General features: G+C 36.3%; 1 pseudogene; it reads right to left on the bottom strand.

Moving 5' to 3' along the window:
- Positions 1-58,017: 58,017 nt before the first annotated feature.
- LOC133771010 (son of sevenless homolog 1-like) lies at positions 58,018-218,923 on the bottom strand (annotated as a pseudogene).
- Between the last annotated feature and the right edge of the window lie 69,435 nt (positions 218,924-288,358).

The raw sequence follows: 288,358 nt of genomic DNA, 5'->3' as shown, positions 1-288,358 counted from the left end.
AAAATCTTTGTCTATATGCTATGATAATTTTGGTGAAGCAAATGTATAATATATTTCATACTCCTCCCAAAAAGAGTTACTGCTGTATTTCTGAGTATGCAGAAAAAAAATTAGGCCATATTTTACTGGCAATGGTCATTGCTTGAAGGTATTTTGTAAGTTGAAACTCAAATTTCTGTTCTCTATAATGAAATGGAATTTTCTCCCAGATGATCCAAATGAAATGTGCTAGATGATGGAGCATCATTCTTCATTTGCAAGAGGATGCAGATATCTCAATATAGATATCCCACTAGCTTCCTCCCCTCTCTGTGTCAAGTGAAATACTGGTACCCAAACATAAACCCACAAACCAGAGCACTTTCTATTTGTTAAGCACCCACACCATCATAGATATGGAATATTTTGAATATCACTTTTTTAAACTTCTATTTAATGAATATAAATTTCCAAAGTACAGCTTATGAATTACATTGGCTCCCCCCCATAACTTCCCTCCCACCCACAACCCTCCCCTTTCCTGCTCCCTCTCCCTTTCCATTCACATCAAGATTCATTTTCAATTCTCTTTATATACAGAAAATCAGTTTAGTATATATTAAGTAAAGATTTCAACAGTTTGCCCCCACATAGCAACACAAAGTAAAAATACTGTTGGAGTACTAGTTATAGCATTAAATCACAAGGTACAGCACATTAAGGACAGAGATCCTACATGATATTTTTTTTAAAAAAATTGATTAATTTTCTATGCTATTTCCAATTTAACATCAAGTTTTTTTTTTTCATTTTCAATTATCTTTATATATAGTAGATCGATTCAGTATATACTAAGTAAAGATTTCATCAGTTTGCACCCACACAGAAACTGTTTCAGTACTAGTTATAGCATTACTTCACATTGGACAACACATTAAGGACAGATCCCGCATGAGACCTAAGTACACAGTGACTCCTGTTGTTGATTTAACAATTTGACACTCTTGTTTATGGCGTCAGTAATCTTCCTAGGCTCTAGTCATGAGTTTCCAAGGCTATGGAAGCCTTTAGGGTTCGCCAACTTTGATCTTATTCCGACAGGGTCATAGTCAAAGTGGAAGTTCTCTCCTCCCCTCAGAGAAAGGTACCTCCTTCTTTGATGGCCCCGTTCTTTCCACCGAGATCTCACTCGCAGAGGTCTTTCATTGAATATCACTTTTAATGATTTTTCCTATTAATGAAAACACTAAACATTCAAAGGCATGCATTTAAAAACTTTAAATTTAAAGTTTTGTTTTTCCATTTCAAGTGAGCTTGCAATTCTAGTAAATCTTAAGTAATTCAGGATTTGACATTCTCTGTTCACTTTATTTCTTTCAAAAATTGAATTCACTAATTATTAGACTATAAAAATACACTCATAATTTGTGTTCTTATTTCTCTTTTTCATTTCATCTTTCATTTCACATATTCTTTTTTTTTAAGATTTATCTCTGGGGCCAGCAAGTGGTACAGTGGGTTAATGCCCTGGCCTGAACTGCCAGCATCCCATATGGTGCCGGTTCATGACCAGTATGCTACACTTCAAATCCAGCTCTCTGCTATGGTCTGGGACAGCATTAGAGGATGGCCCAAGTCCTTGGGCCCCTGCACCCACATGGGAGACCCAGAAGAAGCTTCCAGATCCTGGATTCAGATCAGTGCAGCTCTGGCCATTGTGGTCAATTGGAGAGTGAACCATCGGATGGAAGACCTCTCTCGCTGCCTCTCCTCTTTCCGTGTAACTCTGCCTTACAAATAAATAAATAAATAAATCTTTAGGAAAAAAAACACTTTTCTCTTTTTTTGAAAGAGTTACACAGTGAGAGAAGGAGTGGCAGAGAGGGAGAGGTCCTCCATTAGCTGGTTCATTCACCAGATGGCCTCAGCGAATGGAGCTGTGCCAATCAGAAGCCAGGAGACGGGAGCTTCCTCCAGGTCCCCCACGTGGGTGCAAGGGCCCAAGGACTTGGGCAGTCTTCCACTGCCTTCCCAGGCCATAGCAGAGAGCCATATTGGAAGTGGAGCAGCTGGTACTCAAACCGGCACCCACATGGTTCGCCAGGACTGCAGGCAGCAGCCCACTCGCTACACCATAGCACCAGCCCTTAATATATTCCTTTAGAGTCATTTTTCTGCAGAATAGTACTTTCCAAATAAATATTTCATGATGATCCACAATCACTAAAATATAAAATCTAACATTTTATGTTAACATTCTTATGGTTTTCTGTAGTCAAATCCTAACCATTTTTTCTATATTCTCCTTTACTGTTACAGTTGCGCCTCTCCATACTGATTAAGCATCCTCTTTGCTTTGAGCATTTGTTTACTCCCCAAGCTGGATCTTTGACCATGGGGCATCTCAATATATTATGTATTTTTCCTTTGTAGCCTTGAACAAATATTCACTGGACTTCACTGGACAATCACTGGACTGGTGACATTATTTTTTTTTTCTCTCCCTCTGTTCATAGAAGTAACCCTCCATGTTTCTATGGTCCCTAGGTATGTATTCATTGTGGCACTCATTAATTTTTCAATCACAGTGTCACTCAATTTGTCAACTATAGCATGGATCTATAACAAAATGAAGGAGACTCTTCATTAGGCTTTCTGTGCAGAGGTACTTCATCTGGTTCATTTTGTATCATCCCCAATGCCCAACACAGCATCTCGAATTGAATAATTATTGAAACAACATTGGCTAAATTAATAAGCTTCCTCTTCCTGCATTACATCTGATTCTCCTCTTTGTGGTTTCCTAAATCATCTTGTTTTCTTCAAATTCGCTACAAATATCAAACGCCATTCCCTCATATTTTATGCAATGATGCATGGCCCACATATGACCTCGACAACCAGTCCAAATGGCCACTTAACAGCGAAGTTTAACCTTGACATTATTCAGAATCTCTCTCATTTCTGTGAGCATTTGGTAAAGTGGAAAAGTAGAAGGAAATCCCATATGCTCAAGCTTTTTTCTATCTCTATTCTAAACTTTCTCTCTGTACCTCATGTTCTCCAGCTCAGGTCCTTTTAGCCTCCAAGCTTCCCACCAAAGGGCCAGAACCTGAGCCGCAACCCTTTCTACCTTCGATCCCGCATATAAGCAACATTTCGTCCCTGCCCTGTCATCACCCCCTCCCTGGTGCCCAATCCCCAAGTCACTGGCTTCTGGGACGGCAGCCAGGGAGCCTGCCTCTATGTTACCTCTATGGAAAGTGGCAGGGGTAGAGGGCATAGTTAGGGTCTACGTTCCTTTCTCACTTGCTGATCTCTGACAAATAGTACAAAAACTGGGTTCCTTCACCTCTAATCCAACATCATATATTAAGGAGTTTTGATACTTAATACAATCCTATGATCTGACTTTTCACGATGTCTTTATGATCCTCTCCAATACCCTCCTTCCAGAGGAGCAAAGGTGGGTTTGGGAACAGACCTGTCTCCATGCCAATGACACCCATCAGGTTGACCATGCCCATCCCATAGGATAGATGTAGTCCCCAAGCAGGACCCCAGTTGGAATCACAGCTCTCCCAATGGCATAACAGCCAAAAATCTTTCATTACCTGCTTGTTAGCTGGCCTCAAAAAATCCACCAGAAAGGCTGTAAATTATGATTAACTGGGAGAAGTTTTTCAAGATAAAAAGGAAAATCCTTCTGCCTTTTTACAGTATCTTATGCAAGCTCTCCTCCAATCTATAAATGGTTTGAGAAGGGCCCATATTGACTCCACAGGCAGAAATATTAGAGGTAGTCTTTAAAGTATATAATGGGAGGGATTAGAGAGCCTGAAAGGAAAAATTCCAAATGTTTCAAAGGCTTTTTCAGCAACCCGCTGCCTCAGTAACCCTGGTAACCACAGAAGTCCCATTGTCCACAGGAATCCTCCAGGTTCATGCATTAAATGTGGCCAAACAGGCCACTGGGCCAGAACATGTCCCAACCCCAGAGACCCACTAGGTCCTTGCCCTAAATGTATCCAAAAGGGCCATTGGGGGTTGGATTGTCCTCTTGTCCATTGAGTCAGTAGGCCTTCCAATCCACCTATGCCCTGGGTTGATCTTTTATAGATAACTACTAAGGACTAAAGTAGCCCAGACTCCTGCTACCCAACTACATACAATCATCACTCCCTGGGAGCCTAGAGTAACTTTGATGGTAGCAGGTAAGCCAATTTCTTTTCTTATTGACAAATGTGCAACCTTCTCAGTTCTTACTCAGAACTTGGGGCTCACCTCTGCTGCCTCAACTTCTGTAGTCAGGGTGGCGGGAAAATCTTACAGACACCTACAGACTCCCAACCTGCTCTGTTTAATTAATACAATGTTCTTCTGCCTTTTTCTCATCATACTTCAATGTTCTACCCCCTTCTTGGGGGGAGACATACTCTATCAGTTTGGTGCTCAGATGGTTTTCACTCTCTAGACACTGGCCTTGTCCCCCAGTCCAACTTCACCTCCCTCTTTACTATTTCTCTTTCAAGAGAACCCAGTCCCAGCCACCCTGCCTACCTCAGGACCCCTGTCCATTATCAGCTTCCAAGTATGGGACACCAATCACCCTACGGTGATGGTTCACCATCCTCTCATCTTGATAAAATCACAAGACTCCTCCACATTTCTTCCCAGCTACAATACCCACTACCCCTTTCCAGCCTTCGGGGTCTAAAGCTTATCATTTCCGAACTCCTCCACTAGAGCCTGTTATACAAGACTAGCTCCCCCATAACACCCCAGTACTGGTGATTTAAAAAGCCTAATTGATCATTCTATCTGGTATAAGACATCTGCCTTATTATTACAGGAATAGTAACCATACACCCCATGGTACCCAATCCATACAACTTCTGTTCCTCTATCCCAGCATTCACATCTCATTTTTCCATCCTGGATTTAAAGGACACATTTTTTTTTTTTACCATTCCTCTACTTCCTAGCTCTTAAAATATATTTGTTTTCACCTGGACTGATCCTGACACCTGTATATCCACTCAACTGACCTGGATCATACTCCTTCAGGGGTTCCAGAATAGCCCCACCTTGTTTGGTCAGGCATTGGCCAATGATCTAGGCTCCCTGGATCTATCTCCCTCCTTTTTCTTCTTGTACATCAACAACCTCCTTCTCTGCAGCCCCTCAAAAACAGACAGCCAATGACATTCTGCTGCTGTCCTCAACTTCCTAGAAGCCAAAGGTTATCAAGTATCCTTCACCAAGGCATAGCTCTGCTTATCTGAGGTAACCTATCTTGAAGTGTATTTTGCTACTACCTATAATGCTATCACTGTAGACAGAAAGTACCTCATAGCTAACTTTCCACCTCCTTCTACCAAAGAAATTCTTTCCTTTCTAGGCCTGGTGGGACTCATATTCTCATGGATTCCAAACTTCTCCCTTCTAGCCTGACCACTCTATGGAGCTTCAAAGGGATCCCTCCAGGAGCCCGTCGTAACCCCAGTTACCTCCCAATATTGTAAGTTCCAACAAGCTGTTCTACAGGCCGCTGCTCTACACTTATGAGATCTAACATGGGCCACCCTTATTAACATAACTGAAAATCAAGGAGAGGCCTTGGGGGTTCTTGGACATCAAACTGATTCCTCTTTTGCTCCTGTAGCCTATCTTTCAAAAACATTAGAACCCACAGTCAAGGGTTGGGTGCCCTGTTTACAGGTGCTAGCTTCAGCAATGATTCTCATATAAAAGTCAAAGAAACTCACCTTTGGCTCACTGCCTACCATCCTTTCCTCACAACACCTATCAGAACTCCTAACTTACAAGGGCCTCCAGTCTCTCCCACCATCTCACATTCTGACCCTAGAGGTGGAACAAATCCAGGACCCCTACCCTCTCTTTTAAACCTTGTCCTCCCCTTAGCCTAGCTATTCTCCTTCTGTCCTCCGCCTCCATCTCCAGATCACGTGGTTCCTGTTCATTCCTGTGCTGAGGTTATTGAACACTTGCTACCTCATCCCTCAAACATCCAAGAGAGCCCCCTCATTAATCCTACTCTAGTCTGGTTCACAGATGGTAGCTCCACCTTTCATGAGGGAATAAAAATGTCAGGATATGCTATGGTATCTACCACCAATACAGTTGAGGCAGGACCACTCCCTCTCAATACTACTAATCAACAGTTTAGAAAAGGTGATCACCTGGCCACCTGTCATTTTCAATACTGGATAACTACTGATTCCCTCTTATATCACTACCAACTCTTCCTACAACTTCTATACAACATACTCCTTGCCCATCTACTCCTCCTGGCTCCTTTCAGATATTGAAGATTTATACCTCCAGGGAACCTTCTGAGACGTCACTCCCTTTGAGATTTATACTTTTCCATGGCTTCTCTTATTGTCTCACTCCCTTTTCCATGCATGAAGTTGAATTTCCTGATAATCTCATCCCTTCTGCTCTTTTGTGTCTGTCCTACATCTATACTAGCCCCATGAACACATTATGCATGGTGATGTCAGATTACACCACTTCCACTCCTGCTAAATTACTTAACGCAAGCTTCCATTCCATCATGGGCTGTGAAGTCCCTATCACTCTGTACTTCAGTTTCACTCAGGCCTGCTCATATAATTGTGTTGACTGAGCTAGATATCATTTATCTCATTTTTGAGCAAATCCATATTACTTCTGCCTAAGGACAATACAGATCATGTAACAATGCTTACTGGATAGCGTGCTGATGATGGTCCTGTTAGTACTACTATATCAACCATGAATTTGGCATCCTAGAAAAACAATTCTATAAGGTTCTGTCCCAAGAAAAACTCACTCTAACTTGGAGGCCACAGGTAGACACAGACCATAAAGCTCAGCCCCTTTCAGCTTTCACTAAAACTGAGACCTAACTTCAGGCCAAGCAAGATGGAATTAAGAGGTCTGTCACTTTGTATTTGGATTCTAACATGTGGGTCCCCATAGAACCATAAAAATTATCAGGGCCTATGGATGTGATGGTTGACATAATAAAAGAGTCCTCTAGATGGCCCAAGTGCTTGGGCCCTGCACCCGCAAGGTAGACCAGGAGGAAGCACCTGGCTCCTGGCTTCAGATCAGGGCAGTGAGCCGGCCACAGTGGCCATTTGGGGGGTGAACCAACGGAAGGAAGACCTTTGTCTCTGTCTCTCTCACTGTCGAACTCTGCCTGTCAAAAAAAAAAAAAAGAGTATTCTAAATACCTATCCCAGCTAATTAACCCAGCCAAACCTCCTTTAATGTGGCTACAACTCATCAATCTGCTTCGCGCCCTACTTTATCAACTACCCAATTCGACTTTACATTTGGCCCTTTATCAACAACGATGCTTTATATGTGCCTACCTTTGGGAACCTCCCATTGGGGCTATCCTACTTAACAATGTTTCTGTTCCTACAAACTCCTATACCCCCAATCCTCAGAAAATTATCAGTCATCTCCCTCTACATTTGGGAGGACAATATGAAAATGTTGGATTACCAACAGAGCAATCTGACAGGCTTTTGCCACAAAACATTTCTTGTCTCATCAATTTAACCCTCACTTCCACAGCCTCCCTGTGTAGACCACCTGGAGCTTCATTTCTTTGTAATTGTACCTTATGCTCTTGTATCAACAGTTCTATGTCTGGTTCCTGTGTATTGGTGATTTTTCCCCGTCTAATGTTATCTGACTATTCAGAGTTCCATTTCCAGGCTAATCCCTCTACCAGCAACAGATGAGCAACCTTTTTCCCAGTCTTGGAATCATCTTTGCAGCTTCCTTGTCTTCAGTGGCGGTCTTGGGAACTGCTTTAAGCCACAATGTTATGTTAATAGACATTTGTTCCTTCTATAAATTTTAAGAATCATGTATTTGAAAACACCTCTTAAATATCTAACATGGTGTAGTTTGTTTAACCAGTAAACTTAAGCACAACCATCTAAAATGTTTTTAGTTTCTTTTTACCAACAAGTTTAAAACATGATAAATACATGATTCTTAAATTAAATTATTAAATACATTGATTGATTAAATACATTGATTGATTAAATACATTGATTGATTAAATACATGATTCTTAAAATTTATAGAAGGCATTGGACCTTCTGGTAAATGTTTTCTTAAGTTGTTATCTAATGGTTGAAACGGTTTGCTAAGTATTCATGTGATATTGCTATTGTCAGCGAGCGATCTAGGACTTGCTCCCTCATTTCTCTATTCTAAGCCCAACTTGTTCTTTCATTTCTCTATTCTCTTCAAGGTAGGAAACTAATTCTATTATGAAGGAATCTGTAGGACGTACAATTTAATCTTTAGACCTTATAAAAGAGATGGCTAACATTTTTCTGTAATAGCATAGCCAAAATAAGAACTTAAATAATAATCTCATAGCTAGATTCACTTCGCCATCAGCAAAGTATGCAGTAAGTAGAAAAAACCTCCCTTTCAGACCAAAGGGAAAGAAAGTTTTAAAGTGAGAATATAATTTTCCTCATGGGCATTGTCTACCTTAGAAAAACTACTACAGAACATGCCTGTGACTATAGACTTGTAGTTCAGGCCACCGAAGATTAGAGATGGGACATGGGCACTCCCTTGACTTGCATCCTCTGGTCTGCTTTAACACAAACCAGGAGGAAAAGAAAGCTAGGCATCAAGGGCAAGGGGTGGCAGGCCTATTAATGGCTGATCTGTACAGTGATCTGCCCTCAAGGAGACCCAACAGGCCAGTCTACTGCAGTGGCTTTCAATGTGGTAAGCCTGGGCTTCAGCAGAAGTCAGCTTGTGAAGAGCCCTGGCAGCTCTGCCAAGAGTTGGATCACTGGAAATGGACCTGCCCTGGAGTCGAAGGATGCCCAGGTCAGAGCCACAGATCTTATTGGCTCTAAGCTGAAAAGCCCTTCACTCAGCCCAACTTTCAAAGTGACCACTGCAGCTGAGGGGATGGTCAAGTAGGGTCAGCAACATTGCAGGCAGAACTGTAAATTTCTTGTTAGAGATGCCACCTGCCTTTACCTGGCCAGCTCTCCTCCCAGGCCAGCCAAGTAATGAAAGTCAACAGAGTGCCTTCCCCTAGGAGGTTCACACCTCCCTTAGGATATACCCCATGTGAAGAGATAGATAGGTCTGGGCCTCTTAACTTACAAGGCCTGAAGCCCACCAGATTATTATCAAGCCCCTTCTATCAGGTTCTATTTGCCTCTCAATCAGAAAACTTAATTGTAGCTTGGCACCTTTCTTAGCTCCTCTAATAATGACTCTGTCCTTTGTTCTAGACCCTGTCTAGCACACTTAAGCCTCATTCCTTTGTAATCATAACCTCTACTCTACCACCAATGGCTCTACTCCCAACCTGTGTGTCCTGATGGTCCTCTTCCCCACTTAATGCTGTATAATTGTTCAAACCTGGTAAATGCCACTCTTAGGATCATTGGTTACTATCCTCACTCTGTCTTTTATGACCTTGTCTAAATATGATCAGAGTCGGCAAACTTGGAAGGCTTCCATAGCCTTGGCAACTCATGACGACAGCCTAGGGTGGTTACTGGCACCATAAACTAGAGTGTCAATTTGTTGGGTCAACAACAGGAGCCACTGTGCACTTGCTCCTCATGTGGTATCTCTGTCCTTAATGTGCTGTACATTGTGATTTAATGCTATAACTAGTACTCAAACAGTATGTTTCACTTTGTGTTTCTATGTAGGTGCAAACTGTTGAAATCTTTATACTAAATTGATCTTCTGTATATAAAGAGAATTGAAAATGAATCTTGATGTGAATGGAAGGGGAGAGGGAGCGGGAGAGGGGAGGGTTGTGGGTGGGAGGGAAGTTATGGGAGGGGGAAGCCATTGTAATCCATAAGCTGTACACTGGAAATTTATATTCATTAAATAAAAGTTTAAAAAAAAAAAAAAGAAAAAAAAAAGAAAAAAAAAAAAATAGACATTTGTTCCAACGATAACTCCACAACTATGAGAAGTCACCAGGTCCATTGAAACTTCAGTAGACACCAATCTGGGCCTCCAAAATCAGATCATCTCACAGGCAGATGTGGTATTAGAAAATATACAAGCTCTGGACCTTATAACGGCTGAAAAAGGAGGAACGTGTGTTATTCTAGTAGAACAATATTATTATGTTAATCAATAAGTCCAGGTACAGCAAAATGTTGAAAAGCTCCAACAAATTGCCACATCTATTAAATAGTCTGCCCTAGGGTCCAGAGAGTCTCTCCATTCTTCCTCCTTTTGCAGTCCCTTTACCACTTGGTTAATGCCAGTCCTAGGAAGATTGGCTGCTATTCTCAACCTGGCTTTTATATCACCTTGTCTGTTAAAGTGTTTACAGGAGGTGATAATGGAAAGAACCAAAACCTTCACCAACCAGGTTGTCAACCAAATTCTGCTACAGGGATATACTCAGCTCCCCATCCAGGAGATCATGACCTGAGGTGTCACCCCACCAGTAGAGAGTGACTAGTCCCCCCATGTCAGCAGGAAGTAGCTCTAGAAGATGCACCATCTTCCTCCCATCAACGCTGGGCTTTTGGGTCTGATGTGATCACATACAATACTTGCTTTTTAAAAAACAAAAAGGGAGAATGTTAGTGAAATGGCGCTGTCTTATCTCAAGTGCCATCTCAATGCTCTGATGCCCTCTTGGGCTCTGGGCCAGCAGCCACCTTGGACAATAAGTTCGGCATCCCCAGGACCCAGTTTGACTTACTAGGTGTCAAGTGACTGAATGGCCCAACCATAAGTGGCAACACCACCCCAACTCTAACGGGATTCACTGTTCCCACTCCCCTATCCTTAGAAAGCTATGACAGGGCCTGCTTTCCCACACAGTCCCTCTTTTCCACTCTCTCCTCCAGCCTGTTGGGTATTCCCCTGTCAGTAAACACTTCCCTTACTCCAGCATTTGGTGTGTTTGTGGTGGCCTTTCAGCCATCACTCCTGAGGGAAGAGCAAGAGTGAAAGAAGGAGAAGCTAATTCTAGAGGAGGCCCCAAGCCTTTCTCCTGCCTGAGTGCTTGGAATGAGGAAAGTTGACCTCGAGGAGGATAAAGACTGGGATGTAGGGGAACCAAGTGGGTCAGGGGAGGGAAGCGAAGGACTGTGCATTCCTGAGACGTCGGTTCCTCAGGTGCAAAGGTAGAGGGGAGAGATGGGGAGGTAGAAGACTTAAGGGGAGAGCTCCAGGCCTTCTTCGTCCATAAGAACTTGAAGTGAGAAAACTTGTCCCATAAAGAGGAGTAGGCTCGGAATAGGGGACCTCTGACCATTTCCTGTTTCTCTGTGTAAAGTTATTAAAATCTTAAGAGAATTTTGAGACAAAAAAAGTCAAATTAGCACAGCGGTGGATTAATTGCATTTGCTTTATCTCCACCTTTAGGCCTAGCTTGTGCAAGTCTTTTAAATGACAGTCCAGAAAGGAATCAAAATTTGCAACCCATTGATTAAGCAAAATATGGTCTGAAGGAAGACAGTCTTTTCACAGAGCGTCCTCAGGAAAAATCACCCCAACTGAGAACCTAAGGTCTGAGTCCTCTAAGAGGGAAGAGTAAGACAAAAGCACTGAACATTCCAGACCCTATGAGGAGGGATGAACCAGCCCAACCACACACGCCAGGCCCTACAAGAAGGCGTGAATTAGTCATGAGCCACCCCAGCACACATGAGATGACAGAGACCTCTCTTACCGATTTGCTGGGTTGATAATTAGGTCTGATGTGGGCATGCAGCGATGAGATCTGGCAAAATTCGTTGGGAAGTGCAAATGGGACTGAGAAAGTGTTCTGGAGGGACGTTTCTCAGGGCCATCCAGGTCAGAAGAGAAGAAAGAGATTGTAGGAAAAAAAAGATAGGGGTGGGCAGAGACAGTAAAAAGGGGAAGGAGTTTAGAAACAAGAATAAATGGGGGAAGGGTGGGTGATCATTGCAAGATGGCCTCACACAATGCACCAAATATAAGGAAAAGAGGCACTCATTGGTGCCTCCTCACTTGGTATCTTCTTCTATACCCCTTTTCCTTACACTAAGAGTTGTCTTTGTGTCTTTCTTCTTCCTTATTTGCCTCTAGCCAGTGTACTATAGAGTCTAGAATTTTTTCCTGTAATACTTGCATCTTGTTTTCATAGTTAAGGTCTGTGCTATATACCAACTCACTATAGGATAAATTCCAAATATTTCCAGAGAATTCAAAATCTAACACTGTTCCTAACCTCTTTCCAGCCTCACTTCCTATCACTACCACTTCATATTTTAGTCCCCTCTGAATCCTGTTCATATTTAAGTACTAACTACAGCACAATCACATCTTGACATTCTGCAAATTTTCATCATTGCACCCTTATCTTGACTTGAATTGCATTTCACTTCCCTTGCAACTCAACCCTTTGATAACCCTTCTTATTCAATACTTCACTTGTTTTTTTTTCCCCTGAAAGTGCCTTTACTATTTCTTGTATGTCTAATGCCTAACATAAGTACCCACCACTGCTCACCACTTACTAAGTCTTCAACAAATATTTATCAATAATTGAATAATTGTACTTATCAGTTGCCTGTAGAATGCTGTGTGATCCAGACCAATTTGTAATATAAGCTGTGTGGTATCTAATTTCATTTTTCAGAGTCAAAACTGCATGATCTTAAACTATTCAGAAGAAAAATGGCACCTTTAAGCTTATGCATATGAATGGATTTTTATGTAGCATAATTTCACATCTTCAGTTACTGAGTAAGCCAATAATCACTTATGTGTGTAATATTTAATTCTGGAAATTTTAAAATAAAATTAAATCTTATAACATTTAATTACACAAAGTTGGACTAAGCCTAGCTAAATGTTATCTAGTAATGACTTGGCTTTCCTGCATTAAAAAATGTGTTTTTTCTGAGTAAACCAAAACTCTAGGTTTTTTCCTCATAGTCATGCAGTACTGAAATACCACCATATTTCTTTCATGTGAATTTGAGCAGAAGGTGTCTGAAAAGAATACAATATCATATCATCCCCATATCACCTTATTTCAGTTGATATTATTTAATTCTTTCAACAGGTTAGTAGTCCTGACCAAGATATAGAATTTAAAAGTTAAAAATGTTTTAAACTTGTTCTGAAACTCATTTGATATTGTTCATGTACATATTCAAGAAGTTCTGATTTTTCTTGGTACCATGAAAAATAAAAAAGAATAGTTGTTAAGCGAATCAGTGTGAATTTTCCCAGAAAAATAAAATTTTTGTATCTTTTAACTTCATAGCTTACATTAGCCCAATATTGAGTAATGCATTTTACATTCCTAACCTCTAAGCAATCAACCTACTTTCCCTGACACTATCCAAAGTTGCTGCTTTTGTTGCGGCTATTGTTGGAAAGTTTGTGTATGTGTGAGGACAGGAAGTTTCTTTTACCTTGAACCACTTAATTTCCCCAGTGAGAGCAGCTGACACTCAATATCTTACTTCTTTATTGTCATATTTAAAAAAATAAGTGAAGAAAAGTATGTATTTCTTTGGGTGTCATGGTTTTTTCAACATAGGATGGGCTGAAGGGAAGTTCAGATAAGAAGTATTTAAAATGTGACCAACAAAATTGTGTTACCTGTAAACAGAATGGATATAGAGACAAAGGTATTTGGGAAAATATGCAATTCAAAGTCAATTGGAAAAAATTTTCTATGATAAGCTTTATATTTTTTCTAAGTTTTGTCAATTGCTTTTCCACAAGCTTCCCTGTATGCATACCTTTGTGTCTCCAGAAGTGCAGAATTAAACTCCAACACAAATTATGAAAGAACTAATGATGTTTATTGCAACACTTATTTTTATTGCATGATAAGAATCCTAAACAAAATGTCACTATTCCCCACTCTCTATATGAGGGCAATTTAAAAAATTTATAGAAAAATGGAATAGGAAGATGAGCTTATTTTGGTGTAAAATTGAAAATCAAGCATAGAAGTTTTCATTTTCCACATTTTAATGAACTTACGATAACTTCTTACATGATTGCATTTTGAATGTTTTGCATCAAAATAAGCATGTCACTTAGGTATATTTTCCATGAACAGTTTGAAGTACTCTCACATTTAGTGAAGAGTGATGACATGCTAGAGTCTCTCTCGAACCAAACCTGTCCTGGAGGCTTTCTAGAACTTCTGGAAGGCTTCTCCTTGGCATATGACATACAAGGATTCTTGAACCACTTTCTATATGAAAGCATTTGAACTCCATATATTTCCTCTTATTTGATACTATCTTTTCCTCACTGTTAGTTTTGAGCTGAGCGTAGGAATGATAGTGAAATATATTAATATACTGCATGTACTTTGAGTCATACAAGGCTCCTGATTTTCCCATGAAAGCATTTCATTTAAAAAAAAAAGTGATGTGATATCCCTTCAATATTTGTCTAGATTCATGTAGAAGAGTGAGGAAGAAAGATGAGCCACTGGAGTGACAGAACATGACTGACAAAACATGCCATGGAAGAAAAATGGTTGATTATGAGACTATAAAAGTTCTCACATCCACACCAGCTTCTCTTGGCCCTAATAAAGAATCACACCTACAAGAATCATAATTAAATATTTTATAGTTTATTTTTTGCACAGTGGGAAAGAAATTATCATTATAAGTGAAAATCCATTATTAAATTTTCAGACAAAAATCTTAAACATAGTTTCAGAAACGTATATTTGAGTGGCTAACAGATTAAGCTGCTGCCTACAGTGCTGGTATCCCACATGGGGCCCAGTTCCATTCCCAGCTGCTTTGCTTCTCATCTAGCTCCCTCCTGACATGCCTTGGAAAACATCAGAAGATGGATCAAGTGTTGGAGTCCCTGCACCCACGTGGGAGATCCAGAAGAATTAGTGACTTCTGGTTTTGGTCTGGCCCAGAACAGGATATTGTGGCCATTTGGGGAGTGAACCTAACAGATGGAAGATCTCTCTGTCTCTCTCTCTCTCTCCCTGTCTCTCTTTAATTCTGTTTTTCAAATAAAATAAATAAATATTTTTAAAAAGCAAAGGACACTTTTGTACAATTAAAAAAAGATTGTACAATTCGAGATTGGTGATAGGGTGAAAATGACTATACTATAAGTTTCTCTCTCTAGCCATAATTATGAATTAAGTAATTAAATACCTTTCTGGTTCCTAAATACAAACTACTTTTAAGTCCACTTCAGTGTTTTATGCAATCACAGTCACAAAGCACAGTTTCCTAGAATTATTCCTGTTTCTCCTGTCTAGGTATTGGTTAGAAAGTATCCATCATATGATAATTCAGGAAAACCTTCACAATTAGCATTAGTATGTGTTTTTAATAAATGAAGTAAATTATAAATTTTCTTATATTATACATTTCCATTAGTTTATCAATTTTACTTAAAAACCCTGAGAACTGTCAATACTCTTAATATGTGAAATATGCTATAATTGCTTCTTAGAATCACTCCAGTCCTATCATTCTTTATTTAGATTTTTCTGTCTAAATTTGGAACAAAAGTTATATCTTTTAATCTTCCAAGGAACCTAAAAATCTCAGACATAGATAAAATTCTAGTGCTGAACCATCTGCTGCAATTTCAGTCCTGTTACTTCCTTGAATTCATAATTTAAAAACCATAAGTAGAAGGAAAGGGTTGATTAGAAATGCCAAGGCAGCACAGAATAGGGAAAACATATTTTAGATATAGAAAATTAAATCATGCTTTTAGTTGTAGATTTTAAAAAGTATTGCCACATACATTTTCATGAAATAAGTTGTCACAGTTTTATAAGTGCTTAAAAGCAACCATTTCCTATGATGGAATTGAATTACAAAGTATGGTTTTCTGTAGTAAAATCACTTAGTACAAATTACAGAGTACTTGCAATCTATTGTGCTGAATTCTCCATAAAATGATAAATTATGATTTTGTTGATGAAGGAGTTCTAACTCTAAAAGACAGAGAAAGGATTTGCCTAAGGTCTCCCCAGCGATATCAAATAGAACTGAAAATAAATCTTGACTTAAAAAAATCAAAATCCGCCGGCGCTGTGGCTTAACAGGCTAATCCTCTGCCTTGCGGTGCCAGCACACTGGGTTCTAGTCCAGGTTGGGGCACCGATCCTGTCCCGGTTGCCCCTCTTCCAGGCCAGCTCTCTGCTGTGGTCCGGGAGGGCAGTGGAGGATGGCCCAGGTGCTTGGGCCCTGCACCCCATGGGAGACCAGGAGAAGCACCTGGCTCCTGGCTTCGGATCAGCGCGGTGCGCCGGCCACAGCGCGCCAGCCACGGCGACCATTGGAGGGTGAAGCAACGGCAAAAGGAAGACCTTTCTCTCTGTCTCCCTCTACTGTCCACTCGGCCTGTCAAAAAAAAAATCAAAATCCATAATCTTTTGAGTTGTTTCGGAGTTTATGTTCACAATAGGAAAACTGAGAATATTAAGTATCATGAGAGCTTTGAAATTCACCTAAACAACCTGATTGATTGTATCACCTCCTTATCTAACATTCCAGTGGTGTTGTAAATATATATACATATATATATATATATATATATATATATGTTGTAAATATATAAATAGAGAGATTGTCATTTGTATGAAAAATTCAGCAATTGCCTTAATTTACATATAAAACACATAATTTATATCTGGGCAAATTACTAATACTGTAATGTTTTTAAGCAGTCCCTACATCTCACAATCTATTGTTTGAATGACTATGGTTATGCATAGCACGATTTTAGAATGCACATATTCTTTTCTCTAACATTAGCGAACTGCCAGAAATCACCCTCATATAGATGTTTTTCATCTGGCAGCTTCTCCTTTACTTGCTTATTTCTTAGTCTTTCTATAGCCTCAAGCTACATGTAGCTGGGTGGCAGAACAAAAGCTTGGAAGTTATTGTTTTCCCTGGATACTATTCAAATTTTATTTTAAGTGTTTTCATGCTGATAACCCTGCCAAAGAAACATCTTTTGCAGAATATTCCAAGAATCAGAAAACAAACAGCTAATTTAAACTTGACATTCACTTAGTTATTTGGATATCCAGAGTTAACTATAACTCTGTGTGTGTATTTGTTTATAAGTACCCAAGAACAAATTTAAAACTGGACAGCATTTAAAATAAAAGACAAAGAGAAAATTCACACTCTATAGTAATAAAATAAGCCCATGAAGACAAAACAGAAGTCTCATAGATAAATAAGTATTTATTAAAATGTAATACTGTAGTAGTTTTAAATTACAACTATTGATAGTTGCATACAAGTTTCTCCCCATGCCTAATTATCAAGTAAGCTGTCTTGTACTACAGAACTAGACTATCCTTTGGTCAACAATCAGAATCTATTCACTATTCATATGTATATTGTAAAACTTAAGTAAATTACATTAAAAAAACAGAAAAGAATCAAATACACAAATCAAAAATGAAAAGGAAGACTTTATAGTTATCATTGAAATGCATAGGATCATTTAATACCAATGATCAATGATTCACAAAATATAGTAAGAAATTTGATAACCTAATAAAAATGAACAAATTTCTAAATATATTTACACCTTACCAAGATTTCATCATAAAGAAATAGAATACCTGAACAGACAGATAACAAGTAAAAAAAAAAATTGGATAGGTAAAAAACAGTCTTCCTTCAAGGAAAAGTCAAGGACTAGACAGTTTGTCCACTAAATTCTGTCAAATATTTAATGAAAAATTGGTAACAGTACTTCTCAAAATATTTTAAAAAGAAGAAAAGGAAGCAATCCTTCCAAATTCATTCTACAGAGCCAGCATTGCCCTGATTACCCTGAAACCAAAATCAGACACAACAACAATAACAAAGAAAGATATAGGCTAATACAAATGTAGATGTACAGATCTTCCACAAGATACTGCAGGGCCTGAGCTGGGCTTGGTAGGTTAAGTCTCCGGCCTGTAGTGCCAGCACCCCTTTTGGGCACTGTTCATGTTGCAGCTATTCCTCTTTCAATCCAGCTCTCTGTTTATGGCCCTGGAAACAGTGAAATATCTTTCAATTGTTTACACCTCTGCTCCCACATGGGAGACCTGGAAGATACTCCTGGCTCCTGGGCTTCAGATCAGGCGTTGAGGCCATTTGGAGAGAGAACCAACAGATAGAAGACCTCTCTCTCTCTGTCTCTCCCTCTCTCTGACTGTAACTCTGCCTCTCAAATAAGTAAATAAAACTTTTTTTTTCAAGATACCACAAATGGAATCTTACATCACATTAAAAGGATTCACTCCAGGGATACAAGAATTGTTCAATATATGGGAATCAATATATTTGATATACCATGTCAACAGAATGGAGCATAAATCATATGATCATCTCAGTCAATGTATAAAAGGTATTTGATAAAATCAGCATCCCTTCATGATATTACATTGTGAAAAATTAAATATAAAATTAATGTATCTTAATATAATAAAGGTTGTAAATGGTAAAATAATAGCTAATGTTACACTGGATGCAGAACAGTTGAAAGGTTTGTCTTCAAGATCCGGAAGGCATGGATGTCTACTTTCAGCAGTTTTTTTCAACATAGGATTGGACGCCCTAGTCAGAATAATTGTACAAGATAAAGAAATAAGGAAGCTTGAATTGAAAAGGCAGAATTCAAATTGCTATTGTGTGAAGGCTATACATATATATATATATATATATATACATATATATTACATAGGATATTAATATAAAAATGTATTCTATGTGTGTGTATGTGTGTATATGTGTGCATATATATATATATATATATATATAAACACCAAAGATACAACCAAAAGTCTAGTAGAAAAAATACACTTTCGGGCTGGTGCTGTGTCTTAGCAGACAAAGCCACTGCCTGTAGTACCTGCATCCCATATGGGTGCCAGTTTTAGTCCTGGCTGCTCCACTTCTGATCCAGCTCTCTGCTATGGCCTAGGAAAGCAGTGGAGGATGGCCCAATTCCTTGGGCCCCTGTACCCACTTGGGAGGCCCAGGATAAGCTCCTGGCTCCTGGCTCTGGATCGGCACAGCTCCAGCCATTGCAGTCAACTGGGGAGTGAGCCAGTGGATGAAAGACCTCTCTCTCTCTCTCTCTCTCTCTCTCTCTGCCTCTTCTCTCTGTGTGTAACTGACTTCTAAATAAATAATTAAATCTTTAAAAAAATACACATTCAGCAAAGTTGAGGGTTGCAAAATCAACAGATAGAAAAAGGAATTATTCTAATAAAAAAACTAATGGAGAAGACAGGGCTATAATTCAATGCATAATAGCTACAAAAAATAAAATACTCAGAAATAAATTTAATTAATAAAGTGAAACAGCTTTCTAATAAAAAGCATATAACATTAATTAAAGAAATTTAAAATGACACAAAAAAGGAAAGATATGTCCACATATTGAAAAAAATCAGTTTTGATAAAATGTCCACATTACCTAAAGAAATAAATAGGCTTTATTTCAGGAATTGTTTTAGGTTTACAGAAACATTTGTGGAAAATGCAGAGGGTTTCCATACAGTGCCTCACCCTCATTCCCATTTTTTTCATTATTATTATTATTACACATTTTTGTGGTAAAATTTTATAACTGATGTAACATTACTGAAATGTACATATTAACTAAAGTCTGTGTCTTCATTAGGGGCCCACTCTTGGGGTGGTATAGTCTATGAGTTTTCACAAATATCTAATTAAATGCACCTGCCACTACAGGATCCATACGTTCAATGCAACCTCTATGAAAATACCAATGGTACTTTTTATAAAACTAGAAGAAATGCTTCTGACATTCAATTGATACAACACTACAAAAAATACCAAATATACAAAGCAATTTTCAGCAAAAAGACCAAAGCAGGAGGCATTATCCTACTTGATTTCAAAACACACTGCAAAGCTGTATAAATTAAAACAGTATGCTATAGGCAAAAACAAGCATATCCACCAGTGGAACATAATATTAGTCTAGGTGTAAACCCATGTATAAATAGCCAGGTGATTTTTTTCTAATAAAATGCTAAGAATGCACATTAGAGAAAGGGCAGTTTTCTCAAAAATGGGAAATTTGATAAGCATATGCAGCAGAATTAAATTAGACACCCCCATCCCTTTCACCATATGAAAAAAAATCAGTACAAAATCAATTAGATACCTGATTTAAGACATGAAACTATTAAACTGCTTCAGGAAAACAGGGGAAATTCTTCAGAACATTGAAATAAATAGGCAAGGAGTTTTTTAGATAAGATCCTAGAAACACAAGAAACAAAAGAGAATGACAAATAATACTTCATTGGATTAAAAAGTTTCTGCACAGTAAAGGACACAACAAAATGAAGGGACGACTTAGAGAATAGGAGAAATGTTTACAAGCATAAGTCTGACAAAGAGTTAATAACCTGACTATTTAAGAAAATCAGATAACTCAAGCTGATTAAACATGGACAATAGATTTAAATAGCCATTTTCAAAAGAAGACATAAAAAAGATACACATAAACAATTTTTGAAATCACTAATTATCAAGAAAATGCAAACAAAACTATAAGATATCGCCTCATTCTGGTTAGATTGGTTATTATCAATGGACAAAAAGTAAGTCCCAACAAAGATAGGTAATAAAGGAAATCCTTGAACAGCTTTGATGAGCATGTAAATTAATACTGGTATTGTGCAAAACAGTATGGTTGTTTCTTAAAAAAGTTAAAATTAAAATAAACCTACTGCATGATCCAACATTCTGGCAACCAGACATAGAGTCAAGGCTTTATAAATTGATTTTTATAATTGAATTTATGAAAAAAGGCATATGCACTCTCATACTTTTTGCAGCACTATTCACAATCTCCAAGAGATGTAAACAATTTGGTGTCCATCATATAATGAATGGATAAAGAAAATATGAAATGGAATACTTTTCACACACTAAAATGCATAAAAGCCTGTAATTTGCAACAACATGGATGGATCTAGAGGCCTTTATGTTAAGTGAAATAAGCCAGGCAGAGGAAGATAAAAATAACATGATCTTACTCATGTGTGTAACAATAACTCTAATGTCACAGAATTTGAAAGGACAATGGTGATTATCAGAGTCTGAGGAGAATAGTGGAGAGGAAGGAATGGGAAAAGTTTGAGTAACAGGTGCTTAGTTACAGTGACATGGGGAAAAGAAGCTCTGGTATTCTATTGCACAGTGGATTGAGTTAAACTGAAAGAAATGATTTTGAATGGTTCCATCAGACACACACACAAATCCATGATTGTGGATTTAGACATTTTTCCATGATTTGAACATCATACAATGTCTTATTTATTTATTTATTTATTTATTTTTAAAGATTTATTTATTTGAAAGTCAGAGTTACAGAGAGAAGAGAGGCAGAGAGAGAAAGTCTTCCATCCGCTGGTTCACTTCTCAATCGGCCACAGTAGCCCTAGCTATGCCAATACGAAGCCAGGAGCCAGGAGCTTCCTCCGAATCTGCTATGAGGGTGCAAGGGTCCAAGGGCTTGGGCTTGGGCCATCCTCTACTTCTTTCCCAGGCCATAGCAACGAGTTGGATTGGAAGTGGAGCATCCAGGTCTCAAACCCTTGCCCATATGGGATACTGGCACTGCAGGCGTCAGCTTTACCAGCAACAGTGCTGGCCCCATATACAATATATTTGTGTACTGAAACATCTCAAGTGCCCCATTAGTTTATATAATTTTTATGCATCAGTTAAGTTTTTTCAAAAAATCTAAAAAAACAAATGAAAGAATTATTCTAAAATCTAAGATTTTATCTTATTTTATTTGCACATAAATATTACAACAGGGACTTGAAATATTTGATTCATAAATAAAAAAATTATTCCCTGAAATATTGTTTCTTTTCTCCATGTTCTTATGCCACTGCCACTCCTTTGTTTTTATCATTTGTTCTTATCCTTTGTTCTTATCTGCACCTGTTAATCAAACTTTTCCCATTCCTTCCTCTCCACTATTCTCCTCAGACTCTGATAATCACCATTGTCCTTTCAAATTCTGTGACATTAGAGTTATTGTTACACACACGAGTAAGATCATGTTATTTTTATCTTCCTCTGCCTGGTTTATTTCACTTAACCTAAAGGCCTCTAGGTCCATCCATGTTGTTGCAAATTACAGGCTTTTATGCATTTTAGTGTGTGTAAAGTATTCTATTTCATATGTTGTTCATCCATTCATTATATGGCAAACACTCCTATGTTCTCCTTTGTTCTTATCAACCTAAAGCAACCTCAAAGTAAATGTCCAGTGCAGATTTACAAAACACTTCTTTGCAAATTACTGTATCTGGTTTGGAAAGCTGAGACCAGCACTATGTTACATTCTAGTCTTTAAAAGGAAGCAAAGATAAATGGAAAATAAAGAAACGATATCAGGTGATAAAATGGAAAATTTTCCCAATAAAATATCCAGTATGATAAAATAGAAACTTTTTTCATTATCTCATGCTACAGGAGTGCCCCCTGTCTTTTAATGTTATCATGTGCGTCTAATTGGACCCCAGGGATTTATTCTGTTCTGCAATAAAGAAAGGACGGAACCTTATTTTAATGTTAACGTATATATATATATATATATATATATATATATATATATATATTTTGACAAGCAGTTATAGACAGGGAGAGAGAAATAGAGAGAAAGGTCTTCCTTCCGTTGGTTAACCCCCCAAATGTCCACTATAGTAGGCGCTGCGCAGATCCGAAGCCAGGAGCCAGGAGCTTCTTCCTGGTCTCCCACGTGGGTGCAGGACCCAAGCACCTGGGCCATCCTCCACTGCCCTCCCGGGCCACAGCAGAGAGCTGGCCTGGAAGGGGAGCAACTGGGACAGAATCCTGGGCCCTGAGTGGGACTAGAGCCCAGGGTGCCGGCGCCGCAGGCAGAGGATTAGCCTAGTGAGCCAAGGCACTGGCCAAAGTATATTTTTTAAAATTAAAACTGTTTTACTTTCACTATTATTTCAAATATTACATATTTTAAGCTAATTTAATACTGCAGTGATCATTAGTGCAATGCTAACGTTTTTCCTCTGTGGAGATAAGAATGCTGATATGTTAACATTTTCTAAGAATATAAATCAAGGCTTAATAATATTTTCAAAAATCAGTTTGAGGATAATTCATGACAGTATTCAGTTTATGATGTAGTAATTAGCAATTAATAATTAATGCCAATGTACCAGCTTATCTAGTGGGCTTTCTTTTGTTTCACATACTTTAAGAAAATGTCAGTCAGATAGGCCTATTTTTATGCTTCCATTAAAAAATAATGGTGCTATGATTTTTTACACTATAGGAACAGTTTTGTGTAATGGGACACACAATGGTTTGAATACCAAAGGGTCACGTTCCAAGTCTTGCTCACTGATCAGATCCATGCTCTTAGGTTAAAGTAGATAATCTCCATTTTCATCAGCAAAATGAGGGCATTTGAGAATCGGCTTCCCCCAATCTGTGCTCATTTAACAATGGATTTGAAACATTTGTATTATCTAATGTGTACATCCTAGTTGAATTTACCATTTTCCCTTGCAGGGGTCATGGTGATCTGTCATACAATTCTAAAATGTTCCTAAGTAATTCTTATGCATATTAAATTATGAAAAATTCAGAATAACCCAGCTCCAAGTCTCTCTCAAGCTCTGGCCTTCTAGGATTCCAGATTTTAATGAAATAATTACATAGATAAAATTAAACAAACCTGGTTTTAGGTAAGGATAGACTTTATTGGAAAGCCTTGCAATTATTAGAATAAAAAGAAAAGAAGATTTATAATGGGAGAGGAAGACAATTATAATAATCTCTGTTCTGAATTAGAAAATAAATAAACCATCCTAGACTCTTTCAAAAAAGAATCACTCAGTTTCAAAACTCCACAGGGGAGGAGACATTGGTCAATTTAGGATGCACTTCTCCAAGAGAAACAGAGAAGTTTTCACAAAGGAAGAAATAGGGTTTCGGTTTAATCTGGCACTTAGTTCTCTCAAGGTGCTATTTTGTAAAAGCATCCTGCTGTACTTTTATTTCACAAAGGTGAAACCACTCCCGCATGACCATGGATACATGCTTGGCCTGTCTTGGATATGAGAATGTGTGTGTGTGTGTGTCTGTTTCTCCCTGTCAGCTCAGTGTTGCCAACACAAGAATGCTCAGCAGGCTGCAGATTTACAACAAAGGCAGTGAATCTAGGCCACCCTGCCCCCAGACTGCTCAAAGCATTGGCTGAGGTATGCTGCATAGCAATGGAAAACATTAAACATTTACACAGCTGCTTGTTATCAAAATTGCTTATCTGGTACTTTTTAATAATAATGCCTTTGATTTCCTGGAGTGTATCATTCCACTTAGCAGGAAAGAAATGTCTTTTTCCTTAGCTGTTTCCTCTATTTCAGAGAGCCTGCTTGCCCTTGCACACGCACATACCCTTGTACACACATACATGTGCAGTTACAGAATTTGAATCCCATTCTCGCATAGAACTGAATAATGTTTCTGTGCATTCCATGACAATTCTTCTTGTACATGTTATTCTATAGAAAAGGTTTCATTCACATAGTGGGTAAATAAACTCTTCAGATATGCATCTGTGTTATTGTTTTTGCTAGTAAAATGTGTCTATATTTAGATTATCTTAAAGAAGTCTCTTCTCTTGGAATATGTATGACAACAGAAAATTATTCTTAATGTTGAAGCTTATTGTAGAACATATAATGTTTAAAATTTTAAAAAAGGGAAGGCAGAAAGGTAAAGAGTTGTCTTAAGTTCAAACACTTTGGGGAGTATTTAAAAATACTCTTTAAGATCTAATAGCATAACAAATCACCTAAGACCTTGAACTAGATTTAGTGTAATTCATTGAAATTTTTAGGAATGTAAAGTCATGCAAATGTATGTGTAGATTCAAATTACTATATTAGTAATTTATTACTATATTACTATATTTACTACATTAGTAATATATTGCTATATTAGTATATTAATAGTATTAATTTAAATAGTTTCATTGTAATTGGTAGCTTTGGGATCCACAAGAAGAGAAGGCCTACACTTCCGGGAATGGAGAGTCCCTACTCGCACTTCCGGAAACGAAAAATCCTTGTTAAGGTCCCCGTGGGTGCCTAAAGGTCAACCAATGAAGATATGACCAGCTTCACCTTTAACCCCATGTCCTCTATCTATAAAAGGAGCCCTCCCAACTTCTGACGCAGGACTTCCCTGGCTCCTGCTCTGTTGGGACCGGTGTACCTCACCAGGAGCAGAATTCCAATAAAAGCTTGTGAATTAATTGATTCACCTGACTGGGAAGATTTGTTACGCTCCATACACCTTCCAGTAATGATATTTGCAAGAGCAACTGTAGATCAGCACGTCACATATCACAAAAACAGTTATGTGCATGTCATTATACTCATTTTTCAAAAAAAGTAAATGAAGATCCAATGACAGCATGATGCAATCAATTAAGCCACAAATTCTAAGGTTTTACTGATGGATTAGATTCTGAGATCTTTCAATAATAAATTATAAGTGACAACATTTTAATTAATAATGTTTTAGGAATGATAATGGTATATAACACCTCTCATATTGTTGTAATAAGTGAGTTTTCAGAACTAAACCATTATCCGAATGCTAAAGTATGAAAAAGACCCCTACCTTACAACTTACCCAAGAATTCACTCAAAATAGATCAAGGACCTAAATCCACCACCTGACACCATCATATTACTAGAGAACATCAGGGAAACTCTGCAAGACATTGGGAAAGGCAAAGACTTCTTGGAAAAGACCCCAGAAACACAGGCAATAAAAACCAAAATCGGTAAATGGATTACATAAAGCTGAGGAACTTCTGTACCACAAAGGAAGCACTCAGAAGAGTGAAGAGGCAATCAACAGAATGTAAAAAAAGAAAATTTGCAAAAAATATATATGCACCTGATAAAGGATTAATATCCAGAATCAATGAAGAGCTCAAAAAATTCAACAACAAAACAAACATCCAGTTAAGAAATTTGCAAAGGAATTGAATAGGCATTTTTCAAGAGAGGAAATTTAAATGGTCAACAGACAATTGAAAAAATGTTCAGGATCACAAGCCATCAGGAAACGCAAATCAAAACCACAATGATTATTCTTCTCCCCCCAATTAGAGTGGCTCTCCTACAGAAATCAACAAACAAGAAATGCTGCTAAGGATGTCAGGACAAAGGTACCATGATCCACTGTTGTGAATCTAAACTTCTGCAGCCACTATGGAAGACAGTATGGAGAAATATCAGAAAGCTGAATACAAAGGTACCACAGTCCCAGCCATCCCACTCCTGGGAATTTATCCAAAGGAAAAGAAATTAGCACATGAAAGAGTTAAATGTACCCTATGATCATGGCAGCACAATTCACAATAACTAAGGCATGGAATAAACCCAGATGTCCATCAACTGATGACTGGATAAAGAAATTATGGTATATATACACTATGGTGTAATACTCAGCTGTTAAAAAAAAAAAAATGAAGGCTTTCTTTTTGCAACAAAACGGATGCAACTAGAAACCATTACACTTAGTGAAACTAGCCAATCCCCAAAAGACAGATATCATATGTTTTTGTTGATCTGGGGTAAATAATAAAGTAGCTAAAACATAAGTGAAATGGAGTGAAATGGACATTTTGAGATTTAATGATTGTTTATAGCCCTTGTCTCTACTGTTGAGCAACAGTGTGTTTTTCGTAATATTATTTGTTGAACTCTTTACTTATGATAGGGTTAACCTTATGAGGATAAAGTATACTAAAAATAAAAGAAAACAACTAAAACAGTATCAAATCAAAATTGTACCTGACAATTTGAAAGAGATATGGGAAACTTTTATTTAAAATCATTTTCTTGCACTAGGGGCTCAAGATAAGGATGCAGTATGAACTCAACTGTACTGAAACAAAGAGTGAAATAAATTTTAAGAACTGTAGTAAGAGGGTGTAAGATTTAGGCAATCTGTTTTCCTTATTGGCTTTACTCAAAGGAAAATAAATTTTCTTGTATGTTGGGACAGGATGTAGTTTAAAATTGAAAGCAAAGTGTCAACCTATGATATTCTACTCATCGCATAGATGGATATCATAACCCTATCTTACTAAATTATTACATTACATAGAAACAAACATTTCAAAAACTCAATGAAATTAAGAACTTTTACTTTGAAAGATAAGCAAATTAATGAAACCTTAACTCAACTAAACAAGAAGGAAAACAGAAGTTTCAAATACACAGAATTGGAAATAAAAACAGATATATTACCATCAACACCACAGAAATACAAAGGGTTTTTAGAGTTTACTATGAACAATGGTGGCACCAAATTAGATAACCTAGAAGAAATGGACAAACTCTTATACATGAATGTTTCACATATTTTGTAACATGAAGAAATGGAATATCTAACAATTTGGGGAAAATGCAGCCTGTAAGCTATTTAAGGCCCACAGAAACAATTTGTCTGGTCCTGTTAAAGTAATCACCGGTGAGATTCAAAGTTCAATAAATCTATAGCAGGCTAAAATTAAATTGATAATTTTTTATGGCCCGCAAATGTTACAGGTATTAAAGTGGTCCTTGGCCTAATAACAGTGCCCACCCTTGAACAGAACGATAATGAGCTGTGAGAATGAAATAATAATAATAGTTAAAGAAATGCCTAGGAAGAGAGGGTTTCACTGCTAAATTCTATCAATCATTTACAAAGATCTTGAAATAAAGTGACACAATTGTAAAAAAAAAAAAAGGAAAGAAAGGGAGAACATCAAACATTATAAAATAGTTTTCCATAAAAAAATAGGATAGAAAGGAATTCTTCTAACTTCATTCTCTGAGATCTGCATTACTTTGATACCAACCAGACAAGAACCCACACACACAAAGGAAAGTTACAGACCAATATCCTTGATGAAAATTCATGCAAAATCCTTAGCAAATAAAATCCGATCACACTTAAAAAATTACTCACCATAATCCAGTTGGATTCATTCTAGAAATGCAAAGATATTTAAAGATACAGAATTTAGTAATTATGATATACATCATCAAATTCCACATCAATAGAATGAAAGACAGATTATCAATATTTGCAGATGTTATGCTCTTATTTATAGAAAGCCACAAAGACTCCACCTAAAGCTGTAGAACTTACAAAACAAATTCAATAATGTTATCGGATATAAAGTCAATCAGTAGCATTGTAATACACAATAGTGAATATTCTGGAAAAGAAATAAAAAAGTAATACCATTTCTAATAGCTTCCAAAGTAGTAAAAACAAATCTCTATAAGGAAAACTATAAAACATTGATGAAAAATTTAAAAGAACACACAGAAATAAAAAGATAACCCATATTTTGGATCAGAAAAATCAATATCAATAATATCTGCATACTACCAAAGATGTTTGCAGATTTAATGCAATTCCCATGAAAATTCCCATGAAATTCTTTACAGAACTAAAAAGGACACTATAACCATTTTTTAGTAGACACAAATGGCCCTGAATAGACAAAACAACCTTGAGCAAAAGGAATGCTGAAACAGACATTATACTAACTGACATTAAAATACATTACAGTTACAGTAATTAAACAGCATGATATTAGCATAAAAACATAAATAGACCAGTGGAACAGAATAAATACTATAGGGGCCACTCTTGGGGCAAGGTAGTTTGAGCTGTCTCCTGACATGCCAGCATCTATTTGAGTTCCATTTTATCAAAGCTGTTCCATTTCCAATCCAGCTCCCTGCAATTGTACCAAGGAAAACAATGAAAAACAACCCAGGTTCTTAGGCCCCTTGCCACTCATGTGGGAAACCCGTATGGAGTTCCAGGCTCCTGGCTATAGCTTGTACTAGACCTAACTGTTGCAGTCACCTGTGGAGTATACCAGTGTATGGGCAATCTATGAGTGTGTGGGGGAGTGTGTGTATGTGTTTAAATATGCCTCTCAAATAAATTACAAAATAAATCTTTAAAAATATTAATCATTTATCATAGATAGATAGATAGATAGAGGTTACCAGAAGTTGGAGAGGAAATGAAGAGGGAGGGAGGGGAAAGGTTGGTTGAAGGGTCCTCAGCTAAAGCTAGATAGTAGTATATATTTAGTCATTATAACAAACTAGAACGTAGAATTTTTGGATATTTTCAAAACAAAGAAATGTTAAATTTTTTAAAGGATAAATATGTTTTTACTGATGGACATTACACAATATATACGTGCAACAAAACATTGGTTAGTACCTATAAATTATGTAAAATTTTAATTTGTGTTAAATTTTTAAAATAATTTTTAAAGAGAAAATTGACTCTTATGAGAAAAAAGGTAGTATTCTGTTGATAGTCACAGAAGATGAGTTGTCAAGAGAGGATTATTAACTAATACATGCTAGATTGTAATGTCTATGATCTTAACCCTTGTCCTAATCTAATTCTCAACCTAGACAAACCCTGATTCATCTTGCTCATAAGGCATCTAGCTCCAGTCACTTATACTAAGTAAAACTTAGTATATGTTCAAGATTTATTTGTGTTTATTTATTTATGTTCAAGATTTATTTATTTGAAAGGCAGAGTGACAGAGTTTGAGAGGAGAGAGAGAGAGAGAGAGAGATCTTCCAATGATTGGTTAATTCCTCACATACTTGCAACAGCTGGAACTGGGTCAAGCCAAAGCCAGGTGCCAGGATGCTATTTGGGTATTCAGTATGGGTAGCAGGGAACCAGGTATTTGGACTATCATGAGCTGTCTTCCCTGGCACTTCAGTAGCAAGCTGGATCAGAAGCATATTATCCAGGAACCCAACAGTCACTCTGATATGAGATGTGCGTCTTCCAAAGAGCAGTTTGACCTGCTGTGCCAAACTGATCATCCCAAAACTGATTTTTAAAAGATATTTTACATTATAATATGTATTGCTTCTACATAAATGAAAATGCAGCATACTACTTTAGAAGTCTATAATCAGAAGCTATTATAAGCAAGGCATTCCAAAAGGCTTTGCTAAATATATCTCATCCTGTCTATGAAATAATATCAAGGTAAGAAAAATAATTCATGGTTAATTTTATCTCAAAAATCAAATAAAGCAAAGTCAATGAGACCTTCAAAAAGATATCAAGATAAGACATTCATTGAAAGTGGTAATTAAAATACCCCTTGTTTATTTTATGCTTGTTTTGGACAAGTAAATAGACTGATATTGAAGCTAAATTATTTTATTTCCTTTGTTTTTGATACTCTGAAGTTAGATAAAAGGTAAAAAAAAAAAAAAAAAAGTCTTAGGAAGATTTACTACTGACATGGCACCTGAAGGCAAGCTGGGGATGTGGGGGAGAAGCAGTTAACAAATGTGAGACGGAGGGCTGATGTTTATATGTTTTTTTTTAATTTATTTTATTTATTTATTTATTTTTTTGACAGGCAGAGTGGATAGTGAGAGAGACAGAGAGAAAGGTCTTCCTTTTTGCCATTGGTTCACCCTCCAATGGCCACTGCGGTCGGCGCATCATGCTGATCCAAAGGCAGGAGCCAGGTGCTTCTCCTGGTCTCCCATGCGGGTGCAGGGCCCAAGCACTTGGGCCATCCTCCACTGCCTTCCCGGGCCATAGCAGAGAGCTGGCCTGGAAGAGGGGCAACCGGGATAGAATCCAGTTCCCCAACCGGGACTAGAACCCAGTGTGCCAGCACCGCAAGGCGGAGGATTAGCCTGTTAAGCCACGGCGCAGGCCCGGAGGACTGATGTTTAAACACAGCAACTTAAGCAGTCACTTGCAAAGCTGGCATTCCACATTAGAGCTCCAGTTTGCATATCAGATGCTCTGCTTCCATTCCAGCTTTCTGCTAACGTGCTTAGAAAAGCAGCTGAAGAGAGGCCATGTGCTTGGGCCCCCACCACTCATTTCAGAGACCCAGATGCAGCTCATGGCTCCTAAATTTGGCCTGGCCAAGTCAGTTGTTGGACCTAGTTGGGGAGTAAAGCAGCAAATGGGAGATATTCATTCTCCCTCTCTTCTGTCTCATTTCTTCCTCTCTGTTATTCTGTCTTAAACAAATCTTATTTAAAACATAAAAAATGTGAAACGTTCCATCCATACCACAAATCCCCCATATCATATATGCACACATATAATGACACAACAAGACACAAAGTTGATAATTGCAGTCACTGCATCTGAAGGAAGCTAGACCGACAGTCTCAAGTGATTCCCAACATGTTTTCATTTCTTGTGAGAGTGAAGAGTTCAGAAGAGAATTCTTGATTTCTGCTTGCAGTCTGGATGAACATATCTTCCTATATTTTCTCAAGTTTTTCTCCTCATTGCATCATCTACTCTATGAAAACAGAAATCTAAATTATTTTCTACTGATTATTTCTGTTTTTTATAAAGCCTCAGGATTATCCTTGGTGCTCCTGTTACAAAGAGTGTTCTTTTTCCTCTATCAGCAGAATCAAGCTGTTATTTTGAAATTAATTGATGTCATTTTTCTTTGCACTATTTAGTAAGATTCATCATGTCATCCACATTTCACAGTATGCCTTCTTGTCAAAGACATTTTGCTGCAAGCCTTTTGAAGCCAGATTCACAAGTCAAATGACTGGTCTATATACTAAGAATAAAAATTTCTCCAGTCAGCTAAAATGCTGCTGCTGTCATTTTTAATGATGTCATCCAATAAAAGCAGAACATCCAATTCTGACAGATCCACAAACCCACATATAGGTATGAGTCAGGTTTAATTGAATGCAGTTTTAAATAAAAATTGGAATTGACTGGATATTTAGATAAAGCTAATTTAATAAACCAATACAAATAACTCCATAAAATACGATTATACCTCTATAACTGCTTGCTGTTGTCATGTCTATCACTTGATAAAAAAGGAGAAAAGCTGACAGTTGAATGGTAGAAAGAGATCAGGAAATTGGCATTCTAGACATAACACAAAGACAACACTCTCTACACTCCAAACAATTGGAAGAAAAAAAAACCATTACCCTCTGTCAGAGTCTTCCTCTATAAATTATTTTTAATTGTCAAATTGCTCAGATTCAGGACAGCTGTTTAATCTCAAAAAAAATCCCTAAATAAATGCATTGATTTTGTAATGTATTCTTGAAAATGTAAAACAGACAAAGAAAAAGAATCACTGAATAGTTAGCACAAATGGAGTAAAAAATGGAAAGTGAATGTCTTAAGGTTAAGGTGGGAAGAATAATTTTGTTCCTAAATTTGTGTATATTAAGTGCATGAAGTTTGTATACCTTAAATAAAATTAAAACAAAACAAAACAAAACAAAACAAATCCTTTCACCAGAAGCTGGTATTGTGGCTTAAGGGGATAAAGCCTCCCTCAGTGATGCTGGCATGCCATATGAGTGCCAGTTGGAGTCCTGGCTGCCCCACTTCTGGACCAGCTCTCTGCCAATGGCCTGGGAAAAGCAGCAGACGAGGGCTCAAGTGCTTGGTCCTGCCACCGATGTGGGAGACCTGAACAAGCTCCTGGCATTCAGTTGGCCTAGCCCTGGTCTTTGTGGCTGTTTGGGGAGTGAACCAGGAGATGGAAGATTCTCTCTATCTTTCTCTTTCAAGTAAATCTCTGATCAATAAAAAAAAAAATGCTCTCATCAAATAAACTCTATTTAGTCTATTTGCTTTTCTTAGTATAAGTGAAAATGAGCCACTCTGTTTTAATAGTTTATTGGAGGATTTATTCTTGGACGGAAATACAACTTTACTGTGTATTTTGGCAGGGAGTCTAAATTTTACTAGTAATGTTATTAGTAAATTTTACTACTAAAAATGGCTTCAGTGTTACTAGGCGGTGCCTTGTTATTTTAACAGTACACAGATATTATCCACTAGGTAGAAAATGAGAACAACTAAATATTATAGAGGTCAAAATTAAAAGGCTCTTTTTTTTTTCAATTTGACAGGTAATATCACAATTTCCTGGGATTGGTTTTCTATAGCAATAACCCTGAATCGCAGGTTATTTGTCAAAGGGGCTTCTTATGAAGATAAGATACTATTCTAGTGTTATTAATAATTTAAGGTGGTTCATAATGTTCATTAAGGAATTTTGATGCAACAGCATTATTCTAAGATACACTATGATATAATTGTTTATGACAATTACTGTCACAGCAGCAATGTACAATTTTGTATGGAATAAAGAAAAACAGAGAGAGAATAATTAATTTGTGTAAAAATAATGCCTGAAATAGAATAGCAAAAGTATTAAGTCATATGCTCTTTGTCCCCTTAATCGAGTGGTTCTCCATAACACTTCCATCAGTCTGCACTCACACTAGTAGTGCATCAGAATTCTAATATCTTCACATTCTAGAAAGTTCGGCCAATAATGTGTTTCAATTTTTATCACATTGGATAAAGTGAAAATCATTTTTAGTTTTACATTTTCCCAATGGGCAGAAGTATAGAGATCTATTCATCATAATTTCTTTCCCCTTATAAATTGTCTATTAAACATCATACCATTTCTATGTTTTTGGAATGTGGATTATTTACATTTATTTTAATTTTTTATTTTATAAATTTCATTTTAATTATGGTACTCATTGAAGTATTATATAGAAGTGGCTTTTAAGACACTGTAAAGTGATAATAAATAAAGTGATAAGATTCATCTCATGAAGAAGTCTATGATTTTTCTGTGTCCAGGGAACCATTGTATTAGCTTGTGTGGAATCATCCTAATTTGTTAATCTTGAAGTAAATTTTATCTGGGTAAAAGAGGCTCACTTCTTTCTTCTTCCTTTCTTTTTAAAGTTATTTATTTATTTAAAGTCAGAGTTACAGGAAGAGGAAGACACACACATGTACACACACACACAGTGGGGGAGAGAGAGAGAGAGAGAGAGAGAGAGAGAGAGAAGGCTTCCAACCACTGATTCACTTTCCATATGTCTGTACTGGCCAAGGCTAGGCCATGCTGAAATGCTGAAGCTAGGAGCCCAGAGCTTCTTCCTGGTCTCCCTTGTGGGTGCAGGGTCTTAAACATTTGAGCCATGTTTAACTGCTGTTCTAAGGCCAGAAATAGGGAGCTGAATTGGAAATGGAGCATCCAGGACAGAAACTTGCACCCAAATGGGTGGTTTTACCCACAAAGCTAGTCCTGTATTCTTCCTGTTAATGTTTCATTTAGTTTAGAAAACAAAACAAAACAAAAAACCTCTATGTACACTTTGGAGTAAGTTGATTGTATTTCTTAAAAACTGAGTTTTCATTTATAGAAAAAGTAGAAAAAGTTTTATATTGCTGTTTTATTAAAACATGAAATTTTGAGTATTTATTAAAATTGTTTACATGTTCTTAATAGAGTTTTGAGTTCTGTGAATTATTACTTACGCTCATTCTTTTACTAGTTTTAGTTTTGGTGCTATTATGAATGCTATCTTCCTGCATTATGTATTCGACTACAAAGCCATTTGGTCCTGTTGTTGTTCTAAATGTAAAAATTGAGACACAATGGAAAAATATGCATCTTATTTACTATAGGGCAAATAATAAGCAATACACTTTGACTAAAAGTCTCAAATATGCATTCAAGACAAATGAATAAAGATAAATATTAAAAACCAGTCTCTCCTCAAAAATTATTGCTGAGATTTTCATTAGAATTTCAATAAACTTAAAATAATTTAAGGGAGAATTGACATCTTTGCTATGTTGAATTTTCCAATTCATGAGCTTAATGTTTTCTCCATTTAATTAGTTTTTCTTGGATTTCTTTCCAATTTTGTCAAATAGATTATAAATTATAGTTTCTTAGTTTTTATTTTCACTTTTCATTGCTCAAATATACAAATGAAGCTTATTTTTGCATGTTATAATGTGTCATGCAAAATGCTGTGACTATTTAAAAATTCTAAAGGTTTTGTCCATATATTCCCTTAGATTTTCTACATGATCAAGTCTTCAGGTCAGCAAATGTAAGTAGTGACTTTTCTTTATTCCCATTTTGGTTCTAATTGCTTTCTTTAAATGTTTTTATATTTAGTTATTTCCATCTACTTAAAAGATCAAGTGATAGAGAAGGAGAGAGAAAGGGACAGAGAGATATCTTCTATCTGCTGGTTTACTCCCTAAGTGACTGCAACACCCAGGTCTGGGGCAAGGCCCAAACCATGACTAGGAACTCAATCTCAATCAAGGGATGGTAGGGTCTTATTTTCCTGATCTATCACCAGCTGCCTTTTCAGGCACATTAGTGTGAAATTGGATCAGAAACCGAAATATCAGCTCTGGACTAGCCTCTGATGTGGTGGTGTCAGTGCAAGCAGTCCATGGTACCACAAAACAGGACTTTGTTTGTTCCTTTGTTGTTGAGTTTTTTGAGATCATTTTAAATTCTGGGTATGAATCCTTTGTTACATGCATAGTTTGCTAACATTTTTCTCTATTTATTCCTTTATTCTTTTAATTAATTAATTATTAGTTATTAATTTTATTTATTAACATATTATTTTGTTATTTACTCATGTCTAAAAGCTTATCCAAAAAATTGTTTCCTATTCCAATGTCTTGAAGTGTTTCTTCCATGTTTCTTTCCAACAGCTTAATTGCATTTAGACCTTGGGTCAATTTTGAATTGATTCTTGTATAGTATGAGATATAGGGGCTCAGGTTTAAATTTTATGCATGTAATACCCACTCTCCTCAGCATCATATGGTTTTCTCATCTTTGTCAAAGATCTGTTGCTTGTATGTTGCTTTTTTTCCTCTTCTAATTGTTTTTCTTTTTTTGTTTTGTTTCATCAAACAGGTATTTTAAAACACCTGTGTTCATATTCAGATGTTCTTTATATCTAGTACTTTGCTGTGGCTTTCAATTGCATTCTTTATTCAACCTAATAATCTTTCTACTTCCAAGATTTCTGCCTGGTCATTTTTCTTTTTCTTTTCTTTTCTTTCTTATTTATTTTTAAGGGAAATGGTTTATTGGTGGGGAAACCTGACAGGCTGTAGGGAAGGGGCGAAGAAGGAAAGGAGGGAGAGAGATCAAGGGAGAAAGTGAGAGAGAGATCAAGAAACAGAAAAAGAGAGAGCCATGTGTTCAGGAACAGGTACTCTTAAAACTTTGCCAGGGGCAGGCAGGGAAGTAGGAGCAGCAAATTCCATTAAGATGGGGGTGGAGCTGGCGCCAGTGGTTGGGCCTTGGGGTCACCTGGTTTCCAGCCATGGTGGCAGGGGCTAGAGCCTAACTTCAGGGTGTAGATTGCCATTTTACTAACATTCCTCCCTTTTGTTTTTCAGAAAGCAAGATTTGCATGGAATTACGTTAGCCCCAAAAGTCCAGGAGGGATATAGGGATGATGACCTGTCTTTAGAGCTACTTCCTGCTGACATGGGGCAACGAGGTACTCTCTGCTGGCATGCGGTGATGTCTCAAGTGCTGTCTCCTGGGTGTGGAGCCAAGTATATCCCTGTAGCAGCATTTGGTTGGCTGCCTGGCTGGTGAAGGCCTTGTTTTGTTTCATTATTAACTCCTGTAAACACTTAAACAGACAAGGTAGTATAAAAGACAGGGTGAGAATAGCAACCAAGGGTCCTAGTAGTGGCATTAACCAAGTAATGAGAGGAATTCATAGAGGAGAGGAAATTAGGAGGATCTCTTGACTCTTGTGAAGACTCCTTGATGGATGTGGTTTAAAGTTGATCCCAACCAAGACTGAGAGAACTGTCTGGTCATTTTTCAAGATCTCTCTTTGCTGAATTTTTCATTCATGTTTTCCATTATTTCTGATCCCATTCACCTTTCTATCTTCATTCTCTTTTATTTCTTTAAGCATACTCATACACACTGTCTTGAGTTATTTGATAGGCATTTCATCAATGTTCTTTTCTTTGGAGTTTGTTACTAGGGCATTATTGTGTTCTATGGGGTTGTTGTATTGTCTTGCTTTGTTATACTTCCTGTGTCTCTACATCGTTATGTGTAAATTTGGAAGGCTGTAAGTTTCTATCATTTTAATTGTTTTTCATGGTTAAAATGACATTCCTAAAGACTTGTCTTCATGTGTCATGTGTAGTACAACACATCTTATTAGAATCCTTAGGGTGAATTGCAGGGAAACAGAGGTTTCCTAGCTAGGTTTTTGGGGATGCTGTCCTGTGGACTCATTCTGTGAGGGCCACACTGTCAGGATGGTGGGGCAATGGCGATCTTCAACAAAAAGCACTGGAGAGTTTCAGTGAACATTTCTGTTTATTAGCAATCAGGCACAAGCTTTTATAGGGTAAGCAAAGGGGAGAAATAGCATGGGGTAGTAACAGCAATTCTAATGAGCAGAGGGAGTGGTGGCGCCAAAGCCCTTTACCAATCATCTTATAGGTTATGTAGGTCCTAGAATTGTCTTACACTCTTTGCCTGCATCTGGGAGCTGTTTATCAAACTTATGGTTACAAGGCCCCTCAGCAGGAAGTGGAGGTGAGGGAAATGTGCCTGAGGCCTTTGCCTGCTGCCAACAGTCTGGTCTTGTGTGGGTCTCTGTGCTGAGTCCTCAGCCAGGGTTTTTCCCAGGGGGCCACTGTCTGCTGTGCCCTCTTGCTCCCTGACATAGGCTAAGTAAGCAGTCTTCCAGCCAGGCACAGAATCACCCACATTGGTCTATTATCCTGGAGAAGCCTTTTGGGTACTCACATTAACAGGGGTGTTGTTGCGAACATGATGTTATGGCGCAAAGTCTAAAAGGTGATTTCAAGCTCCCACAGTGCTAACTCCAGCTTTCTATGACATATCCTGGCAACCACCAACATTCTCAATTATTCTCATTATTTTTTACTGCCTGAGGTTGGAGTAGGGATTAAGTGGCCACCTACACCACACTACTGGATCACTCTTGAAGTCTATATACCCTAAGATCAACACAGCATGGGGTAGGCTTGAGACACATTTATCTATGCAGCATTTATTGCTGAGGTGAGCTTGTTGCTCAAAGCTGCTGCAAGGGACAAGTGATACTTGAAAGAGTACAGAAGTCATTGACTGAGACCCCTTAACCCTACAGGACTAACATCTGTCAGGAAAGCTTCATGCTTAAGCCCTGACTTGGAGACACTGACCATTAGTCTGCTTAGTGATTATTTTATCAAATGCATTCTTGTGTTCACTTTGAGGCCCTAAGCAAGAGTGACTAGAGTCTTGCTCCTTGTGTCTGCCTAGAAATATGGGGGAGGTGGTGAAGAAAATGTCTTGGCCACTTAATCTTTTAGTTACATGACACCTTCAGGGCCTCAGGATGTACAGTATATACACTATACACTAAAAGTGATAAAACCAAAAGCAATCCAGTACATTAGGACAAAGTCCTCTATCTGGTGCCAGCAGTGAGATTCTAGGAAAAGCTCTGTTTCCCAGTGGCTGGAGTCTTGCTCCACTATAGCCAGTGGATAGGGTATGGATGGTGAAACCAGACCCTTGGCCAAAGGCTCAACCCACAGGTACTGGCCTGGGGGGCAGAAACCCTGAGTCCTGTTCAACTTTAGGTTTCTACATAGTAGTCCTGAAATCATGTCTAAAGTATGCTTTTTTCCCTCCCCCTCTGCCATTCGGGAGACATCTCTACACTATGCTGCTTGGAGCTGAGTGAATGGTGATGTAGGTAACACTTCTGCCTTCTTTAGTGTGATTTTCCTTGCTATTATAATCAAACCAAGCATTGCCCATAGCTTCCAGAGCTCCGTAGAAGGTGACTTGATGTGTAAATAGTTGCTCAAATCAGCTAGGTTAGGCTATCACTGGAGCCTTTTAACCACTGCACCATCTTTTCTGCCCCCTTTCAATAACTTCTACTTTCTTTGTATTTCAATTTTTTTTCTTATGTGTTGGTTTTTCTTTTTTGTTAGGTTTTCTAACCCAAAGCTGGTGGCTTTATTTACACATTCTATCATTATTTATCACCATCATTTATATTCCCACTAAACTAGGGTCTTTTTGCTACTTACTCATTAAACATTCAGTGAAATATCAAACCTTTTTACTGTGATGAATATATAAAATATATTGTCTCAAAAGATAAAAAAAGAAACAAAGGTAGAAGGCAGGAGGGTAGAAGGGAGAGAGGAAGGGAGGGAACAATAGAATATTATGTTAGACTAGTATCTACAAATCATTGAATCTGTTAAAATAATTCAAATAAACATGAAAAAAGAATAGCATCATGTTTGTATCTTAGTTTTCTGTCAATTGGAAATTTTTGTTGTACTCAAAAACTTTTTTTTTTTCTGTTTTCCTGGGCTCAGAAAATCAGATAAATATTTGGCAGGCTGGTTAATTTAGAGAGCCTCAGACTGAATGGTTTATCTGTACTCCATGTGGATTATTATTATCCAACCAGTTAGTTCAGGCCTTCTCATAGGTTTGTCAGTCTACAGCTCATAAGGAAAAATGCAAAATTTGAGATCTTGGTCCAGGATGGGCACTCATTTCTGTTATATTCATTTGGGCAAAGTAAGTCAATAAAGTAAGAGAAGACAAACCAGAGGAGCTGAAGAGATAGGTTCCACTTACTGATGAGGGAGAATTCAGATTAATATTATGAAGAAAAATAGATTGATAGGGGAGGCAGTTTGGCCAAATGTAATGTAGTACAATGGGTTTTATTTTTCATATTTATGTTTCATATTTTTACATGTATTTGTTTTATAAAAATTTAAATTTAATATTTTTCAATAGTTATATTACATTACAGTTTTGTGTATTTACTTTTCCATTAATTGTGCATTGGTCTTTCTATATGATTGTTTTTTCCTCATGTAGTTGATGAATATTGTTGTGAGATTATTTGGGATATGGTGTGTGTGTGTGTGTGTTAAATGGTGGTCTCCTATTTCTCCTGAAATTGTTCTAAATGTATCCATTATATGTGGCCCTGAAGTTCTATCAGTCCAAGAATATTGGAATATTAGAAACTTCTAGTAAATGCAATTAATGGAAAATTTAGCGCTACTCTATACCCACACAATAAGATGTCATTTTGTTTTCTTCACAAAACATTAACCCTTGTCCACTGGTTCACTCCCCAGCTGGCTACAATGTTTGGTTAGGGCAGAAGCCAGGAACCTGAATTCCTTCCACAGGCATATTAGCAGGAAGTTGGATATGATGCAGAGCTACCAGGACTTGAACTGGTGCTCTGATATAGGATGTCGCACATTACATGTGGCACACATTACAGTGGACCCTGGATTTCAGTATTTTGATAAAATTGAAATAAACATATCTTCTAATTTGATTTTCTCCAAAAGTTTTAAGTACCCAGTATTTCCTTTTCCAAGAACAATTAATTACATTATAAACTTTTAAAGAATGCTACCTACATATCTTCTTTTACAAAATGATCACATGTGACCAATTTCTAAGTCTTTACTACAATTACAGATAGAAAACAAAGCACAATATAGTGATAGCAGAAAACAAAAAGAAAATGTTGGACTCAATGATTAGATTGGAGGGGCTGTTGCCGTGGCACACTAGGTTAATCATCTGCCTGCATCGCCAGCATCCATATGGGTGCAGGATTCTAGTCCTGGTTGCTCCTCTTCCAGTCCAGCTCTCTGCTGTGGCCTGGGATAGCGGTGGAGGATAGCCCAAGTTCTTGGGCCCCTGCACCCACAGGGGAGACCAGGAAGAAACTCCTGCCTCCTGGCTTCAGATTGCTGTAGCTCCGGCCATTACGATCACTTGGAGAATGAACCAACGAAGGAAGACTTTTCTCTCTGTCTCTCTTTCTCACTGTCTGTAAACTCTATCTGTCAAATAAATAAATTAAAAAAAGAGAATAGGTTATGGGACTCATTATATTCATGCACAAAAAAGAGGAGGCAGTTTATCAGTGATTATGTTGTCATTTATTTTGCATTACTATCTTGCTCATCCTGTGTGTGTGTGTGTGTGTGTGTGTGAGAGAGAGAGAGAGAGTGAGAGAGAGAGAGAGAGAGATTCTTTATTCCTTACAGAAGCACTGATTTTGTCAAGGAACTAAAGTCTCACTCCAAACTAGTCACAAAATAAGACAAGAGAATTTAAAAAATAATAAATAAAAACTATTCCATGGCATATTCCTGAACTTTTACTAAATCCCTATTTTTTATTTATTTATTTATTTTTTTTGACAGGCAGAGTGGACAGTGAGAGAGAGAGACAGAGAGAAAGATCTTCATTGTGCCATTGGTTCACCTTCCAATGGCTGCCGCGGCCAGCGAGCTGCGACCGACACACTGCGCTGATCCGAAGGCAGGAGCCAGGTGCTTCTCCTGGTCTCCCGTGGGGTGCAGGGCCCAAGCACTTGGGCCATCCTCCACTGCACGCCTGGGCCATAGCAGAGAGCTGGACTGGAAGAGGGGCAACTGGGACAAAATCCGGTGCCCCAACCGGGACTAGAACCTGGTGTGCCGGTGCCGCAAGGCGGAGGATTAACCTATTGAGCCACGGTGCCAGCCCTAAATCCCTATTTTTTAAAAGCATTTAATAAATCTCTATTTAATAAATCACTATATTCTGTGTTTTGAATACTAATGGAAAATTTGACTTTGTGTTTCTCTCTTGTCTTCCAGATAGTATGTAAAACTATACTCATGTGTAAAAATATGTTTAGCTGGTTTAAACAATGTTTAGTTTTGCACATCTCTCTTGCATTCCGGATTTTTTCAGCATTCAGACTTTTTCTTATGCCATCTTGGATCTAAGTGTTCTATGAATTTTACACAACAGCCGTAGTTGAGTTTCATGGGAGCTCTAATATACCATCAGATAGAAATTTTTGCATTTACTTATTTTTCAGTCACTCATGCTGAATTCTAATCTCGGCGTCTACCCTGTACACTTGAAGCCGAGTTGGCAATATTTCTTTAGACACTATGTAGTGAAATCTAATCCTAAAGTGAACATGAAAAATGATGCATGCGCTACCAATTTAAATTCTATACTTTATGAAGTCCATTTGAAAGGAGAAATTATACATTGTTGCATGAATTCTGAAAGAGGAAAACTTATAAGAATAATAAGGTATTTCAAAAAGAAGAAAATGTGAACTATCTGCATTTGTCATTAACTAAATCCAATGTAAAATTGATTAGAATAGAGAATTGTGTTTTAAATGTATTCGATGTGGATTCCAGGCCACTGGATTCTGCTTGTCTGCCTGCTGAAGAAGGGGCTTTAAGGTTGGGCAGCAAACTGGCTTCCTCCCAGCACATTCTGCTGGTGTCATTGGGTCTCTCCTGCCACTTCTGCTTCTTACTCCCTGAATTCTAATTTCCGTTATCTTTTGCATCAGGACCAGGTTTATAGATTGCTTTGCAGAGGAGATACAGGACTATGCCTTCTTCTGAGGAGAGGAAATCCCATATTAAATGTCTCTGTCATCAGACATAGAAATCCAGGAGACTGTTTATAAAACAACTACTAATTATATTTTATGTATTTTAAGAATCATGTTATTGTCAGTGCCAATATTGGGATAAATATGCAGAGAATATATAGTTGACATTTAAAAATTCTTAACATTATAACAATTTTCTTCCTCATGTATTATTTTGGTCTTTGGTATATTATGAAACTCTTACCTCAATTTGAATAAATGGATATTATGCCAGGATTACTGAGAGAATTATATGAGTTAAGATATGAAATAACCTGGACACTTAATTAGAAGTCACTTTTATTTTATTGTTTTTAATTTTTTATTTATTTATTTGAGAGGTAGATTTACAGACAGTGAGAGAGAGACAGAGAGAAAGGTCTTCCTTCTGTTGGTTCACTCCCCAAATGGCTACAATGACCAGAGCTACACTGATCCAAAGCCAGGAGCCAGGAGTGTCTTCCAGGTCTCCCATGCCAGTGCAGGGGCCCAAGCACTTGGGCCATCCTCCACTGCTTTCCTGGCCACAGCAGAGGGCTGGATTGGAAGACGAGCAGCCGGGACTAGAACCAGCGCCCATATGGGATGCCGGCACCACAGGTGGAGCATTAACCTACCATGCCATGGCTCCGGCCCCACCTGTATTTTTAATTATAGCTAAAATACATTGTCAATAATCTAATAGACATCAGATTTATAAAATGAGAAAGAACTTTTATATTAGCATGGGTAAGTATTTGGAGATAATCCAGTTTTGATATATAAATTTAACCATTCAAAATATATTTATTGGCCCTTCATGTTATGATCACTATATTATTAGAATATAAAATGAAAATAATTATAATTCTGACTCTCAGAACCCATTCTTGGGAGAAAGGATTAGTTTCAAAATATTTTACAAAGAATATAATTGCCCTGATAAATAAAATTGTTACCGGAGAAATTGCAGGGTTCTTGTCTTCGCGCAAGAAAGAATTCAGGCGTGAGACAGAGAGTAGTGGGAGGTAAAACAGCAAGGTTTATTAGGAAGGAACATCTGTAAGGACAGATGGGCACCTCTCCAGACAGAGCCTGAGAGAGAGTGCCCAGTCGCTCAGACTGGGGGAGAGCGGGGCTGCATGGGTGAGTGGAGAGTACACCTGGCCAGGCCAGGCGGGCGGCTCAGCAAAGATGCAGAGAGCTGAGCGCACAGTCCAGTTGAGGCTGGGGGTTTTTAAGGAGATGGGTCTTGCTTCCCCACCTCTGCTCCTCTTGGAACAAAGGGCTTTTTGGATGTAAATAGAAAAACTTCTCTTGAAGGTCTGAAACAAAGGACTTTACGGATGCAAATGTTATCAGACCTGAGGAAGGGAGCAGGGTGTTTGAGATGCAGATACTGGGCTGCACCTGGGAGATTGTGGAAGATTTATCAGGCAGGAAGCAGGAGGGGTGAGGGCCTCCACCTGGCAGGTTATCAGGTAGAAGGGGGCAGGGCAGGCAGGATGCGAAATCTGGGCTTCCCCTGAAACATTGTTAGGATGACTTTGAGATGCAGATGCATATAGATGTCTTCTCTTTAGGCCTGTCACACACACATAAGCTCATAACTGACTTCCTACCTAACAAAATCAATGAAGACGTTCTTAGGCAAGTTTCATACTAAGTTGGATATATTCTTTTTGGATGGTCCCAGAAAGAGTGAGCTGACATTATTGGAAAGAAAACAAATGCAGAGCATAAACTGGAGTAGCATGCTATAAACTGCCAAGAGATTTGGTTTTACCTTGGTATAATTTAAGAAAGCAATTTATCCCCACTTGTTGTCAATTTCAACTCTGGTGAAAGGGAAAAAAGGGAATGTTCATGTGTTCTCCAAAAATGAAAATTGCTAAGACAATATTTCTAATGCATTCTTATAAAACACAGTAACTATTAGTATAATTTATTTTATTTATAATTAGAAATATTTTGATGAGACAAAGCATAAAATGAAGTAAGATCTTTGTTTTTAAAAGATAGATTTTCTTATTTACCTATTTATTTATTTAAAAGAGTAACAGTGAAAGAGGGAGAGACCAAGAGAGAAAGGAGAAAGATCTTCCACTGGTCCACTCCCCAAATGGCTGCCATGAACAGAGCTGTGCCAGGTCAAAACCAGGAGCCTGGAAGCTTCATCAGGTTCCCCCATATGGGCCATTCTGCTGCTTTCCCAGGCACATTAGCAGGGAGCTGAATCAGAAGTACAATAGCCGGCAATAGAACCAGTGCACATATGGGATGCTAGCGCTGCAGACAGTGGCTTAACCCACCCCCAAATAACTCATTTTTAAAGTCATTTGTCCCAACTAAGAAAGGCTTAGAATGGACTTCAGGTCAACCTCTAGTGCTTGATGTAAACCTCACTGAGAGAAAAGGAGAGATGCTTAATTCTCATTTTCCTAGAAATAGGGCAACAGGGAGAAGTCATAGGAATTAGCAAATGAATGAGCTTAGAAAGAACTGCCAAAAGAACCTGAAAAGTGGCCAGTTTTGGAAAGAATTAGAAAAAGGGAGCATGGCATCTGGAAGCCAGGTGCAGAAAGCATTTTAATGAAGATTGCTAAAAAGTGTCAATGTTTTGGTGGATCAAGGAAAATCGCTTAAACCATTTTAGCATTTACTTTGACATGTAGGAATTTCAGCTGGCTCCTATTTTCCTTCCAATGTATCTGAGAACCTCAAAAAATTGACGAAAATTGAACAGATATTCAGCATGGTGATGGTGGTTAAGATACCAGTTTTTAAAAGTATGCTCTTTATTAGTGCCTTGGTCTCAGTCCTCACTCTGGCTGCTGATTCCAGCTTCCTGCTAATGTATAGCCTGGGAGACAATAGATGATGGCTGAAGTAGTTGGGTCCCTGGTATTCATGTGAGAAATCTGTAATGTGTTCCTGGTCAACCTGCCCTAGCTCAAGCTCTGCCAGGCATTTGAGGATTGAACCAGTGATTGGCAACTCTTTATCTGTCTGTCTCTTAGTTTCCCAAAAAATAATTCATGGAAAAAGTTAACAGATTTATTCATTTTGGTGCCAGATTTTTGAATTCTGTATTTTTCATATTGTGTCTTGTCCATGAACTTATTTATTTTTATTTATATAAGGGTAACACATTTCACTTACTTCATATATATAGTTTTAAGAGCATAATAGTACTTCCCACCTTACCCCCCAACTCACTCACTCCCACACTCTCCTTTCCTTCTTTTCCTATTTTTCTTTCAATTTTTACAATGACATACATTCAATTTACTTCACAATGACAAGCTTAAGCATCCTCTAAATAGATAAGTCAAGTAAAAAGTAGAAAAAACATTTTTAAAACACTCCCTGTTCTTATTTAGAGAATTCTGGCCCAGTCTCAATCTTGTTCTGCCCTCCCTGTTTCCTTTTTCTGACCACCAGTCCTGAATTCCATTCTTGCTCATTTTATCTTTATATATAATGAGTTCATTGTTCTTCAACATGCCTGGAATTTGGGCAAAAGTTACTCATTATTTATTGGTGAAGTTATATGAGTGTACCCATGTATAGCCAACACTTTCCAAAAACTTCAGCCTATGCCAAAATTCCAAAACATTTAACTGCCCTCTGAAAGGACAGCCAAAGCTGAGGCACCCTCTTCAACTATAAAACTATGAAAATCAAAATGAAATATAACCTCACTCATTTTAGTGTAGTTTATTAAAAAAAGATGAAAACAAATTTTATCAAGGATTGGGAGAAAAGGGAACTTTTATTTTTAAGATTTTATTTTTATTTATTTGAGAGGTATATTAACAGAAAGGGGGAGAGACAAAGAGAAAAGTCTTCCATCATCTGGTTCACCTCTCAAATGACTGCAATGGCCTGAGCTGAGCTGATTTGAAGTCAGGAGCCAGGAGCCAGGAGCCAGGATCCAGGAGCGAGGAACTTCTTCCAGGTCTCGATGTAGGTGTAGGGTCCCAAGCACTATGGTCATCATCTACTGCTTTCCCAGGTGATAGCAGAGAGCTGGATCAGAAGTGGAGCAGCTGGGACTCAAACCAACTCCCATATGGGATGCTGGCATGGCAGGCGGAGGATTAACCTACTGTGCCACAGTGCCGGCCCTGAAAATGGAACTCTTGAACATTCTTGATCAAAATGTAGACTAGCAGAGTTATTAAATATACTGGTATGACATTTCTTAAAAAAATTAAATGAACCAACAAGCATATAATCCTACTTCTGGATATATTTGAGTATACAAAGGAATTTAGACTATATCAAAGGGATATCTGAACTCTATATTCCGTACAGCATTATTCCCAATGGTAGAAATATGAAATAAATGTAAGTATCCTTCAATGGTGAATGGGTATAGAAAATATAATCTGGCAATTCCAAGATGGCGGAGTAGGGAGGGAGTGCACTGATAGTCTGGGAAAAGGTAGCTTAATAAAAGTGGAGATACTGTAGTTTCAGGGAAGAGTTAGGGAAAAAAAACTGCAGAGGAAACTCTTTCGGACCTAGTGGGACATGGTGGACCTACGTGGAGGGCAGGGGAACCAATGGCTCGGGACCCCAGCTGCTGGGTCTATGCACCAGCACTGGAAAGGGAGGTGAGGAGAAAAATCAGTAGCCCAAGACACTGGCAAGAAAGCGGCAGGGGCCAGCGCTGTGGCTCAATGGGCTAATCCTCAGCCTGCAGTGCTGGCACATCAGGTTCTAGTCCCAGTTGGACTGGTTTCTGCCCCGGATTCTGTCCCAATTGCTCCTCTTCCAGTCCAGCTCTCTGCTGTGGCCCAGGAGTGCAGTGAAGGATGGCCCAAGTCCATGGGCCCTGCACCCGCATGGGAGACCAGGAGAAGTACCTGGCTCTTGGTTTCAGATCAGCACGGTGCGCCAGCCACAGCGTGCAGCCAGAGTGGCCAATGGAGGGTGAATCAATGGGAAAAAGAAAGACCTTTCTCTCTGTCTCTCTCTCTCTTACTGTCCACTCTGCTTGTCAAAAAAAATAAATAAATAAAAGAAAGTGGCAGGAAGAGCCAAGAGGGAACGAGGCTTGAAGCCCCATAGGGGGAAGGTTCACCAGGCTAACTAGAGGAGATAAAAAAAATAAGTAAATGGGACTGGTACAGACACGATTCTCTCTCTCCACTCACCTTACAAAGGCGAGCAAGACAAAGAGCAGGCGCCATTTTGGACATACGTAACAGCTGCACCAACTCAGGGCTGCGCCAGTCCTCAGCCTAACAGAAAAAACTGACTCTGGAGAGGAGAAGTAACAGGAGGTTAAGACCTAGTGAATGTGTGGAGCTTATGAACTGGGACTGTGAAAAAAAAAAAAACAAAAACTGAAGGTGGGTGGGAGAACTCATGGAGTACCTGAGACATGAGTACTCGGTGGGAGACAACATAAAATCGGTAACCTTGGTAAGCTAGTGGGAGATTGCAGGGAATCTGAGCTTACAATGAGGACTGCACAGATCCTTTGTGTGGTCCTTCGGACAGAGCAGATGAATATTATACCCACAGCGGCCAGCGCTCAGGCACTGATTACCTTCAAGAAGAATAGCTCAGCTGTGTGGAATTACTTCCCTTCTGAATAAAAAGAGAGAGAGAGAAGATTTACCATGCCAAAAATGGGTGTGTCACTTTTTGAACACCCTTAACTCTGAAGAACTGAACAGAGCTCTCTGGCCACACCCACCAGAAGCCTCTAAAGATTCACCAAAAGCAGACAGTCCAATTAATCTAGAGTCATAGTATAAGGAGAAAAGCCACTACAGTTAGGAAAAAAAAAAAGAGATGAAACCAAAAACCAAAGAATATCTCCACAATGCGAAGCAACAAACACAGAAACCGAAGAAACAAGCACAAGGAAAACATTATGATGCTCCCAAATGAACATGACACTACAATACAAGATTATGAAGATGATGAGATAGAAGAAATGCAAGACACAGATTTCAAAAAAATTATGACACAAATATTTAGAAGTTCTAAAAAACAAATTCATGAACTTCAGAAATCCTTACTGGACAGGATAGAAAATCTCTCTCATGAAAATGAAATCTTACAGAAGAATCTAAATGAAATGAGGAATCTAGTAGAACACAAAGTTGTGATATTGAAGAGAAATCAAAATGAAATGAAGAGTTCAACAGAACAAATGAAAAACACATTTGAGAGCCTTAAAAACAGAATTGATGAGGCAGAAGAGAGAATATTGGACTTAGAAGGCAGCACAGAAAAGTATACTCACAGCAGACTTCTCATCAGAAACCCTACAGGCTAAGAGGGAATGGCGAGATATAGCCCAGGTACTAAGAGAAAAAAACTGCCAGCCCAGAATATTATATCCTACAAAACTCTCAATTGTGAATGAAGGTGAAATAAAGACCTTCCATAGCAAACAAAAATGGAAAGAATTTGTCACCACTAGTCCAGCCCTGCAAAAGATGCTTAAGATGTATTACACACAGAATCGCAACCATCAATATGAAAGAAGGTAAAGGAAGAAAACCTACAAGTAAAAGATCACAGGAAGTTCAAAGCACATATTAGAAATATCTTTAGGAAATTGGCAAGGCAAAGTTACTACTTATCAATAGTCACGTTGAATGTTAATGGCCTCAAATCTCCAGTTAAAAGACAAAGACTGGCTGAATGGATTAAGCAACAAAACCCATCTATTTTCTGCTTACAAGAAACACATATTTCCAAAAAAGATGCATACAGACTGAAAGTGAATGGTTGGCTGGCGCTGTGGCTTAACAGGCTAATCCTCCGCCTTGCAGTGCTGGCACACCGGGTTCTAGTCCCGGTTGGGGCGCCGGATTCTGTCCCAGTTGCCTCTCTTCCAGGCCAGCTCTCTACTATGGCCCAGGAAGGCAGTGGAGGATGGCCCAAGTGCTTGGGCCCTGCACCCGCATGGGAGACCAGGAGAAACACCTGGCTCCTGGCTTCAGATCAGTGAGATGCGCTGGCCGCAGTGGCCATTGGAGGGTGAACCAACGGCAAAAAGGAAGACCTTTCTCTCTGTCTCTCTCTCTCTCACTATCCACTCTCCCTGTCAAAAAAAAAAAAAAAGTGAATGGTTGAAAAAAAGTATTTCATACCTACAGAAACCATAAAGGGGCAGGAGAAGCCATCTTAATATCAGAAAAAATAAACTTTAACACAAAAAACTGTTAAGAGAGACAAAGAAGGGCACTATATAAAGATTAAAGAATCAATTCAATAGGAAGATGTAACTATTATATATGTATATGCACCTAATTACAGGGCACCGGTTTATTTAAAAGGTATGTTAAGGGACTTAAAGGGAGACTTAGACTCCAATACAATAGTATTGGGGAACTTCAATACTCCACTTTCAGCAATGTACATATCAAACGAACAGAAGATCAACAAGGAAACAGCAGATTTAATCTACACTACAGCCCAAATGGATCTAACAGATATCTACAGAACTTTTCATTCTACACTTAAAGAATATGCATTCTTCTCAGCAGTACATGGAACCTACTCTAGGATTGACTAATACTAGGCCATAAAGCAAGTCTCAGCAAATTAAAAAGAATTAGAATCATACCATGCAGCTTCTCAGATCACAGTGGAAGGAAGCTGGAAATTAGCAACTCAGGAATCTCTAGAGCATATGCAAACACATGGAGACTGAACAACATGCTCCTGAATGAACAGTGTGTCGTAGAAGAAATAAAAAAAAGAAATAAAAAAACTTTCTGGAAATAAATGAGGATAACAACACAACATATCAAAACTTATGGGACACAGCAAAAGCAGTGTTAAGAGGAAAGTTTCTAGCAATAGGTGCTCACATTGAGAAACTGGAAAGACACCAAATAAATGAGCTTTCAATGCATCTCAAGGATTTAGAAAAACTGCAGCAAACCGGACCAAAAAGTAGTAGGAAAAGAGAAATAATTAAAATCAGAGAATAAATCAACAGAATGGAATCCAAAAAAAAAAAATTGTTACAAAAGAGCTGCTTTTTTGAAAACAAAAAAAAAAAAACGAAAAAAAAAAACAAAATTGACACATCATTGGCCCAATTAACAAAAAAAAGGAGAGAAAAGACCCAAATCAATAAAATCAGAGATGAAAATTTGAATGTAACAATAGATACCACAGAAACAAAATGAATCATCAGAAATTATTACAAAGACTTTTATGCCAACAAACAGGGAAATCTATCAGAAATGGATAGATTCCTGGACACATGAATCTACATAATTGAACCATGAAGACATAGAAAACCGAAACATACCCATAACTGAGAATTAAAAAATCTTAAAGATCAAATAGAAGTGGATATGAAAAAATGAAAAATCTTCCATGCTCATGGATTGGAAGAATCAATATCATCTAAATGACCATTCACCCAAAAGCAATTTATAGATTCAATGTGATACCAATCAAAATACCAATGATATTCTTCTCATATGGAAAAATGATGCTTAAATTCATATGGAGGAACAAGAGGCCTCGTATAGCTAAAGCAATATGTACAACAAAAACAAAGCTGAAGGTATCACAATACCAAATATCAGGACATACAACACGGCAATTGTAATCAAAACAGCATGGTACTGGTACAGAAACAGATGGATAGACCAATGGATCAGAATAGAAACACCAGAAATCAACCCAAACATCTACAGCCAACTTATATTTGTTCAAGTCTCTAAAACGAATTCCCGGAGCACAGACAGTCTATTCAATCAATGGTGCTGGGAAAATTGGATTTCAACATGCAGAAGCATGAAGCAAGACTCCTACCTTACACCTTACACAAAAATCCACTCAATGTGGATTAAAGATCTAAATCTATGACCCAACAGCATCAAATTATTAGAGAACATTGGAGAAACCCTGCAAGACATAGGCACAGGCAAAGACTTCTTGGAAAAGACCCCAGAGGCACAGGCAGTCAAAGCCAAAATTAACTATTGGGATTGCATCAAATTGAGAAGTTTCTGTACTGCAAAGGAAACAGTCAGGAAAGTGAAGTCGCAACTGAAAGAATGGGAAAAAATATTTGCAAACTATGCAACAGATAAAGGGTTGATAACCAGAATCTACAAATATATCAAGAAACTCCACAACAACAAAACAAACAATCCACTTAAGAGATGGGCAAAGGACCTCAATAGACATTTTTCCAAAAAGGAAATCCAAATGGCCAACAAACACATGAAAAAATGTTCAGGATTACGAGCCATCAGGGAAATGCAAATCAAAACCACAATGAGGTTTCACCTCACCCCGGTGAGAATGGCTCACATTCAGAAATCTACCAAAAATAGATGCTGGCAAGGATGTGGGGAAATAGGGACACTAACCCACTGTTGGTGGGAATGCAAACTGGTTAAGCCACTATGGAAGTCAGTCTGGAGATTCCTCATAAACCTGACTATAACCCTACCATACAACCCTGCCATCCCACTCCTTGGAATTTACCCAAAGGAAATTCAATTGACAAACAAAAAAGCTGTCTGCATCTCAATGTTTATTGCAGCTCAATTCACAATAGCTTAGACTTGGAATCAACCTATATTCTCTTCAATAGTAGACTGGATGAAGAAATTATGGGACATGTACTCTATTTAAAAATATACAGAGGTAAAAAACAATGAAATCCAGTCATTTACTACAAAATGGAGGAATCTGGAACATATCATGCTGAGTGAAATAAGCCAGTCCCAAAGGGACAAATATCATATGTTCTCCCTGATCGGTGACAACCAACCGAGCACCAAAAAGGAAACCTGTTGAAATGAAATGGAGACTATGAGAAACAGTGACTTGATCAGCCCTTGTCCTGACTGTCGATGAAAAACTTATTACTTTATCCCTTTTCATATATTTTCTGTTCTACTTAATACTATTGGTTGAACTCTTTAATAATCTAACAATTACACTTAGTTGTTTAAATTTAACTGAAAAGTTATCCCTGTAAAATATAAGAGTGGGAATAAGAGAGGGAGGAGATGTACAATTTGGGACATGCTCAATCAGACTTGCCCCATATGGTGGAGTTAGAAAAGTGCCAGGGGATTCCAATACAATCCCATCAAGGTGGCATGTACCAATGCCATCTCACTAGTCCAAGTGATCATCTTCAGTTTACATTTGATCACACTGATAGGTCTAAGAGTCAAAGGGGTCACACAAACAAAACTAGTGTCTGCTAATACTAACTGATAGAATCAAAATGGGAGAGAAGGATCCATCATGGGAAGCAGGATACACAGCAGACTCATAGAATGGCAAATGTCCTAAATAGCACTCTGGCCTCAGAATCAGCCCTTAAGGCATTCGGATCTGGCTCAAGAGCTCATGAGAGTATTTTAGGCATGGAAGGCCAAGACACTCTGAAAAAAAAAAAGAAGACCTAAATGAAAGATCTCTGTTAGTGAGATCCCAGTGGAAAGAACGGGGCCATCAAAGGAGGAGGTACCTTTCTCTGAAGGGAGGAGAGAACTTCCACTTTCACTGTGATCCTGTCGGAATAAGATCGAAGTCAGTGAACTCAAGAGGCTTCCATTGCCTTGGCAACTCATGACTAGAGCCTAGGGTGATTTCTGACGCCACAAACAAGAGTGTCAAATTGTTAAGTCAACAATAGGAGTCACTGTGCACTTACTCCCCATGTAGGATCTGTCCTTAATGTGTTGTCCAATGTGAAGTGTTGCTATAACTAGTACTGAAACAGTATTTTACACGTTGTGTTTCTGTGTGGGTGCAAACTGATGAAACCTTTACTTAATATATACTAAATTGATCTTCAGTATATAAATATAATTGAAAATGAATCTTGATGTGAATGGAATGGGAGAGGGAGCAGGAGATGGGGAGGTGCGAGTTGAGGGAAATTATGGGGGGGGAGCCATTGTAATCCATAAACTGTATTTTGGAAAATTATATTTACTAAAAAAAAAAAAAAAAAAAAAAAACTAATGAGAGATCTCCATGAGTGAGATCCCAGCAAAAAGAATGGACCATCAAAGAAACAGGTACCTTTCTCTGAAGTGAGGAGAGAATTTCCACTTTGACTATGACCTTGTCTAAATATGATCAGAGTTGGTGAACTCAAAAGGCTTCCATAGCCTTGGCAACTCATGACAAGAGTCTAGGGTGATGACTTATGCCATAAACAAGATTGTCAAATGTTAAGTCAATAACAGGAGTCACTGCGCACTTACTCCCCATGTAGGATCTCTGTCCTTAATGTGTTGTACATTGTGAATTAATGTTATAACTCATTCTCAAACAGTATTTTTCACTTTGTTTTTCTGTGTGCATGCAAACTTTTGAAAGCTTTACTTAATATATGCTAAATTGATCTTCTGTATATAAAGATAATTGAAAATGAATCGTGAGGTGAATGGGGTGGGAGAGGGAGCAGGAGATGGGAGGGGTGCCACTGCGAGGGAAGTTATTGGGGGAGAAAGCTGCTGTGATCCAAAAGCTGTACTTTGAATATTTATATTTACCAAATAAAAGTTAAAAAAAGAAAATATAATTCTTTATCTTTATATATACATATGTAAGTATGTTTGTGAGAATGGGGATATACATATATTAATTTATAAAATTTGGTAAACCAAAATCTTACTTTGGAAGTGATGAAAGTGAAGTTAAAAACTCTTTGAGGGGTGACAAATACAAACATACTCTTAAATACAATGGAAATTTATACAATCGTTTAAAAGAATGGCATCCTGTTATTATTGCCAATATAGATGAGCCTGGAGACATTACTATAAGTGGAATAAGCAAGACAAAAAGAGCCAAAAATCACATGATTACATTTATATGTGGGGCTAAACCTGTCAAAATCATTGAAGAATACAGTAGAATAATGGTTACCAGGGGCTGTGGTAGGGAAGGATGAAATGTGGTTGCTGGGCAAAGTTTCAGATTCATAGGATGAATAAGTTTTAGATCTATGCACATCAGAGTAAAAATAATCAATAATGATATATTGCAATGTTCAAAATAGCTAAAAAATAAATTTCTAAATATTACTGTGAAACATGACAAATAATTGAGGTGATGGATATGCTTATTCATTAATCTAATGATTTTATATGTGTACTTGTATGAAAACATCATATTGTACCCCACTAATATATACAATTGTATTTTTGAATGACATATGTATTTCTTAACAATATTGCATACCATTTGTTTTCTTTATTCCTAGGTCTAGTTCATTGCTTGCCCCATAGGAGTGTTCAGCAAATATTTCCCAAATGAAAAGTGGAGTGAATGAATGAATGCCAAAGGTAAAATATTAGAACACAAACAGATTTTCCCAGTTACGCCAAAGTAGAGAAACTGTTCAAAGTTTTAAAGAAGCATTTCCTATTCACATTACATCTTCTTTACTTTCTTGCTCTATGACCGAGTTGCTTCCCATTGCTGACTCTCAAACCACCCACCTACAAAATTAGACATAATAACAGAACTTATTTCACTGCATTGTAAGGAAAATTAGATCAGTACAGTGCCTAGTTCAAAAGTAGTATTAAAAAGAAAACATTATTATCAGTGCTATAGGGAAAAGTATGCAAGTAAATTAGCTGGATGTTTCTATTTTTAAATGTCCCTTTTAAAACCAATTTGCTCCCGCTCATTTGCTCTCTTCAAGTGCAATGTGTTTCATCTACATGAATTCATAACACATCAAATTGATGTGTCAAATTGATTAGAAGTGATGTACCCCTCACTACAATAATAGCAAGTCACACTATAGAAATTTTAATGATCATATGATTGCCTTACCAATTTTTCTTGAAATAGACAAATAGAAGTGATGTACCCCTCACTACAATAATAGCAAGTCACTCTATAGAAATTTTAATGATCGTATGATTGCCTTACCAACTTTTCTTGAAATAGGCAAAATAGTGTTTGTTATTCATTGGTAGAATTTCTTTTGAAATGCAACTCTGGAAGGTTCTTTTCTGTTTTGTATTTGCAAGAGATGTCTATTTTATTCTTGAACATCACTATTCATTTGCCAGCCAGAAAAAGCTTACTGCAATAATATAGTTAAGCTTTTGGTCTGGTTCTGCATAATCTAATTTTTATATACTCTGCACAAATAGTAGCCACTTCATCAAAGTCTTATTATTTTTTTCTCTTAACAATACAATGACAGTGATTAATTTCTAAAGACTGGTAAACAAAAACCTTACCTTGGAAGTGATTAAAGTGAAACCAAAAACTCTTTGAGGGGTGACAAATGTATACACACACTAATGTACCTCTCATACACTCTGAGTAGGGGGAGCTTATTCTTAAATATTCCTTCAGAAAGAATAGAAAAAAACAAGACAATATGTTCTGTTGCATTTTGATAAATATATTCCCCAGTCCTGGTTACATTTTAATTATTAAAAGAATCGCTATTAAAAATGGTCATTTAGAAGAAAGTTCATGAGGTTTAAGGTAGAGATTGTAGCATAAAAATAAACACAAATAATTTACACTTCAAATAATATTCTCATAAAATGCTTAGTTTTCAGGTTTTGATTACGTGAAGCCTATCTGTAGAATTAAATCATCAAATCAGGGTTGCACCATTTCATCACAAGCAATTCAAATCATGAATAAAATAAGCTATTTGTTTTGCCAAAAGATATTTTTTGTGGTTATGTTAGTGTGACAACATTATTGTGTTTTTATAAGTAGCTCTTGGATAGAATTTTGAAACATGGAATGAAAGTACACCTAGCAATTTATTTGCTTTTTCTATCTGAAGTGTTTTTAATCCATAATATATTACATAACCAAACAATAGCACTCTTATATGTGCTTTCAGTCAGGGTGTGTACATTTGTATAACAAACAGAACAGCAGTACTTGCATAAAAAGGGATCTTTTTTTTTTTTGGTTTTAACTATATGTAGCAAGAGATAGAAAGGAGGTGTGGGAGACAGAATCTGCCAGATCTGATCCCTATAGAAGACTGGATATGGGCTAAATAATTTTTATTTTCAGATACTGAACAATACACCCAAACTTTTTAAAAAGATTTGTTTGAAAGGCAGATTTTATATATAATATATATTAAATTATATACATATTGCATAGATTTATACTTATAATTTATATATATTTGATTTATTTGAAAAGCAGAGTTTATATATACTACATATATAGTATATAGCATATATATAATTTATATATATTTGATTTATTTAAAGGCAGAGTTTAGAGAGAGGTAGAGAGAGAGAGAGGGAGAGATATCTTCCATCTGCTAGTTCTTTCCCTGAATGGCTGCAACAGCTGGAGAGCTTCTTCTGGGTCTTCCTCATGGATGCAGGGGCATAAGGGCTTGGGCTATCCTGCACTTTGGGCTTTCCCATGAATATTAGCAGGTAGCTGGATTGGAAGTGGCACAACCTGGTCAAGAACCTGCACCAATATGGGATGCTGGCACTGTAGACAGTGTCTTTACCGAAAATACCACAGTGTCAGCCCAATATGTTCAAATTTCTAGATTTAAAATTAAAACAATAAACATGAAGGCATACCATTGCTGAAGATAAATGCAGATACAGAGGCAAATTCTTGACCAGGACAACAAGAAAATACACAATTGTTATAAGAAATGACAATGCAATTCGGAATGATAGAGGCAAACAAAAATCCTGTATATATATTTTTATTTAAATGACTTTTTAGGACCATTTTAGACTTACAGAACAAAATTAAATGAGAAGTACAGAGTTCCTATATCTCTTTCCTCCTCTTTCCATTTCTCTACTACTAATAGTTTGCTTTAATGTGGTACATTTGTTACAATTGGTGATCCAATACTGGTTTATTCTTATTAACTAAGGACCATGATTTCCAATAGGGTTCACTGTGTGTTATATTCTATGTGTTTTGTCAAATGCATTATGACACATAGCTATGAAAACAGTATCATACATGACATTGTTCAGTGGCCCAAAAAATCCCTGTTTCCATCTATCCATTCCTCTGTCATTTTCCCCAAACATCTTCTGAGCACTAATCTTGCTTAACATAGCAATGTGCATTTAAAGTTCTTCTATGTCTTTCCTTGGGTTGATGGCTCATCGTTTTTTCTCACTGAATACTATCAGTATTTCATCCTACCAAGTCCACAATTTTTTTTTACATTCACTGACTTGAAAACCTCTTGATTTCTAAGTATGGCATTTGTGAGGAAGGCTACCATAAACATTTGTGTGCAAGACGTCGTTTTCAACTGTTTTATTCTGAGGAAAATGGTAAGTAGGTCATGTGGGAAAGTATGTTTAATTTATAAAAATCTTCCAAATTATTGTAAAGTTGTTTTGTCATTTTGAATTTCCACCAGGTTTGAATACATTGCAGTAGCTCCACATCCTCAACAGCATTTGAGATTCTTAGTACTTTCTCTTTGTCTACTCACTGACATTACATAGTATTCTTAAGTTAGGATTTGTTAATGGCATTGTTTTTACCATATTTTCCTTTGCTTACTCACCATTTTTATAAATTGTTTAGTGAGGGTCTGTTGCAGAGGTCTGATCTGATATTGAATATCGTGGTGAATAGGCTTTTGATGTGGGTTGCCTAGGAGGAATGGCTGGGGGGCTGTCCAAGTGCTTAGACATAATCGTAGATGGAGAAGATTCCACTGGGGAAGATTCTGGTCGTCTTCGTGGAGGAACAGGAGGGGGGGCAGGCATTTACTTCATCAGTGCCCTTGGTTAAACTTATAGATGATACTGAAGCAGATTTTGAGTGAAAAGGGCTTGAATGATCAGAATCAAACACACTGCACACATCCGTGGTACTGGAAGCACTAGAAGCAGGAGGTGTCAACGGTGTTCTGGGAGAATTTGGAGCAGATTCTGTACTTTCTGTTTCACTCTCCAGGATCCGACTATAATTTTCCTTGGTTCCTGCTGCAGAGGTACAGCATGCCTCATGGTACCTGGTCTTGGGTTTGATGGACTAACACCAGGAGACTTAAAGGTTTAGCTATATATATATTTTTGGAAATCTTGGGAGAGGCATAAGGTTTCGTGGTTCTGTTTCTAGGGATTTGTGGAAGAAATAATCTGTAAATTCTTTTTCCATGCTATTTCCCCTTGGATTCAGGTTTTCAAAGAACCTTTTGATATCTAATTCTACTTGTAAACAATAAGGCTGATTTTGGTACTATTGGATAGCACCTGCTATTTCTGCTACTTTCCTCCTTTTGCAAAAGTTGATAAGATCTTTTCAATGTCTTTTTTAGAACCTCAGGGTTGTCCTCTTCTATTTTTAAAATATTAGTGAGATAAATTCCGAAGAAAGGCACATGTGGTAGATTAATAGACCTGAGTTTTGCCAAATATATATTTTTTAAAAACTTTGGCTTCCCCCCCCCATAACTTCCCTCCCACCTGCAACCCTCCCCTTTCCCACTCACTGTCCCCTTCCATTCACATCAAGATTCATTTTCAATTCTCTTTATATACATAAGATCAGTTTAGTATATATTAAGTAAAGATTTCAACAGTTTGCACCCACATAGCAACATAAAGTGAAAAATACTGTTGGAGTACTAGTTATAGCATTAAATCACAATGTACAACACATTAAGGACAGAGATCCTACATGATATTTTTTTTAAAAAATAATTAATTTTCTATACAATTTCCAATTTAAAACCAAGTTTTTTTTTTCATTTTCAATTATCTTTATATACCGAAGATCGATTCAGTATATATTAAGTAAAGATTTCATCAGTTTGCACCCACACAGAAACACAAAGTGTAAAAATACTGTTTCAGTACTACTTATAGCATCACTGCACATTAGAGAACACATTAAGGACAGATCCCACATTAGACATAAGTACACAGTGACTCCTGTTGTTGACTTAACAATTTGACATTCTTGTTTATGGCGTCAGTAATCTCCCTAGGCTCTAGTCATGAGTTTCCAAGGCTATGGAAGCCTCTTGAGTTCACTGACTTCGATCTTATTTAGACAAGGTCATAGTCAAAGTGGAAGTTCTCTCCTCCCTTCAGAGAAAGCTACCTCCTTCTTTGATGGCCCGTTCTTTCTACTGGGATCTCACTCACAGAGATCTTTCATTTAGGTGGTTGTTTTTTTTTTTTTTTTTTTTGCCAGGGTGTCTTGGCTTTCCATACCTAAAATACTGTCACGGGCTCTTGAGCCAGATCCGAATGCCTTAAGGGCTGATTCTGAGGCCAGAGTGCTATTTAGGACATCTGCCATTCTATGAGTCTGCTGTGTATCCCACTTCCCATGTTGGATAGTTCTCTCCCTTTTTGATTCTATCAGTTAGTATTAGCAGACACTAGACCTGTCTGTGTGATCCCTTTGACTCTTAGACCTATCAGTGTGATCAAATGTGAACTGAAGTTGATCACTTGGACTAGTGAGATGGCATTGGTACATGCCACCTTGATGGGATTGTATTGGAATCCCCTGGCATGTTTCTAACTCCACCATTTGGGGCAAGTCCGATCGAGCATGTCCCAAATTGTACATCTCCTCCCTCTCTTATTCCCACTCTTATATTTAACAGGGATCACTTTTCAGTTAAAATTTAAACACCTAAGAATAATTGTGTGTTAATTACAGAGTTCAAACAATCTTATAGTGATCTTCACTAAGTTCATGAACTTCCTCTAAAATGTTTTTTTGCTACTTGGTGTTTGCTCAAATGTGTGATCTAGTCTGTATACAGGTGATGGGTTCATAGAACTGACAACCTCAAGGATGCATTGAAGCTGTTTAGCTCTCCCTTATTACCACCACGAGAACCTGTGAGGACACCTCATGTTTTCTCAAGTTCACCACTACATCTCCAGCCTTCCCCTTTGGACAAAAAAAGTAACCATGAAATGCCTTCTTCCCAAACAGTCCTTCCCCCTCTACTCCACTGCCTCCTCAAACACCTTCTCCTGATGGCATGATAAGGCACCTGCCTTCACCACGATTGACACAAGAAGTGGACCTCCATTCCATTGCTGGACCTCCATGACAAAGCACTTCTCAACATATCCCTAAACTCCCTCCAAAAACTTACACAAAGGAGCAAACACACCCATCCATGCACAGAGATGGACCTCCACTGAGTTCCTCTGCACCGGGATGCACAGTTTCCGAGCCCCAAATCCATTGCTGGCAATGGATGCACTGAATGTGCCAGCCCTGAGGAGTTAAAGCGAGAACTCCAAACACTAACAACTCTACTTCAAGATGCAGTATAAGACAACGAGTTTTAACCTAGACATAATTATAAAATGAAATGGTATTCCAGTTTAGAATATGGAAAGACTGATCTAGAGGAAATGGACAACTGATTGCACCTGAAAATCAAGTCAAACAACTTTCTCCAGCCAATAGGCAGGACTCTTCTTTTTATGAAGTTATCTTTATCATTAAAGGGTTGGAAAAGTCTAGCGTCCAGCAAGTCCACATGATGACAATTTTTGTAATTCCAAATATAATACACTTTTTAAAAAAATCTTAAACAGGGATTTTAATATCCTCCTTTGTTTTCCTTTGCTTTACTCTTCTACTTTAGAGTATTTTCTTAAAAATCACTCAAAGGATTGTGAGGAAAGGCTGTGGTACATGTCCTTGTTGAATTCAAGGCAAAGCACAGTACTGTTTACAGGTTATTACAGTGAATTGAATGGGTACCGAGGTTTTACCAAAGAGGTATTTTTGTTGTTTTTATTTTAAATAATTATACCAATTTTAAGACCATTTCCTCCACCTGTCCCCTCCCCACACAAGCTAAATGTGGTGATGCTGCCTTCAAATAAGAGAAATTTTGTATCATTAACATGGCAGAAGAACTTTTTAAAAATGTAACTGTCAAGTATACTATTTACATTTAGAAAACTGTTAATTTATGCTAGATTGTCATTACCCCAAATTCTCCCTCTAAGCTTTACTGGTAACCCACATCATGGCATGTAGCTGTCCCCCTAACCTTACTGTGGAAGAGCAGGCACCTAATATGAGAAGATGTACCTGCTGGGCATCACTGACACCATTCATGTTTTACTGATTGCTGAGTAATCAGCATATCTAGAATTACCTTGCATTGCCTAAATCATATAGTGAATGTTATATACTATACCTGGAGGGTCTGTTTCAATTTAATTGAATAAATATACATATACTTTGTTTGGCTGGAAAATATTAAATTATTATATGGTGAAAAAAATAAATTGTTTAGTGAGGTATATGTTCAATTATTTAGGCAATATTTAATATTTAATAACCTATTGGTGAATTTTAACAATTCTACACCATTTTCCCTGAATAGCTAGAACAACCCTATACAACAAAAACAAAGCCAAAGGCACCATAAGACCAGATCTCAAGACATACTAGAGAGCAATTATAAACAAAAGAGCCTGGTACTCACATAAATATACATATAGAGAAGTGGAATAGACTAGAAACTACAGAAATAAACCCATGCATCTATAATGAGCTAATCTTTGACAAATGAGCTAAAATCAATCCCTGAAGGAAAGACAGTCTCTTAAAAAAATGGTGCTGGAAAAATTGGATCTCCACATTTAGAAGTATGAAGTAAGACCCCTACCTTATAAAAAATAAATTAAAAATGTATCAAGGATTCAAATCTATGACCTGATATCATCACACTGCTAGAAGAGAACTATGGAAAAACTTTGCAAGACATTGACATAGGAAAACACTTCTTGGAAAAGACCTCAGAAGCACAGATAATAAAATCAAAAATTTATAAATGAGATTACAGCAAGATATGAAGCTTCTACACTGCAAAAGAAACAAAAAAGTGAAGAGGCAATTGACAGAATTGAAGAAATTATTTGCAAACCATGCAACTGACAAAGGACTAATATCCAGGATCTACAAAGAGCTCAAGAAATTCAACAACAATAAAACAATCCAGTTTAGAAATGAGAAAATGAATCGAACCGGCATTTTTCAAGAAAGGAAATCCAAATGGCCAACAGAAACATTAAAAATGCTTAGCATCTGAAAAGTGATCCCTGTTAAATATAAGAGTGGGAAAAAGAGAGGGAGGAGATGTACAATTTGGGACATGCTCGATCGGACTTGCCCCAAATGGTGGAGTTAGAAACATGCCAGGGGATTCCAATACAATCCCATCAAGGTGGCATGTACCAATGCCATCTCACTAGTCCAAGTGATCAACTTCAGTTCACATTTGATCACACTGATAGGTCTAAGAGTCAAAGGGATCACACAGACAGGTCTAGTGTCTGCTAATACTAACTGATAGAATCAAAAAGGGAGAGAACTATCCAACATGGGAAGTGGGATACACAGCAGACTCATAGAATGGCAGATGTCCTAAATAGCACTCTGGCCTCAGAATCAGCCCTTAAGGCATTCGGATCTGGCTCAAGAGCCCGTGACAGTATTTTAGGTATGGAAAGCCAAGACACCCTGGCAAAAAAAAAAAAAAAAAACAACCACCTAAATGAAAGATCTCTGTGAGTGAGATCCCAGTAGAAAGAACGGGCCATCAAAGAAGGAGGTAGCTTTCTCTGAAGGGAGGAGAGAACTTCCACTTTGACTATGACCTTGTCTAAATAAGATCGAAGTCAGTGAACTCAAGAGGCTTCCATAGCCTTGGAAACTCATGACTAGAGCCTAGGGAGATTACTGACGCCATAAACAAGAATGTCAAATTGTTAAGTCAACAACAGGAGTCACTGTGTACTTATGTCTAATGTGGGATCTGTCCTTAATGTGTTCTCTAATGTGCAGTGATGCTATAAGTAGTACTGAAACAGTATTTTTACACTTTGTGTTTCTGTGTGGGTGCAAACTGATGAAATCTTTACTTAATATATACTGAATCGATCTTCGGTATATAAAGAGAATTGAAAATGAATCTTGATGTGAATGGAGTTGGAGAGGGAGCGGGATATGGGAGGGGTGCGGGTGGGAGGGAATTTATGGAGGGGGAAAAACCATTGTAATCCATAGACTGTACTTTGGAAATTATATTTAGTAAATAAAAGTTTGAAAAAAAATTGAACAACAAAAATACAACCAATCCAGTTAAGAAATGGACAAAAGGCCTCAACAGACACTTCTCAAAAGAAGAAATATAGATGGTCAACAAATATTTGAAAACATGTTCCATATCACTAGCCATCAGGGAAATGCACATCAAATTACAATGAGATCTCACTTCATCCCTGTAAGGATGGTTAAAATCCAAAACACAGAGAGTAACAAATGCAGGCAAGGACGTGGAGAAAGGGAAACACTTATACACTGTTCATGGGAATGTAAAGTAGTGCAGCCACTGTGGAAAACAGTAGGGACATTTCTTAAAAACCTAGAAGTACACTTGCCAGATGATCCAGCCATCCCACTACTGGGTATTTAACCAAATGAACACAATGCATGAAAGAGATACCTACACCACTATGTTTTTACAGCACTGTTCACAAAAGCCAACATATGGAACCAACCAAGGTGTTTATCATCAGACAAATAGAGTTTTTAAAATGTGGTATATAAACACAATGAAACATTATTCAGCTATCAAAAAAGAGTGACATCCTAACACATGCATCAAAATGGAAACAACTAAAGGACATGATGTTTTGTGAACAAAATGGACCCAGAAAAATAAATACCACATGTTCTCCCTTATATGTGGGAGCTAAAATTTAACAAGGAACAAATCAAAAAACAAAAAAAGAGAAATGCCTACATATATCAATACTTTTGCAAATATAGTTTTATAAAACCTTGTTTTATACCTTTATAAAACCAATGGTTAAGAATGTTGTACTGTGATAGTTTTAATAACCTGTGATGACTTTAAAATTCACTTTATATGGCTGAAATGGCCACTTTTCCATTCAATTATTGTTCATAGCCCTTTCCTATATTCCCTCCAAATGAAGATCTTTTTGCTTTTTATTTGTTAAACTCTTTATTTAGTGAAGCACTAAGCCATTTTACTGTAATGTAAATTTAAAGTATGTTTTCTCAAAACCAAAAAGAAATGAAGGAAGGAAGGGAGAAGAGGCAAGGAAGAAGGGAATATCGTTATATTCTTAGAATTTATCTATGAACTGTATTGAACCTGTAAAGAGGTAACTAAATTTTAAAAATAGCTTTAATAAACAGAAACCACTGTCAAAAAAAAAAAAGGCTTAGGATCACTATCTATCAGGAAAATGTGAATCAAAACCAAAATGAGGTTTCATGTCAGTTCAATTTGTATGGCTTTCGTACAGAAATCAACAAACAATAAATGACAGAAATTTGTAGGGAACGAAAACTAGTGCAGCCATTGTGGAAGACATATGGAGATACATCGGAAAGCTGAAAATAGATATACCATATAACCAGCAATATGACTCCTAGCAATTTAAACAGGGAAAATGGAATCAGAATTTGAAAATTTATCTGTATTCCCATGCTTATTTCAGTTCAATTCACAAAACCTAAGATATGGAATCAACCCAGATGTCCATCAACTTATGGCTGAAAAAAGAAGTTATCGTATATATGTATACACTATGCAATACTACTCTGTCATACAAATGAATGAAATTTTGTCTTTCACATAAAAATGGATCTAATTGGAAACCATTTTACTTAGTGAAATAAGGCAGTCCTCAAAAGACAAATACCACATGTTTTTCCTGATTTGTGATAACTAATAGTGTAATGTATTGATGCAAAATTGACATTTTGAGCTTCAATCATTGTTTCCAGACCTTGTCTCTACTATTGAACAGCGTTTTTACTTAATACTATTTGTTGAACACTTTATCTACTGTAGGGTTAATTTTATAAGTATAATTAAAACTGAAAGTAGAATATTATAAATAGTAAGAGAGAGAATAGAAGAAGGAAGTGGAGAAAGGGTGGGAGCGTGGGAAGGTGGGAGGGTAGGTAGGGAAGTATCAATATGTTCCCAAAGCTGTATATATGAAATACATGAAGTTTTAGACCTTAAATAAAATTTTTAAAAATAGTTAAAAAATAAATAAATAAAAAACTCCTTCTCAACAAAAATATTTATCCATAAAACACAACTTTTTGTATATTATTGGAGTTATCCTTTTATCTGATATGTATTTTATAAATATTTACTCCTAATGTGTGGATCATTTGTTCATTCTCTAAACAGTATCTTTTGCATAAACTTTTTTTAATTTTCATGAATATCAACCTATCATTTTCTCTTATGATTTATTATTCTTTCAATGCTGTAGCTAATAATTCATTTCCAAACCCAAAGTCACCTTGTTTCTCTTTTCCTTTTTCCTATGAACTCTGTGACTTTGATTGTGATTCCATTGAACTTATAAAGTATATTTATAATAATGGCAGCATGAGATTATTGTAAAGTAATACAAAATATGTCTCCATTTATTTCAATCCTTTTATGTTATAAGAATTTGTTAGTTTCATAATTTAGAATTTAAGTATTTGTTGTTTTGGTTATCACTAATTATTTCATTACTAAAGTGCAAGGGTAAATTTTACTATTTTTTCATTTACATTACAGTTGCTTGGTGAAAAAAGACAATATACTCTTGTATATTAACCTTGTTTCCTGCAACCTAGCTGTGTTACTTATAAGTTTGAGGATATTTTTAATTTGTATAGTTTGTGTGTGTGTATGTGTGTGTGTAAACAAAGACAGAAACATTTTCGTCCTCAATATATATAATCTTTATTTCCCTTTTTTTATATTTTTTTTCATTAGCTAAGACTTAGAGTAGTATGTTGAATGCTAGTGTTAAGAATGAATTGCTTTGCTTTCTACTGATATTAATAGTTCAGTACCAACTTTCTCACCTGTAACTATCATATTAGCTATATGTTTTGTGTAAATGTCCTTCATCAAGTTCAGGAAGTTTTAGCTAGGACTAGCTTGTTGAGAATAAGTATCAGGAATGTTCAGGAATGGATGTGGGATTTTATCAAATGTGTTCCTGCATCTACCGGTATGATTATGTCATTTTTCTCTTGAATCTATTGCAGACAATCAGGGACTACATCAAGAATATAGAAATATATCAAATAAATAATATCAGTGCACCTCAAGGACCTAGAAAAACAATAAGCCAAACTCAAAATTAATAGGAAATAAATAATAAACACTAGAGGGAAAAAGAACAAAACTGATATGATCATATTTTTTTTTTCGGCTCTTGTTTATACTCATGTGGAACTGTTGTCTTCCTCCTTTTTACTTGTTGAACATTATGGCTAGTGGTGAATTATTCCTGTGATTAGAGAGTGAAAAAAATTTACACTGTAAAATTCTTACTAATCAAAATTAAAACATTTTTATCCTCCTCTCTGAAAAAAAAAGAATGAAAGGAAAGACCAATGGAGTGAAGTGCTGGATTTTGAAAAAAAAAAAAAAAGAAACAAAATTCATAAACCATTGGCCCAACTAACAGAAAAAGGGAGAGGACCCAAGTTGATAAAATCACAGATGAAAAAAGAATTGTTACAACCGATGACTACAAATTGCACAAATTGGCAAGTGAGCTAAAATAAATCCCCAGAGAAAGGACAATCTGCTCAACAAATTTTGCTGGAAATATTCTATCTATGCATACTGAGTATTGAACAAGAACCCTGCATTACACGTTATAAAAAATCAATTCACAATGGATCAAGGATCTAAGTCTATGGCCTGACACCATCAAATTACTAAAGTACAACCTTGGGAGAAATCTGCAAGACATTGACATAGGGAAAGATTTCTTGGAAAAGACCAAAAAGTACAGGGAATAAAAACAAAAATAGACAAATTATATTGCATCAAACTTAGAAGCTTCTGTGGTTCATAGAAAACACTCAATAAAGTGAAGTGGCTACTGATAGACTGGAAAAATATTTATAAATTATAAATCTGATAAAGAATTATTATCCAGGATCCGTAAAATGCTCAAGAAACTGAACAACAACAATACCAACAGTTTAGTAAACAAATGGGCAAAGCATAGGAACATTTTTTCAAAGAATGAAATACAAATGGCCAATAAATGTGTGAGCCATCAGAGAAATGTAAATAAAAAACACAGTGAGGTTTCATCCCAACCCAATTAGAATGGCTATCATCCAAAAATAAAAAAAAAAAAATGTTGCTGGGGATATGGATAAAAATACCCTAATACACTGTTGGTTTGAATGTAATCTAGTATAGCCATTATTGAAGACATTATGGAGAGTCCTCAGAAATCTAAAAATGTACCTGTCATGTGACTCATTCATTTCTCTCCTAAGTCTTTACTAAAAATAAATGAATTCAGCTGTACCATCATGTTTATTGTAGTTGAAACCACAATAGCTAAGCTATGGAAAAAAATCTAGATGTCCATCAAGTGATGCTTGGTTAAAGAAAATGTGGTATATAAATACAATATAATACTTATCAGCCATAAAAAGAATTAAATACTGTCTTTTGCAACAAAACAGAAGCAACTAGAGACTGTTATGCTTAGTTAAATGATCCAATACTAAAAAAGCTGAGTTTCAAATGTTTTCTCTTATATAGAGTGGTTAATATAGGATATACATAGAGTGTAAGAATGAAAGTGACATTATATCATTTGATATAATATCATTTTAAGCATGTCTACATTACTATGGAATAATGGTCTTTCTATTTTTGGTTTATTGAACATAGTGGTTAGTGGTGCATTAAAACTGTGATTATAAAACACATTGAAATTATGCTATTGTGAAAATTTAAGAAAAAACAAGAGAGAAGGAGGTGGGATTGAAGGAAGGAGAGAGGGTAGGACCAAGGGAGAAGGAGGAATTATGGTTATTTTCTTAGAATGTATCTATGAAATACAGAAATTTTTTCTAACGATATTAATAATAATTAAAAAATACAACTAGATAAAACAAGAATTATACATATTTGTAGATAGAATTTTATGGCAATTTCCATACAAAGATAGAGAAGAGAGAGAGAATGTAGTTAAAAAGGAGAAGGGTTTAATAAATTACTAAAATTTGTTTTGTATTAGTCAAATTTAGATTTCCATGTATTAACATGTAGTGGTAATCTCCAGGGAAACAATAAAAAACAAAATTGAAAAATATGGTAAAAAAAAAGAAAGTTAAGGTGGAATTACAGAACATATCTATCTAATAAAAGACATAGCAATTGTATGAGGCAACAAAAAAGATTAACACTTGTAGACAACAAACAACAAAATTTCATGTGTAAATCCTATTTATCAGTAATCACTTTGTAGATAAATAGATTAAAAACTCCAATTATAAGGTAAAGATAAGTAAAACAGCCTAGATTCCATATGAAATAACTTATGCAATCCACAAGAGACACAGTTTTGATTCAGACATATAACATGATAACCAAAGGATGGAAACAGACATATCTTGGAAAGAATGTCAACACAAATAACAATGTGAATTGAAAATCAGATGAAAAAAATATTATTAGGCACCAAGTAAAGGATTTTGTAATGATATAACAGTCTTTTCATCAAAAATTAATAGACAATTCAATAATATGTGGTTGTAAACTTTAATATCATTATTTTAATATTGAATATAAAAGTAAACAAAATATCCACAAGGAAGTGAGACTTAAGCAACCCTAAGAGCTAAGTAAATAAAAACAAATAATAGCCACATATAAACAATATTCCAGCCAACAAAAGCAGAATGCATATTGTTTTTTTTTTAAGATTTATTTTATTTATTTGAAATACAGAGTTACAGAGAGAGGTAGAGACAGAGAGAGGTCTTCTATCCGCTGGTTCACTTCCCAGATGGCCACAACCGCTGGAGCTGTGATAACCTGAAGCCAGGATCCCGGAGCTTCTTCTGGGTCTCCCAAGTGGGCATCAGCATCCCTTATGGGCACCAGGTTCTAGTCCCAGTGGCTCCACTTCCAGTCCAGCTCTCTGCTGTGGCCCAGGAGAGCAGTGGAGGGTGGCCCAAGTGCTTCGGCCCCTACACCTACATGGGAGACCGGGAGGAAGCACCTGGCTTCTGGCTTTGGATCGGCACAGCACTGGCCGTGGCAACCATTTTAGGGGTGAACCAACGGAAGGAAGACCTTTCTCTGTCTCTCCCACTGTTTACAACTCTACCTGTCAAGTAAATTTAAAAGAAAAAAAGAAACTAAAACATAAACAATATTAGTTATAGCAAGCAATTTTCAGAAAACACTTAATGAATTTGAAAAGTACTGCCTTTTAAATAATTTAGAAAGGATTGAAAATTTACTCACTTGAAGTAAGATTTTTATGTGTAGTTAAAATATTCAAATTATTGGCCGGCGCCGCGGCTCACTAGGCTAATCCTCCTTGCGGCGCTGGTACATTGGGTTCTAGTCCCATTCAGGGCACTGGATTCTGTCCCGGTTGCCCCTCTTCCAGTCCAGCTCTCTGCTGTGGCCAGGGAGTACAGTGGAGGATAGCCCAAGTGCTTGGGCCCTGCACCCACATGGGAGACCAGGAGAAGCACCTGGCTCCTGCCATCGGATGAACGCGGTGCGCCGGCCGCAGCGCACCAACCGTGGCGGCCATTGGAGGGTGAACCAACGGCAAAAGGAAGACCTTTCCCTCTGTCTCTCTCTCTCACTGTCCACTCTGCCTGTCAAAAAAAAATATTCAAATTATTTTTATGAAAAATCTAAGCTTATTTAACAGATAAAAATGGCATGGTTTCTAAAATAAACATAAATCATTTTAGATAAAGAAAGAGTAGGGTATGTTTCAATTATGGAAATCTATTAGAAATTAAGGGAAAAATGACTTTGAATTGTACACAAAGTTCAAGATCTTTAAGTAAGATACACATAATCTGAAAATATATCAGTTGTCTATATAACAAAATGTGTTGTATTCTGAAACAGACTCTTTAAAAGCTTAATGGATTCTATTGTAATAATTTGGTATTTACAAACAATGTGTGTACTATTAGTTCAGGCATTTTTCAAAGGATGAAATACAAATGGCCAATAGACACAAGGAAGAATGCTCAGAATCTCTGCCATAGGGAGAAGTGCAAGTTACAATCACAATGAGATTTCACCTTATCCACTTTAAACGGTTATCATCCATATCAAAAAATGAAAAATACTGGCTAGGATATAGAGTAAGGTATCATAATGCACAGTCGGAATCAAACTGGTACAACAGTTATAGAAGACAGCATAGAGATTCCTAAGAAATCTAAAAACAGATCTACACTAAGACCCTGCTATCCCAATCCTGGGAATATATCCAAACACATGATATCAGCATATGAGTTACCTGTATCCTCATGTTTATAGTAGCTCAATCTAAACAATAAGATATGGAATAAACGCAAATATCCATGAAGTGACAATTTGATAAAGACAATTTGTTATATACAAATGATCGAAGTTTACTCAAACATAAAAAGAATGAAATTCTGTCTTTTGCAACAAAATGGATGCAACTGAAGACTATTACTCTTAGTGAAATAAGACAGACCCCAAAAGACAAATATCAAGTTTTATCTCAATTTTGGTAGTGGATATAGAGTACAAAAAATAATAATGTGTAAGAGTGAAATTGACTTTTTGAAATTTGATTATGGTTTATAGCCCTCGTCCATACCCCTGACAAATCTTGAAATTTCTACTTTTTACTTGTTGAAATTCTTAGTGGATTATTAAGCCTGTGATTATAAAAGAAAATGAAAATGTGTTAACACAAAAATTAAAAAGTAAAGTAAGGAAGGAGGAGGTGGGGAAGGGGAAATTATCTTCATATTCATAGAATTTTATCTATGAACTACAAGAGATCTTTTTTACATCAATAAGTATTTTTAAAATAAATAATACGTACACAATATACGTACACACACAAGGAAATGGAAATGAGAGTTTCCAGATTTCAGTAATACATGTTCTATATAATTGCTGAGGTATTGCATGTACACATAAAATATAGGGGAAATGCTTCAATATATTGATATAAGAAAGGATGGTTTGAATAAGACCCAAAGAGTACAGCTGACAAAAATGCAAAAATAGACAAATGAGATTATATCAAACAGTAATCTATGGAACGATCAAAAGAAATGGAAGACAATGGATTAAAACATGCTTGTGTTCTTTGTCATATTCATGAACTATGTTATGGAAAGCTATCTAAAATGTAACGTCTTATTAACTTCTGGTCAAGTTTCTCCTGATAGAAGAGAAATATTTGCAAAAAGTACTTAAAATCCACAGGAAAATGACATTATGATTTATTTCAGTAAATGCTTAAGAATGAAATTAATATGAAATGTGAAAATGCCAATCTTTTATAAGAAACAACTAGACATACATGAAAAGTTATGTTGAAATTATTTTATATATTTTTCCAACATGAATCAATAGTCAGAAGATTTTAATTAGAATAAACAGTACTAAATAAATTGTAAGCCAAAATTTAAAAAAAATAAAGAACAGTTTCATTTGCTAAATTTAAAACTCCCTTTCAAATTATTAACACTCATTTCAACTTGATGTTAATTATTATGAATAGTACAAATAGATAGTAAACTTTCTTTTCTTTGATAAACATTGCATTGAAATTTTGAAATTCCAATGCCCATGAAACTATTATTATAATAATACAATGTATTATTCTCTTTGATAAATAATGCCTAGGTAAAATGACAGTTTTCAATTTGAGGCATTCATTTGGTAATCCATAAAATGAATTTTTTTCTTGTTGTTATGAAAAAGCATTTGATATTGTTTTTAAGATTCTCCTTAAGGCTCCTACTTTAGATTATGTGATGCAATTATAGTAAGTGTGATACTTGTATTCTTACCATTTTAGGATACATAATTATTTTGCTTACTTTTGTGGGATTTTAATTTTAGTTCATTAAACATATACAGTTTTGGAGTATAGAATGATACTAAATGTTTATATGGTTTAAAAGAAAAATATTGGATCAATTGTAGATGGAATTTGCCATTAATATGCAATGAATGCTATTATTGACAGCCTCCCCTGTTAGCATCTACACTCCGAGTATGTATATATTTTTGATTTTTATGCTCCATTTTTGAAATTCCTTAATCTACCCTGTGAGAGTTAGTATTTGTGTTCACTATCTAATCTAATATGTCAAGCACTATACTAGGTATTACTGCAAGACAATTTTCTGGATGTGGTTGACATGCATACTCAGGTGATTTTTAGAAAACAAGATGACCGTCTAGAATAATGAGCATAGATCTCATCTAATCAGTTGAATGCTTAAGGGCAAAACCTGAGGTTTCTCAAAGATGTATTTATGCCTCAAGATTGCACATGATCTCCTCCCTGAGTTTCCATACTGGTGGCCTCTCCCATAGATTTTAAATTTATTATACCCCCAAATCATGTAATGTTATACCTTCCATTCAATAAGTAAATTTATATATATATATATATATTTGTATTTATGCATGTAAAATATACTATGTATAATAGAAAAAATACTATTTTATTAAGTATATATATATTACAATAATATATGCTTGTGTGTATTTCTCCAATTAATTTCTCTTGAGACCTTGCATGATATAAGATTTTACTTTGTTATTCTATTGTAAAAAGAAGACAGAAATATCGAATACCATATAATTTTTCCAGTTCTTTGTGGTTTTAAAAGTATTTTGGTTCATAGCATGATTTTAATACATTAAAAACCTTAAAATTCTATGACTATGCAACATTGCTAAAAAGCAGCACTAACTAAATATAGGCTTCTGGAGCAAAAGTATTTCCAAAACAACTAGCTAGCTAGAGACTCACTTTTATATAATTAGGTGCCTGTGATGAGGCAAACCTACTACTTTCATCATTAAACTCATTTTTTAATATTTGACATTGGAAAACTTAATTTTATGTATTCTGTTTTCTTAAGTTTTTTCTTTTTTCTTCTTCTTTTTTTTTTAATTTGAAAGTTGAGAGACAGAGAAAATGCTCCCATCTGCTGATTCACTTCCCAAATGGCTGTAATGGCCTGGGTTGGACCAGGGCCACAGCCAGGAGCTGAGAATGCAATCCTGATCCTCAACATATGTGGCATGAACCCATTTACTTGTGCCATCACAACTGTCTCCCAGAAGCTGCCTTAGCATGAAGATGGAGTCAGGAGATGGAGCCAGGAGCAAAACCAGGTAATCTTTTGGGACTTGGACATCTTACCCATTTGAGTAAATGCCTAGTTCTTCAAGTTTCCAAATTGGAAATTGTCATTATTTCAATCAAGAGCCTCATGAAGTACACCTATAATACTGTGACTCGCCTTACTAAAATTCCAAAATTTAAAATATTCATTTAAGCACAAATGACTCACTAGATGTTTAGCATGTTGCATGGAAGAGAGTAGTGAGATATTTGTGCATACAAGTTTGATTCTGAAAGAGGCTGGCAGTAATGTTTTACTAGCAGAAAATGGCAATTACATTAATTTCAATGTGTAAATGATAAAGCAGGTGTTTAGAACAGTGTTTATGACACTATTTGGGACACCTGCATCTGATATCAGAGTACATAGGTTTGAGTCCACACTCTGCTTCCTGTTGCTGCTTAATCCTATGCATACCCGGGGAGGGGCTGGGTAGCAGGTGATGACTAGCATACTTGGGTCCCTTATCCCATATTGGAGATCTGGATTGGGTTCCTGTCTCCTGGCTTCAGCCTGGCTTAGCCCCTGCTTTTGTGGGCATTTGAGGAATGAACCAGTGGATAGAAGATCTCTCTGTTTTGGGATAGTGAACCTGTTGATGGAAGATTTATCTGTCTTTCTGTTTGTCTCTATTTTCATCTCTTTACTTTCACACAAAAATGAAAATAAATTTAAAAATTGATTAAAATAAAAATAGCGAGTATATGATAAAAAAGTACCAAAGCCAACATTGCATATTATAATGGAAATACAGAACAAGTCTATCTAAATATAAAAATCATTAAAAAGAGCCATAAAATTTGAATTTAAATCTTCCTTTTTCAAAAAAAAAATATTTTCTTTGAAAGGCAGAGTTACAGCAAGAGGGAGAGACAGAGAATGACAGAGAGTTCTTCCATCTGCTCATTAACTCTCCAAATTATTCCAATTTGGCAGGGATGGGCCAAACTAAAGCCAGAGGCCAGGAGCTTTCATTCAGGCTTCCCATGAGGGTCTCAGGGGCTCAAATATTTGGATCGTGTTCTGATGCTCTCCCAGGCATATTAGCAGACTGTTGGATCAGAAGTGGAGCAACCAGGACTTGAGTCAGTGCACATAACGGATGCCAGTGTCACAGGCAATGGCTTAATCCACTTATACTACAATGCCAACTCTAGGATCTGCTGACAACACTGGGGCTAGAGCTCAGAACAGGAGATAACTGCAGCGAAGAAACTGAAATGGATTAGGGTCTTGCTTGAGGTTATCTTTTAATTCCTATAAAGGGAAGGTACTATTTCTGCTAGCCAGTGGGAAAAAAGGAAACAAGATAGCTGGGTGTTAAAATGAGCCAAGTAAACCATCCCGAGGCTCATTTTCTGTACAAGACACTCAAACTGCCTAAAAATTGTTAATTTAGCAGTCTGGAGGTACTCAAACTCTTTTTCAAGGTAATAACTAACCTTTGATCAGTCCTGGATAATAAACTCTGAGTCTTTTGAAGGTACAATATGATAAGAATGTCTTTGCATTATTCAGAATTATCCAGAAAAATACAAACATATGCAAATATACAGATAGAGATTTGTTATGATGGATGGCTAATGTGATTATAGAGGCACAGAAACCCCATGATTGGCCACACACAAGCTGAAAGTGAACGAAATCTGGTGATATAGTACCAGTCTGAGCTCAGAGGCCTGAGAAACAGGGGAGTCAGTGTTCAAAGGCTGGAGTGTATGGATGTCCCACCACAAGAAGAGAAAGAAAATTGTCATTTTCACCATCATGTTATATATGGATGCTCAATGTTCAGATTGTTCAAGACTGCATTATTCAACTTACACATTTGTATTTTACTCTATTCTGGAAATACCTTCACAGACCCCACACTGCACCCCCATCCTATGTCCTAGTCATCAGTCTCCTTTACATTGCAGCTGTCTCCAGGACAAGCCATTCTTGTTCTCATGGATCACATGCAGAGCCATATTGAATCTATGAAAATCTCTCATCATATAGTAAAGAATTACCCTTAGCCTGAAGGAACAGAATCTTATCTGACAAAGCACATGTGACCCATAAATCCTAGATTCTGTGCTCCTTCTTTTTTTTAAGATTTATTTATTTATTTATTTGAAAAACAGAGTTACAGAGAGGCAGAGGCAGAAAGAGGGGGGATAGGTCTTCCATCTGCTGGTTCACTCCCCAGGTGGCCGTGATGCCTGGAACTGTGCCAACCCAAAGCCAGTAGCCAGGAGCTTCCTCCTGGTCTCCCATACTGGTGCAGGAGCCCAAGGACTTGGGCCATGCTCTATTCCCTTCCCGGGCCATAGCAGAGAGCTTGATCTGAAGTGGAGCAGCCAAGACTTGATCCAGTGCCCATATGGGATGCTGACACTGCAGGCAGCAGCTTTTACCCGCTATGGCACAGAGCTGGCTCCAATTTCTGTGAGCCTTTTAAACAACAGATAACTGACTGAAATATCAATTCAGGATTAAATACAAAAAATCTTTTACTTGAGTTTTTCAATGAAATAGAGGAGGAAATATTTCCATCCATTATAAAAACAAATACACATATGAAAATGGGATTCAATTAATTCAATGTGAAAATCCATAATGTTCATGAAAAATAAATGATACAACTTACCTGGAAAAAGAAGATTAAAAAAATAGTATCCCAGTTCGAGTCCCGGCTGATCCATTTCTGACCCAGCTCTCTGCTGTGGCCTGGGAAAGCAATGGAAGATGGCTCAGGTGTTTGGGCTCCTGTGTCTGCGTGGGTAGACCCAGAGGAAACTCCTGGCCTCTGGCTTTGGATCTGTGCAGCTCCGTCATTGTGGCCAACTGAGGGGTGAACCAGTGGATGGAAGACCTCTCTCTCTCTCTGCCTCTCCACTCTCTATGTAACTCTGACTCTCAAATAAATATAAAAGTCTTTTAAAAAACGGACTTTCAGGGTATGAAAGTTAGATTGAGAGAAATCCTCAAATTCTCTGAACTATCTATCCACATTGATGATTGTTGCCTATTGGTTTGTATTGTGAGATATATTGGCAAAGTATTAGTAGCTTTAGAAGTAGGACATTTGTATCCTCATTGATACAAATAATTAATTTATCTAGGTTTCATACAGTGGAGGGGAGATACTCTTCCCTAAGACAACTTCTTAGATTAATGTGTTTTTGGGTTTTTGTTTGTGTGTGTATGTGTGCAAAAGATTTATTCATTTATTTATTTCAAAGAAACATTTTATTTAATGAGTGCAAATCTCATGAATACAACTTTAGGAATATAGTATTCTTCCCACCATATCCACCCTCACACCTCCCACCTCTCTCCCACCCTACCTCCTCCTCTCTCCCAATCCCAGTCCCATTCTCTATTAAGGAAAAAAACAAAAAACAAAAAACAAAACAAAAAAACAAAAAAACCTGTTGCTCTACAATCAAGACAAGGGCTGTTCAAGTCCTTGCTTCTCAAAGTGTCGCTTTCACTTCTACAGATTTCCTTTGAGGTTCTCTATTAGTCATCACAGATAAGGGAGAACATATGCTATTTGTCCCATTGGGACTGGTTTATTTCACTAAGTATGATGTTTTCTACATTAATGTGTTTTTTTTTTTTAATGCATAGCAATCTGTCACTGTGTCCTACAGTGGGGCAAAGTACAAATCTTTGCTAATTCTGATAAAAAAAAAAGATTTATTTATTTTAGAGGAAGAGTTATAAGGACAAAGAAAGGGAGAGACAGACAAACAGATCTTCCATCCACCGGTTAACTCTCTAGATGGCTGCAACAGAAAGTACTGAGCCCATCCAAAGTCAAGAGCCAGGAGCTTCCAAGTCTCCCACGTGAGTGCAGGGGCCCATGCACCTCGGACATCTTCCATTGCTTTCCAAGACACAGTAGCAGAAAACTGATTCAAAAGAGGAGCAGATGGAATAGGATCTGGTGCTCATATGGGATGCCAGTGCTGAAGCAGAGGCTTAACCTACTATGACACAGCACCATCCCTAATTTTTGTTAATTTTTTAAAATTTCTTTGAATTTTATATTGAATGTTTCAAATAAAAAATTACTATTACCTCTTATCCAAGTTTATTTCTACTATATTTCAATGAAATTCCTTTTGGATTGCATTCAACTATCTTATATGTTAAAAAAAAAAAAATTGAAGGCCAGCGCCGTGGCTCACTTGGTTAATTCTCTGCCTGCAGCACCGGCATCCCATATGGGCACCAGTTCTATTCCCAGTTGCTCCTCTTCCAGTCCTGCTCTCTGCTGTGGCCCGGGAAGGCAGTGGAGGATGGCCCAAGTGCTTGGGCCCCTGCACCCGCATGGGAGACCTGGAGGAAGCACCTGGCTCCTGGCTTCGGATCAGCATAGCTCCAGCCATAGCGGCCATTTGGGGTGGGGGGGTTAACCAATGGAAGGAAGACCTTTCTGTCTCTCTCACTGTCTAACTCATCTGTCAAAAAAAAAATTGAAACAGTTCTGTTAAATAGTAAAAGAAATTTCTCTTATATTTTACCATTGGTTCTGACAATGTGTTAATCATTAAATGAAATGTCCAAAATTTGGAAGGGAAATAAGTAGGCAACTATCCAAAGTAGAACATAATTCTTTGATTAAGGGCACTTATTTATAAAATAAAGCACTTATGACATCAACTCTTCCCGTCATTTTTTTCTTACTCTATGTCTTAACCCTTACATTTAGAAAGAGTGCAGCTATTCTCTGGAAATTTAACATCAATTGAGTTGATTTTATCATTTTTAGAAACTATTTGGTTAACTTTCTTATTTTGGGAACATACACTAAAAAGCTGACAGCACAAATAAGAGAGCAAACAATAGGTGAAAGAGCTATAGATATGAAATTCACATTTTTTGAGAAAATTCATCTTCTCACTGCTTTGAAAACTTTAAAAAGAAGTAAACAGCTGCTCTTGCTGAAAACCAATTTGAAGAATTAATCTGATTCTGCCTCAAAAGTAGGTAAAATAGGGCAGATAACTTAGTTTTCTGAACTTGATCTGCTACAAAAATTATCCCCAAAATATTCTTGGTAGTGTTTTAGATATATTTGCAAATATAATGTTATAAACCCATCCATTTACAGTCAATTGATTTTTTTTATTTGAAAGCAGAATTACAGAGAGAGAGAGAGGGAGGGAGAGTTAGACATATGCTCCCTCCACTGGTTCACTCCCTAAATGGCCCCAGTGGTAAGAGCTGGGTTGGTCCAGTGTCAGGATCCAGAGTTTTTTCCACGTTTCCCACTTGGGAGCAAGGACCCAATCACTTGGGTGGCCCTTTGCTGTTTTCCCAGGCACATTAGCAGGGAAATGGACCAAAAGAGGAACAGCCAGGACTGAAGCCTGAGCTGCCACTGCAAGCAGTGGCTTTACTTGCCACACCACAGTGCCAGGCCCCAAGTCAATTGATTTTTGATAATGGTACCATTAGCACAAAATGAGTAAAAGACCATGTCTTCAGTTAATTGTATAGGGGAAACTGGCTGTATGTGTGAAAAAATAAAACTTAATGCTTACCTCAAGTCACATAAAAATTAATATGAAAAATTACAATGCCAATTGTAAAATTTCAAATTATAAAATTAATAGAAATGAAGTTTTGAGAAGATCTCCACAACATTGATATGGGCAGCAATCTTTGATTACAACCCTGAAAACACAGACAACACAAAACAAAAATAGACCAATGGCATGACATTAAACTAAAAGCTTCTACACAATAAATGATTAACAAAGTAAAAAGAAAACTTTCACAACGAGAGAAAATAATTGCAACCTATCTGTACAATAGAGGACTATTATATAAAATATAAAAGGAAATCATGCATACAATACTCTCATGGGCTCTTGAGCCAGATCCGAATGCCTTAAGGGCTGATTCTGAGGCCAGAGTGCTATTTAGGACATCTGCCATTCTATGAGTCTGCTGTGTATCCTGCTTCCCATGTTGGATCCTTCTCTCCCTTTTTGATTCTATCAGTTAGTATTAGCAGACACTAGTCTTGTTTGTGTGATCCCTTTGACTCTTAGTCCTATCAGTGTGATCAATTGTGAACTGAAATTGATCACATGGACTAGTGAGATGGCATTGGTACATGCCACCTTGATGGGATTGTATTGGAATCCCCTAGCACATTTCCAACTCCACCATTTGGGGCAAGTCCGATCGAGCATGTCCCAAATTGTACATCTCCTCCCTCTCTTTTTCCCACTTTTATATTTAACAGGGATCACTTTTCAGTTAAAATTTAAACACCTAAGAATAATTGTGTGTTAATTACAGAGTTCAACCACTAGTACTAGAACAACAACAACAACAAAAATACTAAAAAAGATAAAGTATTACATTGTACATCAACAGTCAGGACAAGAGCTGAACAGGTCATTGTTTCTTATAGTGTCCATTTCACTTCAACAGGTTTCCCCTTTGGTGCTCAGTTAGTTGGCACTGATCAGGGAAAACAAATGATATTTGTCTCTTTGGGACTGGCTTAATTCACTCAGCATGATGTTTTCCAGATTCCTCCATCTTGTTGCAAATGACCGGGTTTCATTGTTTATGACTGCTGTATAGTATTCTATACAGTACATGTTCCATAATTTCTTTATCCAGTCTACTGTTGATAGGCATTTGGGTTGGTTCCAGGTCTTAGCTATTGTGAATTGAGCTGCAATGAACATTGATGTGCAGATGGATTTTTTGTTTGCCAATTGAATTTCCTTTGGGTAAATTCCAAGGAGTGGGATGGCTGGGTTGTATGGTAGGGTTATAGTCAGGTTTCTGAGGAATCTCCAGACTGACTTCCATAGTGGCTTAACCAGTTTGCATTCCCACCAAGAGTGGGTTAGTGTCCCTTTTCCCCCACATCCTTGCCAGCATCTATTTTTGGTAGATTTCTGAATGTGAGCCATTCTCACCGGGGTGAGGTGAAACCTCATTGTGGTTTTGATTTGCATTTCCCTGATTGCTAGTGATCTTGAACATTTTTTCATGTGTCTGTTGGCCATTTGGATTTCCTCTTTTGAAAAATGTCTATTGAGCTCCTTTGCCCATCTCTTAAGTGGATTGTTTGTTTTGTTGTTGTGGAGTTTCTTGATATATTTGTAGATTCTGGTTATCAACCCTTTATCTGTAGCATCTCTGTGAGTGAGATCCCAATGGAAAGAACGGGACCATCAAAGAAGGAAGTACCTTTCTCTGAAGGGAGGAGAGAACTTTCACTTTGACTATGACCCTATTGGAATAAGATCAAAGTCGGTGAACCTTAAAGGCTTCCATAGCCTTGGCAACTCGTGACTAGAGCCTATGGAGATTACTGACGCCATAAATAAGAGTGTTAAATTGTTAAGTCAACAACAGGAGTCACTGTGTACTTACATTTCATGTGGGATCTGTGCTTAATGTGTTGTCTAATGTAAAGTGATGCTATTACTAGTACTAAAACAGTATTTTTACACTTTGTGTTTCTGTGTGGGTACAAACTGATGAAATCTTTACTTAGTATATACTGAATCAATCTTCTGTATATAAAGATAATTGAAAATGAAAAAAAAAACCTAGTGTTAAATTGGAAATGGCATAAAAAAATTAATTAATTTTTAAAAAATATCATGTAGGTTCTCTGTCTTTAATGTGCTGTACACTGTTATTTTTGCTATAACTAGTACTCCAACAGTATTTTTTGACTTTGTGTTGCTATGTGGGGCAAACTGTTGAAATCTTTACTTAATATATACTAAACTGATCTTCTGTATATAAAGAGAATTGAAAATGAATCTTGATGTGAATGGAGCGGGAGAGGGAGCGGGAAAGGGAAGGGATGCGGGTGTGAGGGAAGTTATGGGGGGGGGGGAAGCCATTGTAATCCATAAGCTGTACTTTGGAAATTTGTATTCATTAAATAAAAGTTAAAAAATATAAAAGGAAATCAATGAATTCAGTAAGAGGAAAATAAATATTGTAGTTGAAAAATAAACAAAGTGTTAGAATAGACATTTCTCAAAAGGAATGGTGAACAAGTACATGAAAAACTATTAAACCTCACCAAGCATCACAGAAATGCAAATTAAAAGCATAATGTGCTATTTCTTCAGACCTGCTTGGTTTTCATCAAATAAAGATGAAGTATTGGTTAGTGAGTTAGTGGAAAGAGAAACTTTCACATTGTCAGAGGGAATGTAAATTAGCACAGTCAATATATAAACACTTTGAAGGTTCTTCAAAATGCTAAAATGAGCCACCATATCTATATACATAATATGTACATATATATGTGTGTATAGAATTGAAATTGATTTCTTGAGAGTATATCTGTAATTCTGTGTTCTTTGTACATTCTTCACCATTGTCAAGCTGTAGAATAATCCTAAGTGCTCATCAATGGATGAATGAATAAAGACAGTGTGGGGTATATAGACAACGTAATATTACTCAGCCTTTAAGGAAGAAGGAAATTCTGGGACGGTGCTGTGGCATAGCAGGTAAAACCACCACTTACAGTGCCAGGCATCCCTTATGGGCGCAGATTCATGTCCCAGCTGCTCCACTTCTAATCCAGCTCTCTGCTATGGCCTGGGAAATCAGTAGAAGATGGCCTGAGTCCTTGGGTCCCTTCACTTGCGTGGGATACCCAGAAGAATCTCCTGGCTCCTGGCTTCAGATCAGCACAGCTCTGGCCTTTGTGGCTAATTGCAGAGAGAACCAGTGTGTGGAAGATTGTTTCTGCCTCTCCTCTCTGTGTAACTCTGACTTTCAGATAAATAATAAATAAATCTTTAAAAAATAATAAAAATTTATTAAAAATTAATTAAATTTATGAATTTATTAAATTTATAAATTTATTTAAAAATTTATTAAAAAAAAGAAGAAAAATCTGTCACTTGTGACAGCATGGATGAGCCTAGAGTACATTATGATAAGTGAAATAAACCAGGTGCAGATTATATTTATATATGGAAGCTAAAGCAAACAAAACAACAACAAAAATCTGAATATAAATAGAGTAAAACAGTGACCTGGGGCTTGAGATGAAGGGACAAGAAGGGTGGGAATTAGAAGCTGTTGGTCAGAGAGTAAAAATTTTCAGAAAAACTGAGGTTATTTTAAGGTTTTTGAAGTTATTTAAGATTATTGCACAACAGACTGATGATAGTCAATAATAATTTATTATGTATTTCAAAATCACAGACAGTGAATTTCACATGTCTCACTACAAAATGAGAGGTAAATGTAATGATGGGTATATTAACTTGATTCAAGCATTCTAAAAGGTACAAATAAATCAAAATATCACATTTTAAACATAGGAAATTAATGATTTTCCAATTTTGAACATTAATAAAGCATTAAACATAAAATAAATAATAAAATAAGATTGAATAGTAGAGATGGGATATTTTTCTCTATTTACAAATAATTAAGTGCATCATATTTACTGAGCTTGAATGAAGAAAACATTATCTGAGACCTAATTACTAGGAAATCATTCCATGAAATATTTCTTCAGGGCATTGTCATTAAAACCTTCTAATTAAAGTCTCATTTACATTCAATTATTGTTTATAGACATTTTTATATTTCCACTACAATAGCACCTATTTACTTTTACTTGTTAAACTTCTTATTTGGTGAAATATTAAGCCTTTTTACTGTAATATAATTTAAAAGTAAGTTATTCAAAAAAGTTTAGAAGGAAGAAGGGTGGTAAGGAGGGAGGAGGGTATGAGAGGAATATCATTATGTTCTTAGATTTGTATCTATAAATCATATTAAATCTGTTATATGTTAATTAAGATTAAAATAAAAATATTTCATGATAAAATTTAAAAATCTCATTAAAAAGTTAGTAATCCTTAGTTTGTGTAACCAGAACAACCATGGGGCTCTAATTTAAACCTGATATGTGTCCTTAGAATTTTAAGTGTGTTTAAATAAAGATTTAAAAAAAAAATTAAAACAATATAGAAATCAGGTTTGGAAGAGCTGGCATTATGTCTTGACTTACATTTTGATTCCCTAACTTCTATCTGGTAAGAATAGTGAGATCATCAAATATTAGTAATTTTATTTTACCAAATTCTATTTATTTCTTTGGGAACCACTTCCTATTGTACTCACATGTATAATGATAAGTTCCAGTTCTTAAAGGTCTCTCCAAATTGAAGTATTTTCAAAACCCAAGGTCTTCCAGTTATTCTCCCTGCTGTTCCTGATGTTAATGTCTCTTTCATGAATACATTTATATTAGCACTATTTGCCTTTTCAATTTTACAATTATGTTTGTCTATCTTAAATTTCCTCCAAATTAATCTGATGTCATTTTGCTTTATTGATTCCTAATCATTAAAATCCTATAAATAGTCAAATAGAAAGCTTTAGCAAAGAGCCTTCTTGTAGCATAATAATTGTGAAAAAGACCCCTCTGCACATTTGTGAAACAAAAATACATTTGCGTTGAAGTTAAGATCATGAACTCTGTATCTCATATGCCTTGGATAAAATCCCCTTTCTGTAAATATGGGAAAATTATTAGGATTTACATTTTTTTCATTTACTCTATGATTATTTTAAATCTATATACTAAATTAATTAGAAGTTAAAGATTAAAAATTGAAGCAAAGCCTATTTTACATTGGGTTTTATAGTCTATTACAGAGGAACAGGTAATTCAACGAGTAGTAATTTTATAGACGTTTTCACAAAATTTTCCATAACAAGTACTTTTCTTTTATCTCAATGTAAATTGAAGGCAGCCTAAATATTTTCTGAAATATACAGTTTTAAATAATGTACTCATTATTAATATGTAAATGTATAATATAAAGTATTTATATGATCCCCAGCCTAAGTCATCAAATTTGAACATCTTCGCCTTACTTCAGAAACTATTCTGCTATCAGCTCCATCACAAGTAAAAATGCAATATGAATACCATTTACACTTTTGTCTACCCCGCTCCTTGTGAATCCCTTAATTTCCCAAAAATGATCACTGTTACAGTCATTTCATAGAGCACTTTTTCAGTTGAATAGTAAGATATGGGTATTTCCTTATTTGCCTAAGTTTTCAAATTGTCCTCCAATATGTTTGCGTCATCTTACAATGCCAGCTTTCAAGAACATATCTCTTGTATGAAATCATTGCTTATATTGGGCATAATAGATTAGATTATAGATCTAATTCAGTTTCAACTCTTCTATGATACAGTATGATTATTCCTTGCTGAATTTCATAGAATTTGACCTCAAAAATGGTAAATGCAATGCAAACAGGAGCTTTAAATATGCTCATACAGATTCTGTAGTTTGATGTTTATCAATAACTTATTCTGGCTTCCAAGAGTCTTTGATATGTTGACATAATCCACTTGCACTATCCAACAATTGCTAGTCTTGTTACTCAATTGATCATAACCATAACAAAACTTTTTGATCAGGTCTCTCACATCTATTGAAATGAAAGAGTGCTTACAAATCTAGAAATGATGGAGTTCTAGAAACTAGGTTTGTTTGTATACTTCCTTTGAATTCTTAAAGCCCAAACTTGCTTTTTTAGGAACAGTTTTTAAAATTATGGTAACTTGAGATCACATGTCAGTGATTGAGTCCTAAGCACCTATACTTTTTTCTTTCCTCATCCCTCTCACCTCCTTTATTTCTTCCTTTTGTTCTTTCTTTTGTTTTTTCTATCCTTGTTGATGTATTTATTTTATTTAGCAGGAACTTAGAATTGGAAGTGGAGCCTGGATTCCAATTAGGAACTACAATGTGGGGTTGGGGCATCCTTATTTAAGCTGCAGCCTAACTGCTTCACAAAATCCCATAATGATTTACAGCGAGAGAGGAAGAGAGAGAGAGAGAAACACACACTCACACACACACACAGAGAGAGAGAAAGAGAGAGAGAAGGAGAGAAGGAGAGAGAGAGAAACAGAGAAAACCATCTGTTAATTCACTCCCCAGATGTCCACAACAGTCAGTGATGGGCAGGCTGACGCCAGGAGTCAGGAGATTCATACAGGTCTCCCATGTGGGTGGAAGGGGTTCAAACACTTGGCCATGTTCCATTGCTTTTCCCAAGTCATTAGCAGGGAGCTGGATCAGAAGTGGGCAGGTGCCAGCATTACCCACTATGCCACAATGACAGCCTTGAAACTGCACTTTTTGATTGGAAAGGTATTGATATTCTGCTTATGAGTTGTTCGATTTCTTATAAATTTTGGTTACTAACTTCTTGTCGGATGTATGACTTGAAAATCAAGTTGTCCGATTCTATAGGTTGTCTCTTTTTAAAAATTGTATACTTAAAGTATACAAATTTCATGTATTTCATATATGCAAGATTTAGGAATAGTGAACTTCCCACTCTACCATCCCTCCAGCAATGCTCCCAACCTTTTTCCTCCTCCATCTCCTTTCCCACTATTAATTTTTACAAAGGTATGTTGTCTATCCGTTATTGTGCCAGAAAGAAATTCTTCAGTTTGTTGCAATTGTATTTGCCTATTTTTGCTTTTGGTTCCTGTGATCTTGGCATATGGTCAAAACAAAACAAAACAAAACAAACAAACAAAACAAAACAACAACAAAAAAAAAAACAAAGGAAAACCAAAAACAAGCCAAAAAACAATTTCTCATTCCAATGTGCTGAAGTGTTTCTCCTGTGTTCCCTTCTATCAAACTTTGAGATCTTCTATTCAGTCTTCAATCAGTTTTGAGTTACATTTTGTATACCCTAAAAGATTGTGTAGCCACATTTTCTACCATGCTCTACAGCACATTCTGAGTGTCTTGAAGTTGATAAACACCCAGAACCAAGATGTCTGGATGTCTGTCATTTTGGAAACTCCATATCTTCAGAGTATTTGTTGTCTAGTTTTCTATTCATATTTTCACTTGCTTGGTCTAAGATTTAACCCATTCCACAGTTTTACCTTCTTCTAAGTAGGACACCTCTTCTTCATATTAGGAAATGTGGCTTAAAAAATAATAGATTTACAATTTGTATACACTTGTTCCCAGATGGTTTCATCTTATCATGCCTATCTTTCTGATGTCCCTAAACATCTCACAACTGCATTAAATTGGTTCTTATACTGTGGTTGTTGTCCTTGAACACTTCTTTTGGGTCTTTCTGATCTGTATATCTGGTCATCATTCAGAAGCTTAGGCATGCATCTATCATTGATTTCTCTCTCCGTACAAGTCTATACATTGTCACTCTAACATATTTCTCTCAATTTTGTCTGGAAAGATAATCTATATTAGGATGTACAAAATCCATCAGTTTTGGATCTGACAGACACATCAGTTATGCAAACAGATCTGCCTGCCTTATCCATTTTTAGTAGAGTAATTTTATCTATAGAAGTATTTCTTAACCTTTTGGTGCCAACAAACCATTTGGCAGCCTAATGAAATCAATCTCTTCTCAAAACAAGATTTTTTAAAAAAAAATCCTTGAATTAAAAATAAATCAACCACACTTGTATAGCATTATCAAAATATTATGAATTATGATATAATAATTATGTATTTTTATCAACCTGTTATATATAAATATCTAATTCAGTATGTAAAAACTTACAGAATTTTCAGTGATAACCATAAGGAATAGTAACGATATTTACAACTGCAACATGATACAAAGTACATACAAATCATAATAGTGATGAGTTTTAATATTTCTAATATGAATATTATTTTTGCTTATATTCACAATTAGAAGCAATGCCACATTTCAATTTGAGCTTAGGAAGATAAAATTGAGAAAAAAAGTTTCCATTTAACTTCAAGAATCATTGAACTATTCACGTGTCCCTTGGTGTTCATATACTCTTGTTTATGAAAATGCAATCCATGCAGGCAAAAGCACCTGCATTAACTAGAACTCATAATGTGGCATGAGAATTAAAGGTTTCAAAATATTATACTTTCATTACAAAATCCTGGAAGTCTCGAGGAAATTTGAATGTTTGATATCTTTAACTAATTACCACTACTGGGAGGGACATTATGAAAATTCAGTTTTTAGTTGTTAGTCTCTAAAATTGAGGAATGCAAGGGAGAAGTGGATAGCAATGAATAAAGAATAGGAAAATAGGAATTATTGACTTAATATCCACAATATCATCTCCTCATACTACATTTTTATATGAATAACAGTTATACCCCCAACACAAAATCAGTTATTTCTGTATCTTACATTTACTGCTTAGAACTCTGTACTAGTTACTAACTGAACTGTAGCAAGTGAGTATGAACCCCATTCTCTTATGGTTTCAGAGGATGTAGGTTGCAATCTGTTTTCTCTGACTTTTCCAGTTTCCTGATGTTGTCCCCATTCTTTTACTGAATACCATTCCTCTGTAACCAAAGCCATCAAAATAGCATTTTTTTTTCTATTCTTTTTCTTACCCTCTTATTCTTTTTAAGTGACATGGCGACTACATGGAGCCCTAGATGCAGGATAATCTTCCATCACAACTGGAAAGTTTCTGTATTTTTGTTTTTATTTTTGAAATGAATGTCACAAGCACACAGGTTTCTTGGTTTAGGATGTGAACATATATGAACTCTATTCAGCTTGCAAAACACAAGTCAACTCCTCGTGAGTCATTTGTGATGTAATCCTGGCTAGCACATCCTATGAATGAAATCAAAGAAGCAACACTATGGAGTAGAGTCAGGGGCTATCAGGTTGGCTAATGAAGGAGCTTACCCAATTACAAGACATTGGGTCTCCAGTATTGCTGTCAAGGGAGTGTTTATATTGAATTTTGGTGGCTGCCTCTACTTTTCTCTCTCTCTCTCTCTCTCTCTCTCTTTTTTTTTTTTTTTACTCCTACTCTCTCTGTCCTTCTAGTTGAATATTTTTATCTGATTTAGCTTCATGTTTATGAATTCTAATCAATATATAATATGCTATTAAAGTTGTTTATTGTGTTATTTATTTCTGTAATTGTCTGTATGTTTATGTTCTTCTAAAATTCTTAAGTTAAAACCTAATCAGCAGGGCCGGCGCCGGGACTCACTAGGCTAATCCTCTGCCTGCAGGGCCGGCACCCCAGGTTCTAGTCCCGGTTGAGGCGCCGGATTCTGTCCCAGTTGCTCCTCTTCCAGTCCAGCTCTCTGCTGTGGCCCGGGAAGGCAGTGGAGGATGGCCCAGGTCCTTGGGCCTGTGCCCGCAGGGGAGACCAGGAGGAAGCACTTGGCTCCTGGCTTTGGGTCTGTGCAGTGTGCTGGCCATAGCAGCCACTTGGGGGGTGAACCAACGGAAGGAAGACCTTTCTCTCTCTCTCTATCTCTCACTGTCTAACTTTGCCTGCAAAAAAAAAAAAAAAAACAAAACAAACAAACAAAAAAAAAAACAAAAAAACCTAATCAGCAATGTCATGGTATTAGGAAGTAGGACCTTTGTGGAATCTTTATGATGGGATCAGTTCCCTTATAAAAGAAAACCTAGTATTGTCCTTTCCCTTTTCACCACATGAGGATGCAACTAGAAGGCTGTGAACCAGAAAATGGGCCCTCACAATGTATAGCATATGCCTTGATCTTGGCCTTTCCAGCCACCAGAACTGTGAGAAGCAAATTCATTTTGTTTACAAATTATCCAGCTTATCACACAATGACACAAATACACTAAAAGGGAAAATTATGGTTGTTTGGCTTTAAATGTTTTCCTATGACTCCTGTTGATGATTTCCTGTAATATGGTAAAAGATCACCCAGATAAATTCTTTAGCATAGTAAAGGTACACATTTTTATGTCCTTATCATATAAATCCATTATTTTATTGCTTTGTTTTTATTGCTTCTGTTTTCCTTGCTTTTTTAATCATTTCTTTTTCTAATTTGTCTGGCTATTTTATATTAAGTGTCAGATATTGTATATTAATATTATAGAGGCAAATTGAGAATCTAATTACATTATCTTCCTCCAGGTCCATGGATATACTTTAGTTGTGAGTAAAGGTGGACTGGTCTGATGTCCCTGTCAGCTAGAATCCTATGTAAGTTGACTAATTCCACTCCTTGGAGAATGTTTCTTCTATTTACAGAATTCCCTGAACAGAATACACTAGCCACAAAAAATCCATTTTTCCACCAACATAATCCATAATTGTCAGTGCTTTCAGTTGACACATAAAATATAGTGAATTATTATAATAAAATCTAATCATGACAAAGTCTATTTTTTATCCTCTAAACCATTATGCAAGTAAAAAAAGTCTATGTCTTCTATGATTTTTACTATTTTTTGCTTATACTAAATATCAACTGTCCAATTGAGTGTATATTTTCAAATATGCTTGGTACAAAAATGTTATAAAAATGAAATATCATTAAAGAGTTACATAGATGTCCAAAAGGCTAAGAGTGTAACATATAAAGCTTCAAAGGATACCTCAAGTTATAATTTCTTCAGAAATCCTTCTATGTTACCAAGAAATTTGTATAGCCTTCTCTTTTATAAACTTGGCCAAGATCCCATATCATAACCAAGGATAGTCAAAATTCTCCTACTACATGAAGTATTTAAATTTTTTAAATAATTATTTAATTTATTTATTTTTGACAGGCAGAATGGACAGTGAGAGAGAGAGACAGAGGGAAAGGTCTTCCTTTTTCCATTGGTTCACCCTCCAATGGCCGCTGCGGCTGGCATACCATGCTGATCCAAAGCCAGGAGCCAGATACTTCTTCTGGTCTCCCATGCGGGTGCAGGGCCCAAGCACTTGGGCCATCCTCCACTGCACTCCCGGGCCACAGCAGAGAGCTGGCCTGGAAGAGGAGCAACTGGGACAGAATCTGGCACCCCGACCGGGACTAGAACCTGGTGTGCCGGTGCCGCAGGCGGAGGATTAGCCTATTGAGCCGTGGCACTGGCGAAGTACTTTAATTTTATAACTCTGTTTCTACATCTGCAAATTTTTAATATAACAGACTATATCACCAAGAAAATATAAACACTAGTCATGTATCTCACGGTTTCAACAAATTTGCTGATTAATTTAAATCACATTTTTCAACACTAAATTTACCAGTCATTTTCTTTCCCAGTTTTTATTAGTGAATAAATTGAATTGGAAAATAAATTAATGATTTTTTTTTTTAAATTTTACTTCAGATGTTCATGAAATCCTCAACATCTCCCTACCTTTCACATATAATTCTTAATGTATTTATGCTCTTATATTGATTATACCTTATTCACAGTATGCATAATGTCCTTTCTCAAAAGGTAATACATTTGCATTTATTCTTATCCCTATTGGTATCAAACTATCATTAAATTATAGCGGAAAAACAGTGTTACAACAAATTGTTGCTGATTTTGAATTTCCCAACAGCCTGATTTTCCCAAACATCATAATCAAGCAGTAAAAGTACTCTTAACAGGCAAAAGAGACACCACAGAATATGTTAATTAGCATGGTCGAAAACATACTCAAACCTTCATCATTTTATAGTTTCCTGTTAATGTGTACCCTGGCAGGCAGCAAGTTATGGTGTATTCTGTCTGTATCTTCTCTCTCTCTCTCATCTTTATCTATCTCTATCTGTATCTCTAACTGTATCTCTATCTCTATCTATCTCTATCTTTAACTGTCCCTGTCTTTATCTCTATCTCTATCTCTATCTCTATCTGTCTCTGTCTCTATCTCTATCATATCTATCTATATCTATCACCCCCTCTGGAATACATACATAAGTAAATAGGATTCTAAAAAGAACTCATTGTGAATTATAATGGGAGGAAGCTTAATAACTGGGCTTTAGAATACGTGACTACTTCCATGTCGCTAGTTGTTCTAAGCAACAAATCTTTCAAAGGAAGCATAAAAATAAACTAATACAGCAGCTTAATAATTTTATATGGGAAAATCCTATATTATTTCTCTCAAATAGTACGTTGGGCTATTTTTTAAAAATATATTTATTTATTTATTTGAAAGTTAGAGAGAGGGAGAGTGGGTGAATATGTGGGAGAGAGACTCTGCAGGTTCATCCTCATATATGCCTCCAAAATCAGGAGTTGAGTACTTCATCCAGGTCTCCCACATGCAGGAGCTGGGTACTCCATTTAGTCTCCGACATGGATGGCAGAAACTCAAGTTCCAGAGTTATCATGCATAACTTTCCTAGGTCATAAGCAAGAAGCTGAATTTGAAGTGGAGTAGCAAAGACTCAAACTAGCATTCTGATATGGGATGCAGGTGTTCCAAATGGTGACTTAATCCACTGCACCACAATGCATGTGTCTATATTAAGGCTATTTGATTATGAATATTCCTTTTACTTTCTGGAATTATTCTTTTCTTCTTTCCCCAATATGTATGAATTTCAATTATTTCCCCCAAACTAGTATAGCAATAAAAGCACTACTCCACAAACCTCTCTAACTTATCAACCCTAATACAGTATAAATTTCTTTCTACCACCTCTACTGTATTATTAAAAATATTAGACCTTATTTAACTATTAACTTATATATCATTCCCCTCCTTAAGTTCAAACCCTAGATTTGTCTTATTTTTTAATAGTCTTGTTTATGAAATAGTGTGAAGTACGACATATTTTATAAAGATTATAATACAGTTTCAAAATACAAGAATACTTCAAAAAATTCAAAAATAGAGTTCAAAAATTTAAAAATAAAGTTAAAAGATAAGTCTAGACAGGCGCCGCATCTCACTAGGCTAATCCTCAGCCTGCAGCGCCGGCACCCCGGGTTCTAGTCCCGGTTGCTCCTCTTCCAGTCCAGCTCTCTGCTGTGGCCTGGGAGTGCAGTGGAGGATGGCCCAAGTGCTTGGGCTTTGCACCCAATGGGAGACCAGGAGGAAGCACCTGGCTCCTGGCTTCGGATTGGCACAGCGTGCCGGCTGCAGTGCGCTAGCTGTAGCGGCCACTTGTGTGTGTGGGGGGGTGAACCAATGGAAAAAGGAAGACCTTTCTCTCTGTCTCTTTCTCTCACTAACTAAGTCTATTTTGATGTGAAAATTCGAATTCCATGAATAATTTTCTTTGAATAATGCCCATTTTCCATGAACTTTTAAAAGGCTCTTTGTATTCATAAATTTTTTAAGAAGTATCAAAATAAATATATCAAAAAAGGGAATGGGAGCAAACTCATTGTGTAGTGGGTAATGCCACTGCCTGCAATGCTGTCATCCTATATGAACTCTGGTTCATGACACAATCCAGCTCCCTATTAATGAACCTGGAAAAGCCGCAGAATAAGGTCCAAGTGCTTGGGTCCCTGCCACACATCTAGGAGATATGGATGATGCTAGGAGAAAGGGACGAAGCTCCTGGCTCCTGTCTTCAACCTAGCAAAGCTTTGCCCATTGCAGTCATCTGGGGGAGTGAACTACCAAATGGGACATCTCTATGTGTGAGTGTGTGTCTATTTCTCTCCCTCTTTTTTTTCTGTAACTCTGCCTTTCAAAATCAATTAAAAAAAAAAACCTTAATAATCTATCTATAAATTCATTGTCATGAATTTTTGGAAATATTTTTGTTTTATTAAGATTTCCCATTGAGAATATATGCTTTTTATATTATTTTAAGATTTATTTTATTTATTTGAAAAGCAGAGTTAGAGGGGGAGAGGCTAAGAAGAGAGAGGAGTCTTCCATTCGCTGTTTCATATGCCAAATGGCCGCAATGGGCCAGAGCTGCGTTGATGTGAAGCCAGGAGTCAGGAGCTTCTTCTGGGTCTCGCTCACTAGTGCAGGGTCCCAAGGACTTGGGCCGTCTTCTACTGCTTTCTCGGGCCATAGCAGAGAACTGGATAGGAAGTGGAGCAGCTGGGATTTGAACTGAGCCCATATGGGATGCCAGTACTGCAGGCAGTGGCTTTACCAGAAACACCACAGCAATGGCTCCATAATTCTCACTTACTAAAGATGCCCGATTACAGGAATGAGTTGTTGCTGATCTTGTGATTTCTCTCAAGAGAGAATAGAGCATAACTATTTCCAAATATTTACCTACTGGATCTTTACATATTGCTCAGCAAATTAGATGTAATAGAGACATTAGGTTGTAGCATTAGCAGATGGAAGAGGTCATAGAATTTCATTCTTGGCAATTCCCTTATATAGCCCTATTCTGTATTCACTCTGAGGAAAAAAGAATCAGAAACTCACTCTACATATCTCTACATTTCTAACCACAAAAGTGGAAGAGATAAAAAGGAATTCTATACTCTGAATACCTGATCTTTTCTTATTTGCTTCAGTAAGTCAATGTATATGTACTGAAAATAACTTTTAGTGAACATTACATTTGATAAACAATGATAAACCATATTTAAGCAATAATACATCAGCATTTCTGAGTGATATTTTACAATGTTAGCATAAACTGTGAAAATTGTTAAAGTACCCATTCTTAGGTCTTGATCTTATAGATAAAATAAATATTTTCCACAATGGCTATTGGCTCTATACTTTGCAGAAAATTTCTCAGGTGTTTTGGAGATAGAAGTTGGGTAAGGCAACACAAGAACTTTATTCATGGCATAGTTTTTGGTTCTGGAACAAAGAAAATACAGTTCCTGTGATAAATCTCTGGAGACAACATTGATATTCCCTGAATCATTTATAGTTAATGAACCATTAATTACTCCTATTTCATAGTAAGATTCCCACAGAAACAAAAATGAGACCTGATAACCAGGTCCATCCTGAGGGAAATATTATAAGGCTTTATAACTAAAAAGCTTCTGGGCTAATGGAAGTGGAAAGATTAGGAATAATCTTAATAGAGAGAAAGCAGCAATGTGCAGAAACCCTTCAATAATTAAATAAGATTTCTTGGTCTACTGAGCTTCTCAGTCTTTTGTTATAAAATCTTGGTGCTAAGTCTTCTTGTCTCCTAGTATTTTAAAATATTTAGAAAGTGATTAACATTATAATAAGGTATTTACTTATTTTGTAATGATTGTGTAACTTTCATGTATTTATAGGAAACTAGAGTTCATTCTAGTACAAAAAAAGAAAAAAATATTTCTGCAGAGAAATATGTAGTACTAAATTTTATTACTAATCAAATTACTAAATTCATTTTAGTCAAACATATATAAAATTATGATAATTAGAATTTAAAGGGATAATTAGTTTGAAAATTTTAAGAATTTCCCTATATTTGTTAATATTTAGCTATTGTTTACATAAAATAAGAGACATTGATATTTGAGTTTGCTTGTCACAGACCTAAGGTAACTGTATTTTTTAAATCAGGGAAATTTAAACATCTGAAGAAATACAGTAATGTGATGCTTAATGATGTTTTTATCAAACACTGCATGAGGATTTTTCCTTAAGATACTAGAGATTAAAACCCTCCTATTGCTTATTGATGTCATAGCGGCATAATATCAATGTATAATGTATTATGTATTACTAACATGATTGTAGGGGTACTGAGGTAACCTGCTGCACTGCCAGCCAAATAAAATTATAAAACATACCATACATAATAATTATAATGATAATAAGTGACTTTGTTACTAATTTGTGCATGTACTTTCCTATATTATACTTTTTCTCTTTATACATACACATATACATATATATGTTTATATAGATATATGTGTACATATGTATTTATATATGCCTACATATATGTATGTGTGTGTGTGTCACATATTCTTGGTGTGATAGGCTTTAGCATACAGACTAAATCAGCATACTTTGATATGATGAAAGTGCCTAAAACACATTTCTCAAGATGTATCTCTCTCATTAATCTGTGCATGGCTATGTATTTACTCTGTAATTTTCCTTTTTAATCAGCCCAATTTCCTTCTCCCTTTTGATTTATCTTTTCAAGTTCTACAATCTGAAATTTTTATTCCAAGTCATTCTATCAATTCCAACTCTGCATATCTTTCCAAAACCAACTAAAATTCCATTACTAATGAAGAATTTCTCTTTCTTTTTTTTCCTAAAGATATTTATTTATTTGAAAGTCAAAGTTACACAGAGAGAGAAGGAGATGCAGAGAGAGAGAGAGAGAGAGAGAGAGAGAGATCTTCCATCTGCTGGTTCACTCCCCAGTTGGCCACAACGGCCAGAGCTGCGCCGATCCGAAGTCAGGAGCCAGGAGCTTCCTCCAGGTTCCCACACGGATGCAGGGGCCCAAAGACTTGGGCCATCTTTTACTGCTTTCCCAGAATATAGCAGAGAGCTGGACCTGAAGTGAAGCAGCCTGGACTCGAACCGGTGCCCATATGTGATGTTAGCACTACAGGTGGCGGCTTTACCCGCTGTGCCACAGCATCAGCCCCAAGAATTTCTTTCTTAGCTATCTCATCTTGACATCATGAAAAAACGAAAAACTTTCTGTACCTCTGTGAGTATGTGTGTATATATATATATGTGTGTGTGTGTGTGTGTGCATAAAAGAGGGATAACCATAATAGTTACTGGATGTATTTTTTGGAACCTATGTATTGATGTGTTCATGAAAAGTGCTTGATAAACTTAGCCAAAATTAGTTACTTTGATTTAGATTATTGTGATTTTTTTTATATAAGGACTTTATCCAACTTAGATTTCATCATCGCATTTTATCTCTATGCTATCACTGAAGTACTAAATTTCTGTTTTAGTAAAACTTTCAATTTTTTAAGAGATAAACTCTTAAGAGGAAATGGCTAAAGTCTAAATGACATTAGTTGTTATCCTCTAACCACAAAGGATATATTTAGATTTTACATTGTCATTGATTCTACCTCATTGAAGGAAATTATGAATGACAAAAAAAAAGACGTGTCTACGGGTGAAATGGTCATTTTTGCATTTCAAATAATGGAATGATATTTTACCCCCACATTAAGAAATGAAAATAGGAAAACTGTTTCTCTATTTTTTTTGTTTTCTTTCACAATAATTGCTTATTTATCTACACTTATCCAAACAAACACTTCTCTGGTGATAATGTATATTTTATAGTAGCCTGGCAAATATATTTATTATTTTAAGAATTTCTTTTTCAGATACATAGAGTAAATCTCATTGATTATTATGCTAATGACAAAATTACACAGAATGAACTAAAACCCAAAGCTAATCTTAAATTTATTTTCTTTCTATGTACCTGTACATAGGAATTTTTCTAGTTTTGTTTATTTTTATATATTATATAATAATGTATCTGCATGTCATACATTCTTCATGGTCATTTGTTGAATTGAAGTTTACAGACAATAAAGTGTATTCTTCACTTGTTTTCAATTTGTAGAATTTTTAAATGTGCACATACTGCACACCCTGAATGCCACAGATTCAGAACATCTTCATACAAGAGGACCTTCATGCCCTATCCTCCTAAGTCCACCTTGACACTCCCCAGCCTTAAAATAACTCCTGACTCATTTTATACATTCAAATCTAAACACAAGACAGTTGACTCAATGTGAATGCTATAGCAATTCTTGACATATTTCGCAATAAGCTCAGAAGCAAAACGTGAAGAAATCATATGGCTATGTTTCTCATCAAATTTCCTTCCACTTTTAAGTATATATTGGAATTGTAATAAAAAATACTTAAAATATATAATTATAGTATTTATTTCTCTAGACATTGTTACTAAACCTAACTATGAAAATGTGTTTGTTCCTCTCCCTGTGATAATCAGTAACTTCTCCAGGAACTAAGTTTTTGTGGTATTGCGTTAATATTTTGCCCTAAGAACTTATTATTGAGGTTGAAGATATTGAATGATTTACTAAAGTAAATGAAACAAGTGATGCTGGAGCTAGTGCTGTGACACGGCAGATTAAACAACTGCCTGTTTCCCATTTGGCGATAGTTCTAGTCCTGCCTGCCCCGCTTCTGATCCAGGTCCTTGCTAATGTGCCTGGGAAAACAGCAGAATATGACCCAGGTCTCTGGGCCCAATACCCATGTGGGAGACCTGGATGAAGCTCCTGACTTTGGCTTAGGCTGGGCCCAGTTCCGGCCAATGAGGCCATTTGGGGAGTGAATCAGCAGATAAAAGATCTCTCTCTTTATCCCTCTCTGTAACTCTGACTTTAAAATAGAATATATCTTAATGAAAAAATGTGCTGTTTTTTTCTTTAAAATCTTGAGAAGCATTTTGAATATATTTTAACTAATACTAGCTGTGTCTATGAGTAAAAATGTACAATTTTACATTTATTTCCGTGGTGAAATAAACCAAGCCCCTAAAGGCAAATATCACATATTTTCTCTGATTTGTGATAGTTGATAGAGTATAAGATTTTTAATGCATATGAATAAAATTGACATCATTGGATTTGATTATCACATAATCCCTTATATATATATTCCTACTGATCAGTGACCTTTCTATTTGTTACTTGTTGAACTTTCCATTTAGTGGATCAGGAAATATTCGACTATAAAATAAATTAAAAATATGTTATCATAAGAAATTTAAAAGGAAAAATAATGAAAGAAAGGGGGAAGAGAGGAATGAAAGGAAATGTCATTATATTCTTAGAATTGTATCTATGAACTACATTAAATCTGTTTTCTCTGTTCTCTTTATATTAGTAAAAAATATAACTTAAAAAGAAAGACATATTTATCAGCAATAATTAAGAACATGTTATATATGCATGGCTATCTTTTTCTTCTGACCTCATTAGATTGAATGTACTAAATACTTAATGAAAATGTAAGTGTACATATTTGTTTAAAATTTAAATATTTTTATTTTTATTTGAATTAGTTTTTAATAGATTCAATGTGATTTGTAGATACAATTCTAAGAACTTGATGATAATCCCTTCCTCCCTCACTCCTCCTTCTTTCCATCCATTTCTTTATTATTATTAGCTTTTAAGATAACATTTTTAAAATTTATATTACATTAAAAAGTCTCATTACTTCACCAGATAAGAAGTATCATAAGGAAAAAGCAAAAGGACCCTAGTTTAGTGGGAATACAGACAATGGCTCTAGCTTTGTAGCAGGCTTTGAAATAAGTGTCTGTGTTTTAATTTCATCAACTGCACTTTAATAAAGCATTCATTTGGCTATTTTTTTTAGAATATAGGGATGTCCCTAGTATTTTTATTGATTTATTGTGTATATTTCTCTTACTTTATTATGCTGGCAACTTAATATTAAATGACTTTTAAAAAATATTTATTTATGTATTTGAAAGACAGAAATAGACTTTCTATCCATTAGTTCACTACCCAGATGGCTGCATCTTACAGGGCAGGGCTAGGCTGAAGCAGGAGCCTGGAACACCCATCTGGGTCTCTCACATTAGTGGTAGGGCACAAGTACTTGGACATAATCTGAAGTCTTCCCACACCCTTTAGCTCAGAGCTGGAATGGGAATCTGATTAGCCCAGACTTGAACTAGCACTCCCATATGGGATGCCAGTGTCACTAATGGTGGCTTAACCTGCTGTGCCACTATGTCCATCCCAATATAAAATGACTGATAAGCATTTTACATATTTATGTAACTTTATACATTGGCTGTAACTTCCAGTTCCCTTCCTGTTGGGTGTGTATGCCTGAATATATACTTACTTGTCTTCATGGTAGCATGATTCATCAAATCTATTGTCATTTTAAAAATTATGATTTGTTTGACAGGGTTATATGGCATGTCATGGGCTGTGGCACTACCCCTGTATGTTAAGATTATAAGGCTTTTCTTACTTCTAAATCCCTTATTTAGGTAATTTTTCCAATTTCTATTTTTGTGGATCACATTGATGAACAAGTATGAGCTCATACCCAGGCATGATGCAGTTGTTATTTCTAAATTCTCATTGGGTTGATGTTCTTTTTTCTCTCTCTTTTTTCTTTTTCTTTTTTTGACAGACAGAGTGGACAGTTAGAGAGAGAGAGAGAGACAGAGAGAAAGGTCTTCCTTTGCCGTTGGTCCACCCTCCAATGGCCGCTGCGGCACTGCGCTGATCCGAAGGCAGGGGCCAGGCGCTTCTCCTGGTCTCCCATGTAGGTGCAGGGCCCAAGGACTTGGGCCATCCTCCACTGCACTCCCAGGCCACAGCAGAGAGCTGGCCTGGAAGAGGGGCAACCAGGACAGAATCCGGTGCCCCGACCGGGACTAGAACCCTGTGTGCCGACGCCACAGGTGGAGGATTAGCCTAGTGAGCCTCGGCTCCAGCCATTGGGTTGATGTTCTTTATAAGATCCTGTATATGACACAAGTGTCCCATGCTTTTCTACCTGAAATTCAATAATTGTTTTCCATCACAGTAAGGTTTTTGCAGCTCTCATTTATTTTTAGTTATCCCAGTTTTTAGCTTTAATTCCCAGTAGTGGAATCCAGAGCCTCCCCACCCTACATCTGGGTCATATTGTTTTCAAAGTGTGGTGTGAAGGTTCTTGGGGTCTCTGAAACTCAATCAAAGGATCAGCAGAATTGAAATTATGTGTACTCACTCATTCTCTCTTGTGTGCTTGTTAAGTTTTCTTCATGAGAGGCAATATAAGTTTATTTAATTGTTTGCAAATATTCCTTTAAGAACTTGCTATTGACAATTATTGAATGGCTTGTTGGGAATTGCATACTAACTTTGGGAAAGTGTGGTGAACTAGAGTGGTTATAATATATGGCTCACATTTTAATTATAGAGACAAAATATATTGAAATCAGCCATCACAACCACCCAAATATGATAAGGATTACTATCAAAATTTGTGGGAACTATTCTCCCACAAAGGACAGTTACTAGCCTTCACTGACAGTTTTTAGTTTCATCTAAAAAGAAATAACGCAATAAGGGGGCTGGAGGGCTTTGTGCCAACATTTAAAATACCTGCATCCCATTTCTGAGTGCCTGGTTCAACTTGCTATTCTGCTTCTTAGCCATTTTCCTGTTAATTCATAATCTGGGAGGCAGCAAGTGATGGCTCAAGTACTTGAGTCCCTGTCATCCATGTGGCAGACCCAAATTGAGTTCCTGGCTCCTGGTTTCATTCTCACCCAGTCTAACTATTGGCAGGCATTTGGGGAATGAACCAGTGGATTTATCTATTTTTGTGTGTGTACTTGTATCTCTCTCTCTCTCTCTGTATGTGTCACTCTGCCTTTCAATAAATAAATGTGTACTTGTATCTCTCTCTCTCTCTTTCTCTCTCTCTCTGTATGTGTCATTCTGCCTTTCAATAAATAAATAAATAAATAAATAAATATTTAAAAATAAAATAAAAGGAAACAATGCTAATTTTAAAACCCTGGAACACTGTAATAAATTTTAAACACAAAGCTAAGAGTTTTTGAATTTGAGGGAGATAAGAATAATTTTATGCATACTTTGGTAGAGATTTTAACTTGCTATAGGGGAATAGATAGAATTTAGATATACAGACAAATGATGGTACCTGAAGAACAGTAATCAGCTGGGGTCTCAGGGAGGGCAGGCCAAGCTACAAAAACAAATTTATGAAAGTGGTAATACGCCAGGAAGTTTTATACAACTATGACCGGAAATCTGAATTTTTAGCCCCTCACTTCATTTTGTTTTTCACCATGGGTAAAAATGATGTGCTATCCTCTGATATAGAGGAACAAAGTTACCAAAATGGAAAAGAAAAATGTCTACATACTACATGAGGTTAGAGGGGATTGATAGGGCAATCATAAAAAAGCAATTAGTTCCTAAGTAGATGAGAAATGTCTGTATTATTTTACTATATTTTATAATAAATAGTGGGATGTTATCTTGTATTAACTAAATAGTGTTTTTACACAATCACTATACTGTCTAAAGCAAATATAAATCAAATTGGTTGAAAATGCCACAAAGGAAGCCACCTTTAAATATCAGGGGTATCTTCTGAAACTTTTATTTATTTTGTTACTTCTTGTTCCACCCCAAGAAGATTAAATCCTGGATCAATTTAGAAATGGGAAGCAGCCTCATTTATCTGACTTCTTCAACTAAAACTGCAATCTATATCATCTCATGGGTAAAATGAAAATGAGTTGTCTCAGGTCAGTCAGCATTCAACATCAGAAAAATAAGCTTCTTTAAGAAAGAATAAGCTCAACTGTTGTGAAGAAGTATAATTGCTTTGAAATGATTCTCCAAGTGAAGTTATAGTTGTATAAACATGAATATAAGGACTACTGGGAAATCAGCTGGATTTTCAAGAAACTTAAAATTGCTCTTGTAAGAAAACAGTATTGATAAAGATTTATTTTGGTCAATTTTGATGAAAATCAAGATTCTATTTGTTTTTTTTTTCAGAACAGCAGAGGATATTGATTTAATTTGCATCAAGAGAAACAGATTCCTATTTAAGACTCAAAATGAAAAATAAATGTAATTTCTTATGTTTATTATTTATTTTTATTATTTGCAGTAATTATGAACATATTTCCATTTAAACTAAATTATAATAATAAGCATCATGAAAATTTAGGTGGCTATATTATTTGTGACATCCTTAAAAGAGAATATTTGAATAGTGATTTAATAATGATGTTGATGAAGCTCATTATATCAGAGTGTGAAACTGTAAAAAATTTAAATGTGTATTTAAATAGTGGAAAGTATTCAATAAAAATACATGAAAAATTTTAATGGATCTTTGATCACAAAAAGACAAAAGAAAATAAATTGCTTATTTTTAAAATATGGATGAAGAATCCTTGCAATTGAATGATAGTCTAAGAGTGAATAAAATCCTAAACTGAGCATTTTTACTTTGAAAACTTTTAAAAATGTATTTTAACTAATACAAACAAGGGAGGCCCTGGCTGTGGCATAGCAGATAAGGTCTCTGCCTGTGGCACTGGCATCCCAAATGGGCACTGGTTCCAGTAGTTGTTTTTACTTCCACTTCTCTCGCTCAGATTTTTTTTTTTTTTGCATTCTTTCCATAGATTGCTTGATAAATGCAAATTTCTGTTGTCAGATTTCTTACATTTGAATAGCATACAAAATGCATGATGTAAATCAAACCAGCAAATGTTCCGTGTCTCAACTTTCACAATTTGCAAGGGATCAAGAATACTAACTCCATGCAAAGACCAGCTTAAGTCAATGACTTCAATCATGTACAACTAGACTCCTTTATTTTAAACTATGACAAATATTTATTTCTTCAAAACTCTGCGATTCTAATCAGTCTTGAATCTTGTATCTGTAACACCTGACTTCTTGTCTTATTCTCTGTTTTTTTTTTTTTTTTACAGGTACTCAGTGTAGTTTCCATCATTGATGAATTCTTGTGCTTTGTGTGTTTAGTAGGCAGTGAATATCTTAAAATTTTCAGGGGCTGGCGCTCTGGAGTAACAAGTAAAGCTGCCACCTGCAGTGCCAACATCCCATATGGGTGCTGGTTCGAGTCCCAGCTGCTGCAGAAGTAGCATTGGGTGCAAATACTCAACTTTTTTAGTAACACTAAGTCCTACCCAATACTTGAAAATAGTTCTCAAAGTACAGGGTTAACTATTGTATAACTTATTATCCATACATAATTCCAAGAATATGAAAACTTATGTTCTTTTTTATTAAAAACTTTTATTTAATAAATATAAATGTCCAAAGTACAGCTTATGAATTACATTGGCTTCCCCCCTCCCATAACTCTCCTCCCACCCGCAACCCTCCCCTTTCCCACTCCCTCTTCCCTTCCATTCACATTAAGATTCATTTTCAATTCTCTTTATATACAGAAGATCAGTTTAGTATATATTAAGCAAAGATTTCAACAGTTTGCCCCCACATAGTAACACAAAGTGAAAAAATACTGTAGGAATACTAGTTATAGCATTAAATAACAGTGTACAGCATATTAAAGACAGAGAACCTACACGATATTTTTTAAAAATTAATTTTCTATGCCATTTCCAATTTAACACCAGGTTTTTTTTTATTTCCAATTATCTTTATATACAGGAGATTGATTCTGCATATACTTAGTAAAGACTTCATCAGTTTGCACCCACACAGAAACACAAAGTGTAAAAATACTGTTTCAGTACTAGTTATAGCATCACTTCACATTAGACAACACATTAAGGACAGATCCCACATGAGATGTAAGTACACAGTGACTCCTGTTGCTGACTTAACAATTTGACACTCTTGTTTATGGCGTCAGTAATCTCCCTAGGCTCTAGTCATGAGTTGCCAAGGCTATGGAAGCCAACTTTGATCTTACTCTGATAGGGTCATAGTCAAAGTGGAAGATCTCTCCTCCCTTCAGAGAAAGGTACCTCCATCTTTGATGGCCCCATTCTTTCCACTGGGATCTCACTAACAGAGATCTTTCATTTAGGTCTTCTTCTTTTTTTTCTTTTCCATGGTGTCTTGGCTTTTCATGCCTACAATACTCTCATGGGCTCTTCAGCCAGATTCGAATGCCTTAAGGGCTGATTCTGAGGCCAGAGTGCTGTTTAGGACATCTGCCATTCTATGAGTCTGCTGTGTATCCGCTTCCCATGTTGGATCCTTCTCTCCCTTTTTTATTCTATCAGTTAGTATTAGCAGACACTAGTCTTGTTTGTGTGATCCCTTTGACTCTCAGTCCTATCAGTGTGATCAATTGTGAACTGAAATTGATCACTTGGACTGGTGAGATGGCATTGGTACATGCCACCTTGATGGGATTGTATTGGAATCCCCTAGCGCATTTCTAACTCCACCATTTGGGGCAAGTCCCATTGAGCATGTCCCAAATTGTACATCTCCTCCCTCTCTTTTTCCCACTTTTATATTTAACAGGATCACTTTTCAGTTAAAATTTAAACACCTAAGAATATTGTGTGTTAATTACAGAGTTCAACCACTAGTACTAGAACAACAACAACAAAAAATACTAATGTTATTATTATTTTTGATATTACTTATTTCTCAATTCTTTCAAGAAATGCATTTCCAAATTGGGTTATGCCTCTTGACACATTATTAGAACAAAGAGCACAAGTGATAATTATTGATTATCACTTCCATAGATTTTAATTCTAAATAGCATTTTTCAAATACAATAGCGCAATGTCATGTAAAATGATATGTTTAAGTTATCAGGTTGCAAATTATATGCTTGATTTTTAGACTACTGAAATGCAATTACATACTTAAATCTTATTCTTATATTCCTTACAATTCTGCCAATAAATCTCTTTGACACAAAGAAAAAAATTGAATTGGGAGGATATAGAAAAACAATATTTTATTAATAGATGAGTTAATTTAAATTTATTAAGCAAAACATTGGATTTTTTTTCTTTTAATTGATTCTTAGACATAACTATAGCAAATGTCTTAACACTACATAAAGTTTTCACATATGGAATAACTTGAAAAAATGAAATAAATTTTATCAGTATGTCTATGGGACCAATGCTGTGGTATAATAAGCTAAGCCTCCGCCTGCAGCACTGGTTTCCCATATGAACGACTGTTCTAGTCCCAGCTATTCCTCTGATCCAGTTCTCTTCTATGGCCTGGGAAAGCAGAGAAAAATGTTCCAAGTGCTCAGGCTCCTGCACCTGTATGGGCGACCAGGAAAAAGCTCCTGGCTTCTGCCTTCAGATCAGCTCAGCTCCAGCTGTTGTGGACATTTGGAAAGTAAACCAGCAGATGAAAGACTTTTCTCTCTGTCTCTCCCTCTCTCTATCTATAACTCCACCTCTCAAATAAATAAATAAAAAGTCATAGAAAAATGAATATACCTAACATCTGGTTTTCATTCAAAATCCATTATCAATTTTCATAGTTTTTAAACTCTTGCTTCAAACTACCCACTTTGTGTGATATTGAAATACTCAATAAATATTCAATAAGCTGAATTACATTCCTTCATACATTAGTCAGCTTTTCATTGCAATATCTGAAACATATTAACATTATAAAGAAAGATTACTTAACTTACAGCTTTGCAGGTTCAAGGACATAGTTTAGCATTGTATTAGTTCTAGTGAGAGTTTTTATTGCTGTATCACATTGTGGTTGGTGTCAGTGGCAGGAGCACAAGAAGTAACAAGGAACCACATCTTGAAACAGGAAGCCAAAGAGAGTCTGGGAGGGCTCAGGGTCAGGGTTAGGCTGTTATAACTATCCTCACTGGGGATCTAATCAGGGTCTCACAAGAATTTTTTTAACCTTAGTTGACCTAAGGACCTCCCATTGAGACCCATCTCTCACAGGTTATATCAACTCTCACATATTTTTTCTTTTTTTTTTTTAAAGATGCATGTATTTACTTAAAAGTCAGAGTTGTACAGAGAGAGGACAGACAGAGAAAGAGTGATCTTCCATCCTCAATTGGCTGCAATGATCGGAGCTGTGCTGATCTGAAGTCAGGAGCCAGGAGTTTCTTCTGGATCTCTCACATAGGTGCAGGTGCCCAAGGCTTGGGCCATCTTCTACTGCTTTCCCAGGCCATAGCAGAGAGCTGGACCAGAAGTGGAGTAGCCAGGTCTCGAACCGGTGACCATATCGGATGCTGGCACTTCAGGCCAGGGTGTTAACCTGCTGTGCCACAGCGCTGGCCCCCTCACATTTCAAGCATAGGGGACTAAGCTAATAACACATGAACTCTTAGGGGACAAATCCCAAACAACCTACAGCATTGCTCCTTGCCCTCTCACAGTAAAAAACCGAAAGACACTAAATAACACTTTCTCTTTAATACATGGAAGAGAAATAATGAGTGTTGGGTAATACTAATTGATATAAAACAAAATGTGTTTTTGTAAGCATGGAAGAAATAGAGAAAACTTTCTTATGATTATCAATTTATCAAGTGTTATACAGAAATATGTATTTGGAAGAATTTTTTTCCATTGTCACATTTAATTAAAAGTAAAATTTATCCAAAGCTTTATTTTCAGAAAAGGCCATATTAGTTTATTTCTCTAAACCCAGATCATAATTAGGAGGTTTATTTATACTTAATTAAGAAGCTTCAAGGATCTACACTTATGCTGGGCAATGGAGGGTAATAGAGATGAAGGTACAATCTATCTTCAAACCTCATAACTTATTTTAATTTATCAAAGAACATTTAAAAATTAATAGCTATTGCTTTTAAAATGTCTATAATGAATCAAATATGGGACGAGTTCACAAACTCAGTAACTTTGGAACTTTGGTGAAACTTGGGATGGTAATATTCTTAAAAATAACTTTTTTTTTTCTCAAACATACTTCATTGTTACACTAAATAAATATTTAAACCAACAGTAAAAGCTGAAACATCAGGTGATAGTGTCCCAACATTTCCTTTAGGGATTTGCTTCCTGAGATATGTAACTGGTACTAATTGCTAAAATGTAATAATTTTTTAACTTAATTTCAAAAAATTTGTACTTTGCATAATTTTCTTACCCTTGTTACTGACCTTGAAACAAGTCCTCAAAACTCCTTTAAAAATATGATCTTTCATAAAGATTATTTTGTCAAAAAATGATCTTTCAGCTTAGTTGATTTTATGTTACCAAGAAATAAGATAAGTGGCTAAAGATAAAAGAAATCCAGTCTTATTTCCTTTAAAATACAGTGGTATAAATTAATATTATTAAAATAAATCAATTTGAATCATAATATCTGCTCTAAATAATGAATATATCCATTTGTATTTATATTTTTCAGCCAAGATTGAGTCCTCATGGTAAATGAAATGCTATAATATTTAATAACAAGAATAGCTGAAGTGTTGGAAACAAGAACGCACAAAATGTTGCTACATGATGTGCAATTTTTACACTGATGTGCCTATTTAAGGCTCACAATTTGGGGTTGGCACATACAGTGGGTTAAGCAGCCACCAACAATGCTGGCATCCAACAAGGGCAACAGTTCAAATACTGTTTGCTCCACAACCAAACCAGTTCCTTGCTATTTGCATCTGAGAAAGCAATGAAAGATTGCTCAAGTTCTTGGACCCCTTTGCCCATGTGAGAGACTTTGTCAGCGTTTCAGGCTTTTGCCTTTGCCCTGATCCTGCCCAGGCCATTGTGGCTATTTGTGGAGTAATACAGTACGTGGAAGATCCCTTTCTCTCTGTCTCCCTGTTTCTCTGTAAGTGTGCCTTTCAAATAAATACATCTTTTTAAAGATGTTGACTGACTGGATGAGTATTGACAATCATATACCCATCAAACCATAACAAAAATGAAATGCAGAATATTTCACTAATCCATAAATGTCGCTTTTGCCCTATGTGGTGGATCATTTCCAGCAAATTTTGTCTTATTATATTATATATTATATTAGAATCAATAATATGGACTTTTAAATATTGATCATAATTTATCTGAGAAAGAGAGAGTGTGTGTGTGTGTGTGTAGAGAGAGAGAAAGAGAGAGAGAGAGCAGGAGAGAGAATTGATCTTCCATCCCCTGGTTCACGCCCCAGGCAGAAGTTATAGGTAACTGTAACTCCAACTGGGTCTCCCGTATGGGTGTCAGAGACTCAACCAACCTGAGCTATCATCAGCTGCCCCGCAGAGTGCTCATTAGCAGAAAGTTGAGTAGGAAGTGGAGAAGCAGGGACCAGAACCAGATACTCCAATATGGGATGTGGGATTCCCAAGAGGTGACAAAGATTCTGTCAAATCTCTACCCATATGTATTAATTTTAATTTCTTAGAACTTCATACAAATATTAAATAGCTTTGGCATCTGGCTTCATTCACTAAAAATAAGAATTCTGAGTACTGTTATCATTGTGGCAAGATTTGGTAAGTCTTGTTTAATACTGAGTAACACTACTGTATGGAGATATTAGCACTTAATATTTTGTTCTTTCATTGAGAAACATTGTAGTTGTTTATTATTTTTGGCTATTGAAAAATAAAGGCGCTGTGGACTTTCTTTTTTTAACTTTTTTTATTTTTGACAAGCAGAGTGGACAGTGAGAGAGAGAGACAGAGAGAAAGGTCTTCCTTTGCCATTGGTTCACCCTCCAATGGCCACCGCGGCCGGCGCACCGCGCTGATCCGAAGGCAGGAGCCAGGTGCTTCTCCTGGTCTCCCATGGGGTGCAGGGCCCAAGCACTTGGGCCATCCTCCACTGCACTCCCTGGCCACAGCAGAGAGCTGGCCTGGAAGAGGGGCAGCTGGGACAGAATCCAGCACCCCGACCGGGACTAGAACTCGGTGTGCCGGCACTGCTAGGCGGAGAATTAGCCTGTTGAGCCATGGCGCCGGCCAGCACTGTGGGCTTTCAAAAATTCTTTATATAGCATTGTGATTTCACATCTCTTGGTAAAGACTAAGATCTTACTCTTTTATATTTTGAAATTTACAGAAAATTCCAATGTTATCCAAAGTAGTTGAACCATTTAAATTTGTTTCTAGACGGGTATGAAAGTTATAATTGATCCTTATTTTATCCAACATCTTTTTGTGTACTTGTATGACATGTCCATAATTCTGCCTCTTTTATTGTCTTTTGTCTTCTTGTTATTGAGTTGTAAGAATTCATTATGTATTATTAATATGATCACACATCCATATATTTCTGCTATACTTATATATTTATTGATGGATGTATGTATTAAAACTCTCATTCTGTAGCTAAATTTTTTTATATTTATATCTTTCAAAGAGCAAATAAACAAGAATATTTAACTTTTAATTTATGTGCAACTATATATTGTTTGAGAACTCTTTGCCCACAGTAATATACAAATAATTTTGCTATGTTTTCTTTAAGTGTATTACCATTATAATTTTATCCTGATTATGAAGTAAATGATCTATGTCACATCAGTGTTATATGATGTGAAATATGTATCCATATTCTATTGATATGATAACTTTATTAACCACCAAAGTATAATTATTAATGTATTGCTTTGTAGATACAACAATGAATTTGCATTCTTCTCTTTTCACTACCACTACTAAAAGTTATAATAACTTGCCTTTATTTATGTAGCCTAACTCATCCTAACTTTTTCTCCTAAAATACATTTTGAATTTTCTAGTTTATCATAATTTGCTTTAAATTTGAAAATGAAATTATTTATCAAAAAGATTGAATATTTTAATTGGGAGTTTTTATATGAACACTATAGTTATTTAGCACATCACTGTTATAGAAATAAAATTAACATACTTTCAAAATGTACTGATTACACTTCAATTGTGAAGCCAAATTAGTACACATTTAGGGTTACAACTGAAAATAGATTTGTTTGAAATCAATAGTTCATAATCATGCTGAAAATATGATTTATGGATATGTATACAAGAGATATCTAAAAGAAAGAAATATTTCAAACAAAGAATTTTTGAGTTAAAATATCAGAAATTACTTATTATCCACAAAATTTCATCTTAAAAATATTTTCTTAGTGTTCATATATAATAGGGAGCATTATAGTTTTTTTTTTATTCCATGTTTTATGAGACAATACTTTATATTTACTTTTATCCTTCAATTCTAAAAATGAGTAAAATAGTACATATATATATTGAGTCAGTGTATCGTGTGTATGTAAATGAATACACATATATGAAGTGATTTACACTCAATTAAATGTTTTCCATATTATTTTCAAATAGAGAAGTTGTTTTCATTATTCCACAGAGAAAATTATAGGGATTTCTTTGGAATAATTTGTAGACAATAATAAATAAGATATATTCACCCTGCATTGTTTATGAATTCATCTCCTCTCATAAAACGTTAATTTGTTTCATGATTGAGAACTAACTTTGTTCTGTAACATTTAAATCTATACCCGACTGGTAAGCACAACTAAATAAGCTATTTCAGAAAACTTCTGTTAATAATAATATTGCCTATATATATTTAATTTGGGAAATTCTTTTGGTTTGACTTCTTATATTCTAATCTACACTTAATCTATGACTACAAAAATAATTTATGAGAAGACAATTCAAATAGCTTTAGTTGGAGCCAGTGTTGTGGCATAGTAAGCTAAGTCTTGGCCTGTGGTGCTGGATTCCATCTGGGCACCAGTTTGTGTCCTGTTTGTTCCTCTTCCAATCCAGCACTCTACTTTTGGACTGAAATGCAGTGGAAGATGGTCCACGTTCTTGGATTCCTGCACGCAGGTGGGAGATCTGGAAAAAGCTCCTGGTTCCTGGCTTTGGATCGGCCCAACTCTGGCCATTGCAGACATTCGGGGTGTGAACCACTGGATGGAAGACCTCTTCCTCCATCTTTCCCTCTCTCTCTCTGTGACCTTAACTCTCAAATAAATGAATGAAACATTTTTCTTAAATCAAGACAAAAGAATGGTGGGTATATCACTATTTCTTCCATGTGGATTGATAATAAATCCTGACATAAAATTGAATCATTAAGAGTATGGTTAATATTTCTGAGAGATTTGCAAGTAAACTTCTAACGACATCATCTTTACAATAATTTTAATTTAACAGTAGAGTCTTTGATCCATGAATGAGCCTCTACATAAATTATACAATAAATGAGTTATAAAGCTCCCATTATATAAGCCTGTCTGGCTGGCTTTCTGCATTTGACCTACTTTTTATTAGCATCTCAGCTTTCTAGCCAATGCTTTCTTTCAAGTCTCAGTAGTCATGGAACTTTCAGCCACTCATAGAATCTCTTCTTTTTCTCCACTTAATAATATTTATGTTTCAGTTGAAATCTACTATGGTATCATTTATGCATTTTGGAAAACCTCAAAACCTGCCCTTAATTTCATTATGTCAGTTTTAATTAGCTTCTTCTACTTTAGTACTGTGAGCATTTTACCAAGAATAGCATATGTGTGTGTGCGTGTGTACATGCGTGTGTATGTGTGCATATACTTTACATTCACTCTAATTAACATTCTACATAAACACAGGGCTCTTGATATTTTATATAGGCATCTGTAATATTGCATTTGTGCTTTATTAATGTGTTATGTTTTTATCAAATATTTCACTAGAATTTGTAAGTGTATTTCTCAAAAATCAAAATTTTAAAACTGAAAGCATCTCTTCCTTAAGAATAATTGTGCATTAATTACAGAGTTCAACAAATAGTATTAAGTAGAACAAAAAATACTAAAAGGGATAAAGTATTATGTTGTTCATCAACAGTCAGGACAATGGCTGATCAAGCCATTGTTTCTCATAGTGTCCATTTCACTTCAACAGGTTTCCTTTTTGGTGCTCGGTCAGTTGTCACTGATCAGGAAGAACATATGATATTTGTCCCTTTGGGACTGGCTTATTTCACTCAGCATGATGTTTTCCAGAATCCTCCATTTTGTTGCAAATGAGCGGATTTCATTGTTTTTTACTGCTGTATAGTATTCTATAGAGTACATGTCCCATAATTTCTTTATCCAGTCTACTGTTGATAGGCATTTAGGTTGATACAATTTGGGATATGATCAATAAGACTTGTCCCAAACAGTAGAGTTAGAAACATACCAGGGGATTCCAATTCAATCATCAAGGTGGCATGTACCAATGCCATCTCACCAGTCCAAGCGATCGATTTCGGTTCACAATTGAGCATAATGATAGGACTAAGAGTCAAAGGGATCACATAAACAAGACTAGTGTCTGCAAATACTAACTGATAGAATAAAAAAGGGAGAGAATGATCCAACATGGGAAGCGGGATACACAGCAGACTCATAGAATGGAGATGTCCTAAACAGCACTCTGGCCTCAGATTCAGCCCTTAAGACATTTGGATCTGGCTGAAAAGCCCAAGAGAGTATTTTAGGCATGGAAAGCCAAGACACTGTGGAAAAAAAACAAAACAAAAAAAAAACCAAAAAAAACAAACAACAACAACAAAAAAACCTATATGAAAGATCTCTGCGAGTGAGATTCCAGTGGAAAGAACGGATCATCAAAGAAGGAGGTACTTTTCTCTGAAGGGAGGAGAGAGCTTCCACTTTGACTATGACCTTGTCTAAATAAGATCAGAGTCGGTGAACTCAAAAGGCCTCCATAGCCTTGGCAACTCATGACAAGAACCTAGGGAGATTACTGACGTCATAAACAAGAGTGTCAATTGTTAAGTCAACAACGGGAGTCACTGTGCACTTACTCCTCATGTAGAATCTCTGTCCTAAATGTGCTGTACATTGTGACTTAATGCTAAAACTAGTACTCCAACAGTATTTTACACTTTGTGTTTCTGTGTGGGTGCAAACTGTTGAAAGCTTTACTTAATATATGCTAAATTGATCTTCTGTATATAAAGATAATTGAAAATGAATCTTGATGTGAACGGAAGGGGAGAAGGAGCGGGAGAGGGGATGTTTGTGGGTGGGAGGGAAGTTATGGGGGGGGAAGCCATTGTAATCCATAATCTGTGCTTTGGAAATTTATATTCATTAAATAAAAGTTAAAAAAAAACAAACAAATAAATAAAATGAATCTTTTTTTAAAAAAATAAAAAAACTTAAAGCATGAAATTCACTTTACACATGCTATTGTTTAGAAGTTATGTATAATTCAATGCTTAAGAGAAATTTTACTAAATATTTGAAATAGATTAATATTCTATGTAAAGAAATGTACAAACTATTTCACTCTTCTAACAAGAAATTCTCCTTAAATATTTTAAAAATGAATTCAATGGTTTACCTAAATAAAAAGAGACTACATATATTTAGTTTTAAATAAATTCTTGATAACACTAAGAAATATTACAAGTTAAATGTGTAAATGTGTAAAATGTATAAAATTTCTAATTTCTTTTCAAAATTGGATAAATTTTGTTTCATCATAAAATCATTGTCTAAAATTTTATGTAATTGGTATTTTAAATTAGAATAAAATGTTCTGCCATGTGTTATCAGATTATATAAAATATTATATTTTAAAAGCCAAATATTCTGAATTATTCTTAAATTTATAAAAATGCTGAAGATGCAGATTTGATTTTTTTTGGCAAGTAAACCAGCACATGCAAGGCTTTCCTCTTCTTGTGTGTCTAAATCTCTCTTGTTTCTCCCTGTCTCTCTCTTTCAAATAAATAAATAATTTATCACTTTTCTACTTATTTGTGTGGCTTCTCAAAGTGTTAAATTCTTATGCCAGCATAAAGTAAATTTAGGGTTAGTTTTAAGGCCCAGAATGTTTTGCTGTGAATTTCTTTGTGCATTTAGCTTGGCAGGAAATAAGAAATTTGATCAAGTAATGAAATCTAAGCTTTCAAGAATCTAAAATTATTTCCCTATGATCATAAAACAAGGTTGATTTCCAGTTAAATCTGTGAATACACTGATATATAAAAGCAAGGCTTATGTATATAAAGTGTGATATATAAAATCAAAGCTCACTATACCAACCAAATCCTTTGACTTCAAGATCCAATCTTTTAAAATATATATTTTAGACTTTATCAACAAATTAAGGTAGATGAGGTATGACAAACCTGGCTCAAGATGTTTTACTACTTTAATAGTTTTAAGAAACTTCAAATTTTAAATATGTATCTCATCTTTCTGATTTTCCAAATTTATTTATCTTAACATAAATAGACAGAACCATACCTTGCACAAAAAATAGTTTGGACATTTTTGTATCTCAATTCCTAATTTCTTCAACTTCACCTTGTTGTGTCAAAAATAATAAATATTTAATATTTTCAAAATTTGAAAGGATAATTATTTCATGAATAACTATTGCTATATTGTGTCTATTGTATATTATTTATTAAAATATGGTTATGTAAGCCTCAATGTTTTTAAGAGTTCTCCAGCCCTATGTGCTTGCAGACAAAACTGGAAATTTTTCCAGGTCACACAGTACTAAATATATCCTACCACAGCTGCAATGAGTGACCAACTGCTACTTTATTCACCACAGATTTTGCTTCACTTGAATCTCCTCTTTTTACAAAAAAAAAAAAAAAAGATTGAGAAATATATTCTTTATATATTCTTTTACCTATACATCCTAATAGTAGTTCTCCATCCAGAGCAAAGCCCTACTTTTAATAACCCATCTCAAATTAATCTAACAGTCCCTAAACTATTTAATAAGTATGTTTATAACTCCAAAGTACTTCACTTGATCTTAGCCAAAAGGCTGAGAAGTGTTGCCAAAGTACTATGTGTATTTATGGTCCTCCGCAGGGCATGTTTGCTGCAGTGAGCAAGAAACTCAACTTATTTAGTGACGGTTGTGCTCCGAGCGGTCTTGGTTGGAAGCCATTGACAATATCCATGTGCCTACCAACTTTATATCTAAGACTCTAAGTTAATATAACCCCAGCAGAGATTTCAATTCTAGGTCAAAATCTACTTAATCATAATTTGCTGGCCATGTTCACATACATGGCACACTGGCACACCAATTCCAACATATCAAAATTAAACAATTTTTATCTTCCTCAAAGAAATATCTCCAATTAGATTCCCTGTCCTACTGAATAAATCTCTTATGTAGCCAGAAATTCATGAGTGGTGTTTGCAGCTTCTTAATTTCCCATGTGAAACTTTCATTTCTTCTAATTTATAAATATCTCTATTTTACATCACCACTGCCACTTCTCATGTTCAGATCTTCATTGTTATTTCAGTAGCCAACCGACAGCAATAATTTCTGTCCAGTATCTTGTCAGTCCTATCATACCAGACAACTAAGTAATCTTTCCAAGAAGCAAATTAGTCAGATCATTCCTTTACATAAAATCCTTCAATTGCATCTCAAGCTTACAGGATTAAGTTCAAATGTCTTAGGAAAATTTTCGAGCCAAATCATTATCAGGCCTTATTCTACTTGTGACATTTTTTCTTCCAGTGATTTGCGAAAGATCATTTTAGACCAGTGTTATTGCACTATTTACAAAATTATTTTATTGTCATTATAATCTTGTTTTCTAGTTAGATTTTCATTGAAGGGTAATTAATTTTGACAGTAAAGGTCCTAAGTGCTCAATTTCAGGACTTTTGAAGTTTTTCTACAACTGTGTATTATGACATGAAATGAGAAAGTGAATTTAAACCTTTTACAGTCAATTTTGCTTTGACCCTAACAACCAATTTATAAATATTATCATACTAAATTAATTAATTTTATTGTTGGAGTATATGAGTAGAGTATGTATTCATTACATTGATCTTCATTTAATAAAATGATTTTGTGATTCTTTAGTCACCTTGTTGAAAATCTATTCAAAATTTATGTATAGATCTGTTTTTGACCACTATATACAGGACTATTAATATATTTTTCTTTTCATGTGATATTGAACTGTGTTAATTAATGAAGCCTTATGTAATACTTGAAGTGAGTTATATTTAGCTCTCTATAACTATATGTGTGTTCTTAAGTTATCAAAATCATAATTATTTGTCGATTTTTCAAAATTCAAAACATTTGCTAGCATTTTGATTACTTAAAAGTGTATTGAATCTATAGAACAAAATCACAAGGATGGATATCTTAACATACTGAATCCTATAATCAACAAACATAGTATATGTCTTCAAATATGCATGGCTTAAATTTTTTCTCAACTATATAAATTTTAAAATGAGTTTGACTGAAATTTAAAGCACTTATTGATATATTATCTTTCAATATAATTAAATTGTTTAATACAAAAATATTATATTATGTTTTTATACTTTCATGCATTTCATATATACAAATTTAGAAACAGTGATTTTTTTCACCTTCCTATCCTTCCTGCCCACGCTCCTACCCTTCCTCCTCCTTCTCCTAGTCTCATTCTTATCTTTTACAAATATTTATTTTCAGTTAACCTCGTTCTCCTAAGATTAAGGCTACGCTAAGCAAAGTTCAACAAATAGTATGAAGAATAAAACAAAACAAAACAAGCAAAGAAGAGAGTGAGAGAGAAAGCACTTATTCATTAGTTTACTCCCCAAATGTCTGCCACAACACGGGCTGGGCTGGGTCAAAGCCAGAAACCAGAAGCTCAATCTGGGTATCCAATGTGGACGTCAGGGGCCCGACTAACTACATGAGCCATAATCTCCCTCTAAGGGTACATATTGGGAAGAAGCTGGATTCAGGGGCAAAGTTGAAACATGAGCCAAGACACTCTGATATTGCTTGCAGGAACCCCGGAATCTTAATTGCATTGGCAAAGGCTGTCCCACTGATATTTTGTAATGTTGGTTTTGTATGTATTCTTGAAAGATTCAGTTTTTTGTCTTCATAATTTTTTTTTGTATTATCAGGTTTTCCTTATATCAGAAAATGGGCTGGGAACTTTGTATATTTTCTGAAATATCCTGTGAAAAATTATTACTAAATTTTGCGAAACTTAAAATTTTATATAAAATCTTTCTGAGTGCCAGTGTAACTCCAGATTCTGGAAAAAAACAGCAGACACAAAACGTTTTTAGATATAGCTTAAAAGTGACTCAAAGCAATGCTGTGGTATACATTTCTCAACATATGGGGAAAATAGGAATGAGAGTCTAAATAATAAATCATACCATCAGATATATATGTTACAATATGTATCATTACCTTTCAGTTGATAGAATTAAAATGTAAGTATTTTTGTTTTAAAAAGTTAAAGGGATACAAGTTTTCATATAAGAATTTATAATAAATTGTACCTAAAAATGGTGTGGCAGACATGAAAATGAAGAAATTCTGGCACATGAGAATAGATTTGGATGTTTACAGATGCATTGTTTGTAATAGTCTGATAATAGATATATAATAAACTGAATATCAACAAACATGAGCAGGATTAATGAAAATTTCTTATGTTTTATGGTAAAATATAAAATTAGAATAAGTGAACTTGAACTACACATTGATTAAAAACTGAAAATTGTAGCTATGATTAAGGAAAATGTAGTTGCTCAGTAGGCCCAGAAGGTTTCTTGACAGATGTCAAGATCCCCTGCTAGTCTCTCCTGACAGGACTAAGCTGGGCATCCCCAGGTTCCATCCATCCTGCAGAAGGGCTGGCATATGGTCATGTTCTTCCTATAGCTGCCCCCCATCTCTCCCCACACACATGCACTGGCAGACATCCAACGGGAGCTGATGGAACTTGTAGCTCCTGGGACCCTTCCAGGGATGAACATGATTGTGCCTGTAACAAGTTTTAAAACAAGTTTCTCTTCAAAACATCTTTTGCCATATGACCTGATAATCGTCCTTATACACCACAACAGTAGCAAGAGTAAATTAATGATTATTCTCTTGAAATATTATTTTACAATCCAAAACATAGCTTTATAATGTGTCAGAAATTTACATGTTTTCTCTTCTACATGAATATAATTACAACACAGAGTTTACTTTGTCATCTGATGACAGGAGGACAGTATGCCACAACTTTTCTGTGGATATTCTATGTAAACACACAAAATGAATCCCTCAACCAGGTCATGTGCATGACGAAGAGTTACACATTCAGGTGCCGAATACCAAATTGCAAGTTGTAAAAATCTTGAGCAGGTACCCATGATAAAACAACTTAACAAAACGTTCTTTCCCACTAAGTGACATTGATATTCTCACAATATCACAGATAATGAAAGAAACTGTGAATAATAGGGAAATAGCAATTTTTCAGGTTTCTAGATTTAAAATTGGTGGTATAAACTTTATCTTCTATGTTTGAATAGGAAGATGAATATATAGATGCTAGGCTGGCATGCAAATATCAAGTAATTGAGCCATAGTTCACTTCTCAACAAATATGGGTTACAGAGGAGATTATAGTAATCACATCTGAAATAAAGTGCATTGCTAAAAATAACACACTTGTTCTTCAGCTACTCAGCACTTGTTTGCTGTCAGTCCTCTGTGCTGTGGAAGATTGTCCCAGTTTATGGATAGCTATGTATTTTCATCCACAGTGGAAAAAAAGTTTCAAAAAGTGTGTTCCCACTCTAATTGCTTCATTGAAACAGATAGCCTTTTTTTTTTTTTTCTTTTGACAGGCAGAGTGGATAGTGAGAGAGAGAGAGAGAGACTGAGAGAAAAATCTTCCTTTTTGCCGTTGGTTCACCCTCCAATGGCCACTGCAGCCAGCGTGCTGTGGCTGGCGCATCGTGCTGATCTGAAGCCAGGAGCCAGGTGCCTCTCCTGGTCTCCCATGCGGGTGCAGAGCCCATGCACTTGGGCCATCCTCCACTGCACTCCCGGGCCAGCAGAGAGCTGGCCTGGAAGAGGGGCAACCGGGAGAGAATCGGGCACCCCAACTGGGACTAGAACCCAGTGTGCCGGCGCCGCAAGGAGGAGGATTAGCCTATTGAGCTGCGGCACCAGCCCAGATAGCCTTTTATATCTTATCCTCAGAAAATTCAACACACAAACATTCTCTCTTTCTGTTTCTCTCTCTCACCTTCTCTCCACCTCTCCCTTCCTCCCTCTCTCACCTCCTCTCTAACCCCTCTCCCCTTCTTTCTCTATGATTATTCCAGAATGTTCATGGGAATTTTGCACGGACTTTTAATTTCATTTTTTCCACGAACTTTTAGAAGGCTACTTGTGTTTGTATATATATGTACACACATTCTTTGTTAGTGTATGATACACAGAGAGAACAAGAGAGATCATAATATCTCATTTAAGTGACAGTAATTTTAGTGTTTCCAACACTCCCACCATTCATATCCTATATTTACTCATTTTGATGTATCTGTGCCTACTTGTGATGTTTCTAAATTTCAGAATCCTACTTAATCTAGGAAACTATTATTTTTCAAACATGTTGTCTCATTCCTAAAAGTAAGTTATGTAAAATGGGAAAATTAAATTTCCATCATGTAAAGATATCTTGAGATATCTTTTTTATTCAAGAATATTTTACACTGCTTGATGTGCAAAAACTTAGTGAATACTTACATAACATGATAGGACTCTCAAAATACTTTCCATATAATATTTTATGTAATACACACAGTTTTGAATCAGCTGTTTTTGCACTGTTTTGGGGAAGTAAGACTAGTTACTAAAAAAATAATTGACTGTTTGAGTTTAAAAATAGAATGCCAGTAGAGCATGCTATATTTTTTCTTTTTTTTTTTTTTAAGATACATGTCTTCTTTTACATTTGTGAGCTCAATCTCAGTTTTACCTTAAAAATTCAGTGAATGATAACCACATATTTTATAGTGTTAGTCATTTGAGTTCCATCTTGACAGGGTAAAATGGTCAGAAATTAATTCTGTGTAACTAATAAAAAGAAGAAAAAATAAATATATTATTTCACTATTAGCCACTGTTTTCATACTTCATAATTTGTTTTTATTTAAGTGATGTGAAAGTCTTGTTTCCAATCCAACTGGTAATTAGAAACAATCAGAACCTAGGCATGCTCTATAATTATTTAAAGTAGGTTTAATTCAATCTAGCTCTTAATCCAAAATGTAAAACTGATTATAGTTTAGGTACTAATTGACTCTTGTTGGATGACTAAACTCATCCATTTACTGCTCCAGCATACTTCAGCAGATGACCACAGCACCAAGTATACCTGCTATGCCCTGGGATAGTAGTAGAAGATGGCCCAAGTCCTTGGGTTCCTGCACCCACTTAGGAGACCTGGAAGAAGCTCCTGGCTTCTGGCTTCGGATGGGCGGAGCTCCGGCTGTTGCGGCCGATTGGAGAGTGAAACATTGCCTGGAAGACTTTCTCTCTCTCTCTCTCTTTGCCTCTCTTCTCACTGTGTAACTCTGACTTTCAAATAAATAAATAAGTCTTTAAAAAAGATATGAAAATACTTTTAATGTGTTGATAAAGAAATAAGGCATTCCTTTATTAAATTCCAAAAATATAAATTCGCATACAGAGAATAATTTAGAACATTCATAATAATAGCACCAAGATATAATATCAAGAAGCAATTCCCTATCACAACAGCATTTGCTATTAAGGTTCAATCACCATCATTAAACACCAACTTACTGCTACTCATGGAGAACTTCCATAAACGACAAAGTGCAAAAACTGCCTTGGAAATGAATGCCTGCAATTTCAACTACCTACCCTCATGACTCAGGACTCAGATTTGAACTAATGGCTTGATATTAAATACATGTGGTCTTAATTTATATGACATATGGTATAAACATTAACATAAAAATGTGCTTGCTTGCATTTACTTAGAGGATGACTGCCTGCTTCCATGACACAACTCTCACAAAACAGACCAATACTCTTTTTTTTTTTTTTTTTTTTTGGACAGGCAGAGTGGACAGTGAGAGAGAGACAGAGAGGAAGGGGTGCAGGGACCAAGCACTTGGGCCATCCTCCACTGCACTCCCGGGCCACAGCAGAGAGCTGGCCTGAAAGAGGAGCAACCGGGACAGAATCGGGCGCCCCGACCGGGACTAGAACCCGGGGTGCCGGTGTTGCAGGCAGAGGATTAGCCTAGTGAGCCACGGCACCGGCCCAGACCATTACTGTTAAAGATTCCATATTTGTTAAACTTAAGTACATGCACTAAAACAAAAAGTCTGAAGATGTTGACTAGGCTGATTATATGTATATTAATTATACACATCACTTAGTAACCTCTTTTTTTTTTTTCACTAAAGAAGAATTGGGCAATCAACATAATATCCTATTGAATTTCATCATCTTTAAGGAATGTATAACAATCCTGTATGTGTTCTTAATGGTGTATTTTACTATTATTTTATTTTTTTCTTTTTATATTTTTCTATTTTAAATGATTCTGTTATAACATTTGCTAGTACACAAACTCCCATGCACTTGTCCTATTATCTCCTCAAGATGGATTTCTAGAAATAGAATATCTGCCTAGGAATATGCACATTTTATGTTTTGACATTTTGAAATCACATGCCACTTTAATTAATTAAGGCAACTTTAATTCACACTACCATAGCCTGCCACTTTCCCATTCTGTAGCTCATAAATAAAATAGTCATTATTTAAAATTTTCAATATTATTTTTTTTTTGACAGCCATTGTGGACAGTGAGAAAGAGAGACAGAGAGAAAGGTCTTCCTTTACCATTGGTTCACCCTCCAATGGCTGCTCCAGCGGCACGCTGCAGCTTGTGCACCGCGCTGATCCGAAGCCAGGAACCTGGTGCTTCTCCAGGTCTCCCATGCAGGTGCACGACCAAGGACTTGGGCCATCCTCCACTGCCTTCCCGGGCCACAGCAGACAGCAGGACTGGAAGAGGAGCAACCGGGACAGAATCCGGCGCCCCTGACAGGGACTAGAACACGAGGTGACAGCGCCTCAGGTGGAAGATTAGCCTATTGAGCCGTGTTGCCTGTCAATAGTAGCATTTTTTCAAAATATATTCAACTATTTTTGTTTGCATCTGTGTGATTGTTAATGAAGGCTAATATCTCTTCAGAAATTTGTCACTTTTCATATTGTATCCTTTCTCTTATGGGTATGTGTTAATTAATTTTATTCCTTATCCTTAGGAACCATTTATGTTTTTGCTTAATTGGTCTTGCATATTAATCATTTTCCTATATGTAGCACAAAATATTCTAAAAATATTTTGAAATTTAATTCCTAGAATTTTATTGTGCTTTATATTTGTCCATTGTTTTATCTATCCAATTTCCCCAGTGATACCACGATTTTTAGTTACTAGAAGCTAATGATATATTTCAACAATTGCTTAAGCTGTTTTCCCATTGCTCAATGTAAATATTTTTAATTTACATGTTTTATAAAGAATGATTTTTGATAATAAGGTTCAGGTCCAAGAATAAATTACCTTTTATGAATTTCAAATTTTTATTCTGTCATTCAATAGATAATAAGAGCTGTCAAGTTATAAATCCTACCCTTGTTTTGTTAAGCTTAATCATATATAAATGCATATAGATAATCTAAATTCCTAACACAATAATTGTACTTTTATATGTACCATATCACAACATTTAATATTTTGTTATAAATTAATTTCTGACCATAAAATACAGAGATTTTCATTTCAAGCAATTTTTCACTTATTCTGCTAGATATCTAGAGCAATAATTCATGTCAATTGAGGTAATAGAACTATATATTTATCATATTTTAAATATTTATACTATATTGTTTCAATTTAAATGCAGAATCTAGAACTAGTGAAACAATACTTTAAAGTATTTTCTTTAAATTTTTCATATTTCTATCTACAACTTCATTTTTTATTCTATATGTTAGTCTAGCAATAGTGAAACACTACAAAGTAATAATGAGGTTCTGGATCTTATTATGTTCCTGAGGTTTTATGTAAATATCTTAATGTAATCTCTTCAGCTAAAATAGTTATATTATGGGGCTGATGCTATTGCATATTGGGCTCATTCCTCCATCTGTGGCGCCAGCATCCCATATGGGAGTTGGTTTGAGTCCTGGCTTCTCTTCTTCCAATCCAGCTCTCTGCTATGGCCTGGAAAAGCAGTAGAAGTTGGCCCAAGTGCTTCAGTCCCTGCACCCTCATGGGAGATCCAGAAGAAGCTCTGGCTCCTGGCTTCAGATCATCCCAGTTCTGGGAGTCATTTTGGGAGTGAACCAGCAGATGGAAGACTTCTCTCTCTGTCTCTCCCTCTCTCTGTCTGTAACTACCTGTCAAAACAAATAAATATAATATTTTAACAAATAAAATAGTTATACTAGTAGATAGAATTTTTATGGAAATATATCTGTAATATATTTTTGTATTCCTATTTTGTAATGCATGTTGAATATGAAGTTTTTTTCAAGATCTATGCATTCATGAAGTATTTTCAGTACATGCAAGAAACTGCTCTCAGTAAGACAATCATGTCTCAAAACCAGCAAGGCTTATGGCCCTTTTGGAGCACAAAGATCAACTAGAGCAAATGTTTAATAAGTAAACACAAAAACAAAGGTAAAAATCACATTACTAAAAGCTTCTAATATAAAGGTAGTTTTATGAATGTGAAGGAGAACGGTCCGCCATACTTGGAGTTAGAGTACAGAATAACAATTCAGAAAACTCCTCAAGGACAGAAATGTGGTAGTTGCTCTCCAACTAAAGGATTTCTAGAATCAATTACACAATATGGGAATAAATCACCATGTAGCATCCTGCTTGGAGAGGACATGAAACATGTATGGAATGAGAAAGAAGCTCATGTAGCAGGAGGATTGAAGTCAAAGGCAGAGTAATGCAAGATCAGGCTTTGAAGATCGATAGGACGAGATCGTAAAGAAAAATAGCAAAGGAGGAAGAATGGGCAGATACAAGCTTCATTAACCTCCCCCACAGAAAAATACCAGGAAACAAAGGACAGACCATATTTCCCGGTGACTAAGTAAGTAAAAATATTTAATTAAGAATTGATGGGATTGGCAAACATCATATAGACTCGAAAAGCCAGGAGAGAGAGAGAGAGAGAGAGATGGAGAGAGAGAGAGAGATGGAGAGAGAGAGAGAGATGGAGAGAGAGAGAGAGAGAGGAGAGAGAAAACACCCCACACCCCACAGCGGGTACTGCTTCCACACTGCCTCCTTGACCTGGGGGATGCCATATTCCTGGGAAAGTGTAGGAAGAAAACCCTACAGCCCCCTGACAACATGAAAGAACGGCAGACTCAACTAAATGAGAATTTCACAGTCCTCACTGACTTCATACCCAAATAAAGTGGCTGAGATCTGAGTGATTATTTTGCTCTGAAAAAGGAACCAGCATCGTTTCCTTCAGTCTCCAAAGCAACACACTCTGAGCTCCTGTGTTAGAGCCACTGCTATACTCTTTTCTGACTGAAGGATGGCAAGTACCACTGCTGCTACCAGAAGCCACCAGAGCCAGAGACAGGACACTTTTTTTTTTTTTTTAAATTTTTTTTTTTATTTTTATTTTTGACAGGCAGAGTGGACAGTGAGAGAGAGAGAGAGAGAGAGAGAGAAAGGTCTTCCTTTGCCGTTGGTTCACCCTCTAATGGCCGCCGCGGTAGCGCGCTGCGGCCGCCGCGGAAGCGCGCTGCGGCCGGCGCACCGCGCTGTTCCGATGGCAGGAGCCAGGTGCTTCTCCTGGTCTCCCATGGGGTGCAGGGCCCAAGCACTTGGGCCATCCTCCACTGTACTCCCTGGCCACAGCAGAGAGCTGGCCTGGAAGAGGGGCAACCGGGACAGGATCGGTGCCCCGACCGGGACTAGAACCCGGTGTGCCGGCGCCGCAAGGCGGAGGATTAGCCTGTTGAGCCACGGCGCCAGCGAGACAGGACACTTTTTACAGATAGAAGACCCCTTGTACTCTGTAGCTGTGGGAATTCTGAGCAGAAGCCCCAGAGCCGGGGCTGGAGCTGTGGCACAGCAGGTTAAAGCCCTGGCCTGAAGCACCAGCATCAAGCTCCTGGCTTTGGATCAGTGCAGCTCCGGCATTTGCAGCCCTCTGGGGAGTGAACCAGCAGATGGAAGACCTCTGTCTCTACCTCTCTCTGTAACTCTGTCTTTCAAATAAATAAAATATATCTTAAAAAAAGAAGCCCCAGAGACATGTTCATTTGCTTTGTATGATCAAAGGTAGTTCTTCATGGTTTCTCGGAGCTCAGTAACACCAGTCCAAAAAATATCAGAATGAATTTCATAATTCTTAGGCTGGGTGCCCAGGGCGTAAGCCTCAACAATACTCTTGCATGCCCTGTAGGATCTGAAGGCAGTTTCTTGTGTCCCATGCATATCTTGGTTTGTCAATGTTCTTGCTACAATCCCTAGAGTAAATGTCATTCTCATGTGGTATCTGGACAACCTACCTGCATTTAGCTGTTTCAGGCTGGTGACAATCAGTCCCTTATCTGCAACACTACTTGTTCTCAAGCTGTGGGATCCGGGTTATGACTTCACTGCATTCTACATCTTCAGGACTATGATCATTAGAACTAGGCTCCTCAAAGTTGCTGAAATCTATCCTCTGTGACCTAGGGAAGAACCTACTTGTCTTCCATCACTAAAGATCCAACTGGCCAGTTAAAAATTTCTTTTATATTTGTAGTCACCATGTAGTAACAAGGAAGAATTGCCTCCACATCTTCCAGTGCTGGAACTAGGGCTTTGAATACTATAAGCCCTAACACCATCCACACTCTCACAGCAGTTGAACAGTCACAGTTATGGGTGCCACAAATCCCTGAATCAATCAGGCTTGCTGGGAGACAAGGGAGTGATGCTCCTTTGGTATGTCAACACCAAAAGTAAGGCTCCAGTCAGTATAGAAATCTCACATATATGTCAAAGTCATATTTCTACCTACATGAACTGCTTCAGACTAAACAATTGTGGCACTTGTTGACACTTGTAATATTGATTTGAGTTAAATAAATCACTCAATGGTTACAATTCTGAGCTCATATTCAGCAAAAGCCAAGGTAAGAACCCAAGTGATACTGTGCATTCCTTTAAACAGAAAGAAAATTTTTCCAGAGAAATATATTCCATAAAGAAGAATTCCAATGTAGGTACACAGGAACTATGCAGAAGCAAGGATGAATGGCCCTTCCAAAAAGAGGAAAATAATTCTCCAGAAATGGATCATGATCTGAAGGAAATACCTGAAAAAGAACTGAAAATAATGACCATAAGAAAACAGAATGAGAAACAAGAAAAAAAAAACAGATGTATAAAGGATTACAAAAACAATAGATGACATGAACAATAAATGCAATAAAGAAATAGAGATTTTTAATAAGAAACAAACAGAAATTTAGAGTCTAAAAGTATCAATCAGTGGAATTTAAGAAAACACAATTGAGAGCTCCAACAAGAAAATACAAGTGAAAGAAAGTTCTTGTGATCTGAATGACAAGACTTTTGACATGTCCTATTCAAACAAACATAAATGGAAAAGAATTTAGGGCCAGCACTATGGCATAGTAAGTAAAGCTGCCACCTGCAATGCCTGCATCCTATATGGGCCCTGGTTCGAGTCCTGGCTGCTCCACCTCAGATCCAGCTCTCTGCTATGGCCTGGGAAAGAAGTAGAAGATGGCCCAAGTCCCTACACAGACGTGGGAGACCCATAAGAATCTCCTGGTTCCTGGCTTCAGTTTGGCACAGTTCTGACCATTGTGGCCAATTGGGGAATGAACCAGCAGATGGAACTCTCTCTCTCTCTCTCTCTCTCTCTCTCTCTCTCTTTCTGCCTCTCCTTCTCTGTCTGTGTAATGCTGACCTTCAAATAAATAAATAAATCTTTTTTCTAAAAAAAGAGAGAAAATAATTTAAAAGAACAAAAGAAGCTTAAGTGACATATAGAATATCATTAAGAAGACAAAATTTTGTATTATATGGGTCTCTAAGGAGAAGAGGAGGAAAAATACATTGAGAACCTTCTGAATAAGAGTTCCAAACTTCTCAAATCTTGACATATAGACATGCATATGCAAGAAGTAACAAGGACTGCAACCATAATCAACCAAAAAAAGACCTTCTCCAAGGCATACTAGAGTCAAATTGTAAAAACAAGGACAAGTAGAAAATCCCAACGACAGTGAAAGGAAAACGACATATTATGTATAAAGGAAAATCATACTCCCCAGCAAAATATCTCTCAGCCAGGAGAAAAAGTGTCAATATAAGTCAAGGTGTTCAAGGAAAAAGATATCTAACCAAACTTATTATATACAGAAAATGTATTCTTTAGAAGCAAAGGGGAAATGTAATTTTCAGTTATAGCCTGCCCCAACCCTGGCTGTTGCAGCCATCTGGGGAGTGAACCAATGGATGGAAGATTTCTCTGTCTCTCTCTTTCCCTCCCTCCATCTCTCCCTGTAACTCTGTCTTTCAAATAAATAAATCTTTTTAAATGGAGTAATGAAATACTCTAATACTAATGTATTGTAGTCTATATTTCCATTCAGATTACTTGATGCTTGCTTCATCTGTATACATTCTCCAATGTTGGATGCATATATATACTTACAATTATTATGGCCTATTGACCTGAATAATTTTCACTTTCCTTTTTATAGTTTTGACTAAAGACCTTTCCTGATATAAATCTAGCTACCTCTGCTGTCTTCTGGTTTTCTTGTGCATAAATTTTCTTTTTTGTAAACCTTCACATTGAGTCTATGAGTATCTTCTAAACTGAACTAAGTCTTTCGTGGGAAGGTGGACTTGAGTCCCTTTTTAAAACAATAATGAAGTCATTCTATGCCTTTTGATTGGATAATTCAGTCAGTTTACATGTGAAGTAATATCTGATGGGTAAAGACTTGCTAATGTCATTTAACTAATATATTTGTGATTATTTTATAAATTCTTTGTTCCTTTCTCTATCTGGATTTCTTCCTTTATTATTTGATAGCTTTTTCTGTAATAGTATGCTTTAAAGATGTTCCATTTGTCATTTGTTTATTGCAAGTTTTTGTTTTGTGGTTACTGTGAAACTTATATAAAAATCTTATAACAAGTTGTTTATATCTGCTATAAACTTAATTTTGATCACTACACAAATTCTAGACAATCATTCACCATGTCATTTTGTTTTGTGTTTTTCTATCACAATTTACCTTTTATTAAGATATGCATTACCTATTTTCCTTGCTCATAAGTTTAAGGCATGATATGCATTACTTATTGATGGAAATATATTTTGAGAAACATATCATTAGGTTATCCTGTGGTGAAAATCATAGAGTGTACTTACACAAACCTAGATTGTAGGTGTAGGTCATTCATTTGACTTGATCTATTGATACAATCAAGAGATGTGAGAATGGAGGATCTCTGTGAGACCTCAGAGGAAAGAAAGGGTCATCAAAGAAGGAGACACTCTTCTGTGAAGGGAGAAGAGAACATCCACTTTGCTTATGGCTGTGTCCAAATAGTGACAGAGTCTATGGCTACAAAAGGCTTCTATAGCCTTGGCAGCCCATGACAAGTGCCTTGGATGATCACTGACATCATAAAAAAGAGTGTTAATTGTTAAAGGAACAACAGTAGTCACTGTGTACTTGCTCCCCAGGTAGGACCTCTGTCCCTATTGAGTTGTAATATGAGAATCGACTGCAAATTCTCTCCCCAAACTGTACCCTATGTGTTGTGTGTGGGCATGGGGGCAAATTATTGAAATCTATGATTAGCATAGAGTTGGCCCTCTGTATATAAAGTCATACTAAAAATTATCCATAATGAAGAAGGAGGTGGGAGAGGGGATGGAAGGTGGGATGGCAGCAGGGTTGGGGGTATAAGGGAAAGAAACACTGTATTCCTAAAGTTGTATCTATGTAAAAATGCATTCATTAAATAAAAAAGAGATGTGAGAAACATTAAATGTATGAGTTGTTTCTAGTATAGTAGGGCATACTGTTTTGCAGTGTTTGTTTCTATATGTAGGAGTACACTCTAAAATAATTATAACCAGAATAGTAAAGGAAATAAATGAACCAATAGCACAGGCACTGAAATTAATATCACATATATGTTCTCTATATGTCATGTATTTATAAAACTGGCAGCACAGTTATCTTATTTAACCACCATGACCAAAACATGAGTAATGGATTGTACTATAACATTATAATGCTATGAAGCCATTAGTTCATAGAAAATTTTCAGCTTCAGGAAGTTCATGGGAACACAGACACATACATGTTCTAATATTAACCAAAATGCTATTAAACAGTATATAACTTTAGCAAGGCATTATGTTATAGCTGTTTTTAACAGTTTTGCCTTTTAACTTTTATGATAGATATGTAAGTGATGCACAGACTGCCATTACAGAATCAGAATATTTTTATTAGAATCTGTATTTATTTATACTTTCATAAATTAGCATCATTTCATGAATTAATCATTTTACTTCAACTTGAAGAATTCCCTTTTACTTTTTTATAATAAATCTGGAGGTGTGAACTCCCTCAACTTTGGTTTGTTTGAGAAAGTATTTATTTCTCCATTTATTAATATATTTATTTATTTAGAAGATGGATAGAGATAGAGACAGAGAAATCTTCCATCTACTGATTCACTGACCAACCGACCTTGACCATAATGGGCAGGGCTGGGATAGGCCTAAAGCAGGAGCTAGGGTTTCCATCAGGGTTTCCCATGTGGATGGCTGGAGCCCAAGTACTTGGGTCATCATCTGCTATATTTCCAGGTGCATTAGTAGGGAGCTAGATCAAAAGTGGTGCAGCTGGGACTAGAACTGTCATCCCAACATGCTAGCATTGCAAGTGATGGCTTAAATTTGTTTTGCCATAATGACAACTCCTATTTCTCCATTTTTGAAACACAAGATTCGTGAGTTTCGTGTTCTTGCTTGGTAGAATTTTGTTTTGTTTTGCTCAGGAGTTTTAAAATACCATCCCACCCTGTTCTCATCTGTCAGTTTCCTACCAAAAGAAATATACTGATATTTGTATCAAGGCTCCCTTCTACAAGACAGGCTGTGTTTCCTATGCTGCTTCAAACATACTCTGTTTGCCTAACATTTGACAATTTAATTACAATGTGTCTGTGTGTGTGCGTGTGCCCGTGTGTGTGTGTATGTGTGTGTGTGTGTGAGTGGTAGCTCTTTGGATTCATCTTATTTGGTGTTCTTTGTACTTCCTTGGTCTGAACTTCTGTTTCTTCACTGAGTCTTGTGATTTTGTGTCAGTATTTTTATGTCATTATTTTGTACTATCCTCCTTTTTCTTTATTTCAGTAATGTATACATCACTCCACTTGTTAGTCCCCTAATAATCCGGTATATTTCTTTCATTACGTAGTGTTCATTTCTCTTTATTCCCCTCAGTTTGAATGGATTTCAGTGACCTCTCTCCAAGTTCACTGGTAGTTTCCTCTGTTTGATACAGTTCTCTGTTGAACCTCTTTGTGGAATTTTTAACTTAACCTGTATTCTTCAGCTCTAAGATTTATGTTTGATGCTTTTAAAAACTATTTTCTATGTCTGTTGAAATTGTTTGTTCTTATATTGCTGCTATAACCTTGAACATCATCTTTATGACGATTATTTTGAATTCCCTGTTGAGTAAATTATATCTCTCATTTCACTAGTGTCAGTTTCTGAAGATTTATCTTATTCTTCTATTGAAATTTATTTTTCCTGATTCCTTATTTCCCTTAACTCTGTGTTGGATTCTGTATGTTCACTAAGAAAACAGTCTCTCTCTGTCTTGTTAGACTAACCATATAGAAGAAAGATCTTATCATTTGTCCTGCCAGGAATTAAAATGTGCCTCTCAAGCTTTTGTGTTTGTCTAATCTGTTCTTTCTATGTTTTGTATCCACTAGAGGATTAGGGTGTTTCAAGTAGTGTCAGCGTCTTTAAATAAGTAAAATAAAAGCCAGCCATAGTAGATGCAGCTGGAAAGATGACAGTGTTAGAGGAGTATTCCAGTTTCTCCTATTCTTGGAGAGAAGTTAACAGCTGGTACTTACCTCTCACCCTCTCTGCATGAAGGCTGAGAGAATATTCATGGAAAATATATGCACTTTTGGCTAGACCACACAAACAGATTATGGAAGGTATAGACATTGGAAGTGAGCTTGTTTTATATACATCTCTTTTTGTTCTGTGGTATACAGACACTCGGGAATGGGGAATGCAGTCCCACCAACTCTTAAAGGTGGATGATTAAGATAGTATGAATACAGCTTGTTGGTTAGGAGCTATAAAGAAGCAATTGATGCAAGGATGAACTCTTTCCAAGAAGAATCAGTACAGTCAGTACAACTCGGGTTATCCCACTAGTGTGAGCATCAGGAGAGGACTCAGGAAGTTAAAGCTCCTATTATTTGTCTGTCTAAGTAACTCTCTAATGAAATTAATTATAAGATATGGCATTGAATAGCAATTTAGGATAATGTTCATGTAACTCTTTCTTTGAAGGAATTTAAAGTTTTATATTTTATTATCTTCTGTGCTCTGCTGTCAGTGACTAGACTACAGTCCCACAAGTGATTGTGCAGTATTTAAAACCACCTTTTTTTTTTTTTTTTCCTGGGATGTAAGGAGAGTCATATATACCTAATCCTTTTTCTCTCAGAGGTAGAAAGTTTAATTTGCAGTCCTCCAGATGTGACCTGTTAAAATCAAGGTGCTCAGTTTCTGGACAAATCCCTCCCAGGAGGAATTAGTCAACTGAAGTTTCTCCAGGAAGTGCTGCTGGATAGAAGGTGAAAGATTTGAAAGGGATGAGGGTGAAAGCAGAGCGAAATTGGGGTGGAAGAAAGCTCAGGAAGTGTTCACCATTCAGACTCCCAGAGGTTGATTGTTGGCCAAGTTAACTCCAGATGTAGGCTGGTTAGGAGTTCAACTCTCAACAGCAAAAATGACTTCAATGGAAAATATCTTCCAAGAAGGTAGGAACTTTGAGTGTAGCCTCTCCTCTGCCTTCATTCCAGGAGAAGAAATACTAGGAAGTGCTTATTCACTCATGCATTGCAACACTGTTTTGTGAGCTAGGAAGACTCATGAATGCCCATCTCTTCTAATCCCAGGGCTTGTGAGTTAAGAGTCAAACTCTAGTGAACCTTAGAGTTAGATTGATAGATGTATGGCCCCAAACTGTCTTCCCTCATGGAGAAACAGTATTGGAGACAGTCCTTGGTTGTAAAATATAGTGCCTGGATGGGATTTGTGTGTCTCAACTATTCCTATCCTGTCTACATCAATATTTTTCTCAGTTTTCCATTGCATAGGGACCTCTCAGTTGATTTATGATTTTCTCTCAGAAAAAATTCATGTATATGTTTATTTTTGTATATATGAGTGAAGGGAGAATCAGTATCCTCATTTTCTTATTTTGTTAAGGGACCAGTGTTATAGCACAAAAGTTAAAACAATTGCATCCTGAGATTCTCAAATTAAAAAAAAAATGAATGAAAATTATTTTAGAAAGTTGGAAGAAAAGAGATTGATACACACAGAAACACCATGTGATGACAGAGGCAGAGACAGGTATGTTGTAGATAGAGACAAAGGAACTCTGAAATCTTCTAACAGTGCCAGTAGCTAAGGAAAAAGCGTGAAATAGATTACTTCCTAGAACCTCTAGAAAGCATGGCCTTGGCAACACCCTGATTTCAGAATTGTAAAACACAAAGCTGTGAAAGACTACATTTGCTTTAAGCTACACAGCTTGGGTAATTCACTGAAGTAACTTTATGAACTAATATAATATTTTACAACTCGTTTGTAATGTAGGATACTGGTATCAAAAAATTAAATAATTTAGTAAAGTTCATACAATTTCTTATTTTCATAGCTTTATTTTCCCAAGTATATTTGATTCACATCTTACTTTTCTTTCATTAATCTTAAATACATTAATTTTTTGATTTAGTGGGGAAAAGATCTGAATAACATAAATATTTTAAATTTTGTGAACTAATAAAAGGTTTCTATTTATTACTAAGTCAAAATCATTGCTGAGGCTTTCCCAAAATGATGCGATTTTTTCTATTGTTCCTTAAATAAACAAAACACGTGATAATAGCAGTCCATTATGGAAAATGTATTACTTTTCTTTAATTATAAAACATAAGGTAAATTCATTTAAAGTGACGATGAAAATATTTTCTGATATTTAAAAACAGCAGAATGTTAGGAAAGAAAAAGTCTAGGGATTATGATAAATAAATGTTTCATTTTAATTACTTTTGCACCTTTTATGATATGATATTAATTCACATAAAAACCCTGAATAGTTACATATTTCTCCTGAAGTATTGATACATAAATTTGGTATCAGGTTTAAATGATATCCAGTATCCTAAGTGAATAGCTGGATTCTGATGTTTCCAATTGTAGTTGATATGAAATTTGATTGTGTGGTCCAGATGGAAAAATATATACAAATATCAATATTTTCTCATTAGTTTTCAATAGAGCTTATAAAATAATCAATAATAGAATACAAATACAAATGAATTTAAACTATACATAATTTCACTGACTAGAACTATTTTGTAAATTTTGGCATATTTTAGCACAGGATGTTTTAGAATATTTCACTACACACACACACACACACACGTATTTTGTGCTTTGCTCTTCCCACAAGCTATTATATACTTTAAATTCTATGATGAGGAAATATCTAACTTTGTTTTGAAGACACATTATTTCAGTTCAATATCTCTAAATTTTGTGATATTATAAATTTTATTGTACTAATAGATTAATAATCTCTTCTATATGCCTATGTTACAGAATACTTTTTCCTCAGAGATATAGTTTTATTAAATTATTTGAACCACATAAATTAAATAATTATTCATCTAAAATAAACTCTTTATTTTGGTAAAGACTATATACAAAAATGCTATCTTAACTTTTTATTACCTTGGTGTTTGGTGGTTATTTCAGTAGATCAACAGCAGTAATGAAGCCACAGTATTGTAAATTATGCCAAAATTATAACTAAAAAGTCATGTTTATTTTGAACTGTTAATGATTTTATTTATTTTTTAAACATTTATTTAATAAATATAAATTTTGAAATTACAACTTTTGAATTATAGCAGCTTTTTCCACCATAACCTCCCTCCCACCCACAACCATGCCATCTCCCACTTCCTCTCCCATCCCATTCTTCATCAAGATTCATTTATTCATTTTCAACTATCTTTATATACAGAAGATCAACTTAGTATATACTAAATATAGATTTAAACAGTTTGCACCCACACAGATACACAAAGTATGAAGTACTGTTTGAGTACTAGTTATACCATTAATTCTCATAGAACAACAAAATAAGGACAGAGATCCTACCAAGGGAGTAAGTGCACAATGACTCCTGTGGTTGATTTAACAATTGACACCAGCTGGTATTTCCACCAACAGTATATTAGTGTGCCTTTTTCCCCACATCCTTGCCAGCTGTTGTTAGTTGATTTCTGTATGTAAGCCATTCTAACCAGGGTGAGGTGAAACCTCATTGTGGTTTTGATTTGCATTTCCCTGATGGCTACTGATCCTGAACATTTTTGCATGAGTCTGTTGGCTATTGGGATTTCCTCTTTTGAAAAATGTCTATTTAGGTTCTTGGCCCATCTCTTAAGTGGGTTGTTTGTTTTGTTGTTGTGGAGTTTCTTGATTTCTTTGTAGATTCTGGCTATTAATCCTTTATCTGTTGCATAATTTGCAAGTATTTTTTCCCATTCTGTCGGTTGTCTCTTCACTTTCCTGACTGTTTCTTTTGCAGTATAGAAACTTCTCAATTTGATGCAATCCCAATAGTTAATTTTGGCTTTGACTGCCTGTGCCTCTAGGGTTTTTTCCAAGAAGTCTTTGCCTGTGCCTATATCTTGCAGGGTTTCTCCAATGCTTTCTAATAATTTGATGGTGTCGGGTCATAGATTTAAGTTTTTAATCCATGTTGAGTGAATTTTTGTGTAAGGTGAAAGGTAGGGGTCTTGCTTCATGCTTCTGCATGTAGAAATCCAGTTTTCCCAGCACCATTTATTGAATAGACTGTCCTTGCTCCAGGGATTGGTTTCAGAGACTTGATCAAATATAAGTTGGCTGTAGATGTTTGGGTTGATTTCTGGTGTTTCTATTCTGATCCATTGGTCTATCCATCTGTTTCTGTACCAGTACCATGCTGTTTTGATTACAACTGCCCTGTAGTATGTGCTGAAATCTGGTATTGTGATGCCTCCAGCTTTGTTTTTGTTGTACAAGATTGCTTTAGCTATTCGAGGTCTCCTGTACTTCCATATGATTTTCAGCATCATTTTTTTTCCATCTGAAAAGAATGTCATTGGTATTTTGATTGGTATCACATGAATCTATTAATTGCTTTTGGGAGAATGGTCATTTTGGTGATACTGATTCTTCCAATCCATGAGCATGGAAGATTTTCCATTTTTTCATATCCTCTTCAATTTGTTTCTTTAAGATTTTGTAATTCTCATCGTAGAGATCTTCAACACCCTTGGTTAAGTTTATTCCAAGGTTTTTGATTTTTTTGGAGCTATTTGTTTCCCTCTAATTTCTTTTTCTTACTTAATGGCTCTGGCTAAAACTTCCAGTACTATATTGAATAGCAATGCTGATAGTGGGCAACCCTGTGTGATACCTGATCTCTGTGGAAATGGTTCCAACATTTCTCCATTCAATAGGATGCTGGCCATGTGGTTTTCATAAATTGCCTTGATTCTATTGAGAAATCTTCCTTGTATACCCAATTTGCTTAGAGTTTTCATCATGAAAGGATGTTGTATTTTATCAAATGTTTTCTCTGCATCTATTTAGATAATCATATGGTTTTTCTTCCACAGTTTGTTAATGTGGTGTATCACATTGATTGATTTGCAAACATTGAACCATCCCTGCATGCCTGGGATAAATCCCACATGGTCTGGGTGGATGATCTTTCTAATGTGTTATTGAATTTTACTGGCCAGAATTTTTTTCTGACAGACAGAGTCAGACAATGAGAAAGAGACAGAGGGAAAGGTCTTCCTTGTGCTGGTTCAACCCCCAAATGGCCACCACAGCCTACATGCTATCCTGATTGAAGCCAGGAGCCAGGTGCTTCCTTCTGACCTCCCATGCTGGTGCAGGGCCCAAGCACTTGGGCCATCCTCCACTGCCTTCCTGGGCCACATCAGAGAGTTGGACTGGAAGAGGAGCAACCGGGACAGAATTTGGTGCCCCAACTTGGACTAGAACCTGGGGTGCTGGAGACAGGCGGAGGATTAGCTAAGTAAGATATGGCGGCAGCATATTGGCCAGAATTTTATTGAGGATTTTTGCATCTATGTTCATCAGGGAAATTGGTCTGTATTTCTCTTTCTCTGTTGCATGTTTTTTTAGGTTTAGGAATTAAGGTGATGCCGGTTTCATAGAAAGTATTTGGGAGGATTCCCTCTCTTTCAATTGTTTTGAATAGTTTGAGAAGAATTGTAGTTAGTTCTTCTTTAAATGTCTGGTAGAATTCAGCAGTGAATTCATCTGGTCCTGGGCTTTTCTTTGTTGGGAGGGCTTTTATTACTGATTCATTTTCTGTCTCAGTTATGGGTCTGTTTAGGTTTTCTATGTCTTCATGGTTCTACTTAGGTAGGTGGTATGTTTCCAGGAATCTATCCATTTCTAATGGATTTCCAATTTGCTGGTATACAGCTCTTTGTAGTGATTTCTGATGACCTTTTTATTTCTGTGGTGTCTGTTGTTATATTCCCTTTTTCAACACTGATTTCATTGACTTGGGTCTTCTCTCTCCTTTTTTTTAGTTAATTGGGCCAACTGTGTGTCAGTTTTGTTTATTTTTTTCAATAAATAAGATCTTTGTTTTGCTGATCTTTTGTAATGTTTTTTGGATTCAATTCTGTTGATTTCTTCTCTGATTTTAATTATTTCTCTTCTCCTACTAATTTTGGGTTTGGTTTGTTCCAGTTTTTTTAGATCCTTGAGATGTATTGATAGCTTATTTATTTGGTGCCTTTCCAATTTCTTGATGTAGGGACCTATTGCTATAGACATTCATCTTAACACTGCTTGTGCTCTATCCCATAAGTTTTGATATGTTGTGTTGATATCATCATTTGCTTCCAGAAAGTTTTTGATTTCTCTTTTGATTTCTTCTATGATCCACTGTTCATTCAGCAGCATGTTGTTTTAGTCTCCATGTGTTTGCATGTTATAGGGATTCCTGAGTTGCTAATTTCCAGCTTCATTCCATTGTGGTCTGAGAAGATGTATGGTATGATTTTGATTCTTTTCAATTTGCTGAGACTTGCTGTATGGCCTAGTATTAGTCAATCCTAGAGTAGGTTCCATGCACTGCTGAGAAGAATGTGTTTTCTTCAAGTGTAGGATGAAAAGTTCTGTAGATATCTGTTAGATCCATTAGGTCTGAAATGTCGATTAAATCTGCTGATTAAATCTTGTTGATTTTCTGTTTGATCTGTCCATTGCTGAAAGTGGAATATTGAATTCCCCCAATATTGTATTGGAGTCTAAGTCTCCCTTTAAGTTCCTTAACATACCTTAACATACCTTTTAAATAAACCGGTGCCCTGAATTAGGTGCATATACATTTATAATAGTTACATCTTCCTGATGAATTGATCCCTTAATCATTATATAGTGCCCATTTTTGTCTCTCTTAATAGTTTTTGTGTTAAAGTTTATTTTTTTCTGATATTAAGATGGCTACACCAGCTCTTTTTTGGTTTCTGTTGGCATGGAATATCTTTCCCAACATTTGACTTTCAGTCTACATGCATCTTTGTTGGAAAGATATGTTTCTTGTAAGCAACAAATAGGTGGGTTTTGTTTTTTAATCCATTCAGCCACTCTGTGCCTTTTAACTGGAGAGTTGAGGGCATTAACATTCAATGTGACTATTGATAAGTAGTGACTTTGCCCTGCCATTTTTCCAACATTATTTCTAATATATACTTTGAACTTTCTGTGATCTTTTACTTCCAGGGATGTTCCAAGATGGTGGAGTAGGGAGAGAGCTTACTGCTCTAGCCCAGGAGAAGACAGGTAAAAAAAGGTTTGGAATACTGTAGTCTCAGGGAAGAGCTAGGGGGGAAATGGCAGAGGAAACTCTTCCCTAATTAAAGGGACGTGGTGGATCTACATGGAGGGCACCAGCACCCATGACTCAGGACCCCAGCTGCCAAGAGCCTCTGCACCAGCACCGGAAAGAGAGGTGAGATGACACTGAGTAGCCTGAGACTCTGGCAGAAAAGCAGCAGGAAGAGCCGGGAACAAGGCTTGAAGTCCTGTGGAGGAAACTGCACTGCCTAACTGGAGGAGAGAAAAAATAAAAGGGACACTATGGACATGATTCTCGCTCTCCACTCAGCTTGCAACAGGCATATGAGGCGACATGGCAGGCGCCATTTTGGAAATACGTAACAGCTGCACCAGATTGGGGCTGTGTCCGGCAATCAGCAAGCAGAAGAACCTGACTCTGGTGGGGAATAATAACAGGAGAATAAAATCTAGTGGATGAGTGGAGCTTATGAACTGGGACTGTGAATGAAAAAAAAAAAAAAAACTGAGTGTGTGTGGGAGAACTCACAGTGTGGCTGAGACATGAGTAGTATCAGTGAAAGGCATCATGGCTGGTGCCATGGCTCACTAGTCTAATCCTCCTCCTGTGGCGCTGGCACTCTGGGTTCTAGTCCTGGTTGGGGTACTGGTTCTGACCTGGTTGCTCCTCTTCCAGTCTAGCTGTCTACTGTGGCCCGGGTAGGCAGTAGAGGATGGCCCAAGTGCTTGGGCCCTGCACCCGCCCGAGAGATCAGCAGGAAGTACCTGGCTTCTGGCTTCGTATTGGCACAGCATTCTGGCCTTGGTGGCCATTTGGGGAGTGAACCAATGGAAGGAAGATCTTTTACTCTATTCTGTCTCTCTCTCTCACTCTCTAACTCTGCCTGTCAAAAAAAAAAAAAATGCCACAATCAGGCAGCTCTGGCTACTCAGTGAGAGAGACATTGCAGGGGAATCTGAGCTTACACTCAGGACTGCACAGATCCTTGAGATCCTTTGTGTGGTCCCTGGAACAGGGCTGATGAATATTATTCCCACTGGGGATAGTGCTCAGGCCCTGATCACCATCTAGAAGAAAAGCTAAGCTGAGCGGGATTACTTCCCTTCTGATAAAAAAAAAAAAAGAGAGAGAGAGAGAGAGAGAGAGATAGAAGATTTACCATGCCAAACCTGGGTGTGTCACCTTAGGCACACCTTTAAGCCTGAAGAATTTAACAGAGCTCTCTGGCCACACCCACCACAAACCTCTGGAGATTCACTGAAAGCAGACATCCTACTTCTTTACAGAGTCATAGAACAACAAGAAAATCTACCATAGTGAAAAAAAGAGAGAGGGAGAGAGAGAGAGAGAGAGAGAAGAAATCAACAAGTATCTCCACAAATACCAAACAACAAATGAAAAAACTTATGAAACAAGAATAAGGACTACAACATGACACTCCAAAAGGAACATGACACTTCAATACAAAATTATGAAGATGATGAAATAGAAGAAATGCAAGAAATTGAACTAAAAAAATTTATGATAAGAATATTTAGAAGTAAACAAAAACAGATTAATGACCTATTGAAATCCATGCAGGACATGAAAGAAAAGCTCTCTCATGAAAATGAAATCTTACAGAGGAATCTAAATGAAAAGAGGATTTAATAGAGCATGGAATTGAGATATTGAAGAGAAATCAAAATGAAATGAAAATTTCAATAGAACAAATGAAAAACACATTTGAGAGCCTTAAAAACAGAATCAGTGAGGCAGAAGAGAGGATATCGAACTTAGAAGACAGAGCACAGGAAAGTATACAGTAAAACCAAAGAAAAGAAGAGAAAATGAAAAATCTAAAAAATATTGTTAGGAATCTATTGGATACTATTAAAAAACCCAGCATTCGGGTTTTAGGAGTTCCTGAAGGCGTGGAGAGGGAGAAAGGATTAGAAGGCCTTTTTAGTGAGATACTAGCAAAAAACTTCCTGGGTTTGGAGAAAGAAAGAGACATCCAAGTACAGGAAGCACATAGAACCCCCAATAAACATGACCAAAAAGATCCTCACCACGACATGTTGTAATCAAACTTACCACAGTGAAACATAAAGAGAAGATTCTAAAATGTGCAATAGAGAAACGCCAGATTACTCTCAGAGGATTTCCAATTAGACTCACAGCAGACTTCTCACCAGAAACCCTACAGGCTAGGAGGGAATGGTGAGATATAGCCCAAGTACTAAGAGAAAAAAGCTGCCATCCCAGAATATTATATCTTGCAAAACTCTCATTTGTGAATGAAGGTGAAATTAAGACCTTTCATAGCCAGCAGAAATTGAAAGAATTTGTCACCACTCATCCAGCCTGGCATAAAATGCTTAAAGCTGTGTTACACACAGAAACATGGTCATCAATATGAAAGAAGGTAAAGGATTTTATACTTTTATGCACTAGTTACAATATACCTGAGTGGATTCATCTTTGTTCACTAGTTTTTTTTATCTGGTACAAGGCATTATTTGGGGATTTATCTAGTCTCTGTTTATAACTGCCAAGCAAATACTACAAGATCAGAAGTTATTTGTTAAAACTATCAAAGATACTAAAATAAATACACATTTTCCCTTAATCTTAAACCATATTTTTCATTACTACCCCAAGAATCAGGCATGAAAATATACATGTTTTAGCACAATGCAACTTACTACTATATATTATTCTCATAGCAAGTACTTAAAAAAGATATGTGGATGACAGTCAAGTCAGAAAACAATAAAAATCAATAAGACATCTGAAAAAAAAAACTCCTCAGATTTTTTTTAGTCATATTGCTAACTATTGTTTCACTTAGAAGACTATCATTCAGTCCTTAACTATCATTCAGTCCTAAATTTCTTACTCATTAATTTCCTGTGAAATCACAAAAATAAGGGCATACACTTATGTAGTAGACCAAGAAACTTTTCAAGGAAATGAAATTACTTTTACATTTCCTGTGAGAATTTCCATATACTCATTTAGATACCTTAATGTAGAATAGTATTCCTGATATTGAGTGTATTCCTGTAGTAAAAGCAGAATATTAGATAAGGGCTGTGTTTAAAAAAAATAAAATAATCCGTGTTAGAACTTCATACCCAGGCCAGCGCCATGGCTCAATAGGCTAATCCTCCTCCTGCAGCGCCGGCACACCAGGTTCTAGTGCCGGTCGGGGCACCTGATTCTGTCCCAGTCACTCCTCTTCCAGTCCATCTCTCTATTGTGGCCCGGGAGTGCACTGAAGGATGGCCCAAGTCCTTGGGCCCTGCACCCGCATGGGAGACCAGGAGGAAGCACCTGGCTCCTGGTTTTAGATCAGTGTGGTGTGCAGTACGCATTGGTCATTGGAGGGTGAATCATCGGAAAAGGAAACCTTTCTCTCTGTCTCTCTCTCTCTCACTGTCCTCTCTGCCTGTCAAAAAAAAATAAAAAATAAAAAATAAAAAAATAAAAATAAGAACTTCATACCCTACTTTACACCCTACCTGATGAATATAATCTCTTTCAGACTCTTTTATTTTTTATTTTTATTTTTTTTGTCAGGCAGAGTGGATACTGAGAGAGAGACAGACAGAAAGGTCTTCCTTTTTGCCGTTGGTTCACCCTCCAACGGTCGCTGCGGCCGGCGCATTGTGCTGATGTGAAGCCAGGAGCCAGGCGCTTCTCCCGGTCTCCCGTGCGGGTGTAGGGCCCAAGGACTTGGGCCATCCTCTACTGCCTTCCCGGGCCATAGCAGAGAGCTGGCCTGGAAGAGGAGCAACCGGGACAGAATCCGGTGCCCTGACCAGTACTAGAACCCGGTGTGCTGGTGCCGCAAGGCAGAGGATTAGCCTGTTAAACCACAGTGCCAGCTTCTTTCAGACTCTTACACACTCCAACAGTTCAATCATAAAGTTAATTGTATTAAAGGTATAAAATTATAAAAATGGCCTTTTCTTTAAGGAAGTAGGGTCCCTTTAAAGTTTTAAAAAATGTCATCTATGTCATTTTTCAATCAAAGCTAACAATGTTAACTTTAGTCATTGCTTTTATTGCTAGCAATAGTAGTTTCTACCCACAATTTTATATTTTAAGTACTATTGCTGTACATCATCAAAGACACTTAGATCAAATGCTGTGTAACAATGTAGCGTATATGTTATGTTGACAAGTAGTTTACAACTGTATATCACACACATATAAAAGCACACAAACACAATGTGTGTCTGCAATATTAGTATATAAAGGCCTAATGCTTAATCAACCATATCCAGGCCATAATATCCATAATTCAGCTTTCCAAAACAGTTAGTCATCCATCTGCAAGCACCATCCAGAATTACCAAAATATTGACCTTCATTTATAATCCCAATGATGTTACTATCTTATTCTTTATTAATTTCATTGTCTTAGAACTGCCAACGTCTCTTCAGTACAGGAAAAATAAAGTTGGCCAACTGATAACATGTTAAAAATCTACAACCAACTAATATTATGAAATGGCTTGAAATTTTTCCTTCTGTTTGAGAATACAGACCAAGTCATATAAACTCATAAAAGAAAAAAAAAAAAGGTAGACAATGGCAAAAACACAAGATTGCTATATTCCTGTGGGACTAAAAGTTATCATCATTCTAGTGTCTTTGACTCGTTACCAGATTCTAGTTTCCATGTCTGAGCTTTTCCCAAAAACTGATTTAGGAGTGCCTAAGCAATTCTTATGCATGGAAAATTCCCTTGTGTATTAACCTGGATCCCTAGAAGAAGTACAAAACTGAGGTACCATCTGTAGGGCCATTGATGCCTACATCAAAGCTGCAGTCTTCTCTCAGAAGCCTACAGGTAGCTGGTATAGGGTGGCGTCCTGGGACTTTTACTTCAGTGCCATGACACACCTTCCAATTCTGCCTTGAGTTTTCCATCTCCTAGGTTTTTCTTTGAAAGAGGTAATTTCAAACATGGTATTCCTAGTCTTGTACTATACTATTTCACATATATTCCTTATATAAATTGGTTTTAATAACTTTAATAACCTGTCAATGCCACTTTTCTAAGAGTACATAACATTTAAAGTATCTCTTAATTTTTTGTTATTCAAAAATATTCTCAGTGTTACTTATTGAAGCAAGATCATCTTCTGACCATGACTTAACTCCTTCTTTCTATTCCCTAAACCTCACCTATTTTTGCCACAATTGCCTAGAAAAGTACAACTTGCATACATTTATTGTGAAGGAAAATATATTTTTCTTTCCTGATCATTACCCAGTTTCTTAGTGCTCTAAATTTGTGTTGTTAAGTATCAAGTTATTTAACCAAATAAAAACTGTGCAATCTTCCTTCATTTCCAGTAGTGACTCTTAGAGACAATTATTTTGTATCACATTTTTAATATAGACTAATATTACATATTACAGCTACATAAAAAGAGAACCATAAATATTAGAAGAAAGAGATCATTCAGGCCCAGATGGGTTAAGAAGTCATAAACACATACAATGTATGTGTATGTGTATGTGTGTGTGTGTTCAAGTATTTATTTTATGTCTTTGAAAAGCAGAGTGGTGGGTGTGGGATATAGGGAGGTCAAGGTAGCAGAAAAATAGTCTGTCTGCTGGTTCACTCCCCAAATGGTCTCAACGGCTGGGGTTGGGTTTGGCCAGATCTCCAATGTGGGTGGCAGAGGCCCACATACCTGGGCCAACATTGCTGCCTTCATAGGTGCAGTAGCAGAGAGCTAGATCTGAAACAGAACACCAGGGACTCCAATTGGTGCTAGGAAATGGGATGCCAGCATCCAAAGCAGTGGCTTAACCTGACGTACCACAACACCTCTACAACAATGTTTCTCTCGCAATGATTTTAATTTTTAGGTGTTTTGATGTATAAAAAATAATAATACTTAATGTGTTTTTTTCTCAGATCCTCAAAATATTCTAAAATTATCCAGATGTTTGGTTATATACCATCCAGAAATATTGAAAACTATGATTACTGGGAAATAATTAGTCACATGAAAAAAGTTTAAAAATCCTTTAAACTGTACTTCCTTAACCACTAAAAAACTGGTTGCCATGGTATTCTTTTCTATAAAAAAGAGCAGTAAAATTTTGAATATATTAGACTTTTAAAAAAGCAACACTCAGTTTTGAATTATGCACAGGCACCATTTTGCCTTTCTTTTAATAATCTTTTTAAATTACTTCTTCTAGCACTTGTAAAATTTTTTCTGCAGTCAAAATTCTAATTATTAATGAAAAATAGGTAATAATTTAACTTTTCTCCATAAGAAGATTAAACAAACTTTATTCATACAGACTTTTCAGAAGTGTCTGGGTTACTTGTTAATATGATTCCACTTGCATCTTTCTAAATAAACAAATCCAAACATCTTAAAATTAGTAGAATATGAATCTTTTGTTGGAATGAGGTGTACAGCTAGTTGAAAAACAAATTGAAAACAACTCTTGGTGACAGAGGTGAGAATGAGAGGGGCACACATAATAGCCCCACAGTTTCATGACGGTAAATGGAACTAAAAAGCCGGGCCCAGATGGGAAAGACATTCCCCTTTTATTCAAAACATTTCAGTTGGCACTGAATCCTCTATGGGCAGGGTTCATAAAATTTTTTTTAAGATTTATTTATTTATTTGAAAGTCAGAGTTAAACAGGGAAAGGAGAGGCAGAGGGAGAGAGAGGTCTTCCATCCGATGGTTCACTCCCCAGATGGCTGCAACAGCCAGAGATGCGCTGATCCGAAGCCAGGAGCCAGGAGCTTCTTCCAGGTCTCCCACGCGAGTGCAGGGGCCCAAAGACCTGGGCCATTCTACTGCTTTCCCAGGCCATAGCAGAGAGCTGGATCAGAAGTGGAGCAGTCAGGACTCAAACCGGTGCCCATATGGGATGCCAGCACTTTAGGCCAGGGCATTAACCCGCTGTACCACAGCACCAGCCCCTCATACAAATTTTAAAATTCATAAAGGATGAGCAAATATCACTGGGAGGCCAATGTATTCTATAAATGCTAAATCTTCCAAAAAATTTTAAAGCAAAGTTTCAAAGCAATCCCTCTCATTCAGTCTACAATTCCTGAGTACACTATGGGGTTATCATGCATTGTCTTCACACTAACATTACCACTAGAATATTGTGATGTAATGAAGAATCAGACTATATAACAGAAAAATTTGTTTCTCCTATTTGCTTTGAATATGTGAGTTCCAAAAGTTAACCGTGGCCTAATTAGTATTTGTATTCAGTGGCCATTTTAGTCTCATTTTTACATTAATTCCTAGATTTTATTGATTAGGAAAAAAAAGATGAGTATTTCTGGGATGCAAGTTCAAATTTTATTTATTTATTTGTTCAATTTTTTTATTTATTACTTTTAAGAACCATTCATTCACTTGAAAATCTGAGTTACAGAGAGACGGAGAAAGATCTATCCACTGGTACACTCCCAAATGGCTGCAGCAGCCAGGCCTGGACCAGGCTGAAGCCAGGAGCCAAATGCCTCATCTGGGTCCCCGGCGTGAATGCAGAGGTCCAAGGACTTGAATCATCCTCTGCTAATTTTCCAGGGATATTAACAGGGAAAGTGAGGTAGCAGAGACCTGAACCAGCACCTACATGGGATGCTAACCTGATGTCTCACAGTGCTGGCCCCTACAAATTCAAATTTCAGGAAAATAATTTGTTCTATAGTGCTTGCACTTATGAAACCAGCTGTACACTAAGCTGTGGTTCAGAAGTGGGCAACAATAGGAAATTTTCTGAAATGCTTGTAGATAGTACAGCTGAATGGGGTAAGTATGCATTTCCCTTAGAATAAAACATCAGGAATCCCCTACCAGAGTGCAGAAGGAAATAGTCTTTCTTAATGCTAAGTGCTGTTGAAGTAGGAGGTATTCAAGGGACCTGAGTTTATAAATATCTGGACAGAAAATCTCAATAGCTATGCAATAATGAACACAGAGGTCTCTTTAGAAATAAAAGCACAGAGAATGTATTGGTGCCTATTCTAAGGGGAAGACAAGCAACTGATTCTACCCTGTGGTCTGTTCTCAGAACTTAACTTCTTTCATATATTTTCATTTAACCAAACCATATGTCTGTGCTAGCATACAAAAACGCAGAAAAACAGCCTGCCGCCCTCACATCTTTCAAAATACCGCCGGCTTTCCCTGCAGCACTGACAGCTCTGCCTGTCTCTGAGAACCTAGTTAAGGACTCAGCCCTGGAAACTGTAGCACACTGGGATGACACTTGACCTTGTTCCCACCACCTGGAGATAGCTTAAAGGAATTCCCAAACCATTTGTCATACATGCACGATAGTGTGGTTAGAATGATATTCATGGACTTTGAGGACGATAACTAAATCTAGGTTCCATATGCTAAAAATAGCCTGGCACCAGCTGGTTATAAATCATTCTCATCTCTCTGAGGAATTTCTTTTTTAAAATTCATGACTTAAAAAAATCCCCTCTATAGTGTGTGCATGTATGTGTTTTCACCTGAAGTTGCACTAAAAAGGCATTTATTTCCCTAATCTACATTATATCCTGTTTTAAAAATAGCATGAGGATCTATATGCTTCAGGGATCTCTAATGTTCAGTCCTTGATCTATCATTGCATTGTCTCAACTTAGACCCAGTGGCAAGAAAGATTGGGCAGGTGGTTTATGGAATAAAATGTGGCATGTGTTTCCAAGAATTGTTCTGCTCTGAATCCAGGATAACTGGTTGAAGCATCTCTGAGCACTCTTCTTTTAGCTTCTTCTAGGAGATTTATTGGGTTTTAGGAAAAAATGAAAGTAGTGTCATACTAAACTAAAATTTCTGTCAAATATGGAGACATAATTAACGTTGCTTTGCAAACTACCCAAAAGAATGTAAGCTACAAAGGAGGGATATTAGTTTATTCTCTATGTCAAATCATGGAAAGGCTTTTTTTATTTTTGAGAAAAACAGGCTGCAGAGCATCAGTGATTGTGTAGGCCTGTGTGATGGGGAATTGTTCAGTCATAGAAGCAGCAAAGCCTGGAGACCAGCACATTTATTAATGGACAGAAAGGGATGAGCAGCTGCCCTAAAACACAGCATCCTGAGCTGAAAGAGGAATACAAATCTTGGACCCAATACATTGTCAGTGATTTATCTGTAAGACAAAAAATAAAAAACAAAAACAAAAAAACAAAAAAACACAAGGAACAAAATAAAATTACAGTGTTCTGGTGTCCTGTGAAATCATGACAACAATCTTGACCAAATCAAAGATCTTCAAAATGCAATGAAAGGACAAATCTCTTAAAATATGGTACAATGTGGAAAAACTATAGATTAGCTTATGATCAATTGAAAGCTTTTAGTAAAAACTAGGTCTAGTTTAGTGATTTTCTGTGAAACATTCAGTACATCAGCTTATAAAACATTATGAAATCTTTGAAAATATAATCATTAATTTAGAACCCTATAGAATTCTAGTAGAAATACTTTCTTTTTTCTTTTCCTTTTAAATAATGTTTTATTTTTATGAGGTGAACATATTTCAAATATACAGATTTAAAAGCATAGTGATACTTCTTACCTTATTTCCTCTCCCATTCTCTTTCTACCATCCTTTCTTATTTTTTCTTTTAAAAATACTTTTTTTCCTAGAAAAAAGAATTTTCTTTCTTATTCTTAAATATAAAAAGCTCCATTTCTTTATGACCTGCAACAAATCACTTCATTTACGTGTAATGAAATTATTAGAAAAGGTTTCCTACTGTTCCGTACTTTAAAATCAGTTCCACTCAATTTACTCCTCAACCATTGAAATGACCCTTTGAATTAAATCTATGTGGAGTTCCTGTGATCAATAGTAAATCAAGTGAAATGGCACTGATTAAGACAGTGGTGCTTTTCGCTGGCGCCACGGCTCAATAGGCTAATCCTCCGCCTAGTGGCGCTGACACACCAGGTTCTAGTCCCAGTCGGGGCACCGGATTCTGTCCCAGCTGCCCCTCTTCCAGGCCAGCTCTCTGCTGTGGCCAGGGAGTGCAGTGGAGGATGACCCAAGTGCTTGGGCCCTGCACCCCATGGGAGACCAGGAGAAGCACCTGGCTCCTGGCTTCAGATCAGCGAGATGCGCCGGCCGCAGCTGCCATTAGAGGGTGAACCAACGGCAAAGGAAGACCTTTCTCTCTGTCTCTCTCTCTCACTGTCCACTCTGCCTGTCAAAAAAAAAAAAAAAGGATAGTGGTGCTTTTAACAAAATATGGTAAAATAAGATAAATAAAAATTTGGAGGAGGATTTTTTTTACCAATAGATAAATGATTTGACTTAAATATTCTTATCTTTCTAGGTTTGAATAATGTACTTTTAAATTATGAACTTATTGTTTAATTTATCTTCAAACACCAGTTAGTATATTAGTTTTGATCAAGTATGATATATTTGTACTGACTGTAAAATTTTACCCTATGGCAATTTATGTATGCATCAGAACCTCCACATCCCAAAATAAAGTAGGGATTTTTAATCTGCAGAATAATAACCCTCTCATCAAAAAAGATTGGTTCCATGGAAGATTTTCAATGTAAAAAAATTTGTTATATTCTTTATAAGATACTACAAAGATACCAATAAATTCAAAAAAGAATAATTTTTTAAAGTGCTTTATTGATGAACGTCTATCTTATCAAGACTGTTTTACATATAATCTATAAAACTGCATGATATATTTCTAATAATCCTACTTTAGTGGAGAAAATAATAGAGAGATTCAAATAATTTTGCTGATATCACGTAGTTAATAAACAACAAAGTTAAGTTAAAAATATGTTCTTCTGGCCAGCGCCACTGCTCATTAAGCTAATCCTCCGCCTGAGGCACTGGCACCCTGGGTTCTAGTCCAGGTTGGGGTGCCGGTTCTGTCCCGGTTGTTCCTCTTCCAGTCCAGCCCTCTGCTGTGGCCTGGGAGTGCAGTGGAGGATGGCCCAAGTGCTTGGGCCCTGCACATGCATGGGAGACCAGGAGGAAGCACCTGGCTCCTGGCTTTGGATCAGCACAGCGCGCCAGCCGTAGTGGCCACTTAGGGGGGTGAACCAACGGAAAAAGGAAGACCTTTCTCTCTGTCTGTCTCTCTCTCTCACTGCCTAACTCTGCCTGTCAAAAAAAAATTAAAAAAAAATATGCTTTTCTGACTGTATATGTCAGGCCAAGGTTAGCATGTCCACCTTGACAACCCTTCACCAAGTATTTTTTCCAGAAAATATTAGAATATTATTTGGTCAGAATGTTAACATAACTGTAATTATTACCTATTAGTAGCTCAAATTTCTTTTTTTTTTATTTTTATTTTTTTATTTTTGACAGGCAGAGTGGACAGTGAGACAGAGAGAGAGACAGAGAGAAAGGTCTTCCTTTGCCGTTGGTTCACCCTCTAATGGCCGCCGCGGTAGCGCGCTGCGGCCGGCGCACCGCGCTGTTCCGATGGCAGGAGCCAGGTGCTTCTCCTGGTCTCCCATGGGGTGCAGAGCCCAAACACTTGGGCCATCCTCCACTGCACTCCCTGGCCACAGCAGAGAGCTGGCCTGGAAGAGGGGCAACCGGGACAGGATCGGTGCCCCAACCGGGACTAGAACCCGGTGTGCCGGCGCCGCAAGGCGGAGGATTAGCCTGTTGAGCCACGGCGCCGGCCTCAAATTTCTAAGATGCATATTTTTTGTTGTTTTTCATCTCATTTTCCAATAATTATGAAGAAAATTTAACATTGATTCATTGCAGGCATGTTAAATACTACAGAATGTTAAGCTGCTAATCCAAGTAGCATTGAAAAATATCTAAGCAAATCAAATTAGAGAAAGGCTGTCAAAACAGGGAGGAATAACAGGCACATGTATGGTTAACTCTGGCCCCTGGATTGGGGATGCTTTTGTTGGTACACAGTTGTCTTCTCACTCTACCATTTGACTCATCACGGACAAGTCTGGCATTCCATGTGATGTTGTGCTGTTGCGCTGCAACCTAAAAACACTCCTGACCAACAATACATGAATGAATGAATGAGTGAATGAATGAACAGATAAATTTCTATTTCTTCCAGAAATGTGTAAAGGCATGCTTATTTTCTTAAAATACTCTAAATATTAAGCTTATTATAAACAACCATGATTTAAATTTGATCATATACTTACAAGAATTTAGAACAAATCACAATAAAAGACATGTTTTGAAATAAGCATGGACAGTTTAAACCCTAGGTATGCAACTCAATGACAGCACAACTTTCAATAAATTTGCTAATCTGCATTTTTATGAGCAAACTGCAGACAACATTCTCCATAATAATTAAATTAGCTTTAATGTATAAATCAGGTAGCATAGTGCTTGGTATTATGCCATTACTGTTTTTATTTTGGATTTCCATATAATTGGAATAATGTTAACATATATTATAAGCAAAACATTGGGTAAATGAGAAAAATAACCACCAATCTCTATCTGGGTTAACAGTTTCTAATAGCTTTTAAAACTCGAAGCTTACTTTTATTGGGAGAAAAGTTTTTTTCTTAAAGATTTTAAGTTGATTATATTATGTATAAATATTCCTCTTTCAAAACATAGATCTTAATGAACTTTAATATCCAGGTAAGAAACAGATGACATTGATAATGCTTAAAATTTTCTGATACGCCAAATGAACCACTATCATAATATCACATATTTTAAATGATGAATGTCTTTCTAAATTCTTGAATTGTCTACTCAGTAACTATATTCATTCTTTTCATTCAGGAAAATAGCTTACAATTCTTACTTGCTTAACATTTTAATTTCTTACAACTCTGTGACTTAACTAGGCAATTTTATTCCTAATCTTGTGTGTGATTGAATGAGTCAAGATGGCCTCATTCACGTACAGAGGTGCAGGCATGTTCTTTGGTCTAGAGGGTTTCATACATAAGAGCTGGGGTTTGTTTCATATGTTCTCAAGCTCCATCAAATGATCCTAGTTCTTGCACAACACTAGCATTCTAAACAGCAGGAAGGAAGGAAGTGCCAATGTGCCAGTGCTTTTGACACCTCAAGTTCCAACACAAATTCTAATGTCCCTCTGGGTCAAGCAAGAAAAAGATTAGGATCTGGGAACAAAGATAATGGAATGTATACTGATTCTTGATCAATATTGTGAAAGGGACAAAGTTATTAAAATAAGTCATTTCTCACTCACTCAATCTGTATTATTTTACTTCAAAAGTTACTTAACCTCTTATATACCAACTTCTTTTTTCACATACATTCCATCAAAGACATGACTGAATAGAAAACTATAAACATATTTAGAATATTATGCTAATGTCACACTTTTCATATACGTATTGTGAGACCAGAATTGTGGCATAGCAGGTAAAGCCGCACCTGCAGTGCCAGTATCTTATATGGGTGCCAGTTCAAGTCCTGGCTGCTCCACTTCCAATCAAGCTCTCTGCTATGGCTTGGGAAAGCAGTAGAAAATGGCCCAGGTCCGAAGGCCCCTGCATCCACATGGAAGACCTGGAAGAAGCTCCTGGCTCCTGGCTTCGGATCAGCACAGTTCCAACCATTGAGGTCATCAGGGGAATGAACCAGCAGATGAAAGACCTTTCTCTCTGTTTCTGCCTCTGATGATCTGTAACTCTGCCTTTCAAATTATATATATTATTCAATACAATGAGTATTGTAGAATGTACACTTGACACTATAAATAATTGAAAAACATGGCCTCTAACTCAAGGAGCTTGGAGTCATGCAGAAAAAAATAATAATAAAAGGAAACAATACTTATAATAAATTTTGCCATGTTTGTTCATTTGAATAGAGAGAATTTTTTGGCCATGTTTATAGAATTACTGGAAATAGCGTGGGTGATGGATGGTCATTTATTTCAGAGAAATTGAGTAAGCTTGCATAACAATCCTGGAAGTGCAGAATATTTAGAGTAATCTGGAAGGACATCAAGGGACACCAGTTGAATTCTAAAGATACATCATTGTCAAGGTAAGATTGCAAACAAGAGCAAACATGCCTCCAACGATGAGGCTTGTTCCTCTAGGAAATAATAAGACAAAATTATTGCAAAAGATATATTGTAAATTTAATTTATGACCTGCAGGGCCGGTGATGTGGCGTAGCAGGCTAAAGCCCTGGCCTGAAGCGCCGGCATCCCATATGAGCACCGGTTTCAGTCCGGGCTGCTCCACTTCCGATCCAACTCTCTGCTATGGCCTGGGAAATAGCAGAAGATGGCCCAAGTCCTTGGGCCCCTGCACCCATGTGGGAGATGTGGAAGAAGCTCATGGCTGCTGGCTTTGGATCTGCGCAACTCTGGCCATTGCAGCCATTTGGGGAGTGAACCAGTAGATGGAAGATCTCCCTCTCTCTCTCTGCCTCTCCTTCACTCTCTGTGTAACTCTGGCTTTCAAATAAATAAATCTTTTAAAAAATAAATTATGGGCTGCAATGGAGTAACATCAATGAATTTTAAGGAAAAATACATAGGGAACAGATTATCAGAACAGGAAAGGCAACAACAAATTAAATAATCAGAATTCCATCAGCAAAATTGATGAAGATTCTTGTTAACCTCAGAAAAAGGAGCAAAACAAAAAGGAATGATGATTAAGTACTAATTAACACTGCAAAGTTTGCAAGTGTAAACTATACCAGAGACCAGAGTTGTACCTATGTTATATTTTGTTTTAAAATATATTTTCTTTATACTATAGTTAAAAAAGGGTTGTTCTTAGTTATTACATGTGTTAAAGTATATGAACTAAAAGCAGAAGAGTAGTATTGTAAATTTGGAAGGAAATGCTGGTGTTGTAGTATAAAGCTACTGCATGCAGTACCAGCATCCCATATAGGTGCTGGTTCCAGACCCAGCTGCTCCACTCTTGATCCAGCTCTCTGCTGTGGCCTGGTTGAAGCAGTAGAAGATGACCCAAGTCCTTGGGCCCCTGTACCCGCGTGTGAGACCCGAAAGAAGCTCCTGGCTCCTGGCTTCTGATTGGCGCAGCTCTGGCCTTGCAGCCATCTGGGGGAGTGAATCAGTGGGTGGAAGAGCTCTCTCTCTCTCTCTCTGCCTCTCTCTTTTCTCTCTCTCTCTCTCTCATCTCTGTCACTTCTTCTCTCTCTCTGCCTCTGTCTCTCTGTAGCTCTGCCTTTAAAATAAATAAATAAATCTTAAAAAATAAATTTGGAAGGAGAAATATTCCCACTTGCCATTTTTAATAGTTACCATGATAATTTAATTTAAAAGTGAGCAGTGAATTAGGGATTCCAGAATTTTGTGGTGTACCTGGGTCAGTAATCTGCAGATGTGCTACAATGCTGAGATATTTTTAGTTTGATCAGTTCAAAGAAACTGCAATACAGTGGAAAGGGCATTGTCTTTAGTCAGGGAGATTAGAAATGCATATGACATTCACCAAAACCAAAAATATCAATATAATAATTTTGGATATATTTAACAACCTTAAGTAGGTCCCTGATATGAGTCACTGCTTTTTATTCCCTGCAAAATATAATGCAAAGTACTGATTTTCTGTAATGCACAATTTGATACTTAGATACATTGGCTGCATAACTTTGAAAAGCACCCTGATATCTGTATTCTGTTTACTGCTGCAAAGCCACTGACAAAATTATTTCTTTTGGTATAATTCCGTTTTATTGGTGCATTAAAAATGTGATGCAGCCTAATGTGGAGAATTTAGTCTGCCACTTTAAATCAACACTGATCTACAGCACTATGTGAGGTCAAACTGTGTTCAGGATACTTTTGCAGTAATTTATAATGCAACATTAAGCACTTATAGGGTGTTATTAACTAAAGAAAACCTCATAGGGCAAAACAAGATTTGTTGAAGACAGCATAAGGAAAGCTCTGTTGGTATATATTCAAAAACTTCACATCACAACCTGGAGTTAACGCAGCAGGAGATGGAAAATTGAAGTTATAAATAGTCCTGGGTGGTATTAGGTTTTACAAAACTGAGCACATTTATTTAGAAAGTGTAATGGTTAAGATGTCAGTTTCACTGAATTAAGTAATACCTAGAGACCGAGAAAAGAATTGGTGTGTGTGTGTGTGTGTGAGAGAGAGAGATGGTGTTTCCAGAGGTTAGCATATGACTCTGAGGGGACAAGGTGGGGGGGACTTACCCTCAATGTGCGTGAGCACTGCCCAGTTGACTGGGGAGGAGGAGCAGAGAGAATAAATACAGAAGATGAGTCAGGATCTCACTGATGCGTTGCTCATCTCTTGTATGGACATTTGAACACCAGGTTTGCCTGCATTTGGACTCCCGGGCACACACTGCCAGCTGTTTCCCTGCATACTCAGGCTTTCTGCCTCAAACTGAAAGACCACCAGCTTCCCCCATGTGAGGCCTTCGGCCTTGAACTGAGCCATGCTACTAGCGTCCCAGAGTCTCTAATCTCAAATGACTTGCTGTGAGACTTCTTAACCACTATAATCATATGAGCCAATTTGTATAACAAATCTCCTCTCATATCTCTACCTTTGTATCATAAAGGCTTTCTCTAGAGAAATAATACAGAAATACCTTTATGTTTATAATGAAAAAAGAAAAATCTAAGCTTGTTTCACTACAGAAGTCTATTAATCAGAATAAGTAAATTGTCTTTTATTCTTCAGCTACCTAATCAGGAACACCTATCAATATCAAATAAAAGAGAAATGAAAAATACAGGGTGAAGTGTGCGTGTTTAGAGTATAAAATGAAATAGGAGTAACTGGAATATAACTAAATACCTCTTTGGGTAAATGTAATTTGTTGGCCGGCACCGTAGCTCAACAGGCTAACCCTCTGCCTAGCGGTGCCGGCACACCGGGTTCCAGTTCCAGTTGGGGCGCCGGATACTGTCCCAGTTGCCCCTCTTCCAGGCCAGTTCTCTGCTATGGCCCAGGAGTGCAGTGGAGGATGGCCCAAGTGCTTGGGCCCTGCACCCCATGGGAGACCAGGAGAAGCACCTGGCTCCTGGCTTCGGATCAGCGCGCTGGCCGCAGCGGCCATTGGAGGGTGAATCAACGGCAAAAAAGGAAGACCTTTCTCTCTGTCTCTCTCTCTCTCACTGTCCACTCAGCCTGTCAAAAATAAAAAAAAATGTAATTTGTTGTCTCAGTAATATTTTGGGGGCCAATTGTTTATTCATTGTTGAGTATTTCAATCTTCTGTGAAAACAAACAGATTATATAGAATAAAAAAGATACAACCTTGGTGTTATAATCATATAATTTATTGTTTTAAAAATGTATATCTTATCGCAGAGACTTTTTGAGGGGATCACATACCTGGTTGTAAGGAAGCTGGGGTGGGCGTTGTGCTGGAGTGGATTAAGCCTCCCATTAGGTGTCCAGAGCTGTGGCATAGCAGGCTAAGCTTCAGCCTATGGCAACAGCATCCCTTGTAGGCCCTGGCTGGAGTCCTAACTGTTCCTCTTCCATTCCAGCTCTCTGCCTGTGGCCTGGTAGCTCAGTGGAAGATGGCCCAAGTCTTTGGACCCTTGCACCCACGTGGGAGACCTGGAAGAAGCTCCTGCCTTTGGATCAGTTCAGCTCCAGCCATTGTGGCCATTTGGGGAGTGAACTGGTAGACCTATCTCTCCATCTCTCCCTCTCCTCTGTAACTCTAACTCTCAAATAAATGAATAAAATCTTAAAAAATAGCCTCTGGTAGGGTACATGCATCCCATATTGCAGAGATGATTTGGATCTCAACTCTTCCACTCCTGAGACAGTTTACTGCTAATGCATCCTGGGAGGCAACAGATGATAGTTCAAGTGCGTGGGTTCCTGCCACCTATATGAGAGATGTGGATGGAGTTCTGTGTTCTGGACTCCTAGCTTCAGCCTAGCCAGTCACAGCTGCTGCAGTGCATTTGGGGAATGAGTCAGCAAATAAGAGTTCTCTCTCTCTCTCTCTCTCTCTCTCTCTCTCTCTCTCTGTGTGTGTGTGTGTGTGTGTGATTCTGCCTTTCAAGTGGATTCAAAATAAAAAATAAACATTTAGGAAAAATATGGAGTAAAAGAATATTTTTAAGTGGGAGCACAAACATCAGATGGAGTGAAGGAAGATAAATGGTTCCTTAGATAACCCAAATCAACAAGAACAGCTATGGTGAGCAACTGATGCTTCTGTGATCCAGTTGTCATGGCTGTACTTCAGAAATCTGTACCCTCAACTTAACAATCTCTATCTCTTCTATTTCCACTTCTACTCACTTCTCTCCACACTGATTCTTCATCATCATTTCTGATATTTCTTTTTTTTTAAACTTTTATTTAATGAATATAAATTTCCAGTGTACAGCTTATGGATTACAATGGCTTCCCCCTCCCACAACTTCCCTCCCACCCACAACCCTCCCCTCTCCCGCTCCCTCTCCCCTTCCATTCACATCAAGATTCATTTTCAATTCTCTTTATATACAGAAGATCAAGTTAATATAACAATTTCAACAGTTTGCACCCACATAGAAACACAAAGTGAAACATACTGTTTGAGTACTAGTTATAACATTAAATCACAATGTACAGCACATTAAGGACAGAGATCCCACATGAGGAGCAAGTGCACAGTGGCTCCTGTTGTTGACCCAACAAATTGACACTCTAGTTTATGGCGCCAGTAACCATCCTAGGCTCTCGTCATGAGTTACCAAGGCTATGGAAGCCTTCCAATTTGCCGACTCTGATCATATTTAGACAAGGTCATAAAAGACAGAGTGAGGATAGTAACCAATGATCCTAAGAGTGGCATTTACCAGGTTTGAACAATTATACAGCATTAAGTGGGGAAGAGGACCATCAGTACACACAGCTTGGGAGTGGAGCCATTGGTGGTAGAGTAGAGGTTATGATTACAAAGGAATGAGGCCCAAGTGCACTAGACAGGGTCTAGAACAAAGGACAGAGTCATTATTAGAGGAGCTAAGAAAGGTGCTGTCTAAGCTACAATGAAGTTTTCTGATTGAGAGGCAAATAGAACCTGATAGAAGGGGCTTGATAATAATCTGGTGGGCTTTAGGCCTTGTAAGTTAAGAGGCCCAGACCTATCTATTTCTTCACGTGGGGTACATCCTAAGGGAGGTGTGAACCTCCTAGGGGAAGGCACTCTGTTGACTTTCATTACTTGGCTGGCCTAGGAGGAGAGCTGGCCAGGTAAAGGCAGGGGGATCTCTAACAAGAAATTTACAGTTCTGCCTGCAATGTTGCTGACCGTACTTGACCACACCCTCAGCTGCAGTGGTCACTTTGGAAGTTGGGCTAAGTGAATGGCTTTTCAGCTTAGAGCCAATAAGATCTGTGGCTCTGACCTGGGCATCCTTCGACTGCAGGGCAGGTCCATTTCCAGTGATCCAACTCTTGGCAGAGCTGCCAGGGCTCTTCACAAGCTGACTTCTGCTGACGCCCAGGCTTACCATATTGAAAGCCACTGCAGTGGACTGGCCTGTTGGGTCTCCTTGAGGGCAGATCACTGTACAGACCAGCCATTAATAGGCCTGCCACCCATTGCTTCTGATGCCTAGCTTTCTTTTCCTCCTGGTTTGTGTTAAAGCAGACCAGAGGAAGCAAGTCAAGGCAGTGCCCAAGTCCCATCTCTAATCTTCAATGGCCTGAACTACAAGTCTATAGTCACAGGCATGTTCTGTAGTAGTTTTTCTAAGGTAGACAATGCCCATGAGGAAAATTATATTCTCACTTTAAAACTTTCTGTCCCTTTGGTCTGAAAGGGAGGTTTTTTCTACTTACTGTATACTTCGCTGATGGCGAAGTGAATCTAGCTATGAGATTATTATTTAAGTTCTTATTTTGGCTATGCTATTACAGAAAAATGTTAGCCATCTCTTTTATAATGTCTAAAGATTAAATTGTGCGTCTTACAGATTCCTTCATAATAGAGTTAGTTTCCTACCTTGAGGAGAATAGAGAAATGAAAAAAATATTGTCGGGAATCTACAGGATACTATTAAAAAAACTAACATTCGGGTTCTAGGAGTTTCTGAAGGCATGGAGAGGGAGAAAGGATTGGAAGGCATTTTCAGTGAGATACTAGCAGAAAATTTCCCAGGTTTGGAGAAGGACAGAGACATCTTAGTATAGGAAGCTTATAGAACCACTAATAAACATGACCAAAAGAGATCCTCACCATGACATGTTGTAATCAAACTCACCACAGTGAAACATAAAGAAAAGATCTCAAAATGTGCAAGAGAGAAATGTCAGATTACTCTCAGAGGATCTCCAATTAGACTCACAGCAGACTTCTCATCAGAAACCCTACAAGCTAGAATGGAATGGTGAGACATAGCCCAGGTACTAAGAGAGAAAAACTGCCTGCCCAGAATATTATATCCTGCAAAGCTCTCATTTGTGAATGAAGCTGAAATTAAGACTTTTCATAGCAAATAGAAATTGAAAGAATTTGTTGCCACTCGTCCTGCCTGCAAAAGATGCTTAAAGATGTGTTACACTCAGAAACACAGAAACACAGTCATCAATATGAAAGAAGGTAAAGGAAGGAAACCTCACAGCAAAAGATCACAGGAAGCTCAATTTCTCTTTGACATAGAATTAAACACTGCTGCTCTGTTAAAGCAATATGTTAAAGTAATCTATTATGTTCTCTTGATGTCTGTTAAATTCTAATTGTTCAAAAACAGCTGAATTTTTATTAAGAGCTATGGGTTATTTAAATATGTGCTTATTTTCAAAGATTTGAATAATCACCTTGTAACAATGATCAAATTTGGTCTATGTTATGTCATGATTTTTAAAGAATCTTACTTCAACCAGATATTTTGGATTTTCAGCCTTCTTGGCATTCTTGACAGGCATTCAAAAAATCAAAGTTTCAAACAATCTGGAATCTAAAATTTCCAGTAAATCTTGGACTTTGGTTTTTCCAGTTTGGGCCCAACTGAAAAAATCGAAGGACCTATGTCTCTCATCTTATAGAGACACCAACTAATCAGGCTATTTGGATTATAATAGAAGTACTGTCAAGATGTGACGTGGTACCAAGCTTTAAGTTTCTATAATGGAAAATGCTATTAATACAAATGTTTGAGAATTAAAAACTCTAATGATCTTGTGTTACTAGACATGATAGTTATCTTAATGAGAAAGCCCCAGAGGCCTAAAGGGTTAAATACTTGTAAAATCCTACAGGTGCTTTCAAAAATACTGTCAAGTAAGCAAGTGCCTCTTGTTGGTTGATGAGTTTATAATTTTAAACATGGTAACTTAAAGTCTTTTGTCATCCACAGTTATATATGATTTGCTGCTCATAAAACTAAAGCGTTGTTGGTTCTGTGTTTAGCTGTCCTCCTATAGGTTCCTATGGACTTTTTCCAGCCACCTCTATTGTATTCAGTACTTTGGGATGGCTCTGTAAACAGATGAAGCCAAAAATACATTAACAGTACCAACTGAGAGAAGGTATGGTTAACTGAGGTTACTAAAAACAAAAAGCAATTCAAATCAATTGGCAATCTACAAAAAGAGTTAAAGATTTTAAAAGCTATTATTAAAATTGCTATATTGGTCTATTATGTTATGTTATATGTGTGTACATATTGTATGTCCACATGGGAAAATTTTATTAAGAGTTTTATTTTAATTGGCTTATAGATAAGATTGTCCATCAATTTAATTTGCTAAAATTAATCAAAGATACATTTTAATTCGTGTGACCTGAATCTCTGTATCATATGTTTTAAACTTGTTGGTAGAAAGAAACTAAAAACATTTTATATGGTTCTGCTTAAGTTTACTGGTTAAACAAACTACACTATGTTAGATATTTAAGAGGTGTTTCCAAATACACGATTCTTAAAATTTATAGAAGGCATTGGACCTTCTGGCAAATGTTTTCTTGAGTTGTTATCTAATGGTTGAAACTATTTGCTAAGTATTCATGTAATATTGCTATTGTCAGCAAGCGATCTAGGACTTGCTCCCTCATTTCTCTATTCTAAGCCCAACTTGTTCTTTCATCGTTTCTGATATTTCTAATATCTACCTCTGTATCATACACTGAAATCTTCAAATAGAATCTTGGGTTAATTATCTACCATCTATATCCACAGAATTCTTACTTAGGAACAATGTTATTTTTAGCAATATTGTTTTATTTTAAAAAATCTATTAGGTTTTTATTAACTCATGGTTCATACCAGATTCTATTAACTCATGGAACACAAAAGAGAACAGAGAATCATGTATAGAGCAACAGAGTGACTCAAATTATCTGCAGATCACTGCCAATACTTAGAGGCTACTGCACTATCTGGCCCCTGGATGATACTCTAACACGGTTTCCTTGGCAAATATGACTTCTATTCTCCTCAAGAGAGTGAATTGATACCACACCTGCTTCTTCACAAAGTTTTCTAAGTGTGAGAAGGCTGCTTAATCAGGGTTAGAAACCAAAAGCCTATTATAAAATCCACTGCCAATTTCCAAGTTGTAGATGCCAAGTGGGAACAGATTTAACCTCTGTCAATTTAAGGGGATCCAAGTTTTAGGGGTAAAGATAAGAAGGTCAGAGTACCAACTAAGCTTAAGCAGACTCATCAGTGATTACTTCTCAGGAAAGAAAAATGGCTATGGATAGTTAGAATTTCTTGAATAGATATTGAATAAAATGAGCTTAATAATTTCTCACTTTATACTTTGTTAGTTGTAAAATAAGCATAATGCTTTTAAAATATATAGTCTACTGCATTTAAAAAAGACTTATAATAATGTTTAATTATACATTTAATAAAATGATAATATGGTTTGCTGGAATTGAGTCCTTGCTACTCCAATTACAATTCAGCTTCCTTATAATACGCCTGGGAAGGCACTAGGTAATAGTCCAAGTATGTGGATCAATAGATCTTCTTGACTGGTGCAAATTACAGGATTAATAAGCATTATAAACAATCCAATACCACTGCAGTAGGTGAAATGATAGACTACACATCCTCCAGGTCAGAACCTATGAGTATGAAACTTTAGATATTAATCAGAACTGAATTACTGATCACACACTAGCAATTACTAGAAGCAAGCATTTTCTATGTTGCTAAATGTTTTAACAGGCAACTGGGCTTGATATATGTTTGCTAGACTAAGTAAGATAACTGAAAGTGATTTTTAAATATAATGCATAATATTGCAAAAAAAGTCACTACCCTTGTCTTATCTAACTCAAGGTTAAGAGTCAACTCTTCATATCATATTTCAGTGATATATGAAGACGTTATGTATTCCATTCCAAAGGTTCATGATGAAGATATTTCAAAATATGTGACTAAGAAGACATTAGTTAACTCTTCTTCAGTCAACACAGGTAGAGTAAAAATGGTCAACAGAGTGAAAAGTTTTTAAGAAAAATTTCAGATAACTGCCAATAAAGTAGGAGAAATTACCCGTTGTCTCAGCCTAGAGGTTAGAATGTAGAGCCACTGAAAGTGTCAGGGGACAGAGTTGACTTTTATATCAAACATGAAAAATTTAAAACTGATTAATATTGATGTTTTAGCTTCAGAGAAACCTGCCACAAGGCTGTTCTGGGGACAGCAGATATATTGGTTTTTCTTATGAGCAACATGTGGCCAAAAGTGAAGGTAGCTCATCCATAGTTGTTCTCTTTGGTCCTTTAGAATAGAGACAATTAAATGGAAGGGGGGGGGGGGGGGGGGTGTTTCAAAAGATAAAAAAAAAAAAAATGGCACCTCTAGATTTCTAAACTCAGAAAAGGAAATGGAAAAAAAAATGGTAAGAGTGATACATGCAATATCAAGGATATTTCTGGTAAAAATTTCTAATAATAGAGGTTGTAATTCTCCAAAGCAACATAGGAACAGGGAAAAAAGTCTCAAAAGTATTCATTAAAAGATAAGCTGATTTATCTTGAGCAGGTCCCTACATTAGAAAGCCAGTTTACAACACTACAAGCAAAATTAAAATGATTATGAGATAAACTTCTTATCTCATTTGAATTCTTTTTTGCAGTAATTCTTTAAGTTTTTAATTAGTTCTTAACAGATTCAATGTGATTTGTAGATATAATTCTAAGAACATAATGATACTCCCTTCCTACCTCCTTCTTTCTCTCTCCTCTCTCTCTCACACTCTCCTTCCTTCTCCTTTTTTTGTCTTTTTAAAAAAATTTTAGATAATATATTTTAAATTTACATTGCAGTGAAAAGGCTTAATATTTCACTGAATAATATAAGTTTAACCAATAAAAAGCAAAAAAGACCCTGGTTTAGTGGGAATATAGACAATGGCTATAAACAATAATTAAATAGAAATGGACTATTTCACACATATACAGTAAATTTTAAAGTACTCACAGGTCATTAAAGCTATAGTAGTATAGCATTCTTTTCTTTTAAGATTCATTTTATTTATTTGAAGTACAGAGCTGCAGAAAAAGGTAGAGACAGAGAGAATGGACTTTCATCCACTGGTTCACTCCCCAGATGGCTGCAATGGCTGGAGCTGAGCTGATTGGTAACCTGGAGCCAGGAGTCTCCTCTGGGTCTCCCATGTGGGTGCAAGGCCCCAAGGACTTGGGACCTCCTCCACTCTGCTCTCCCAGGTGCATCCACAATGAGCTGGATAGGAAGCAGAGCAGTAGAGATTTGAACCAAGCCTATATGTGATGGCAGCACTGCAAGCCAAGGCTTTAACACACCGCACCACAGCACATCCCCTAGTATAACATTTTTTTTATTAAATATAAATTGTACTATAACATTCCTAACCATCGGGTTGACAAAAGTATAAGGCAAAGTTTTACAAAACTGTATTTGTAGCAACATTGATACACATAGACATTTCTTTTTTCTTGTCTTTTTTTTTTTTTTAATTTAACTCCCATTTATAAGGGAGCGCATACAGTATTTGTCTTTCTGGGTCCAGCTTATTCACACAACATGCAACTTGATTTCTTCCAGTTGCATTCTTTTTGCATCAAATGCTAGAATTTCATTTTATTTTGCAGTTTAATAATATTCCATTCTGTATATATACAACATTTTTTATCCTTTATCTGATGATGAACATCTTGTTTGATTCCAAATTTTGACTATTGTGAACAGTACTGCTGGTACAGTTATCTCTTTGATACACTGTAGAGAAAGAAATAAAATGGCCATAAAAGAAAAAGCTGATAACACTTCCTATTATGCTACATAGGGATTGCCACCTGATTGGAGAAGATCTTTGAAAAGTGAGGGTAGAAATTGTAGTTTTGAATAAAAAATCATTAAAGAACTTATACAAGAGCCTAGATATCTTAAATTTTAAAGTTAGATGTTATTTTGTTATTTAAAGGATTATGGAGCTTTAAAATTACATAACAGAGGACAGAAAAATCGTAACTACAAAAAATTTCATAAGGTATCAGGAAAGGAAGCACACTGAAAAATTAACAGGCAGCTGGAATGAAATATAGTTCTATTTTGAGTGTCTCCCAAAATTTGCATTAGTTTGTAAGTGTGTGAGAGACAGATTGATGGATAGATCTATATGTATATATAGCAATTTCTGTAATGTGTCTAATCATATAATTTTATGAATTGTATATATACTATAATCATAAATGCATTATATAATATATAATTATATATTACAAGTAATTTATATTATATAATATTTAATATTCATGTTATATAACATATTATGGATATATATCTTTAATTAAATAAATAAAGTTACATGTAATTTAACTATATGATACTATAATATGTGTATTAATAAGTAGATAAAGAAAAACCTCAAAGTAAATTTGGGACTTAAAAAAATATAAGAATCACAATGACATGGACAGTACCAAGGTCATTTTCTTGCTAATATTGTCTCCAAATTAAATGGTGAAAAAATCTCAGCTTCATTCATTTTTTAGAAGAAATCAATGAATTAATAAAGGAAATTGATCATCACAGAAGACATATTTCATGAATTGTCTAACATTTAATATCTATAATACTTATGCCTAAGAAATAGCACAAGCTACATTGTTACCTGTTTACCCCATGAGGTCACATAGGGTAGCAGGAATTAATTCTCAGGAAATCAAGGAGTTCTGCATTTTTTTCAGAATACCATCCATACAACACACACTTTATTTAAGGTGCCATAAAACTGTTGGTGTTACACCTAAAGTAAGGGAAAATGTTTAAAACATTAAATTCACAGTGGCTAGAAAATAATGAAAACATTAAACATGATTTATCTCCAATATGTGTTCCTACACAGCTCTCGTCCTAAACATTATACCTAAATCCAACATGGCACTCATAAATATCTATCTCAGCCAAATGGAGTACAATTTATAAACAAAGTGGATTTTGTTTTTTCATTCTGTGTCTATATTACTAATTCTCTTTTATTACCTTTAGGGCCTATAGTTCCAAGGAAACAAACCCAAGAATGAAGGTTATTATAAAAGTGGACTTTGGGGTGCATTAAAAATGATTGTGTGTAGACAATAGCACATTAAAACAGATTTTCTTAGGAACAGATGCCAGCTGGCAGGGAATAAAGCATTTTATTGAGTTTTGTAACCAGGACAGCTTATGTGTGTTCTATAAATATAGTATTAGCTATAAGACATTTTATTGCAACTATTGCAATGAAGAGATTCAGAACTGCTTGTGTAGACATATTCTACTTTTTGTATTTCTATTTCGTATTTAGTAGAGATAGTCTTGTTTTTGTACTTCTATTTTGTATGTAGTAGAGAGTCTGTTTCAGAGTCTATAACAACATATCAATAAAAATAATAAAAATCAAACATTGATTGTCAGAGGGAAGAGTTGTTTGATATACCTCTCAGAGTGAATTATCTCCAAAAGTGAGACAAAGCATATGTTTAGTAATAGTCAAATACAATCCATTTATGCAATGTTTTATAAGATTTGCATATTAGTACATGTTGTAAAAATGCTATCTGGTAGAATTATTGGTATTGTTAATTGAAATGTCATGTGTTTAGAAAAGTTGTGTAAGTACAGAAGTAGGTCAAGTTTCTCTTTTACAAATTAACCATGCAATGGGTTGAAATTGAAAGGACAGTAATGTTCCTTTTGATTTTACTCTTCTACATTGCTAACTGTAGCCAGTTTCATTAAAATTGTCATATTTTATCATATAATCAGAGAGACATGCAATTGTGGTTATGTTTTCTTTGTGGTAGAACACTGGGCTGTTCTCTCTACCTCCTGGTTGTACAGAACACAGTAGTTGGGCTTGTATCAACAGATATCAATTCTCTCAATAGAGTGAACTAAATATTCTGAAAAGCCTTTCCAATTAAAAATAAATCAAAAGCAAAAGGAATTTTCTACCTGAAGACCCCTGCTAAAATATTTGACGCAAGCTTTTAATAAGTCAATGAAGTCAACATGCACCACATTTAAACAAAGGAAAAATTATACAGTGGAAAACAGCTACGAAGTTGCTATTAGTCAGAGGCACTGGTCAGTCTTTGTAATTTTCAGTCTTGGATAGTGATGAGTTCAGAACTAGTGTGATAAGAGGGATAGCATTTTCCCAATTTGGATCCTTAGAAATACCAGTACTGGCATTTTCCTGCCTGCTTGTCAGACTATATATACTCTATACATAGTACTAGATTCTTCAAATCTGGTGAGTATTACAGGAATTGGAGTTCCATTTAGCTTTAGGATCAATGACAAATAAATGACCACAAACAGGTAATCAATAATTCATAAATGAATTCCAGAAACATATTTTGTTTGCATATTTAATAAAATGTATAAACTGAAATCATATTATCAACAAAATTAAAATAAAAATAAGAAAGGAAGGAGTAACAATTAAAAGTTTTGTTATGTTATTAAAAGTGTATATAAAATCTGTATATAAAGAGAATTGAAAATGAATCGTGATGCAAATGGAAGAGGAGAGGGAGCGGGAGAGGGGAGGGTTGCGGGTGGGAGGGAAGTTATGGGAGGGGGAAGCCATTGTAATCCATGAGCTGTACACTGGAAATTTATATTCATTAAATAAAAGTTTTAAAAAAAAATCTGTTCTTTATATGAATAAATATATTTTTTTAAAATATTCTTCTGATGACACAAAAATGATATTTGAATAGGTGGAAAGTGTTACTTACAGCTCCAAAAAGAAAAGGCTGCCAAACAGGTCCATACACACACACACACACACAAAATGCACCAAGGGACAGGGCAGTAACAAGGGACAAGGAAATAACAGCTGAAGGGAGGAGCTTACCTACAATAAGAAGAGCGATTTTTTTCTGTGTTTTGTAGGCTTGCGTGGATTGGCTCATTTGAATAATTCGTTGGTGGGTACTGATGCTGGCTTTAGTTGTCTGGTTCCAGGCATTTTGGTGTTTACGGCTGGCAAGTAACAGCTTGAGAGTGAGAGCCTCTGATATGGGTAATGATTAGTGTGGACTTAATCATCTAGTCAAGAAATGAAACTGACTAGCTTGTAACAAGCGTTAATATTAGGTGATGGCATCTTTAAAACAAACAAACCTCTATTATAGTGGCTACAATATATTAAACACAGATTCAAAGATACAGCTTTTTACACAGCTTTATGATAAAGTGTAGAAAAAAGGATATAATTTTTATAATGCTGTAAGTAAATTAGTCAGAAGAGAATGTTGATAGATGAGAAACTTGGCCAGGAATTCTAAAATAGGATGACACACTATTCTTGCTTGTACTCATGTAAGAGCAGTGGAAGTCAGAGGGCTCTGGCATAAATGTGTAATAGAACATTTCCCAGTCGTGTAGCTGAACTTGCAACTTTGTATGCCTGTCACTCTGCCAGCAACTGATCTTTAACTCTCTCTTTGACCTTTTTCTCATTATTTCTCATGATTAGTTCCAGCAACTTGGTCTTACTTCTCCTTTAAGTAAATTTGTATCAGTTTTGTTTTCTATAAGTCATCCCATATCCTAACATCAACTTCTAAAATATCAGGTCTATAAAAAGTTTGAAGAGATCATATTATGCAGCAGTAAAAATCTTCACATATTGTGCTAAATAATGACACTGATTTGTAATATAAAGTCTAATATATTATTGTATTTATATCAAAATTTGTTATCTACAAGTTAATTATAGTCATTATGTATAATAAGTAATATTTGCTTTTAATCCAATGTACTCAGTTAATGTATATTACATGAAAGTAAGATTTTAAATGAAATATTATATCATCTGTAGAGGATTATAGTGTAAAATATGTCACTGTGTGTGAATGTTCATATTTAATAGCTATTCATTTCTTTTTGTTGGTTCATCTCATTGTTTTGCTCAATAAGTTTGCTTTCATTGATGTAACATGCTTGGTAATATAATAAAATGAGTTTCCTAGGAAGGTTGAATTTGATACCTTAGAATTAGACGTGGTCTGGTATCAAAGATAAGCAGGGAAGCCAAATGAATTGCAAAGTCTTAAAGAGATATAGATAATTTTAAGGTACATAGCAATTTCAAGTATGCTGCTCATGATAATCTGTCTCTGCTTGGTGTTAAACATGCAATATGAGGAAATTATTAAAACACTTATTAAGAATTATGTTACCAAGCTTAATATTTGGGCTTTGGAATGCTGCTGGATATACCCAAGGTGCCAATGGCCATTTCACAACGCTAAGTTTTCTTGGGATATTATCAAACTCTCATTTTCAAAGAAAGATGGCATTTCTGGAAATATAAATCCTTCACAATTTTTCTGTTTGTCTTATACTTCATTACTCTTTATCTCTTTCAATTCTCTCTAATTAATCTGAGTTTGTCTCTACAGAGTGTGCTAAGCAATTTCATTCCTTACTATAGCCTCTTTGATTCTTTTTTTTTTTTTCCTTGAACATAAAGAATAGACTTCGACATTTGATTTGGCCTCAATTTTTCACTACTCTGTATTCAAATTTCCCAGTCATATACTAACTGGTGATAATGAAATATATCACACACACAATGTTGGGTAGACAAGATTAGGACCAGGAATCATGTGTTGTGCTGTGGAAATGAAATGGGGTAAATCAACAGAGATTTTGTCACTTGCATATGAAATTTCTTTCACAATATTACATTATACCATTAATAAATGTGATAGAAATAATTTTCTCTACTGGCAGTGTAGAATGCCCAATGAAACCTGTACCTTTCACTGCTGATCCAGTTTCAAAGCAAGCACTGTAATTCTTTCTGAAAAAAAGGAATTGATGCCATACATTTTTTTCCTCAGAGAAATTTTACTGTTTCACTCTTCTAAATTGTTCAGCACTTTTTTGTGTGGCCTGCTTTGCCCCTGTTTTTAGGATATAGTTTCTCTTCTTTCAATGGTCTTATTGGGCAGGATATGTTCTTGGGATTTGTGCTTACTCAAGGAAGCTCATTACAATTCCTATTTTTCTATGCTGTCTGATTAAAACAACCTCACCATGCATTATTATTTTTTTCTAGTTCTGACTCTTGTAAATTGAACCTGAAAGTCAGATTCCCACTCTGCTTCTCTCCTCCCAAATGTCTAAAAGAACTTCAGATACTGTTAAACTGTATCCCGATGTTATTTCAGGTTTATGCTTAAAGTCGGTAAGAAGCATAGAAGTATAATTTTAATGGCTTTCTATGATCACTTACAAATATATTCCAGAGTTTATGTTAAGTAGTGAAAATGTTGTCCTTGAAAATAATATTTTAAAGATTTTTATTGTCTCTGAACTCATATTCTTTATGAAATGTAGAGAAAATCCCAAAAATACAGATATACCAACCAGATCATTAAAATGCTCCTGGCTGCGGATCGGCGCAGTTCCGGCTGTGGCGGCCATTTTGGGGGTGAGCCAGCGGAGGGAGGACCTTTCTTTCTGTCTCTCTCTCTCACTAACTCTGTCTGTCAAAAAAAAAAAAAAAAAAAAAGGAAACCAAGGACCTGAAGATGAAAAGACACATCTGTGTATTATATTGTGATCATTGCTTGCCATTTTAGTTGCACAGTCTCACACACACACACACAAAAAAAATTTAATAAATAAAAAAGGAATACATGTGGTGTTGTGAAAAAAAAAAAAAAAAAAAAAGAGGGACCGGCACTGTGGCTTAGCGGGTTAAGTCCTTGGGCCCCTGCACCTGTGTGGGAGACCCGGAAGAGGCTCCTGGATCCTGATGGGCGCAGCTCTGGCCGTTGCGGCCATCTGGAAAGTGAACCATGGGATGGAATACCTCTCTCTCTGCCTATCCTCTCTCTGTGTAACTCTGACTTTCAAATAAATAAATAAATCTTTTAAAAAAAGGCACTGAAGTGGAAATCAGCAGTGCAAAAGCTAATGGCCTATTTGAGCAAGAAAGTTATGTCCAATTGATTTAGTGAGGAGAGTAGCAGTTGTGTATGATTCAAAAGGAAATAGAAAACTTCCCTGAAGCAAATTAAAATGTAATAAAATATGTTAAAACTTGTGGGATACAGCAAAATTAATAGTAAGAGAGACTTTATAACAGTAAGTGCTTATATTTTAAAAAATCCAAGATTTCAAATAAATTTGAATGAATTAAAAAAAACAAGAACAAATTCAAATTCAAATTCAAAATTAGCAAGTACTTAGAAAATAATAAGGATCAGAGCAAAAATAAATTATGTTGAAGGTAAAATAAATGGCCAACAAAACAAAAATCTAGATTTTGAGAAGTTAAACAAAACATCCAAACCATTAAGAGGACTAACAAAGTGGAAGAAAAAATCAAATGAATAAAATTAGAGATGAAAAAGGAGGACATTACAATAGATACCACTGAAAGAGGAAAGAGTTGATAAGGTAGGATCTAAGTAAATTTGTATTTGATTTTACTACTCCTGTTGATGAATGGAGAAATTGTTATGGACATGAATGAAAGGGAGGGGAGCAATTACACATTCTTTGGGTAGTTGATACAACAAATTGTGCAAATTCAGTCTTGGGTAGTTGTAGATGAGATTTAGGTATATAACAGCAAATTCATTGCTAAACCTTTTGGAAAATTTATTAATAAAAGTAACTGTAACTTATGAGTAGAACAATTATTTCGAGATCCATGATGGTTGAATAGTGAGATGGTGCACTGACTTCAATAACAGAAAGATAAAGAAAAACAAAGGAAGGATCATATTCCAAGGGGACTGATTGAGAGAAATTTTCAGATGATAATTAACAAAATAGAACAGAGATTCTGTAGAGCTGAGAGGGCAAAAACTTTCCTATATCATAACTGATTCTGGAGGAGACACATATAGAATGTGTAGAACTGGAAGTGGCGCTAATAAAAAGGAAAGAACACTAAGAAAGAGGAAAAGAAGGTGAATCCCAGGGACTTGCAATAACACAGAAGGAGCAACACAGAAGTGAACTAGGGTCAAAGATTATCATACAGATATTTTAAAATAGAGGATCCACTTGGAATTCAAGAAGAAATTTTTGGTTAAGCTTTACAGTAACATAAAACTAAAAATATACTCAGATGCAGTCCAGCTATTTGATTTTGCTTTTTTCTTTCTCTCTCTTCTCTACCCCATTTCCACAGAGTATACTTAGCAGATGTGACTGTTCTGTTAATAGGGGCTGTTTACCTTATAGTATGTATATTATGCTCTGAGTTTGCAGAAAAACTCTGCTAGATTTCATTTATATACATATATAAATGTATGTGGACTGAAGTACCTAAGGTAAAACAAATGGAAATTGATGATTCAACACTTCATCAAAGGCTGAAGTAATTAATCTAAAAAGTTTCACATTAAATTAAAACATTTACTTATTTATTAGTAAACCTAAAATGTGAAACTAATTGAAAATGTAAGATGAAATGTAAAGCACAAACAAACACAATGCTCTAATACCTACTACACTCTGCAGCATAGAGAAGAAACTCCGGTAAAGTGTGATTGATTGTTTGCAGAAGAATAATATGGTCCTCTAAATCCTAGTGGTTGTATTTTTTCATGTTTTATGCTTATCATTTGAAAATATCTTGATAGAATGTTATTGATTCCTGAAATCAGAATAGTCTATGTTAGCACATTGAAGAAGAAATAGTATATGTGGATTTTTAAATATTCATGACCCTAAACAATTGACTCAGTCCAATTGCAATCTTTTAAGTGTCTGGGAAAGTGTAAAAGGAATGAAAAATGCATGACTTGTATGTAATATTGGTTTGGGGACTTGGGAGAGAAAGTGTATTGTAGAGCTTTGGTAAACTAAAATGAAAGTTAATTAAACCAGTAAAAACCTGATGCAATACAATGTCTTCTCACAAAAGATGAATATCTTAGTATTCCTATTGCTTGCAAATGCATTCCATTGGGAATAAAAGTCATTACAGTTTTCAAGCATTTTTAAGGTTTTACTGACCTGTTTTTAATAAAAATTCAGAAATAAATGATATAAATCAGTATATTTTAAGACAAATTGCATTTCTTAAAGTTTTCATGGGCTGTTTTAAAAGACATTATTTAACATATTATCTGCTTGATACTATTAGCTTTTATGTTAACCTGAAATAATCACAAATCTATACGTATAATATCAATAATAGTGATTTATGATAATGATAAGCTTACATCTATGAAGCATATACTCTACCCCATATCAAGCTGATGACATAGGTCCACACAAAGAACATGGGATGTTCTTTGCTCATGCTCATGTAGCTCTAAAACTCTAAAACTCATCTGGTTACCTAAAGTCAGTAACAATGTCTATAATAGACATTATACTCTTTATTATCCAATGATTATTTCATCAAGAAGACTAAGTCTAATTTCTCTAGTCTGAATTTCAACATTAATTAAACATTGGAAATCCGGGAAGTCAAAATATGCCCTGTTACACATTAAATGGAAGATTTATTATGACCACACATAACATGTGTAAAAATGCTGTTTTCATATTAACGAATTATAAGCCATAGAAATACACTAGCTAATTCTTATCTGCTATATTGTCACACTATTACATTTTAATTCATCACACGTTTGACAAAGGTAATATTTTCATTGTTTTAATAGCTACTGAATACCATATGTTCATATAGCCTGATGCATCATGACAGTTTCTAAAATCACTATTACTAAAAATCAGTAACACCCATTCTATGGAAGAGGAAAGTGATAGTGTTTTATTAATTATTCTACATCCTAGAATTGGAAGATGGCAAATGTAAGATTCAAATACTCTTACCTCATTTCACTACCAAAAAAACCATTCTCTTTTACCTAGGCAATTTTATCTTCCTTTACCAATGTGATGAGGAACTTTATTTTTATTTGTTTATTAATCAAAGATTTATTTAGTTATTTGAAAGTCGCAGACTATGGCTTTATCTGTTACATCTCTAATGAGGACCTTTAAAAAATGAATGATTTGAAAACTTAGCTCATATTATTGCATTTTCTGTAGACCTTAAGGAGGAGAAAATAAACAAGCAGATAAGGACCAAAGAATCTTGCAGAGGCTACAAATGCTAGGAATGACCACGGAGACTCCCAAAAATTTTAGGATATTAAGATATTCAGATTGATTTAAATGAGGATAAGGATACCATGAAATTGCAGGAACATGAAAACAGAGAGCGAACACACTACTACAGAGCCACAAAGTACTTCTCAGGGGAGTTACAGCATTACAGCACAACTGGTTAATCTGCCACCGGCAATGTCGGCATCCCACATGGGTGGCAGTTTGAGTTCCAGATGCTCTATTTCTTATTCACCTCCCTGTTAATGTGCCTGGGAAAGCAGCAGAAAATGGCATATGTGCTTGGATCCCTGCGCTTATGTGGGAGACCCACATGAAGTTCCAGGCACATGGAGTTGGCCTAGCCCAGCCCCAGATGTTATGAATATTTGTTGAGTCAACCAATGGATGGAAGATTCTTTCTTTCTCTCTCCCTTTCTCTCTGAACTATGCCTTTCAAATATATAAATAAATCCTTGAAAAAGTTATTTTTGTGTTGCCGTGTACTTTCCTGATGTGCTGTCACCTTATTATACCATCATCATTGAGGTCATCACTGGTTGCCTAAATGATGAGGACTGACCAGTTTGAATTTGTATCCTCCAAAACTATACGTTAAATAAACTTCTTTTCATTGTACATTACTGAGCCTCAGGTATTTTGATTTAAAAAAAATAAAATAGATTAGCACAAATTCACATTGTGTTTTCTAATTCAATTCCACATATGACAATGAAATCCTGGTGATGCTTTCCTGTCATATGATAGAGAAAATTAACTATGGTAGATAAAAGCCTGAATTTCCCACTTCAATTATCTCTTAATTTTACCTGTAAGCAAAGCAATTGATATTGATGAATTTTAATTTTCTTAATTGTAAAAATGGATAGAGAGCAATACTGACTACTTAGTATACATGATAAGGTTCTCAGAAATTATGCCAATAATATGATAATGATAATGATGTTGGTAACAGTCATCATAAAAGTAGATTATCTGAGCTTATTATTATTGTTTCAGGGGTCTGGTGGTGGAAACAATTTTGTCCTGCTGAGTCAGTCACCACAACACAACAGATGGAACTGGAGCCAGGATCCAAGAACTCAATACAGGTCTCATTGTGTCATAATTTTCATAGCATGTCCTGTGGCATACTGTTAGATAATTACATAAAAATAAATGAAGGCTATTTAAAAATTGCCAAGACAAGGGTGGGCATTCCAGCATATCCGATCCAGGAGTGCATGGGTTCAAATCCTACCTTGACTTCTTACCTAACTTCCTATTAATATTCAGACTCAGAGGAAGCAAATTCATGGCACACACAGTTGGGTCCCCACTATCTATGTGAGGCACTTGGCTACAGCCTGCCCCAGCACCAGCGGTTGTGGTTATTTGTCAAGTGAACAGCAGATGAAAGATCTCCTTTTCTCACTCTTTCATTCTCTCACTCTCTCATTCTCTCCCTGTGTTATAAATAAAAGAGAAGAAATTGCATACAAATCTTACTTTTAAATATTTATAAAAATGTTAAAATATTACATAAAATATATTTTATATTATGCATCTATGTTATATATAAAATAAATTATATAAATAAAATATTTTATATAATACATCTAAAATTAAAATGTTAAAATATTATATATAAAATATAAAAATAAAATATAAAAATATATTGAATATACAATATATAATATAGTATATTATAATAAATAATATAATATGATATAATGTATATACAATATATATTATATATCATACATTATAAAATAATATAATATCTTACATTATATATTATATGCAATGTATTTTTATATAACTTAAATATGAAATATAAATATTATAATAATATATTATTTATATTAAAATATAAATTTAAAATATTATTGAAATTAAATTATATATTAAAATATAAAATTAAAAATATTATAACAAATGCATTCAAAATCCTACTCTTGGCCAGCATTGAGGCTCACTTGGCTAATCCTCCGCCTGCAGAGCCAGCACCCCAGGTTCTACTCACAGTTGGTTTGCCAGATTCTGTCCCCATTGCTCCTCTTCCAGTCGAGCTCTCTGCTGTGGCCTGGGAAGACAGTGGAGGATGGCCCAGGTGCTTGGGCCCCTGCACCTGCATGGGAGACCAGGAGGAAGCACCTGGCTCCTGGCTTTGGATAGGTGCAACACCAGCCATAGCGGCCACTTGAGGGGTGAACCAACGGAAAGGAAGACCTTTCTCTCTCTCTCTCTCTCTCTCTCTCTCTCTCTCACTGTCTAACTCTGCCTATCAAAAATAAAAAAAAAAACTTACTCTTTTTAATATTTTATTTATTTATTTGAGAGGCAGATTTATGAGCAATTTTAGAGAGAGACAATGGTCTCCCGTCTGCTGGTTCAGTCCTCGAATGGCCAAAATGGCCAGAGCTGCGCTGATCCAACACCAGGAGCCAGGAGCTTCTTCCAGGTATCCCACATGGGTTCAGGGGCCCAAGGACTTGAGCCATCTTCTACTGCTTTCCCAGGCCATAGCAGAGAGCTGGATTGGAAGAGGAGCAGCTGGAACTAGAACCAGCACCCACACTGGAAGCCAGTGCCTCATGTGGAGGATTAACCAACTGAGCCACAGCGCCGGCACCCAAAATCTTATTTTTAAATAATAAAATAATATTTATAAATATTATCATTTATATCATAATAATTTAATTTTACTTATTCTTTCTCAACTTAATTAAATTTAACTCTAAATGACATTGTCAAAATTAACTTCAATAATTTGTTGAGAAAACTGGATTTCCAAAAGTAGAAGTTTGAAACAGAAAAATCAACTCAAAATAGATCTAAATGCAAAACCTAAAATCCATGAAACTACTAAAGGAAAACATACAGAAGACATTCCAAGATATTGGCATAGGTAATCAATTTTTGTGTAAGATTGCAAAAGAATAGGAAATTTAGGCAAATATAGACAAATGGGATAACATCAAACCAAGGAGTTTCTGCAAAGCAAAAGTAAACAAAAGAATAGAGTCACAAGGGACAGAATGAGAGAAAAAACTTCTGTGGCACTACATATATCAGTAAAGGATTACTATCCAAATTATATAAGGAGCTCTAGAAATTCAACAGGGGCTGGAACTGTGTCATAGTGGGTAAAGCAGCTGCCTGCATTGCCTGAATCCCATATGGGCGCTGGTTCTAGTCCCGGCTGCTCCTCTTTCAATCCAGCTCTCTGCTATGGCCTGGGAAAGCAGCAAAAGATGGCCCAATCCTTGGGCTCCTGCAAACCTGTGGGAGACCTAGAGGAAGCTCTTAGCTCCTGGCTTCAGATCTGCACAGCTCTGGCCCTTGCAGTCATCTGAGGAGTGAACCAGCAGATGGAAAACCTCTCTCTCTCTCTCTCTCTCTCTCTGTAACTCCGCCTTTCAAATATATAAATAAACCTTAAAAAAAAAAAATCCGACAACAATCAACACTTAATTCAATTAAGTAATGGACAAAGGATCTGAACATTTTTTCACAAGAAATGAAAATCACCAATAAAGGCATGAAAGATAAGTACTACCAGTCCTCAGATAAATGCAAACAAAATGCACAATGAAGTACTATCTAATAGCAGTTAGGATGGCTGTTACCACCAAGACAAAGAACAATTGTTGACAAGGTTGTAGAGAAAAGTCACAATCACAAAAATGCAAATAACACATATATTCTTTTATGTAGAAAAATAAATATATGTATAATGTATTACATAATATTATATATTTTATATGCATTAAAATATGGGGATGTCAAATTAATTGGTATATATAAATGTCTTCACTGAATTACACCTCTTACATGGTTATGTACATTTTTTTCCTCATTTTAGGATCTTTGTAATGGATTCCACAGTATATTTGATATAAGGTATCCATCCCTGCTATCAAAAAAGTAATGCTGTGTGTATATATAATGTTCATATTTTATGTGAATATACCAGAATGAAAAAATTTTAAAAGCTATGTGTGCTAATTGAACTCCTCTTTGAATTTTTCTACACTGTTTCAAATATATATAAAATAAAAAGAAAAAATTAATTTCTCAATATATTCTGTAAAAACTCTGAAGCTGTATTAAGTATGTTATAGGAGTAAATACTGTTTTTGTCCTGAGGCTGCATATGGTTCTGTATTGTACTATTTTATTCAGTCTTTATGGAAAATTATGAAATGTTTCACTGTGAAGTTTTTTCAGTAATGTTAAATTGGTTAATGTAGTGCATTGAACTATTATGTATCTTGATTATTGAGCTTTTGAAACTCTAAAATTCTATGCCTGTGAAAAGTGTCTCATTTATCTCAAGCCAAAAGCCAGCCCTGGTTCCAGGACCTTCAGTTATAAGGTATTCAAACAGAAAGGTCAATCTAACAATGTAGCTCTGTAGAGTACTGTGGAAAAAATGTTATATTTCTAGATAATATTCAAAGATAAACTCTAAATATGTGACAAAATTTCAGCTTTCAGGAACTATGTCTAATGCCAGGCAAATCTTTTCTCTTAAGACTTCCCTGACCTAGCACAGAGATTAAAGAATTATTAAGTCATAGATGATCATCTCAGAATAGTTGAATAAATTGAACTGTTGTAACAATTATGAATAATAATATCTGTTCCAGAGGGAAGTTGAAGTAGATTGAGACAGAGGACAATTTTATTTCAAAGCATACTTCTGCAGAAACAAGGAAGAAATAATATTTCTCTATTTAAATTGATAGTCCTGCCAGAAAATGTATTTACCATATTGAATCTTTGGAAGAAAAGAAATTAAAAAACTAGGATCATGTTTTCCAATAGACAGAACTGAATAATTCAGACTTGCAGGTTAAAGACAAGAAAAGCAGAATCAGAATTAAGAGTCCAAATGTTTAGAATGGTTCTTATGGAAGGGTGTTGCAGAATTAAGGGAGATTTCAGTTAAGTGAGAGTACCACATAAAAGTGTAAAAGAAAGAGAGGGAGGAATGAAGGTGGGTGATTGAGGAGGAAATGGAAAAGAAGAAAGGAAAGATGGAAAGACAGAAAAAAGAAGAACAGAAGAAAAATCTCCTTTGCCTTAGGTTCCATGAAGGACTATCAGAGTATACAAATATATTTTATTAATAAGACTACTAAACATTAGAAAAAGAGAGTGAAATGCCATAGTTTGTGTTTTAAATTCCCAGTTAGTATACATTAAACAATTACCATTCACTCAACTCCTTAGGTTAATTTTGGAAAGTGGAAGAAGCACCAGGCTAAAGCTCTTGAAGCATTTCTGGCATAAATGTATCTAGTACATTCGTGAACATATACCTAAATCTAGCCATCTGCCTTCAGAACAAGAACACGTCCTGTGCTGAAAAATCCCAAACATGGCAGTTTAACATATTTTTCATTCTGTCTGTAACTCTGTCTTTCAAATAAATATAAATCTTTATTAAGAATAAATATAAATCTTTATTGAGAAAGTTTTTGAAGAAATACAAATAAGCATGTTTGGGTGAAGAAAGAGATTACGGAAGCAAGAGCCAGCGCTGTGGCGCAGTGGGTTAAAGCCCTGGCCTGAAACAGGAGCATCCCATATGGGTGCCGGTTTGAAACCCAGCTGCTCCTCTTCCAATCCAGCTCGCTGGTATGGCCTGGGAAAGCAGTAGGAGATGGCTCACGTCCTTGGGCCCCTGCACCCACATGGGAGACACAGAAGACGCTCCTGGCTCCTGACTTCGGATCAGCTCAGCTCCAGCCATTGCAGCCATCTGGGGAGTGAATCAGCAGATTAAAGACCTCTCTGTCTCTACCTCTCTGTAACTGAACTCTGTCTTTCAAATAAATAAAAATTAAATCTTTAAAAAAAAGATTACAGAAGCAGAGATATTTAGAGTAAATTAATAATTTATTTAGCCATATTTGAGCATGGAAATGTTATTTAAATTTCCTGAACCACAAATATTTAACCTGAAAAAACAGATATAATATAGAGCTCACATGGTTATTTTAACTATGGAGGAAAAGGTGGTGCAGTACACTGTGGGTCATTGATTAGTGACAGTAGTCATGTGTCATTCATTTTGAATAATTAATAGAAAATCGTTATCAGTATGCTATGTGAAGTACATTAGTTACAACCACGGTGAGGGGCACTATCAAAACAAAATTTACTTATCTTTTAAAAATTCTTAGATATACCTTTAAAGAATTATATAAGTCATTACTAAGGACTTATTTATAATTATACTATCCACTTTAACTTAGTGTCTCAATGAAACTTTTCATCTTTCAACACAAGGACTGTACAAGTTTGTTCGTGGTGAGCTAGAAAAGTTTTCCTACTAAAGAACTTCAAATATTAAATAAATAAGTAATTACAAAGCAATGAAGAAGACTTGAGTGAAAATAGAATCTAGCTCTCACAGTGTCCTAACTCAGCAGGAAACTATCAGGCCAGAACAAGCACTCTCAGGTTTTGGCCGTGGTACAGGAACCATCAGATTTTTCCTTCCCATGTGTGGCAGTTATTTTCTCTTGAATATCACCAGAATTTTGTGATTTACAAATCATAACTAAATTAATAACATCAACTTGCTGCTATTTAAAATACCTGGGGATGGCAGTTAATGTCTAAAGCTTGTTTGAGGTTTCCTTTTGTCACATAAATAAGGGATTTAAAGTAATGATATTTATATTACAAATATGCTTGCCCAGTAATGCAATATATATAATTCAATCTGTTTCATATGAAGTGCTGATGCTGAAATACAAAGCAGAATATTCCAATTCTCTCAACTCTAAAAGCAACTAGATTAAGTCTGAGGCTGGTCAGTAATTATTACACCAACGCACTGAATACTTCCCTGATTTAATAGTGCTACTTTAAAGGGGCTTGACACTAAAACATGTTTCTACTAACACAAAAGGAAACATTCTGTTTTCTAAAATTATATGTAGTAGGAATATAATGCATTTAGTCTTTAAAAAATAATATTGGGGCCGGCATTGTGGTGTAGTGGGTAAAGCTGCCTAATGTAGTGTTGGCATACCATGTGGGCGCTGGTTTGAGTTCCAGCTGCTCCACTTCTGATCCATCTCTCTGCTGTGGCCTGGGAAATCACTGGAAGATGGCTCAAGTCCTGGAGCCCTTGCACCGCATGGGAGACCTGGAAGAAGCTCCTGGCTCCTGGCTTCAGATTGGTGCAACTCCAGCTGTTGTGGCCATCTGGGGAGTGAACAAGTGGATGGAAAACTCTCTCTCTCTCTCTCTCTGTCTCTCTCTGTCTCTCTCTATCTCTATCTAAATCTCTATCTCTATTTCTCTCTGCCTCTGCCTCTGGCTCTGCCTCTTTGTAATTCTGGCTTTCAAATAAATAATAAAATCATTGAAAAAAAAAAAAGGTAATATTGGGAGGTGTGGAGAAAGAGAGTATAATTAATTTGACCACCAAAGTATTTCACTCACATGAATGCATAGAGGATGTGAACTGGAATTAACTACTAAAATTTTCATTTAGAAATATGTGCATTATCAATGTGTGCTTCATGGTGCAGTGAGTAAACCAATGTTTAGGACGTCAACAAGCCATATCGGAGAGGTTGTTTGAAGTCCAGCACTTTTGCTTCTAATTGAGCTACCTGCTAACACACCTGGGAGAGTGTGGATGATGGTTCAAGTACTTTGTTCCCTGCCACCTTTGTGGTAGATTTTGATGGAGTTCCTGGACCCTGTCTTGGTGCTAGCCCAGCCTTAGATGTTGTGGCCATTTGGAGAGAGAACCAGTGGATGGACTGGTCCTCCATCACATTGCCTTTCAAATAAATCTTTTAAAAAAGAAAATATATGCATTATATATAATGTTTTGATCTCTGTATAATAATACAGATTCATCCTATATTAAAATATTTATAATATATAATATTTATTATAATGTATACTAAATGAAGTAATATACTATATGAATCATGCAATTAGTATCAGATGAATACTTGATACCCCAATAAATGATTATAGAATGGTGGGGCAATTATCTTTGTACGTAAGTGATTTGTTATACCTGTGCACCAACATGAATACACTGGAGTGGATGGCCAAAGAAAAAGAAATAGAGTGGTGTGTATAGGAAGAAATAATTTGATGGAATTACAAAATACATTAAAAGGAAAAAAACAATACCCCAAAGATAAGCTATTTCTCAAGGACTCATTTATTCCTGGTAATATCTGAAAAATTAGGGTTGTGCTTAAAAGAAATGAGGCAGTACAGGTTCTGTGAGAAATGCCATCAGTTCTGTAGAATAAAACAAGCCAATAAAACTAATCTACAAGGGGCTTTTAGATTTTGATTAGATTGTAGATTACTAGTGTTTTGTGAAGTTTTTGTAAAAATAGCAATTGATTTCCCCCTCTAACCAAGCAATTTAATCTATAGTACAAGTCACACAGCCAGCAGTGGGATAGTGGGTTTCCCTACAGGATCAATGAGCTAGAAGCAATACGCCTGCCACTAGGTTTCTAAAATAATCATTTGGCAAAGATAATTTTATTGGTCAGGAATAAAGGTTAACAACCTTTGTTACGGCTCTTTAGAGTCAGAAAGATTCAAGTGCCACATTCATCTCACCATTCCTTACACTTTCAGCCTCGTTCCTTTTGTGTTCAACAAAAATTGAGAACAGCAGGTTTTAGTTACGCAGCTCATCATACTGCTTGGAATATTCAAGTATTTATGTAGCATATAAGAAATATATGGCATGCTCTAAGCACTAGGACAGATAATAAGATCCTATAGCAGTGGTTCCACAAGCACGGAAAAGAAAAAAACTGAGTCTGAGTAGACAGAATGGGGAAGTACTGTGTTACAGATTTGCTTTTTCCTTGGAAAATGCGAACAGTGAATGCTCCAGAATCACACATGGTAGACGTTGGCTTCTAATGAATCCTTTCCTAGCTATTGCCATGAAGGCATGCAATATCTGGATTGTGTTCTTTTGTCAGAAAAAAACATTAAGTAGCAGGCCCCTAAGTCTGCACGTGGAGCAGAGAAGAAAGATTAAGGAATGAATACTAGGGAGTGAAAGTGACAGGAGAAGATATCCAGTGTAAACAGTGAATTGTACATTTTAATGCAAAGTAGCCATAACATGTGTGCTAACTCAACCGTTGTTTCATGGGAAGATAACAGAAGCCCATTCTCCTGACTTCCTGCAGGTTTTCAGCACCACTTTATGTCAGAAAAGCTCCACATGGTTTAGCATAGCCACAGATACCAGGAGCAAGCTTGCCATAAACACTCCCAATAATTCTTAATATTAACTGGAGTGTCATTGTTATTTCCTTATTTGGGAATATGAATAGGGTGGTTCCTGCCTAGGATACTTTATAGAAACATTATGGGAATTAATAGATTATAATAAAATCAAATCATCCTCATGTTATCCTCTCTTGTATTGAGTATCCAAATTGTTTCAGACACTGTTTCAAACATTTTAAAGATATTATCTTTTATTAAGATTTATTTTGTTAATGTGAAAAGCTGCATAACAGAAAGAGAGAATCTGAGAGATATCTTCAATGCACTGGATCACTTTTCAAAGTCAAGGGATGGGCCAGGCCTAAGCTAGGAGCTCCACCTGAGTTTCCCATGTGGGTGTCAAATACTCAAGTACTTGGGCCATCATCTGCTCCTTCCCAGCCGCAGCAGCAGGGAGCTAGATTACAAGCAGAGCAGTGGGACTCAAGCTGGCATTCAGGTAGTGGATGCCACCCTCACAAGCAGTGGCTTGACATGCTGTACCACAACAGCAGCCCTTTTAATTGCATTATCTTAATATAGCAAAACAAAATAAAACAGCTATCAGGTGGAAATTGGACAGGGGCTGACAAGAGATCTGATCTATTATGAAATTCTCTCTTTCTTGCTCTCCCTCTCTCTCCATCTCTAACAATTTATTTTATCCATTATTAGACAAAATAAATGCTCATTATAAACTTTGGAGAAAATAGAATAGGAAAAATATGCCATATTGCAACCATCCAAACTCCATTCTTAGTATTTAGATATGCAAATACCCATTACCATCCAAATTTCTAGGTCTGGAGTTCACATAATATGGCTTTGGATGGCAAATTCAAATATTTACATATATTGCATTAATCAAAAATTGAATTTCAGATATCAGGAAGTGAAATAGCAAGCAATTCATATGAAATACTGTCTGAAGTTATTAGATTTCTAATTTCTTGTACTGAGAGTTCAAAGAGTATGCCTACTCTATTCATTAGTGTTTCTAGAAATATTTTAACTATATGCCAGTACAGCATCCTTATCTGAGGGCTTGGGTTCAAGTCCCAACTCCAGTTCTTTCCAGCTTCTTGTGAATGCACACTCCCAGAGAGAGAAGGTGATTGCTCAAGTACTCGAGACCCTATCACCTACATAGGAGACCCCTACTGAGTTACTGGATCCTGACTTCAGACTGATCCAACCTCAGCTCTTGCAGTCACTTTGGAAGTGAACCAATGAATGGACAATCTCCTTCTTTCTCTCTCTCTGCTTCTCAAATGAAAAAAAAAATCAAACAGATAAAATACAGATATATGTATATTTATACATAAAAATAAGATACTAGCATGACATTATAAAACCATATACATAATTTTATTTAAAAAAACATATTGACTTCTTACATTTTTAATTTACTGCAGAACAATTGCTCATCCAATGGAATCACTATAAAATTCCATAGCTCAGGTCCAGCACTATGGCACAGCAAGTTAACACCCTGGCCTGAAGCTCCGACATCCCATATGGGTGCTGGTTCAAGACCTGGCTACTCCACTTCCTGTGCAGCTCTCTGCTGTGGCCTGGGAAAAAAGTAGAAGATGGTCCAATTCCTCGGCCTCCTGTACCCGCGCAGGAGACCCAGAAGAAGCTCCTGGCTCCTGGCTTTGGATCAGCACAGCTCCAGCCTTTGCAGCCAATTGGGGAGTGAACCATCAGATGGAAGACCTCTCTCTTTATCTCTCTCTCTCTGCCTCTCCTCTCTCTATGTAACTCTTTCAAGTAAAATAAATAAATCTTAAAAAAGGTTTATAAACCACTTATAAAAAATTCCATAGCTCAGAATTATTAGTTTGATTAATCAATCCCTTGTTCTTTGGTATTTTCTATATACTTTCTACAAAAATTAATGTATTATTAATTATATCACAGTAACTATTTTTTTCATATTTTTGTTTGCTTTGTGTCCCTTTCATTATTTTGTCAGGGTAGATTTCAAAATTAGAACAACAAGATCAAACATTGGCAGCTCTTTCATGAATCTTAACAAATTGCTAGACATTTTCTTTTTTTAATGATGGACTAATTTGCAACCACATATTCAATTGTGATGGTGTTTTCTGTCAGCATAGCCAGGTCTCTGTTGTAGATCAAACTTTGCTTTACAAGGCACTGCTTAAGTTTGATTTAGTGTATTTTGATTTATGGTCAGATAACTTTCTACTCTCCCCTACATTTGGTTGTCAACCAAATGTTTCCTCCTTTTATCTTTTTAATAGAATATCTGATGTTCTATTACTATCCAAATTCTCATATTCATTATTATGACAGTCAGCAACTTCAAAGTTGTTTAGTAAGGTATATTTTAAAAATATAAAGATTGAATTAATGAGCACAATTTCCTTTGTTCTTGTCTTTTAATAAAGTCCAGAAATTCACCACTGAGTAGTGTGGATGATTGCTGCCTTAAAATTGTTTTCTCATCTACATCTCTCTTCATAGAACATAAGATATTCGTTATAAGATATGTGACATCCAATTAGAAAATCTGGTGAGGTAATCGTGTGAATACCAAATAAGCTTAGTTCATCTATCTTTCATAGCTTGGATAAAATATACACAATTTTCAAAGCAAGAGGAATTTAGTCTATTTGGTAAAAAGAGCAATGCCCCCCAAAATCTATATTTCCTATTCCTGTGTTTGTTAAAGACACAGAATACCTCATTTTGTAAATATTTAAACTTTCTTAAGCATCTCGCAAATTTTGGATAAAGCCAATTTAACTTATGTGGTCTAAGCTTATTAAAATATATTATTAGAATTGATAAATATAAAGTATTTTAAAATGCCACATGAATTTTGAATAACATAAATTATGTGTTATAATTTTTATTTGCAGATGAATGACCAAATGTAAGTTTAAATATTATACTGATTATTGTTAGAATGATAAAAAATCACATAAACTTTCCATTTATCATTTATATACATTTATGTTACTGAGATTTTTAATTTATTTTTAATTTCTTACATTTTATTTATATATTTATTCAAAAGTCAGACTGAGAGAGTTGGAGAGAGAGAGAGAGAGAGAGAGAGAGAGATCATTCTTCTGCTAGCTCACTCTAAACACATCTATAATAACTGGGACGGGGCAGGCCAAAGCCAAGAGCAGGAACTCTATCTGGGTTGCCCACGTGAGTGGCAAAAAAACTACGCCCTTGGTTCATCATCTGCTGCCTCTCAGACACAATTACAGGAAGCTGGATGGGAAGCAAAGGCAGGACTTGATCCCAGACACTCCAATATGGCCCGTGGGCATCCCAAGCAGCAGCTTAGCAGGCTACACCATAATACCAGTCCCTCAATTAAATTCTTAAAATAAATGATGTCATAAACACTGATACTGCCAAAATTTGATGATTACCAAAATAGTCTGAGTTATTCTATGACACTGCTGATTTTTTTTTTACCACCTTTACCTTTCCTAATTAGTCATATCTGATTGACTTTAATGAAGACTTCTGTCTTTCTCTTAATTATATCTCAAATTGTCCCTTGACAATATATGTTGAAAACTACCTTTCTTTGACATTGATCAGTGGACAGCCTTGGATTTAGAAGGCATTAAGAAATCATCCTGTGGCATGTTCTGCAATTAACTAGAAGCCAAGTAATAGTAAAATGCAATTAGCTCAATGTCTACAAGTTAAAGAAAATCATCTCCAAGAAAACGAAAAGAAAAGAATAAAATCCAAAGGAGAAATCATTTTCATTTCAGGAAAGAATGCAAAAACAAATAAGAAAAATTAAGCAATCCTCTGCATCCTTCAGGCCATCAGTTCTTATCTTCTTCAGCCATTTTAATTAACACGTTAATAAATTCTTTGATAGATTTAATAGCAAGTGACAATTGCAAAGTGTAGGCTGAAATAAAATCTAACACAGCAATTTGTTACTCACAAAAAAAAAATATCATTATTGTCTAGTCAACCATAACTTGTTTTTTCCCTCTTTCTCTTAAGGGAAAAGTTGCTATTTGGGAGAAGATTTAAGCTTTAGCTTCCACTTATTAAGCAGAATTAATGATCTATTTGCTTAGAAACCATATATTAGCTCCAGTTTATCCATCCACTGGGTAAACGATAGACAGTCTTTGGTCACTATGATAGATTTGAATGCCGGCAAAAACATCAATCAGTGTCGGTAGCTGATTAGTTGTTGGTGTCTTTGACAGGCTCTTCCATCTCACTGAATGAAAGCCAGCTGATTGCTTTCACTTCTCTCCACATCCATTGCCCTCCACTGCCACTATATTACATAGCTAATGCTGAGGGTAGAAAATTCTCTGTGTCAGCTGAGAGTGAATTTCTCCCCTTCACTTATCATTACATCCACACTGGTCTTGTACTTCAAATTACAAAATGAATACTGGTCAACACTGTGTGGGAATGTGGCTTTATAGAACAGTGAGTAGAGATACCTCAAAAGAGTTGCTTTTTAATAATAACGTTTGTTCTTTGGGCAAAAAAGTGTCCTGAAATGTACTTCAGTAGATGATATGATAAAAATTGCATATGCAGAGATTGAAAGGGCTTCTAGTTGAGAAATAAAAGATTGTAATAACAGGAAACATTACCCTTGAGAAGAGTTCACGTTTTGAAAGTACAACAGTAATTAGCATTAAAACAATCATTAAGCTGATGTTCATTTCCTCTTAAAGTTTGCTCAGGCCAATCTTTACTAGGATATGTGTGCACACTCTAAAAGTGTAGCTTATCTGTGAGCCTAGGGAACAGATGGAGTGAATTTCTTAGTAGAAATATTTGAGCAAGTGAAAAAGATACAATTTTTGACTTTCTTGACACCCGGTATTGTCTGGCATATGTTCATCTCTTATTATCAAGCAGTCAAAAGGAACAAATGACCTGCAAGCAGAACGACCAATGTCTTAATTAAAGTATAGTCAATGTGATAGTATCAAGCACTAGCAAGCTAATTATATATATTATAAATTACATAGGTTTAATAATGAAGCAATTCCAAGTTTTCTTTTTTCCTATAAATATGAGTTGTCTCTCCAATACCTGAGGTTATTCCCCAAATAGATATATCTTCAGTCTTCAATTTGCAATCATGTATATGTAGTCTAAATATTATTCAATAGTAAGTAACTCACAAAAGTTGAATTTGAGGGGTCAGCGCTGTGGCTCACTTGGTTAATCCTCCGCCTGTGGCGCCGGCAACCCATATGGGTGCCGGATTTTAGTCCAGGTTGATCCTCTTCCAGTCCAGCTCTCTACTATGGCCCGGGAAGGCAGTGGAGAATGGCCCAAGTGCTTGGGCCCCTGCACCTGCATGGGAAACCAGGAGGAAGCACCCGGCTCCAGGCTTCGAATCAGTGAAGCCCCGGCAGTAGAGGCTGTTTGGGGGGGCGGGGGGTAGGTGAACCAACGGAGGGAAGATCTTTTTCTTTGTCTGTCTCTCTTTCTGTCTAGTTCTATCCGTCAAAATAAAAAAAAATTAAAAGTTGAAGTTGAATTCTACAAATCTAGAATTATAGAGTTCTAAATTGTATTAAAACCATCTATTGTGATCATTTGATAAAGCGGTAAAGTCTCCCTGGGAGGCCCACATCCAGTATTGGAGTGCCTGGGTTTAATTCCTGGCTCCACTTCAAAGTCATCTTTTTGCTGTAGTGCATACTGAGAAGCAGCAGGTGACAGCTCAAGCACTTGGATCCCTACCATCCACATGGAAGACTCAGATTAAGTTCTGGTTCCATGCAGAGAATGCTGCATAAGTGCTTCCCAGTGGGGCACATCCACCCACCCTCCAAAATGAAAGGCTGGACCACAGTTACTGCTCACCCAAAACAGGCCAGGGATAGGCACACCTGCCCCCAAAGGAAGCTGGGAGAGGGAACAGCAGGAGGCTAATCAACATGAATTGGTATTTTCAGTAATTTTTAAATTTGCACGAACATCTAAATGGGTCTGTCTCTGGAGATTTACAATATAGCTCCAATATCTATCTTAGATCACCAGAACAAATTCCTTTCCCAAATCCTTAAGTTGATGTATAACCTTGCCTATGTTCCTGCCAGCTTGTAGATTTGCTTCTAACCTCTAAATAAAATGGGAGCACATATATATCCAGTGGCGTGCCTTTGAATGGACACTCCCATGTCCTCTCTCCTCATTTGAAAAACCCCACAGGTCCAGCCTCACAGAAGATCTCTCTCCATTTGTTTGTCTGTTGCTCTTTTTCTTTCTCTGCCATTCAAATAAAATGAAACAATCAAATAAAATGAAACAATCAAAATAAAAAATTTAATTTAAAATTTTGAAAATACTGCCCTTTTTTAAAAAATTGACAGTTAAATCATAAATTCAATTACTAATTTAAATTTAATCACACAACTAGTAACTATTTAAAATTTTTCTTTGCACTATCTAAATATATCACATGGAAAAAATTTGGTGAGTAGGAAGAGAATATTTAAATACATAAACATGAAAAAATATTATCAGAAGCATGAATAAAGAACTGAAAGTCCATGAAAAGTGTGAAAGGAATAGTGGATGCAGAGAAGTTTACATGTTTTCTCCAACTGAGTTGTTTAGACTTGTGGCATGATATAGGAAAAGACCAAAAATACAAAATATCACGTATAATGCATAATTAATTTCTGTGTCCTAAATAATCATGTGAAGAAAAAAAAATTGACAGTCTTACTTAGTTCAATTTACCTTATACAACTCAATTTTGTTTATTTTAAAAATTTTAATCAAAAAAGAGAACAGGATGTGTGTTATGGCACAGCAAGTTAAGCTACAACCAGGGCCACCTGTATTCCATATCAAAGTGCCTGGGAAGAAGACCTGCTACTACTTCTGATCCAATTTCTTGCTAATGTGTTAGGAAGCTGCAGATGATGGTCAAGGGTCTGGGTTCTTGCCACACACGTAGGAGACCTGGATGGAGTTCCTGTCCTCTGTCTTCAGTGTGAACTATCCTGGGTTGTTGCTGCCATTTAGGACTGAAATAGAAGATTCTCTCCCCCTCCTCCTCCCTCAAAAATTGATATCTAAACTACTCCAAAATCTGGAACTACTTGAAATCAACATGGTACCACAAGTGAAAAATTCTGTACCTGACTTCTGATACTTCAAAGTAAACTAGCTCTGTTTCAGGTACAAAATAACTAAAAAAATGTAAAGTTACCTTCAGGTGAGGCGTAAGGTGTATATAAAACATAAATCTATTCTATATTTAAGTTTGGGTTCCATGTCCTTTTATATTCAAACATATAAAAAATATCCAAAATCTTAAATGCTAAATATCCAGAGAATTTCAGTTTTGAAATACTGAACTTACAAACCTACTGCCAGATTTTTGAATGTGTGATATAAATGAACTCGATGGTGTATACTCTTGTTTATGGACAAGTAGAGTTTTTACATATTCAGTACCTTGGACAGCTCAAGTTATCTTTGTTATTTATTTTGGGGGGTCAAATATCCATCCCCCTTAAGAGGCTTAATTCACTATTAACCATAACATTCAGCAAGTATAATCAGGAAGACCACAGTTCCACAAGGGTATGAACACGGGCTAAAAATGACAATCATATGATATATATTTCATTTCTATGCATTGTTTTGTTCTATTAACTACCACATACCAGAGAAAACATATGATGGCAATTTTTTGAACTAGCTTATTTCAATTAGCATAATGTTTTCCATTTGAATCCATCTTGTTGCAAAAGAACACTTTTTATTCTTTTTTTTATGGCTGAGTGGTATTGCATGGAATAGATACATCACATGGTTTTTATCCAGTAATTAGCTGATGGACATCTGGGTTCATGCCATACATTAGTTATCATGAAATGAAATGCAATGAATGTGGTGGTATAGAGAACTCATAAGCTGATATAAATTTTTTTCGGTAAATTCACAGCATGGGATGATTGGATCATATGGTAGAACTATTTTTAGATATCTAAGGAATCTCTATACTGACTTCCATTATGCTAGCTTTACCTTTCACTAGCAGTGTGTTAGGGTATATTTTCCCATTCATCTACAACCAACTAACCATTGACAAATGAGCTAACACCAATCCCTAGAGAATGGTCAGTCTCTGCAACAAATGTTGCTAGGAAAATTGGATATGCACATGCAGAGTATTAAAAAAATACCCCTACCTGATACCTTAGACAAAAATCAACTCAAAATATATCAAGGGTCTAAATCTATGAGCCAATACCAGCCAATTACTAGAGGAAAACTTTGGAGAAACTATACAAGACTGTAGTCTAGGCAAATATTTCTTTGAAAAGATTCCAGAAACACAGACAAAAAAAGGAAATATATGATAAATTTAAATGGAAATATATCAAGCTAAGAAGCTTCTCACCACAAAGGAAGCACTCAACAAAGTTAAGAGTCAACTGGCAGAATGGGAGAAAATATTTACAAACTATGCAACCCATAAATTATTAGTATAGAGGATATATTGTTACTTTTAAAATAACATTTAACTCAGTACATTGAAATCATCTCTGTTTTAATTATTCCACATGAATGAAGCAAATACCAACCATAGAGAGAATAAAGGAGCTTTAGGAAAAAAATACAAAACAGAACCACTGTCCTACATTTGCTTTATCTTCACTTACTTGCTTTGTCTTATAAGTGATTGATGCATAGCTCTTTATATTTTTGTGTATTTACCTTTCATCCACAGTTTATTGTCTTAATTTTTTCCTCATTCATCCTTCTGTCAAGAATCTTACCACTGTAAAGAAAAATCCTTATATTTCCTAGACTTTTTATTATTAAGATTCATTTATTTATTTGAGAGTCAGAGTTACACACAGAGAGAGATTGTCCCCAGAGGGCCACAATGGCCAGAGCTGGGAAGCTAGGAGTCAGGAACTTCTTCTGGGTCTCCCACATGGGTACAGGGGCCCAAGGACATGTGCCTTCTTCTACTGCTTTCCCAGGACATAGCAGAGAGCTGGAACGGAAGTGGAGTAGTTGGGACTCAAACCAGCACCAATATGGTATGAGGACACTGCAGCCAGCAGCTTTTATCCGCTGAGCCACAGTGCCAGCCACGCTAGACTTTTTTAAGTTATAAGTAATGCAATGTATTTTAAATCTTTGCTATAATTCTGGAAAATCTAAATGCTTTCACTTTAAGGTGTTATTCTACAGGTTTTAGATTTGTGTCAATTATGAATGTTCTTAAAATCCTGTTATTCTTTGGTCTTATAATATTTTTTGAGTGAATTTGTAGAAAATGTAGTTTTGTTGTATTTTGGTTAAAAAAAAACCTTCACAGTATAATATCATTTAATAAATGCAGCCACATGTAAATATATGACATAATTTATATATATATATATATATTATATTTAATTTGTCAGAAATATATTTTTAAAAATGTATTAGTGCTCCAGTTAATGCATGTTACTTCAAAATGTCTTGGTTAAGATATGCTCAAGTAAGCTGATAAAAGCTTTCTTCTATAATTATGCTTGAAGTTAATATAAGAGAATGTTGTTACCGAACATAATGATGGCATGTTTGTTTTTATATTGTTTGAAATTTTCTGTATATTCCACTATTTTCCAAAGTACACTTTTAATTAACATTGCATGTTATAATTATCTTACTGAAAGTCTCTATTTTAGGAGAAAACACAGGCGAGAAAATTGAGCTTTATTATGTTACATAAATAAAGTGGATTGCAGTTTATATTTTCTAAAATCTTAATTTGCTTAATTCATGTTATTGACTTTACCATGTATTTTGTAATTGATTGCGCATATTCAAGTTTATCAATAACTGTGACACATTTGTATGAGATAACTAAGAAATAATGCTCAGAAAATTCAAAGAAACAAAATGTTAAATTGAGAATTTTTTATATTTGTTCATAATTTGCCAGCCTCTGCTTGGATCATATTATTCTCATAAAAACCATGATAAATTTGCGTGAAAAATAAGGAAAATATACATTTAGTTGCTGAATTTTTTTAAACTATTATTTAATGAATATAAATTTCCAAAGTACAGCTTATGGATTACATTGGCTTCCCCCCCATAACTGCCCTCCCACCCACAACACTCACCTTTCCCGTTCCCTCTCCCCTTCCATTCACATCAAGATTCATTTTCAATTCTCTTTATATACAGAAGATCAGTTTAGTATATATTAAGTAAAGATTTCAACAGTTTGCCCCCACATAGCAACACAAAGTGAAAAATACTGTAGGAGTACTAGTTATAGCATTAAATCACAATGTACAGCACATTAAGGACAGAGATCCTACATGAGGAGTGAGTGCACAATGACTCCTGTTGTTGACTTAACAAATTGACACTCTTGTTTATGGCATCGGTAATCACCCTAGGCTCTTGTCATGAGTTGCCAAGGCTATGGAAGCCTTTTGAGTTCACCGACTCTGATCGTATTTAGATAAGGTCGTAGTCAGAGTGGAAGTTCTCTTCTCCCTTCAGAGAATGGTACCTCCTTCTTTGACGATCTGTTCCCTCCACTGGGATCTCACTCGCAGAGATCTTTCATTTAGGTAATTTTTTTTTTTTTGCCATAGTGTCTTGACTTTCCATGGCTGAAATACTCTCATGAGATTTTCAGCAGGATCTGCATGCCTTAAGGGCTGATTCTGAGGCGAGAGTGCTATTTAGGACATCTCCATTCTATGAGTCTGCTGTGTATCCCGCTTCCCATGTTGGATCGTTCTCTCCCTTTTTTGTTCTATCGGTTAGTATTTGCAGACACTAGTCTTGTTTATGTGATCCCTTTGGCTCTTAGTCCTGTCATTATCAATTGTGAACTGAGATTGATCACTTGGACTAGTGAGATGGCATTGGTACATGCCACCTTGATGGGATTGTGTTGGAATCCCCTGGTATGTTTCTAATTCCACCATTTGGGGCAAGTCAACTTGAGCATGTCCCAAATTGCCATCTCTTCCCTCTCTGATTCCCACTTATATTTAACAATGATCAATTTTCAGTTAAGTTTCAACACTTAAGAATAACTGTATATTGATTAAAATATTCAACCAAAAGTAATAAGTAAAACAAACAAAATTTTTAATAAAGCATTAAATTAACAAAAGAAATTATAATTCACACATGCCACAAACAAAAAATTTCTTCCATAATTGTTTATAACTTTTTATAAAGATTATTGATTTATTTATTTGAAAGGCAGAGTTGCAGAGAGAGACAGAGACAGAGACAGAGATCTTCCACCTGATGGTTTACTTTCCAAATGGCCACAATGGTGGATGATAGGCAGTGCTGAACCCAGGAGCAGGAGCTTCTTCCAGGTCTCCCACGTGACTGCAAGTGCTCAAGCACTTTGGCCATCATATACTGCTTTCCCAAGTTGAGTAGCCAGGACATGAAATGGTCCCCATATGGGATGCTGGTGTTGGATGCTGCATAACTCATTACTTCACAATGCCAGCCCCTATACATAATCTTAATCAGGTTTTTTTTTTAGTGATAAAATTTCAAATACCCCTCTTCAAGGGACTAACTAGCTAACAAGAAATTTGAGAGAATATTATTTAATGTTTCATTATTTAATACCAAGAAAATCTAATTTACCCAAACCAGATGAAGAGAAAAGCAGAATAAAAAAGAGGAGGAAATGAATAGGAGGTAGTAGAAGAACAGGAGAAAGAGGTGGAGATATTTTGTAGACTCTTAAAATAGTCACAAACCCATATTACTAAGTATCAAAATGTGTTGCCAACAGCTGGCATTTTAAGACAGGAAGGAGAAAGATGGTAAGGGACAGGTATCATGAGTCATGATTTTAATGACCTATGATTTTAATGACCCAATTGAAATTTCCTTGTTTATAATGGATCTAGCTTAGGGCTGGACAGAAAGAACGCACTGGAACTTGTTTCCAAGTACGTACAGAGAAGACCTTGAAGAAGGGGAAATGGTCTGAAAGATCATCATTGTGAGAGATTATATGATGGGGTAAATGAGAGATCTGGACAGCAGTCAGCTATGCAGTTAAAGAATTACCTCATAATTGAACACAGGAAAGGTAGAACAAATCTGGGACATAGCTTTTATAAAGACATAGGTTATATAATTTGATACAGTATATATTACTTAATGTCACTCACTTAAAGGATATTTGAGGGGTTGAGCTTAAATTACAGTTAGTTGAGATGTGGTGGATAAATGAATAGTTGTGTTTTTATAAGAATGTTAATATATAAGTAAGAGATGAGGATTATTAGTGGCTATTACATGTGCTAAAAACTAGCATTTTAGTTTTTTTCAACAAATGTTCATGGGATAATTATCATCCTAAAATCCTTAGACTATAGCTCTATATGCAAACATTACGATGTAAAACTACAGGGATGTTGTGTGGCATAACTTACAGCTGCCAACTGTGATACTGGCTTCGCAAATAGGTTCCAATTCTTGTCCTGGCTGCTCCACTTACAATCCAATGCCCTTCTAATGACCTGGGAAAAGCATTAGAAGATTGTCCACATGTTTGGGCCCCTGCCACTCATATAGGATACTCATGAGAAGTTCTTGGCTCCTGGCTTTGGCCTGGCTCAGCCATGGCCATGACGCCATCTGGGAGTGAACCAGGGCATTGAAGATCTCTTTCTGTCTGTCTGTCTGTCTCTCTCTCTCTCTCAACCTCTCTGTCTCTCTCCCAGCCATGGGAATCTGAATTACAAATAAATAAATTCTTAAAAATATATACACATTACAAAATATATTAGAAAATCTCTTAGAGCTTGGGTTTTCTGAGAAGATTCTAGACACAACACCAAAAGGATGACCCAGGCAATTAAAAATTAATTTATTGGAATCTATTAAAATTTTAAAACTTGTGATCTGCCATGGTCAATTTGGAGAACATACATAAGAAAGCCATAGAAAGAAATAAAATGTTTGCAACACACATGTCCAACAAAGCTTTATCCAAAATACATAAATAACTCATTGACCACAATAATTAAACAACAACTAATTAACAAAATATCTAAACAGACACTCGTTTTATGTTTCATTTCATTTCATATATAAGTATATGAAAAGTTATCCACCTCTATTATTTGTGAGCTGTAAGCTAAAATAATAATATACCACTACACACCAATTAAATTGGTGAAAATCTGAAACCCTGACAATACCTGTTCCTGGCAAGGATGCAAAATAACAGAAACCACCTTAAATTTTTAGTGGAAATTCAAAAAGAGATAGTCATTTTAGAATCCTATTTGCTTGGATTTTACAAAGCTAAATGAATTCTTGCCATAAAATCCCTTGAATTACACTATTAGGTTTAATCAACTGATTTACATTATATTCTCACACAAAAAGTAGTCAAACAAATGCATACAGAAACTAGAAAGCACTTAGTTTTCCTTTGTTAGGTGAGCAGATAAACAAAGCGTTTTACATCCATTTGTTAGCAATTCTACTCAGTAGTAAAAGACATGAGTACATCTTAAATGCATATTAGTTAAGTCAAAGAAATCAATGTGAAAAGCTATTTCCTGCATAGTTTCATTTACAATGGTTATACAACACTATACATTGGTCAGAATCCATAGAATTTGACAAAGCAAAGAATTTACATGTAAGTTTGCTAGTTTAAAAAAATCATTTAACCAAGGGGACCCAGAATGGAATGCAAAATATGTCAAAGGCTTTTACTTATAGTACCAACTCATGAAACAATCTTAATGAAAATCATGAGAAGAAAATATGCTGATTTAATACATTTGGAAGGGTATATGCAAACAGCTGAAATGTATAATTAAGAAAATGGATATAAGACCCACTGTTGGAGCAGGAGGGCCAAAAGGATCAAAGTGGTAATAATGAACTTGAGTTGGAAACGTCAAAATGAAATAAACTTAGCTTAATATAAAGAAAAATAATTACATATTGAAATATTTACAGATATATATATATATATATACACACAAGTTAGCACACATGTATTTAAGTATTTTCTCTGTCCGCTAAGAACAGCTGAAAGCAATTATACCCTATCAGCAATGAACATACAAGTTGTACAGATACTTGTTTCTACTATCATTTTTCATTAATAGGAATACGAGTTATTTGACTAACTCTAAGATGGGTAAAAAATTCTTAAGAAAATCTTAGAGTACTTCACAATACCACCAAGTAAGAACATGCTCGGCCGGTGCCGTGGCTCAACAGGCTAATCCTCCGCCTTGCAGCACCAGCACACCGGGTTCTAGTCCTGGTTGGGGTGCCGGAATCTATCCCGATTGCCCCTCTTCCAGGCCAGCTCTCTGCTATGGCCCGGAAAGGCAGTGGAGGATGGCCCAAGTCCTTGGGCCCTGCACCTGCATGGGAGACCAGGAGAAGCACCTGGCTCCAAGCTTCAGATCAGCGTGATGCGCTGGCCGCAGTAGCCATTGCAGGGTGAACCAACGGCAAAAAGGAAGACCTTTCTCTCTGTCTCTCTCTCTCTATCCACTCTGCCTTTCCAAAAAAAAAAAAAAAAACATGCTCATGAAAACAGGAAAAGAGGGAGAGAAAGAAAGAGAAAGAAGGAAGTAAGGAGGAGGAAGACATACCCCATGATGAAAACACATCAAAGGAATGCTGAAGGCAACAGAAAGAGCTCTCAGTTGCCAAATTTAAATACAAAAATAAGGCAGTATTAGATTAACACAAATTAAAAAATATACATCCTGTTAATCAATACTGATACAATCAAATGAGTAATTAAACACATGGGAATCTCCCATGCAAAAGATTAACGACTAATTTGTGTGGACATTTCTGTGGTGATAACTCCTCATTATAATAATGGGTACCCAGTGACTTTCTTCCAAAGAGTATATTCAGCATGAATAGGATAAAAAAAAAAAAAAGTAACCTCATGGGTAGAAAATCCTGTCAAACATTACCTCAAAAGATGTCGATATTTGGCACAATGGTTAAGGTGCCACGTGGATTGTTGGCATTCCATATCAGAATGACTGTTTGAATCCTACCTCTGCCCATTATTCCAGTTTCCTTCTAATGCACACCTGGGGGACAGCAAGTGTAGCTCAGTTAGTTGGGTCTGTGTTTCAAGTATATGAGACCTGAATTGAGTTCTTGGCCCCAAGATGTTTGGGAAGTGAATCAGTTCATGGGGATATTCTGTCTCCTCCCCTCAAATAAAATAAATACATAAAAATGTTGCTAAAATAAGAAAAAAAAACCTGTCTCTCAGTCATTTGATCAAGATTGCCATCAATAGTGAAGCAAATATGTTGAGAGTTCATATACTTTATAATTCGTGGTGGTAGTGATACAGTATTTCTGAGATGATTGTCAAAAATCTCATGACTCCAATTTAATCATGAGAAAAATATTAGCCAAGTTCCAGCTGAGACACATTGAATAAAATACTTGAAATATACAGTTAAGAACTGTCAATGTTATAAACAAAATTCTGGGGACTATTAGTGACAAAATCAACCCAGGAAGACATGACAACTAATTGTAATTAGTATATAGGATTGGATCTTAGAAAAGAAAAAGGACATTAGGTAAAAATAAGTAAATTGGAACAAATTATAAAAATTAGTGAATAATAATGTATTAATTTTAGTTCATTCATTATGACAAATGTCTTAATAATGTAGGATGTTAATTGAAGGGCAAGTGAGTATATGCTACAGAAACTCATAATATATATAAAACATTTTTAGAAATAAAACTACTCTTTGGAGCAAGTCCGATTGAGCATGTCCCAAATTGTACATCTCCTCCCTCTTTTTTTCCACTTTAATATTTAACAGGGATCACTTTTCAGTTAAAATTTAAACACCTAAGAATAATTGTGTGTTAATTACAGAGTTCAACCACTAGTACTAGAACAACAACAACAATAACAACAACAAATACTAAAAAGGATAAAGTATTACATTGTACATCTAGAGTCAGGACAAGAGCTGATCAGGTCATTGTTTCTTATAGTGTCCATTTCACTTCTACAGGCTTCCCCTTTGGTGCTCAGTTGTCACCGATCAGGGAAAACAAATGATATTTGTCTCTTTGGGACTGGCTTAATTCACTCAGAATGATGTTTTCCAGATTCCTCCATCTTGTTGCAAATGACCGGGTTTGATTGTTTCTTACTGCTGTATAGTATTCTATGGAGTACATGTCCCATAATTTCTTTATCCAGTCTACTGTTGATGGGCATTTGGGTTGGTTCCAGGTCTTAGCTATTGTGAATTGAGCTGCAATAAACATTAATGTGCAGGTGGCTTTTTTGTTTGCCAAATTAATTTCCTTTGCGTAAATTCCAAGGAGTGGGATGGCTGGGTTGTATGGTAGGGTTATGTTCAGGTTTCTGAGGAATCTCCAGACTGACTTCCATAGTGGCTTAACCAGTTTGCATTCCCACCAACAGTGGGTTAGTGTCCCTTTTTCCCCACATCCTCTCCAGCATCTATTGTTGGTAGATTTCTGAATGTGAACCATTCTCACCGGGGTGAGGTGAAACCTCATTGTGGTTTTGATTTGCCCCAAATGGTGGAGTTAGAAATGTACCAGGGGATTCCAATTAAATCCCATCAAGGTTGCATGTACCAATACCATCTCACTAGTCCAAGTGATCAATTTCAGTTCACAATTGATGGCTCTGATAGGTCTAAGAGTCAAAGGGATCACACAAACAAGACAAGTGTCTGCTAATACTAACTGATAGAATAAAAAAAGGGAGAGAACCATCCAACATGGGAAGCGGGATACACAGCAGACTCATAGAATGGCAGATGTCCTAAACAGCACTCTGACCTCAGAATCAGCCCTTAAGGCATTCGGATCTGGCTGAAGAGCCCATGAGAGTATTGTAGGCATGGAAAGCCAAGATACCATGGAAAAGAAAAAAAAAAAAAAAAGAAGAAGACCTGAATGAAAGATCTCTGTGAGTGAGATCCCAATGGAAAGAATGGGGCCATCAAAGAAGGAGGTACCTTTCTCCGAAGGGAGGAGAGAACTTCCACTTTGACTATGACCCTATCGGAATAAGACCAAAGTCAGTGAACTCTAAAGGCTTCCATAGCCCTGGCAACTCATGACTAGAGCCTAGGGAGATTACTGATGCCATGAACAGGAGTGTCAAATTGTTAAGTCAGCAACAGGAGTCACTGTGTACTTACATCCCATGTGGGATCTGTCCTTAATGTGTTGTCTAATGTGAAGTGACGCTATAACTAGTACTGAAACAGTATTTTTACACTTTGTGTTTCTGCGTGGGTACAAACTGATGAGATCTTTACTAATTATATACTGAATCGATCTTCTGTATATAAAGATAATTGGAAATGAAAAAAAACCCCTGGTGTTAAATTGGAAATGGCATAGAAAATTAATTAATTTTTTTAAAAAAATATTATGTAGGATCTCTGTCTTTAATGTGCTGTACACTGTTATTTAATGCTATAACTAGTACTCCAACAGTATTTTTTTCACTTTGTGTTGTTATGTAGGGACAAACTCTTGAAATCATTATCTAATATATACTAAACTGATCTTCTGTATATAAAGAGAACTGAAAATGAATCTTTATGTGAATGGAAGGGGAGAGGGAGCGGGAAAGGGGAGGGTTGCGGGCGGGAGGGAAGTTATGGGAGGAGGGAAGCCATTGTAACCCATAAGCTGTACTTTGGAAATGTATATTCATTAAATAAAAGTTTAATAAGGAAAAAAGAAATCAAACTACTCTGAAATTTAACTTTTTATTTTAAAAGTGATTTATTCAGTGATGAATAATTCATATTTTAACTAGTCATAAGGTTGAGTGAAACAATTTGCTAATACTAACAATGGGGGAAATATTGTGGAGCATGGCCCCAGGGTTGCTCATCATAGACGAACAGTGTTATAGTTATGTTGATACTGGACAGGAAGAAGGATAAATGAAACTGCAGAGTAGTGTTGCTGAGAAGGTAGTTTCACATTTCTTTGTCATTTTTTTTTTAATTTATTTGACAGGTAGAGCTATAGACAGTGTGAGAGAGAGAGAGGCAGAGAGAAAGGTCTTCCTTCTGTTGGTTCACTCCCTAAATGGCAGCCATGGCCGGCACTGCGCCGATCCAAAGCCAGGAGCCAGGTGCTTCCTCCTGGTCTCCCATGTGGGTGCAGGGTCCAAGCACCTGGGCGATCCTTCACTGCCCTCCCTGGCCACAGCAGAGAGCTGGACTGGAAGAGGAGCAACCGGGACTAGAACCCGTAGCCCATGTGGCATGCTGGCGCCGCAGGCAGAGGATTAACCAAGTGAGCCACGGCACCAGCCCCTCTTTGTCATACTTTTGCCAGTGAAACGTGAAGGGAAGAATTTTGGTACTGAAAAAATGGAATTTTGTGTATACTGGTTAAAAGCCTTCAAAAAAAAAAAAAATGGGACATTTCCGAGGTGCTTAGCAGTAAGTGGGAGGACTTAAGTTAAAAGTCTCAGAGGTATTATTGTTTATACTAACATCTTCCATTTAAATGATGTGTCTGTAGCACATTCTATATAAAATCAGGCTATTTCCAGAAAAATCACTTTGAATACTAAATAATTTTTAAATGAAGCCATCTAAACATTTTCAACTCATTCTATCTTTTCATTTTACATCTAATTAATTTTGTAAAATTTTTACTTTTTTATTGGGCGAGTTGAGAGAGAGAGAGAGACATCCATTTACTGTTCCTTCCCCAAATATTCACACCGTCTGAGATGGGGTCATATCCAGAACTAGGAGCTGGGAACACGTTTCATTCTCTTTTGTGGGTGGAAGGGATCCAACTGCTTGAGTCATCATTGCTGCTCCTTGGATCTGCATTACCAAGAGGCTGGATTCAGAAGCCAGAGCCAAGAATCAAACTCAGATACTGAGATGCCAGCTGCCAGTGTCTTGCTTGCTATTCCACAATTATTTTTTTATGAGATTTTCATTTCCTTCAAATACGTTTCTATGTCTGAGTTCTATATTCATGCATTGATCCTAATGAGAGAGAGTGACTTTCCTGTTTAGACAATTACAAGTAACTTGGTTACAGGTTATATTTGTGTATGTTTTTAAAAATTTTTGTCTTCTAGTTAGTTTGTTGAGCTAATGGTGTTTTCTAACTTAGCTCTTCTTCCTGCTTATTAGATGTCTCTTTACAGCAAGTAAGATGCATGCAATGAGTATTTATTTTTAAAATCATCTAACAGTATATAATCTTCTGCACTTTCTAGCTTCCTGATATTAAAGTGCACTAAAAATATCCGCTGCTTAAGAAAAGAGAGGGTTCTTGTTAATTTTGGTATTACTCTATATTACTAAATCCCTATCATAGATTAAACACTCAATAATGTTGCATAAAAGTATACTAAGTGAAATAGTTGGGGTTAAGTATGACAGAATGATTTTTAATAGGCAATAATTTTAGTAAAGAAAAGAGGACTCCAGAAGATTTCAACTGATTTGACCAAAGGTTTTTTTTTTTTTTTTTTTTCCTTTTTTAATTAAGCTGGCATGGGTTTCAAACTCAGCTGCACTAAATCTTTGGATAAAGCTTGACATATTACTGTCTGAGCTTCAGTATTTTTCACATGTAAAATTGAAAGTATAAATACTTTATAAGGTAATTACAAGTGTTAGCATTATGTGTATAAATTACTTGGCAGGATCAATAGAATATCAAAATTGAAGTGTACTATTTTATTACTAATATAGGATAAAGTTAAAATGTGAAATCTTTCAGTGTAAACATTTAAAAAGGCTGGAAAGACAAGTGTTAAATATCCATTCACGGCCGGCGCCGCGGCTCACTGGGCTGATCCTCCGCCTTGCGGCGCTAGCACACCGGGTTCTAGTCCCAGTTGGGGCGCCGGGTTCTGTCCCGGTTGCCCCTCTTCCAGACCAGCTCTCTGTTATGGCCAGGGAGTGCAGTGGAGGATGGCCCAAGTGCTTGGGCCCTGAACCCCAGCAGACCAGGAGAAGCACCTAGCTCATGCCATCGGATCAGTGCGGTGCACCGGCCGTAGCGCGCCTACCACGGTGGCCATTGGAGGGTGAACCAATGGCAAAGGAAGACCTTTCTCTCTGTCTGTCTCTCTCTCTCACTGTCCACTCTGCCTGTCAAAAAATAAAAAAATAAAAAATAAATAAAAAAAATCCATTCACTCTGAAATGAGAGGCCTTCTATTAATGCAGAATATTCCACGATATAATATTCTAATCTCAACAGAATTGACCCTGTGTCTACTTCAAGAGAATTGATGAAAAGAAAGTTCAAGAGGACATAGTTATTTTCTTTAGGGTTACTAGTATACTATGCATATTACTTTTTTTTTCTACCTTTGTGGGAGTACAGTGTATTTCACATACAATACAAACCAAATAAACACTATGAAATAGCATGTTAATATTTCATTACTACATCTAACATTACCAAGGAAAGCTACTTATTAAAAAGGAGGCTTATTTTGGTTCATAGTTTTGGAGGTTACAGTCAAAGTGTACGGGTTTCTATTAATATGGACAAGGATGAGGCAGTGAGTGGTGGAATCCATATAGAGGGATGATCTCACGAGCCACAAAGCAGAGAGAGAAAACAGCTGGGCTGAACTTGGGTTATATAACCAAGTCTATTGCAAGAACTCCCTTCCCAGTGTATGCCTCCAGTGACCTAAAGAGCTCTCATGAGGCCCACATATCAGGCACTATAAATGGATTAAGCCTCAACTCTTAATACTCCGCCATTAACATGAACTCCATTAATTCTTTACATAATTGTTTGGGGTTTAAAAATCTATATGAGTTTGGGAGCCAGAACCTGTTCAATACATACCAGGCAATTACTTGGAGATTTTATAAATCTCTGTAAGATCTCTTGGAGATCTTTTATACATGCAGAGACTGCTCTGTCTCTGAAGCATGAAAACATTAAAGACAAAAATCTTTGGTCAGATAGGATATTTGAAATGGAAAACTACCAGTAGATGCTTTTACTTAGAATGTCTTAAATATTCATAATTTCCTAGAGCAGAAAAACTATTTATTATCTAAGTGACATGAAAAGACAGTCATTCACAATGTAATCTAAGACACAGAAAGAATGCAGTCACAGAATTGCTTTGAAAGGAAAGTGTTAAGACAATAATGTTTCTTTTTTCTTGTAATCTAGTGTTTACACTGATTGAGTATTCATTATATTAGCATTGCTAACAAAATGACAAAATGAAAGGAATGTAAAGTATATTACATTGAGGGAATAAAGTGATAAGTTTATTAGAGAGCTGTGCTGAGAAAGAAAGCATCAACCTTTCCTCTGATGCTGACATTGTTTTGGACATCGGATCCACAGATGGGTTACTAATCCATAGGTTCATGCAACTGGTTTTTCAAAAATAGTTGCCTCAACACAACAAAATTTTAATAAAAATATTGGTGTCTACAAATGTGATGCATTAATACAGAGGCACTAGTGATGCTAAACCAATAAGGTGAATGGAGAACTAAGGTGGAGAAAAAACAATACACCTAGGTGGTCTTGGCAGAAGAAAAAGGAATATCTCAAAATAACCCTGAAGTTTTAAACATAGAAGATATAAAAATATTACTATTATTATTGTTATGTAGAGAAACGAAGACTAAGGTAGTCAACCACTGTTTGGGAGGTAAAGGTAAACAGACCAAAGAGGGGAAAATTCTAAGTGACTCAAATTTAGTTGATATTCCATGTCCAAGCCAAGGTCTGTAAGGATCTTCACAAGGATTCACTTGTAGTTTACTTGTTTAAATCTAATTTAAAACGTTAATATATTAATTACAGAGTGGTGGATGTGGTATTCCTAAATTATTGGCAAATTTGTGAGAATGGACAGGCATTTGGTGTGGCAGTTAAGGTGGCCCTTGGGATGGCTGCATCCCATTTTTGAGTTGGTGGGTTTGAGTACCCGTTTTGATTCTAATTCCAGCTTCTAATGCACTTCCAGAGAGGCACAAGCCTTGGCTAAATTGGATCCATGACCTAGATGGAGTTTCAGATTTCTGGCTTGTGCCTGGCTCAGTCCCAGTATCTGCAGGCATCTGGAGGGTGAACGAGTGTGGATAAAAGATCTCTCATTGTGTCAATTTCTGTCTACCTCTTTGTCTTTCAAATAAAAATGAAGTAAAGAATTAAATTTAAAATCAACTAATTCTTTAAAAAAATGATAAATTTTGGGATCCAGCATTATGGAACAGTAGATTAAGCTGCCCCTTGCAAAGCCATAATCCCATATTGTGAGGAGGCAGATAGATTAGTAGGCAGTTAAATTATCCTGGTAGGAATGAGGAAAGGGAAAATCCCTTTAAGAAGCTGCTAATTGCATGCTTCTCCTGAAAAGCTAACATTAGCAAGATAAAAGTATTAAATCCCACTCCTGAGTTTCCAGCTTTGTCACAAAAATAGCAAGAAAGCAGTGATTCTATCCTTCTGAGTTTCAGTTTATCATGAGGTTGTAAAGAAGTTACCAATCACATCTTCCTGATGGTGTTTTGCTTTATCATGAACAAGGTAGACAGGATAGACAGGTTTAGAAATATGGACTTTTGATTGATTGTTAGCTGCTATTCTGGTGTGTGTGTGTTGGGGGAGGGAGTGTTTCCCCAAACTTGTGCTTAAAAGACTCCATTTCCCATGATTTCTCAGGTCTGCCTCACTTGGAGCCTTTCTCCTGGCTGCTGTGGCAGGAGATTTCTGACTTAAATAAGTCTTGCTTTGCTCACTACCCTGTTTTTCTGGAAATTCTTTCACGTGAGACAAGAATTGAGGTTGCTTTTCTTGGCTGCTGTTATACCAGTAATAACATCAAGGTGCCAGTCTGAGTCCTGGTTGCTTCCAATCCAGCTACCCACTAATGTTCCTAGGAAAACACTAGAAGATAGCCCAAGAACTTGGGACCCTGACACCCATGAGATCAGGATGCAGATCTGGGTTAGGCTTGGCTCAGTCCTGTCTGCTGTGGCCACTGGTCTAATGACCTGGCTACTGAAAGATCATTCTCAACTTCTCCGTTTCTGTCATCTTGCCTTTTAAATAAATAAATCTTCGTAATAATTTAGAAGAAATGACAGTACATTCCTGAAACATTTCTTTTTTTCTTTTTTCTTTTTTTATTTTTTATTTCATAAATGTGAATTTACAAAGTGCAACTTTTGTATTGTTGTGGCTTCCCCCCCCCCCCAACCTCCCTCCCTCCCGTGGCCCTCCCCTCTCCCTCTCCATCTCCCACCCCACCCTTCATCGAGTTTCATTTTCAATTACCTTCATATACTGAAGATCAACTTAGTATATACTAAGCAAGGATTTCAACAGGCTGCACTCACACAACCACACAAGGTATAGGGTACTGTTCAACTAGTAGTGTTTTTAAGTTTCTTCTAAGGTGTATTTCAAGTACCTTAACTGATATTATCAAGGACTGACCTGCACTAAACAAATCAGACATGATTTTCAGGAAAAATAATATTTTATTCAATTTGCTTTGATATAAATCTTTAAATCTAAGCTACTAAAAATACTTTATTTTTCAAATATTCATTTATTTATTAGAAAATCTGAGTGACAAAGATCGACCCAGAGAGATCTTCTGCCCAGTGGTTCACTGCCCAGTTGCCCCAAACAGCCAGGGTTAACAAAGCCCAAATGATGAAAAGACAGGAAATCCATCTGGATTTTTCACATGGGTGGCTAGAACCCAAGTACTAGAGTCAACATCTGCTGCTTACCAGGTGTGAAGCAAGATAGAAAATGTGAAGTAACTGGAACTAGAACCAGACAATCTGACATGGTTTGTGAGCATACTAAGCAACAGTTTAGCTCATTGTACCACAGTGCCCACCCTAGACAAATTATTTTAAACTACAACAGGTTTATCACATTTAAACAGGATCGGAATTAAGAGTGAAAAATAGCTATATTTAAAATCTATCAAAATGATTGTTATTCATGACCCCACATCTGATTAAAGTCTAATTATTTTATTTTTCTATATTTTTAATCTCAGTAGCTTGTTTTTTTAAGGATTACTAAAAATCATCTGAACTTGATGTTTATTTAGCAAAAGTACCAACATGGCATGAAATATCTAATTTTTTAATATTAGGAAATCATTTAATCCTTCATTGCTCTTGGAATTTCATATCATTATTTGAAGCTTAAAATGACTTCTTAAAAGACATTATTCAATCTCATTGCACAAGGCAGAAACTGAGGAAACTAAAATTTTATTGTAAAATCTAGTATCAAAGCTGTGTAAATTAAAATATTTTCTAGAAATCATGAGGTGGCAAGAAGTACATATAAAGTGAATCAAAGAAATTTGATTGCATTAATGCTATTTAGAAGTACAATAGATATACTGTATCCAAGAAATACAGACTTGTAGAGTTGGTATTCATTTATTAAAATTTATATATAGTAATTATATCAATTATAACTTTCGATCACAGAAGATAAAGACACTCAGTAAGGATTCAATGACACACAGTCAAATATTAAGTGGATAGTTGAGGTAAATAGCAATTTCATACTTTTTGTATGCTTTTTAATTTCTTAATATTAATTCATTCTAAAGAATATGATATTAGAGCAGTTATGTTTCATATTCAAAAATATTATTTGCAATGCACTTCTCCGTGGATGCTCTGCTATATGCAGAGTCAATGATACAAGAGTAAATACTGCCATAGCACTTATTGCATGAAAGTGCTTGCAACTTTGTTAATGCTAATTAGATATTCTTCAAAACAATAATATTTACAGTTGGTTTCTATTGTTATCTCCATATTAGAAATGTGGAATGTTGGGGCCTATAGCACATTCATTCCATATCTGTGCCAGTCCGTGTCCTGGCTACTCCAATCCTGATCCAGCTCCCTATGAATGGCCTGGGAAAAACAGCAGAGGGTCGCCCAGATTTTTGTACCTGCCACTCACACAGAGACCTGGACTAGACTCCTGGTTTCTGGCTTTGGCCTGCCCCATTCCTGGCATTTACAGCCATCAAGAGAATAAGCCAAAGAATGGAAAATCTCCCTCTTTCTGCCTTTCTCTCTTTGCCTGTAACTCTGCCTTTTAAATGAATAAGTATTTATTTTCTTAAGATTAATTTATTCATTTGAAAGGCAGAGTTAGAGAGAGGCAGAGGCAGAGGCAGAAAGAGAGAGAGGTCTTCCATCCTCTGGTTCATTCCTCAAATGGCTGCAATGGCAAGAGCTGGAACCATCTGAAGCCAGAGCCTGGAGCTTCTTCCATGTATCCCACATGGGTGCAGGGGCCCAAGGACTTGGGCCATCTTCTACTGCTTCCCCAGGCCATAGCAGAGAGCTGGATCAGAAGTGGAGTAGACTCTAACTGGGGCCCTTATGAGATGCCAGCACTGCAGGTGGTGGCTTTAGCCACTACTCCACAACGCCAGCCCCGAATAAATCTTGCAAAACAACAACAAAAAAATTCCTGCCTTTTATCCCATTCAAAAGAAGATAGAAATGTGGAATGTAAGATCAGAAAGGTTAAGCAGCTTGCAAGGAGTCCCAGAGCTTGTAAGTGGACCTGCTGTGGTCACTGTGCACACTCTTGCACATTCTTGACTGAAAGGTGAAAATGATGCCCCCAGGCACGTATCTTCTATTTTTCAAGATTATTTTCAGAGGATAATTAGTTCCACATCATAATAGGATGTCTTGTTCAAATATAAATTACATTTTAGACAATATTTCAGTATCAAATAACAAGACAAACAATCTTTAAGGAAATACAACCTCAGATTATATGTTAACTCTGTACCCCATTCTGTACCAAATTTCTCTGGAGAATAGAAACACAAAGAATACTTGGATTTCCCAAGAGAACATGAGTGATGCCTGGTGGATTTACAGCTACTAATATAAAATACATTTTCAAATCTTAAATAAAATCCTGTTCTAATCAGAATACTATTGTTCAGAGGCTAAACACACTTTCAAGACACAAGGCTGACATCCTTTCTCTAAATTATTTAATCTATTTTATCTTCCGTGTGTGTGTGTGTATGCATATGTGTGTGTGCGTGTGTGAGATTCTGAAAACTCTCCTCATAAGAACTCAAAAATTGTTGTACATGTATTGCCTAAAGGATTTCATTATTGACTAATTGTACCCACAAGTTTATTACTCGCTTTTTTTTTCTTTTTTCTTTTTTTTTTTTTTTGGACAGGCAGAGTTAGACAGTGAGAGAAAGAGACAGAGAGAAAGGTCTTCCTTCCATTGGTTCACCCCCCCAAAAGACCACTACAGCCGGCGTGCTGCGCCAGTCTGAAGCCAGGAACCAGGTGCTTCCTCCTGGTCTCCCATGGGGTGCAGAGCCCAAGCACTTGGGCCATCCTCCACTGCCTTCCCAGGCCACAACAGAGAGCTGGACTGGAAGAGGAGCAACTGGGACAGAATCCAGCGCCCCAACCGGGGTAGCGGCGCCGCAGGCAGAGGATTAGCCAAGTGAGCCGCGGCACCATCCCTATTGCTTGCTTTTTAACCTCTATTCTATTCTTACTATTTAATGGAATTATCTCTAAAAACCTTTCTGAAATGACTAAAAGGAAAGAACAGACTTTGTCAGCACACTGACATGATCATAGGCACAAATATGTGGGACTTTAAAGAGGAAATTTTTTATGACAGCAATAAAAACAACAATAAATTATTTCAAAATTCATTCAAAGCTGTTCATTCAATGCCATAAGAGCATTGAATCTAAGCAGCAAGTGCATAGTACATAACCATCGATGGTCTGGGAAAAGGAACACTAGAGCTCATACACAAGCACTCTTCTCTTTTTGTGTACATGTGAAAATTTCCAAATTTAAAAGCAATTATACTTCACTAAACAGAAAATATGTAGTAAAGTTTATACGAAATGTTGTATTTATGAGTGAATTTTAAAAATTTCATGGAATTTGTATATATGCGTGGACTTCAAAAATTTTTGTTCCATTATTAACTTACATTTTCATTCTAGTTCCCATGAACTTTTCTTAAGAATTATTTGAGAGGTGGATCACAGAGAGAGAGGGAGAGACCTTCCATCTTTTGGTTCAATCCACCTATGGCCGCAATGGCCATGGCTGGGCCAGGTTGAAACGAGGAGCTTGGGACTGCATGTGTGTCTCCCCAATATTTTGGCAAGGTCCTGAATATTTGAGCCATCTTCTGCTGCATTTCCAGGAAAGTTGGGGAGATGGATCTAAAGTGGAGCAGTCAAGGCTCAAATTAGCACTCATAAATGATACTGGCACTGACCCCTCCATAAACTGTTAGAAGTATCCTCAAATACTGTCAGTCTATAAAATCATTCCAACCAAAATTTCAGAAGTTAAGAAATGAAAATAATATTTTATATTATTTAGAATTTTAGACATGATAATATGGTAAAAATGACTTGATTTCAAGGTGGACATATAATATCTTCAGAATCATAAAACTAAGACATGATTAGCTTCATACATTTTATAATCTTAATTTTGTGACATGGGAATGGCAAACAATCTTGCTAAAGCAAATTCATAATTTCAACAGAAAGAATATATTTCAAATTATTAAATATAATGATTTCTGGAAAATTGAAGGTGTAATATAATCAGATCACTCTTCACAAATGCAAAACTTTTGATTCTTTGACTAGAAGATTGGTATAATGGGAGGGGTGGTATTCAATATTATCAGTAAAACCTTATCCAAGTATTTAATCCTACATTAAGAATATGAGTGATAAAAGAAAAAAATGGCTAATGCCAACATTCAATATATTGTTAGAGTTCCCCATTAAGAAATAACTGGGGAGGGGGTGATAAAGCACTATGCTGCAGCAGGTTAGCCTGCCCCTTGGGATACCCAATCTCATATCAGACTTACTGGTTCAATTCCTGATTCCTCCAGTTCGGATGTAACTTCCTACTCATGTGTCCTTCGAGGCAGCAGATGCTGGTTTGAGTGGAGTTCTAGAGTGCTGGCTGCAGAACAGTTTAGCCATGGTTATTGCAAGTATTTTAGGAGTGAACCAGCAAGTGAAACACTCTTTCTCCCTCTCTCTCTCTCCTTCTCTCTCTCTCTCTGCCTTTCAAATAGATTAAAATAAATAGATGAATATTTTAAAAAAAGAAAAAAATGGTGATTGCATTGAGCAACAAGCCTAAATCCTGAAGTTTGTTTTGACAAAGAAAAAGCGAAGTCTAATAATATATGAGGGAAATAATGAGTTTAAGAGTACAAAAAACTGAATCAAGAACTATAGTTTTGATTTGTCAAGGGCTTCTAAAACACTTTGGTGGACAAAGTGTAGAAAAGGAATGTCATCTTCATTACATGCCCACTATATTCGAAGTATTATGGTAAATGTTTCATGTACAGTAACTTATAATTCACTTTTTACTCATGTAGTTTGCATGCATATATTGAAGGGAGTCACAGTGTTAGAAAGAGGCACTGCTCACAGTCATTCCACCACACAGCAGAATGCTGCAAACTAAATGAAATCATGCTTCTAAGAACCAAAGTTTTCTGTGTACTATGCATGCAATAGAACCACTTCAAATTCAGGGAGCTCATTTTCTGTTGCCCTTTATCAACTGGACCACTTCCTAATAAAAGTGAAAAAAGCACTGAAATCTATATAAAATTGTATTTATATTTTCAAACACAGATTAAAATTTGGCATTATTTTTCAAGCCCACTGGATAGTCAAGGAAGAAAAAAAAAACAATACCAGTGTATCAATATTGTAATATAAATTGTCCAGTAAGTAGCTAAATGTAAAAATAATGCCTGGAAAAGTATTGAGCAAAATAGATGATAAATTTGTGGATCCATTTGGAATCAGTAGTGAAAAACTCAAGAAACTGTCTAGAAAATATCCTGTTTCATTTTCTGCTTGATTTACTATGACATTTTGTTTAAACCAATACAGCATGTAATTCTTCTCCACTAAAAATTGACTGATTTCTTCTAGTTTATCTATGTATGATAACAGTCCTTATAAAACCATTGTAAGTGTTGAAAATCTCAAGGCAAGGGAGTGAAGTTCCAGAGGAAGTAGATTGCTAATGTAGCATTGCTGTAGAACATGATTTACAGGGAGACGGTAGTGTGAGTCTCAATAAGAAAACATAAAAACCATTAAAGCATAGTTAGGTAATGCATTAAAATAAATGAAAATTCTATGGGTAAATCTGGACATTAAACCTCTTACTAAAGGTATTAGCTAGAAGAATTAATGAAGGATAAAATAAATATAGATGTAAACTGAAGTAAAATCCATCTATGTGAAAAATAATTGAAGTTATCTCTATTTGTACATGACATAATCTTATATATTGAAAATATTATAGAATACAAAGAGGAAATATTATTACATAGAACTAATAAGCAATTTCGGTAAAGTTTTAGAGTTTAAATTCCATATGTAACAACCAGTTTTAATTTTACACAATAGCAATGAATAAGGCATAAATAAGATTAAGGAAACGGTTCTATATCCAATGGCATCACAAGGCATAAACTACTTGGAAATAAATTTAATGAAAAAAGCTGAAAATAATACACTTAAAAAACCATGTAACAACATTTAACAAAATGATAACAAAAATGAGTTTTGCTAATATGATAACATCCCCTCTCCAAATCTGATCTACAGAATCACTTCAATCCCTCTGCAAAACCTACTGGCTTCTTTACAGAAATAGACAAGCGGATTCATAAATGTATATGGAAATTCAAGGAGCATAGAGAATCAAAAGAATTATGATAAAGAAGGATTTAGTTGAAGAACCTATGCTTCTCAATTTCAAAGCTTAAATCAAAGCCTCAGGGGCTACTGATGTGGGAGCAGCAGGTTAATGCCTTGGCCTGAAGCCCCGGCATCCCATATGTGCGCTGGTTCCAGACCTGGCTTCTCCACTTCCGATCCAGCTCTCTGCTATGGCCTCGGAAAGCAGTGGAAGATGGCCCAAGTCCTTGGGCCCCTGCACCCACGTGGAGACCTGAGGAAGCTCCTGGCTCCTGGCTTCTGATTGGCACTGCTCCGGCAGTTGATGCCAATTGGGCAATGAACCAGTGGATGAAAGACCTCACTCTTTCTCTGCCTCTCCTTCTCTCTGTGTAATTCTGACATTCAAATAAATAAATCTTCAAAAAAATGTTTTAAAAAAAATCAAAGCCTCAGTAGGCAATACTGAGTACTGGACTAAGGGTAGACATATAGATAGATGGAAAGGATTCAGAGTCCAGAAATAAAGCCTTCCATTTACAATGTTGGTTCTTCAATAAAGGTTTCAAAACAATATAAGTAGAAAGAATGTTTTCTTCAACAAATATTGCTGGGATGTACATACAAATATGTTTTTGTATCTATCTGCGAAGAATGATGTTGGACCACTTTCTCACACTGTATTCAGAAATTATTCAACTAGAACATATTAACAGAATAGCTAAAGCTATAAAACTCTGAGAAGAAAAAAATAGGAGCAAATTTTTAAAACTTGGATGGAACAGTCTTCATGGATATAACACTAATTATATATACAGTGAAAAAGAAATTTATTGAATTTTATCAAAATTAAAAATTTCTTTGCTATACTTGATACCAGCAAAAAAACTGAACTGGAGAAGCAGCCACATAATGGGGGGAAATATGTGCAAGTTATGTATCAACTAATTGAGTAACTCAGCATTAAGAAACCTGATTAAAAATTGAGCAGATGATATTACTAACCATACCTCCAAAAAAGATATATATAAAGGAAATGCTAATTGCCCTTATTTGATCAGTACACATTGTATACATATATTGAACTTATCTCACTGAACCCAGTAAGTAGATACTTTGATTACATGCTAATTTAAAATTTTAAAAATCAGGGTGGGCATTTAGCCTATCAATTAAGACATTAAGAAACCTGTGTCCCACAACAGATCATCTGGATTCAATAACTGTCCCCAAATTCTCTTTATGCTAATACAGATCATGGAAGTCAGCTGTGATAGTCAAGTAATTGAGTTCCTGCCTCTCATGTGGGAGAGACATGCTTGAGTTCCTAGATCTCATCGTTAACATAGCCCAGTCCAGCCTTTGTGGATTCAAGGAGTAAATCACTGGATGGAACCTTTTCTGTTTATTTCTGGCTGTCTGCCTCTCAAAGAAAACTTTAACTTGTAAATGAAAAGCTTAGGGGCCAGCACTGTGGCATAGTGGATAAAGCCTCCTCCTGCAGCAACAGCACTCCATCTGGGCACCAGTTCAAATGATGGCTGCTCCACTTCCCATCCAGCTGCCTGCTAACGTACCTGAGAAAGCAGTAGAACATGGCGCAAGTACTTGGGCCACTGCACCTACGTGGGAGACCCAGAAGATGCTCCTGGCTCCTGGCTTGAACCTGGTGCAGACCTGGCTATTGTAGCAATTTTGAGAATGAATCAACTGATGGAAGATATTCTCTCTCTTCTTCTCTATCTCTCTGTCAATTTGGAGAACGAACCAGTGCATGGAAGATCTTTCTCTCTCTCTCTTCTCTCTCTCTCTCTCTCTCTCTCTCTCTCTCTCTCTCACTGCCTTCCTCTGTCCTGTAACTCTTCCATTAAAATAAATATTTTAAAAATTAAAATTGGCATATTAATCATTAATAATACCTTAAAATTTGTTCAGAATCATTAGTATTTTGGAAAAAGAAAATCAAAACTAACATGGTATGCTACCTCTCACACATTATGATGACTATATCCAAAAAGATAAATTAGATCAAGTATTGAATAGGATGTGAAGACACTTGAACCCAATTACTCTAAATATGAATGTAAAACACAGTAATCACTTTTAAAGTTTTCCTAGTAGTTCCTCAAAATGTGAAGCATAGTCATAGATCCAGTGCATTTAACAATATAATCAAGATCTGTTTTGCAGCCAAGGTAGACAGTGTGGTGGAACCCAACTCACTTCAGTGGAAATCTTTCCCATCTGTGAAACCTGAAATAAGGAAAGCTGAGAGTGTGCCTGAGGACCACTGACACAATGCTTAAGCAGAACACAGGAGTACACATAAGGAGCAGAACAGGGAAACATACTCCCTCAAACATCTGTAAGCCTAGAACCAACTGGGAGGGTTCTACCAGTGAGGAAATGTTCCAGAGACAAAAATTATTCTTAAAAAGCCAAGAGTGCACATTACTGCCTTTCCCTTCAACTTTACAAAGCAAGAAAGTGAGCAATTCTAGTATAGATTTTCACAAGCAAGAACAGCATAAGATAAATAGAAGATATTTTCATAGCATACTATACTTTTTATAACAACCTAAGTTTTCCTTCTTAGCAAATGTCACAAAGCATAAATAGAACATAAAAACTAGGAACATAGGTTTTAGTAACTGTAACTAGGTTCAAGTTTCTGCTTTTCATGTTACTAATTTGTGAATAAAATATATGGTACATAAAACACTCAAATGCTAATTTTATTGTCATAATTTTATTCCATTCCACTGATATATGTATATATATAGATAGATAGATTACCTCATCTCATTTATATGTGTGTATACACACACACATACACACACATATCTCCATGTCAATGCCACCTTGTCTGTATTAGTGATTGTTCCTAAGAAGTTAGTTGTTCTTCATCCTTTTTATAATACATTTTTCCTCTATACTATATACATTTGATTTCTAGTTGCTTTTAATTTTAATATCTTTCTACTTTCAATAGTTTAATATCTTGAGTAATTTATTATGATGCACATTTGTGTTTTCTTCAAGATATTGTGCTTGGAATTTATGGTGAACTTTGATTATTATGTTACTGATAGTCTTCATATTTAGGAAATGATCAGGCATTGTATCTCAAAATGTTTCTGCTCTTCCTATAATTCTAAGAGTATTCCCTTACAACCAACCAAGTTCTGGCCAATCACAGCATCCAAAACCTAAGCCCATCTCTGGCTGAAGGTTGGCAAGATAGACTCAAATAAGGCAAGTGCCAATGCTACCATTCATATCTCTGTATGTTTTTTTTCCTATTTTCTAATTCTAAGTATAACCCACTGCATTGGATGTGGAAGCACTCAGAAATATCTTTGATGTGGAATGTGCACAGTTCTGTAAACTTCTCTTTAACTCAAATATTATTAAATTTAACTTGTCTTGGCTTCTTTATTTTCTTCTCTCAACCATGCCTACTTAGCCACCAACCAAGATGTGCATAGAATCCTTGTGGAGATCATGTGGAAATACAATTTTTCATGACCTTGTTTGAGTTCTGGGGACCATTTGCTTAATTCATTTACAGTAGATTCCTTCACTGGCTTTGGTAATGCCTTTCTACATTAAAGCAGGTCAGTACTCACCAAGACCTAAGGGAGTAAACATCTCTTTAGTACATCTCTTTGTGTCAGTTTCCACTTACCAGTACCTCTGCTACTTATTCTCCAAAACTTTGATCTCTGTTTTTCCCATTCAGCAAGACCATCAAGATTTGTTTGGTATCCCTTTCCTCAAACCACGTTTGTAGACTTTATCTGCTTATTTGTAGCTCACAGGATCTAACCTAGTTTGCTTTCTTTGATTCAGGAATCATTAACCTGTTATTTCTGCTCTTCATTGTTTGAAAGCTATTTCTCATGTATTTTGACAATTTTAAATTGTTTAGTGCAGATAAAGGGACAAAATTCATGTTGTTTCATCAGAGCTTAAAACGAAGTTTTTAGACATACACATACCTACATGAATATTACATATTTATTTTTATTTATGCTTTTAAAAGATTTTATTTATTTATTTAAGAGACAATTACAGAGAGAGGGAGAGACAGAGAGAGAGGTCTTCCATCCGATGGTTCAATTCCCAAATGGTTGCAAAGAATGGAGCTGGGCTGATCTGAAGCCAGGAGCCAGGAGCTTCTTACAGGTCTTCCACATGGGCGCAGGGGTGCAAACATTGGGGCCGTCTTCCACTACTTTCCAAGGCCATTAGCAATGAGCTGGATTGGAAGAGGAGCAGTCAGGACATGAACCTCCACCCATTTGTGATGAGAGCACCTCTGGTGGAGGCCTCGCCTACTACACTGCAGCATCGTCCCCTGAACATCACATATTTAGATATTAAAATTTACATGTATGGATGGATATGCATTTCTAAAATATAATGATAAGCCACAGAATTCTATTTTATCATAGAATGGATAGTTGCATAAATTTAAGCAAAACTAAAAAAGATGAACAGACTTCACAGCGAGGATGATTTTTCCATTAAAGAATAATTGGAGGCCGGCGCCGTGGCTTAACAGGCTAATCCTCCGCCTTGCGGCGCTGGCACACTGGGTTCTAGTCCCAGTTGGGGCGCCGGATTCTATCCTGGTTGCCCCTCTTCCAGGCCAGCTCTCTGCTATGGCCCGGGAAGGCAGTGGAGGATGGCCCAAGTGCTTGCGCCCTGCACCCACATGGGAGACCAGGAGAAGTACCTGGCTCCTGGCTTCGGATCAGCGAGATGCGCCAGCCGCAGCGGCCATAGGAGGGTGAACCAATGGCAAAAAGGAAGACCTTGCTCTCTATCTCTCTCTCTCTCACTATCCACTCTGCCTGTCAAAAAAAAAAAAAAAAAAAAAAGAATAATTGGTAAGTAGTTTTAGATAATTGGAATTGCTGAATTTTTGTTATGTGTTTCATGACAAGATTGTTATAATTCCTTGATTATAACTTTTTGAAGCCCCTCATTTATGCATGTGATTTCTTCTCTAGTAGAGTAAGGTATAAATTCTTTATCCTAATTTTTTTCTAATTAGAAATTTTTGCTGATTTCACAGTCATTAAAAACAGGTATTTAGCAAATAATTATAGGCAAGCCAGTGTACTATAAAATTTACATTGAAAAATTTATATTTTCTGACTAAACTACTTATTAGATTCAGTCATAACTCTGCAAAAATTTGATTTTTAGATTTTTATCTTCACTATTTTGTCATCTGTTTAGTTATATTTTGTCACTATAAAAATACCTGAGATAAGTTATTTATAAATGAATAAAGTTTATTTTGGCTCACGGTTTTAGAATTTATAGTCCAAGATCAAGTAGCCCCATTGATCTGGCATCTGATTAGAGCCCTGGATGGCAGGACACTTGGAGCTGAAAATAATCTGGGAGCCAGGAAGCAGGGAGAAAATGATGGGACAAACTCAGCTTATACAACTAACATGGTTATAAGCACTACCATGCAAGGGCAAATTCCAATAACTTGAAGATCTCTCACTGGGCTTAACTCCCAGACACCATTATTAAGTCAAATATTCTCTCTTAATCCATCAATCGTTAACACTAATCTATTATATATTAACATAATACTTTGAAGAGCAAGGCTTCACCACATGGAATATATAGAGAAACCCAAACTATTACCCAAATTATAACTATTACTTGCAAAACATATATGCACATTCTAAAACAACCAATATCTAAGTTGTCTATTGGTCTCTCCATGTTTGTTTGTTTCAAATTACCTGTATATAGTTAAAAATGATGCTACTTGTATCTTTAACACAATTTCCCTATTTATAAACTTGTCATATAGGCAGTTAATACCAATTCCACATTTTACGCCATGTCATAACGTACAATAAATGATGAAGATGTGACTGCATCATAATATTAAACTTCTTCAGTCCTAAAGAGGAGTAATTCCATCCAATACTAAGTTTAAGTCACTAGATATTACTAATATACATTCCTTTGGTAGATTTCAAATTAGTTCATATAGAAATATTTTTGAAACCCTGTGTAATTCAGTCTGAATTTGCAGAAATATAAGAAACAAAATTATTTTTTCAGATTAACTAAAATAGCAAACAAAATGGGACCAGATAAATGAGAGAAGAAATAGTGGTTATCAGAGGTAAAGAAAGGAAGTGGGAAAGAAGATACAGGAAAGTTAAACAATGAGTACCCAAATGCAGTTACATAGGAGAAATAAACTGTGGTGTTGTAGAATACAATAGAGTGATGATAGTTCACAACAATTTATTATACATTTTATAAATAATTAAAAAAGAGGAGTTTGAAGCTTCCCAACCCAACTAAATGATACATTTTTAAGGAAGGGGAAATTCTAATTAACCCTGATTTGATTGTTATGCACTGATTACAATTATTAAATTATCACAACATGCCTCATAGTTATGTAAAAATATGTCAATTAAAAATTATTAATATAATATTTAATTCATTATATTCATTTATTTTCTTGAAAGGAAGACAGACAGAAGTAGAAGGAGCGAAAGAGAGATCATCCATCTGCTGATTCTCTTCCCAGATCACCCCAACTGGCAGGGCTGGGCTAAGTGAAAGCCAGGAACTTGAAACTCCATTTGGCCTTCTAAGTGATGACAGAGGTTCCTTTACTTGGGCCATAATCTACTGCTTTCCTAGATGTATTGTCAGGGAGCTAGATTAGAAACAGAACAGCCAGGACTGGTATCAGTACTCCAATGAACTGCCAGCATTGCAAACGTTGGCTTAACTCGCTATTTCACAACGTTGGCATGTACTTTAACAAACAAATAAAAACAGACTTTGCACCTTTATTTTCAATGCAAATACCAGGATATATTCAGCTATTATTTACTCACTGCTTTTTCTAAATCCTCAGTTCTTTGCTTCTCGTTTATCTGCCTCAAGTTTCTGCCAAGGGAAAACAAAACAATCTTCTCTGGAACATAGTGGTAATAAAATGTGATATAGACCCCAATGTCTCCTTTGCATTATTACATTATTTAAGAGAGAGCAAACACGATCCAATCCACTGGTTCGTTATCCACATACTCGCATTTGCTGAGGCTAGGCCAGGGCTAGAGCTGAGAGTTAGGATCTCAACCCAGTCGAGTTGGCAGGAATCAACTACTTTAATCATCGCTTCTACCTTCTAGGATCTGTGTTGACAGGAAGCTGTAGTCAGGAGTTGGAGCCAGGAATCAAATCCAGGTATTTCAATGTGAGAAACAGACCTGTTAGCCACTAAGCTAAATGCCCACTCCCTCCTTCAAATTCTGATGATTCATATTTATAAATATTATTAACATTTTCTGTGAACAATGGATTTAAATCCTTAAAATTAGTCTCCTGATGTTCAATACTCCATAACTGCTTGATTATTGTCAAAATAGAATCATGAAAAATCTACCAGTATACAACACAAAAATAAAGAAAACACACCAGCATTGAAAGGAAGACAGAATAATAGTTTTACTATTGTGGTAGAAATAGGGGACTTATATTTTTAAAGTCAGGAATCCAGGTTCAGTCAATATTTTCATCTGAAAAGAAATAAAAAATAGGATATTTCCATATGGAGTTTCTTAATATACAGAGTTTTCATCATGAAAGATATCACTCAAGGTTGTCTACTTTTTTATTCTTGGAAAAGAAATTGATTTAAGGTATATTATCTATATTCATGTGTCCCATAGATCTCACAGCCTTACTATGACATTAAGAAAACTTCTTAGGTATATGAAGTATGTATTTTCTTAGTCTTAATGTAATACTAAGTAAACAAGTAAGTAAAATACATAATATGTGACTGGTAACAAATTTAACAATTGCCTTGAAAGCCTTTGCTGGCTCTCTAATAGATTAGAAGCCCATTGTTTGTACTATAATTTTCCAGATACTTCTCTCCTCCAAATACACCAAATATACAAGTGGTTATAATGGAAACAGCAACTATTTTCAATGTGATGCACATATCTAGCCAGAGGATTTTTATATAGTAAAGACTTTTGACCTCAAAAAGGTCCAATCATCGCTCTTCCTTCAGAAATGAAAAATTGATTGTCTCTGGACTCAGTATGTTACATGGACTTAGCATGCTTAGAATGCTGCCTGCAGGAGAGAAAAGTAAAACCAAGGTGAAAATGAATCAGGCAACTTCTGGAACTATCTTTAGCTCATAACTGAGATTTGATAGAATAACTGCTCTTTAGTTCTGTGAGACATCTTTGTATTTATAGCACAGGTAATCTTTGGATTTAAGTCATAATCTTTGATATCTACTACTTAACAATAAAAATTTTTAATTAACAATGCTCCTTTTTGTTGTTAAATAAACAATTATAAAATTCTCTCATCAAAATTGTAATTTGAATCAAATTAAGAAATAAAATCGAACAATGATATAAATAAAAAGAAAAACTTTGTATTATGCAAATAAAGAGCTAGCTTAAGCCATGGCTACAAAATTTATTTGCTTATACTATACACAATATTATTTAAATAAAATAAATTAGTTATAACTTTCTCATTTAAAAATTATTGTTTTATTTCTACTTCCAACTACGATGGAATTTCTGGTACTAGATTTACCCTCCTGCTGTTAAAAACATAAAACTGGTGAAAATGGGCCGGTGCCGCGGCTCAATAGGCTAATCCTCCACCTAGTGGCGCTGGCACCCCGGGTTCTAGTCCCGGTCGGGGCACCGGGTTCTGTCCTGGTTGCCCCTCTTCCAGGCCAGCTCTCTGCTGTGGCCAGGGAGTGCAGTGGAGGATGGCCCAGGTGCTTGGGTCCTGCACCCCATGGGAGACCAGGAGAAGTACCTGGCTTCTGCTATCGGATCAGCGCGGTGCGCTGGCGGCAGCGTGCCAGCCGCGGCGGCCATTGGAGAATGAACCAACAGCAAAAAGGAAGACTTTTCTCTCTGTCTCTCTCTCTCACTGTCCACTCTGCCTGTCAAAAATTTAAAAAAAAAAAAAAACTGGTGGAAATGAAGTTTTAGACAATGGATGATAATTAGTAAACAATTTTGATCTCTTGGAGAACAGGGGAAGTTTCTAGTTTGTCTCTGGTTTCTTCTGGTAGCTTTTTTTCAGGTGCGGTCCTGAGAGATGAACCAAATCACAAAATATGCATTTTAGTAAGTTAGAAAAACAAAAATAGAAGAGAAAGAAATCAAGACATTTGGAATACACAAAGCAGAATAATGAAATTAAAGGAACTAGACAGAAAAATAACTCCAGAAACCTGTGTGTTATCCTTGATTTTGTAATGCAGTACTACACCATAGATAGGTAGGACAAATTTTTATGAGGTTGATAAAAAACGATGACTAGAGGGCTATAAACTAAATTACTTTCATGTTCACAAAGGATTGAGAGTTCAAGTTTCAACCAAACAGAATTAAGAAATTGAGGACCACTTTTCAGTATCAAAATAAATACTGATGGGGTTGGCATTAAAATTCCACTTGAAAACCTCACATCCTGGTTTTTCTTTCTTTTTTTTTTAAACAGGCAGAGTGGACAGTGAGAAAGAGAGACAGAGAGAAAGGTCTTTCTTCTGTTGGTTCACTCTCCTAATGGCCACCACAGCCTGCCCAGTGTGCCGATGCGAAGCCAGGAGCCAGGTGCTTCTCCTGGTCTCCCATGCGGGTGCAGGGCCCAAGCACTTGGACCATCCTCCACTGCACTCCCTGGCCACAGCAGAGAGCTGGCCTGGAAGAGGGGCAACCGGGACAGAATCCAGCGCCCCGACCGGGACTAGAACCCAGGGTGCCAGCACCGCTAGGCGGAGGATTAGCCTATTGAGCTGTGGCGCTGGCCGAAAACCTCACATCCTGTTTAAGAGTACTTGGGATTGAGTTCTGGCTCTGATCCTAAATCCAGCTTCCTGCTGATGTGCACCCTGGGAAGCAGCATGTGATGGCTCACGTGGTTGGGTCCCTTTCATGCATGTGGGAGACCCTGATCAAGTTCCTGGCTTCCAACAGCCTTGAAAAGTCCTTTCTGTTGTGAGCATTTGGAGTGTGAAGCAGTGAACTAATCAATGGATGGGATCTCTCTCTCTAGCTCTCTGTCTCTCTCTAACCCTCCCTTTCTCCCCACTTCTTTCAGATAAATTTGTAAATACACAAATAAGTCATTGTTTAAAAGCACTGTTAGTATTATAACAATACCCACTGAATAAAATTTTAAGATGTTTAGCTCCTACTAACGAAGATGAGGAATATGATATATGCATATTTTCAAATATTTCTCTACAAAATATGTATTCTTTTCAGAGAGTTAAAGAGTAATTATGTAATGGAGAATTCTAGCAGACACTACCTTAATCAAGTAATCAAAATAAATGACATGCTGGCCAGCGCCGTAGCTCACTAGGCTAATCCTCCGCCTGCGGCACCGGCAACCCGGGTTCTAGTTCCGGTTGGGGCACTGGTTCTGTCCTGGTTGCTCCTCTTCCAATCCAGCTCTCTGCTGTGGCCCAGGAAGGCAGTGGAGGATGGCCCAAGTGCTTGGGCCCTGCACCCTCATGGGATACCAAGAGGAAGCACCTGGTTCCTGGTTTTGGATCTGTGCAGCGTGCCGGCCACAGCGTGCTGGCCCATAGCGGCCATTTGGGGTGTGAACCAACGGAAGGAAGACCTTTCTCTCTGTCTCTCTCTCACTGTCTAACTCTGCCTGACAAATAAATAAATAAATAAAAATAAATGACACACTGATGAGGAAAAATTGAGATTATATAGTGCCTGATAGGATGCAATGAAAAAATGACATCTAATATACCTTCCAAGAATTATTAATGGATCTAAATCAAGTGATGAAAATACATTGAAAAATAAAAATCAGAGAAAGCAAGTGATAGGTTATGAATAATGGGAATGCATATTAAAACAATTGACCAGGGTTAACAAGTCAAGAAAAGAATGAGGATCATCTCCAGAGGATATAAATTAAGGTGATATGACAACTGAATGCAAAGATAATTTTACTATATGAAATTTTTGGAATAATTGAAAAACTTGAAGGGAATCAGATAATTCTCTATATTAGCAGTTAATAACCGTTGAAGTCTTTATTTTGATGATCTTATTGGGGGTTCTGTAGGATAGTCTTGCTTTTAGGAAGTATAAGCTAATATGTTCAGAATGATGATACATCAGGTCAGCATATTTCTCTCATTCACCTTTGAAAAGAAAGTTGTTATTCTACTTTCAACTTTGAGGTAAGTTTGATATTAGTTGAATAATTAAAATTGTTTGTTACAAAAATAAGGCAAACCACAGTGTAAAAAAAATGCACTTATAATGCACAGAAATGTGTGACTATATTTGGAATATATACAGAAATTTCACAAGCTCAAAGTAAGATGATAACTCAATTTTAAACACTTTTTGAAATGATAAGGACACTTTACAAAAAATATTTGAAAAGTTAGCTAATCACACAAAGGGATTCTCAGAATCATTAGTCATCAATAAAAGATAAATTTAATGACCTCCAAGTAGATACTGAGGAGATATTCAATAATAGCTAACATTTTTTAAATTACAATTTTAAGTATTGGGGTGGGTGTCGAACAACTGTAACTTTTATGCATTGCTGATTTTGTCTTTGAAAAATAGTTTACATTATACTTTCATTATAAAGGTCAAATTTCATACAACCTACAGATTCATTCCTAGGTATTCATTTATTTAAAGAAAATGAAAACCTGTATCTACCCTAGAACAGATATACACATGTTCAAAGTAATTTTATTCATATTATACCATATTTGAGAAAGTACAAATGAATATAAACAAATGAATGAGTAAACACATCATGGTGTATTCATATAATAGAATAAGTCATCAATATAAAGAATCACATTATATACCCATATGTTCAAAATCTGAGGGTAAGAAGCCCATACAAAAGTGCTTGTATGGTATGTTTCCATTTATATCAAATGATGAGAAAGCAAAACAAATCAATAGTGGCAAAAAGCAGATCAATGACTGTCAGAGCTGGTGGGTTGTGGGATTGACTACACTATGGCATAATGGAACTCTTTGGATTTACCAACATGTTCTTTAATGGATAGAGGAAATGGCTACCTGAGTGTATATACTTGTCAAAAATCATCAAATTGAATGGAGAAACAGGTGCATTTTATGTTATATAACCTATATGTTTCTGAAATAGATATAAAAATGAGAAGTGCTGACTATCAGGATACAAACTAGAACTAGAGGGAGTCTATAGAGGCCACATAGAGTCGGTCATGAAAGTTCTTTCATCAAAGAAACCCTAACTTTTAATTTTGTCTGTTTCTTGATAAGGATATAAAAAAAAATGTCACAACTTTACCTTTGTAGTTAATTCCCTGATGGATGTGCAAGACTCATCGTCATTCGTAGACCTCATTCTGGGCTTAATCTTTCTCATCAGATGTGATCATCTTCCCATCACTTGCCATTAGTGTAAAGGTATGCAGGAGATCTTTGTGTAAAATGGATAGATTTCCCTTGTAATACAATGATGTAGCTGATACTCATGGATAATTTGATAAAGAAAGCAGATTACTTGTTTTTCCCTCTCATTAATACTTTATTGCTTTTTCACTAACTGATTCAAGGGTTTGCTTAACACTAGAAACCTTTGCCAACAAAATTTATAGTAGGAGTATTTACATTTTCTGATAGCTAGCCTAAGAGCATTTAGATGAAATTAATTTTCATAAGGATACATGCTGGGGCATTTATCCACTTTAAATGAAAGTGAAAATGTGTCAAAGTCTATTGGAAACTTGCCTTGTAAAGTTAGAAAAGCCAACATAGAAAAGATAATGAATGATATCAGAAATCAAAATTGGATAGCAAAGGAATTGCTAGAACTGAGTGGGAAAAGAGTGATACATTTATTAGAGGCTGATATTTCATTCCAGTCCTATAGAATTATGATGTACAAATAATATTAGATATCCCTGGAATTTTACTTATATTTATTTTATTATTATATTTATTTTTGAAAAAAAATAAAGTCAATTTTAAAAAGTTATGGTCCATGATGATATCTTTAAAAGTAATTTTTATTTTACAATATTTGTATAGAAAGTGATATTTACATATTTTTTCCTTTTCATGCTCACAAAGCAATTTCTCTCATTTCCTATATATTTTTTCCAAAAAATGATTTCCTTTTTGTGGCTCAAAGTAAGACAGCAACAAGCTGTATTCACAGCTAGTGTTACTTTCAGTCTGCTTCATTGAACAGTGGAGATTGGAATTTCAAACAGCTATTTCTTTTCTGCGTTTTTATACATTGCCCACAATTGCTGTCTTACAGGAGTGAGGGAGTGGGAGCAATGCTTTCCCAGTCCTTACACAGATCTCCTCTGATTTTTGACACCACAACCATATGTGTGACAGCATAACAAAGAAGGAAGCAGTAAGACTTAGTTCCAAAAGTTAACCAAATGTTGAGACCGATATGATGCAAAACACAAATTAAAATAAAAGCAAACAGACCACATGTCAGTTAGAAGAACTGAAATTTTATTTATTCTCTTGAAAATGGCACATGATACTCTTGATGTTCTCTGTCCCTGAGTGGGGAAAGGGATGAATGGATGAGGGAAAAGAATCAAGCTGAGTAACATGATGTAATTGCTGAAGATAACATAACCTCAAAGTGACTTGATTTGGAAGATTTTCTTTATATAGCATGGTATTTTGAAAATGATATGTCTAACACCACGGTTCAAACCTGGAGCAATCTGTTTCTCTTATATATTGTACAACTGCCTGTTTTGGAGTAAATATATATTTAATCATCAAAAATATACTTGCAAACCATGTGACATTGGTATAAAATAACAGTTGAGGAAATTCTACTGGAAATACATCAGAGGAATGTACATCAACACAGAAATTTGGGGTTTTGTATCTTCTAAGTAGGGGAACAAATTTTCAAAGAAATCTAAGTGAATTAGAATATAACTTTCTCCTTTAGCACATACCAAGAAAAATGCAAAGTAGGCAAAAATGATCATAAAATGCACAAGATGTTTAGTTTACTGACACCAGGTATCCAGAAATCAGAGTTTAAGCTAAACAACAAATGCCCTCATGCTGTCAATTAGTGTAAGATATTCTACAGAACATTAAAAAAAGGAGATAATTTTACAACGTAATGCAAAGGCAGAGATTAAATCTTTCCTTGCAAACATCATCTTCAAAGAGAACTCATGGAGAAATAGTAGAACCTCAACAGCACTGAAATGAGAAATCCAAGCTAAAAATAAACAATGACTTCTTTATATCCTAAATGCCTAGAAATTGTGATCAATTATTTTCAGAAAGTGACTGGAAGATCATTCCTAGGAAATATTATAAAATACATTTCTCTGGCCAGTGCTGCGGCTCACTTGGATAATCCTCCGCCTGCAGTGCCGGTAATTCAGGTTCTAGTTCTGGTTGGGGCGCCGGTTCTGTCCGGGTTGCTCCTCTTCCAGTCCAGCTCCCTGCTGTGGCCCAGGAAGAGAGTGGAGGATGGCCCAAGTGCTTGGGCCTCTGCACCTGCATGGGAGACCAGGAGGAAGCACCTGGCTCCTGGCTTCGGATTGGGGCAGCGTGCCGGCCGTAGAGGCCATTTGTGGGGTGAACCAACGGAAGGAAGACCTTTCTGTCTCTCTCTCTAACTCTGCCTGTCAAAAAAATATATTTCTCCCATATTTCTGGATATTTCCCCCCTTGAGCAGCAGTGTGGGGATGGAAGCCTATGTCTTCTGAATGAACACAATGAAAAGACGAACAAAATCCTTTCTTCCTAGGAGTGTCCACGTTTGTTAGAGGAGTCGCACTACTACCGATAATGGATGAGGCAGGTAGACAGACTTAGCGTCTCCTCATTTGATTCAACTTCTTAGTTCAAGGGCATAGCCTCCCTTCCGTGGAGCAGCAATCACTTGAGGAGAGGATCTGTCCCCTTTGAGATGTAAATCTTTTTAAAAGCTGCTTGCTTGTGTTCCCATTCAGAATTGTCTTTCTCAAGAAAGTAAATTCACTTTGAAATGTAAGGAATTATTTGGAAAGGAAACTAACATTCCCATTCTCCAGCCTTTAAGAGGGTAACTCAAGGTTGTGAATATCCACTGGCATTAAAATAACAGAGCTTTTACTTTTCTTTTGTATAAAGCCAGTTAGCAAATACAGATGACTTAGTGATCTTTTCACTGCTCCAGCAAACCAACAGAAGTTAGGTAGGGGAAAGATATGGTACTGATGACTTCTCACGGCCTTTAGGAAGAACGGATTCTGTGGACACCCTGATTTCCAAGTTCTAAACTCCAGAACTATGAGGTAAAATAATTTCTGTTGTTTAAGAGACCCATTTTGCAGTACTTCTCCATGTTAGCCCACCCGAACCAACATAGGTATACCTAATGGGAATTTTGTAAGGATTAAATTAGTGTTAAACATACATTCAATAACTTTTTTTTTTATTTTCCTTATCTCTGAAGTTTCAGTGTGCTTGATCTGATTCACTTACATTAGAATTCACTGAAGCCTGTTTAATGGGAGAATTAGTGAATTAGTGAATTAATGAACTAGACATTCAGAAGAATGGGATGGTCATTCTGTGCCTAAAACACAAGACTTGGGTAAAACATCTTTATTCCTTGTTACTCATTTCAAATTCTCATAGGTTCTTTATTTGCACAATAATTTATTTCTCAAAACTATATAAAATCAGCTATAAGTTAAAACAAATGATGTTCCCACTAATGTGATAACATGATCTAAGCTATGTGTATTGAAGTTTTTAGACCACTTGCATTAATGTCAGCAGTCAGATAAATCAAAAACATTTCTCATAATTTTTTTTTCAGTTTGAAGTAGGACAAGTTAATATAGAATGAATTTGAAATCTATCTATCTAATGGCATAAAACCAAAAGTATTCAGCACAGTTTTTTTCCATGTTCTTTAAGTTACATATTATATTCAGGGCATTTCCTATTTCTATGTATATAACAAGCATTGAAAACCAGTAACAGAAATAAAAGAACTGTTAATTGCTAGAAGATAGGTTGTGGATAATGTTTGAGTTGCACTGAAGAAGGGTGTCTCAAAATTAGAAAAGTGACCTTAAATATGAAAACAATGGTGAATGTAAGAGAAACTAGGGAAAGAAAGAAAATAAGGAAAGGAGATGCTCATATTTCATATTATTTTCTAAGAGAAAATTTTTAAAAAGTATTTTGACTTTCATGGAAAAGGAATTTATTAGCCATAGTTTCACCAGCCAATGGTCTTTACCTAATCTTACCTCCTACTCTGTAGCTCTTAGTTGATGACAGTGATGGAAAATTAATTAAAATCCCTTTGACCTTTGGGCTTCAGATAATGAAGAAACAAAGTAGCTATAGAGAAGCTTTCATATAATTCTTCTAATTTCAATTAAACAATCTTTCACTGAATAACTTATTACAGTATGTATAGTGAAATATTGACTTTCTAGAAGCATGTGAAGAAGTTAAATGAAAGCATAATTAAATTCTTTTTGCAAAAGGAGACAGAACTGCACATAATTTTTTAAAGGATATATTCCAGTCATTTCTGACTGTATTTGTTCTTTGCAGAATCAAAAATGTTCAGGAAAATGTAAGTTAAAGTTGAATACAGTGCTCAAAAGCATTAGAGTTTGAAGGAAGGCAATATGAGGATTCACTCTCTAAAGGCAATGAAAAGGAAGTGTGTTGCAATTGTAAAAGCACAAGCCTCATGGATGGAAGAATATACTCGTGATACTTCAGAAAACTAGACCTTTGGCTCACCTCTGGGTGTAAATTAAAAATCAATATCAAGACATATGTCCACACAGCAACAGCAACAACAAACTTCCATATTTCTCTCAAAAACATTTCAGGGACAGATTGCTCCAAAACAATATTTATAGCATTTTTCATAATAAATTTTATCATTTGGAAAATTTGAAAGTGAAGCTAAGAAACTTGTGTGATGTCTATACTTAATGAACTGAGTAGATACACTTAGTTTCCTGTGTTAATATATGTGCTATGTAATGCAATATTCCACAAATTTATCAACTGGTTTTCAAGTGTAAAATTATAATATAGAAGTATTTTGTTAGATATTTATTTTTTTGAAATTCAGAGAAGCAGAGAGACAGAGGCAGACAGAGATCTTTCATTTGCTTCTTCACTCACCAGGTGCTTACAGATCCAAGCTAGCAGTGAGTCAGATTCAATCTAGGAGTCCAGAATTTCATTCAGGTCTTTGATGTCCATGTAAGGGACCCACACACTTGAGTCATTACCACTGCCTCCTAGGGTACTCACCAACAGCAAGCCAGAATCAAATGCAGAGTCAGGACTTGAATCCATGTGCTCAGATTAGGGTCATGGGAGTCACAAGTGGTATCTTACCTGCTGCACCAAATGCTTGCTCATAAATTAATATCTAACATGTGAAAGCAATAGCAACAAGAAAATAAAGTTGAGGGGCTGGTGTTTTGGCACAGAGTTAAGACATCAATGGTGGTGCCATCATCTCGTATCTGAGTTCTGTTCAAGTCCCAGATGCTCTGCTTCTGATCTAGCTTCCTACTAATGCACATGGGAAGCCAGTGGAAGATGGCCCAAATGCTTGGATTCCAGCCACCCTCTTAGGAGTCCCAGATGCGGTTCCTGACCCAGGATTAAGCCTGACCCAGCACTGGCTGTTGTAGCCATTTGGGAAGTGAACCAGCAGGTGGTATATCTCTCTCTCTCTTTGTCTCTCCCCCAACTGTAATTACAAATCAATCAATCAATAAATCCATCATTTAAAATATGGAGCTTATTTACACGTAAAAGATAAAAAGTCATAATCTGTATTACACTCAAAAATAGAGAAAATTTTGTGTATTTTAAATAATGGGTAACTCATTATTAATTACAGACCACTTGCACCAAAGGTTCAGTTTTCTTGGAAAGTTAGATTAATTGGCCATACCATTGTATTCAGTCATGAGATTAATGCATGCACTTGTTTTCTACATCTCCCTGTAGATGTGTTGAAAAAGAAGCTGCCTTTATACTTCCGCTTTTCAAACATGCGGTCTGTACTGCAGACATGCGAAACACAGACTACAAAGAATATATTAAACTGTGGGTTCCTATTATTTATCACAATTTTAAAGTGACTATACTTATCTATGGCAATGACAAAATATTAAAAAAGCAAAATAATTAATAAAAAAGGAAACATATAAGAAAGAAAATGGCCTAATTGGATCCCTGCCACCTATGTGGGAGGCCTGGATGGAGTTCCCAGTTCCTGGTTTCATTCTGGCCGTACAGGCATTTGCAGAGTGAACCAAGGAGGGAAGATTTTCTCTCTCTCTTTCCCCATTTCTTCTCTCTCCTCTCCATCTTTCAAGTGGATAAAATAAATAAATATACCTTTGTAAAATTAAATAGAAGATAAGCTGTATAATTACATTGGATTTTCAAATAATGTATTTTGACAACAAATTTCAAGGTAAATATTTGGATCTTTTGTTACATTTCTGAGGCACATATAATAACAGGATTTATTTAGGATTTTAGAATAAATTTTTTTAATAATTAGTTTATCTTTTAAAAGGGATTATTTCTGTTATTAAAGCAGTATTATTAACTGCAAATACAAAATGTTTTCTTTTTTTTCTGTTTTTATTAACTTTTATTTAATGCATATAAATTTCCATGTACAGCTTATGGATTACAATGGCTTTCCCCCCATAACTTCCCTCCCACCCTTAACCCTCCCCTTTCCTGCTACCTCTCCCCTCCCATTCACATCAAGATTCATTTTCAATTCTCTTTATATACAGAACATCAGTTTAGTATATATTAAGCAAAGATTTCAACAGTTTGCACCCACATAGAAACACAAAGTGAAAAAAACTGTTTGAGTACTAGCTATAGCATTAAATCACAATGTACAGCACATTAAGGACAGATATCCTACATGAGGAGTAAGTGCACAGTGACTCCTGTTGTTGACTTAACAAATTGATACTCTTGTTTATAGCCTAGGCTCTTGTCATGAGTTGCCAAAGCTATGGAAGCCTTTTGAGTTCACTGACTCTTATCATATTTAGAAAAGGTCATAGTCAAAGTGGAAGCTCTCTCCTCCCTTCAGAGAAAGGTACCTCCTTCTTTGATGGCCTGTTCTTTCCACTGGGATCTCACTCACAGAGATCTTTAATTTAGGTATTTTTTTTTTTTTGACAGAGTGTCTTGGCTTTCCATGCCTGAAATACTCTCATAGGCTTTTCAGCCTGATCCAAATGCCTTAAGGGCTGATTTTGAGGCCAGAGTGCTGTTGAGGACATCCGACATTCTATGAGTCTACTGTGTATCCCGCTTCCCATGTTGGATAGTTCTATCCCTTTTTTGTTCTATTGGTTAGTATTTTCAGACACTAGTCTTGTTTATGTGATCCCTTTGATTCTTAGTCCTCTCATTATGATCAATTGTAAACAGAAATTGATCAAATGGACTAGTGAGATGACATTGGTACATGCAACCTTGATGGGATCGAATTGGAATCCCCTGGTATACAAAATGTTTTCTTATGTAATGAAGGGACTTGGTGCAACAGTTAGGACAACTACATACCATATCAGAGGTCCTGGTTTCAAGTCTTTCCTCTATTTCTGCTTCTAACATCCCTTTACTCTGCACTCTGAGAGGCAGTAGGAGATGCTTCAAATATTTGGTCCATTCAAACCTCATGCAGACTTTTTTTTTTTAAAGTGATCTTGTTGTCACTTTATTTTATTTTATTTTGAAATTTTAAATTTTTTATTAAAGAATCTCCATATAGCATTATACAGCAAAATATAACTTTTGAATCACCACTAAGTATCACTCTTCTGATTTCCAATTGGATATTCATATGCAATAGGATGATGTATAGTTTTTATATTTTCTTTTTTTAAATTTTATTTAATGAACATAAATTTTCAAAGTACAGCTTATGGATTACAATAGCTCCCCCCCCATAACTTCCCTCCCACCCACAACACTCCCTTCTCCTACTCCCTCTCCCCTTCCATTGATATCAAGATTAATTTTCAATTATCTTTATATAAAGAAGATCAATTTAGCATATAAAGTAAAGATTTCAACAGTTTGCACCCACAGAGAAACACAAAGTGAAAAATACTATTTGAGCACTAGTTATAGCATTAATTAAACACCTAAGAATAATTTGTATTAATTACAGAGTTCAACCAATAGTTTTAAGTAGAACATAAGAAAATACTAAAAGGGTAAAGTATTAAGTTCTTTTTTTTTCTTTTTTTGTTTGTTATATAGTTTTTTTTTTAATTTAATAAATGTGAATTTACAAAGTGCAACTTTTGTATTGTTGTGGCTCCCCCCCCCCCAACCTCCCTCCCTCCCACGGCCCTCCCCTCTCTCACTCCCTCTCGCATCCCGTCCTTCATCGAGTTTCATTTTTAATTACCTTCATATACTGAAGATCAACTTTTTTTTTGTGCTTGGTTAGTTGTCACTGATCAGGGAGAACATATGATATTTGTCCCTTTGAGACTGGCTTAATTCACTCAGAATGATGTTTTCCAGATTCCTCCATTTTGTTGTAAATGACCAGATTTCATTGTTTTTGACTGCTGTATAGTATTCTTTAGAGTACATGTCCCATAATTTCTTTATCCAGTCTACTGTTGATGGGCATTTGGGTTGGTTCCAGGTCTTAGCTATTGTGAATTGAGCTGCAATAAACAATAAGGTGCAGACCGCTTTTTTGTTTGCCAATTTAATTTCCTTTGGGTAAATTCCAATGAGTGGGATGGCTGGGTTGTATGGTAGGGTTATATTCAGGTTTCTGAAGAATCTCCAGACTGACTTTCATAGTGGCTTAACCAGTTTGCATTCCCACCAACAGTGGGTTAGTGTCCCTTTTCCCCCACATCCTCGCCCGCATCTGTTGTTGCTAGATTTCAGAATGAATGGGATAGACAAAGAGAGAGAGAGAGAGAGAGAGAGAGAGAGAGAGAGAGATCTTGCATCCTCTGGCTCACTGTCCAAATGGCCACAATGTCTAAGGCTGAGTGAGGCTGAAGCTAGAAGCCTGAACTCCAATCAGTTTGTAACATGGGGGTCAGAGACACATGTAATTGGGCTATCATCTGCTGCTTTCCCTGTTGCATTAGCAAGGATCTGGATTGCAGGAGATGCTGCCAAGAACTGGTGCTCCTCTATGGGATGCCAGTTTCATAAGCTGTGGCTTAACCTGCTAATCCTTAATGCCAGCCCAAGGTAATTTTTGCATATAATGTTAATTAAGTGCCTAACTTCATTGCTTGTGTTAGGATATCTAGTCTTCCTAACATTGCAGAAGATAAAAATTGTGTCATGGGCTTCCCATTTCTCCTACGTGTTATGTTGCAACAAAATTCTCCTCTGAGGGGCTGACTTTGTGGTATAATGGGTTAAGCCACAGACTGCAACACCAGGCACCAACTTGGGTCCCAGCTGCTCCACTTCAGATCCAGCTCTGTGCTAATGCACCTGGGAAAGCAGCAAATGATTATCCTAGGTCTTGAACCCCTGTGCCCATGTGCGAGACCAAGATGAAGTTCCTGGCTCTGAGTTTTTTCCTGGCAAAGCCCAGGGAGATGGGGCCACATGGGCAGTGAGCCAGAAGATGGAAGATCTCCTTCTCTATCTCTCTCTCGCTCTCTTTCTCTGTTTATTTGCCATTGACATGAATAAATTTTTTTAAAAAATCCTTCCCTGAAAACAGCCCATGATGTTAATGCACTTCCTATTTCTTCATTCTGGAAGGAACGTTCTAACCAGAATATCTAAATCTACAATCATCGAAATGAACCCCTTTATCCTCTCCAATCTCTTAGATAATGTACCAAAATGACTCAGATTTCTTCAATGAGACCTATTAATATTATAATATCTTTTTATATGAAGGACACCATGCTGAGCCATGCGGTTTTTGAATTTTACAGTTCCAGGGTATAGCATTTAAAGACACATCAAGGAATCAAGGAAAGAAAGAAGGAAGGAAGGAAGGAAGGAAGGAAGGAAGGAAGGAAGGAAGGAAGGAAGGAAGGAAGGAAGGAAGGAAGACAGGCAGACAGGCTTTATATTGCTATGGGATTCTATTCTAGCATAAGCAGATTCACAGAGTATTGCTACCAACTTTATAAAGAAGACATAAGCGAAATTTTTTTGTGTAACATTCCATTGTGCATGTAAAACTATTTAACACAAAGAAAAATGGAATTTGATGCTATTGCAATTGTTTATAATAGTATGTATATATATTCAGATATATGTAGAAACATATATGTTTTGTATACCCATAATTTACACTTCATTCACAACACAAAATAATTAAGTTTAAGATTAGAAGGAAATAGAAACTGAATAACATAATGACATAAGCTTAATCCAGATCAGGGAAGAAGTTACTTCCTCTATTCTGTCATTTATTCTCCTGCCCTTTGCTTTAAGAATCCAGTGAAATAGCAGAAAAAAAGTATCCTTAGTTAAAAATAATATTTATTTCTTAGAATATAAGAATAAACATCTCATACACAAGTAATACATTTAAAAACTATTAATTAATAGTGCTGATATGAACCAGATACATATAAATGTTTTGATTTTGGCTTTCTAAAATCCAAATATACAAGTCTTGAAGTTACTTTAAGAAAGTAAATATGTCCTGGGAATCATTATCTTTTTTCTTCTTGGCTAAGCCATTATGTTGGTTTTCTTTTTGTCCCGTAGCCAGAATAGATTGTTGTTGGCAAACTTCACAGATGAGAGTGGTGAAATTGATTAGCAGAGGAGTATTGCAAATTCCACATTGGAAAACCTCTTAAGGAATTTCATGGTGATAAATGCTAAAGCCTAAGCATCGTCATGATTTACCCAAGGGCTCAGGGACTCAGAATTCTGACAATCTAGATGAGTGAATCTAATATTTTAATCTGAGGAAAACTCTATTTTCTCTTCTATTGTTAGTGGCTTTTTGCTGTTTGGCTTGTCAGTGCTCTTATATTGGTACATTCTAGGTTTCCTAAAGTTTGATGCAAACTTTATCTTTTTATCGGTGGTACTATGTGTGCTATTTCTGCTGAACTGTTATACCTACTTAAGAGTCTCATGTTACTGAGTCTTCTGTATTTTCTCACATTCATTAAAACAATTATAGAAAAAAACAACAAAACAACAGATAAAGCAAAGCAAAGCAGAATTCTCACTGTTCACACTGTTTACTAATAAAATAATATTTATTATCTGATTATTGTTACCACTGAAATATTTTATTATTATTATTGGCTTAAAATAATACTTTAAAGATGTTTTGCACTTTTTATTAGCTTTTTAATTGTCTATTTATTTGAAAGGAAGAGAAACAGCGACAGAAAGACAGAAGTCTTCTATATGCTGGTTCATTTTCCAAATCCCCAAAATAGCCAGGGTAGGCCAAACTGAGGCCAGGAGCCAGGAGCGAGGAACACCATTCAATTTTCCCATGTAGGTGGAAGGAATCCAAGTACTTTATTTTTTTTTTAAGATTTATTGATTTATTTGAAAGTCGAAGTTACACAGAGGTCTTTCATCCAATGGTCCACTCCCCAGTTGGCCGAAACAGCCAGAGCTGCGCCAATCCAAATCCAGGAGCCAGTATTTCCGGGTTTCCCATGCAGGTGCGGTGGGGGCAAGGACTTGGGCCATCTTCTACTGGTTTCCCAGGCCATAGCAGAGAGCTGGATTGGAAGTGGAAGGGCTGGGACTTGAACTGGTGTCCATTGGCGATGCCAGGCCTTTAGGCCAGGGAGTTAACCTGCTGCGCCGCAGCACCAGCCCCAGGAATCCAAGTAATTTAAACAAATTTATTTATTTATTTGGAAGTCAGAGTGACGGAGAAAGAGAGAGGGAGAGATCTTTCATCCACATCCCAAATGATTGCAACAAACCCAGGGGCCAAGAACTGCATCTTGGTCTCCTACCTGGAGAGCAGGGGCTGAGGTACTTGGACATCTTCCACTACTTGCTAGGTGCGTTAGCAGGAGGTTGGATTGGAAGCAAATTGGGCAGATCACAAATCAGCACTCTGATAACGAATACCTGTCTTGCAAGTGACAGCTTAACCCAATGTACCACAACGCTTGCCAATGGAACTGGGACTAGAACACAGGCATTCTATATAGAATGTAAGCCTTCCAAAGTGCATCTTAACTGCTATACAAATACATGGCCCTATTTGCCCTTTTTAACAGACTACTGCAGTATTAGTTCTATGCCATATGAACTACCAAAGTTTCAAGACAGTGCTCTAGCAAGAAGCTTTCACAGTAGTAGCATGAAGCAACTCAGTGCTAAGAATTTGAACATGGACAAATTACCATATGCTCAATTGTATCAGTGCCTTAAAGTAGTATAGCTAAATACCAAAATCTGTAGGTCTTGGGATAAATTAATATATATATTCAGAATCTTACTTGATTAGGTAGTCCTGATTAAGGAAAAAATATTGGCAAAGACTCAGTAGCAGGAAAAACGCATATTTCATTAATTTCTTCTTTGGGAAACAATATTGAATGTTATAAAATAAACATAATAAATGCCTGAGAAATTAGTAAATTTATGTATTCATGGATTTACCAATAAATATGCTTAACCTGAAGCAAATATAATAGTAAAATATTCACTATTGCATAGGATATTTATCTCAAAAATGAGAGAACAACCAACCAAAAACTAGATGCCTCAAAAATCTTCCTGAATTCTTAGTTCAAGTAAATGGCTTAAAGTCATTAAACTTGGCTATTGTTGTGTGTAGTGAATTCCCAAAGATATCCATTGCTTATTTGCAGGGCATTATGAAAATGATACTTTACATGGTCAAAGGGACTTTGCAAATGTAATTAAATTTAAGTATTTTATAATAGGGTAATTTTCATGTATTATACAGGTGGGCCCAATGAAATCACATAAACCCTTAGAAGCAGTGAGAAAAGGAGATCAACAGTGAAATGCAGCAAAAGAGGAGAAACACAGGAGGCAGGGACACGAAAGAAATCAACAGATAAGCAGGTGTTCAAGATCTATTAGTGGTTCTGAGATGAGAAGGCCAATTGTGAGAACTGGAAAAGTGTTTTCTAGGAGCTAAAGCTGACAGCCAAAAAGGAAATAAGGACCATAGTCTTTCACCTTCAAAGAGCAAAGTTCTGTCAGCTGTCTGAATGAGCTTGTAAACACATTCTTTCCCAGATCCTGAAGAAATTAATGCAGCCCAGCCAACAACTTGGCCTTGAACTTGTAAGACCTACAGAAGAAGAACTGGCTGTGCCCCAACATACTCAGACTCTTGACTGATAGGAACTATGTATTGGTAATGTGTATTATGTTTTGTCTACAAGTTGGTTTTAATTTGTAACATTATTTACATAAAAATAAAATAAAATACCAAAATTTGTAGGCTTCAGGACAAAATAATGTAAGGAGCAGAGCACAGAATTTTAATAGTACGGTGGTGAAATTCAGTGGTGAAATATAGTGGCCACATAGTACAATGAACTAAGTGACAGCTTGCAATGATAGCATCCCATATCACAGAGGTGATTTGAGATCTGGCTGCTCAACTTCCAGTCCAGCCTTCTGCTAGCGTGACTGTGATAGTGGTGGATGATTAGGCCCTGCCACCCATATGGGAGATCAGGATGCAGTTCCTGGCTCCTGGCTTCAGCCTGTCCTAGCCATGGCTGTTGCAGTCACTTGGGGAGTGAACCAGCAGTTGCAAGATCTCTCTCTCTCAGCCTCTTTCTGTCGCTCTGCCTTTCAAATAAATGAATAAAAGATTCTTATGGATTAATTAGCTCTAGCATGGATACATTAAACATTTTTATATAATGTTTCCATGGGCCAATATTAAACATAAAAGAAGCAATTTGATAATGATAGCTAATAAAGCATAATATGTTCCTTTTTGCACATTGGAAGAATTTCAAAATATCCTCCCTCCATTTATTTTTAAACTTTGATGCCAAAGAGAGATATTTCAGTATTGTGTTTTAGTTCCCTTGCATGTATAATAGCTGAAGGATGCTTTTCAAATGTCTGTTGTTTTTATCACTATTTGAAAGATAATATCACAGAAATGTAAAGACTGATATTAATAGTATTCAAAGTGTCTGTAATCTCCTTTAGAAGGGACTTAAACTCTATCCTTTGGACTGACCATGATTCCCAATATACTAGCTAACTACCAGTCTGTCTGTTCTTACTCATGATATGATGTATAATTGTAATAACATTTTATTACATATTACAAAATATTGAGAAATAACTAAATTATATATAAAACATGCCATTCAAAATATTTTAAAGATTTTATTTATTTATTTGAAAGACAGTTATGGGGAAGCAGAGGTAGAGGCAGAGAGAGAGAGAGAGAGAGATATTCCATCTGCTGGCTCACTTCCCAAATGGCCGCAACCACTGGAGTTGAGCTGATCCGAAGCCAGGAGCAAGGAGCTTCTTCTGGGTCCCCCACGTGAGTGCAGGGGCTCAAGGACTTGCACCATCTTCTACTGCTTCCCCAGGCTGTAGTAGACAGCTGTATCTAAAGAGGAGCAGCTGGGACTTGAATGGAGTCCACATGGGATGCCGGCACTGCAGGAGGCAGCCTACCTGCTATGCGACAGGGCCATCCTTGTCATCCAAAATTTTAAGTAAAATTTTGTGAAAATGTGATTTTCAATTTGTAGTCCTTTATGTCTTAATCTTTTTTTTTTTTTTTTTTTGACAGGCGGAGTGGACAGTGAGAGAGAGAGAGACAGAGAGAAAAGTCTTCCTTTTTGCTGTTGGTTCACCCTCCAGTGGCCGCCATGGCCGGTGCACAGCGGCCGGCGCACCGCGCTGAACCGAAGGCAGGAGCCAGGTGCTTCTCCTGGTCTCCCATGGTGTGCAGGGCCCAAGCACTTGGGCCATCCTCCACTGCACTCCCGGGCCACAGCAGAAGGCTGGCCTGGAAGAGGGGCAACCAGGACAGAATCTGGCACCCCGACTGGGACTAGAACCTGGTGTGCCGGTGCTGCTAGGCGGAGGATTAGCCTGTTGAGCCACGGCGCAGGCCTATGTCTTAATCTTGTTGAATAATATCTGTTGCAGCAAAGTTAAGCAGTTGGTGACCCTATTTCCTTGTTATCAGTCTTGGATTGTTTGTCATACTCTTGTTTTGGTCTCATTTCAACCCTGTGTGTTGTTCTTTTTTTATGTGCATAAGTTAAAGAAACTGGAACTGCTTGGGGTGATCTTAAGGTACTGCATGTAATTTGCCAAGTGATAGCTACAAGGATATTGATCCTCTCCTAGATCTCTACAATGCTTTCTTTCCCTCCATGATCATAGTTTTACATTATTTTACATAAATACTTAAAATATCTCTGTTTTAGTTTTCTATTGCTTTCATAGACAGAAAACAGGAACTTAGAGTTGTAAGACAATATTCATTTATATTATTATTTCTAGTTTCACAGTGATAATTACTTTTGTCTTTGCAAAGTGGTTAGAAAATATCATGGGGTGCCACTTCCAGTCTTATCTGCTCCACTTCCAATCCAGCTCTCTGCTATGAACTGGGAGAGCAGTAGAAGATGGCCCAAATATTTGGGCCTGTTCACCTGCGTGGGAAACCTGGAAGAAGCTCCTGGTCCCTGTCTTCAGATCAGGCTCAGTATCAGCTGTAGAATTCATTTGGGGAATGAATCATTGTATGTAAGGAAGACCTCTGGCTCTCTCTATGCTTATGCCTGTCTGTAACTCTGTCTTATAAATAAATAAATAATAAAAAGAACATCCGAACACACTTGTTCTAGGGTCTCTAATACTGCTGTAAACTCAGAAGTAGTGCAAACACAGATAGGAATATATATGTGTCATACATATGTGTAGTTATATTTCTTATTTTCTAATTTTATTTCATTTATACAAATTTTATGCATTTCATATATACAGACTTAAAAACATAGTGACATTTCCCCCTCTACCCTCCCTCCCACCCATGCTCCAATCCTTCCTCCTCCTCCCTCTCACAGTCCCACATTTATTTTCACAGAGATCTATTTTCAGTTTACTTAATGATCATACAGTTAACCCTACACTAAGTAAAAGAGTTCAACAAATAGTAAAAGAGAAAACAAAAAAGAACAACCAAAAAAAAAAATACTATTCCTCAATGGAAGAGACAAGGGCTATAAATAATCATGAGATCTCAAAATGTCTATTTCACTCCAATAAATTACGTTTTAGTTACCTCAGACCTGGGAAAACATATGATATCTGTCTTTTTGGGACTGGCTTACATGCACACTTTCAGCATACATATCCACTATAGTACATTGAGGGCAGAGAATTAGAATTTTCTCTTTTCTCTCTCTTTTTTTTTTTTTTTGAGCTATATATGAGATGTTTTATTTAAACACTTTTTCTTTGCAAATTAAATCATTACCTAAGATTTCCTTTCCCAAGAACTCACTCTTTATTTGTTTCTAAATTGTGTAGTATTAGACAAGCTTTGCATTTGGTAAAGGAAACGTTGTTCATTCTATCCATGGCTTGATCATGTATTTCAAAATTCCCATCAAACAGAAAAAATGAGATTAGTGTAGGCCTTTCCTCCTGTTGCCTCTGAATCTCTCAGAAGGTATTATTTCCTTCTTCAGAAGCAGAAGCAAAAAATGAAAAAAACACTGTTCAAGTTATGTTATGGAATTTCAGAATGCCCACTCCCATCCCTTTCCTTGTAATACATATACAGAGACTCTGAATAAGAGATTCACAAAGTGAGAGAATTGATCATTGGTGTAAAGGTCCTATTTAAATCATTTTTCACAAACATAAAAAGTCACTAAAGTGTTTGGTCTTTGGCTAAGATCAAAAACACCTATACCATTATCCTCTCCAACTAATAATTACTTTCTCTGAGTGTATGATGCACCAATTGTAAATGATTGAATGTCTGTGTTTCTAGATTATTCTAAAAATGAGATTGTAGAATGCATATGTTGCCAAGATTTTCATCCCCAAATTAACTTATTTTAAAATCTATGTGCAATTTTGGAAGTAACCTTATATTCTCCAACAACTATAGTACATCATCATTATCAAAATACATAACTTTGAATAAATTAGCCTATACTAGCACTTAATCAATTACATAGTGATGCATTTTATATTATTTTATCCATGATACATGTCTAAACATTGAACTTATTTGTCATGTCCCTTTAATTTCCTTTTATGTGAAAGCTTTATTTTATGATACTGAAATTTTAATAATCATGAGGAATATGAAATATATACTCTTCCTTTTTTCTCTTTTCCCTTACTCTCTGTTTCTCTTTCTTGTTGAAAACTAAGAAAGAGTAAAAATCCCCTTCCTCTCTTTTATAAAGTCTTCCATCACATTCATAAAGGCACCATCCTCAGTTTCAACACATACATTTGGCATAGAGGGTAGGTATTCAGACTATAGCATTCTGTCCCTAGAATTCATGTCTTTCTTCCTTGCAAAATGCATTCATTTTATCTCCAAAAGTATCAACTCATTCTAGCATCAGTTTAAAAATCTAGTCTATTGACTCCTGTAAACCAGATATGGTAGAGATTAAAGAGATGAGCCATCCTAATGGAAACTGTTCTCCAACCACGAACTGTGAAATCAAACTTTTTTATGTGCTTTCAAAATAAAAAGAGTAGGTTGCTATGCTATAGACAGTACCCACTGAAAGATCAGCAAGATGAAAGGAGGAATATAATCCATGTAAATCCAAAATCTAACAAGGTGAAAAACACAAATCTAGAGATTTGCAATTGGCTTTTGACTCCATGCTCTACCTTCTGGATATGGTGGGATCAGAGTTGGGTGTTTAAGATTCCTGGAGGGAAGGGATTATGTTCTAATCCCAAGACTTTCCATTTCATAACTCTGTGTGTTGAAGTTGCACGCCTGCATCTCTCTTAGACTATTGTACGTTGGTGCCACTACCAGTCTGAGGACTCAGGGCAATCCTCCTCCATGGCTCCCCACACATTACCTTAGTAGAGACCTTCTGAAGTCCTCCCCCACCTCTTTATTACCACATGCACCCACACAGCTCCACTATACATAGCCTTAGGAAGTGTGTTCCACAGTAACCTGTCCCCATGGTCCCAGAAGACATTGCCTTACGAGGGCTCCCATCAGTGTCATCCCCAGAAATTCAATAGACATTCACTTAATGGATTTTATCTATGATAATCTTGCCCCAGTGACAACTCTCAACCTGGGCCAAAGCTCTCTGAGGAATACTCAAAAATTAAGGTGGGGTAACCATGCCTCACAGCTCATGCACTCTGTACAACACAGAGTCAACACAACATAATTGAGATATGATCCAGAGAGCTGCAGCAGGCAAACTGGAGACTCAAGAGAACTCATAGTGTAAGTTCTAGTCAGCAATCTATGCACTCAAAGAAACAAACTGAGGCAGGAAGAAATGAATTTTCAAATTTACAGCCAGTTAGAAAGAGTTCCTCCAACTCATGAGAGGTCAGACTTTTATTCCTATTCATGACTTCAATTCATTGGATAAAGGATATCCAAAAAAGGGAGAGCAATCTATTTCACTCATTCTATAGAATTCAATTCCATTTGCATCTCAAAACATTCTTACAGATACTCCAAGAATAATCTTTGACCAAATATCTGCTCATCAACAACCTAGTAAACTAGATGCATAAGAGAAACATAGCAATATATCTTATTTTTATGCAAATGACTTTTAAATCAAAATTTGTAACATTAATCCACTTATTTATTTTGATTTTGTTTATTTTGATTAGTTTTATCTTTAAGATTGAATTATTTATTTGAAAGGCAGAGAGAGAGAGACAGAGGAAGAGAGAAAGAGGGAGGGGGATCTTCGATCCTCTGGTTCATTCTCCAAATGGCCACAAAAGTCAGAATTGGGCAGATCTGAAACCAGGTGCCAGGAGCTTTTTCTGGGTCTCCCATGCCAGTGCTTTCCCAGGCCATAGCTGGAAGCTGGATAGGAAGTGGAGAAGGGGGTCTCGAATCGGTGCCCATATGGGATTCTGGCACTGTGCCACAGCACTGATCCCTAATTAGTTTTTTTTTTTTTTAACAAATTCAATTCTTTTGTTATTCCATATGAATTTTAGGATAGTTTTTTTCTAATTCTGTAAAGAATGTCATTCTTATTTTGATAGGGATTATATTGAATGTGTAGATTGCTTTAAGTAATATAGACATTTTAATAATATTTATTCTTCCAATCCATGAGCAGGGAATGTTTTCCCATTTTTTTGTATGTTCTTGATGATTTCTTTTAGCAATGTTTGATATATTTAATTGTATAGATCTATCACTTTTTAAATTAAATTCATTCCTAACTAGTTGATTTTTTGCAGCTATTATGAACAAGATTTCTTTCTTTTTGTTTTTAAGATTTATTTATTTATTTTAAGTCAGAACTACACAGAGAGATGGGGAAGCAGAAAGAGAAAGAGAGAGAGGTCTTTCATCTGTTGGTTCACTACCCAAATGGCCACAATAGCTGGAGCTCAGCTGATCCAAAGCCAAGAGCCAGGAGATTCTTCAGGCTCTCCATTATGGGGGCAGGGGCCCAAGATTTTGGGTCATCTTCCACTGCCTTCCCAGACCGCTGCAGAGAGCCATATCAGAACTGGAGCAGCAGGGACACAAACAGGCACCCATATGGGACACTGGCACTGCAGGCTGCAGTTTTACCCACTACACCACAGCACTGGCCCCTGGCATTTATTTCTTGATTTCTCTTTCAATGAGTTTATCATTAGCACATAAAAAGTTACAATTATTTTTTTATGTTCATTTTGTAACCTGTATCTTTTCATTTAATTGGCCAATTCTAACAGATTGTTGTGGACTATTTAGGTTTTCTCATGTACTAAAGCATGTCATAGCAAACAGGGATAATTTGATTTCCTTTTTTTCAAATTTTGATGCCCTTTATTTATTTCTCCTAAGTGCTCTTGTGGAAACTTCCAGTATTATATTGAATACGAGTGGTGAAAGTTAACATCCTTGCCTTGTTCCAGATATAAAGGGAAATACTTTTTGCTTTTCCCCATTCAATATGTTATTGGTTGTTGTTTCACCATTTATAGACTTTAAATTTTTGATGTGTGTTTTTTCTATTCCATTTGTGGAGGGTTTTTATCATGAAGGGGTGTTAAATCTTACCAATTGCTTTCTCTGCATCTATTGAGATGGCCATAGGGTTTTTGTTCTTCTCTATCATTTTTTTAAAGATTTATTTATTTATTTGAAAATCAGAGTTACTAACAGACAGAGGGAGACAGAGAGAGACAAAGAGAGAGAGAGAGAATCTTCCATCTGCTGGTTAACTACCCAAATGACCACAATGGCCAGAACTTGGCCCATCTAAAGCCATGAGCCAGGAGTTTCTTTCAGGTCTCCCACGAGGATGCTAGGTGCCAAGAACTTGAGCCATATTTCTCTGCTTTCCCAGGCCATAGCAGAGAACTGGATCAGATGATGAGCAGCCATGACACTAACTGGTGCCCGTAGGGGATGTTGGCGCCCTAGGCGGAGACTTAACCTACTGTGCCACAGTGCTGGCCCCTGTTGTTTTTCTTATAATGAATGCTGAAAGCTTTCTAAATGCAAAGAGTTCAGTGAAGAAAAACTGCTTTATATACTCTAATGAGAATTTCCAAGGACCACCAATGCAGAGTTTAACTAAGACTTAAAGCATATATTCATTTATTAGGACAGTGCAATACTAATGATAGCACGTAGAATTCAATGCAATACTCACAGAATAATAACCAAACACACGCACACAACCAAAAAAAAAAAAAAAAAAGAACACCCACATGTTCAAAAACGACTTTCATTGTATTTATTTTTTATTAGACTAGGCCACACCTCACAAGAGATCAGACTTATTTGTAATTCATTTGCTTGACCCAGATGGTAAAAATCTAAATGTAATTGCAATATCAGCCTAAATTACCCCATGCTGTTGTGGGTGGCTCACATGTGCTGTACTACAGACAGTTAACAAGAATAAAGCAATACTGAGTTCAAACGTTTCCCAAAGAAGCAAGCACATGGGGCACAATTTGGATCTGGATTCACAGAGAATGCTCATTAAAACCACTGAACATTTTGCACAAGTAAGGATTTCGGTATTGGACCTGTGGTGTGCTTGTTACCATGGTGATATCTATTGTCCTTAATCATATCTAATGCATTTCTGATATACAGTATTTAATTACACCACCCATCTCAAAGTGATGAATTCAAGATTTATCAGCTAATTTTTGTAAGGTATTTTGAATTTTAAAAAAGCCATGCAAGATCTAATTATTAGTATATTTTTTCAATGTGTCTTAAAAATATCTATGTGACAAAATTTCACATATCCCAGAGCATCACTTAAAACTTGGCATCTTTGATAGTAATGCTTTTTTAGTCTCCCTTTCAAGTGTCTTCAAAAGAAGAGCTTTGCAATTTTTGGCCTTTAACTTGTTTCAACTTTGCATTCAATATCTTTTTTGGTCTGCTTTTTTTTTACTAGGAGAAAAACAGTCCTCTTTTAAGGAACAAAATAAGACATTTAACATTTTTATCACTAAAAATAATTTTTGATTGAATCTGCAAGTGTAGTTCTTGTATTCTGGACGAAGAAAACTCTCTTATTAAATTACTCCTGACATTGATAAATCATATGTTAAAGAACAGCTCTTGTCTTGACTACTGAGGAACAAGTTTTTTATTTGTTTGTTTGTTTGTTTTCTTCTTAATACCATTGGTTGAACTCTTTACTTAACATAGAAGTAATCATATGTGTATAAAGTCAATTGAAAATAGATCCCAGTAAAAAATAAAAGTGAGAATAAGACAGGGAAAAGAAAGTTTGAAACTACAAAGCTATGTAGTTCTAAATACATTCTTATAGACTTACTTTTAAGGGTACAGCTAAAAACTCGCCATGGGACTCTGAATCCCATTAAGCTGGGTGTTACTAATGCCATCTTAAGTATTAAAGTGATAATATTAAGAGTTAAAGGAGGCCAGCGCCGCAGCTCAATAGGCCAATCCTCCGCCTAGCGGCGCTGGCACTCCAGGTTCTAGTCCCAGTCAGGGCGCCAGATTCTGTACTGGTTGCCTCTTTTCCAGGCCAGCTCTCTGCTGTGGTCAGGGAGTGCAGTGGAGGATGGCCCAAGTGCTTGGGCCCTGCACCCCATGGGAGATCAGGATAAGCACCTGGCTCCTGCCTTCGGATCAGTGCGGTGCGCCAGCTGCAGCACGCCGGCTGCGGCAGCTGTTGGAGGGTGAACCAACGGCAAAGGAAGACCTTTCTCTCTGTCTGTCTCTCTCACTGTCCACTCTGCCTGTCAAAAAAAAAAAAAAAAGAGTTAAAGGAATCATATAAATAAGATCAAGTGTCTGGTAATAACAATAGATGGAATTAAAAAGGTGAGAATGTTCTAATATGGGAAGCAGTCCACACAGCAAATTTCTAGAATTACAATCATTCTAAATAGCGCTCTGACATCACAGTCAATCCTTATGGCATTCTTGCCTGGCTGAAAGCCCATGGGAGCATTTCAGGCATGGAAAGCCAAGACACAATGGCAAAAAATATTGTCCTACAAGAAGGATCTCTGTGAGTTAGACCCCAGTGGAAAGAATTGGTCATCAAAGAAAGATGTACTTTTCTCTGAAGGGAGGAGAGAATGTCCACTTTGCTTATGGCCTTGTCTAAATACTGACAGATACTGTGGATAAAAAAGGCTTCCATAGTCTTGGCAGCTCATGTCAAGAGCCTCAAGTAATCACTGATGTCATATATATGAGTGTTGATTATTAAATTAACAACAAAAATCACTGTGCACTTGCTCCCCAGGCAGGACCTCTGTCCTCAATGAGTTGTACTATGATAATTAACTATAAAACTTGTACTCAAATTTTTATATTTTGTGTGTATGCATGCGAATTGTTGAAATCTGTATGTAGTATAGAGTTGGTCTTCTGTGTATAAAGTTAGTTGAAAACAAATCTTAATGGAGAATGGGGCTTCGAATGGGAGAGGGCGGAGGAGATGGGCTAGGAGTGGTGGTGGGAGGGTGGGTATTATGGGAAGAATATCTACATTCCTTAAGTTGTACTCATTGAATAAAAATGTCTTTGGAAAAAAAAAAAGAACAATGTGTTTGGAAGCTAAACACACTGACAATTTAACTGTCAAATAGGAATGAATTCGAAGAAAATTTAAGTGTTACAGAGTCAAGCATTTGGTTCTGCTCTGTAAGTGTAATACAGTACTACTTGTTCTTGAAACATGCATAGTTAAGTTCTGAGTATATATTTATAAATTATTTAAATTAGCAGTAGTATATGTTTTCTTCATTGTTTGCTGCTAGGTATCATAGATAAATCAATACCAGTTTCCAGATTTATGGCTAGAAGCCAAGAAAAATATCATGGATGAGTAGGAAATGATATTCTGGAACCCTAAAAGATTAACATGATGTAAATCAGAATACTTCAATTATTAGCATAACTCTATGCTTAGCCAACATAATGTCCTTGGGGAAGTCCCTTTAGCTCTGCTTGCCCAACTGCACAGTAAAGTTCATTCCAAAAATTAGGCAATTTTATCTTCTGTTTCTAATTTCAAGGATTTGGTTCACATTATAAAAGAATACAACAGGAAAAAGCAGGGATAGAAAAATAAATGTTTGAAAAAGCAGTCGAAGTACAAAATAACCCTTACTCTTACATATGAACCCTAGTCACCAGATCAACTGTAACTGAAGCTAGAAAAGTCTTCCCATTAGTGGGTGCACAAAATATAATTTGATATTTAGAAATAAATATTTGATAATTTGCAATTTTCTTGATTTATTGTAACAAGTTCAAGCTTTATTGTAACAAGTTCAAGCTTTATCCCACCAACTATATACAAAATAATGTGATTATGTAGGAATTTCAGGATGTTGAACTTCAATTTATATGTGTGTTTGTGTGTAGATATATAGATCGATAGGTGCTCCAAATTCATAAACTTATCTTTATAAATGATGGCTAAGCCTGAAATTTGTTAAACATATTTTGTCAAAGTGGAAATGCAACACTATTTAAGTGTAAAAATCATATATTTGTTAGTGTTTTTTTAAAAAAGAAAAAAATGACTTTGTGTCAATATTGCTACAAATAATTTGTTTTCTTTGTTTTGTATCTTTGTCAAATTGCTAAGAATGTTATACCAAGATAGTTTTAATTATTGGTGCTAATTTAAAAAAATACAGCATATGAGTGAAATTGACATGTTTTCCTATAATTATTATTTATAGCACTTGATATGTTGCTGCTTAACTATGGTGTTTTTACTTTTTTACTTTTTGAACTCTTTAGTTAGTGGAGCATCATCTTTGACTATAATACAAATATAAAAATATGTTATTTCAAAAATTAAAAATGCAGATAAGTACAAAATGAAGACGCTAGCAACTGTAGGTACTCAGTAATATATATATATATATATATATATATATATATACTATACTTATATATTGTTTAAAATTTTGTACATATACAACTATATATATGGTAAATTGAAAAAAGGGCAGGGCCGGGATGGTGCTGTGGCACAGCGGATTAACGTCCTGGAGTAAAGTGCATCCCATATGGTACCAGTTCAAGTTCCGGCTGCTCCACTTCTGATCTAGCTCTCTGCTATGGCCTAGGAAAGCAGTAGAAGATGGCCCAAGTCCTTGGGCTCCTGCACCCACGTGGGAGACCTGGAAGAAGCTCCTGGCTCCTGGCTTCGGATCAGTGTAGTTCCAGCCATTGCAGCCAATTAGGGAGTGAATCAGCAGGTGGAAGACCTCTCCCTCTCTCTCTCTGCTTCTCCTCCTCTCTGTGTAATTCTTGACTTTCAAGTAAATTTAAAAAATCTTAAAAAAAAAAAAAAAGGGCAGGGCCGGGGCTGTGGCATAGCAAGTAAAGCCGCCACCTGAAATGTCAGCATCCCATATGGGCACTGGTTTGAATCCTGGCTGCTACACTTCTGATCCAGCTCTCTGATATGGCCTGGGAAAGCAGTGGAATATGGCTCAAGCCCTTGGGCCTCTGTACCCACGTGGGAGACCTGGAGGAAGCTCCTGGCTCCTGGCTTCAGATCAACACAGCTCTGGCTGTTGCAGCCAATTGGGGAGTGAACCAACAGATGGAAGACTTCTCTCTGCCTCTCCTCTCTCTGTGTAACTCTGACTTTGGGGAGTGAACCAACGGAAGGAAGTCCTTTCACTGTCTCTCTCTCTCACTGTCTATAACTCTACCTGTCAAATAAATAACAAAAAATAATTGCTTTATTTATTTTGAAAGACAGAAGGAGAGGAGGGAGGGGGAAGATAGAGAGAGAGGGAGAGAGAGAGAGAGAGAAAGATCTTCAATCAGCTGGTTTACTCCCCAAATGGCAGCAATGGTCAGAGCTGGGCTAGGCTGAAACCATGAACCAGTGGCTTTTTCTGGGTCTCCCACACATGTGCAGGGGCCCAAATACTTGGGCCACCTGCACTGCTTTCCTAGGTATATTAGCAGGGAGCTGGTTGGGAGGTGGAGTAGCCAGGACTTGAACTGGTGCCCATATGGGATGCCAGTTTTTCAGGAGTTGTCTTAACCCCCTAAGCGACAAGGATGACACTAACAGTAACAAATTGTAAACAAAAAAACACTGCTACCTTTTTTCAGTGATTTAGATGTACTTCTTCAATTTTTAATCACTAAATTTAAAAATATTATCTCATATCAAAATCCTGGCACATTTTGAAAGGGGCTACATTCTTGAATTAAAAATTATTATCTATCTATCTATCTATCTATCTGGTCATCTTTTTTCTTTTTGTCCTTCCAAACACCCTCCATCTACCTAATGAAATACTCATTCAACCAATCAGCCATGGGTGGGCTGATGAATATTTAATTAATGCCTCCATGTCTCGATGGCTCAATGTGAAGACAATTTGTAATATTTCTTGATTCTCATAGTCAGTTGGTTTATCTATTATGTATTCATCTACATCTATCTAGAATTGCATAGATATCATCATCTAAGTTTACTGTACATTACTTTCTATAAGGGCTTGGTTTTAAAAATTATAATATATTTTAAATCTTTAACAACTACAGTTACTATTTTAGTTAAGCTATTTAGTTCTGTGATCCAATGAAAATGAAACTAAGCCATTGGGACCAGGAACAGCACAGAACATACCACTTCATTTGAATGCATTTCCCTGACATTCTGCAATGCAAAATCTCTCTCACAGTACTCTGGGTCCTCTAAGACTATTGTCACTGCTATTATGTATTTTGTATGTGTGTGTATATATATACCATATATATCAACTACCCACAGAATGATTAAGTAACAAAGGATCATAAAATCTGAACAATATGTAAATCATGTGTTGGGAGGTCAGTGTGTTTTGAGAGGTCAGTTTGTGGTAGGATGTGTTTATGCATTGGCTGATTTCTGCTTGACCTATATGCACTTCTGTGAAGTACTCAGGGGTTATCAGACATAGCTAGGTTCAATTCAGAATGAATCTGCTGGGGCCAGCACTGTGGTGTAGTAGGTAAACTGCTGCTTACAGTGCCCACATCCCATATGGGCACCTGTTCAAATACTGGCTGCTCCACTTCCAATCCAGCTCTCTGCTATGGCCTGGGAAAGCAGTAGAATATGGCCCAGGTCCTTAGGCCCCTGCGCTCAGGTGGGAGGCCTGATTGTACAGCTTTGTATAAAAGCAATAATTGAAGATAAAAATATTTCTAGACACAGTCTCCTTCATGCTACCTCCCTTATTTTTTTCTTTTTATTTATTTGACAGATAGAGTTAGACAGTAAGAGAGAGACAGAGAGAAAGGTCTTCCTTCTTTTGGTTCACGCCCCAAATGGCTGCTATGGCCAGAGCTACGCTGATCCGAAGCCAGGAGTCAGGTGCCAGGTGCTTCCTCCTTGTCTCCCATGTGGGTGCAGGGGCCCAAGCACTTGGGCCATCCTCCACTGCCTTCCTGGGCCACAGCAGAGAGTTGGACTGGAGGAGAATCAACCAGGGCTAGAACCCGACGCCCATATGGGATACTGGCGCCGCAGGTGGAGGATTAACCAAGCGAGCCACAGCTCCGGCCCCTACCTTTCAATCTTTATTTTATCCCCTTCCATTTCTCAGTTCTATGAAATAATTTACTGTATATTTGTTTAATTTTCACTATTTCTCTCAATGTTATATACGTAGGGGTCATCAGTGTTGTATTTCATTCTCTTTCATTTTAGGATATGATTTCATAAACTGATTATATAATATTTTATCACACTTAAGTTTAGGTTATCTTCAGCTTCAGACTACATCAGTTACCAGTTAAAATAAGACTTCCACTTCTAGGATAATGAAAAAGACATATTTTTCCCTGAATCTCCTGCTACATTTAACTAAAATCATTTGATATTATATACGGAATCAACTTAAGAAGAGAGAAAGAAAGGCTAAGTAACCTAAAAAGCAAGGTACATCACAGCGGCGAGTTTCCTGAGATATTTTTTGTTTGTTTCATGTATCCAAAAGTTGGAGATGAAAAACTGGCAAGCCAGAAACACCTGCCAAACACAAGAAAAGCTCCCAAAACAGTGTGCTGTATCAGCCGAGACAAAGAAAGGAGCAGCCCGATGTACCAGAAAACTTTTAGAAAAACTTTTTTTCTGCTTCTATATAACATAAAGCATTTAAAACTCCAACGACAAACATATTTAAGAACTCATTAGTGATTATCCTGTAGTACAAATGATGTGATACATAATCAAATATTATGGTTTTCATTTGTTACCAATGATTATGTCTTAAGAAAAATAATAAAAATTATCTAAAAATATTTTCTTCATTGGGCCCAGATTGCTAGCATCCTCATGCTTTGCAGAACTATGCTACTGAATTTACAAAACTCCTAAGTTTCAGAGGAAAAATGGGGAAGATGATAATAACAATGCACAATATATTCAAATAGCATGAGCAGCAGAGAAGTCTCTTGGGAAAAAACTTGAGGTATAACTGTAACATTATTCTCTAAAAAGTTCTTACTGTGGAGAGAAGCAATCATATTTTCCTCTCAGTGGGCATACAGATTGATTATGGCAGTTTTTGTTAAAAAAAACTGTATTTTTGGAAACAAAGGTTTTTGTAGAACTATTTTGATAGTAAGAAATCGATGTATTTTGGAAGAATAGTTTTGTGATCATAATTATCCAAAACTACTTGTCATTCTTACATCCTAATTATGACCGACTGCAAAATAGTTCATGAATAGTTAATATAGTCAAATGCATTTACATTTGCAGTCCTTAATACCTGACTTACAGTCTCTGAGTTGATGTTTTACAAGGTAATACAAATGAATTTTAATTAATATGTACATTAAAAAGTATAATATACTTATCTTATAATTGGGATAATTTTATACCTATAATAAGAAAAATGGAATTCATTTTTGTGACACAGGCTTACAAATTTGAAAAGTCTAAATTTTTGGAGCTTTTATTTCTTTCATGTTGGAAAGTCATTGCTGCAATTCACAGATATGTTATGATGAAAAAATGAGATAGAAGTATGTCCCATCAAATAAAATATTAAAAAAGAATACCATATTAAGTAGGATGGTTGAAATGTACTTCCATTCATATAAAGTATGAACTTTCCATTTTTGTGGGTGTGTGATTTTTTTTTTTTACATTTTTGGCATAACCACTTTCTGTCTTAAACCATTACATGTACCATTCATGCACTAATTTGTGCATGTGAACTAATTTGTTGGGGGGAAGGAGTCACCAAAATTTCCTAAGTGTCTTATTGGAAAAAATAACAAGTATTGCAGTTTCTTGTGTATTTTCTTTGAACTTATACTAAAGTCAGCTGTACAATATTGTAAACTTATTATGTGCTAACATTATGTTAGGCAGAGTTGAATACCATCAATTGTGATTTATAATAAGAAAGGTTTTCATATTAATTCAGAATATTTCTGACCGTAAAATGTTCTCTGGATGCAATGAATATTGATAATGTTTAAATTAACACCTTATCATCTAACCATATATATATAACATTTTATAAATATATATAAATATATATATATATAAATAACCTAATAGTTTTATTATGCATACTCAATAAGAAAAAACTTAAGGAAATTCCAGTCAGTCAACCATAACAAAAGTGACTTTTTGTGGCTTTGAAATTCCTAATAAAGTTTGTATGGAACTAACCAAAGTTTATGCTTCAGCACCTGCATCTGATTTTAGACATTCTTCCTTGGTTTTGAGCCTGATAACAGACACATGGAATCACATTTTTATTTTTTTATTTATTTTATTTTATTATTTTCTTTTAACATGCAGAGTTAGACATTGAGAAAGAGAGAGACAGAGAGAAAGGTCTTCCTTTTCCATTGGTTCCCCCCGCAAATGGTCGCTACAGCTGATGCACTGTGGCTGGTTTGCTGAGCTGATCTGAAGCCAGGAGTCAATAGCTTCCTCCTGGTCTCCCATGCGGGTGCAGGGCCCAAGCACTTGGGCCATCCTTCACTGCCTTCCAGGGCCACAGCAGAGAGCTGGACTGGAAAAGGAGCAACCGGGACAGAATCCGACGCCCCAACCAGGACTGGAACCCGGGGTGCCAGCACCGCAGGTGGAGGATTAGCCAAGTGAGCCATGATGCCGGCATAGAATCACATTTTTAGATATGACTTGTGGTATATGTATATATACACTATGAAATTCTAAGACATAAAAAAGGAAATCCTGCCTTTTGCAACAAAATGGAAGCAACTGGAAACCCTTATTCTTAGTGAAATAAGCCAGTATCAAAAAGAAAAAAAGTATATATATTTTCTCTGTAATGTGATAGCTAATATAAAATACAAAAAAATATATAGGAACAAAATGATCACTTTGAAATATGATTGTTATTTTTAGCTCAAGTTTATACCCCTGTGTAACTGTGGACTTCCTACTGTTTAGTTGTTGAATATTATGAGTAGTGGAAAATTAAGCCTGTGGATATAGAGTGGATTAGCATTATGTTTGTAAAAACTGATGAAGAGAGGGGAGGGAGAGAGGGGGATTGGGTGAGAGCAAGCTAGTGAGAGAAGTATGGTTATCTTCTTGAAACTGTACCTATTAAATGAATAAAATCTGTTCTCAATCTTAAAAAAAAAATTTAAAAAGTCACAAGAATATCAGCAGAGAAAGGCTCTTAAACAACTTCTTAACTGGCTCACCCTTAATTGAAAATTCCTCTACACTAGAATTCAGAAGTTTCATTATCACTCTTGTTTTGGCAGTGATGTTAATCTATTTCCTTTATTATTTTTATCAAGAACCCTTCAAAGTGTGTTATGTCTAATACCAAATTTTGATAATTTAAAACCAATTTATTGTCCTATACATGTGTATAGAACACATGTAACTAGCATACAAGTACTTTAAATACCACTCTCTGTTGAAATGGGTTGTTATATTTTTGTTTATATTGTTAAAGATTGAGATATAATGTAATTCAGATATTGGCCACAGAGAAGAATTTATTTTATTGCATTTTCAATGTGGAATAAGAAATAGATTTGATAACAATGGATTCATTAAATTTTACTTCAGGACAGGTGTAAGTGAAGTCATCCTGCGGGTAATGATCAATGCTGTTTTCCAGATACGGTGAGTATTCTCCTCCTGCCAAAGTGCAGAGCTCCTTTCACCTGCCCTCCTGTACTTCCATGGTTTCTCTCTCCCCTCGTGGCTGAGGAGATGCATGTGTCATTTTCATGCCGGTAACTTTAATTTTCACTGGTTCTTATTTTACCTCCTTATTTGTTCAAGGATTTTGCTTCCAGAGCAAGATGTGTATGAGAGTCTAGAGAAGACCAAAGTGGAGATGCACACAGTGTTCCCAAGGCAGCAAACCTTTCAAAGGCAGTTAGATTTTATGATCGTTGAACATAACCTAGCCTGTCTTGGGTGATTAGTACTCGAATTGTGGCATTGTCACAGCAAAAACACATTGCAGTATGTAGCGTTGGATGGGAGGTTGCCAAGGAGGAGTGAAGGGTATTCTTGTTGGGGAACAGAAGTAGAATAGCCTCTTATGAGTTGAGAAATTACCTGCAGCAGAGTGGAAGTCAGTTAACAAATCCATGAACTTCTGCCTCCAAGGGAACAAATTAAAAAATAGAATGTTAACTCTATGTATCGATTGCTGTTAAAGAACCTGAACTTAAGAGCATTTCTTTGATTTTGAAAATGTGAAGATATGGGGCAACACTGTTGCGTAATGGGTAAAGCCCCTGTCTGCTGTGCCAGCATCCCACATGAGCACAGGTTCGAATCCCAGCTACACTACTTCTGATCTAGCTCTCTGCTATGGCTTGGGAAAACAGAAGAAAAAGGCCCAAGTCCTTGGGCCCCTGCAACCATGTGGGAGACCTGGAAGAAGCTCCTGGCTCCTAGCTTTGATCAGGCCAGCCCCAGCCATTGTGGCCATTTGGGGAGTGAACCAGTGGATGAAAGACCTCTCTCTCTGCCTCTGCATTTCTGTAATTCTGCCTTTCAAATAAATAAATATTTAAAAAAGATTGTTATGTAAATAAAAAATTTAAAAAAAGAAATGTGAAGATATTAGAAGACATCAAGAAATTATGAGACATTTCTGTTTAGATGAGCGAACAGCTTTCAATACGTAAAAAATAAGATTGAAAAGTGTTTTGAATGTCAAAGGTAAGTGTTCAATCATTGACAAGCGTCAAACTAAATGTGTATCAAACACCCATTTTTTGAATTTTATAATTTTTAAAGAGTACTATATATGGAAAGATATGATTTTAGGCTGTTATGTTCTTCACAAGTTGACTAAAATTTAGACAGGCTTATTTCTGAAAGTCAGTTCTGATTCACCTTTTATTAGAGAACCTAGATTAGAAAACTTGCAAATATAAATTCTTTTGTAGTAATATAAGCAGAACACATTTCATATTTCATAAATGTAATTATGGAATTATAATGATACTCTCAGGCCCGTCATCCACTTTTCCCTTCTTTCTTTTTAAATTTTTGTGATAACATACCTTTAATGAATTTGTAGTCACAGGCTTAATGCTCTACTAAATAAAGAGTTCAAAAAGTAAAAAAAATAATAACACCAGTGCTCAGCAGGAATACAGACAAGGGCTATAAATAATTATCAAACACCAAGCTATCAATTTCATACATATACATTTTTTGTACTCTACATATCAGCTATCACAAAACAGAGAGAACATGTGATTTTTGTCTTCATGGTCATGGCTTATTTCACTAAGCCTAATGGTCTCCAGTTGCATCCATGTTGTTGCAAAAGACACTATTTCATTTTTAAGGTTGTGTAGTATTCTATCATCTATATGTACTACACTTTATCAAGTCATGAGTTGATGAACACCTAGATTGATTCCATATCTTAACTATCATGAATTGTTCTGCTATAAACATAGGAGTAAAGATAACTCATATGCTGATTGCATTTGCTTTGGGTAAATTCCCAGGAGTGGGATGCATAAGTCATATGGTAGATCTATTTTCAGATTTCTGAGAAATCTCCATGGTGTCTTCCAAAATGATTGTACTAGTTTACATTCCCACCAACAGTGTGATAGGGCGTCTTTTTCTCCTTATCCTTACCAACATTTGTTATTTTTGATTTTTTTGGACAACAGCCTTTTGCGGTGCTTTGATACTTCATTATGCATTTTACTTGTATTTCCCTTATGACTATTTATCATGGATATTTTTTCACGTGTATGTTGGCCATTTGTACTTCATACTTTGAAAAATGCCTATTTATATAGCTTTGCCATTTCTTTACTGGGTCGTTGTTTTCTTGTTGTTCAGTTTCTGGAGCTCCTTATATATATTCTAGATATTGATCCTCTATCATATTCTTAGTTAGCAAGTTTTTTCTTCCCTTTTGCTAGTTGCTTCTTCACTTTGTTCAGTATTTTCTTTGCTGTACAGAAACTTCTTAGCTTGATGTAATCACATTTGTCTATTTTTGCTTTTATTGCCTGTGCTTCTAGGACATCATTCAAGAAGTATTTATCTATGCCAATATTTTGCAGCATTTCTTCTACTTTTTCCTCTAGTAATTACATGGTGTCAGGTGTTAGGTTTAGTTTCTTGATTCATTGTGAGTCGATTTTTGTATATAATGTAAGGTAGCGGTCTTATACTTCTGCCCTTTGACATATGTATCTTCTCCCATATTCCTGCCACCTTTGTAATCTAGGAAGATCTTTATTAAAGATTTAACAGCCATCATTTTGAAATGTAGTTCTCCTATGTCTTAGATTAGCCTAACTTTGATAAGCATGAATTAGCAAACAGTGATAGTCTATATTAATTTCATTAATTAATATCTACATAAATAAACTTTCTCCCTACCACCTTTAGACATTTTCTGGTAGCTCAATCAAGTTTTTTCCTTTTTTAAAAAACTCCCTTACCTGGTATTTCAATAGAGTTTAATTTTTCACTCAATTTTCTATCTATAACACTGTCTTGCCTACTTGCCTAGTGCAATTTTACTTTTTGAAAATTGGACAACATAGAAAATCAATCCAAGAAATCCAAGTAGGGAGATAAAGTTTGAATAATGAAAAAGATGAGAAATAATTCTTCAGAACATATACTTAAGAACAATAAGCAGGAGGGAGGGGCAGGAAGGAGGTCAGTGTGGCTGAGACAGAGAGTGAGAGACGGAGATCAGATCATACTAAGTCTGTTACAAAAGCACTTATTTGGCTTTTAGTGGGAGTAGAGCACTGAACTTGATCTCACCGCAGATCGATTTTGATGCTGTATTGAAAATAGACAATGGGCATATGGTCCTCTTCCCCACTTAATGCTGTATAATTGTTCAAACCTGGTAAATGCCACTCTTAGGATCATTGGTTACTATCCTCACGCTGTCTTTTATGACCTTGTCTAAATATGATCAGAGTCGGCAAACTTGGAAGGCTTCCATAGTCTTGGCAACTCATGACGACAGCCTAGGATGGTTACTGGCGCCATAAACTAGAGTGTCAATTTGTTGGGTCAACAACAGGAGCCACTGTGCACTTGCTCCTCATGTGGGATCTCTGTCCTTAATGTGCTGTACATTTTGATTTGATGCTATAACTAGTACTCAAACAGTATGTTTCACTTTGTGTTTCTATGTGGGTGCAAACTGTTGAAATCTTTATACTAAATTGATCTTCTGTATATAAAGAGAATTGAAAATGAATCTTGATGCAAATGGAAGGGGAGAGGGAGTGGGAGAGGGGAAGGTTGTGGGTGGGAGGGAAGTAATGGGAGGGGGAAGCCATTGTAATCCATAAGCTGTACACTGGAAATTTATATTCATTAAATAAAAGTTAAAAAAAAAGAAAATAGACAATGGGGAACAAGGAACAATTATCCTTACTGTGATAGTAATCTAGGGGAGAATTTACGAATGTCTCCAACTCAGGTGGTAGCAATGAAAGTAGTGAGGGGTACTTCAAATCCTGGATGTATTTTGCAGTGGGTCTAAAAGAAGGATAGGAGTCAGGGATAATCCCAACCATTCTAGTCAGAGTGACAAGAAGAGCCACGGATGGAATAGGTTTGGTGGGCTACAAAGATCAGTTCAGCTTAGAGCAGTTACTTTTGAGACATCAGTGGAGAAGTCAAATAAACAGTCGAATATTTAAGTTCATTCTGTGCTGGATATATAAGTTTAGAAATTACAAATGTAGGAATAATATTTAGAACTTTGAGACCTGATTATCCCAGAACATGAGTGTATATAGAAAAGAATAAAGAACTGAAGATTGAACCCTGGGGAGCACCAAAATTAGGGAGCTGGGGAGAAGAGGAAGAAGTTGCAGAGAATGTGGTATGCTGGAAATCAAGTCAAAAAAGCATATGGGAAAGTATTTTAAGCAACATAAGGACTGAGGATTAACAGTTGGCTCTAGGTCACTGATGAGCTGAAGAGAAGTCTAATCAGTGGTGGGGAGCAAAGCCTGATTACAGTGGGTTTAAGAAAGAATGCCAGGAGCAGGTGTTCCTGAATAGCTTAGTTTAATGGAACAATTTCATGGGTTTCTATTTGCTTATCCCTCCATCTATGGCACTTACATTGTCCTATTTATTAAATGCTTTCCATTTTGTTCAGGAAGGATTCTGGCACTTTGTTCTTTTATATAAACTTTGGAATCCGCAAAATAATAACTTTTGCTTTTTCTTGGAATTGCACTGGAAGTCTCTGTCAGTTGGATGAGAATAAGGGATGATCTTTATGACACAGTTTTATTATTCATGATATTTACATATATTTTTCAATAGTTGTCATGTTTTTCAGATAAAGTTTCTACTCTTTCCTACTGAGGGTGTTGCACAACGTCTGTAGATTTATTTCTGTTACTTTATGATTTTCATGTTGTTGATGGAATTTGTTTTTTTTTTAATTTCATTGTGTATCTGTTAGTACAGTAGAAAAAGGAATTGACCTTTGTATATTATATTCAATGGCTTTGCTGAATCTCTATTCTTTTTCAGGCAATTTTTAAGCATTTCAAGGGAAACTCTCTGGGGATCTTCCTGGCCATCACCCTCACCTCCTTCAAGTTTCACTCCAACTTCATCTTCCCAAAGAGACTAAGCCTGACTCCTCTCCTTATAACTGCCAATCTCCTCCTCCATTTCCACATTCCTAGGACTTGTCCTCTTTATTCTGCTCCTTTTAAAAGCAGGACTCTTCACCCATCTGTTAATAGACTATCTAATATGCATATATATGTTTATTATCTGTTATCCCCTACCAGAATGTAATACAAGAATAGAGATTTTGTTTGCTTGACTGATATTTCTCAAGAACCTAGAACAATGTCTAGCTCACTCAAGCACTCAATAAAATATTTGAGTGAGTAAATATGGGAGGATAGAATAAAATGGAATTAGAAGAGCTCAAAGGGCTTCAGAGCTAAAGGTAACATTCTATTTCTTAAATGGGTGGCTCATAAGTGTGCCTTTCATTTTTTTTTAAGTTTTACATCTATATGTATGTGTATAACCAACTTTTAATAAAACAATAAAAACTAGTAAGCACTAAATCCACCTAGTTTGATATGCAGTCAAGCTTAAGAAAGCAATTTTAATGTGTACTCGAAGAGTAGTCAGTTAACTGTTTGTATCACTCTTGTTTAATCAAGTGTGATATGTAAGTAAAAGTTGCATAAATTCATAGAGACAAAATGAACATTTTGAAATATGCTATGAAACCAATATCCTTATAAGAGTAATGTTTGTTATCTTTAAAAATCTGCACAGAAGACATGGAAGATAATCCTTGAGCTTCCTTGTGTATAGAAAAACCTAGTGGCTTGAAGATCCAAACCCTCAAAAGAGTGTGGTAGGGCCAAAAGTAATTATAAGAGGATTTTCAAGACATAGTAGGGAAATGTGGCAAGGAAGCATCAATGGGAAATGAATTCTTCTCTTTGTAAACCAGTGAGATTTGAACACTTTTTGTTAAAATAGCATTACTTAATTCATCTGCATATAGGAACTATATAATATAAAAATGAAAGAATAATAATGAAAACATGTTTCTAGAAGAATAGAGCAAGGGGCATTATTTCAAACATAAAGGATTATTATTAACAGGAGAATAACAAAGTTCTGAATACGACCAGCACTATTTAAAATCGTTATCCATATCATAGGCAAGTTTATGCTTAAGCATAATGGGAAGAATAGTCTGCTCAATGGCATTTAGAATTATTTAAAATTTCTAACAGGATTCCATGATTTTACTTTAATGTTTTGCTTCTCAGGTATAAAAAAATAATACACTACAACATACCTGGCACATTTCAAACTACAGAAACAACTTCAAATAAAAGTACACAGGGAATCAAAAGCTAGGGTAGTAGTTATCAACTAGCATGTTTAGAAAACTTCCCTACAAAGTAAAAGCTACAAACCTCTTTATTGAAATTCATAGATATTCACAAAGAGAATACTGGGTAATAGATCATAAAAGAACAAGTTGAATAAAGAGAAGAATGTACAGATATATTCAAACCTGCCAGCATGGCTGGATATGTTGCTTTCAAAAATAAAATGTTACCTCTCTGTGATAAGTTTCACAAAGCCATCATGCTTAGTTGGACTTTATGAATTCTAAATTATATCACAGAATTGTAAATTTTATATTCTATCACTTCTCCAAAACTACCCAAACTATTCTTGGAGCCCTTAACTTTAATTACAAGTGTAGAAGTATAAAAGAAGTTTGAAATATTAAAGACTAGCTACAGACTTAATATATAAAGATAATATATAATGAGAATTAAATATATGCCCAGGTTCCTTGATTACCTGTATATGGACACTACTACTAAGAATGCATGTCTGTAATGCAAGATAATGACATATTAGTAGTGTAATGGTAATTTGTTGGCTTTTTTTTCATTGCCTATATCCAAAATTCCCCTCATTGTTTTTTAGGAAATCTCAGTTTTATTAGCAATCACCTTTGAATTAAAGAAAGGAAAGTAGTTTAGGGATCTTTTTCTGTCTTCTCTGGGTATGGGATCATGTGAAATTATTTAGTCTGGTCTAACCCTTCTGTCAGTTCTGTTGCCAACAAGTTAAAATCTCAAATGATATAGAGCGTGTTAAAAATCCCCCTATGAATATCCATGCTGGAACCACGTACAAGCAAAATCAGCTTAGAAATACATAAGAGAGTAACTATTAATATTGTCACACTGGTCTACACATAGAATATTATTTGAAGAAGAGAATAGTACTGGATGAATACATCAAATCCTGTCCTCCCTGGTAATGAATTGGTTTTCCTCACTGAAAGATGGATGTTTAGTTGTTCAATCTGAGACAAGGTACTCAGCATATATAACTCAGGTATGCTTTAATTCTCTAGCTAGGAAACAGTGTCTGCAAATAATCTACCATATTTCCTTCCTTGCTCTCCATTCAGTAATCATTTGGGAAGAATCAGGAGGAAATTCTAAATTAGCCTCCTGCTTGTCCTGGAGCATTAAGAGGAGAAATTGAGAAGTTTATTTTCTTTGGATTGAAGCAAGAATCTTCAATATAACTTTAAATGTAATACAGATGATCTTGGGCTAAATTAAATGTGTACTTTTCATGTGAATTAGAAACACTGTGGTGAAATTTATGGTTCAGATCATTCTAAAAACCCAACAGATATTTCTAGTACAAACACAGTGTTTTAATTATGACTGTGGAGGGACTTTATACTTTGATATGATTTTAAAACTACTCAATGTTTGTGATTTTTTTTTGGGGGGGGGGGACAGGCAGAGTTAGACAATGAGAGAGAGAGAGAGAGAGAGAGAGAAAGATCTTCCTTTTCCGTTGGTTCACCCCTGAAATGGCTGCTACGGCTAGCGTGCTGAGCTGATCCAAAGCCAGGAGCCAGGTGCTTCTCCTGGTTTCCCATGTGGGTGCAGGGCCCAAGCACTTGGGCCATCCTCCACTGCACTCCTGGGCCACAGCAGAGAGCTGGACTGGAAGAAGAACGAGGACAGAATCTGGTGTCCTGACTGGGACTAGAACCCTGGGTGCCGGCGCTGCAGGCGGAGGATTAGCCAAGTGAGCCGTGGTGCCGGCCCTCAATATTTATGAATTATAAGGAGATAATTTTATTATACATATCCAGTTACCCCAACGTCAGTTATACAACATCTTTCATGTAAGAAAATCAAAATTTTTATAAGAAAAGATTTTCTCCATAATGGTAGTCTAAGATGATTGGACATGGCCTTCTAGATTGAGAGAACAATGTGTACGAATTATAATTATTTTTCTTACAGGCAAAGTTCCTGTCTCAAATATTAATAGAATCTCTAATAAGAATTTCATTTATGTTTTTGTGGTAGTTAATTCTAATTTGTATTAGAATTCCTGTCACAAGATTAACTTAAGAAAACAGTAGGTGCTGGTGCTGTAGAGTAGCAGGTAAAGCCGCTGCCTGCAGTGCCGGCATCCCATATGGGCACTGGTTTGAGACCCAGCTGCTCTATTTCCAATCCAGCTCTCTGCTATGGCCTGAGAAAGCAGTAGAAAATGGCCCATGTCTTCGGGCCCCTGCACCTGCATGGGAAGACCCAGAGGAAGCTCCTGGTTCCTGGCTTCGGATCAGTGCAGTTCTGGCCATTGTGGCCAGTTGGGCACTGCCTCTCTTTCTCTCTCTGTGTAACTCTGACTTTAAAATAAATAATAAACAAATCTTTAAAAAAAGAAACAGTGATGAGTAAATAATCAACATGACATTAGATTCTGCTTATGCAAAAAGAGAGGTGCTTTCTTTCCTGCCTTGGAAAAGACATACTCCCAAATCATAATAGGTTAAAGAATTAAAACCAAGTCCTTCAACTCATGTATCACATGGAATGGAAAATCTTTCAGCTACTCCTCACTCTCTTTTCAATTTCTGATTTTTCAATCTAAGAATTGGAACAACTTCTAGAGTGTGAATTAAAATTAAATTGAAAAAGAAACAAGTACCTTTTCTTCTGATATAGAAGCTTATACTTTTATATATAATAGACTCATATGTTATTTACACTGAATCCAAAGCCATTATACAAAAAACTAAGATTTATTGAGAAATCTTACTAAATAGTTAAGATCCTGTGTCTTTACACAGAAAAACTTATTTTATTGAATTTTTCTGAAAACCTTTATGAGAAAGTTACAGAGAAGCAGTATCAAGGCATTAATCACATTATGAGTGATTGGTCTGAGAATATAATGATAAAATTATTAGGCTGTATTAGTTAATCAAAGATTAACTTCATATTTGTATATCAATATCCTCTCCAATATTGATGATTTACAGGTATGCAAAAACTTATTCCTGCATTCTCTAATATGTTTCACATTATATCATGTAATTGTGTAATGTAAATAATAAAATGTTTCTATTAAATATGTCTGATAAAATTATACAATGCTTTACTCTATGTGTTCCCTAAGTAAAAATTATTAGAAGATATGCTGAAAGAACTAAAATAGTCTATTGACTTTTTTTCTACTGTTTCAATTTAAGTAAATTCTTTTGTACATAAAAGAGAACTTCAAAAACCTGCTAAAAATAGAAATAAAAGATAAAAATAAAGACACTTAAACGTTATGTCTCAACATAGGCTCCACAAAGTTAAAGACCTTTTTAAAGTGATTATACCAGCCATTCAGTTCATTCCTAAAAATAGGAGAGTAGGAGTAGGCAGTTGTCAAAGTGATTAAGACACTGCTTGGGACAGTAACATTCTATATAAGTGCATCTGGGTTTGAGTACTGGGACTTCCAATTTAGGTGTCTGCTGACATGCACCCTGCCATGCAGCAAATGATGGTTCCTGTGCTTGAATCCTTGCCATTCATGTGGAAGACTTGGATCGGGTTGAAGGTTCTTGGCTTCAGACTGGCCAAACTCTAGCTCTTTGAGCATTTGAGGTGTCAACACTAGATGGGAGATCTTTGTCTCTTTCTGTCTATGTCTCTCTGCCTTTCAAATAAAATAAATAAGAAATAATTTTAAAAGAAATAACTAAAAATACTGGGAATTTCACAATGTCAATGAAATCATTTTACATTATCAATTGAAGGAAAATGGGTGCCATTAAAGGTGTTTTTTTGTTGTTGTTGTTTTGTTTTGTTTTGTAAGAGTAGGAAATGAAGTCAAAAGAAACCAATTTAGGACTTTAAAGTGGATACTTAATGATTTCCTATTGAAACTTTCCCCAAATTCTCCTTAATTGATAAGCATAATGAAAAAGAACATTGACATGAAGAAAAAGACTCTGGTAAACTTTTACGTATGTTTCTATGCTAAAGCTGTGTTTAATTTGTTCAAAATATGTTCAGAACAAGCAATTCTTATTGTTCTTTGAACCCCCAGAATGTCAACATGCCTTCAGTATCCCCTAAAGCTATTGTCATGGCCTTTGTAATTGATGTTTCATTTGCTTTGACTGGACCACTTTTAACTCTAGCCATTTTTTATGTTATTTGCTTTCAATATCATTCTGATAAAGGTATGTTTCATCTATTCTTCCAATTCATTGAAAAAATGTTTCAATATTTTCATAACATTTGTTTAAAATTCCATTGAAAACTGTGCCCTTGTTTGCTGATGATCTGGTAGTTACAGTTTGGGATTTAATGAAACACAAGCTTTGTTTCACTAAGATTTTTCATTCAAAACTTTATAAACTGAGTGAATTGTAATGTTGTTGATATTTCCTTTAGTTTCTGCTATTACTCATGGATCCTCTTCAATAAAGAAATGATTATTATTTTTATCACAAAATGATGCAAATCATATTCCACTGAGTGTCATATCATCAACATTGCCTCATCTTTAAAATGTATTTTGAAGGGAAATAATGGTATAATATCATCTTACCCTAAATGTCTCCCTAGTTTCAAAAGGAACTACTAAATTTTTATATCAACATCAAAAGAACTAACCACTAGTGTTATTAGGATAGTTCAATATTCTACAAAATTGAAAGTTTTTAATTTAAAGAAGAATATAAAATGAAAGTATCCCCATTAGTAAATTTTGATGACTCTAATAATGTGGAATGAAATTCATAATTAAATAGTTGAGAATAGCTAATGATGACATTTTTTAGATAGTTAATAACACACAAAATGAGAAAGTTTAAAGGTGTTTAATAGTTTAAATAGAATCTTCCATATACAAAGCGTTCCCAAGATATTGGCACAAAATGGAAATAAATCATGAGCTTAATGTGGTGCCAAAATTTTGAAATCCATGCATATCAGTGCTCTTCACAAAGCTCATGGAAAACGATGTATTATGAAGAAACCACACTTGGGTGTAACGGTGATATACTCAATTTTTTTCCTGGCTGTAAGATTTTGGATTATGCTCAGGTTTTGGAATCAGAGACAAACTTCAGCTTGAATGTTGATTCTACAATCTCACTCAGTTTTCATTTTTTTAAACTTTTATTTAATGCTTATAAATTTCCAAAGTACAGCTTATGGATTACAATGGCATTCTCCCCCATAACTTCCCTCCCACCCACAACCCTCCCCTTTCCCACTACCTCTCCCCTTCCATTCACATCAAGATTCATTTTCAATTCTCTTTATATACAGAAGATCAGTTTAGTATATATTAAGTAAAGATTTCAACAGTTTGCACCCACATAGAAACACAAAGTGAAAAAAACTGTTTGAGTACTAGTTATAGCGTTAAATCACAATGTACAGCACATTAAGGACAGAGATCCTATATGAGGAGTAAGTGCACAGTGACTCCTGTTGTTGACTTAACAAATTGACACTCTTGTTTATGGCATCAGTAATCACCCTAGGCTCTTGTCATGAGTTGCCAAAGCTATGGAAGCCTTTTGAGTTCACTGACTCTTATCATATTTAGAAAAGGTCATAGTCAAAGTGGAAGTTCTCTCCTCCCTTCAGAGAAAGGTACCTTCCTCTTTGATGGCCTGTTCTTTCCACTGGGATCTCACTTGCAGAGATCTTTCATTTAGGTGTTTTTTGTTTGTTTGTTTGTTTGTTTTTGTTTTTTTGTTTTTTTGTCAGAGTGTCTTGGCTTTCCATGCCTGAAATAGTCTCATGGGCTTTTCAGCCAGATCCAAATGCCTTAAGGGCTGAATCTGAGGCCAGAGTGCTGTTTAGGACATCTGCCATTCTATGAGTCTGCTGTATATCCCGCTTCCCATGTTGGATCATTCTCTCCCTTTTTTGTTCCATCGGTTAGTATTTTCAGACACTAGTCTTGTTTATGTGATCTATTTGATTCTTAGTCCTCTTATTATGATCAATTGTGAACAAAAATTGACCAAATGGACTAGTTAGATGACATTGGTACATGCAACCTTGATGGGATTGAATTGGGATCCCCTGGTATGTTTCTAACTCTACTGTTTGGGGCAAGTCAGCTTGAATATGTCCCAAATTGTACATCTCTCCCCTCTCATGTTCCAACTCTTATATTTAACAGGGATCACTTTTCAGTTAAGTCTCAACACTTAAGAATAACTGTGTATTAATTACATAATTAAACCAATAGTATTAAGTAGAACAGACAAAAAAATACTAAGAGGAAAAACATATTAAGTTGTTCATCAACATTCAGGGCAAGGGCTGATCAAGTCACTGTTTCTCATAGTGTCCATTTCATTTTAACAGGTTTCCTTTTTGGTGCTCAGTTGTCACTGATCAGGGAGAATATATGATATTTGTCCCTTTGGGACTGGCTTATTTCACTCAGCATAATGTTTTCCAGATTCCTCCATTTTGTTGAAAGTGACCAGATTTCTTTGTTTTTGACTGCTGTATAGTATTCTATAGAGTACATATCGCATAATTTCTTTATCCATTCTACTATTGATGAGCATTTGGGTTGGTTCCAGGTCTTAGCTATTGTGAATTGAGCTGCAATAAACATTAGTGTGCAGATGGCTTTTTTGTTTGCCAATTTAATTTCCTTTTTGTAAATTCCAAGGAGTGGATGGCTGGGTTGAATGGTATGGTTATATTCAGTTTTCTGAGGAATCTCCAGACTGACTTCCATAGTGGCTTAACCAGTTTGCATTCCCACCAACAGTGGGTTAGTGTCCCTTTTTTCTCCACATCCTCACCAGCATCTGTTGGTGGTGGATTTCTGAATGTGAGCCATTCTCACCGACTCATCAGAAAAATCATCCACCCAGACCAAGTGAGATTTATCCCTGGTATGCAGGGATGGTTCAATGTTCACAAATCAATCAATGTGATACACCACATTAACAGACTGTAGAAGAAAAATCATATGATTATCTCAATAGATGCAGAGAAAGCATTCGATAAAATTCAACACCCTTTCATGATGAAAACCCTAAGAAAAATGGGTATAGAAGGAACATTCCTCAATATAATCAAAGCAATTCATGAAAAACCATGGCCAGCATCCTACTGATTGGGGAAAAGTTGGAAGCATTTCCACTGAGATCTGGTAGCAGACAGGGATGCCCACTCTCACCACTGCTATTCAACATAGTTCTGGAAGTTTTAGCCAGAGCCATAAGGCAAGAAAAACAAATTAAAGGGATACAAATTGGGAAGGAAGAAGTCAAACTATCCCTCTCTGCAGACGACATGATTCTTTATTTAGGGGATCCAAAGAACTCTACTAAGAGACTATTGGAACTCATAGAAGAGTTTGGCAAAGTAGCAGGATATAAAATCAATGCACAAAAATCAACAGCCTTTGTATACACAGGCAATGCCATGGTTGAGAAAGAACTTCTAAGATCAATCCCATTCACAATAGCTACAAAAACAATCAAATACCTTGGAATAAACTTAACCAAGGACGTTAAAGATCTCTACGATGAGCATCACAAAATCTTAAATAATGAAATAGAAGAGGATACCAAAAAATGGAAAAATCTTCCATGCTCATGGATTGGAAGAATCAACATCATCAAAATGTCCACTCAGTTTTCATTAATTTGATAAGTAAATCCTGAGCACCTTCTATATAGGGCAATATATAAAAGGGGTCAGTGAAAAGAATTGTAAATACAAGAAGAATTATTGTTATTTAAGCTTTCCATTTGTGAGCTCCTCTTAAGTATATTAATTTCAATAGCTAAAATGAAATATAATTAAAACACATAATAATCTAGTGAAACATTCACAACTTCCTTGTATTAACATTTTTAACATATTTAAAGTACTCCAAAAAAAATAAAAAAAAAATCAAATTGAAAGTAAGTTTAATTTGGTGCAATTTTTTTTTGAAATGCAAGAATAGTTTTCTCATAATATGTATTTTCATAAACTTTTTTAAAGATCTTTATTTTGAAATTTTACTTGTAAAAATATTGCTATACAAAAGGTTTTCACATATATTAGAGATTAAACACTTGCACAGTAAGTTTGATTGTAAACATTGATAAGCCTCAGTCATCACACTGATAATAATGAGTAATTAAATTATGATAAAACCAAATAAATTTACTTCTTAATTTCAACAGTAATTTGGCAGATAGTGAAAACAATTACTAGCCTGATATGTGTATAATTTTTCATTTATTTCTATGTATAGTTCTACATGTCTGTGTGTGTATATATTTATATAAATGTTGTATGTAGATTTGAGGAACTTTTACTTCATTTTATTGTTTGGCGTCTACGTATTTGTTATAAATGGACAATCAGCAGTTTTGACTAAGGATACAGAATATACAACCAAGAAGTTGTGAAGCCAGGCTTTAAAACTAATTCTAATCTAGCCTCAAAGTTCTTGCCTTCATACTCTGCTACTCAAGTTGATTTCAGTGTTGGCATTAGTTCACTCTCAAACACGAGCTATCACATTGATCTTACATTTTGGGATGGTGTCAACTGACTATAATCTTTAAGTGGGGGCAGAATGGATGGAGAAAATTGGAGTAGAATTTTCCATCTCTGGGGAATATTAGAGGCAGTTGCAGTTGGGTATTCCTCCAAGTAGATTAGGCTCTGATAAAATTCCAGCAGACTACAATCTGATATATACCTGAAGGAAGGCTTTGTGAAGAACACAATGCTCCAATATATTTCAAAATAGTTACTTCTATCTCTATCCCCAGGAAATGAAAGTGCATGTTTTTCTCTGAGATTCACTGTGGGGACCTGACACACCTTCTGGAGAAGAAACACAAAAATGTAGGAGTCCTTTTACTAATGAATTCCCTCTCCCACAATCATTGTACCTTAGACTTGTATAAACTAAGACCCCAGCAATTCATAAATTACCGTTGAGGTTTACCTACCCAGCACTGGTTTCCTTTGTGGTTTCTACTTCCTTTTCTGTAATTTCTGCTCCTGTGAATTGTGTCCAATTTGGGAAGTAATGATTTGCATTGTGACTTCACTTTTTTGGCAGATTCAAGAATTTTTCAAGATTCAAGATTTTTCAGTTTGTTGAAGCTCTTTAAAAATGTGTTAATAAGAGGGGGAGAGAGAGAGAGAGAGAGAGCGCTGCCACCCACCAACTCACTCTCCAAATGCCAGGAATTACCAGGGCTGAGCCAGGGCCCAAAGCAGAAGGTGAGAACTAAGTCCAGGTTTCCCACATGGGTGGAAGGAACCCAATTACTTGGTCCATCACTGATGCATCCTAGAGTTTACCTCCATAGGAAGCTGTAATCAGGAGGAGTCAGAGACAAGGATTGAATCCAGATACTCCAAAATGGGAACTAGGTTCCCAAAATCTAGATGTAATTCCTGCCAGATGTTCAGTGTTCTACTCTTGATTAGGATGAAATAAAGATTTCTCAGTTTCTAACATGTCAGACCAAGAACCAAAAGTCCTATACTTTGTATTTTCTTGATACAAAATTCTCAAACAGAAGAAATTAGCTCGCATCTATCATCTCTCCATCACTGTCTCCCTCATCTATCTGTATATACACACTAACACACATACACACACATTATAAATATAATGTGTGTATGCATATACCCATAAACACATAAAACATTAATAAACTATTTCTTTTTCTAATGATAGCCATTATGCAATGAAATGTATAATTGTCTAACCTGAATGCAGAAAACGTATATGAGAATATGATCTCAGGAAATAATTTTAGAATGTGGCAAAAATAGGATAAATTTTGATTGACTACTTAGAGTGCCATTAACCATGCTTCAAGAAACTAATGCTTTTTGCATTTTCACAACACATTTTCCTGTACTGTTTTGGAAATACATGAAAAAGATTTTCCCACCTTTAATTTTTAGACCAAAACATATTCTTAGACAAAATAATGTTTGCAGATTTAGTGTCAACAAATCAATGTAACTGATTATTGGTGTCATATTTTTACTCAATGATTTTTATCAAACACACTCTCTTAATGTTTTAAAAACAGTCAGAGGAAACCAAACAAATTTTTTGTGTATTTCTATTAACTACTTTCTAAAATTCACAAGGCCATGAAAATAGAACAATAAGATTTTGTTAGGGATTTTCAGGATGTAAAAATTAAATGAACAAAAGAATGCACATAGATCAATAACACCCAAACAAATTCTCCTTTACAGGAAAACCAAAATGTGTGCATTTAAAAATAAACTATTGTGCTTAGGGAAATTAGCCAGTCCAAAAAGAGAAAAATGATCATGTTTTCTCTGATATGTGATAGTTAATACAGAATACAAAAAAAAAAAAAAAAAAAACCTTAGTGTTAAGAATGAAACTGATTGCCTGGCACCACTGCTCACTAGGTTAATTCTCCACCTGCGATGCGGGCACCCCAGGTTCTAGTCCCAGGTGGGGCACTGGATTCTGTCCCGGTTGCTCCTCATCCAGTCCAGCTCTCTGCTGTGGCCTGAGAAGGCAGTGAAGGATGGTCCAAGTGCTTGGGCCCTGCACCCCAATGGGAGACCAGAAGGAAGCACTTGGCTCCTGGCTTCAGATCAGCTCAGCATGCCAGACGGCCATAGCAGCCATTGGGGGGTGAGCCAACAGAAAAAGAAGACCTCTCTCTCTCTCTCTCTCTCTAACTCTGCTTGTCAAAAAAAAAAAAAAAAAAAAAAAAGGAAAAATCTTCCATGCTCATGGACAGGAAGAATCAACATCATCAAAATGTCCATTCTCCTAAAAGCAATTTATACATTCAATGCAATACCAATCAAAATACCTGTGGGGCATGAGCGCGGCCATGGCATGGCCAGGCCAGGCCCGGGGGCTCCGCATGCGCAGCTGCTCCAGGGTGCCCCCGCCCGAGCTGCGCGGAATGAAGCCACGGGGAGCCAAGTAAGATGGTGCCCAGAGGAAGTAAGATGGGTGGAATCCAAAGTTGTTTACCACTAAAACTAACTGGCTGCGCAACATCAGGGGAGGTAACAAAACTAGTGACAAGTGTATAGACATAGGGCTAGTCCTATAGAAATCCCCCCGTAAGGTGATTTTTTAAGTGATTGGTTGGTCCTTAGCCCTGCCCCAATGACTCTGCAGTTTTGTGTTATAAAAGGTACTATTATGCAAAAGGTAAATGAGTCCTTGCTAGACTTGGCTCCCCCCTGTGTCTGATTGTCTCCGGGACCAGGAGGCTGGGGAACAGGCAAGCGGCGCGCACTTACCTTTCCTCGGACCCAGTCCATCCTTGTACGGGTGGACTAAGACCCAACAATACCGAAGACATTCTTCTCAGATCTGGAAAAAAATGATGCTGAAATTCATATGGAGACACTGGAGACCTCGAATAGCTAAAGCAATCTTGTACAACAAAAACAAAGCCTGAGGCATCACAATACCAGCTTTCAGGACATACTACAGGGCAGTTGTTATCAAAACAGCATGGTACTGGTACAGAAACAGATGGATAGACCAATGGAACAGAATAGAAACACCAGAAATCAATCCAAACATCTACAGCAAACTCATATTTGATCAAGGATCCAAAACCAATCCCTGGAGTAAGAACAGTCTATTCAATAAGTGGTCCTGGGAAAATTGGATTTCCACGTGCAGAATCATGAAGCAAGACCCCTACCTTTCACCTTACACAAAAATTCACTCAACATGGATCAAAAACTTAAATCTACGACCCGAAACCATCAAATTATTAGAAAGCATTGGAGAAACCCTGCAAGATATAGGTACCGGCAAAGACTTCTTGGAAAAGACCCCAGAAGCACAGGCAGTGAAAGCCAAAATTAACATTTGGGATTGCATCAAATTGAGAAGTTTCTATACTGCAAAAGAAACAGTCAGGAAAGTGAATAGGAAACCGACAGAATGGGAAAAAATATTTGCAAACTATGCAACAGATAAATGGTTGATAACCAGAATCTACAAAGAAATCAAGAAACTCCACAACAACAAAACAAACAACCCACTTAAGAGATGGGCCAAGGACCTCAATAGACATTTTTCAAAAGAGGAAATCCAAATAGCCACAGAGACATGAAAAAATGTTCAAGATCACTAGTCATCAGGGAAATGCAAATCAAAACTGCAATGAGGTTTCACCTCACCCCAGTTAGAATGGCTCACATACAGAATTCTACCAACAACAGATGCTGGCGAGGATGTGGGGAAAAAGGGACACTGACCCACTGTTGGTGGGAATGCAAACTGGTTAAGCCACTATGGAAGTCAGTCTGGAGATTCCTCAGAAAACTGAATATAATCATACCATACAACCCAGTCATCCCACTCCTTGGAATTTACACAAAGGAAATTAAATTGGCAAACAAAAAAGCCATCTGCACATTAATGTTTATTGCAGCTCGATTCACAATAGCTAAGACCTGGAACCAACCCAAATGCCCATCAACAGTAGACTGGATAAAGAAATTATGGGACATGTACTCTAAAGAATACTATACAGCAGTCAAAAACAAAGAAATCCGGTCATTTGCAACAAAATGGAGGGATCTGGAAAACATTATGCTGAGTGAAATAAGCCAGTTCCAAAGGGACAAATATCATATGTTCTCCCTGATTGGCAACAACTAACTGAGCACCAAAGGGGAAACCTGTTGAAGTGAAATGGACACTATGAGAAATAGTGACTTGATCAGCTCTTGTCCTGACTGTTGATATACAATGTAATACTTTATCCATTATAGTATTTTTTTTTTGTTCTAGCACTATTGGTTGAACTCTGTAATTAACACACAATTATTCTTAGGTGTTTAAATTTTAACTGAAATTTGATCCCTGTTAAATATAAGAGTGGAAAGAAGAGAGGGAGGAGATGTAAAATTTGGGACATGCTCAATCGGACTTGCCCCAATTGGTGGAGTTAGAAATGTGCCAGTGGATTCAAATTCAATCCCATCAAGGTGGCATGTACCAATGCCATCTCACTAGTCCAAGTGATCAATTTCAGTTCACAGTTGATCACACTGATAGTTCTAAGAGTCAAAGGGATCACAGAAACAAGACTAGTGTCTGCTAATACTAACTGAAAGAATAAAAAAGGGAGAGAACCATCCATCATGGGAAGCGGAATACACAGCAGACTCATAGAATGGCAGATGTCCTAAATAGCACTCTGGCCTCAGAATCAGCCCTTAAGGCATTCGGATATGGCTGAAGAGCCCATGAGAGTATTTTAGGCATGGAAAGCCAAGGCACTCTGGAAAAAAAAAATAAAAAAAGACCTAAATGAAAGTTCTCTGCAAGTGAGATCCCAGTGGAAAGAATGGGACCATCAAAGAAGGAGGTACGTTTCTCTAAAGGGAGGAGGGAACTTCCACTTTGACTATGACCCTGTTGGAATAAGATCAAAGTTGACGACTCAAAAGGCTTTCATAGCCTTAGCAACTCATGACTAGAGCCTAGGGAGATTACTGATGCCATAATCAAGGGTGTCAAATTGTTAAGTCAACAACAGGAGTTACTGTGTACTTTCGTCTCATGCGGGATCTGTCCTTAACGTGTTGTCCAATGTGAAGTAATGCTATAACTAGTACTGAAACAGTATTTTACACTTTGTGTTTCTGTGTGGGTGCAAACTGATTCAGTCTTTACTTAATATATACTAAATTGATCTTCTGTATATAAAGATAATTGAAAATTAATCTTGATGTGAATGGAATGCGCGAGGGACTGGGAGATGTGTGGTGCGATTAGGAGGGAAATTATGTGGGGGGAGCTATTGTAATCCATAAACTGTACTTTAGAAATTTATATTTACTAAATAAAAATAAAAGCACAGAAAAAAAAAGAATTAAATTTATATTTTATTATTTGATTTTTGTTTTTAGCACATTTTATACTCCTATAGAACAGTGGTCATCTACTTTTTATTTGCTGAACATTATGGTTAGTAATGCATTAAACCTTTGATTATAATGTAAGTTGAAATTATGTTATTGCAATACTAAAGGGAAAAAAAAGAAAGACATTTCTACTCTTAGAATCGTGTCTATGAAATGTATAAAATATGTCATATTTCTAATAAAATGTCTTACAGCACTCTATAATTTTTAGATAGTAAATACCGTATTTGTATCAATATAGTGACAAAGAAGATGAAGTCCATCAGAGATTGGTTATTGTATCATTTCTATTGAATGAACAATGATCAACATTATTATCATTGGAAATCAGGATTTCCAGTGAAAAATTATGCGTAGAGATACTATCTATAATGCCAAGATATCAATTTCAGAAGATTGCTCACAGCTTTAAATTACTTATCATAATGAATGTTTCATCAATGCTGAAAATATCTATCAGTATATTTGTTAATACACCCCACAGCACTCTTTTACATGCAGATGAATTGTCAGATTGATGTTACATATTTGTAAAGAGATTTAGAAATATTTATGCTTAAATAATATTTCTGCATATTTGGACTCTATTAGCTGTCAGTGAACTAAATCCTTATACCAAACTATGACTCCCAAGCCAATAAAAATACTAAATGTAAATGATTTTCAGCATTATGGACATCATGCTTTTTTATGAATTGGTGATAATTGTCTGTTAGATATAAAGGATAGTATGTAGGATATTAATATAGATTTTCCTTCAAAATAAATGGATAAAAGTCATGTGAATCAGAAGTGTAAGCAATTTAGATATTAAAGAGTTATAAAATTGATTTCTAAATCAGATTTTTGAAATACAGGAATATTATAAATCAGAAGAAAGATGCTATTCACTTCTACTTAAAATGTTATTTAACATAATTACTTATGTAATGTTTGCTAAATTTTTATTATTATAGCAGAAAAATCCTTTAAAAATCATTTCAAGGTTGAGTGTATTCCTATTTATTTCTGGGGAAGATATATTAACATCAATGTAGGATTCTTGACAAAAATCATAAAATGACGAAGGAAGGTATCCTATTATGTAAGGGGTATGATTTAATAAAGACACATTTTATATATGTATTATATATTATATATATGTACATATATATACATAAGATATATGTATACATATACATATATACATATACATACATATACATATACACACACACACACACACATATATATATATACACATAAGATATATATCTTACTACTCAAATGCTTGCAAAAGGAGTCAGGAGTCAGGAATACAGCTGGGGCTCCCACAAGGGTGGCAGAAACCCAAATTCCTTGTGTCATCATCAGTCACATTAGCGGGAACCCAGATCAGAAGTGCAGAGTAGTCTGCACTTGAACCAAGCAATCCAGTATGGGATGCAGCTAAACATTCTGCACCACAAACAGCCTCCTCAGACTGACTCCAGTTTTATATGACTTAGTTTTTGCTAATACAAGCTGTGGTTCTATATTGAATCACATTCTTAGGTTTGTAAGCATTAACGATTAGAGCATCTTTACTGCCTTTACCAATATTTGCTGTATTCTCTCTGTCTGTCTGTATTTTTCCAGCTCTCTCATAAAATATAATTATCATTGCTTTCACATGCCAGCTTCCTTTACCTGATAACAGCCCACCTAAGAACACGGGGAGGTGAATACCTACATGTAAAATGTACAATATTTATCCGCACCTCACTGGAACACATCTTTAACTCATGCTATTAATATTCTCATCTCAGATCACATTCTCATATATGCCACCAAATACAATTTTATATTGTAATGTCTTCTGGAAATTTCTACTAAAACATTATTACTTATTAAAATCTCTAAAAAGTAATATAAAATATATGCAAGTGGTAGCTGGCAGTAATTGAAGGACAAACAAGCAAATGCAACTCAGACAATAACCTTTCAGTTTACTGCTTTGTACATTTGCTTTTTGAATAAATATTTTTTCATTTAAATAGCACAGGTTCTCTATCAACATATTAATCATTTATTTATTTGAAAGTCAGAGTTATACAGAGAGAGGAGAGGCCGAGAGAGAGAGAGATCTTCCATCGGATGGTTCACTTCCCAATTGGCCGCAACAGCCTATCCGAAGCCAGGAGCCAGGAACTTCTTTTGGGTCTCCCACACGAGTGCAGGGGTCCAAGGACTTGGTCCATCTTCTACTGCTTTCCCAGGCCACAGCAGAGTGCTGGATTGGAAATGGAGCAGCCAGGTCTCGAACCGGCACCCATATAGGATGCCGGCGCTTCAGGCCAGGGCTTTAACCCACTGTGCCACAGCACCAGCCCCAGAATGATATATTTTTACTGAGAAGTTTCAGTATCATATACCTGGGCTGTTGTCACACTCCATTTAAATTTGTGCTTTGAGTAGACTTAGGGAAACACCATTGCCCAACTTTCTAATTGACAAGGCTTCATGACAATATATTTAAAAATTAAACTGAATGTTTGATTACACAGTTTAAATGTGTTATTAAAAGATGTATATCCTTAATAAATAAAATGTTATATCCATGAAGAGTGGTAAAGAAGAAAGCAAAATGAAAAATTATGATTTGATATTTGTAAGTCTTGCTACTTCTGTATTGTCTATTTTATCTTTAGTGCAAATATTACAAGAATGCGGTATTATTGTGACTTTTAGTTGTTGGGGAAACATGAATGTAGAATGAAGTCAAAGAAACATTACCAAGGACTGATATAATGATAAATAAATAAGATGTTTTCATTTAGTATGTTGAGAATCACTCTGCTGGTCAAGTTTATGTCATAGTACTGTATTTGGGAATATAATTTTCTATAATTCAAAGGAGTACAAAGCCTCTATTTAATTTGGGAGCACATGGAGGAATTCAAGAAGGTATATAATTTTGTGCTTTTATAATTATCTAAAACAGCTCTATATTCTCAAATTGCAATCACTATCATATATTAGAGGGGTAAGGTAAAAAAAATGAAAGGTTGTTCATTTTTAGTGTCATTTACTATAGGCTAAATGGTTTATATCTAAAAATAAGCTATTTCTTTTTTTAAGATTTATTTATTTATTTGAAAGGCAGAGTTACAGAGAGGCAGAGAGAAAGTCTTCCATGTGCTGGTTCGATCCCAGATGGCTGCAACAGCCAGAGCTGAGCCCATCTGAAGCCAGGAGCCAGGAGCTTTTTCCAGGTCTCCCACGCGGGTGCAGGGGCCCAAGGGCGTGGGCCATCTTCCACTGCTTTCCCAGGTCATAGCAGAGAGCTGGATCGGAAGTGGAACAACCAGGACTTGAACTGACACCCATATGCGATGCCAGCACTGCAGACACAGCTTTACCTTCAGTGCAAAGGCTTTACCTGCACCAGTCCCAAAATAAACTATTTCTCACACACAAATTTCCCCTCCATGTCACATCACTGTACTCAGAATTGGTATTGCTGGAAGAGTATGCTGAGATTTTTTTAACAGTGTTAGTAACATGTGACTTCTGTTTACTCCCTTAAAACATTTTATTATATTTACATACATTTTTACAAAATGAAAACAAGATTCATTTCTTGAAGAAAACCATAGAGAAATCCAAATTAGTAAAGCAGCAGTGTATAAAATGAATTAAAAAAAAACATTTCTAGTCTTGTAATTCACCAGAATCATTCAGCTCCTTTTGAATCCCTTAATAATTCTGCCTAACTGAGTGAATTACAAAGCCTGTGGAGATTTCACAGATTTTCCAGTTGCTACTGCTAAGTTTATAACTTTTCCTGATTTGGAAAAATATGCAATAATTTTAAACTATAAAAACAAAATAATGTTTGTGTAGTGTTTCAAAACTTTATATTTTTTCATGTCTCAAGATATGTATTTAATGTAATCGCTTACATAGAGAACCTAAATTGAGTTTCTGGCTGCTGCCTTCCTCTCCAACACAGTACCATCTGTGGTAATTGGGGCCAGAATCTCTTTCCTGTTTCCCCCTCCCCTTCCCCCTCCCCCTCTCCCCTCTCTCTCCCTTCCCCTCCCCCCACCCCCTCTCCCCTCCCTCTCCCTCTCCCTCTCCCTCTCCCTCCCTCTGAGAAAGACTCTGTTGAGAGAATGAAAAGACAACCTACACACTGGGAGAAAATATTTGTAAACCATATATCTGACAAAGAGCTAGTATAAATAATATATATATATAAAGAACTCTCAAAATGTGTGCAAAATACACAATTAGAAAATAGTCACAAATGAATGAACAAAGAGTTCACTAAAGAAGGTATAGGGATAGCAAAAATCATATAAAATGATGTTCAATACAATTAGCCATTAAGTAATACATAAATTAGAACAACCATGAGCTATTACTATTTGCCTATTAGAATGGCTAACATAAAAAAGAGATAACACTAGGTGCAAGCAAGGATAAAAAGGGAACTGGATCATGTGCAGATTACTCAGGTGTGAGTCAGCTTTGTAGTTCTGAAAATCAATATGGTAATTCCTTTATAAAGCCAAGCATGTGAGTATCATACATCTCAGAAATTTCAGTCCTGTGCATTTATCTCAGTTAAGTAAACTTGTGTTCATAACATGCATGTTAATCGCAGCTTACTTGTTTATAATAGCCCAAAAATAGAAACAATGCAGATATTCTTTTAATGAGATAAAAATAATTGTGATACATCTATGCACAGACTACTACTAAGCAATAAAAGAGAACAAATTGTTGATACATGCAACAATCTGTAGGAATCTCCAGATAATTATCTTCAAAAGTTTATATGCTGTATGAGTCCACTAACAAAACATTCTTGAAATGACAAGTTATAGAAATGAAGACCAAATGAGGCAGACATTGTGATACAGTGGGGTTAAGCTGCTTCCTAGGATACCACCATCCTATATCTGAGTGCTAGTTCAAGTCCTGGCTGTTCCGCTTCTGATCCAGCTCCTGCTAGTATGCCTTGGAAAGCAACAGATAATGGCCCAAACATTTAGAACTCTACCATCCGCATGGGTGACTCATATGGAGTTCTGGGCTCTTGGCTTTGGCCTGACCCAGTCCTAGCTGTTGCAGCCATTTGAGGAGTGAGCCCACAGATGGAAGATCTCCTCTCCCCTCTGCCACTTTGCCTTCCAAATAAATAAATAAATGTTTTTTTTAAAAAAAGAATAAGAAATGGAGAACAGATTCACTGTTGCCAGGGGTTAAGAATAGAGTGAGTGTAGAAAAGAAGTGAGTGTGGCCATAAAAGTGCAACATGAGGGATCCTGTGGTAATGGAAATGTTCTTTATATAGAGTCATCAGGCCAACACACCAGTTTTAATTTCAGTATAGCTTTGCAAGATACTAACATTGGAAAAACTGGGTAATGAATGCATGGGATTCAGTGTATGCAAACATACAATTATCCCAACATAAAGTTTGCTCAATATATACATATATGTAAAACTTTCCATAGTAAAATCATGATAATAACATAACAAAAACATTGAATACAAAAATTATAAACCAATCTCATTCATGAATATAGATATAAACTACTAGATTCAAATACTATCAAATCTAATTCAACAGAACATTAAGCTAATTATTTCTCCTCTTAGTAAAGGGTTTGATGACTATGAAGCGTTTAATATTGGGATATTTATTAAGCAAATTATAATATTAATAAGGCTAAAAATTATCATGCCAACAATTTCCAAATATGCACTTACCAAAATTCATCATGTTATTTTTTTAAAAAACTATAATGCAGAACTATTATTTACCAAACATTTATATGTTCTTGAATCTTTCCCAGTCACAAGAATTTAAGTGGTCTAGGCAAAGCCTGTGACTAATTCTCACCAACTGAACATGGAAGAAAGAGGTTAAGGGCACGGTTTGAAACAGAAACACGTAAGAGAGTGACCTCCCATGTACAATGACATGAAAAAGGGTTGAAACTTTGTTGTGTTAAGCCTTAGAGATTTCAGTGTGTGTTTGTAACTACTTCAGTATAGCCTATGTTACCTTGACTAATACAACTAGAGTAGAACAACTCTTAGTTACCATGGTTAAGAATATTCTGAATCAAAAGACGGAATCATATTAATGCTTTCCAAATTAAAATCCTGCAGAACAATAGCTCTGTGATATTTGGGAAAATGGTACAATACAACCTGGTCATTCTTAATGTATATTTGCATGTTAAAGGCTCTGAGAGATCTTACAGAGAAAAATATATATACCCTTGTTGAACTCAACATTTTACAAACTTGTTTCACAACAATGATCATTTAAGTAGAGAAATATCTATGTACTCATGTATTTACATTCTACACAGTTAGTTTGACAAAATAAGGCACGAGAAGCATTTCCATAAAATTCAGAAAATAGACCAAAACATCTACTCTTTTGCTCCACTAAAAGTTGTTTACAAAAGCTTAGCATAGTTTTTGTTATAGTATAATCCAGGATGCATATATAAACAAATATTTTATGCATCTGTACCAGTAAATGACCTAGCATCTTTGTTTGGGTATCTTGAGGAAACTGACCAAGACACTGTGGACCAGAAAAAGTAATGTTTATTCTCCTTATTCCCCTTTAACCTTTGTTGCTGTAATTTGTTTTCTGGAGTCCTCTACAACACTACAGAGGGCATTGTTATACATCTCAATCTTGAATCCAACTGTGTGTGTTTTTGTATTTTTTTCAAATATGTATGTATATATGTATGTACACACACATGTTTTTCTACAAAATTTTAGATATTATTGTCTCCTGATTACCAGTTTTTTTAAGACTATTTATTTGACAGGTAGAGTTACAGACAGTGAGAGGGAGAGACAGAGAGAAGGGTCTTTCTTCTGATGGTTCACTCCCAAAATGGCCACAACGGCCAGAGCTACGCTGATCCAAAGCCAGGAGCCAGGCATCTCTTCCTGGTCTCCCATGCGGGTGTAGGGGCCCAAGCACTTGAGCCATCCTCCACTGCTTTCCTGGGTCACAGCCGAGAGCTGGACTTAAAGAAGAGCAACCGGGACTAGAACCCGGTGCCCATATGGGATGCGGCCACCACAGGCGGAGGATTAACATAGTGTGCCAAGGTGCCAGCCCTGATTACCAGTTTCATATTTATTTTTGAGAGCTCAATTAACAAAGCCTCAGGATTTTATTTTTTTAATTTAGCATCTTCATTTCAATCAAATATATTCGGTAGGTTTCTGATTTTGCATTTACTTAGTTTCACTTTTTAAATTTGAAAACAGAGGAAAAGAGAGACAAAGACGGAAAAGAAAGATCTTCCATTCTCTGGTTTATACCCTAAATGCTTGAAACAGCTGAGACTAGTCCAGGATGAAGCCAGGAACTTAATCCAAGTCTCCCATGTGGGTGGCAGATACAGTACTGGAGCCATCATCTGTTGCCTCACAGAGTGCACAATAGCAGGAAGCCAGAATAGGGTATGGAGTCAAGAATTGAACTTGAGACAGACTAAGCAGCCTCTATCCCACTGTGCCAAAAGCCTGCTCTTCAGTTGGCTTTATAATGGATATTATTTTGCTTCTTGTTTATTAACTTACTTGTTAGAAGATAGTAGGCATACAATAGTACAATCAAAGGTAAAAATCAATTGGCTAATAATAAAATTTGCTTTGACATGGGCATATTTCAGTCATTATTTACTAATATTTCATAGCATCAAATAATCTGCATTCATGAATATAAAATTACTTATTGAATGGTACACCAAACAGATTGAACCTATTCTATTCTTACATGTCTACATTGAGGGAATCCTGTTTTACTCTTTGTAAAATTGAATGCTGTCAGCATTATCACATCAGATGTCTCCACACAAACTATCAGAGAAAGTTATTTCAAATTTAAAGAAAAACTAATGATACAATTCAGGACTTCAGCAGTAAACCAACTATTACACATAATAATTAAGAGGGAAGATAGAAAGAGAAGTATGTGGTTCAAGATGCTGCCAAATTAACCAGATCAACTGGCCAGTTTAGGGAGTGAGACTTCAATCTATATAGATTGTTCCTAAGGGACTATAAATTCTATGTGAATACCACCTTTACCAATATTTTATTTATCAGTTCAGTAATAAATATGATCTCTTTGAATTTATAACACTACAAAATTTGGGGAAAATTTGAAAAAATTCTTCAAGTTTACATAGTATAAATAGCAGTGATTTTGGTCAATTTGTTTTTATGTCTCAAGGATACATTTTAATACTAATTGGTATGAATGTGGAAACACATATGTTTTGCCTCTGTATCTTCAATGATTTGGATCTCTGTTATTTAGGTTTTGTGGAGAATCTATCATGATGTAATGAACCAGAATTAATACCATAAGCAAGATAAAATCTCTCGTTTAATTTGCATTGCATATAACCACCTGCATTAACTTCAAAAGCTCATGAACATCCCAACTATGATTTCATATTAAAAAGCAGTGTCCATTACAGTATCTGCACTGCCTAGAAAGGAATTCGCAGACAACTTCATAACCATTCCAAGGCACTAATAATGTGGAGGAGTGTATGCCTATCATCTGGGATAAGGCCATGCCATATGTAAAATGGATGAAAACATCTTCAACCTGTATCCCTGAAAGGGAAGAGTATCTCTGGGATCCAGGTGTCACTAAGCTCTCTTTGCCAAGAACCACAAGAATGACTGTAGAGTGTGATGTCTTTGAAGAGCTGGCACTGCATGGGCCTCCTATGGTTGCCATCTGCCAGGTCAATATCAAGATGGGACATGCCAACCTGCATGTAACCCAGGGGACCAGCCTTAATCCTCTGCTGCTTCTCTGACTTTGCCTACAAGCATAGTAAAAAAAAAAAAAAAAGGGTTCCGATATCAGCAATGTATGATTAATTTAATTTTCATCCAGGCTCTTGGCTCCCACAAAGATAGAAACACTAAGTAGAGACTGGCATTATGTACAAACTAGAACAGTTCATTTGCAAGTGAGGAAACAAACATACAATTATGTATAAGTTTGGGATTTTCTACACAAAGAAATCCAACTGAGTGGGAAAAATAATGCTCCATAAATTAAGGAAGAAGGGTGAGACTGAATATAGCACCAGCAAGAGAAAACGTCTGTCTATATACAGGGAGGAAGCAGAGTTTTGAAGATGTTCCATTTATGCGCTGAATTTCTTGTGTGAAAGAAAAAAAAATGCACCCTAAAAATGGGTGCAGTAATTCGATGTGAGGTCCATTGCAAAAAGTGACTGCTCTCCCATCTTTCATTCATTTTATAGCTTCTGCCCACAGGCCCTAGCTGCAAGGTGCATTATGGGAAGGTAGACATTTTGATTGAAAGGTAAGGGCGAGGGATGTGGCTACACAGACCTAACTACGTATTCCCTTATCTGGATCCTACATAATTCCTCTCTCAGAGATTTCTGACCCTTATTTTAAGGGAGTGCCTAGGGATGAAGTTCCACCTTCTGTGTCTGCTTCCCACTGATCAGGGATGTTGCCTTTGCCTAGCCCAGCTTTGGAAATCTCTACCTATCTCATCTAATGGACCCACCTATGAACCAGAGGTTTTTCATTAGTCACTGCCAATCGCTGTGGGCCCTGCAAAGTCAGCATTACTCTGAGAATTCATTGAATTCTAAAACAGACAAGTATATCAATCAGGGATAGCATAATTGAAAAAGGTAAATCACAGATGGAACTTCCTTTAAAAAAAAGAAAAAGTGTATTATATTGTTTCCTGAAGAATAGGCATGGATAGATGATTTCTGCACTTATTATAAAACAATGTAGTCTGAGTATAAATATTTGTAATACCTTTTCCAATGAAAACACTGCTATTAGAGTACATATGACAGATTCTGCACTTGTTCTTCCTTGTTCTGCCAGTATATATTCTTTTTTTTTTTTTAAGATTTTTGTTTATTTACTTTTTTTTTTTTTGACAGGCAGAGTGGATAGTGAGAGAGAGAGAGAGAACGAGAGAAAGGTCTTCCTTTTTGCCGTTGGTTCACCCTCCAATGGCCGCTGCGGCCAGCGCATCTCGCTGATCTGAAGCCAGGAGCCAGGTGCTTCTCCTGGTCTCCCATGCGGGTGCAGGGCCCAAGGACTTGGGCCATCCTCCACTGCACTCCCAGGCCACAGCAGAGAGCTGGCCTGGAAGAGGGGCAACCGGGATAGAATCCGGCACCCCAACCGGGACTAGAACCCGGTGTGCCGGCACCGCAAGGCGGAGGATTTGCCTGTTAAGCCACGGCTCCGGCCCAGTATATATTCTAAGGCTAGTCATTTGTCTATGACTAACTTAAAGCATCCACACACTCTAATACTTGCTGTAAAATCTGGCCTGAAATTAGGCTAGACTGCCCCAGGCAATAGACATATTTTAAAACATGGCTTTGTGAAGTGTAGGTAGATCATCTACTATAATGATAGAAGACTCACTAAGAAGTTTTCCTGCCAGTAGCAACTTCCTGAGAGAATCAGGAGAAGATGCAGTAAAATGCATCTGCCATAATTTCAACAGTCTTGATATGAAAAAGGCAAAGACTTATCTCTTTGCCTTCTGAAGACGTATTTGAGGTCGTCCTTTGGTCCACAAGAGTAGGCAGACTTACCATCCTCTGCGGGCACTCATGAAGACACAAAAGGTAGACATTTGATCCTTGACAAATGAACCCAGCTCCAGCTTCTGCTTTTCTGTAGTTTAACTGCAGCAAGAGTCCTAAGTAGTATATGGTTAGGTTTGATTATTGGTCATAAGTGGACCCTTCTTTCCAAGTCTTAGTAAGATCAGGTTTCCTTGGGGAGGTAAGCTGTTGGTGACTTTTAGGATCAGCAAGTGGAAAATTTTGTTGCTATATTCCATCAGAGCCTTTTGTACCTGACCTAAATTAATAATATATCTTATGTGGTCTTGAATTTCTGAATCAAAGAGGATGTTAGAGGTAAGGAAGAGTCTTCCATATACCATTTCAAAGGACTAAGCTTTAAAGCAGGCTTAGGTGACATTCTAATTCAGGAGAGGGTGATAGACAGCAATTTAAGTCATGTTTCTGAGGTCTCTTGGTAAAGCTTGGCCAGAATTTTCTTAAGAGTGTGATTAGCCTTTTTGATTTTACCTGATGACTGAGGTCTTCAAGAGACATGGAGTTGATGAGATCTCTAGAGTAATAGCTACTTGCTGAGTTATTTTAGACACAAAGGAGGGTTCACTCTGGAGTGACCTTGGGATGCCAGAGAGGAATTATTTACTTTAACAGAGATTTGTACACTTCTTTAGTATAACCTCGTTGTTGAGCCCATTTGATCTCAAGTTCAGTATAGATGGAGTTTTTAGTAACCTTTATAGGTTGAGGCATAAAAATAATTTCTAGAAAAATCTGTAGAGTCACTCTTCCTGCTGCCTTATCTGCCAAGGTATTTCTTTTGCTAACATGACTATCTTTCTTCTGGGTCCCCTGAAGTGAATAATAGCTATTTTTAAAGATTCCAGTATTGCCTGAATAAGTTAATTACTCTTTTCCACATTTAATCAGATTTCTTTGCCATCAGTAGGCCTCTTTCTTTCCAAACTGCTGCATGTGCATGTAGCACAAGGAAAACATATTTGGAGCCTATATAAATATTTACTCAATAGACTTTTGCTAACTGCAAGATTGCAGTCAGAGCAGTAAGTTCAGCCTACTGAGCTGAAGTGTTAAATGGCAATGCCTGAGTTCTACTATGTAAGATCCACTGAGGCATAACCCACCTTCCTTACTGCTTCCTACATAAAAATACTGCCATCAGCAAATGACTCAAAATTTGGATTTTCCAAAGGTTCACCTTTTAGGTCAGGTCTGCTAGAAAATACATGCTCTGTGGTCTCTACCAAGAAGTGAATTAGTCCTTCAGTACTTTCAGATGGCAATAGAATGGCTGGATTGAGGGTTTGGCACATCTTGAGAAAAATCTAAGGTGAGTCTAATAAAAGAAACTGATATTTTGTAAGGCATCCTCCTGTTAACTGTTGATGTCCTTAAATCTCTAGAACTCCTTACAACTGGTGTGGAGTTTGAATTCGAGTGGCTGGCCCAAAGTCGACTTGGTGGTTTCCTCCATCAAGAGGGCTATTGTAGCATCACCCTTAAGCACACACACCATCCCGCAGACACTGAATCTCGCTGTTTTGCAAAACACGCCACTTGTCTTTGAAAGTCTGAGTCAGTACACCTAGACCTGCATCTCATTTCTCTGCTACAGTGAGAGTGAATGGTTTGCACAAATTAGGGATTCCTAGTGTTGGAGTTTCTGTTAATAGTTATTTAATCCTTTGTAAGGCTTTCTCCTGCTCTCTTGACCAGTAAAATGGGTCTGTATCAAAACCCCTTAAAGTCTCATATAAATGTTTGTCTGCAACACAAATCCTGGAATCTATATTGTACAAAACTCTGCCATCCAAAGGAATGTCTTCAGCTGTTTCTTTGTCCGTGGTGGCCCTATACATCATATACCCTCTTATTTCTTCAGTGAAACAGCACACTTTCCTGGGTCAGATTATCCTAAGTCGTTTACCCCTTGTTTTAGAAATCTGAAATTTTGTTAGTGAAATTCTGTACCTTCATTTTCCTAAAACACTTAAAAGCTGGATTATATTTTCATTTGTATCCATTTTGGAGGTGCTAAAGATGAAAATATCATCTACATGTTTCAGAATTCCTCCATTCTTTAACTGGAATTCTCTAAGCACCTTTGCAAGAGCACCACCAATCAAATGAGGGCTATTTCTGAAATCTTGAAGGAAGACTGTTCCTTAAGTTATATTTGAAATTGGATCAGTTCCTTCAAAAGCAAATTAACACTGGGATTCTGGATTTAACAAGATACAGATGATGGCATCCTTTAAGTCTAGGACTGTATACCATGAAGTGCCCTCAGTTATCCATTTGGCTTCAGTATAGGCAGAATCAAAGTATTACAGGAGACTGACATGCTTGAAAAATTTATCAAACAAAGGTTGAAGTCCCCATTTAGCTTCTGGTTTTATTGACGCTGGTGAGGAAATGCAATTTTATCTTTTAAGAAGACTCTGACAAGCACAACATATGTAGCCCATCCAGGTATTCCCTAATCTCAGACTTTAGGATCTATCCCATCTTTTCTTTCAGTAGGGAGAACATCCAAATTTGGCTCTGCGTCAATATTTACTAACATTATAACAAATGCTTTGGACTTAGGAGCAATTGGTTTAAGGGAACTAACTAATGATGATAGCAAATCCCTTGCAAGCAAAGGAGTTGGACATTCATACATTACGAAGATCTTGTGAGAGATACAAACATCCTCTATTTGACAAACTAAGGGTAAAGTAAATTTTCTAGAATGAGGTTAACCATCAACTCCCATAATAATACAACTCTCTAAGGATAAATGTCCAATATAAGAGGTTACCACAGAGTAAGCAGCTCCCATGTAAAGAGATTAGCATACTTACACACAACCTCAGTTGCTACTGGGGAATCT

This window comes from Lepus europaeus, chromosome 12 (assembly GCF_033115175.1).
Source record: "Lepus europaeus isolate LE1 chromosome 12, mLepTim1.pri, whole genome shotgun sequence".
Lineage (NCBI taxonomy): Eukaryota > Metazoa > Chordata > Mammalia > Lagomorpha > Leporidae > Lepus > Lepus europaeus.
This window is presented reverse-complemented; position numbering and strand designations above follow the sequence as displayed.